The sequence below is a fragment of the Ipomoea nil genome, unplaced genomic scaffold (assembly GCF_001879475.1).
Source record: "Ipomoea nil cultivar Tokyo-kokei standard unplaced genomic scaffold, Asagao_1.1 scaffold1619, whole genome shotgun sequence".
Lineage (NCBI taxonomy): Eukaryota > Viridiplantae > Streptophyta > Magnoliopsida > Solanales > Convolvulaceae > Ipomoea > Ipomoea nil.
Window position 1 is genome coordinate 710,129 of NW_017618047.1, and position 248,336 is coordinate 958,464.

The 248,336-nt window shown below is 36.3% G+C and overlaps 36 protein-coding genes, 2 long non-coding RNA genes and 1 other non-coding gene across 57 annotated transcripts; 15 read left to right on the forward strand and 24 right to left on the reverse strand.

The window, feature by feature from the left end:
* Positions 1-7,345: 7,345 nt before the first annotated feature.
* LOC109191322 (RNA-binding protein BRN1-like) lies at positions 7,346-12,129 on the reverse strand. Of its 2 annotated transcripts, XM_019341931.1 has the most exons (10): positions 11,755-12,129; positions 11,532-11,614; positions 10,853-10,904; positions 10,501-10,626; positions 10,311-10,390; positions 9,212-9,388; positions 8,895-8,984; positions 8,642-8,780; positions 7,819-7,962; positions 7,346-7,744 (listed from the first exon to the last, which is right to left on the reverse strand). In XM_019341931.1, the coding sequence occupies exons 1-10, from the start codon at positions 11,927-11,929 to the stop codon at positions 7,617-7,619; spliced, it is 1,194 nt and encodes a 397-aa protein (XP_019197476.1). In that variant the 5' UTR covers positions 11,930-12,129; the 3' UTR covers positions 7,346-7,616. The 2 variants fall into 2 exon arrangements, with proteins under 2 accessions (XP_019197476.1, XP_019197475.1); XM_019341930.1 differs by having other exon boundaries at positions 8,642-8,984.
* Positions 12,130-14,313: 2,184 nt separating this feature from the next.
* LOC109191286 (mitochondrial substrate carrier family protein ucpB) lies at positions 14,314-17,658 on the reverse strand. 3 transcript variants are annotated; one of them, XM_019341877.1, is made up of 9 exons: positions 17,311-17,658; positions 17,112-17,234; positions 16,545-16,606; positions 16,217-16,453; positions 15,979-16,146; positions 15,813-15,862; positions 15,540-15,672; positions 15,302-15,339; positions 14,314-14,865 (listed from the first exon to the last, which is right to left on the reverse strand). In XM_019341877.1, the coding sequence occupies exons 1-9, from the start codon at positions 17,348-17,350 to the stop codon at positions 14,769-14,771; spliced, it is 948 nt and encodes a 315-aa protein (XP_019197422.1). In that variant the 5' UTR covers positions 17,351-17,658; the 3' UTR covers positions 14,314-14,768. The 3 variants fall into 3 exon arrangements, with proteins under 3 accessions (XP_019197422.1, XP_019197423.1, XP_019197424.1); XM_019341878.1 differs by having other exon boundaries at positions 17,112-17,228; positions 17,311-17,657; XM_019341879.1 differs by having other exon boundaries at positions 17,112-17,228; positions 17,329-17,656.
* Positions 17,659-18,541: 883 nt separating this feature from the next.
* LOC109191282 lies at positions 18,542-21,583 on the reverse strand. Of its 3 annotated transcripts, XR_002055901.1 has the most exons (5): positions 20,306-21,480; positions 20,087-20,206; positions 18,932-19,969; positions 18,882-18,892; positions 18,542-18,845 (listed from the first exon to the last, which is right to left on the reverse strand). XR_002055901.1 is itself a non-coding variant. In XM_019341872.1 (4 exons), exons 2-4 carry the CDS (start codon positions 21,047-21,049, stop codon positions 19,040-19,042), a joined length of 1,794 nt encoding a protein of 597 aa, XP_019197417.1. In that variant the 5' UTR covers positions 21,050-21,057; positions 21,495-21,583; the 3' UTR covers positions 18,542-19,039. The 3 variants fall into 3 exon arrangements, 2 of the variants coding, with proteins under 2 accessions (XP_019197417.1, XP_019197416.1); XM_019341872.1 differs by adding an exon at positions 21,495-21,583 and having other exon boundaries at positions 18,542-19,969; positions 20,306-21,057; XM_019341871.1 differs by having other exon boundaries at positions 18,542-19,969.
* A 774-nt stretch (positions 21,584-22,357) lies between these two features.
* On the forward strand, positions 22,358-24,573 carry LOC109191288 (zerumbone synthase). 3 transcript variants are annotated; one of them, XM_019341881.1, is made up of 5 exons: positions 22,358-22,782; positions 23,042-23,110; positions 23,259-24,031; positions 24,328-24,412; positions 24,468-24,573. In XM_019341881.1, the coding sequence occupies exons 1-4, from the start codon at positions 22,763-22,765 to the stop codon at positions 24,345-24,347; spliced, it is 882 nt and encodes a 293-aa protein (XP_019197426.1). In that variant the 5' UTR covers positions 22,358-22,762; the 3' UTR covers positions 24,348-24,412; positions 24,468-24,573. The 3 variants fall into 3 exon arrangements, with proteins under 3 accessions (XP_019197426.1, XP_019197425.1, XP_019197428.1); XM_019341880.1 differs by lacking the exons at positions 24,328-24,412; positions 24,468-24,573 and having other exon boundaries at positions 22,362-22,782; positions 23,262-24,135; XM_019341883.1 differs by lacking the exons at positions 24,328-24,412; positions 24,468-24,573 and having other exon boundaries at positions 22,687-22,782; positions 23,259-24,174.
* LOC109191283 (bifunctional 3-dehydroquinate dehydratase/shikimate dehydrogenase, chloroplastic-like) lies at positions 24,053-28,270 on the reverse strand. Its single transcript, XM_019341873.1, has 10 exons — positions 27,976-28,270; positions 26,968-27,082; positions 26,097-26,318; positions 25,680-26,020; positions 25,535-25,598; positions 25,262-25,370; positions 25,053-25,175; positions 24,799-24,947; positions 24,512-24,674; positions 24,053-24,314 (listed from the first exon to the last, which is right to left on the reverse strand). The coding sequence occupies exons 1-10, from the start codon at positions 28,173-28,175 to the stop codon at positions 24,271-24,273; spliced, it is 1,530 nt and encodes a 509-aa protein (XP_019197418.1). The 5' UTR covers positions 28,176-28,270; the 3' UTR covers positions 24,053-24,270.
* Positions 28,271-38,130: 9,860 nt separating this feature from the next.
* LOC109191284 (tubby-like F-box protein 3) lies at positions 38,131-42,910 on the forward strand. 2 transcript variants are annotated; one of them, XM_019341875.1, is made up of 6 exons: positions 38,131-39,062; positions 40,625-40,712; positions 41,086-41,215; positions 41,299-41,478; positions 41,905-42,380; positions 42,616-42,910. In XM_019341875.1, the coding sequence occupies exons 1-5, from the start codon at positions 38,721-38,723 to the stop codon at positions 42,371-42,373; spliced, it is 1,209 nt and encodes a 402-aa protein (XP_019197420.1). In that variant the 5' UTR covers positions 38,131-38,720; the 3' UTR covers positions 42,374-42,380; positions 42,616-42,910. The 2 variants fall into 2 exon arrangements, with proteins under 2 accessions (XP_019197420.1, XP_019197419.1); XM_019341874.1 differs by having other exon boundaries at positions 41,905-42,878.
* A 439-nt stretch (positions 42,911-43,349) lies between these two features.
* On the reverse strand, positions 43,350-46,421 carry LOC109191285 (zinc finger protein CONSTANS-LIKE 13). Its single transcript, XM_019341876.1, has 6 exons — positions 45,540-46,421; positions 45,154-45,233; positions 44,785-44,842; positions 44,292-44,366; positions 43,930-44,213; positions 43,350-43,769 (listed from the first exon to the last, which is right to left on the reverse strand). Exons 1-6 carry the CDS (start codon positions 46,101-46,103, stop codon positions 43,658-43,660), a joined length of 1,173 nt encoding a protein of 390 aa, XP_019197421.1. The 5' UTR covers positions 46,104-46,421; the 3' UTR covers positions 43,350-43,657.
* Positions 46,422-47,913: 1,492 nt separating this feature from the next.
* Positions 47,914-51,960, reverse strand: LOC109191289 (E3 ubiquitin-protein ligase MIEL1-like). 2 transcript variants are annotated; one of them, XM_019341884.1, is made up of 12 exons: positions 51,535-51,957; positions 51,325-51,412; positions 51,133-51,189; positions 51,014-51,046; positions 50,820-50,897; positions 49,897-49,940; positions 49,728-49,768; positions 49,174-49,256; positions 48,990-49,081; positions 48,812-48,881; positions 48,544-48,582; positions 47,914-48,216 (listed from the first exon to the last, which is right to left on the reverse strand). In XM_019341884.1, exons 1-12 carry the CDS (start codon positions 51,618-51,620, stop codon positions 48,091-48,093), a joined length of 837 nt encoding a protein of 278 aa, XP_019197429.1. In that variant the 5' UTR covers positions 51,621-51,957; the 3' UTR covers positions 47,914-48,090. The 2 variants fall into 2 exon arrangements, with proteins under 2 accessions (XP_019197429.1, XP_019197430.1); XM_019341885.1 differs by lacking the exons at positions 47,914-48,216; positions 48,544-48,582 and adding an exon at positions 48,605-48,675 and having other exon boundaries at positions 48,751-48,881; positions 51,535-51,960.
* A 6,394-nt stretch (positions 51,961-58,354) lies between these two features.
* LOC109191244 (glutaredoxin-C13-like) lies at positions 58,355-58,666 on the reverse strand. Its single transcript, XM_019341827.1, has one exon. The coding sequence runs from the start codon at positions 58,664-58,666 to the stop codon at positions 58,355-58,357; it is 312 nt and encodes a 103-aa protein (XP_019197372.1).
* A 9,064-nt stretch (positions 58,667-67,730) lies between these two features.
* On the reverse strand, positions 67,731-68,469 carry LOC109191290 (glutaredoxin-C11-like). The gene has a single exon (XM_019341886.1). The coding sequence runs from the start codon at positions 68,295-68,297 to the stop codon at positions 67,989-67,991; it is 309 nt and encodes a 102-aa protein (XP_019197431.1). The 5' UTR covers positions 68,298-68,469; the 3' UTR covers positions 67,731-67,988.
* On the forward strand, positions 68,442-78,765 carry LOC109191245. Its single transcript, XM_019341829.1, has 4 exons — positions 68,442-68,508; positions 77,426-77,842; positions 77,924-78,424; positions 78,521-78,765. The coding sequence occupies exons 1-4, from the start codon at positions 68,442-68,444 to the stop codon at positions 78,763-78,765; spliced, it is 1,230 nt and encodes a 409-aa protein (XP_019197374.1).
* Positions 78,766-83,320: 4,555 nt separating this feature from the next.
* LOC109191342 (monothiol glutaredoxin-S2-like) lies at positions 83,321-83,949 on the forward strand. Its single transcript, XM_019341968.1, has one exon. The coding sequence runs from the start codon at positions 83,429-83,431 to the stop codon at positions 83,735-83,737; it is 309 nt and encodes a 102-aa protein (XP_019197513.1). The 5' UTR covers positions 83,321-83,428; the 3' UTR covers positions 83,738-83,949.
* A 1,512-nt stretch (positions 83,950-85,461) lies between these two features.
* Positions 85,462-90,765, forward strand: LOC109191340 (peroxisome biogenesis protein 6). 2 transcript variants are annotated; one of them, XM_019341965.1, is made up of 16 exons: positions 85,462-85,845; positions 86,114-86,734; positions 86,827-87,070; positions 87,165-87,306; positions 87,504-87,676; positions 87,844-88,031; positions 88,571-88,855; positions 88,967-89,038; positions 89,199-89,285; positions 89,369-89,491; positions 89,575-89,685; positions 89,769-89,807; positions 89,888-90,009; positions 90,094-90,238; positions 90,334-90,417; positions 90,502-90,765. In XM_019341965.1, exons 1-16 carry the CDS (start codon positions 85,570-85,572, stop codon positions 90,580-90,582), a joined length of 2,793 nt encoding a protein of 930 aa, XP_019197510.1. In that variant the 5' UTR covers positions 85,462-85,569; the 3' UTR covers positions 90,583-90,765. The 2 variants fall into 2 exon arrangements, with proteins under 2 accessions (XP_019197510.1, XP_019197509.1); XM_019341964.1 differs by having other exon boundaries at positions 85,463-85,845; positions 87,504-87,684; positions 87,849-88,031.
* A 257-nt stretch (positions 90,766-91,022) lies between these two features.
* On the reverse strand, positions 91,023-96,647 carry LOC109191341 (cullin-1-like). Its single transcript, XM_019341966.1, has 20 exons — positions 96,370-96,647; positions 95,741-95,911; positions 95,555-95,654; positions 95,190-95,375; positions 95,054-95,101; positions 94,763-94,966; positions 94,595-94,672; positions 94,252-94,341; positions 94,085-94,165; positions 93,931-93,990; positions 93,564-93,593; positions 93,239-93,325; positions 93,009-93,158; positions 92,842-92,897; positions 92,624-92,744; positions 92,365-92,526; positions 92,121-92,264; positions 91,815-92,033; positions 91,562-91,729; positions 91,023-91,477 (listed from the first exon to the last, which is right to left on the reverse strand). The coding sequence occupies exons 2-20, from the start codon at positions 95,875-95,877 to the stop codon at positions 91,376-91,378; spliced, it is 2,223 nt and encodes a 740-aa protein (XP_019197511.1). The 5' UTR covers positions 95,878-95,911; positions 96,370-96,647; the 3' UTR covers positions 91,023-91,375.
* Positions 96,648-107,640: 10,993 nt separating this feature from the next.
* LOC109191246 lies at positions 107,641-109,894 on the reverse strand. Its single transcript, XM_019341830.1, has 2 exons — positions 109,007-109,894; positions 107,641-108,453 (listed from the first exon to the last, which is right to left on the reverse strand). The coding sequence occupies exons 1-2, from the start codon at positions 109,892-109,894 to the stop codon at positions 107,641-107,643; spliced, it is 1,701 nt and encodes a 566-aa protein (XP_019197375.1).
* Positions 109,895-111,983: 2,089 nt separating this feature from the next.
* On the reverse strand, positions 111,984-115,681 carry LOC109191373 (protein indeterminate-domain 2-like). Its single transcript, XM_019342014.1, has 4 exons — positions 115,278-115,681; positions 113,632-114,028; positions 112,450-113,135; positions 111,984-112,321 (listed from the first exon to the last, which is right to left on the reverse strand). The coding sequence occupies exons 1-4, from the start codon at positions 115,486-115,488 to the stop codon at positions 112,224-112,226; spliced, it is 1,392 nt and encodes a 463-aa protein (XP_019197559.1). The 5' UTR covers positions 115,489-115,681; the 3' UTR covers positions 111,984-112,223.
* A 17,344-nt stretch (positions 115,682-133,025) lies between these two features.
* LOC109191247 (glutathione S-transferase APIC-like) lies at positions 133,026-134,275 on the forward strand. Its single transcript, XM_019341831.1, has 3 exons — positions 133,026-133,160; positions 133,253-133,301; positions 133,779-134,275. The coding sequence occupies exons 1-3, from the start codon at positions 133,026-133,028 to the stop codon at positions 134,273-134,275; spliced, it is 681 nt and encodes a 226-aa protein (XP_019197376.1).
* Positions 134,276-145,364: 11,089 nt separating this feature from the next.
* On the reverse strand, positions 145,365-146,610 carry LOC109191248. Its single transcript, XM_019341832.1, has 2 exons — positions 145,482-146,610; positions 145,365-145,369 (listed from the first exon to the last, which is right to left on the reverse strand). The coding sequence occupies exons 1-2, from the start codon at positions 146,608-146,610 to the stop codon at positions 145,365-145,367; spliced, it is 1,134 nt and encodes a 377-aa protein (XP_019197377.1).
* Positions 146,611-146,730: 120 nt separating this feature from the next.
* On the reverse strand, positions 146,731-147,791 carry LOC109191249. The gene is made up of 3 exons (XM_019341833.1): positions 147,486-147,791; positions 146,979-147,369; positions 146,731-146,891 (listed from the first exon to the last, which is right to left on the reverse strand). The coding sequence occupies exons 1-3, from the start codon at positions 147,789-147,791 to the stop codon at positions 146,731-146,733; spliced, it is 858 nt and encodes a 285-aa protein (XP_019197378.1).
* Positions 147,792-149,134: 1,343 nt separating this feature from the next.
* Positions 149,135-149,205, reverse strand: TRNAG-CCC. The gene has a single exon. It is a non-coding gene; the product is annotated as a tRNA-Gly (tRNA).
* Positions 149,206-149,239: 34 nt separating this feature from the next.
* Positions 149,240-150,801, forward strand: LOC109191210 (dephospho-CoA kinase-like). Its single transcript, XM_019341789.1, has 3 exons — positions 149,240-149,453; positions 149,607-149,752; positions 150,269-150,801. The coding sequence occupies exons 1-3, from the start codon at positions 149,346-149,348 to the stop codon at positions 150,702-150,704; spliced, it is 690 nt and encodes a 229-aa protein (XP_019197334.1). The 5' UTR covers positions 149,240-149,345; the 3' UTR covers positions 150,705-150,801.
* A 151-nt stretch (positions 150,802-150,952) lies between these two features.
* LOC109191209 (heavy metal-associated isoprenylated plant protein 36-like) lies at positions 150,953-152,522 on the forward strand. The gene is made up of 3 exons (XM_019341787.1): positions 150,953-151,152; positions 151,270-151,345; positions 151,630-152,522. Exons 1-3 carry the CDS (start codon positions 151,105-151,107, stop codon positions 152,361-152,363), a joined length of 858 nt encoding a protein of 285 aa, XP_019197332.1. The 5' UTR covers positions 150,953-151,104; the 3' UTR covers positions 152,364-152,522.
* A 535-nt stretch (positions 152,523-153,057) lies between these two features.
* Positions 153,058-157,684, reverse strand: LOC109191335 (translocase of chloroplast 159, chloroplastic). Of its 4 annotated transcripts, none has more exons than XM_019341951.1 (3): positions 157,449-157,684; positions 157,068-157,360; positions 153,058-157,034 (listed from the first exon to the last, which is right to left on the reverse strand). In XM_019341951.1, the coding sequence occupies exons 1-3, from the start codon at positions 157,492-157,494 to the stop codon at positions 153,348-153,350; spliced, it is 4,026 nt and encodes a 1,341-aa protein (XP_019197496.1). In that variant the 5' UTR covers positions 157,495-157,684; the 3' UTR covers positions 153,058-153,347. The 4 variants fall into 4 exon arrangements, with proteins under 4 accessions (XP_019197496.1, XP_019197497.1, XP_019197499.1 ...); XM_019341952.1 differs by having other exon boundaries at positions 153,058-156,935; positions 156,990-157,360; XM_019341954.1 differs by having other exon boundaries at positions 153,058-156,538; positions 156,923-157,360.
* Positions 157,685-161,101: 3,417 nt separating this feature from the next.
* Positions 161,102-171,719, reverse strand: LOC109191300. The gene is made up of 3 exons (XR_002055902.1): positions 171,539-171,719; positions 166,293-166,295; positions 161,102-161,112 (listed from the first exon to the last, which is right to left on the reverse strand). It is a non-coding gene; the product is annotated as an uncharacterized LOC109191300 (long non-coding RNA).
* On the forward strand, positions 164,854-175,057 carry LOC109191291. 2 transcript variants are annotated; one of them, XM_019341887.1, is made up of 27 exons: positions 164,854-165,132; positions 165,278-165,464; positions 165,593-165,717; positions 167,266-167,388; positions 167,563-167,706; positions 167,871-168,544; positions 169,210-169,331; positions 169,420-169,511; positions 169,588-169,822; positions 170,019-170,082; positions 170,245-170,393; positions 170,482-170,552; positions 170,662-170,835; positions 170,942-171,013; positions 171,168-171,269; positions 171,370-171,459; positions 171,728-171,803; positions 171,892-171,988; positions 172,083-172,152; positions 172,251-172,430; positions 172,732-172,854; positions 172,963-173,046; positions 173,163-173,347; positions 173,451-173,589; positions 173,705-173,764; positions 174,286-174,390; positions 174,723-175,057. In XM_019341887.1, exons 1-27 carry the CDS (start codon positions 165,046-165,048, stop codon positions 174,834-174,836), a joined length of 3,744 nt encoding a protein of 1,247 aa, XP_019197432.1. In that variant the 5' UTR covers positions 164,854-165,045; the 3' UTR covers positions 174,837-175,057. The 2 variants fall into 2 exon arrangements, with proteins under 2 accessions (XP_019197432.1, XP_019197433.1); XM_019341888.1 differs by having other exon boundaries at positions 169,597-169,822.
* Positions 175,058-175,566: 509 nt separating this feature from the next.
* On the reverse strand, positions 175,567-177,959 carry LOC109191296 (probable E3 ubiquitin-protein ligase BAH1-like 1). Its single transcript, XM_019341892.1, has 6 exons — positions 177,475-177,959; positions 176,876-177,120; positions 176,548-176,802; positions 176,081-176,218; positions 175,910-175,968; positions 175,567-175,808 (listed from the first exon to the last, which is right to left on the reverse strand). Exons 1-6 carry the CDS (start codon positions 177,644-177,646, stop codon positions 175,703-175,705), a joined length of 975 nt encoding a protein of 324 aa, XP_019197437.1. The 5' UTR covers positions 177,647-177,959; the 3' UTR covers positions 175,567-175,702.
* Positions 177,960-183,128: 5,169 nt separating this feature from the next.
* On the forward strand, positions 183,129-184,702 carry LOC109191298 (universal stress protein PHOS34-like). The gene is made up of 4 exons (XM_019341895.1): positions 183,129-183,542; positions 183,650-183,744; positions 183,853-183,974; positions 184,427-184,702. Exons 1-4 carry the CDS (start codon positions 183,365-183,367, stop codon positions 184,512-184,514), a joined length of 483 nt encoding a protein of 160 aa, XP_019197440.1. The 5' UTR covers positions 183,129-183,364; the 3' UTR covers positions 184,515-184,702.
* Positions 184,703-186,303: 1,601 nt separating this feature from the next.
* On the forward strand, positions 186,304-187,662 carry LOC109191299 (universal stress protein PHOS34-like). Its single transcript, XM_019341896.1, has 4 exons — positions 186,304-186,542; positions 186,649-186,743; positions 186,833-186,954; positions 187,402-187,662. Exons 1-4 carry the CDS (start codon positions 186,365-186,367, stop codon positions 187,487-187,489), a joined length of 483 nt encoding a protein of 160 aa, XP_019197441.1. The 5' UTR covers positions 186,304-186,364; the 3' UTR covers positions 187,490-187,662.
* LOC109191292 (beta-glucosidase 10-like) lies at positions 187,629-190,876 on the reverse strand. Its single transcript, XM_019341889.1, has 13 exons — positions 190,653-190,876; positions 190,496-190,559; positions 190,311-190,366; positions 190,112-190,187; positions 189,642-189,713; positions 189,475-189,562; positions 189,151-189,397; positions 188,931-189,046; positions 188,617-188,837; positions 188,476-188,501; positions 188,295-188,382; positions 188,110-188,200; positions 187,629-188,003 (listed from the first exon to the last, which is right to left on the reverse strand). Exons 1-13 carry the CDS (start codon positions 190,791-190,793, stop codon positions 187,817-187,819), a joined length of 1,473 nt encoding a protein of 490 aa, XP_019197434.1. The 5' UTR covers positions 190,794-190,876; the 3' UTR covers positions 187,629-187,816.
* A 1,614-nt stretch (positions 190,877-192,490) lies between these two features.
* On the forward strand, positions 192,491-194,490 carry LOC109191297. Its single transcript, XM_019341893.1, has 2 exons — positions 192,491-193,316; positions 194,089-194,490. Exons 1-2 carry the CDS (start codon positions 192,605-192,607, stop codon positions 194,187-194,189), a joined length of 813 nt encoding a protein of 270 aa, XP_019197438.1. The 5' UTR covers positions 192,491-192,604; the 3' UTR covers positions 194,190-194,490.
* A 1,566-nt stretch (positions 194,491-196,056) lies between these two features.
* LOC109191295 (UDP-glucuronic acid decarboxylase 2-like) lies at positions 196,057-198,458 on the forward strand. The gene is made up of 7 exons (XM_019341891.1): positions 196,057-196,691; positions 196,827-196,974; positions 197,074-197,153; positions 197,314-197,397; positions 197,483-197,557; positions 197,830-197,922; positions 198,011-198,458. Exons 1-7 carry the CDS (start codon positions 196,092-196,094, stop codon positions 198,242-198,244), a joined length of 1,314 nt encoding a protein of 437 aa, XP_019197436.1. The 5' UTR covers positions 196,057-196,091; the 3' UTR covers positions 198,245-198,458.
* On the reverse strand, positions 198,403-201,482 carry LOC109191293 (blue-light photoreceptor PHR2-like). The gene is made up of 4 exons (XM_019341890.1): positions 200,359-201,482; positions 199,020-199,249; positions 198,838-198,933; positions 198,403-198,752 (listed from the first exon to the last, which is right to left on the reverse strand). The coding sequence occupies exons 1-4, from the start codon at positions 201,322-201,324 to the stop codon at positions 198,671-198,673; spliced, it is 1,374 nt and encodes a 457-aa protein (XP_019197435.1). The 5' UTR covers positions 201,325-201,482; the 3' UTR covers positions 198,403-198,670.
* A 668-nt stretch (positions 201,483-202,150) lies between these two features.
* Positions 202,151-208,307, reverse strand: LOC109191372 (gamma-tubulin complex component 4). The gene is made up of 17 exons (XM_019342013.1): positions 208,001-208,307; positions 207,421-207,642; positions 207,034-207,325; positions 206,604-206,740; positions 206,053-206,151; positions 205,648-205,765; positions 204,980-205,249; positions 204,725-204,805; positions 204,570-204,653; positions 204,395-204,481; positions 204,117-204,172; positions 203,833-204,027; positions 203,462-203,687; positions 203,245-203,333; positions 202,925-203,078; positions 202,659-202,781; positions 202,151-202,568 (listed from the first exon to the last, which is right to left on the reverse strand). Exons 2-17 carry the CDS (start codon positions 207,588-207,590, stop codon positions 202,515-202,517), a joined length of 2,235 nt encoding a protein of 744 aa, XP_019197558.1. The 5' UTR covers positions 207,591-207,642; positions 208,001-208,307; the 3' UTR covers positions 202,151-202,514.
* A 5,162-nt stretch (positions 208,308-213,469) lies between these two features.
* On the forward strand, positions 213,470-214,200 carry LOC109191362 (protein SENESCENCE-ASSOCIATED GENE 21, mitochondrial-like). Of its 2 annotated transcripts, none has more exons than XM_019341995.1 (2): positions 213,470-213,707; positions 213,797-214,200. In XM_019341995.1, the coding sequence occupies exons 1-2, from the start codon at positions 213,634-213,636 to the stop codon at positions 214,014-214,016; spliced, it is 294 nt and encodes a 97-aa protein (XP_019197540.1). In that variant the 5' UTR covers positions 213,470-213,633; the 3' UTR covers positions 214,017-214,200. The 2 variants fall into 2 exon arrangements, with proteins under 2 accessions (XP_019197540.1, XP_019197541.1); XM_019341996.1 differs by having other exon boundaries at positions 213,479-213,698; positions 213,794-214,200.
* Positions 214,201-214,573: 373 nt separating this feature from the next.
* Positions 214,574-215,593, reverse strand: LOC109191361 (uncharacterized protein At5g01610-like). Its single transcript, XM_019341994.1, has one exon. The coding sequence runs from the start codon at positions 215,349-215,351 to the stop codon at positions 214,833-214,835; it is 519 nt and encodes a 172-aa protein (XP_019197539.1). The 5' UTR covers positions 215,352-215,593; the 3' UTR covers positions 214,574-214,832.
* A 1,520-nt stretch (positions 215,594-217,113) lies between these two features.
* LOC109191359 (exocyst complex component SEC15B) lies at positions 217,114-220,285 on the reverse strand. Its single transcript, XM_019341992.1, has 2 exons — positions 217,733-220,285; positions 217,114-217,388 (listed from the first exon to the last, which is right to left on the reverse strand). The coding sequence occupies exon 1, from the start codon at positions 220,167-220,169 to the stop codon at positions 217,749-217,751; it is 2,421 nt and encodes an 806-aa protein (XP_019197537.1). The 5' UTR covers positions 220,170-220,285; the 3' UTR covers positions 217,114-217,388; positions 217,733-217,748.
* A 4,129-nt stretch (positions 220,286-224,414) lies between these two features.
* LOC109191370 (glyoxysomal fatty acid beta-oxidation multifunctional protein MFP-a-like) lies at positions 224,415-229,513 on the reverse strand. 4 transcript variants are annotated; one of them, XM_019342010.1, is made up of 18 exons: positions 229,322-229,513; positions 229,123-229,194; positions 228,964-229,029; positions 228,823-228,894; positions 228,650-228,717; positions 228,434-228,515; positions 228,046-228,101; positions 227,452-227,754; positions 227,297-227,383; positions 226,950-227,124; positions 226,743-226,864; positions 226,448-226,605; positions 226,116-226,370; positions 225,690-225,811; positions 225,481-225,602; positions 225,087-225,374; positions 224,888-224,949; positions 224,415-224,836 (listed from the first exon to the last, which is right to left on the reverse strand). In XM_019342010.1, exons 1-17 carry the CDS (start codon positions 229,410-229,412, stop codon positions 224,905-224,907), a joined length of 2,184 nt encoding a protein of 727 aa, XP_019197555.1. In that variant the 5' UTR covers positions 229,413-229,513; the 3' UTR covers positions 224,415-224,836; positions 224,888-224,904. The 4 variants fall into 4 exon arrangements, with proteins under 4 accessions (XP_019197555.1, XP_019197556.1, XP_019197557.1 ...); XM_019342011.1 differs by having other exon boundaries at positions 224,415-224,813; positions 224,861-224,949; positions 228,823-228,876; positions 229,322-229,512; XM_019342012.1 differs by having other exon boundaries at positions 224,415-224,813; positions 224,861-224,949; positions 228,455-228,515; positions 229,322-229,512.
* A 1,604-nt stretch (positions 229,514-231,117) lies between these two features.
* On the forward strand, positions 231,118-232,356 carry LOC109191371. The gene is made up of 2 exons (XR_002055905.1): positions 231,118-231,692; positions 232,019-232,356. It is a non-coding gene; the product is annotated as an uncharacterized LOC109191371 (long non-coding RNA).
* A 5,914-nt stretch (positions 232,357-238,270) lies between these two features.
* LOC109191216 (probable pectinesterase/pectinesterase inhibitor 7) lies at positions 238,271-240,463 on the reverse strand. Its single transcript, XM_019341800.1, has 2 exons — positions 239,340-240,463; positions 238,271-239,190 (listed from the first exon to the last, which is right to left on the reverse strand). The coding sequence occupies exons 1-2, from the start codon at positions 240,361-240,363 to the stop codon at positions 238,499-238,501; spliced, it is 1,716 nt and encodes a 571-aa protein (XP_019197345.1). The 5' UTR covers positions 240,364-240,463; the 3' UTR covers positions 238,271-238,498.
* Between the last annotated feature and the right edge of the window lie 7,873 nt (positions 240,464-248,336).

Genomic DNA, 248,336 nt, shown 5'->3' on the forward strand with positions numbered 1-248,336 from the left:
GGAGATAACTGCCGTAATATATCTAAGAAGTAGAAAAGAAGAAAAAGAAGAAGAATAGAAAAACGTATGTATTCATTCTCTTTCTGTTTTTAACTTTTTTTTTCCCTTTCAAACCATATCACCCTATTTTTTTGAATGATTGATGTTGTTTAAAAAAAAAATGATTTATGTAGATTTCTCAAAAAAAAAAAAAAAAAAAAAATTGATTGATGTAGATTCAACGTTTTACTCTTTCTCTTATTATTATTATTTTTTTTTTCCTTTCAAACCCTATAATTATATTTTTTGAATTGAATGATTAATGTTTAAAATGAAAATATTCAATGTTTAATAAAACGTTATAATCTAAAATTGCTTCCCTCCATTAATATAAAAGACTTTATTAACTTCCTTAGTTTGAGTTGATTAGCCTTATAATTTTAGAGTCAAAAGGTGAGCTTCACCCATACCATGATTATAGCCTCTCTCGTAATTAATTAAAGATATTATATTACACAAATGTAAAAATCTTAATTGATGTATTATTAACATAATATATTTTAAATCGAGGCTATAAACCAACCGGATACAGTTTGGACAAGGATAAGCTGTTTCATGGTAATATTATCGCACACAAATTAAAACATGTAATATTATCATTCAAGTCTCTTGCCCTAACATGCAATTTCTTTCATTCTCTTGTAAACTCTTCTAGTTGAATTATTGTGACAAAAATAAAAATCAAGGATGTTATGCTATACATGTGACATTGTTTTTAAAGTACAACTATTGATTAAAAGTAATCATACCACAATAATTAAAGATTAACAGTAAAATTTGCACTTTTAAAATATCACATTTCTTAGAAAAATGAAGTTGAGGATTGGGAATATAGAGGCTAATCACAAATTCATGAAAATAATATTGTAAAATTACTTTTCAATACATCCAAAAAAAAAACAAATAAATAGTGTAAGGATAAAATAAAAATTATGTTTATACGTTAAACTATAATAACAACACTCTTTCTGACTTCCACACACAAAAGAACGTCGTTCCGGGACGTTGGTATACATCGCAATCATGCATTAAAAAGGTATTTTAGTTCTTTTAAATTTATTTCATTTTTCTCTTTTGTTTTTTTTTTTCTTCTTTTCACTTTTTTTCTCCGTTCTCCATTTAGTACACGTGAATTACTTCCTACCTTTTACCTTGGTTTCCACGCCTTCGTAATGCTGAACGTCACAAAAGACATCTTGTTCAGATGGATGATTGTCCCTAGTGCGAGTGCATGAACAAATCTGAGCATATCCTTATGAAGTGTTAAGAATAAATAGTATCCCACAGCTATGTGGACCGCAATAATTTACTGCTCTAGATGGCAAATTATTGTCCACACAATTATGTGGATCATGAATATCAAGTATAATTTTAATTTTTAATATATTAAAAGTGTATTATTTTTTTTTACTGAAGGTATATTATTTTTGTTCTGAATGTATTTTATATAAAATAATGTACCCTAGTATATTAAAAATGTATTTTCAAAAAATGTACCTTGGTGCACATAGTTGCATACGACGCCGTTTCAATATGGTGGAGTAACGGTGCCGTTAGTGGCACCGTTTAATTCCACCAATCAATTTTTTTTTAAACTCCAACCTGTCATAAGCTAAAACAGAGTACTAGTAACCGGTGTGAATATATATTTCACTAATTATGCATATATAGTTCACTAATTGTGGATATATAGTTCATTAATTCTGGATATATAGTTCACTAATTATGAATTTATAGTTCATTAATTTTGAATATATAGTTCATTCATTCTGAATACACAAACGCAGTGAATTATCATGAGCCAAAACAGAGTACCAGTAACCGATGTGGATATATAGTTTAAATCATGCATAACATAACACCGTTAATGACAATCAAAAATGATTTTTCTTTTTTAAATGTGAAATGGCGTCGTTTTTAATCAAAACGACACTGTTTTGTAACTGTTTGCACCAGCATTGCATAATTTGTGGTTCTAGATCGGTTGGGTCCATGGAACCAGTCAACCATATCTAAACATCGAAGCCCACGAGCCCACGGGCCACGACAACCATATCTAAATAATATATATAATATTTGTTTTGAGGAGCAAGTACTATAAAATCAGAATTATTATGGCACCTTAATGTAATTTATTTACACTTGTGCATTGTGATGATGATATGATGATACATATATGAAGATCAAATGAAGAAAGAACAGACCATCAATTTTGGCCGGATAATCGATCTAAACAAATTCTCGTACCATATTCATCATACTAAAACATTATGAGATAACATTAAGATTGAATACTAACTTGAAGAAATTAAGTATTGAGAGTTAGGAATTACGATTATGATAAACATGCTTCCCAGAATAGCCTATCTCTGTCCTTTTCACTCATCATCTCTAAATTACACACCTTCGATTTCTTAGCTTTAATCCTCCTTGTCGTCCTCACAACTCCCAACGGCCTCATCAATTTCTTTCCCCTCAATATCCACCCTTGATTCACCTCTTCTTCTTCTTCATCTTCACCGTCCAAATCGTCCTCCTCCGTCTCATTGCCGCCGCCTGCGCCGTCGCAAATGTCATCGCCGTACTCGTAATTTTCCTCGAACCTTAAACAGCTCGAAACGCGTTTAACCTCGTCGTCACTCCCGGCATCATCATCGACCTCCCCGAAAACACGACCGCTGCACGACTGTGCATCGTCGTCGCCCCATTCATGATCCGCCGAATCCTCGTTGAGTACCGAAGACTGAACCTCCGACGAATCACCGGTGGCCTCGAACACGAAGAAACCAGACACATCAATAACGTTGCCGTCGTTCATCATCTTTCCCTGCCGATTTAATTTTCCGATCTCCTTTACGATATACCTCCGAATCTCCGATTATATATACACACACACATAAATATACGAAGAAGACGGAAGTCGCTAGTTTTGCCTACTTTAAATAAACTAATCGCCGGGACCCACCACATGATTGTACCTAGTCTTTAATCAATATTATTACTCCGTATAATTTACGTATATGATATATGTATGTGTCATATGTAAGAACGTCTAATTCAAACTCTCAATATCTTTTATCTTTTTATTCATCAATACAACACCCACTTTTTACTTTTCTTTTTCTTGACCATACCCAACTCTTTACTTTAATTTGTTTTTTATTGTATTTTTTTAACGAGTGAAATCCACTATTATATTTGATTAAAAAAGTATTGATAATAATTAAAATTTTAATCTTTAAGTATAACAGTTGTATTTCGATTACTTCTTTCAATCCTAACATCGTATTATTATTAAGAATGGGAATAGACCAGACCCCTTTCAATTACTTTTAATTCAATTTAGACATTACATAGAAAAGTCTTTTATGTTATTATTAATAGTAGTGTTGATTAATGTTGATATTTGTTTACACATATTTTATCGTATATATACCAACATAATTTTACATAGTATGATTAAATATTAATATTATTCAATACAATGAAGTATGAATACCGATGTAAGAGACATAAATTTTATAAAGTAAAAAAAAAATTGTGTTTGTAAAATAATTATTATTTTATTTGCAGAAATTTCAAGGAGAGAGCGCACAACTATCATATGCACATTTGGTGTGGCGTTACACAAAATATTTAATTTAGTTTGTAGATTCAAAGAATCAAAATAAAAAATTAAGAGATTAACAAAATTAACCAAGATTAAAAAAAGCAATTAGTTTGCAAAGCGTGGGAGGATACCTGAGCAGTCAATGTCGGATGCGACCTCCATTCTAGAAAACATGTTTTGTAGCGTGTGTTCCGGCCGCCTGTCCCCTCCATTTCTTCTAGAAAAGTAGAACAACTCTTTTTTTTTTCTTCTTTTTTTTTTTTTTTTTTTTTTTGAGAATAAAGTAGAACAACTTTTTTTTTTTAAAAAAAAAAAAAAAAAAAACAAAGTAGAACAACTCTGGATCCCATTTTTATATCGTTTTCCTCGATTAGAATTTTTATTGAAAAATAAATTGTTTTTAAAACAGAATGGCGATTTTTATTAACAAATAATTTTTTTCAAGGATTTCTATTTTGTTTTTCAGTATTTGACCTAATTTATGTTTTTTTAATGACTAAATTTCTATGAAATTGTGAGTAGATTTCAGATAAATATTTAAAGAAATTTTACATTTTGTAAAGGTGGAAATAGAAACTATTATTAGACAAATAATTAATGATAGTTAGGATTTTTTGTTCTGAGGGGGATGAACATGAAATTGTAGCGACTATTTAAAGATGAGAAGATATAAATCAAACTAAGAAAATTATGTGTGACATATTTTTGTGGTATAAAAATCATGTTTCACCACTCAACTATGAAACTTATTAAATTTAGTATTTCCTTTTTATTTTAACAATAACACATAATAAGAGAGAATGGATCAAATCTACACTAAGCTTCAATTTTGTTGTAGTCAATTTAATTCGGCAATTACAAATTGGATTGAGAGAGAATAATATTGACTGTCGAGCTTCTCATCTAGCAATCTGACTAAATTTTAAATTATTCTTCAAGAAAATTTAAATTACTTGTTCAAGTCATTAAAATCGAGCAAATCATTTAAATAATATCACAAGTTAAAATAGTTCAAATGAATCTCATACATAAATACGAATTTTAGTATATATTTGAATAAGATCAGTCTAGAGAAATTACTTAAGTCTAACAAAAACTCCTAGTCGAGTCATCAAAATGTAACATTGTCATACTAGTATCAAATCAAAGAGTTTCAAGTACATTTAATATTGTCTAACTCCACAATAATAAGTTTTAAATAATAGTCAATTAAGTTCACCCTTTATAAATTGCTTGATATTGAAGAGTTGACTATGAAACACCTTAGGAATTAAATAGTAATTAGAATTTGGCTTTATTTACTAGTTCAAGCCACTAAAACAATACTAAGTAATTCCTTAATTCAGACTTAGTACAAATTGTTTGAATAACATCACGAGTCAAGATAGTTCAAACGAACTCATAAAATTAAACTTAGTATTCAAATCAAATCGACCAAGATAAAATTACATAATCCTGATTCCTAACAAAACAATTAAGGCTAACAAAAACATGAAGAAATAAAATCAATTCTATTATTAATATTTTCTAATCTAGTCATCAAAATGAAGCATCGTAGTATTAAAGGACCACAATGAAATAATTCAGTTTAGATTGTCCATTAGACTTAAATCAAGGAAGGGAAACTTAATTCCTGGGTTGGTGGCTACTGGCTACTACCACTTGCTTGCTCTTGAAACGTGGTATCAACCTTTTGGACTTTGGATGGGCAATTGGGAATTTTAAAAATGAATTTATTGAGCATAATTGTGCATAGGATCCTAACCAAGGACTTTGGTTAACATGGACACAAAACGACAAAAAAAAAAAAAAAACGAAATTGGATGGTTTAATTCTTAGAATAGAATAATATACATTTCTTTTCAAAAAATATATATACACATTTGATACATACATACATACCTACAAGAAATTAATGCTGGACAAATACAACGACAACATGTGACTTCTCTAGCCTACTCATAGTTAGCTTATTTTGACCTATACTATAAAATTCGGCGCAAACATTTTCTTCATGGCGCTTTACATTGGAAACCGCATGCGGTGTGTTGATTATGAAAACTAACAAATTGGTCCTCAAAATAAAGTATCATATAGTGTTAGTAAAATTTTCCTAAATTCTAACCTAATATATTATGCATGGTTTTTGAAAGACATTAAAGTTTGTTTGGTTCATGAAATGTTAAATTACCTTGGAGAATATTAGATTGTTGGGAATGTTGAGTTTTAAGGAATGTTAGAATTCAGTGTGTGATTAAAACTGAGATATGTAATATAAAACTGTTTGGTTGAAGGGTTGTTCTTTATGTTATTGGTTAATATAAGTTTGTAAAAGAGTAAAGGGTAGAGTTGTAAAAAAAGTAAGATAATCTTACATTACTTAAGGAAACCAAGGGAATTACATTCCCTTCAAAATAAGGAAAAAGCTTATGTGGAGGTTAAATCTTATTACAAGGGAATGTTAAATAACTTCAACCAAACACATGATATCCTATAACTTGCTAAAGACAACCCTTATTATTTTAGATAACTCGAACCAAACACCCCTAAGAGGATTGTTTAACAATCTTGTAAATTTACAAAATACTTGTGGCAAGTTAAGTTGGACCTAGTGAAGGCTTAATTGATTTTAGTATGAATTGCGTACTATTTTGAAATTTAAAAAAAAAAATAGAAATTACCTGATATCTCAATGTCAAAATTTATTTTTCTCGTTATTATTGCATCTCTTATTCTCCAATTCTATGATAGTCCTAAATTAAAAAAAAAAATTATTATTAAGTTATTAGAAATCAATAATTATAAAGAGTTGTACTATTTTATCATACTTAAAAAGAAAAAATAATAATTTTTTTTTTCTATCACCCATTTCAAGCATAATAAAGTGGAAAATGTATGTTGAAGTTTCATGTACAATAATGGTAAACAATGTGCACAGGAAACGTGGGGTCGAGTAGACAGGACAGTTAGAGATTATGAGCCCACCCACAGATACGCGATTTTAACATTGCTGCGATTAAAACGTGGAGCGCTAATGCGCAATCACGTCTAATTTTTAACCGACAGCGCTTTGTGCCGTAGGGGGCACTTCAATGCTCATAGATAAGATGGTTGCCTACTCCCCTCCCCTGCATGCATTATTATTATTATTATTATTTATTAACAACCTAATCTTAATCCTAATCCTAATAATGCAAGTATATCTACCTTGCTTCCTTCTAGAAACACATGCATGATAATACTAAGTCAACGAGAACTTTCAACCGTGAGTAAAATCAATCTTGAATCAAACCAGTCCAACATCACCCTACATCTGTTCACATAATACAACATTAATTAAATTCAAGAATTGTAAAAAAAAAAAAAAAAAAAAAAAAAAAAAACAATAGCCCTGCAGAAACTGAAGGAAACGAATTGTACCCTTTGAGTTGCCCAAATTTCTTGGATCTACTACTCTATAGCTGCTAGCTGCTGCACTCTGAATCATTGAATCATCCAGAAGATTCATAGTCAACTTCCTGAAATGCATATAAATGAGGAGAGAAATCTAGAGCCTAAGATATATAATCATTTGACTATTAAAGGAACTAGTCAAATCACACAATACCCAAGAGATATCTTTATGGAACAGAAACAGAGATGAAAAAATAGGCAAGAAATTTAAAAGTTTTGATTGGGTTGGAGGGGCAAACAAAAGCAGGTTCTCAGGGAAACACAGGTCCATTAAGAGAAGAATCAATAAATTAACCAATGTCTAAATGAAAATTAACATTATATGAATCACAAATTACATTGGTACAAAATAAATCAAGAATTACAAGTTTGTGGGACTTGAATCCCATGAGGGGCTACAAACAGTATCGGGTGGTGTTAAATGTGTCAAATTCCTGAATGGCTCCTAAAAGCCAGTAACTCCCTTGAAGCTGTTGTGTGGTCATCTATGCAAAGAATTCCAGACCTTGAAACATCAATAAGGTTTGCTTTGTTTATTGTCTCTTTTAAGTTGAACCTTCAATTTTTTACCACTTAACTGGCAGCCATTCATTCTGTTTATTGCAGTCTGTGCAGCTTCGGGAGAGTCGTAACTCACAAATCCTGCAGGAAGAGGATGATTAAAGCAGAAAGAGCTGCAATACTCTGAAATTAATATCAAACTGGAGAATCCATACCGAAACATTTGCTAACACCAGTTGCCTTGTCAATGTAAACCTTAGCACTCAACACCCTACCAAATGGTTGAAATGCATTTGCAAGCTCCTGATCACCAAATTCTTGAGGAATATGGTAAATAAATAAATTAGCACCAGGTGGACCTGCCAAGACCAAATATCAAGCATTCATATGGGAAGTTCAAGCAAGAGGAATATCTGAAGAAAGTCAGTGTCATACTATCAAGTACAGAAATAGGTAACTAGTTTTCAATAATATTACAGGCAAAATTAAAATTCTATGGGATGTCTTTGTTTATATTTATCAATGGTGTAAAAGTAAATTAACAGCCCAGAGACCTATAAAGTCAATAATCTAGGTAATATTTTACAGTTTCTTCAATTGTTGACACTAGCATGTTACGGAGCACTATTTTTGAATTCCTGTGGTCTGTGTTATGGACTTATGGTTAGTTAACTTCAACAATTAAGTGTAGCGATATAACAGGAAAGGGTCTTGAAGTAAAATCAGAAAACAGTACAGTGAAGAACTTTCTGAGGTTTCTCAACTATTCAACTGACACCCCATTGAAATACTTAAGAGAGCTACTTCAGTAGCTGTAATGAGAGTTTTCAGTATCATGTTCTGTTTGATTGTTCTGCATTATATTGTTCTTGGTCTTTACTATTCTTGGCTTCTTACATCTTCTGTGCCTTATGAATTTATGATTTAAAACATCATGAACACCTTTATCATGCTGAAGAGCCTGAAGTGCCTATAAAGGGTTTGTGTGCCTAACCAAACATCTGTATCGTAACAGAAAAATGAGAAAATTCTAATAACCTTCAATCTGACCCCCTGATCCTGAGTTGATGCTTGAAGATGCTGCAGATTGGCTGTAGGCAGTACCAGGGTGTTGAGCACCAGGAGAATTACTAAAAGGTCTATTGCTCACAATTCCTCCAGGATATGGCACAGGATACTGAACCCCAGGCACAGAGTAAGCAGATCTTAAATAACTTGTAGGTGACAATGCATAATTTCTTGGAGTCAATCTGGGTGAAAGATCAGAATTGGTTCCACGTACTGGACTTACTTGATTTGTGGGTGGAATCATATTCTGGAAAGTATGTTGGTTCTGCATTGGTGGTAGGCGATACGGCATAATTCCATATGTTCCAGGACTCTGCAAAGCAAACTCAATTGAATGACTATTCAATGGTCAATTATTTTATGACTCTAACAGAATACATCAAGTGAAATGAAAACAAAAGAGAAGAAAAGCAGAAGGATGCAACAATAGATTCACACTGATACAAGTATGAAACATTTTACAAAGTGGAGAGAATGATAATAATGATAAACCCCTCTGGACTAATATGAAAATACCCAGGGCACTGGAAGTGAACCAACCTGATAACCATATCCATTATATGGTGGCATATAACCCATAGGTAAAGCTCCAAATACAGATGGATGCTGTCCAGAGTCAGGTGCATTAGATGCTTGAAATAGAGCTTTTTGAGCCCTCCGAGCTTGCCTTTCCTTTTCTGTATCTGCCCATTTGACTACTAAAGGGACCGTAGAACCCTGATTTAGAGTGATGAGATCAAAATTACTACCAGCATATATAATCCCTCAATAACAAAAACACACATGGCATGATAGTAAACCAATGGAATGAGGTGAATCCATGAACACTAATCATGAATAGATAAACAACAGTAGCACAATCTTAAGGTCATTCCATTTTTGGGGAAAATGTTCAACGCTTTTGGTATTACTGGTAAATCAAATACTGGTGTGCACAGTGAGATCACTACACAAAACTTAACACATACAGTGCAATAACACGTGCTACTGTAATTAAGGGAGGCCATATTCCAAAACTAATGGACGATTTTGAAGGGAGAAGTAAATTATCATCAAACATAAGCAGGAAATATTTTCCAGCATCATTGATCATACTAATTGTCTCCAATTTCAGAATGCAGTGCCAAATAGAAATGGCTTAAAATCCTTGACTGACCCCAGTTTCTGAGTGCAGTGCCACATAGAAATGGCCTAGTAAAGAATCCCCAGATCTTTGGACTCCTCTGGACAGCAAGTGCCAGCATCTAGGCCATTCTGTTGGCCCTGCAACAAAGGGGCAGGTAACATATAAGCCATTCAAATTGACAGACAACATGCTGTCACCAACAATAGAGAACAATTCTTCCCTAAATTGCCTCATAACAATGTAGTTCCTAAATTCACAATGCATATACTTATTTCCTAATACATGAAAACAGCCAGCAACAAGATACATATGATGTCTGTGGAATGATAAAAGCAGATGCCATTTATAAAACTGGTAAGCAATTATCAAAGTCAAAAGATACAATAACAAAATTTTAGTCTTATACAGTTTTTGGAAACAAGGTGTCTCTAAGGAAGCAAAAGAGATCATATTTCTTCATCCTGCAGAATAAAAACCAAAGCGGTAAACACAAACTGGTAAACAAATTCAAACCTCCATCTTATGGTTTCCATTAAGGGCATCTATGGCTGCAACAGCTTCTTCTTTTTGTTCATATTTTAGAAAAGCGCATCCTGCAGTAATCATTACATTTGAAGGGCAATAGGGAAGTGAAAGAAATTTAGTATGCCATAGTAGATGATCTCAAGTATTGAGAAAAGGCACTGCAGGCAACTTGATGTACCTCTACTAGTTTGCTGAGACCCTCTAATAATTTGTAAATCTTTAATGGTTCCATATTGTGAGAATAAGGCCGAGAGTTCAGCTTCAGAAACATTCTTCGGTAGCATACCAACAAAAAGCTTGTGCTCTGTTGTTTAAAAACAGGAAATGATTAATTAAGTTGCAAAATTTGAAGCATAATATGACTGCAATTGAGAAGTCATTAAAAAAAAAAAAAGATTCCAGAACTCGTATTTAAATTTGTAAAAAATAATTATTAAAAAAAAAGGGGAAAAGATCAACACATCACAATTGATAGGAACAATCATAAGAACAGAATATACTTATCACCACAAATTTAAATTATACAACACCTAGCCTTTCCAACTCGCCATCTGCATACTTTACTTGCAATGGACTAGAAGCCTGAATTGAACAGAAAGAAAGGATGCCTTAATTTCAGAACAGAACAAGCACATAAGTCACAGTATGCAAATTAAGTTAAATAATAGATACAATGCTGTGTAAACTTCAGTCTCCTTCATCAAATCCATATATTGATTTCTTAGTTGCAGTCAAATTAAAATCTGAGATGTAATGGATCCAGTTAATCATTCACATTTACTTAGAATAGGAAACATAAGAAGCAATGGTAGCCAAACAACCACCAACAATGCCAAAAATCCTGGATGGCTTCTTCCCCACAAACCAACCACCTAGAATGCCAACTAGCAACTAGGCTTCTACCCTACAAATCAACTTGACCACAACATCTGGATAGTAATGGCCAATTAATATTTCCATCAACTTGTCAAATAATCAATTACAGTTGAGTAATTTCTCTACAAGTTTTCATGTCCCAACATAATCAGCAGTAATTAAAGCCCCCGCAGTTACAATGCTGCATTACCAACGGATGATGAGAAACAGCAATTAATTCAACTAATGAAACATTCATTAAATCTACACATCTAGCTTTCGACCTTCTCCACCCATACTACTAGTTAAGCACAATGCACATCAAAACAAATGGTAAAGTCCGCGAAAACCAACCCCGGGAAGCGTCTTCTTATTGTGGCACGCATCTATAGCCTTCTCGGCTTCTTCTCTCGACGGGCATATCACGAAACAACACCCTGCAAAATCCGGATTACGGTTCCAGAACCAACGAAACGCATTCAGAAGATACAAATCTCAGCAAAAAAAAAGTCAACGAAACGCTCGAATCGCACATTGCGATCCAGAACGTAAAAAATGCAGAAGAGAGAGTCGGAACCTCGAGAAGCTCGCGTCGTCTTGTCTTTGATGATGTTGACTTCATCAACGATAGAAAACTCGGCGAACATTGCGAGGAGCTGCGCTTCCGTCATCTGCTTCGGCACTTGACCGACGAAGAGCTTGACGCTCTCTTCGCCGTGCTTCTGCGGCTGCTGCGTTTGCCCCTCCGCCATTAATGCCGCCGCGACACGTTAACTCACTCTCTCTCTCTCTCTCTCTCTCTAGATTTTGTCACTCTCTTCTTCTCCTGTCGTTGACGGCTGCTTCGTGCCGATCTCGCACCGTGTCCCTCGTTTTCTCTCACTATTCTCTCTTCTTCTGCGTTGAATCTTCCCTCCGGTCGGGCCCTTTTTCGGGTAAATGGGCAAAATTGGATCCTCCGGAATTTATTATTATTGTTGACTTTAAGAATGCCCTTTGTTCAGTATATTATTTACGCCACTGCCACTAGTAGTTGGGTCCTGCTTAACTGTAAAGCCGTATGGATAAGACGGCGGTGACTCATAAAGACCTCTTCATTTTTATTTTTATTTTTAAAGGTTAATTGCCTTTTTGATCCATGAGATAAGTAAAAAGGTTAAATTAGTCTTTAAATACAAGATTTGTCAATATCAACCCCTTAATTATATGCAAAAGTAGTGATTTGAAAATTTTGGTCATAAAATAATTAGTCTATCAGTCAATTTTAACTTATTTAATTAGTATTAGTTGTTTGACTTAATTAAACAACTAATATGAGTGTTGATTCATTAATTATTTGTAATAGTTTATTGTTCCGAAACACTAAAATTCAAAATGTTATTCAATGTAACTTTTTCAATCAATTTTTTTATAAAGTCATTTTGTATGTAATCAGCTATCAACTAACATCTAATTAACTAAATATCTTTCTACAATCAGCTAATAATATCAATTAATCAAATTTATTAATCCAATCAGCTAACAGCTATCAGCTATCTACTATCAGCCAACAATTATTTATCAAACACTCCTTTTATGTGATAATTTTTTATTTTTTATTTTTGGAAAACAAGGGTGAAAGTGTGAGTATCCATACAAAACAAAAATGATGTAGCAATCAACCAAAATGAATTGAAAAAGAAAAAAAAAAAAAAAGATTTCAAGGGTAGAATGGTAGATAAGTGTGAAGAAGGGGACTTAAATGCTAAAGACGCCAGACTGTCCCGCCCAATCCTCCGCCAATCAAAACCACTACCTTTTCCTTCCACTTTCTCCCCAATTTGCATTTCAAATACTTTTCTATATATGCCATTCAATTAAGTCAATGGATGTAAAATATTATTATCTATTTTTAAATATTACTTACTTTTTTTTTTTTAACATCGAAATATTATTTAAATTGTGTTTTTTTTCTTTTCCCATGACATTTGCACATATGGTTCTTAATTGATACTAGTAGTTGTTACACTATTAATTCCTTGATTTTTAATTTCTGACTCCTTTAATCATTTTGATAAGTTTTTTCCGGCCTAGGATATATTCTACACTTGTTGATTTCAAGTCATGTTTAGCTTTAAAAAAAAAGGAAAATTATATATGTACTCCAAGAGAGTAAAACTTCGTCACATGTCTTGATTTTATTGAAGAAAGATGAAAAGAAAGTAATAAAAATTCTGGTTCATATCTTTTTGAATGAATCAAAGGGTGACATGTAAGCATAGAATAGAAAATATAGTGGAATGTGAGAGTACGTGTAATATTACTCAAAAAAATTGGATGGAATGACTAAAAACAATAAAAAGTTTATAACCAATGAATTAATAGTAGATAAAATGAAAAATTGCACTTTTTGTTCATACATTATGGAGTAATTATAGAATTCGTTCTTAAGTGTTAGTCGTGCTCACTTTTAGTCTGTAAGCTATCATTGGATGTTGCACTTTTTGTGTTTCCTTTTTATTCCTAAACATTGCAAATTTCGTCCCTAATGTTTTGTTAGTAAAGGGATAAAAAATACAACGTCAATAATAGCTTAGTGACGAAAAGTGAGCATAATCAACAATTAGGAACAAATTCTACAATTATCATATAAATTAGAGTAATACTAAAAGTACAATTTTTCCTAAATAAAATGATAATCGAGGATTACATGTAGTAATAATATGAAAATACCACAAAAACCAAATGTTCAAAAAGAAAAATCTTAAATCAATTAATATAAATTCATAACTTTTTTAAGATCCATAGTACATCAAATACCTTTTAATTTGTAGCTTCGAGACTCAACATCAAACTATACATTTGTCCATAAAATTTCTCAGAATGTATAACAATCAATATCCTTACTATCAGTATCACCTGCAGAGTTTCACCCTACCTGCCATTAATATTGAAGTTCTAACTATTTTTGACAAATCTTAAATAAAATTGGGTGTCGAGTAATAAATGCAAGGCAACCATCATCCTCAAAGACAATGAATATCATTTGCCCCCTACTTTGACAAGTTTTTTAAAGGAAACAGTACTGCAATAAATAAGTTGTAATAAATTGCAAACCAAACAAACAAAAATTGTTTGTTACATTAAAAAATGACAATTGAGAAAGAATATTACATTTTTATAGCATGGATAAATAGGAATGTTCAAACTTGCCCCAACATATGTGGGTGATATGAATGGGGATACATAAACTCACTAGTCACTACTGTATTAAACTCACAAGAATACAGACTGGGCCCCTAAATGAGGGCAATTCTTTTATTTTCTTATTCAGAGTACATTGGAAGAATGATTAGCTTGGTATAATGGATGGTAGGAACCTAAACCAATACAAATGTTTCCCTACTGCTACAATAATGCCTACAAAACTATATCCATCAAATCATCAACCAAAAATGGAAAACTATTGAGTATGCAACAAATTTCTACTTAAAGAAGAAAGAATTCCTGAGGTGAGTAGGAGCAGTTCTTACAATTGACGACAGTCTTTGAATGTCCATGACCTATCAGCAGATAAAGCTAACAGTGCCAAGAACACGACAGAAAGAAGGCCTAGATTGCCTTCAATCCTGCTAGCTTGCGCAGCTTCTCGCAAATTATGAAGGTAATCATTGTCTGTGGACCCAATCTCGCGAATATTGCAAGGCCACTGCCACCATGGAAATATTTCAACATTCACAATCAAACAAATGATATATGAAAACAGAAACAACGAGGAAGTGATACCCTCTTTGTGTGATATTTGGTGTGTCAAATTGTCAATGGTACCATGTAACATCTAGTCTTATGTGACAGTAATAACAAATTCTATGTTGTCCAGTAACATATTATTTGGTGCACTGTGTGATGTTAACCTTGATGGAACCTACTCTATGTTACTATCACAACAAATTCTGAATTGTTAATGTGGGATTCTATAATTGGTTGTCACTTGGTGGACCATACGATATATATATATATATATATATATATATATATATATATATATATATATATATACACACACATATATATATATTGGTAATTACTAAAACATGAGTACTGGTTGAAATTTAATTAATTAGTAAAAGCATTTGTTAACTCACCCTTTGTAAAGACCACGAGGACCTTCAGTGAGCAGTACCTGGCATCATAATTACACGAGTGTTAGCTACAATCTGAAAAGTTTATGCGCCTTCATCTCAACAAATCAGTAATCTCACCTGCTACCTTGTTCTCCTCCCCCATCCCCCTTTTTTTCTCTATTTATTCAGATTTCATTGCTAAACAAAGTTTTCAAAATCTACTAATCATGGAAATGCAACAAGAAATTAGAGTTATCACCTGGTAACCACAGTGTAGTCCACTTTTGTACATTCCAGCACTATTTGATTCTCGTTGCAGCATAAGACGAGTTTTAACCATGTCCATGGGCGCTGTTATGAGGGTGCTTACAGTGCCTGCTATTGTACTCGAGCTTCATACCATGCAAAACTAGAGTCAGATGAAGAGGGTGAAACGAAAACCATCCTTGCACTGCTAATATGCAAAAGTGAAACATCCAAGTTGTATGTTTTAATGCATATTTGCTGTTATAATAAAAGAAAGTGAACCTACATGAGATGTAGATATAGCCCTTCCTCAAGAGAAGTCCACTTGAGTAACACCTGCATTGGGCAAAAATAGCAAAGGATCTTTACGAGTTTATAAACAAAGAAAACTACAGATATAATATGGGCCTTCAAAAATATTCGAAAGTGGTTAGTGACACTTAGAAGTTTACCCGTTTGGATTCATCATACGTTGCCAATTGAGATGCAGTTAAAGCAGCAGCTCTGGCCATTGCAGGCCCAACCCCTTTCCAAAGAGCCAGTACCCCCTCTCGTGAGGCAATCTTCTGCAGCTCACGAATGGGTCCTCTGTTTGATTTTGTATTCATCTGTAAACGAACCTGGATAAACATAGAAGCAGTGAGAAAAATTCGACCACTATGAAAAGGCTTTTCTTTTAAGCACTATTACCTTTAGAACTTCCACCGGGTTAGTCAGTGCAGTGGCAACAGCACCGGAGAACGCTCCAGATGCAATCTTCATTATGATATTTGAGGACTCAAAAGCCATTTCAGCAACATACTTTGATGGTTCATACAAGCCTAAACGAAGGCCGCCATAAAGAATTGACCTCATCAACGCAGGCGATAGTCCCCGATACAAGGACCCAAGCCCTTCATTTCTTACCACATGAGCAGAAAGCTTTCCCTAATATCATAAACTAAAGCAATAAGCAGCTGCTACCTTATCTTTAAACCCAAAAACAAAAGAAAGGAACAAGAAAACACTTCTTTAATACCATTCCAGTCAAGGGACCTCTCTGGCCAACAAGTTGCATTTGCAATCTGACTTTCAGAACATCTACATCCAAAATAAACTCAATCACACATCCGGAATATATATCTATTGATTATCAAGCCCTTAACATAGTACACTGGTGCTTACAAGCGTATCAAGTTATTTAAGTACTAATTAACAGTTTTAGAGATAAATTCTTGCACGATCACACTTTATTCTGCAACTAAGCATGGCAATATTCTTAATATGATAAGAACTAGTTTTAAGTTATGATATATCTTTGTGTAAGATTCAAAATGCCCTACTTTCATAGTCCCCAACTTACCTTGATCAATCATCATTTCATATGAATAAATAAATAACTTCATATAGGGGCAACACCAGCCAAACATGCACACTTCCATAACATTTTATATGTTTATAACTAAGCATAAAGCACACAAGCTTTATAAATGTAACAACCATCAATCTGAGTTCTCAGTGATCTAAGTCAGGCAGCATTTTACAAATAATTTGGCAGAAAGAAAAGAAATGAGAGAAGTTTAAAAGTAAAAGGCGGAAGATTTACCTAGAGGGTGAGTGATGGCGGTCGCAGCAGCAACCGAAATCCCACTGGTGCCGAAGTGGTACGCAACATCAGAAGCTGAAACGCCCCATTTTTGCCTCTGCTTTACTTCCCTCGATCCTGAATGATATATCAAAGATAAATGCAATCAGAATATACGCACGAGAGGACTTACTTTTTAAATCTCGAGATTCGAGCGAACCAGAAAGCAAGGTTTCACCGGAAGCAGAGTCGCCGCCCATTGTTGATTCTCGTTGCGGCGGTGGTGGTTGTCCGGCGGGTGGGAAGAACTAATTGAACCGTTGAATAAAGCGTGCAAATAACTGATTAGGGACTGCGGTTAACGTGCGCAGGCGGGGGATGGTGAGATCCTCAATCCTCATTGTCTTTAACGACGTCGTAAGCTTCCTTCCCAGTTCCTACCAAAACTTCCACTCAAACATGGCGTCTTAAATTTGTGGCTTGCCATGTGAGAATAATGTTCTTTTTCTCCTTTATTTGACCTTTTTGTTAGTTTTTAATGTAAATTTAATCAAAATTTGATGCCTAATGCATTGTTCGAATAATTATATACTATTATCCTTGTGAAAAATGTGTGTATATATAAACTTATTTTTAAAAAAAAAAAACATTTCCTAACATAATTAAGCCAAAATGTTTATAATTTTCAGCACTCACTACCCAATGATACGTTGACCCTAACCAACAAAAAATCACAATCATATAAACCAGCTAAGGCCTGAACTTGTAGCTATATTATCAACTCAACAATTTAACTAACTTGGTTGAGATTGTCCTCTAATTTAAATACAAAACTAAAATAATAATGCTACTGAATATTAGCCATTGTCTGGTGGCACAAAGTGACTCTCCTAAATGGGAGATCATGAGTTCAATCACCAATGGGACAGTATTGACTCTTTGTGTTTCGCTAGGTTGAGAAAGTAGTTATGAACAAATAAGACTGATGAACCGAACATAAACGAACGGAGAATGATCGTGTACGTTTGTTAAGGTTTTTGAAGTGTTCGTGTTCGTTTGTTAAGGTTTTAAAAAATCCTGTTCGTATTCGTTTGTTAAGCGTTCATTAGTGTTTGTTAACGTCCTCAAACATGTTCACGAACGTGTTCATTAACATTAACGAACATGTTCACGTTCATAAACACGTTCGTGGATGCTTAATAATCAAACATATGAACATGTTCATGATCACAATTCGTTCGTGAATATGAAATAATATATATTCATGAAAAATAACTAAACGAGCTTGTTCACGAACTACAAAGAGAATACAAATTTTATTTGTTAATATTCGTTTACTTTAATAAACGAATATAAACAAACGCTTACCGAACATGAACACAAGTAGTTTACCGAAAACTCTGTTCGCTAACACCCCTATGAAGTAACAGAGTCAGTAATACTCAAAAAAAAAAAAAGAATATTAGCCAATTAATACTAGTAAAAATGGAATATAAAATAGGACAGGATAATAAACAGTCAGGAGCATATTGAGTTACACATAAATGAGAAAAACAGCTGATGCCATACAGTTGTGGATCAACCAGTTATTGTACAATTGATGCCATCTTTTACCACTGCAACTTCTTAGAAATAGAAACATCCCTTGCTGATAATCTCTTTGGGATCAGCAATGATCTGAAATAAAGACCTTTTGGGAACTTCAGGCATTCCTATATCATGCCAACCATTCATTTCCTCCAAGCGTCTGTGTACCTTAGTTGCTACTCCCTAGCAAAGATGTCTGCCTACCCAGATTTTCAGAGTGGGAAAGCATGTGTTGCAGAATGTCAAACTTCTCACATGTTTTAAATAGAGCCAGATTTCATTGAATCAGCATCTTAGCCAGGGAAGTATAAGCATAACTGGGATCTGGCAGGAACATGATACCCAAGAGATGCAATTGAGGTTCAGTAGCGTGATGCAGAAGGACCTGCGTAGGACTGGCGGAGTAATACTGGATTGGATGAATAGTCAGGGTCGTTGTCAGGATATTGGTATCTTTGGCTGAGGTCTGAAGGTGCATAGGTAAGATATGGTGAATGGCGACTCTCCCTCTCCCTCTCGGCAGTCACTCTACCGGGATGGCCTCCTGTCTCCCTTGTGTAGTTTGACTCAGTTATGTAAGACTCTCTTCCCGTCAGAGAATAAGGTTCCAAGGGCTCGGGCAGTCTCATTGGCAAAGAAAGATACCGATTAACAAGTGATGCGGTACTGTCATTGTAGGGATTACAACTGTATGAGGCATGGTCTTGTACCCCAGGATTGATGGTGGAAGTCATTGTAGTGTCAGTTTCTAGAGAAGGCTGTACAGTAGTGGTCATTTCCTGATAACCCTTAAGGCCATAATTTCTGTACTCCTTTTCATTGAGGAAATAAGGATCAGGCAAACCAGCTTCATTCCGTGGCAATGATGAAGCACGACCACTTACAAGAGCAGGGTTCCTCAGAGATTGCTCCAACCCTTCATTAGGTCGATAACGATCCAATAGATGATCAATATCAGCAGTAGAGTCAGTTGGCACAAGCTGTCTCCTTTGTTGAAGACCATAGCTTCTATATTCTTTTTCAGTGAGAAAAAGTGAAGAAGAGGGTGCATCATTACGCGGGGTGATGTGGCGGTTAGTCAAGAGTGACCTCTCATGACTAATTGGTAAAGGTTCAGCACCATTGCTAATAATGTAAGGTTCTCTATACACTTGTTGCTGGAATTCATCACCAGGCAAACTCCCTGCCGATGTGTGGTGAATAACAGACTCTGGCACGGATTCTGGAAGAGAAGATTTGGATGTTGCATGCAACCATGGTGTAGGCCTAAACAACTTCATCAACTGTTTCACCTGTTAGGAATAGAAAATGGCATCTTAGAGGAAAAACACAGGGTAAACTTTCACATAATTTTCAGGGAAAAAACATGCTTTAAGACAGATTTGCTGTAAATAAGCAAGATTTCATACTTGTGCAACTGATAAATCAGTCTTGAATTTGTGCTTCTTCTCATCGTAATTATCCTTGATAGCTTTTTTAAAAACACTTTCCGGCAGGGGAAGGCAATCCTCAATAACTGTGAATCGGACCTGTTTAGTGGCCAATTCATCAACACAAACTTCTGATGGATAGAGGAAAAGACAATGAAGAAGAAATCACTAGATGTTAATAAGAAAAGCGAGGCTGACCTGAGCAGGAAATCCCCCACCAAAGGCTGCCGGTTCAAGTTTCATTCCACCAGTTGATGATGCTTCATATACTCCATACAAGAGCTTGAGATCAAAATCATAGAGGAATAGCTTAAGACCAGGTTTGATTCGCATCACGACATCTTGTTTATTCACAGTAATACCCATTACTCGATAGTGGAAACAATCTGGTTTAGTCTTCCCACTACACATAAAGATCATTCCACCAAGGCCCTCAGTGGAACGTTGGTCTCTTCTCTTCAACTCTCTACGCTTGTCATCTATTTGTCGCTCATATCTGCTACCAGATTGCTTACTTTGATGCTTCTCAGTTCTTTGACTTTGACCACTAACCTTCTTGACATCTTTGATCTCCTCCCTTACATTCTCCTTTCTATCTTTCCCACCATTGTTCACAGTGGACTGCTGGCCCCTTTTCTTCAATTTTTTAAGCTTTTCATCCATATGCCGCTCGTTTTTATTCCCAGCTTGTGTATTAGGTCGTTTCTCAGCTCTTTGACTTTGATCACTGACCTTCTTGTCATCTTTAATCCCCTGCCCTCTATTCTCCTTCCTGTCTTTGACTTGTGAGCTGCTCTCACCTTCTTTGCCTTGAGCAGATTTCTTAGGCAAAGATTCTTTCACAATTTTCTCTTTGACCTTCAAAGACTTGGGGGTTTTCTTGAGTGTGCTTTTTGAAGCAGACTCCCCAAAGCCCTTTCTATTGCCCTTCTTAGAAGCCATGGTCTTCCCTGTTAACACCAGCATTTACAATTCAAAAACAAATTCCATTATCCAAAGCATCAAACCCGTATGCAACTGAACATTCATACCCCAAATATCATTCAGCAAAGCAACAATTACATGTCTGAAAGTAACAGAATTGGCAGTGTAAATTAATTTTCGGTGTTATATAGAAATTCACAATGAATTAAAATAGCTAATGAAATTGTGAGTTTATAACACAAATCGAGAATAGATCAGTTCTCTAAAACATAGAACCTCAAAGAGATTAGGACTGATGATAAACCTCACAGAGTTTACCGTGAAATCCCTAATCAAATACAAACATAATTGTGCAGCAAAAACCTTAAAAAAAAAATTAATAAACTTCAGCGAAATCATAGCTGGCGTGAACATAAGATCTATGTTCAGCGGCATATATGTAAGTATGAACAATTCGATTGACCTTCAATTATCGTGAGAGCAGAAGTCGCTGCTGAGATGCGGGACCTCCTGGGTGATGAACAGGATGAGCGATATGGGAGAAAATATCATGGAAGAGAGAAATAATTCAGGAAAATTAAATGGAAAAATATTATCAGTGTTGGGCTTAGATCCAAAGCCCGGTAGACGATGATGAAGGCCCAAAACAGAGGCCTGCATTTTAAGACTTTGAATAGCCCGACCTTGACTAGGACAATAGTTATACCATGGACCCGGATCCACATTGCAAGGTGGATTCGAATCTCGCAATTTACATACTGATTGTTCACAATTTAGATACATAATTAACAATTTATCTTTTACAAAATTTTGAACATTCAGTATGTAAATCGTGTATTTTGAACACGGATCCATAGAATAATTTGCGTGACTAGGATGTGAAGCACTGAAGCCAACAAGTTGATTGGCGTGTGTATGTAGTAATGTCTTTGTACGAGTTATTCTCGAATAGATTTAATCGAGATATGTCTGAATTAGTCTCATTCTATCAAATGCATATAACATTATTGATAAGTTACATTTTCATACAGAGCGCTTTATTAGCCTTTTTTGTTTTAGCAGATCAACTATAGGCAGTTTAAGTTATTTTTCATTTTATAATCTTTTGTCAGTCAGGTTCACAACTCACAGTACGAAATATATACAATGTACATTCTTAGATAGTTACCATATATTTTCCTCGTCACTCAAATATGGGCCAAGTATACATGATCAAATTTTGACAATTGTAATATGAAAGCTATACTCATTTTAATGAACAATAGGTATTGATTCTCCCATCTAACGAGCTGTTAAGTTATCGTAATTTACTATTCTAGTATCATATTGACTCTCGGAGAGCTAAGAATTATTTTTTTTGGGGACAAGGGATTGATTAGGAACAAGGAATTAGCAATAACAACCATGGAAGAATCCAAACAAGTGCAGCTCTATCTCTCTCCTCTTTTCCTTTTCCCCATATTCCATGTTTTTTATAATTGTATTTACATTCGGGGATCAGATTCATCTTCCAACAACTTATTCGGAAGATTACCCTCAAAATCAATTATTTGAAAGCAAGACTTATGATAAGATTCTGACATCTGACTGACACCTCATCAAGGGCAACAACTCTGTCCTTATTGGCATTCTTCTACTCACTCCACATACTGAGTCAACAGCATAAGAATTCTTGTTTCTTCTTCCTCTTCATCCCTGTTTACCAAACTGTGGCAGACAGCAAGAAACAACATGTTCAAGGTTGTTCCAAGGTTAGTTCATCTTTCCTTAATCTGGGCTAGCAATAGAGTGAAGCAGAGAATTGATATATGAAGATGAATGGTTTCTGCAAACTAGCTGTACATAGATCTGGGATTTCACATGATTCTGTTGATCTAAGACAATACTGCGCTGAGGACTCTGAGGAACATCAATGGAGATTTGTTTGTGTTCTCCATTCTTTTATATTTGTATAATCTTAGTCCCTGTTTCTTGTTCTTGACCTTTTTTTTTTTTTTTTTTTTTTTGCAGAAAGCTCTGCACTTCAAGATCATTCCTTGTTCATTTCTTCAACAGGGAATTCTCTAGCACCTCACAAAGGTGCGTAGATATGATTAAATGATGTGTTTAGTTTATATTTTATACGAAAAATGGTTAAATAAGTTGTAATTGTTGAGTAATTGTCATATGCCTAAGAATAATAAACAAATTTAATAATATTGTTTACATATTTATCTAATTATCGCAGAAGGAAATTGGAAGGCAAGGTAGCATTGATCACGGGAGCGGCGGGAGGTATTGGGAAAGAAACTGCAGCGAAATTCATCGAAAATGGCGCTAAAGTCGTGATTGCGGATATCCAAGAACAACTGGGCGAAGACACCGCCGCGGAACTCGGCGCAAACGCCGCCTTCGTCACCTGCGATGTCTCCGAAGAGCGCGACATCTCCGCCGCCGTGGATTTCGCGGTGTCGAGGCACGGCAAACTCGACATCATGTACAACAACGCGGGCATTGCGTGCCGGACTCCGGCCAGCATCGTCGACCTGGACATGGCGGCGTTCGACCGCGTGATGTCGGTCAACGTCCGCGGCGTGGTGGCCGGCGTCAAGCACGCCGCGCGCGTGATGATCCCGCGCCGCTCCGGGACCATCCTGTGCACGGCCAGCGTGACGGGGGTCATGGGAGGGCTGGCGCAGCACACGTACAGCGTATCCAAGTCTTCGGTGATCGGAATCGTGAAGTCATCCGCCGCCGAGCTCTGCAAGCACGGGATTAGGATCAACTGCATTTCGCCGTTCGCCATTCCGACCGCCTTCGCAATACCGGAAATGAAGGATTACTTCCCCGGCGTCGACGACCGGGGACTCGCCGAGATGCTACACAAGGCAGGGGTGCTGGAAGGGGCCCACTGCGAGCCCGGTGACGTCGCTAACGCCGCCGTTTATTTGGCCTCCGACGACGCCAAGTACGTCAGCGGCCAGAATCTGGTGGTCGACGGTGGCTTTACATCAATGAAAAGTCTGAATCTTTCCCCGCCACTCTCCAATGCTTAGAAATTCATACCAAATATTTGCAGAATTTTGTTACATTCTCTGCTTTATCAACATTAACATTGCAGATGATCTAAAATATAATCCAAATGTTAAAATGTTTATGTGTTAGCATATAATATATACACATAAACGTGCAATACAACTATTCTGAATTAAGATGAAACACAGATTCTTCAATTTGGTATCAGAACCAACCACAATCTGTTAGAACTGTTCTAACACAATCTTTCGCATGAAATCTTCTGGTGCTGCAAAAACCAAGGAGGAGATCAGACAGCTAAAAGGATGGCAAGCAGACAACAAGACAAGTTAACCTTAAGAAACCAGAATGCTGCAAACTGCAAAGGTAGCATATGATAATGAAGAAAGTGTACTCTATTTATGGACAGTCTGATTCGCAGATCGCTTGACAAAAGATATACTAACACGAGTGAAGAAACGGTACCTAGTCCATCAGTGAACAATTTGAACTGTCCGAGTGCCTGCCTGATGAACATCTCGACCCCGCTAACAACTGCAGCTCCAACCTCGGCAGCCTCTTGCAGCAGCCGAGTGTTTCGAGGTGTGTAAACAGCATCGAACACGACGTCGTATGATTTCAAGGCCTCCTAATCAAGGGTAGCACAGAAAGACAAACATTTAAGATGTTATTATCCTGTTCTGGTTGGAAGATCAGAGTAACTGAATTGCTTAAAGTTTCTTGGAAGATTTTAGGGAGTAAGATCGAGAAACCTTGCAAACCGGGGTTTGATCTATCCTTGGCTGCATGCCAATGGCAGAAGAGTTAGCGAGGATCATCCCGGTCTCGGGGCTGAACTCGTTTATGCATTCAAACGGAAAGGCTTCACCCGACACAGCAATGGCAAGAGCCTTTGCTCTCTCTTCAAAAACCAGAAACCAATTAGTAAATACTAAATATAAAGGAGAATCATCTTCATTCTTCTCAATTCTCATCATTTTTGGTTGAAGAATAAGAGGGTTATTACCATAATTCCGGTTGAAAATCACCACCCTCGCTCCTCGACTTTTGGCACCAAAAGCCATTGCTCTTCCAGCCCCACCCGCTCCAACCAGCACAAACAATTTCCCAGCAATGGTGGTTTGTCTCTCTGTTCATTACAAATTCGATACAACATATACCATTTCCTTAAAAAAAAAAACGCATTGATTCAAGTTCAACAACTAACCAACCTACCTCTGAGTGTATCTTCAATAGCAGTTAAACAGGCCTCGCAATCTGTATTATAACCAATGAGCTTCCCATCACTCGGCCTCCGAATGATTGTATTTACAGCACCTATGGACTGATGGTTTGTAAAAACACGTTGCAATTTAAAAAGGGTCAGCACAAATTAACTCCAAAATGCGAAATTTCAGTCACAGGTAGCAAAATTAAAGAACATCCATGTTTGAACAACCTTAAAGGAATCTAGCTGAAAAATAGTAAGCATGTTTTAACTTTTAAGACCTTAGCGAGGGGATCGACTTCATCACAGCACCCTACTGCTGCTTCCTTATGAGGGATTCCGACACTAAAGTCCATAAAAAAACGAGAAAGACCATTAGTTAGCTTATGAAATGAAGGAACATTTAGAGATCTATTGATATTATACCTGAAACCAGCAAAGTCGTTGCTCGAGTAAACTCTGAAGAACTCCTTAATATTATCGACAAGCAATGGGACATAGATTCCATTATACCCTGTATGCCTAAAGGCAGGGTTATGCAGAAGAGGGCCTTTGCTGTGTCCTACAGGATTCGAGACGACCCCAAAAACTCTCGTGTCTGCATTCATATTTTCGAGCTGATATACTTCTTTGATGCTATTCAGACATGGCAAGCCAGGAATGGACTTTCCATTCAAGGATCCACACACAAAGAAAGCACCATATTTTGGACCAAGTAATTGGCTTATAAGACCCCTATCTCCCACAGCCCTTGCAATTAGGGGCACCTGTACATACATTTGGAATCTCAGAAAGTTTTGCCATTAAAAAGATGCAACTTTGTAACCATATATATATATACACCTGACAATGGGTGAGTGTCTGAAAAACCGGGGCTACATCTGTGATATAAGAGACATCAATTACAAGCTTAACGATGTCTGCTCCCGTTGCTTGTAGATTTATGATCAGGTTTCCTAGTTTCTCAGCGGTTGGAGGCCCGCCACCATTCACATAACTCGACACGATTATCTTGGTGTTCAACCGCACACTCATTAACTCCGCCATAACAGCATCAGAAGCCACCTATGAAGTTCAATGCATAACCATAAAGCTTTTAAGCTCAGTTGGGATAATAAGAGTTATATACACTTCAGTACTTTGATGCAGCATTGAGAAAATAGAAAGTTGCCTAATATATATACATATTTTGATACATTATATTCCTTAACTTATGTCAGACTAATCTTAAATCCCAGACCCTCTGTCCGAGAGTTACTGAAGGAGGTAAATTGTCAGTCGCCCAAACAGCTTCCCAGTTAGTCTCTATCATTGACTCTGCACAAAAGAGATCCATTTCACACCTCCGCTAACTTCGAGAGCCTAATCTCCAATCTAGGAAATCTAAGGACAGACTGGGAAGCCCTAACTCCAAGATGTTATTGGTGAGAGTCGAGCCCTATCCTACCCCTAGAGCGACCACTTGAGCTAGCCCAGCTGGGCAAAATTGCCTAATATTTTAAGATCTACCAAATTCTCAAGCATTTCTTTCTTTCTTATCCCATAAATTTCATTCCTGCATCTAAAGGCAAGAAGCTAGCTAGCTAGAAAGCACATAATCTACAAGAATTATAGTGAAGTTAACATCTTTATTACATGCGAGCTGAGCTTCGTACAATTCTGAGTTAGCTGTATATATATATCCATGAAAGTATGAAAGAAAACGGCGACTAACCTCGAGTGCTACTTCGACGAACTCAACGTCCAAGCGAAGAGCGAGTTTGAGAACTTGTAAGCACGTGCTCTTCCAGTCTCCTCCGTTGCCGGAAACCGCCGCCGCCGCATTCGGCCTGAGACAAGAATCCCATATTCCAACATTAATCTAAAGGTACGTACGATGTTGTTGAATCGATGGGTGTTTTCTTTTAATTTCACACTGCACTTCATCGACGGTTTCAGAAACTTGGGCTGTCGGAATATGGGACTAATGGTGGACATGCTTGAATTGTATTGCTAAAAGGCTCAGATTTTCCTAGTCCAAGTTGTTAACGTTAATTAATCCAAATAAACAAACATATATGAAGAATGATTTGCGTACTAAACTAAGATTATACATATTACTGTCTCTGATCTCTTCATATACACTCCTATAGTAGTAATTGGCGCTCGACAGAAGAGCGAACCCACAACCTCTTACGTAGAGAGTAACTTGGTAGCAGTGGACCACAAGATTGTTAGTATATATTATTCTTATTACTATATGCTTTATAATCCTTCAGTAATAGATAGAAAGAATACATATATGTTGTTTGAGCGGGCTTAACTCACTGGTTCAGTGGGCAATATGTGAGAAAAGAGACCACGGTTCAAATGTCAATAACGACAGTGGCAGTGTAAAAATTATGTTCAAAGTGGACAAATCCCTTATGTGTATTTGACATATTAAAATTAAGTCATAAATGAATTACATAATCATAGGAAGAGTAAACTATGCCACTCTTAGGTGCCCACAAGAAACCCTTCACATAACTAAATTTAATACTAAGTACCAACTAAACTGCTCATGTAGGCACGAATTACTTAATCGGATGCCTGAAAAATCAAATCTTTTTGAATAATTAATAACAAGAAGGTAAATTCTTGGATGGAATCTACGGGCATCTCCATGAATGAAGGCAATGAAAGGAGTATAGACACATGAATCTTGAATATTCAATTCCCATGAAAGAAGTGAAGACATTACCTGCAGCAGACAATGGAGGGAAGAGTTCTGGTCCTGAGGATATGTTCAACCTCGGAGATGTGGGAGAAAGACAAGGAATGGATGCAAAGCTCCACAAGATCTGCTCCTTCTTCCTTGGCTACTTTCATGCAGCCTAACATCTCTTCCTGGGTTTCGCATTCCAACGTTGTGTAAACCACCATGTCGCTCTTAAACCCCATAATATAATATAATATAATATAATATAATATAATGCAGATAATGAATGGAGCCCAGACAACAACAATAATCCTCAAATGTTTCCCTTCTTATATTGTTGCTGGATGGGTTATATACGTGTTTAGTTGGGGCTATATATAGGAGAGTTGTGCAGTACATGCAATAATGCTCCTCTTTTCACTTATCACTTATATAAGCTCAGTTACCGTCTTACCGACTGTTATTTTTATACTTCATTCTCAAGGTTAGTTGACCACTGAAGGTTAGTCTCTCATATTCCTTTTTCTTTAGATAAATCCAGTCTTATGACCTTAAATAAAAAATCACAACAGGATAAAACAGTTCAGTTTAAGTTGTTCATAACGAACTGACTCAAACTAAGAAAGTCTACTACTATTCTGGGTATGTTCTGGGTAAATCTAGATTTATAACCTTAGCCAGTAAAGAACCACGAAGAGATAATAAGAGTGGTTGAAAGTATAAGATCAGAAGTGCATTGATGGTGTGGGAAATGTGCACAAACTAATGTATGTATGTATATAATTGAAGTTATATTGTGACCCCCCCCCCCCCCCCCAAAAAAAAAAAAAAAAAAAAAACATACACACGTACGTTTATTAATTGCAGTTGCAGCAATAATGCAGTTTACCGTATATATATCACAGTTTCACATCACAGTCCAGGACCCTCCATTCATGATTCCTCTTTTTCATTTTGGAAGCAGCTGCATATATATATGGTACATCTCATATGCTTCTCATCACAGATTCCAATTCCAAATACAAAAAACATGATTTCTCTGGGCACCCTTGCCCCACATCCCACTAACATGATAGATTCATCTCCACTCTTGGAATATACTCTATTATATACACACATTTCTACATCACAATGCATGTATATGATAGTTTGGGGATTAAAGAGAAATTGCATATACTTCTGGTTTTACATATTGGGTTGGGCTTGTTATATTCATGTTATGGTTTCAAGTACTCCTAACAAATACAATATTGTGTATTCATCATTAATGTTATTGTTTCAAGTGTTCCATCTCAACTAAAAACTTAAACTGATAGTTGAATTACACATTTATTCTTTTCAAAAGGTTTGAACTTCAACCCTAAAGGCCTCCATACCCCGGCCCGACAGAACATCAGGTGGATTGCACATTTATGTTTATATATATTATATGCTCACACTACAAGAAAAATGCACATAGACAACGGTTAATAACCGTTGTCGTAGGGGTATAATTTCTGTTGTTGAAGCCGGTGTTGTTGTAAGTCCCGCGCATAGACAACGGTTTTTTAACCGTTGTCTTTTCTAGAAACAACAACGGTTTTTGAACCGTTGTCTATTGAGTGTTGTTGAAACCGGTGTTCTTAAAAGTCACGCACATAGACAATGGTTTTTTAACCGTTGTCTTTTCTAGAAACAACAACGGTTTTTGAACCGTTGTCTATTGAGTGTTGTTGAAACCAGTGTTGTTAAAAGTCACACACATAGACAACGGTTTTTAACCGTTGTCTTTTCTAGAAACGACAACGGTTTTTGAACCGTTGTCTATTGAGTGTTGTTGAAACCGGTGTTGTTAAAAGTCACGCACATAGACAACGGTTTTTAACCGTTGTCTTTTCTAGAAACGACAACGGTTTTTGAACCGTTGTCTATTGAGTGTTGTCGAAACCGGTGTTGTTAAAAGTCACGCACATAGACAACGGTTTTTAACCGTTGTCTTTTCTAGAAACGACAACGGTTTTTGAACCGTTGTCTATTGAGTGTTGATGAAACCAGTGTTGTTAAAAGTCACGCACATAGACAACGGTTTTTCACCGTTGTCTTTTCTAGAAAAATACAACGGTTTTTGAACCGTTGTCTATTGAGTATTGTTGAAACCGGTGTTGTTAAAAGTCACGCACAGACAACGGTTTTTAACCTTTGTCTTTTCTAGAAAAGACAACGAAGTCACACCCATAAACAACGGTTTTAAACTGTTGTCTTCTGTAGAAAAGACGCCAATTTTTAACCGTTGTCTATTATGTGTTGTCGAAACCTGCTGTATTCTCAATAATTTGAAGAATAGACAACAGTTTTTAACCGTTGTCTTATATATGAAAGACAACGGTTTTAAACCGTTATTTTTTTTTTTAAATAAAAGGTCTTTATTGATGCTGAATAGCCCGCCGCGAGGCAAAGCCTCCAAGATCGTACAGAAAAGCCACTTTGGCCGATACAGGTAAGGAATCAGCACTAGCAAAAACCTGCGATACAGTATAACTAAGTCCTACTGCTGCAAGAGCGTCAGCTAACCGATTGGCCTCCCGGTAAACATGGCGAATTGATGAGCCCCAAGAGTCGAGACATGATCGAATGAAGAGGATGGCGTCACTTATCCTCCATGGCAGACGCGATGTTCCAGATGAGATTAGGACAGTAAGAGCTAGCGAATCCACCTCCACCTCGAGCGGCCTTCTAGCAAAGGCTTCACACCATTGGATGGCAAGACGAAGCGCCCAAGCCTCAGCTTCTAGCGCCGATGACGCTTCAAAGCGAAAGCAGAGCCCCACAAGAAGCTGGCCACGCGAGTTCCTTAAGCAGGCTCCTCCCGCGACACCGCCCCCCGTGAAAATGGCATCCGTGTTGAGTTTCAATCTTCCCGTTGGCGGCGAGAGCCACTTCACCCATAGAGATACAGTCCTGGGGGGAGCAGCAAAACGCGCCACCAACCCAGCAGCTACAAGAACAAAATCCAGAGTAGTTGAACATCGAATGGGATGTGCCAAAGAGAGTAAAACCAACTCTCGCTTGATTTTAGCGACAGCTCCGGCGGTCGAGAAAGGTGCTTCGCCATAAATACAGTCGTTGTACGCCCTCCATAAGAACCATAAAATCATACAGGGAACCAATTTAGCAAAGGAGTCAAGCGCCGATCCCGCCGGCGCCAATAGCCACCAAGCATGACACTGGGCGCGGATAGACCCTGCAGTAGACAAGCCAAAAAAAACCCCAAAATGCATCCAAATCTCCCGAGCCAAGTGACAATCATATAAACATTGATTTAGATACGCCGAATGGGCCTTGCAGAGCGGACAAATTGAGGGCAGGCAGAAACCGAAAGCTTGGATAATGTCCGGAAAAGGTAGTAAACGTCTGAGCAGCCGCCACATGAATATAGAGACAAATACCTTCATTCCTAATCTCTTTCTTTACCAAGGTCAGTACCCATAAGACAAAGAAATTTCAAAATGTCAGAATTTTAAGTGGTTATGTGCTCATTCTTAAACTGGTTTATGAAAATAATGTCCATACAATTTTGAATTAAGAAGAAAAAAAAAAGAAAAATGAATTGCAAAATGTTGAATATGCATGTTATCTTTGTCTGTTCACCAAATCCTTTACGAATTCAGTTATAGGACCAATTGGTCTACAAGACTACTGGAAGCTGCCATTGCAGAATGGATGGAATCCAGGCAAACTCACCAAGTTTTATAACTCCATACTTCTATCAAATTCTATCTTCGCTCCGTATTTATTATATAATGAAAAAGGCAAATAATATGTATCAGCTCATCAACTATATAGGAATTAAGTTTAGTAAAATTAGGTTTACCATTAGTATATATAAATGCAATAGCCATCGAAAAAGTCAAACTCTTCCAATTCTGCCATCCCAGTTGTATAGTCCTTCAGACTCCCATTCTGAGTCACTTCCTCATAAAGCATAAACATTCTTGAAAATCTTTAGTAATTCCAAGAAAAATGATCCAATATCAAATCACATGCATGCCCTGGAAAATCTTCTGCATTGAAACCAAAAATTCATGGAGAATTTCCAGTCAAACTAAAATTTAGCACATACAATCATACATTCACATACTTGCAAGAATTAGGTCACAAGTCAATTATACAACATAACAGTAACAAATCTAGGAAACAAGTCAAAACCCAAAAAAATGAATATATATTTCTTACTTTTAGAACATTTTTAGTTCATGAAAGGGATTGCATTAGTCTCTCAATGGTCCTTCAATGCTCCTTTCAGACAAAACATACTCAAATTTTTTTCTATAAAACCACACATTTTTATACATATTGAACAAATCTATACCGCACACAACACACTCATTTGCAAAAGGAAGACCCATAGTATGGAGATACAATATGTAAACTCTGTAACAAATACTAAAATCCCCCAACATTCTCTGTTGCTTGGGATTTTATTATCAACCCCTTCCACTATATATATATAATCACTGTAAAAAACAAAAATTTATTCATGATATTAGCTTCCTATATAGATATTAACTGCATGTGAATGTTTCAGGAAATGGACATATTAGCCACTGTAACCAGATAAGGGAACCACCACAAGAAGAACATGATAATAAATTTGTAGCCCAAGGAAACCACCACCAATTAAATAATGAACAATATTTTTTTTTTCAAATTTCTTTACTATGTTTTTGAGATATTAAAACAGGTCTGCATAAGAATAACATCAAAATTGCCTCCTCCTTTGATAATCTTAATCCGAAAGTGAAATTTTGAGTTCTATCTTATACTAAATCCCTTTTCACTGCTTTATAATAGATTTGAGTATGATTAATTGATTGCATAAGAATTGCATTGATGTCATATTTGAACATGTATATTTATTTAGTCCTCTCTAATCCCATATTTGAATCATCACTCCCTAATCCCATATTTCACAAACCCTAAAAATTCAATCCCCAATTCCTCAACCCTTCAATCCAAAAGTGTTTAGCATAAACACATACATTGATACAATCAAATAATATTTGGATGAATCTGACAACTTATTACATTACAAGAGAAAAACCAACCTGACATTTTTCACACCAGTTTCCACGGCGCCGGCGGCGGTTGGAGGGGGCGGCGTACGGCACTGTTGGTGGCGGCATCGGAGGCGGAGACGTACGGCGTGTCTGCGGCGGAGGTTACCGGCGGCGACGTACTCAGCGGCGGAGGCTGTAGGCGGCGCCGTCCTCGGCGACGGAGGTTGGAGGCGGCAACGTACTCGGCGTTGAGACTGAAACGATTTCTACAGTTCTATTCTCCGTATGTTCTGAGGGGAATAAGTTTTTGCGCCAAGGTAATTAATTTGTTTTGAGAGGGAATTATTTTACTATTTACGAGGGAGAGAAATTTTTTACAAATTGTGCAAGTCTTGAAAGTTAAATTTTTAATTAAAGAATTATATATATATATATATATATATATATATATATATATATATATATATATATATATATATAAGCAAAATAACGATACCTTTATCTTTATTATCTTATAATAAGTCTTATTATTTTTCTAAATTAAATTACTAAATTCACGATTTTATAAGAATTGGGAGCACTATAAATCGAGTATATAGGTACAGAACATGGGTAAGAAAATAATAACTTTATTATCAGGGGCGCTAGACCCAAAATAGTATTGGGTATATAGATACAGAATGGAGAGTAAAAAATAGTAGCTTTATTACCCGGGGTGCTAGGTCCAAAATAGTACGTATAAAGTCCGAGGTATAGGCCCATACTGACAGCCCAATTACAAATATCCAAATACAAATATCACCACCAATTTTTCTTGTAGCCCAAATACAAAGATCACTAGACCAGGGTATTACCCAGACAGCTGGCGGTCCAATTATTACAAAGATCGCGGCAAAAGAAATGGGTTATAGCTAACTGTACGATATTAACTACTCTTTCATATCCATTCTCCATGTGTCCCATTCATGCCGGAAGGGTCGATTACCAACCTCGGCCCCTATCATACCGCTATTAACTCCTCCACACCATACCGCACCATACCGCACAGCACGGTGCCGTTCTATGCCATGTAATTTAATGAATTGAAAATAAAACTTTAATGAATTGACATTGAAATTTTGGTGAATAATTTTATATTTAAATATGAACGAAAATAGAACTATTAAATTAACTTTTGAATTGTATTCTTTCTTTGTTAAATTTTTATGCATTCTATTTGGACAAAAAAATTTAATTACATTTTTATTTTTGTTCTGGATCTTCTAGATAAAAACAATGAAAGTCCAAATTATAGATAAAAGATAAGGTGAACACTTTTAAACAAGAGTTGGTGTGGCTTGGTGGGTTTAGCTTTGTTTGTTATGTTAGAGGTCTTAGGTTTTATCTTTCCGGGTGGCATCCTTAACCTATACAATCATTGTCTTGGTTCTTAGAGACAATACGGAAGTAAACTGGTTATATCCTAGATATTGTGCTTAAATACATAAGTGTTAGTGTGGTTTGGTGGGCTTAACTTAGTTTGTTATGTTAGAAGTCTCGGGTTTTATTCTTCTTAGGGGCATCTTTAACTTATTTTATAAAATCGTTGTCTTGATTTTCACAGACAACACAAAAGCAACACAGTTATATACCAGATGTTGCACTTTAGTATATAAGAGTTTGTGTTGCTTAGTTGGTTAAACCTTATTTGTTATGTTTGAGGTCATAGGTTTGACTCTGGTTGTTAACATCTTTGTTTTTATTTTATACAACTGTTGTCTTTTATAAAATAACGATGCGCAAAGACAACGGTTTTTTGTTCAAATACGCTTAAAGACAACATACCAAAGACAACGGTTAAATAAAACCGTTGTCTTAAACAAATAAAGAACGCGCAACGACAACGGTTATATTAAACCATTGTCGTTGTAGTATTGTTTATTCAAGTGCTATTAAAGACAACACATAAATGACAACGGTTAAATAAAACCGTTGTCTTTTAAAAAATAATAATGCGCAAAGACAACGGTTTTAAAAAACCGTTGTCTTTGTAGTGTTGTGTATTCTAGTGTGCTTAAAGACAACACACCAACGACAACGGTTAAATAAAACCGTTGTCTTTTAAAAAAAAAAAAAAAGAGCGCACAAAGACAACGGTTTTAAACAACCGTTGTCTTTCTAGTGTTGTGTATTCCAGTGCGCTTATAGACAACACACCAACGACAACGGTTAAAAAAACCGTTGTCTTTTTTTTTTTTTTTTAAATGCACATAGACAACGGTTTTAAAAAACCGTTGTCGTTGTGGTGTTGTCTTTTCATAAAATGCACAAAGACAACACACTTATAACAACGGTTAAGTAAAAACCGTTGTCTTTGATAAAAGTGTTGCATCAAAGACAACGGTTTTGGACCAAACTGTTGTCTTTTATACAAAAGACAACACTTCTCTTAAAAACTGTTGTCTTTCTAGTGTTGTCTATGTGCATTTTTCTTGTAGTGTCAACTGGAGTATTGTGGACTTCATCTTTTCAATGAGTGAACATTGCAAAATTATATTGACTCCACAAGATATTGACTTTAAATGAGTGAATTGATTAAGAGTTCATCATTTTAACAGTTTTGATTAGAGATTTTATCACATTATAGTGCCACGTGTTACATGCCTTGATTTGATCTACCTGTCCCATTATATTTGGCAAATCTTTCTCCATGGCCGACATGCGACAATTATTCATGTTACTAATAAGCATCCTAGGCCAGACATTTAGTCGTATGATGTTTAGTAGTGAAGCTGGACATCCCACAACTTCAAGCCACGTATGTCCACCAACTATATTATAATCTTGTTAATCATTCAATTAAATTATTTTTTTGATAATCCACAGTACATTTCCAACTAACCAACTTCATTGAACTATATGCTCTAGACTCTATGAATCCATCTCAAATTAATTATGAGAAGATGATCAATCGAGTTAATATATTTTTGAGACTCAATACCAAACTATACATTTTTCATACGGAGTAATGGATATCTGATGAGGATATATGTCAGTGGGTTATGTTTGGTGGGTCAATTGGTTGGGTAAGGGAGGGGGGTTTCGTGAATTGGGTGGGCTAGGGAATGGAGTGTATAAGTGTATTAGCTCAGGAAGACGGCATGTGGAGGTTGGAGGCGGTGGTGTTGCCATTGGCGCCTGGCTGGCCGCTTGGGCCGCCGGAGGGCACGTTGGCCCCCTACAGTTGGTGCGTGCCTAGCGCACAAGGTGCGCCTCGACCGCGTGACCCGTTAGGTTGTGGCCGCGCCACGACTATTGTAGATCGTGGTCAGGCGGGGGTTGGGGGTCAAGTTTGTGTCTGACCGCCTCCGCTTGCCACGACATGGTCGACGGGGTTGGTGCGCACCTCATCTCGTCGTCGGTGCCCCTCCGACCAATGCCCGTGGTGTGGGATCGAGAGGGGGTTGACATGCGTGGTGCATGTGATTAGTGGAGGTGAGAGACGTGGTACACATGGTTAGTGGATGAGAGATTGTATTGATTACCGTACACGTAGATGGCATTGTAAGGTTAAGGTGTACCATAAAGGGGAGTGTTTTGCCTCCTCCAGGACATCCTGGTCGAAACACTACAAGCTTACTAGTTGAATTGTCTCCTATCTTCTCCGCCAAGTCGCCAACCCACACTTCAAAGTTCAATCCCTAGCTGCAGTATTATTATCTCTAAGCCATTGTTTGGACTACGACCTACGGCTTGTGTTGTTTATTCATTGCCTAGGGCGCCGTTTTGAGCCCGTATCTTGGGCTTTGTATATACTCTTTGGACCTAGCGCCCCAAACAATAATACCACTATTTTTCTACCTATTGTTCTGTACTTCTATACCTGATTTTGATAAAACACAATCAATTAATTTAATATCTCGTGTATATGTACTATACTACTATATCATTTCTTTATACATACATCTTTTACAATGTAAGGCCCCATCAAAGTTCTTTATTCCAATAATTGATCTAAGAATCATGTAAGAGAAATCAGCATTTCACACCAAAAATAAATGGACACCATTTCATGCTCAGAAAAGTTTCATGTGGCCCAGCCCAAATGATCCCTCTAAGGTTCCTGGATTTGGTCCTAAATAGAAGGCCCAAATGAGATGGGCTTGAGGAGTAGTAAATTGGGCATTTTGTCTTCCCACTTTAATTGTACATGGACCTAATGATTTGGTGGCAAATTATTATTATTATTATTATTATTATTATTATGGTTTACACAGTTACGTAGATCATAAATTTAAAAAATTATATTTTTAATATATTAATTGTATATTATATATATACTAAATGTATATTATCTGATAATATATAAATAATATATATTCAATACTTAAATAATGTGAACTTAGTAAACAAATAAAAGTGAAAGACGCTTAAATTTGGATTAAAATGTCAAAAAGTGAAAAGAAAAACCATTAACATTGGAGACTGATAAAATAATATGGTTGGCCAGCAGCTGTACGGCAGTAACACTTTTTCCAAAAAGACCAATAAAAGAAACCAAGAAAAGTGACTCAACACTCCACTTTCCTGAGTCAAGTTCGAATATTATATATTTAACAATAACAAAGATCTTGTAATTAAGCTGTATAATAATTGTGACTCTTTTAAATAGAAGGTTTCAGGTTCCAACCTAATAAAGACAAAGTATGTATGTACAAAGCTCAATCTTTATATCAAAACATCACTTTATTAGTCCAACTACTCAAACTTAATTTTAATTTGAGCGTTCCATGAATTAAATTAAAAAATCAATCCACTGTAATCAATCATAAATAATTGAATTATCAAAATATTCCGTTATCAATTATAAAATTAAATTATTAGTTAATTAAGACTGTCTTGATAATTTAGTGCTCGGTAAAATTAGAAGTATGTAACGATCAATCATAATTTATGACGTAAAATAAAAATAAACTTTTGGTCAGTTTATAATTATTTATAATTTTTTTAATTATTAATCGAAAATAAATTGAGATAGAGCTTTGCACGACTATTGCACGTCATTCAAAATAAATTAATGCATTAGTATGTAAAAAAAACGTGACCCACATGTTGGAATCGGGTTTATAACGGAACCCGGACCCGGATTACTAACTCCGTATACTGTCCGGTAATTACAGTATTGAAGCGATCATCTATCTGGACTGGACACTGCAGCACAGATCGCGGCGTAAGCCCGACTGACGGAGAAGAAGATGCTGACGTCACTACTCCGCCACAACCACCACTCGTTAAACGCTACCCCGAATTCATCCCAGTGCTTAACCTCAATCGGAAATCTATATTTCAAGACTGCCCTTTTGATCTGAACTTTACTCAATCGCTTCCAACTCCGTTTCGGCGGCTTATGTAGGAGATCTGCTCGACTTCACTTTTCTAGCGTCTGCTCTTTACTTTCTTCATCTGGGAAAGAGCGTTCTATCTGTCTCGATCAATTATCAGTGGAGATTCTTTCATTTCTCCGCTCCTTTTGTTCAAAGTTTGCAACTTTATCTTCGTTTATCACTGATCATCGTTTCTCATCGCGATTTATTTATTCATGAATTGATGAATTGATAATCGATAAGGAACTGAAATTAGTCTATGAATTCACGGATAAACTTGGTTTTCGAAGGTGAGGGCATCGCTCCGTTTGTTACTGATGTGATTTAGGATTTTTTTTGGGGGGTTTGTTTCTGCGTGCGGGTTGTGTGTGTAGGAGCTGATGCGGAAATGTCTTTTAGAAGTATAATTCAGGACATGAGGGGTGAGTTTGGGAGTATTTCTCGGAAAGGGTTTGATTTGAGGTTTGGTCGGTCGAGGTCTCAGAGGACTGTCCAGGATAGCTTTGTGGGGGAGATGGATGCTTTAAGGCAGAGCTGCTGGGCAAATATGCCACCAGAGCTTTTGAGGGATGTGCTTGTGAGGATTGAGGCATCTGAATCTACTTGGCCTCCGAGGAAAAATGTGGTTGCTTGTGCTGGGGTTTGCAGAAACTGGAGAGAAATCATGAAAGAAATTGTGAAAACCCCAGAACTTTGCGGCAAATTGACATTCCCCATCTCTCTGAAGCAGGTTTGATGTTGGTTCTATTAAAAGTGCAATCTTTTTACTCTTTTCAGCTCTTTTCAGATGCAATTGCTTTATTTGCTTTGTTCTTTGTTAATGTTAGATTGTATTTGGATATGTTTTATGAGAATCTTATGGCTGTGGGGTGCTTAAATGCTTGCCAAAGAGAGTGAGAGAGAGAATCCAGACAAGAAAGAGCAATAGTACAGACCTGAATTGCTTATTTTGTGCCAACAGAGTGCTATGTTCAACTGGTTGCTGTTCCTTCTAAAATTGGCAAATGAAGTTTCCTCAATTGCATTATTTCCCTTGTCTTATATCCATCAATATTGCATGACTAGGATACTTTTGATGTGTGATTAGAGTTCTTATCCTTTTTGCTTAAATGTTTTCTCAGTTTTAAGGTTTGCAAATTGTAATGAATTGGAGAAATTAAGAAAAGATTTCATTTTAGTAGGGAGAGATGAGGGGGGAACTGCAGTTTGTATACAAAGAATTCCACTGCTATCATTCTGCCTGGCAAGAAACTATTGTAAATTTGTAATAAAATTCAAAGTGGAAACTTCCCTTAAAAGAATAGCAGAAAATGAGCTGGCTGAAGGAATGGTGGTACAGAATTTCTCTGCCATATATGGAGAATTTTAGTGCCGTATATTCCTTTAATACTGCATCGCAAGCAGATATCGAAATCCAAATCCAAGGCAGCTATATTCCATTTCCTTTTCGCTATGCTTCTATTTTATTACTTTTGTAGTTTTGTTATATTGATGATGGGTCAAGATGCAATTATGGTTTGGTGATTAAGTGAAGCTGTACACTTTTCTGCTGTCACATGTACCTAAGTAGTAAGTACTTAATGAAGTGCAAGATATCTTTGTTAGAAATACTAATGTGGTAAATGGTAATTCTTTAATTGTGATTCACAAGTAGAACTGTAGAAGTTATAAAGCATCAGTTCTACAGCCGTTATTTATTTGTTATATAAATTGTTATATCTTCCCTGTTATCTTTTTAAAATCAATGATTTCTCTTTTCTCCTTTGGCCCTGTTTGGTAAATGGTTGTTAGCTGATTGGGTTAATTAGAGGGTATAACTAGTTGATAACATTAGCTGATTTTAGAAAGGTGTTTGGGTAAATTAGCTGATAGTTGTTTGGTATAATTTCCTTTCTCAAAAAGCTAATTGAAAAAGTTACTTTGAGCAGCTTTTTGAATTTTAGCATTTTGGAGTTACAAAAAACTAATTAACCAAACACTTATATTGATTTTTTAAACAAATCAAAACGCTAATAGTGGTCAAATAAGCCAAAATTGGCCTATTGCACTCTCATGTGTATACAATAGAGTTGCACTTCCTTGAAATTGAAATGAAATCTTTACATCAATGTTATATGAGATTATGAGCATTCTTTTTTTGGTCTGCACATATGGCAATTAAGGCATTCTTTTTTTAGTTGTTTATTTTCCTTTTTTTTTTTTTTTTTTTTTTTTTTTTTTTTTCTGGAGGTTGGGGTTGTGATTCCTATTGAGTTAATAATTAATATATTTCTTTTTTACTGTCTTTTGCAGCCCGGTCCAAGGGGCACTCTCTGCCAATGCTTCATAAAGCGTATCCGCAGCTCCCAAACATATCATCTTTTTCTAAATATAAGTCAAGGTGAATATTTAGTCAATTATTTTGGAATGACCATCTAGCATAATAACAATATATGTACTATCGTGATACAAACTTGTAACCACAAGGTCACGAGTTCGAATCCCAGTCCTCTTTGTTTGAACTGGTCAGCTATGGGCAACTTATGCTAGTTTACCTTCTTGTGGTCCTTTGCCGGCTAGGGTCACAAGGCGGGGTTTACCCAGTGCACACCCTCGGGTAGTGGCTGTGGGTTTCCCTCGTCACCCCAAAAAAAATATATGTACTATCGTTACCTAACCTACCCCATAGTCTTGCCTTGGATTTCTTTGCTCGTCTCTCGTGTTTATAACACAAGCGTGGTGCTAACTATTTTACTGTCGTTGTCTTCCAACAGCTTCTAATGATGACGGTAAGTTCCTTCTTGCTGCTCAGAAGTGTAGACGCACAACGTGCACGGAATACATCATTTCTCTGAACCCTGAAGATGTTTCAAAGGGTAGCGGCACCTACATTGGAAAGCTCAGGTGAAACTCCATAGTGTTCTTTATTGTTTGTAGCTTATCACTTTCTTGCCGAATAACCACCCTCTTTGTTCGCCTCTTTGCAGATCTAACTTTCTGGGTACGAAGTTTGTAGTTTATGATGCACAGCCTCCTTCTGGAGCCAAGGTCACTAAATGCCATTCTACTACCCGGTTGGTGGGAGCAAAACAAGTCTCTCCAAGTATACCTGCCGGAAACTATCCTGTAGCTCACATTTCTTATGAATTGAATGTCCTGGGTTCTAGGTCAGTGATAATTGCTTACCTTCCATCTTTGGATAACTGAAAGTATATCACGTTTTGAGTAATTACTTTGTTACATGTTCATTAATTGAATCAAGAAATGATTGCATTGCCTTTTAAATACTATTCCATAAATGCCCGTAAATGGCCAAGGACCTTGTGGTCTAGTGACACCAAGTTGTTTCCCTATATGGGAGAAATTGTGGGTTCGAGCCTCAGTGGAGGCGGTATTGACTCTTTGTGCTTCAGTAGATTGAGAAAGTAGTCGGTATTGACTCTTTGTGCTTCAGTAGGTTGAGAAAGTAATCGGTATTGACTCTTTGTGCTTCAGTAGGTTGAGAAAAGTAGTTATGAACAGATACTGCATTGTAGCAGGGCCAGTAGTACTAAAAAGATGTTTTTTAATTTATATTTCTTTTGTGTTCAAAGGGGACCGAGGAGGATGCAATGTGCCATGGACGCAATCCCTGCTTCATCTGTTGAACCAGGAGGCGTGGCCCCGACACAAACGGAATTCCTTCCTGTCAACATAGATTCCTTCTCCACTTTTCCATTTTTCCGATCAAAATCAAACCGTATGGATAACTTCCAATCCGGACCTCTATCGGCTCAGAAAGACGAAATTCTAACTCTGAAGAACAAGGCTCCAGGGTGGCACGAGCAACTGCAGTGCTGGTGTCTTAACTTCAATGGACGAGTAACGGTTGCTTCAGTTAAAAACTTCCAGCTGGTTGCTTCTATGGGAGACGGGGTCGCACCAGAGCACGAAAACGTTATTCTTCAATTCGGGAAAGTTGGAAAGGACGTCTTCACCATGGATTATCAGTACCCCATCTCTGCGTTCCAGGCATTCGCCATCTGCCTCAGTAGCTTCGACACCAAAATTGCTTGCGAGTGATAATCAGGTGGGTTCTGCACTTCTGCTAATATATAGCCGATACCATAATGGATGCTTTTCTCGACTCTGGACGTGAATTTTTTTACTTGGAATGCTTGTAATACATTGTAACGTTTAAACATCCCGAATTCCTCAAGGCTTTAAGTTTTGTAGCCGTGTAGACAATTTATGAAAAAGGACTGGGCACATCTAATTAATAGTTGTCGTCAAGTCTCTCGGAGTGTGTTTCTTGATTGTAGCAGGTGCCTGAAGATGCATTAAGAGCTGCTCAGGAACACAGATGCACGAAGGTCATATGCTATCCAGATTAATGTTGTTGTCTTGATCCTCGTTTTGCTGTCTGGTTTGCCTTGTGTCTTTTCTCCATCTTCTGTAAATACATGGGGACGAGATTTCTTTGTTTTTACTGTAGTTTCCAGTTTTCAGATGGTGTGGCTTTTATGTTTTACAGCATGGGTATTCATTGCCTTGCAGATCTTTTACAGATTGGTGAATTTCTTGGGACTATGCTTTTCTTTAACTTTTTCTTTATAAAAACTTTTTCTTACAGACCCGCCAAGTATAATTTATTGACGAATCTCTGCACGGTAAGTCAAGCACGCTTAACTACAGAGTCCTTTGACTATTTGGTTGTCATATCTTACTTAAAACCAATTGGTGATAAGTAGGTGTACATTAACCATTTAACCATATCTCTCCAAGGTAAGTTACAACACCACGTCTCAAATTGAACTCGGCCAATTCAACTGGCGCCCAACAACCCTCCCAGCCAATCCCTGACACCCAACAATCTCCCTCTCAGCATCTGCCGCAACCGCAACTTTTGATCACGCAGCATGTCTGACTCGGTCCTTAGCCTTCCAACAATTTTACTGCATGTTGAGCGAGGAGATGTTTATCATAACAAGGTGGTCGGTATTACTGATCATTTCTGTAGGTGGTTAGTATTACCGAAAAAGAAAAGCCGAAAATTTTAACAATTCTGAATCAAATCCTGATCTCTGCATTCTAAAGCTCAAGACTTTTGCTGGCATTCTGTAAATACAGTAAATTTTCATCTGTATCTATCTGTGATTCTCAGCTACAAAGACACAACATTGATACAACAAATACTCCATACTAAAAGTTTACATCTAATAGAGCTATGTTCTGGTTTTACCAAGTTATACTATACATAAACACCTGCTTTAAAGACCTAAGTACTTCACACTTACATTCTCATCTCAATGATCTACCCAAGCTTCACTTGCTGTTAAATTCTTGACAAAACAACCTTTGAACACATCAACGCGTAGTACCAGAATCTCTTTGATCTATCTTGGCAAAACGCCCTTTGATTCTTATCCTAGTCTCTGCGCGAACTTTTCTTGATTCATACCTAATTTGCTTCTCATATCTGTCATGACCATATCAATAGAAAACCTTAGCAAACTGTCGAAATCACAGGTGATAACTGATAATTACACTCACTTATCTGTATAAAAAGTACTATGAGCTAATCACCGTGAAAAAATGAGCAAGAATGCATGCATATATATATATATATATATATATACCTCCTGGTTTTCTTTTTCTCCTTGTAACGAGAAATGGCTGTCTCTCTTTCCCGGCTGTTTAGCTCACGAGGAGCAACTTTATGAGGCACTTGGAAGGTTTCAGTATGGCTAGAATGGTTTGATTGCCCTTCGTTATGATTATTTGCTGCACCCGAACTATCGCCAACATCTGAATCTTTATCGGGAACCAAACAGGTTGTCTCGTTGAATCCTTGTAATAAGGTAGGACAAAACCCTTGATCTGCAAATTCACCAACATCATCGTACCACTGAAAGCCAGTTGTCTGCAGGCAGAGAGAACCATTACTTTCACTATTTAAAAAAATAGGAGAATCAACCAGTCAGGGTTAAAGAAACCTTACTTCTGAGAAAGGGACTAATGTAGGCTCCATATCCTGCTTAAACCCAGAATTTTTTTCTCCGAAAAAATCATTTAGGGGGCGTTTGGTTCGGGTTATATAGGATAACTAAGGTTATATTGGGTTAGTTATCTAACATTCCTATGTTTGGTTGGAGTTATATAACATTCCCTTGGAATCAAATATTGCCTCCACATCAGATTTTTCCTTGTTTGTGAGGGAATGTGATTCCCTTGTTCATCTTAGGTAATGTTAGATTCCCTTGCCATTTTACCTTCCTTGCCCTTCATGTTTGCAAGGTGATTTGTAATATGAGGGTATTAAGGTAAAATAACCATTATAACATAAACAACAAATCATCAACCAAACAGGTTTATATTACATAACTCAGTTTTTACCAAACACAGGAATCTAACATTCCCAGTAATCTAACATTCCCAACAATCTAACATTCCCTAAGGTAATCTAACATTCCGTGAACCAAACGCCCCCTTAGTTCATTTTCCATAGCTTGAATCCCCACGACGGGCTCAAATCCCTCTTGATCAGCACAGGGCCGTATTTTAAGTTTTGGTGGCCCTGTTCTAGTAAATAAATGTGGCCCTACCAAAATCATAATTTTTAAAACTAATACATGCAAGTTTCGAACCTTTGACCTCCAAGTTAAAATACAATAAATACACATTCTTACCATCTCTTCATGAAACCTTTAAAGTTTAATTGAAAACTTTTTAATTTTTATTTTTAAACTAGCTAGGTAAAAATTAAATATTGAACCTCTAAAATTTGGGGCCCCTCTAAAATTGGGGGCCCTGTGCGGTAGCCCAGCTTGCACAGCCTAAAATCCGGCCCTGGATCAGCACAGATATTGGGTTCCAATTTAGACATTTCGCGAAGCTGAGCAAGTATTTCTTCTTTGTGTTGTCCACAGGCAGCATTTCTGTTCTGCTTTCAGTAACAGTTTATATACCCAAACATGTTAGAATCAAGATTTTGTCACAGGCAATTGAGCATCAACATACTACCAGATTCAAGAATAACATATTTATTGACAAATCCTATAGGTCTTCTTAATTTGAGTCTGTCAGCTATGGACAACCTAGTCTAATTTGTCCTTTGCTAGCTAGGATCATAAGGAAACCTAAGAATAATCAAAGATCCTAAGTAGTAACTGGAATTAAATCCTAAACAACAGCAAATTAAGAAGCAAAATCATAGTTGAGAATTGTTAAAAAGAAGTAAAGCTGAGACCTTTGGAAGAGGAGGAACACCCATGGCCTGAAAATTGGGCTTAGAATCACTGGGAGCTATCAAGTCGTCAAGACTGACAACCGGGGGAGTGTCCCAAACCAGATAATCGGAAATCCCATCATCTCCATTAGAATCGTCGCCGGCGCCGCCGTAACGATCGTCGTCTTGAAGAAGGGCCTTTTTCCCGACATCCTGGAACCCGAAAACCGCCAGCAGTTCCGCGACGGAAGGGCAGCCGCTGAAGCCCTCGAGCGGGCGGCGGACGTGCGGCGCCGGCGAGAGGCAGAGAGTGTGGGACTCCCAGTCGCAGTTCTGGCAGAAGACGGCGGCGTGGTTGCAGCAGAAGATGGTGGCCGGAGAGGCATCGCAGGCGTCGCAGAGCAGGGAGCGCGTGTGCTTGGTGAAGAGAGGGTTCGTGGAGTGCACCTCCCGGTCGCAGCCGAGGCAGAGACTCGCCGAATCGGCTCTGCAGTACAGCACCGCCGTGGCCGACCCGCAGAAATCGCAGTTCCGATTACTCTTCCCCTCCTCCGCCGCCTCTTGCTCCTCTTTCAGCTCCGTCATCTCTGCAATTCAAGACTGCAACTTTCCCCCCCTCCTTTCAGCCCTTTCTCAAAACAACAAAAACCCCTCTTTTTCTTTCTTGAAAAGGAATCAAAAACAGAAATGGGAAATGGTTTAGGTAACCACTGGTCTACTCACTGTGACTGAGAAGATAGAGAGAGAAGGGATGGGAAATTGGGGAAATCTCTTGGGAGAATCGCAGATTTGAGATGACAGACAAGCTGACATCGATTAAGGATCTTTTTCGTTTTTTGTTGCAAATTTACTGCGCCACCAACTTCTAGCTAGAATAGTAGTACGCACTACCTTATCCACCTTTTCGGCAAAGATACATCTTTAAGGAAGGTGCGGTCGGCGGTTAAATAGCGGCCGAGTGGTAGTTGATAATATTATGGATTTATGGCGTCCCATTTGCATGGTAAACTCTAGACATTAACGACGCCGTTTCATTTTCAATAGATTCATGTTACCCTAATGCCTAGTATATTACTCATGAAATTCCAAGTTCGACTCCTTAGTAGGAACTGTCTATTGAGTTTTCTTATTTGACTCGGTCAGTTCTGAGTAATTTAGGCTGATTTTCCTCCTTATATTCCTTTATCGACTAAAGTGACAAGGGCATGGTCCACACAGTGTTGTGTGAATTATAATAAAAAGTACATTTTTAATATACTAAATGTACATTATTTTTGTACTGAATGTACATTATACAATATAGTGTACATTTAATACAAAAATAATGTACATTTCCTGAATACAATGTACATTATTTTTGTACTGAATGTACATTATTTTACAGTATACAAAATATGGTCCATACAATAATGATTGCGTTACAAGGTGTCAAGACAAATTTCGCTCAATAGACACATTTGAGTAATGATTGTAGGCTTTCTCGAGAATCAAAGTGATACGTAGTATGTTGATATATAATGAATTGTAGAACAAGCAAACTAGGGCGGGTTGGATGCAACTGAAATGGACGTATGGAGAAAAGGTCAAAGATTGCCTTAGATTTTTAAAGGGACCTTTGGGTGTGATATCAATTTTGTGTTCAATCTCATTGAGACATGATACCTCCTCAACTGTGGATTGTTCAAGAAGACTTTTCAAGACCAAGAATTAAATTAATGAGTATTATTGTTTTTTTAAAGCCAAATGGGCAGTCGTGTTATCTAGTAGGATGGTGCAAACGACAAGGAGAAATCCTAGTTGAGGTTGTCTTCTTATCTGCCACAATTTCCAGCATGTTCTGATAGTTAATGCACTGGGGTCCCTTCCCAACATTTTCCTGTGAAAAGGAACAAAAAGTCCTTTCATTATGGGCATGCGAAAGAATCACGGTCTCCCCACCCTTTTCATTCATCTGCCTAAGTTATGGCTCCTCTACTTATTTTTTACATCACAATAAGTCTTGTAAAGCGACATTTTTGTCTCCATTCTCTCAATGTAACTCAAACATTTTTCTTCCCTAAATCCTAAATACAATTCGACAAGAGTTTTACTTTGCTAGTAACTACGATTCAACAGAGATTTACGTCTCTAGACTAGTAGCCAAAAGAACCTGAACCTTAAATCCTAAACACGATTCAACAGAACTTTATTTCACATGTAACCACAAGAAAGACACCAGTGCCCTAAACGCTAAATCCTAAACACAATCCAATAGAGCTTTACGTTGCTGATAATCACACGATGGACACCAATATACTATGAAAAACCTGTAAACTATTGAAGTATATCGAGATTTAGGGACCTTAGTTGGGTCCAATCTTATAAAATATCAAATGGCTAAAGAGAAAGAAACTTTAGTTTAAAAGTTGCTGCTATAAAATAGTAAAAAATTGGTCCAATATGCCACAGATCTCCTTTACAGTTAAAGAGACCAAATGCAAGAACAAACCAACTAACATTGTCATGAAACTATGTTTTAAGCAATGAGAAAAAATGTCTAAAATCCAACTTCTCTAATCAACTGAACAAATGGTCATTCGCGATTTTCACTGGTTGCTAGGTTGCGGGTGTTGTATGAGTTGCAATGGCGGCATTTGTGGCCAATGACATGAAATCTTACGGTGCTGGTGTTATTGCAGTCGTTACACAATATTGGAACCTGCGACATTAAAACCAAAAACTAATGTTCATACAACGATTCTCGAGCACATGCCCACCAAAGCACATAAAGTTTATGCAAAAAACGACATATTTTGAAGTGAAGCTAAGCATGATTCATTGCTGGAAATTATGGAATTTCCGACCACCTGAAAGTGATCTTAAATCAAATCGAAAGCAAAAAGTGGTCGGAAATAGCAACAAAGGTTTTTCCGGATACCAAAAGTGGTCGGAACAAGGCTTTCGACTTGATTTAAGATCATTTCAAGTGGTCGTAAATTCCATAATTTCTAGCAGTGATTGCATTAATGTAAACAAAAGCACTTACTTCATAGCGGTATTCCTCGGGCATGATTGTAGCTTCAATCTACGCGCAAGAAAACATCAATCGATCAGTAAAATGGTCGGAATAAATCATATATATAATATCATTACTTGAATACACAAAGGCCTCGAGAAAAAGGACAGATGACAAGAGAGTTCCAAGGCCGGAGAAAAAGAACCATTGCACTCTTCAGGGATGTGCCCCGAGTAATGATAATCTTAAAGGACATCAAACTAGTACGAGGAGTCGAGGATGGAGGATAACATGGTACCTCCTGATCTAATGTTTCCCAGGTTCGGGACATGTTCAGCACCGACTTGTTGCAGATTGGGCACCGGTACCTGTAATTAAAAATCGACACAACACCCATTATTGGACATTCGAAAATACAAGGCTTGACTGGCTAACAAAGGGGAATTGAAGTATTTTACGAAGCGTGGGGACATTACTGGTTCTGGCTTATCATCTCGGTGTAGCAATCCATATGCATTGTATGCCCACACTTCATAATGGTTGTGCGCTTCACTGAATCAAAAAGGAACTGGAAACACAGCACAATATAATGTTGTTTTACGGAATAAGCTCCACCCCATAAAAGGAAAATAGACTATAAACATATACGTTTATATATACCTCATAGCAAATTGGGCAGTGATTCTTCATAGAGTTCTCCACGCACACATGATTATCTTTCAGATCAACCGCATAGCAAGAGCCTGTTTTATTGATTAAAAGTTAGAAAGCCTGCAGATCGATATCCAGAAGCTTGTGAAGATAATAGATTTAGGGCCTTGTAAGGAAACCAGGTGGATAAGATATTAAGATCGATGACTTATGTTCATTTAGAGAGTGGAAGATCGAGTGTCCTAATATGAAACACTAAAAAAACATTCTTTACTAAGTCGAGCATGTCACATCAAACATAAAGACAGAAACTTCCCCCAATTCAAAATTTACTTATCAAGAAGTCTGATTTACTCGAAATGCAACCATGAAAAATATACGTGCATAAATCTTAATCATCGGTATCAATATCATATAATGAGTTATATCATCATGCAACAACACTCTCCAATAACATAATTACTCCTTAAAACATCGATACTAGATTTGGTTGTAATAGTTTCCAAATCCAGAATGCAAAAGAACAAGACCAAGTGGGATATATATAGAGCATAGTAGCATACCGCACTTCTGGCAGTGAAAGAAATTTTCAGAACCTCCGACCCTGCACAATTAACATTTATATCAAAACAAGAATCAAAAGATTTATGTTGGTTGGGTAGCGATTTTGGTTTTTCTTTTTCTTTTGCAAGGGTACTTGATGGGCCATGGAAGATCATGTACCACACTCACCTACAGATCCCACAATCATTGCAGTGAAACTGCTTCTTTGATGTCTGAAATGCAAAAAGGGCCACTAATAAGTTCATCGAATTCAATGAGATTTATGCGCAAGAGATGAATATAAAGTAGCAATAAGCCAATAAACCAGTAATAAAGGTTTAGAGTCACGTAATTGGCTTGATCCAATAGAAATGCCCAACACCAAATAACGCTTACTAGCAACATCAAGAGTGACAAATGCATAAAAGTAGTACCACAATAGACCGATGCCTATTTGAACCATTGGACAATGCTATTTCAAGGATGACATGCTTCTGAGGACAGCATTTTGGAATATGGCAAATAAATTTACTAAACAAATACGGGAAAATGAGCAAAATTTACTAGACAGTTCACAAGATCGGTAAAAAATGAGCATTACCCTTTTCCAAATGAAAGGCGAAGTTAAATTCTGAGGCAACTTCTATATGAAGGAGGTTTAGGATACAAATATAGGGTGATCGACTTTCATGCCTTACCGAATGGTCTGGGTATCAGAGTATGACAGAAAGCATATGTAGGGTTGCCTTAAATTATTGTGGCTTTGGTGCAACAGAGAAAAAGTCAACTAATACATGCAGTGCTAAGAATATGACAAAAACATTGTATGATTGGTTGGTTGCAACTTGCAAGCAGCAATGACTAAATCACCGAAAAAAGTTATCTGTCCATTTTAATATGTTATCCCTTTTAATGTCTCTTGACCAAGAAAGCTAATAAGTCGGCCATATTACATCTCATTAATGATCAAAATAGTTACTTTTTACGTTAACAGGTCTAACAGTCTTTAGAAGCACCAATTTACCAAGAACATAGAAACCTTAAAGAAACACTGAAATGCAGCATATGACACAATTCAAGATCTATGAGAGACAGAGAATCAGTAACATTACATCATCATCATAAAACCTGCAGATTTCACAGAAGTACTCCCCAAATTTCACCCCACATTTCTCACAGATTCCAGCAACCTATGCAAGAACAGCAAGCACAACAGAACAAAAAGTATAATCACACATAAGAAGCCGATATGTTCGATATGCAAGAAAATCATTCAATCATAACGAGGAAAGCGAAATAAAAAAACCTGCTGCTCAGTATCACACACAGCACAAACAACCTGCAAAAATAAGTTAGAAAACAGCTTCAATTCAATCCACAGCATTGGCACTCAACAAAATCAATCAGTAAACAAGAAAGGCCTACTTGCTTAACATCATGGCGAACAAGTTCATGAGGCTCCTTGGGAAAGCTCAAACCGCTCTGATTGAAGCAGAGGGGAAAAAAAATTATGAAAAAGAACTAAACTTTACACACGACATTAACAGATAAACAATAACAAAAGCCCAATTCCATTAAAACAGATAAAATTATGCAGAAAAATTTCCAAGTTGGCACCTTGGCCTCGTTGTGACAATGGCGACAGGTGAAAACCTCGTTGCAGCACGGGGCGCGGAGTTGGCATCGTCTCCGGTAATGCTCGCATCTACAAGAACGTATATATAAAACAAAAACAACCGCAGATCACTTTACAACATAGGAAAAATCATTGGATTTCTCAACAAAAGAAAAACGACACAGAAAAAAAAATCCGAAAGAAGCACGCACCCGTAAAGCATCATCCCAAAGTCTCCCCCGGAATCGCGGGGGTGATCACCAAGTCGAGCTCCGTTACCAACGTCACCTTCTTCCATTACAGCGCCGGCGGTCCAGAAACTTTTCTCGAGTGAATAGGAGATATAGACGGAGACGGCACTGTGCCCGCTTTAATTTTTAATTACCCAAATCCGGAAACATTGCTGAAAAGGAAAAAAATTTGTGTGGGGGGGACAGGAGTAAAGACAATTAAAAAATTACTATAAACGCAAAGAAAAGAAACAAATTTAGCATTTGGGTTATGTTTGTAAATAAAAATGGGATTTTGGGTTTGTGTTTCTAAATTTAGATATGTCCAAGGTTTGGACATGAACCGACAGCCGAAACTTGGGACCGGTGGCCGTTAAAATATGTTGTTAGGTTGGGCCTCCTCCATTTCAGTGATCGAAATTGTCCGCCCAAAAAAAGACCGCAATTATATCCTACACCACGGCGCGCGTTGCACTATGCATCCAGATGCAAAACGACGTCGTTTTAATTTTTTTTTTCTAAAATTTTCCGCCCCAGTGAATGGCAGTAGTTTTTTCTTTAAAAAAAATCCACTGTTCAAGAATGTACATAATGTTATACTAGAATACACATAATTGTATACATGAATGTACATAATTATATAACAAAATATACATAGTCTTTTTAAAAGATAATACACATAATATAACATAATACATAATAAACATAAACTTTTAACATAATACACATCAACTATTAACATAATACACACAAATTTTCTGATTCGGATGTACATAATTGTATAAAAAGAATGTACATAATTGTATAAAAAATGTACATAACTGTATGAACCAATACACATAACTGTGTGAACAAATACACATAATCCCAGCAACTTCCTACCGCGCCTCCCAAAACGACGTCGTTTTGGGAGGCGCGCGGCGCACAGTCTATGTGCGCCGTGGTGTAGGGTATAACGATTGAAAAAAGACCAATGGCAAATTATTCTGCGTTGGTGGACCCGAGTCAAAAAATACGTAATTTACATACAAGTTAATTCAAACAATGGTCCTTTAAGTATAGTAATTTTTCATATTTGATCCTCAACTTTTAATTTGGACAATTTAACTATCGGATTATTAAATTTTTTTCAATTGAGGTCCTTCCGTCAAAAGCAGGTTAAATGTACGTCAAGTTAAGGTGAGCATCGTTTTGATTTCTCTGTCACTCCAATAATGGCTTCTCCTCCTCCGATTTCGACGAGAGCATCGTTTCCTCGCCGGTGCCGGCGGCTAAAATGTTGTCGCCCCAAGATTTGCCGATTGTGCTATATAAGCGCTTGCCGAAAAAGGGAAAGTTTTTGCAGGCGGTGATGAAAGCAGGGCTGCTTCTTCAGACTCTTTTGCTGGCTGGCCCTATCCCCTATTGGCGCCACCCTCCTCCGCCCATGAACTCTTACCGGATTCCACCGCCACCCGTCACCATTCCAACTCCTTCACCGCCGCCGACTAACTTTTTCCCTCCTTAAGATTCTCTTCTAAGCTTGAGTTTCAAGGGGTGCTGTGTTTTCTGGAGTTTCTAGGGTTCGAACCGTGTATACATAGGGGAACAATGAGGAAATGTACACAAAGAACTTGAAATGACGCTTTTATCCCTCAAATTGACGTTCACTTAACTAGCTTTTAGCGAAAGGACCTCAATTGGAAAGAATTTGATAGTCAGATAGTTAAATTGTCCAAATTAAAAGTCAAGGACAAATTGAAGAAAATCACTATACTCGGGGGACTATTGTTGGAATTAACTCTTTACATACTAAATATTCACAACTTATATACTGAATGCATGTTCCCAATTTTACATACTAAATGTTTATAATTTACATACTAAATGTTCACAATTTAAACTGTGAACATTCAGTATGTAAATTGTGTATTTTAGATCCGGGTCCATGGTACAACTGTTGAAGACCAATATTGGGAAGCTATTAAGCAAAAAAAAAAAAAAAACGATATTTACCCTCACAGTCGAGCTTGTCATTTTAGTGCGATTTACACTGGCCTTGTTTGACAATCCGCGGTAAGCGGTTCACGGATAACATATTGTGTTAGCGGGTTTGACAGCGGACTGTATCAGCAGTTTGTAAAGAGATATTTGGTAAAATTAGATGTTTAGATTAACAGTTAACATTTAAAAAGACATAAACCAAGTGGCTTGTAGTCCACTGGTATTGGGTTGCTCCCTTAAGTGGGAGGTGATAGGTTTGAACCTTAGTGTGTATATATATGTAGGGTATCCCTCTTCTAAAAAAAAAAAAAAAAAAAAAAAAAGAAGACTTAAAAGGACATTCATAACAACAACATAATAATAATAATAATAATAATAATAATAATAATAATATTATTATTATTATTATTATTATTATTATTATTATTATTATTATTATTAACTTTATTATGTAATAATAAAATAAAAATAAATAATACTCTGTAGCAAGATAAAAATAATAATTATTATAACAAGACAATAATAATAATAATAATAATAATAATAATAATAATAATAATAATAATAATAATAATAATAACAAAAATAATAAATAAATAAATAAATAAATAAATAAAAATAAAAAAACAAACAAATAGATGTAAGATTAATTTTGATTCCACATCAAAACTCGAAAGTAGAAGAGAAACTTCATCCCCATCCATCCAACCTTCCCCATCTGATGTGTTCCCACATCGGTTGGGGAAGGTAAAAGGAGTTGAGCCTAATAAGGCTCTTTTATTAAATGAGTCTTAGGTTCGTTAGAAGTTAAATATTTATTATTATTATTATTATTATTATTATTATTATTATTAGAGGGTGTTTTATGAAAGATAAATCTTTCTTCAAAACACTAACTCCAAACGCTTATTTTGTAGCACATTTGGAATTTCAGCTCTACATGATTGAGATAATAGTAACGATTGATTTTAATTTTCTGATCACCAAAAATAATTTATATTCAAAAATATTTTTTAAAAAAGTAACATTATTAGTCTGACCCTTAACCATATAATTAACCCGACTAACAAGAATATATATATATATATATATATATATATATATATATATATATATATATATATAGTCTATCACATCTTAGTATTATTTTTAATAGTTATTATAATTTAATTACACTAATGATCAAATGATTACCCTTGACCGATTGTTCATATTTATTATATATGGTAAAATCTTCATTTTTCTAACCATTAAAAAGTAATTGAAAATAAAAGTTTGTAATCTAAAATTATTTTTTCAATCACTTTTTGTATTCAAAAAAACATATTTTGATATTATTAACCATTCATTAGAATCACCTAATAAAATTGTCGAAAAACTTAAACCACTAAAGTCACGTACACTACCCATGATTGTGAATGTTTATGACCAATTAGAGGTCAAATAATAATAATAATAATAATAATAATAATAATAATAATAATAATAATAATAATAATAATAATAACCACACATGTTTGCAATATAATTTTTGCAATTATTTTATTCCTAAAAGATGTATGTATTGATGAATTCAAAGAAAAAAAAAGATATTATATTCGTTGTATCGATTTAAAAAACACAAAAAAAATATTAGTGATATGATGATAATATGATATTCATATTCCATGTGCCCATACACTAAACACCTCACAGTACAGTCTATGATATTATATTCCTCTCTTATATCCTCCATCCATGTATATCTTGGTTTTCGTGACTAGTAGTCTAGGAGATTATCAAAGAATATAATCTGCTTTATTACATTCTATTCCGCAAATTATATCGTGGACGTGCGTGCGTCTTAAGAGGTTGTGTATTATGTTAAGAGTTATGTATATTATATTAAAAGTTTATGTGTATTATATATGTTAAGAGTTTATATGTATTATATATTATGTTAGATTATACGTATTATATTAAGAGTTTATGTGTATTCTACTATACAATTATGTACATACGAAATAAGAAATTTTTAGAACGTACAATGCAAATGTACCTAGTGCACGATATAACAATTGATTCTATTCCCTTCCAACTTAGCTAATTGCAAGAACAAATGCAGAAGCTCACCCCATCTATCAACTCAGTCTTCAACAAACCTTCCTATAGCTAGCAATTGAAAGACAATATATTCCAACCAATATGGAACTGTCTTCCATATTTGTGCAAATATGTATGGTAGCAGTTCAACCTGTTAAGTCGTTTCGTATCTGTTGATGTCTCATTCATGTCTTATGCGTAATTCTGTCAGAGTAGACTCAAAACTAACTTTTATATGGTATAATTATAAGATTTTTAATTTGGTCATAAAGTCACACTTGCCCATGGTGCGCTATTTCTAACTGGACCATTGGTATATGGTTAATTTTATTTTAACGTGGGTGATCTAACAGATCAATTTTTCTAATGACCTTTGTTACTTTGGTGATTGGTGTTTGCAATTAGCTTTGGTGTATTGTCATGCGTGATTGAATGGTAAATGTTATGTTTCAAATAAAAGCATTTATACACAATGTTGCAGAAGGCCATAAGCGCTAGTCAGGCACTCGAAGGGCGCCTAGTGCCTAGACGTTGTTTAGGAGGCCGAGTAATCGAGTATATCATCTACACTTTTCCCACTTAGGGAGGGAGTTAATTGTTAGACTGTTATAATCGTCTAAACTAGTCAACTGCATATGTTAGATGGTACATGACTAGAGAAATATAGAAGATGAGTGACCAAGAAGTAAAAAACACCATTCGACCGAGTTGAGCGCAAACTCGGCTGAGTTGGGCACTAATGCCAATTTAGGCGCCCAACTCAGCACCTAGTCAGCCGCCGAGCGCTGAAATCGCCTCGGCCAAGGGATGTTTAGCGCCTAGGCAATCGTCTTGGTTGATTTTTACAACACTGTTTATACATTATATGTTCAACATGCCCCTAATTACGTGTATGAATTGATTACTATACATGGACATATGACGTTTTGCATGAGTCTACTTCTCATACCAAATTAAATAATGTGTTTGGTCTAAACTAAAAGTTTAACTTAATAGTTCAACCATATATATATATATATATATATATATATATATATATATATATATATATATATATATATATATATATATTCGGTAATAATAATAAAGGATTTTTTGATTTTCTAAAATTACCAAAATGACTATTTTCAACCGAAACTCAAAATTTGGACCACATTTTAGTTGTTAGAAATAGCAAGTTTTTGCACCAAAACCACTATGAAAAGATAATTAAATTCCTTTTATATGATGGAAATAACTAAAGTTCATTCTTTATCTAGACATATGAAGTTATAGGACTAATAGCTAAAGTGTACTGTGCTTTTTATATTCTTTGAGTTTAATACCAACAATATGTTTTGTCAAAAAAAAAACCAAAAATATGTTTATTTTTCTTTAAAGCTAATTTTAGAATCAAATCAATAGAAAGTTCGATTCATTATATTAATGATATCATCAAGTCGAAAATTACCAAGATTAATGTAGTTAATACGGATTACAAATCCAAATGCCCTCTCATCAATTGCAGGCAAAGTTGAAGAATAAAAGCTGCAGATTTGCTTTTCCACTTTAACAAATGGAGCAATACAGTACAATGCCGCAGGTCGAATGTTTATGTTCACTACGTACAAGTGTAAGCATCAAATTTGTGTCTGTCACTTTGTCCCACTCTTGAATATATTCTACCCTAGTTAGGATTAGCTCAAGTGCTCAGATCAATCAATTTAAGTCTTACTTCCCAGTTCCCACAGATTGATCAATTGGGAGACGACTCATTTTATGCATATATAAGTGTATAGAATGTGTTTGGGATTGAACTTGAGGGATTGTTTGAATGATGACTTGCGATTTACCCCCTCCAACAAATTTAGAGGTTAGGTCCAGAAGGATCCAGATTAATTTGACAAAACTAGAATGCCTAATGTCAACTAAAAAAAGGTCAGAATATATTCCACTCCATAATACATGATAAAAAATTCTTTTACATATATGTAAATATATATATATATATATATATATATATATATATATATATATATACCGCTCACTTAGCTTGTTAAGTCAACTTGCCTGAAAATGAACGAGCCCTAGGCTCTTGACCTTCTATCCACGACTTAAACCACTATTTTATGATTGTCATTTGGACCACTCTTTTATGATTGTCACTTGATAAGAGAAACGAAGATTGATTCGCGTCAAATCATTCAATTATGATCGAGTGACTAAATATTCTATAAAGCCAAAAAGTATAAGTAAAACACTTAAAATATAATTTAATTTGCAGCAGCATGCATGTATATATTCATAGCAATAATGATGGATCTAAATATAATTAATTATATATATAGTAAATATTACACATACATTCATTCATTAATATAATGTTTTACTAATAATAATAAGCCAACAGATACACATTAAACGTACTACTACATCGAATTAAATATATATATATATATATATATATATATAGGTACTAAGGGGGTAAACCATTATATGTCAATTCACACAACTTAATATCTCTACTGTACTACAATTGATATATATGGTGATCTGATGATAGGCTTTTTTAATTTGCTTAATTAATAAAATCAAGAACAGGATCGGAGGAGGTGTTCCTGTTCCGTACTACGTCGTCCGTACTTGTCGCCGGGTACTTTATTCTGTTGTTTCCTAGTACTCTGTAATTAATTTCAAACCTCGGATCGGATCGGAGGTTGTTAATTTAGCGGTGTTTAAGGTTGAGAGGGATAAATGGTTAATTCATGGACGACATGTAGGGCTTTAGCATCCCGATGAGGGAGCCGCTTAAGTGGAGGGACATGACTTCGTTGGTGGAGCCGATGAGGTTGCCGCCGATGAAGACCGCCGGCACGGAGGAGTTGCAGCCCAGCCTGGCCAGCGCCCTCTCCATGTCCTTTCCGTCCTGGTGGTCGGTGTCGATGTCGTACACGTGCGGCTTCACCCCCAGCTCTTGGATCAGGATGCTCACCGCGTAGCACAGACAACATGTGGTTTTGCTAAAGATCACTACGCCGTGTTGCGCCGCCAAACTTTTTACCTTGTCCATTCTATCCGCAGGAACAACTACTTCCTTAATTAAACCTAGTTAAGAATGTGTGTCGGATCCACGCCGCCGGACCAAATCCAAGGAATTTGGAGATGATCCGATGGGAGGGAGGTGGCAAGATCGATGATCTGGATATATATATATATATATATATATGGGTTTTGTTTGTTTCTAGAAAGGGTTGGAATGAGGAGGTGTGATGATGGAGGGGAGTCTATTTATAAATGCGATGATAGTACATGGGAGAGAGTGTGTGGATACTGTCGTCGATTAGGTCATCAATTCAAAGTGGAGAGACTTTTAATTTGCAGATCAGAAGAATTGAAGATCATAAATTCATCATATCAAAATTAGATGGAATTGAAGGGGGCTTTATTTTGTTCCAAAACATAATACTATTTTGCTCCACACACCATGGGGGCAAGTTGGCGACATATATTCCGGTCACGTTTCAATAAGATCTTTGTGGTGTAAAGGCCTGATTTGATGTATTTATTCCAATGCTAGCTAGCTTTCTGCTGCCATTCTCTATTGTATGGAATAATATAATTAATATATATATGGCATACTTCATTGATATTTGTGTTTGAATTCATATGTTCTTATGGCTTACACACATGCATATATGCTGTTTTATTTCTCACCTTCTTCTCCTTCTATTTAGCTGTAAAACATTAAACCACTGCCTACTGAACACCTAATATTTCTTTTTTTGAGTGACCAGGAAAACCCATAGTGACTAGGTATGTACCGAGTAAACTCGTCTTGTGACCTAGCCAGCAAAGTATCACAAAGAGGTAAATTAACTTAGGGTCTGTTTAAAAATCCGGAAAATGACTTCTGGACAATGTTTTCCGAGTTTTCAGTGTTTGGATGCAATAGGAAAATCCAGTCAACGGAAAACATATCTTTGAGAAAATGAAGCCATTTTGGCGGGAAATGACTTCCGCCAAAATTTGGGGGAAGTCATTTTCCGCCAAAATGTTTAAGCATACAATTCTACCCATTTTTCCAGAAAATAAACTAAATACACCAAGTTTTCCAAAATGCAACCAAACACGGGAAATGAAAATGTTTTATGGAAAATGACTCATTTTTCAGAAGTCATTTGACTGCTTTCCAAACGGACCCTTAGGTTAAAGCTAATAAGCCACTCTTGTTGAGAGTCTAACTTGTAACATAGTAGTTACCAAATCAACAATATGATCAAATTGGGTAGAATTGTGACAAAACCCAATATTTCTTACCATTACAGGGCGTTTGGTTGGAAGGGAGAAATTACGTGGGAAAGGAATTGCAATTCCATGAGAGATGAATTGCTAGGAATAAAGTGAGAATTTAAATTCCAGTGTTTGGTTTACGGGAATAGAATTACTGGGAATTTTAATTTCAATGTTTGGTATACATGAGAATTGAAAGGGAATAAGTAGTATAAAGTCCAAAATGCCAATTATTGTTGTGGTATTAATTTTAGGTTAAAAAAAAGGAGGGATAATTTTGTCCCATCACTACATTTTTTTCTTCCTAAAATCCCCAAAATTAAAATACCAGGGAGGGGGGTAATCCCATGAAAATGAGGGAATTTGTAATTCCTTCCAACCAAACTAAGGAATTTTATAACCGTTGAAATTAAGTGGAAATTAAGTGAGAAGTGAATTTAAACTCCCTCCAACCAAACGCCCTGTTAGGGGTTGTGGTGTGGTGTCGTCGAAGATCTTGTTCTTGACTATTGCTTTAAGAATCCGAAAAAAGGCATCTATCTTACTCAATTACTGACCACTAAGGAAGGTTATGTTACGTGTTTGAAAATTTGAACAGTTAAGTTGATTAGATAATTTGTGACGAGAAATTAAATTTAAAATAATAGTAATATAATATCATCCCACAGTCCACAGACACCTATACTAGGAACAACTGGCAAAGTGTTTCTAATGTATGTTGATAATCTTAATTAGCAATGGATTTGGATTAAAATGGTGCTCATTTATCTGATCTGATCACTTTGTGTTTTCCCATATATTATTAGTGGAATCGAACTCAATAGTTATAATCTCTCCTTGTGTATGTTTCATTGACAACTCATGTTGTTCCATGGTTTTTTTTTTTATTTGGTTGATAAATATAGTCAACGAACTAGCTTGCTTTCAATTTACTCCTGACACCTACTTCCCACACTCATTCTCGATCTATTATAAATACTTCTAGTTATTAAGTTATGTATTGTATGACCCTTAGCTTTTTCCATATATATCCAAGTCAATCTATCCTACTTAATAAAATCCATCTCGAATAGTTCCAACTAAACTAATATCTAAAACACGTCAAATTAAAATATTATTAGTTCTCTAAATAACTAGAGTTAATACCCAATTTAGTCTTTGACTAGAGTGATTTTTCTCGATTTAGTTATAAACGACTTTTTGTGCTTAATTAAGTCCTCTCGACATTGATGATTTTCTCAATTGAGTCCTATGTTAAAATAACTTGGTAATTTTAGCACATCTATTAATACGCAATTTAGTCCTCAACTTTAATAGTTTTATCCAAGTGAGTCTTCGACTATAGTGGTTTTATCCAATTTAGTCCTCGATTGTACTGATTTTTGATCATTTTAGTCCTTGATTCTAACAACTGATGACTCAATTGCGTAAAACCATCAAAGTTAAGAACCTAATTAAGCGCAAAAAGTCGTTTACGATTAAATCGAGAAAAACTATTATAATCGATGATTAAATTGGGTATTAACTCAAATAACTATGTACTTAGATCGAATCACGTACATACCCTCCGGCAAACCTCAGCTCCCCTGTACTGCCAATTTTATGATCTCGTATGACAACAACTTTCGGATATATTAAGATTTTCGATCAGGTTGTTGCTTGTCCCAGTTGCGGCCTTGTTTTTGGTCTTCCAGGCCTCTTGGAACCTTAACTACCTAAGCTAGAAATATAGTTTCATGAGACAGTTGCCTGGATGAAATTAAAGAATGGAATTATTAACTGAGGTGGTCATGCATGCATGGTCGCTTTTCATTTTGGACTCATAATATATGTGTCCACGCAGTGGGCCATTAACAGTGATGGACCGGGTACGTAGCAGGATCAAGAATATATTATGTCTTTTTACATACAACATTCGATATCATTTCAGATTTACAATAACATTCCATGTCTTTTCAGATTTACAATAGCAAAATTCGCAATCCCTACTCAAAGGTACACACTGAGACAATGTCCACTTGTGATTCTAGCAAATAAAGATCACAATAAAGTAAATTAGTCTATGTTTTTCATAATTGATCAGCTTAAACTAAAAAGACCAATAGATAACTCTCACGAGGAATTAAACTTGAAACTTTGTATATAGTTACCAAATCAACTTTCTGACCAACTTAACTAGGATTATATTGCCCCTAACAATTTATGTGATATAAGGGGTCCCTGAGTCCTCCCAGTGCTCAATTTAACAACTCATATATCATCTCGAGTGTATTGAGTGAAAGTGAGAGAAACATATTCTCTGTTCCGTCGATTCTACAGTAGGGAACTCTTGATCAAGCATTTGAACGTTATCAACTAGGAAAACTATGACTAAAGGTTAATAAGTTTATTTTATTATCACACAATTATGTGTGTACGTGAATTATGTGCTTATTACCATATATCTTCATTCACCATTATAAAATCAATTCAATTTTTCTCAGAATAGAGTCAGCAAAGTTTGAGTTTTGACCCAAGGCAAGTTGATCAATTCTCCGATCTTACAGTTGTATTAATAATTAGTGTATCAATGTAACTATGCTAAACCGTGGTGTTAAGAATGTTTAATAATTAAATTAGACTAAACTAATAATACTTTAATTATGTTTATGTTGCTTTAGAACAAATAAACGTGTGCCTATGACAGGCCAGCCAATCTGTTGCCTCGCCATCGGAATACGAGAATAATGAAAGCAAGATTAATGCATGATAAGTACGTAGCCAATTTCTTAAAGATTCTTCAAAACATTTTACGTAGGGTGACGACATATATAAGATTCGATGTGGGCTGGGGAAAGAAGATTGCAGATCGCAAAAAGCTTTCGGTGGTGCAGTGGCTTTTATATATTCTGCGCCCACCATCTTGCCATCCACTCTGATATTTTCTTCAAAGGTTGAATATGTTGGGTTCGAGTAATACACGTGAAAATATTTTGATACTAAAATAAAAATTTGTGCGAGATTGGTTCACATATCTTTGTTTATAAGATTGATCGAGTCAAAATAAAAATATAAGAATAAAGTATTTGTTATTCAGGAAAAATGTATGATACTTTTAAAGCTCGTGTGATTGTGGGGATATGTTTTGAGTTGATTGCAAAAAAAAAAAAAAAAAAAAAAAAAAAAAAAAAAAAAAGCCTACAAAGAGTTGCAATCGTTATATCATGCACCAGGGCGTACAATATATTGTGCGCCCCGCCCTACCCAACACAACGTCATTTTGGTGCATTGTCGAAAAAAAAAATCATCTGTTTTGAATACACATAAACTCATAACAGAATACACAGAAGCTCATAACTGAATACATATAATCTAACATGATACATAATACACAGAAACTCTTAACTGAATACACATAAACTCTTAATTGAATACACAGAAAATCTTAACTGAATACACAGAAACTCTTAACTGAATACACAGAAACTCATAACACAATACACAGAAGCTCATAACTGAATACACATAATCTAACATGATACATAATACATAGAAACTCTTAACTGAATACACATAAACTCTTAATTGAATACACAGAAAATCTTAACTGAATACACAAAAACTCTTAACTGAATACACAGAAACTCATAATACAATATAATACACAGAAATTTTTAACTGAATACACATAATAGAGTTTTGGCCGTTTGGATGGACGGAATGACAGTAGCAATTGAAACGTGCGCGTTATGTGCATGGACGTACATTGTTATGTGCGATTGTGCGTCGCGGTGCACGATATAAATTGCCAAAGAGTTAGGTGTAGAGGAAATTATATGGGCCAGGGGCCAGGGCCAAGCCAAATTGCATAGAAGAAAAGTAGACATTTCTTGAGTGGGCTTTAATTGAGAAGTTAGACATATGACTATATGAGTTATTACACAACATTAGAACATTACTCAAACCAAAGTTGAAAACTATGTTGCCTAAAAAGAACATAGGATTTTGTTTGCCTTGGGATCTTTATTATTTCTCTAGTATTTTATACACCAAAGAAAATAGCTAGATTCTTTATCTACAATATTGTAAGAAACCATAATAGGAATAAAGTCTAGCTCAATAGTATCTTCTAGAGAGGACCACGGGATCTGTTCAAATTTGATCTGGTCCCAACCGGTTTAATTTTGATCGAACCAAATATAGTATGCATGCATTGCTAAGAACTAAAACAGTACATGGGTAAAATATAAATTATCATTTGGGCGTGTTAGGATCAAACGTTTACCACTTACACAAAAAATTATAGCTGGTAGCGAAGATGCAATTTTATTTCCTTACTTATAGACCGTTATAACATTATTCGAGACACGTTGGGTGCTGAAATTGACCTTTTTATCCTTTACCAGCCTCCACCCAACAATCCCCATCCACTGGGTGCTAGCTAGACTTGGCCATTTACCGACCTAAACTAAGGACATATATAGCTTGGGCTAGACCATTTTGAATAGATGCTAAAATGTGTTCTTAGTTAGAGCTCATGTAATGCCTTGAAGAGAGAACTAGAGAGATACTACTAAATGCAATGCCACTCTCGTGGACATTGGACTCTCAATTGAAATTAAGCCTCACTCTCATTGCGACTCAAGCCAATTGAAACAATTTATCAAATACATGACGTTTACGTCTCCTTCCGGCCAACTCCCTTTTCACAAAGTAAAGTTGGACTAGTGAGATGTGTGACTATGGTGTTGCTCTATTCTCATAGTGATAACACCTTATCCATATACCTCTAGTATGATTGTAGCCACTATCCTATAAGAGTCAACACAAGCGAATTGATCGAACCACCAAGCTCACAACTAGAACTATCATATCATCAAGTCGTTATAATAGCTCATAGCACAATTTAATCACATAACATCAATCACAAGCATGACTTAATCCAATTTCTAAATGAATCTAGCTAAGCATATATATATGAATTGAAATGAAAGACATTTGCAAGAACAATGAATGCAAATAAAGTAATAAGAAAGACGACTTAGCTTTGATTAAGAACTATGCGAGATGAAATCTAGAAATTGAGATTAGAGTTGATTAAAAGATGAATTGATCTTTAAATACCAAGACTATGTGGTCTAATGGTACTGGGTTGGATTTTCATTTAGAAGATTGTGAGTTCAAACTTTAATGGAGGCGTTATTGGTTCTTTGTGTTTTAGTAGGTTGAACAGATACTACATTGTAATAGAGCCAGTAGCTGATTTTTTATTTAAAAAAATTAAACAAAATTGTAAAATTCACTAATAAAACATAAGGTTCCTCTAGTTTTTTTTTTTTACAAATTATTTACGTAAGTGGTTTTAAAATCGTTCAAAATATTGTTGAAACCATCTAAATACATAAAAAATTAAAATTAAGAGCAAAAGAAGCATTGTTTGGAGAAATTAGAGGGTCAAACCGCCTTCGACGCCGAGTAAAAAATATGCGATTTCAAAAAAAAAAATTGTCCAAAACGAACAACCGAGTCAAAAGTTATGCCTTCCCGAACTTTTCACACTTTATAACGCAATAATAATAATAATAATAATAATAATAATAATAATAATAATAATAATAATAATAATAATAATAATAATAATAATAATAAATTAAACGCTGGTTCAGCCGGCGGGCGCCTAGCGTCTAGGCGCGATTTTTGCAACACTAGTGTTTTCTCCAAGGTTAGAGTGAAAAATCAAAAGTTATATAAAAATAACCGTCAATGCTTATAAATGCTTTTAAATTTAATTGGGCCAAGATAACTACCTTTCGCGCAATTATGGACATCGGGTCACAGCCACCCTCCAGACAAAGAGGTTGACCGCGACTACAAAAAATCAGCTACGCCCTCCATCCATCCCAACCATGGTCATGGCCGGGATGGTGACCAGGACCTACAAGACTACCCTGCAGATTCCTGGCATCTCGTTGCTCCTCTTGGTCGGGATGAGCAGTGGGAGACTGTGGAATCGCAAGCTAGGCTTGCAGGTCGTGACTATGACCGGGACCTCCTCCTTAGCTCCTGACTCGCTCCATGACCGAAAAGTTGACCGTGACCACCAAAAATCAGATACGGCCTCTAGCCATCTTGACCATGGTCACGACCGAGACCTGCAAGCTAAGACTACCTTGTGGATTCTTGGTCGGGATGAGCAGTGGGAGCCTGGGACCCCCAAGCTAGGCTTGCAGGTCCTGATCATAGTCACAACCATGACGGTGACAAGGACCTCCTCCTTGGCTCCTGACTCACTCCATGTTTTGCACCTTCTTGACTCATTTTCTCTTGCAATTGGCCTTCTTTCTTGCTTGTTCATGCTTTTGTCCAATCTTCCTTGCATGCAACCACAAACACTTCCATTAGAAACTATTTTCACCAATCACCTTAAGATCCATGCAAAATTAGACTAAATCGAGCACACATATAAGCCAAATAATGACTTATCAATGAGGTTTGCAAAATCAAACTTGTAATTTTCTGTTATGAGAATTATTATGCTCCATTCACTCATCAGTCACCCCTTTCGGGACAATTTTGTACCTCTTGACTAGCATAGTTTAAAGAAATCATATATAATTAATCAATACAAATTACATGACGAGGCATATAATTAAAATACAAGAAATAATTTTGGTATGAATATAATATAAAATAGGATGTGCACGAATATATTTATGATGTCGTTTATCAGTGTTTGGGTGGTGGAGCAATGGAATCATTAGAATTCCTTCTGACTTGGAAGATTCACAACCCACTTAGGTTAGGGAATCAAAGTGGTATAATTTATGACGAAATGGATCAACTTTATTAATTCTCATCTCTAGAAACTACTCTCTATAAGAATAATCATAGCCAGCATCCATTAAATGTACAACCACACATACTAAGCTACTATGGAGTATTTTTACTCTCCCCGCAACTAATTAAGGTTTGACTTGATCTAGGTCACGTTCATAAAATTATTTGACTTTTATTTGTGAGATATGAGAAAGCGTAACCTACGACTATTTAACATGTCACACTATTTATAAATGAATAATAGGCAACGTGCCTTGATGTACCATAATGAATCTAATACCAAAGCTTTTAATTTTTTACCTACAACTCTAAAATAATTGCTTAGATCTATTTGGATGATTCGAGTAGTTTAATGTGTTTTATCTACATGAGACTCATCATGGGAGAAGGATTGACCACGAAAGTGAAACATACTTTACTAGATTGGGATTAATACACTGATGAATTGTCTAATTACTGATAGGCTTAATTTAAGGTAACAGAACTCTAGGATACTTAAGATTCCTTGATTTGTATAGTAATAGACAATAATTTTGGGAGCACATGAACATATATATTATAACTTAGTTAATATGATACGTCAAGAATTAAAAAAAAAAAAAGCATTAAAAGTGAAAATAAGTGTAATATAATATTACTCTTGTGTAATAATTAATATACTTATTAATCATTTTATCTTGTATACAATTACATCCATAGCAAAATCAATACCCATGTCGCAATGTTATAATTTTATAATGTATTTTTTTTAAAGGCTTTCCTAACATCTAAAAATCTCATATTATATTTAATTAATATGAATATCACCTTCATTATTATTGTTGTTGTTGTTATAATGAATGTTCAAGTTCCATCGTCCATGCAATTACATTTGATATAGCTCATTCTCTTAATTGCCTCATTGGCCTATAGTCAGGCAAACACGGGATCCTGTCCCTCCTGATTTCATTTAAGCTTTTATGCAGTAATAATCTATCTCGGTTATGTTTTTGCTTTCAAAAAATAATATCTAAAAAAAAAATTAAATAAAGACAAGAATTTGCATGGAAATGATATATAGGGAAATATGACTAGCCATTTTCATAAAATATGCATGGCAACTTTTGTCAACGAAACTCATATGATTGATTTCGAGACTTTTAATGATACACACATACAATTAACAAGACACTTGGTTGTCCTGCCCGGCCAGCCTTTAGCTAGCTACTTGACAAGACAAATGTTACTTTAGGTATGACTATATTGTATTTGATTGGGTTTATGGGTAGATAGGCGGGTTAGGATTGCTAGAACCAGATGGCTTTGGCATTAATGAGCATTTGTTTGAGAGAGCCATCAATCTGAAGAGAAAGCACATCCCTGGCGGAGCCCACAAACTGTCCGCCGATAAACACCGCCGGGACGGCGGGGTTGCACCCCATGCTCCGCAATGCCCACTCCATTTCTCGGCCTCTTCCGTCGTGATCGAGCTCGTGCACCGCCGGGCTCGCCCCCAGCTCGTAGAACAGCGCCTTGATGCTGTGGCACATGCAGCAGGAGCTCTTGGTGAAGATCACCGCAGCCTTCTTTGACGCCAGATCTCTAACCCTATCCATTATCAACGGCCGAGATGGACCGATCGGAGTTCGGAGCTAGCTAGGTAATTAATAAGCTCTGTGTGTGCTTGTACAACGTTGTTAGTTGGTGGGTTCTTGGAGTTTTCTGACGTTGTTATTTATAGGGACGATGGTAGATCAGATATGGATTACGTTGAATTGTTTATCCAAAAGGTTGAGTTGAATGAAGACTTCGATAATGGCATATATGGTATGCCGGTAATAATACAAGGTTGAACAGAAAAAAGATAATTTCTTGTCTGGTGGATAAGTTTTTTTTTTTTTTTTTTTTTTTTTTTTAAATAATGTTGACCCTTTATGCTTGCTACCAAAATTCGTTATTCTAGTTGACGCCTACCGTCGCCCATGTCGATAACAACGAACTCCGATCCTCTCTTCAATGTAACGTCGCCCGTAACCCATAAAAATATCTCAAATGCCCTTAACCCTCGACATAAAACATTCGGGTGAGTTAAATCTCATAACATTGATACTTAATTTGTAGTTGCATGGCACTACCACTACTATAGAACATAGCTATATATTATGACGATTTTTATTATATATACACGGTAGTGTTTGAAGTGCTGTATGAGTGACTCACGTTGTAAATAAATATATTTTACGACGGTTTTTGGAAATTGCCATATATGTTACATATATATGGCAGTTAAAAAACCGCCGTATAATCATAAACATACACGTCATATAAATGAATTTTTTAAAAAATACATATTTTTATACGACGGTTCCAAATGGGAACCACCGTGTAAAGTTATACTCTGTTCCATTTTGTCTGTCCTACTTATTATTCATGGGTCAAATCAACTCTTTCTTCTTTGTTTATTCTCTTTAGTATTTTTTTACTCATTTTTAAATTTGATTTTTTGTGTTTAATAGTATTTTTAGTATAGTTTCTAAATATATACATTTTGTATACTAATACTAAACTTAATATTATGAAAAATTGAATTAAAAATAACTTCAGTCAAGCCTCGTTAACCGAACCAAACACATAAAATGGAACAGAGAGAATATTAAATAAGAAATACATATACTTTATATGACGGTTAAGTATATATGTGTGTGTGCGCGCCCACACGGCAGTACCTAGCTGATCGAAACTGCTGTATATAACAAATTTAAGCAGGACATACATACTTTATATGGCGGTTCCACTTCGAATTGTCATATAAAGTATTTATTAAATGTGTGTGTGTGTGTGTGTGTGTGTGTGTGTGTATATATATATATATATATATATATATATATATATATATATATATATATATATATATATATATATACACACACACACACATAACGGTTCGGAGTTAGAATCACCGTATATAATAATTTTAAAAATTATGTACAGTGTATATACTTTATACGACGGTTCTAAGTGAAAATCGTCGTATACATTTATTAATATGCTTGTCCCGTGATTTTTTTTTAATGCTACTGACTCTATTACAATGTAGTATCTGTTTATAATTACTTTCTTAACATATTAAAGCATAATGAGCCAATAGCACCTCCACTGAAATTCAAATTCACAACCTTCCATATAAAAGTCTAACCTGAATTTGTCCCGTGATTTACTTATTCTATAAGGGTTAAAGATAAAATAGAGAAAAAATCTCCCATATTAAAATTTATTCAACCGTTTTAAAAATATCTGAAATGATATCATCTCGATGGGACTGACACCTTAGATATGTATTACATGCAACTAGAGACAAAAGAGATAGGTCTGAACCTATTCCTATGTGGAAAGAAGTATATAAATTACCACCTAGTCATACCTCAAATGATCCAACATGTGTCAATTAGTACATGTAATGAGGAATAGACGATATGCTCGGGCATTCAACCCGAGTCCACATCGACTTGTGATCTTTCCTTTAAAGAGTTGAAGTTATGCTGCTTGATCATAAGGTCTGTTTCAAATTTTTGCTCTAAATTTATTGTGTAAGAAGAAGTAAAAATTATCACTAAATTATAGTGTGAATTATATTGGATATGCGTCAACAATAAATAAACAAATTAAAATTAATTTATTAGAAATAGATAAGGAAATAATATTCTACCTAAAGTTACGTTGGTCAACTGTTTCGAAAAAATCAGAAAAATAAAACTACTTTCCGACCAGAGGAATCGATCTGTAAATGAAAGATAGTTAGTTCTTCATCAAATTAAAGGCATATATTCTTCTAATTTATTTATTTTTTAATAATCGCCCATGGGTAGCTAATTGTGTTATATAACTTTTAGGGTTTTATAAAAATATTCATAAAAAAGAAAGTAGAGGGGGCTGTGGGGTATTATTCTCCCCAATTTGAATCGAGCCAACAACACAACATTATTGTTACAATACTACTATATATGATGCTTTTCCGTGTCAACTTGTGAATTAACGGAATAAATGGTCGGTGTTCCAGTCGTCAATATTTTACTGTGCATGTGAAACTACGTGCTGCATGGGCGATTAAAGGACAGTCCATTTCTTCATACATATATGTTAATCATTGTCATTAGTGGAGTATATTTTATTAATTAATATATGATGAACAACTCGAATATTTACTCTATATTCGATTATTAGTTATTTTGCATTGGTGAGCACGCATCCTTGAAATATAAAAATCTTACTAATAGGGTGTATGATAATTGAGATAATATTTTTCCATCAAGGGGAGTGATTTGAAGATCGTGTTCATTGGTCTCTTATAATCGTACTCTTCGGTTTGGAGATGCCTAAGAAATTCTCCCTAATGATATCTTTCGACGTGTCTTGGAGGTTCGTTAAAGTCGCTCTAATCTCCGTTGTGACTTATTTCTTGGTAGATCGAGATAATATAGTCATATCTTGAAAATATATCAGCTAAGTTAGTCCGATTGTTAGCTTGGTAATAACCACAAGATTTCAAGTTTAACTCTTAATGAATTCTAATGAGAATATGGTATTCTTGCAAAAATTTTGCGATATTTATAATTTAAAACTAACATTGTTCATTTTTTATTTGTTCTCAGCAACCTCCAATCATTGATATATATATATATATATATATATATATATATATATATATAATTCAGTTCCCGTGCGTGGTTTGTGTGCTTAATATGAGTAGTTGTTGAAATTTAAGGTCCGTCTACCTGAAGCTTAAGGTACGTTGTTTTCCTTCTTAAGGTGCGTGAGTTGTTGAAACTTAAGGTGCGTTATTTTAAAACTTTAGGTGCGTGGTTTGTGTTCTTAAGGTGCGTAATTTGTGTACTGAAGGTGCGTCATTTTCATGCTTAAAGTTAAGTTGCTTGGTTCCTTCCAAAGGCACGTTTTTTTTTAATTTTCATTTATTTGAGCCGTTGATCTAGATTTGATCCACGGCTCATATTAAACTGCGTGTCCGCACCTGAGAAATTGTTATATTATTGGTATGGAGATTTATGAGTGATTAGGTTTGCTACTTTCCGTGGTGCATGCATGGTTTCTTAGGTCGGTCGTTCAAGAATATATACTTGGGTGATTGATGTGGAAAGAATACGAGTTTATTCAATGAAAACTGTTACTTGTATATTTTTGTATAAAGTATTTTACTATTTAATGTAGTTAAACATATAATTGGTTTTATTGAATGTCTATGAAATAAAGATCAAGCATCAAAGATCTTGCTTAGCTTGCTAGAAATGCATGTATCCAAAATAGATATGAAGATTTGGATTTGAATGGAGAACGAGGGTGTGCACATTGCATATGAGAATAATTGTCATAGGAATGATATTATTCTTGATCAATTCATGAGATATAAAGTATATGATAAATATATGTATTTATAAAGATACAAATTAAAGAGTCTCAGCAAAGATAAAAATGATAAATGGTAATATTTCTAATAATATAGGGAGAGGGGAATGAATTTAATTGTCCCTAAAACACAGAGTCCTAATATGTCCCCTCAAGGTTAAGGTTCTCTAGAAAGAACATTGAGCTTGTCGCTTAGATCATTTAACCTTGTTATGGATGATTAGTGACTTGGTGATGATGCCAGCTAGTTGATCTTTTTGTAGAGATGTTGTTTCTTTGTAATTCCTCTTATGCTACTTTGTCACGAACAAAATAAAATAATCTTGACGGATCAAATTTTCGACTACATAATCAACTACTACAAAATACTCACCCAAAACACAGTTACAACCAGTTACAAGAAGAGGAGCCGTGGCTCCCCTTTATTTTCCCATTTTTCTCACCGAGGAGCCTTGAGGCTCCATTTTTTAGCCGTGCCTATTCCGCTGGGCACGGCAATGAAGAGCCTTTGGCTCCTCATAAATGGACCCTTAAAGGCCCTTTAGTAGTTAATTTTTTATTTTATTTTTAATATATAAGTAAGGGCATTTTGGTGAAAATTATAGTTTTTTTAAAACGTCAATCTCAAACGCGGCTAATAGCAATGTTTGAGATTTCAGCCGTTTGGTGAAATCCGTTGCTCCAAACTGCTGATGCTTCAAACATTGACTTTTGTGTTTTGACCATAACCAAAATGTCAAAGTCAACGAATTTGTCAATAACAAGAAATGTTCATTATCTCTTTCCCTCTTTTAAACATAAGAACTTAGTTAATTTACAATTTTGTGCTACATAATTAAGGTCTTAATATATAATATATATTATATTGAAAAATCCAATATTTCTTGCTTAATTAATCTCTCTACAAATACGACTGATTTTAATACCTCTTTCCCTCCTTGGAAAATAAACTGACAAGACTCCTTTATAAATGACTTATTTTGTTTGCAATTGCCTTTAGTTTGACTTTTTATTCCAATAATTATTCTTCTAATTTGGTTTGCTTTTCAATATAGGGTCTAGAAGTGTTAGTTTTATGGCTTGTGCAGTGCCCTTAACCGAAATAGGAAATAAATCTCCAAAATTTGTTAGATTAATTACAAATTAATTGGTTGCAGAAGATGTATATGAGTAATCTCCCAAAAACGTGATAATAAATTACCATTGACCATGGATCATGGTCCAAAAATGGCGTCATTCTTTAAGTAAAGAAATGACGACTGTTATATTATATTTAACAAAAATTTTGTATTTGTGATGTGCTCAAAATGAAACAAAATTATAATGTATCTAAAATTAAATTGGATAATATGTCTCACATATTGAGTATATATTATCAAATAAAATTGTAGTTGAATTGAAATTATACTTTAGTTGGGTTGAGATGAAACTACTATACAGTATGTATAAAGTAAAACTGAATAACATGTCTTACATATTGAGTGTATATTGTCAAATAAAACTGTAATTGAATTCAAATGATATTTTAGTTGTGGTGAAATGAAACGTAACTACGGTATATATAAAATGAAACTGAATAACATGTCTCACATATTGAGTACATATTGTCAAATGAAACTATAGTTATATGACTTATATCAAAATGATACTTTGGTTGTGTTGTAATGAAACTACAGTGTATATAAAATGAAACTGAATAACAATTTTACATATTTGAGTGTATATTGCCCAATGAAACGGTAGTTAAATTAGAATTATATCTTAGTGGTATTGTAATAAGACTGCAGTGTGTATAAAATGAAATTCAATAACAAGTCTCACATATTGAGAATATATGTCAAATGAAATTATAGTTGAAACAAAATGATATTTTAGTTGTGATAAAATGAAACTACAATATATATAAAAGGAAATTAAATACATTATACAAATAGAAGTAATTACACGAAATGAGTGCCATTTTTTTTTTAATTACGTTTCTTTTAAATTAAAAGAAATGGAATTGTTTTCGACTATGACCCATATTAAAATTTGCCATGAATTACCTAGATTACTATATAAAACGCATTTTGAAATTCTGGGTTGACTGCACTGATTTTTAGAAAATTTATACTAAAACTAATAAAGCATTATACATACATTCTAAAAACTCATGTAGGGAAGAAAAACATTTTTTTTTTCATGTGGTTGATCTGCTGTCGGAAGGCATCATATGGGCCGAACAGAAGTATTGGGCCGTGTATATGTTATGGGAACAAGAAGCTTCCTTCAAAAAGGGACATAGAGGCCCTATTGTTATGGGCCGAATGCCCCACAGTATTGGCCCATTTATTTCTCCATCATTTAACTGGAGCAAATTATTACGCGCAAATTATGCAGTGGACTCGTGTCCACAATGAGTCCAAAATGACGTCGTTTTTAGGGAAAACGCGTCATTTCAGTTAAAAAAAATTAATTTTGTCTCATCGTTAACGGCGTTATTCGTTTGTGCCATTATGAATGTACAGTTATGGGATTATGAATGTACAGTTATGGCATTATAAATGTACAGTTATGGAATTATGAATGTAAGCTATAAAATTATGAACACAGAGCTATGACATTATGAACATATAGTGATAAAATTATGAACATAGAGCTCTAAAATTGTGAACATTGAGCTTTGAAAATTATGATTTTACAGTTATTGCATTATAAATGTACAGTTAAGGAATTATGAATGTACAGTTATGCAATTATAAATGTATAGTTATGCAATTATGAATGTACAGTAATGCAATTATGAACACAGAGCTCTGACATTATGAACTTACAATATGAACATATAGTGATAAAATTATGAACATAGAGCTCTAAAATTGTGAACATAGAGCTTCGAAAATTATGAAGTTACAGTTATTGAATTATTAATGTACAGTTACAGAATTATGAATGTACAGTTATGGAAGTATGAATGTACAGTTATAGAATTATGAACATAGAGCTTTGACATTATGAACTTACAATTATGAACATATAGTAATAAAATTATGAACATATACTCCTATAACGAAACGGTCTAAAATTAAAAAAAAAAAAACAATTAAAAAAAAAAAAAGAAGAAGATAATAGGCACTGTTACCCGTGTCCAGCATGCATGCTGGACACGGGTCCATAGCATAACGATTGATTATTACGTGGACCCAGATCTAACTTGTAAAGTGGACCCTGATCCAAAATACACAATTTATATATTGAATGTTCACAATTTTATAAAAGGTAAATTGTGAACATTCAGTATATAAATTATGTATTTTGAATTCGAGTCCACCTTACAAGATGGATCCTTATTCATGGTATAACTATGGTTTAACTAGGTGTCTTTTTTTTTTTTTTTTTTTTTTTTTTTTTTTTTTTTTAAGTTTTCTCTCAAATCCTACCCTCCTAAAACCCTTCTCTCAATAAAACAATTTTTTGGGTTTTTTTTTTTTTTTTTTTTTTTTTCCAAATCCTACTCTCCAAAAACCCTCCTCTCAACAAGTAATTAATAGTTCTTCACCTAAAACTACTTATCTTCTTCACCTAATAAGTAAAACTACTTATCTAAGGTAAATACCCAAAATGATCCCTCAACTATAGCTAAATTCACAATTGGTCATCGACTTTCAAATTTAACCAATTAAGTCCTTAACTTTGCAATTTTAACACGATTTAGTCCTCCATCTATTTGACCGTTTGTTGACCATGATCTCTGAGGATATATATGTAATTTCATCGCCGCACGCCCTCATCCGCTGCCGTGACACAGTCTATCAGCCAGCCACAAGCCACTGCCGACCCGCCCTCATCTACTGCCATGACACACTCCACCACCTAGCCTTCACCTACTACCACGACACAATCTACCACCCAAACACCTTCGCATAATTCATCATTGCCGGCGCTACAACCCAATTTGCAATCTCCATCAGGTCCAACGCCACAAACAACCGTGTCTTGTCGGAGCACGTGGAGGCTTCCAAGATGACGCTGCACCTGTTCGAAAACACGTCGTCTTCTTCGCTCTGGTACGAACTCAACTACATTGAATCCAAAGGGAGGATGAAGAAAGGCGATAGGATTTGGCAGATTGCTTTCGGTAGTGGATTCAAATGTAACAGTGCGGTCTGAAAATGCAACCGAAACCTTAAAAAACCGACAATGGACCATGAAATTACATATATATCTCCAAAAATCACAGTCAACAAATGATCAAAAAGACGGAGGACCAAATCGTGTTAAAATTGCAAAGTTAAGGACTTAATTGGTTAAAGAGTTTTTTGCACTTTTGGTCCCACGACTATAGTGGCATTGGCAGAATTGATCCACGACTTTTGAACCTTGCAATTTTAGTCCACGACTATTGATTTTTTTACAAAAATGGTCCTTCTGGCCACTTTTCCGTCAAAATGTCACCGGAAGAAAAATTTTCCGTTTTTAGCAGGGGTAAATTGACATTTGACTTGTCTCCAAAAAAAAAAATAAATAAATAAATTTGGCATTTGACTTAAAAATAAAACCCCCCCAATTTCCCGAACCCTGCGAACAAGACAACAACAGTCACAAATAGTCGCTTGGATTTCGTGGCTTGATTCTCCAGTGTGAAAAATTCAAGAATGATTCCGCGTAGGTTGAGGAGTGATGGTAAGTTTTCAATGTCCAAACTTTTAGTTTGTAAAATATTTGTGTCTATATTTGTGGGTGTTTGTATGATGTTATTGCTATGAATTTTGTTGATATGTCTATACTAGTTTCCAGTGTATTATATACTTTTTGCCTAGTACGAAAAGTGCAGAATATGCTTTTATATTAAGTGTATTGCAAACCTGTAGTATTATAGATGGGGACCATGTGTTCTGGGGACCAGTAATCAATTTATAATGTTTACTTGTAACATGTGACATGTGTTCTGTGAATGGGGACCACACTCCAGTGTCAACAGACCTTGGAGTTGTAAAACTAGAACAAATGGCTTAAATCAGGCAACAGACCTTGGAGTTGGAAAATTGGAACAAATGGCTTAAATCTAAATATTGTATTTCGAACCAGTAAATGCCTTAAATATGGTTCAAATATTCTTCACAACCATTGTCTGGCACCATTGAGTTACCATATGTTATTTCAGTACCCACAGACATTTCCTTAAAAAATTGTGATAAATATTTAAAATTGCCTAGTGAATTTTATTACAAGTGAACATATTGTTTTTGTTGTTTTGTTGTGCATAATTGCAGCAATTTGATTACTATTATGTCTTCGCTAATTATTCATTTCTTCTAACAATTTGATTATTGTTTTTATAATTTAGGTGATAATGGTAGTGACGGTGATGCAGAAAGTGATGATACTGATAGTGAGTATGAAATAGATGGTAACATATCAAATATTGATGACTTTGAATTTGATCAGAATGTGGATTCTACAGTTGAGTTTGGTGGGGTAGAAGGTATTTCTAGTGAACCAGTTGGTGTGAATAGTTGGGAGAGAAATTTGGACGAACCTAATCTATCTGATGATACATCATTAAAAGACTCAGATAGTGATGTAGAGGGTGGTAAGTGGCCTGTTTTTAGGGCAGCTACTGATATGAAAGAGCCTCATTTAATCCTAGGATTGACTTTTTCTAGCAAAGAAGAGTTTAAGGAAGCTGTGACCAATTATGCCTTTAACAATGGAAAAGATGTAAAAATTGTTAAGAATGACAAAGCCAGACTAGTTGTTAAATGTAGGGATAGTAGTTGTCCTTGAACAGTAACTCTAAGAAAGCAACAGAATTCTTTGAATTGGAGCATCCTTAGATTGACAGATAAACATGATGGATGTTGTTGGACTTCTGAGAATTCAAGAGCAACGTCAACTGTAGTTGCAAAGAGGTGGAGTAAGGAGATTGCACATCATGATGACTGGAAAATGGAAAAATTTAGGCAAAAGGTGTGTAAAGATGAAAAGTTTCATATTAGTACACATCAAACTTATAGAGCAATGAAGAAAGCTAAAATTCAAATTAGGGGTAATCTAGATGATAATTTCAAAAAGATTTGGAGTTACTGCCAAGAAATTATCAGGACTAATCCTATCACAATCTGTGAGGTGAAGCTCAGTGACAATGTTGAACTTTGTGGGGGAAACAAATTCCTTATACTGTACATGTGTTGGGATGGATATAGGCAAGGTTTCAAATTTTGTAGGCCAATCTTGGGAGTGGATGGAACTCATTTGAAGTCTGGAATTGGGGGGTTAATTCTGACTGCAGTTGGACTTGATGCTAATGACTCAATCTTCCCTGTTGCATGTGCCATTGTTGAGGGTGAAACAAAACAGTCTTGAGTGTGGTTTTTAGAATTCTTAAAAAAAGACTTAGAAATCAGTGAGGGGAATGAACATGAATTTACCTTCATGTCAGATAAACAAAAGGGTTTAATAGAAGCATTTGAAGTGGTTTTGCCTAGAGTTGAGCACCGATTTTGTGTTAGGCACCTTCATGGGAATATGAAGGTTGCGGGATTTCAAGGAAAGGCATTGAAGGATGCACTATGGGACTGTGCCAAAGCAACAACTGTGCCCAAATATAAAACTGCACTTGGAAAACTTAGACAATTGGATGAGGATGCATATGTTTGGCTATCTAATAAGAGTCCAACAGAATGAAGTAGGTCACATTTCACAAGTGTTTCTCATTGTGATATGTTGGTGAACAATATTTGTGAAAGTTTTATTGCTGTAATTATTGATGCACGTAAACAACCTATCATTTTATGCCTTGGATTAATCAGAAAGCAGCTAATGACCAAGCTATTTGCCAATAGGGAAAAGGTGAGTAAGTGGACTGGCAGTATTTGCCCTAGGATTGTGGAGAAAGTTAAGATTATTGAGAAAAAAACAGCTGGTTATACAGGATATCAATGTGACACATATTTATTTGAGATTGGAGGTATGTATGAGGCACAACATAGAGTGGATTTGCAAAGAAGAACCTGTTCATGTAGAAAGTGGGACCTCACTGGTATTCCATGTGAGCATGGTGTTCGTGCAATTTGGCTTAAGCATGGGAAAGGCCATGTAACTGACTACATCCACCCCTGTTATTCTAAAGATACATATTTGAAGATTTATGAAGGATGTATTAGACCAATGGCTGGCCTATAAGTGAAAGAAATCCACCCCTACCTCCTGTGTACACTGCCAGAGTAGGGAGGCCACAAATATTAAAGAAAAAGTCAGCAGGTGAGACAGCAAGTCACAAGATAAAAAATGATGGAGAAAGAGTGGCAAGGTCTCAAATAAAATTACATTGCTCCAATTGCAAACAGTCTGGCCACAATAATTTATGGTTTATGGTTTATTGTCTATGGTTTATGGTTTAATGTCTATGTTTTATGGTTTATGGTTTCAGGCAATGGGAGCCCGTGATGTTTTAACACAAGAAGAATATGATTTTGATATTGCTTTAAGTTCATTCAATTTGGATGATCTTATACTGCCAATGCAAGAACAAGCCCAAGCAGAAGACCCCAATCAGATTCAGTTCAACCCCAAGGAGATTCGGATCAAACCCCACCAGTTCAAGCACATGTAGAAACACTTCAAGCCCAAGTTCAAGCCCCACTAATTCAAGCCAAGAACAAAACTAATTTTAGAGTGAAACTTCCAGTTCAGAGAAAGTGTTTTACCAAATCTAGTTCCAAGTAAAATTGACTGATGTAATGGTTTATGGTTTTTTTGGTAATGCCAAAACTGTAATGGTTTTTATGATTCTTTTTGTAATGCCAAAACTGTAATGGTTTATGATTTTAGGCATGTTATTTTGTCAAACTATGATGCCAAAACTGTTGTTATACTGCCAATGCAGTTTTGTTGTCTTAAAATTGTAAACATTGATTATGGTTAATACAGCAGGCTGTTTATGGTTTCTTTGTCTATGGTTGATGGATTTTTGTCTATTGATGAGCATAACACGACAGAGAATTGATTGTGGGTAATCTAAAACAGCAACGGGGACAACATGCAGAAGATAATGTTGCATATCATATATAGTAGAAAGCATGATGGAAGTATTAAATTTCACTTGATCACTAATGAACTACAATTTTTTTCTCATCTTTCTACACGAGCTGTAGTTTCACAAGTAACATAATGATACAACAATGTTCAACATTGACCATAGATCTGCCAAACTAAAATGATCCTACACATTTCTATTCAACAACATGAACATTCATAATGAGTAAAAGAAACAAGAGCATTAGTCATTTGCCAAAAATGCACACTAACCAACCTAATTTAAAACGCTTCCTAGTTACTGCAAACTTCATTATCTACAAACTTCATTCTCTGTTTTTCCATCACCACCATCTGCTGCAACTTTGCATTCTCTGCTTGCTCGTAAGCTTCTTCGAATTTCAGAATTGCTTGAGTTAACTCTGACTCGGACGTGTCTGAATCGATAGGAGGCCTTCTCCGAAATGCCTGTTTATGCTTCTGCTGCATCTGCAATGGCGTCTTGTTCGCAGGTAGGGTTCAAGAAATTTGGGGGGGTTTTATTTTGTTTGTTGTTTTGGTGAATAAGAGGAGTAGTACTATTTTTAAGTCAAACGCCAATTTATTTATTTATTTATTTTTTGGAGACAAGTCAAATGTCAATTTTACCCCTGCTAAAAACAGAAAATTTTTCTTCCGGTGACATTTTGACGGAAAAGTGGCCGGAAGGGCCATTTTTGCAAAAAAATCAATAGTCGTGGACTAAAATTGTAAGGTTCAAAAATCGTGGATCAACTCTGCCAGTGCCACTATAGTCGTGGGACCAAAAGTGTAAAAAACTCATTGGTTAAAATTGAAAGTCGATGACCAATTTGTGAATTTAGCTATAGTCAAGGGACCATTTTGGGTATTTACTCACTTATCTATTTCTAGTGGTAGTTTCTAACTATCCCGCATGTTGTGTGATATAGCTAGGGGAAACACGAAAAATTTATCATTCTCTAGGAATTAGGAGATATGACACACAATATGTGACAACAAGTAACTAAACACTAATATTAAGAAATGCATAAGAAGCTAAACAATTCATAACAAGGTTAAGACTAGGTAACTAAACAAGATATCACAAACATATATTAAGAAGAGATATAAATATGAAATAAATAAATAGGACTTAAACTTCAGAGCATTTATGTTCTAGATGCAAAACACAACTTAAAGATTGAGAAAAATCACACAATTAAAGATCATTCAATTCATCTCAATCATCAATATTATACCTAAACACACATTTGAATCAAATAAGAAATGATTGGATAAAATTATAACAAATGACAAGCAAAATAATCTTAAACGCATAACAATTAGACACTTGTCATTGTGACTTCTCTATGTCTATCAAGAATACTAACAAGAATTAAATCCGTGACCTTCTAGTACGAGAGTCATACTTTATCCGACTCTTTTCGGGGCATGATTCCTTTTTTAATAATAGAACAAAGTGAATCCTAGAAGGATAAGTAGCCCTTCATGTTAATTGGAGCCAGTCACTTTTTCTGTCGAGCAGCAACTACACACGTGTCAACATCCACATCCCGAAACATCACAATATTCCATGATTCCTTATTAGCATAATCACAATAATTTTTTACTTTATCAACAAACACCAAAAAAGGATATGATCCACCAATGCCCCAAAGGTGGTTGCTACTAGAAGACACCAACTTTTTGTTCTGTTCTCAAAACATCACATCCGTTTCTATTCATCTTTCATTTCTTGATTTCAAAGCTTATTTTCAGGAGGAATGCTGAGGTTTGTTTACTTCTCACAGATTGAAACATGGGAGTGTTAATAAGGTTGTCTGCATGGCTGGAAGGCTGTTCTTATAATCTTAGATTGGGCTAGATCACTCAATTGGGCTATAATGTACATGGGTCAAACTACATTAAAAGATTAAATCCAACCAATTAGCTAGTCTAACGGTCAAACCCATGACCTTATAAACACTCATATATTCTTTCTTATTTTTTCAATGTGGGACTCTTAACGGCTGTAAATGGAAATGAGACCATTTTGGTCTGGCTTAGTGGCTATGGAAACAAGCCATCTACTAGTCTCTTACAAAAGCAAACAATAATGAAAGATTCAACCTCACCCGAGAGTCCCTACATGTCCTTGTCCTAGAGTCGAAAAAGTAAACCGCATAATGTTGAGTCCCAACTAAACCTTGCACCATTTGCCTACAAGAAAAGCAAAGTTACGAACAATTCTTTAGATTGATCAATCAGATGAGCTGTGTCTCGGAGACAAAGTAAACAGTAATGGATTAGAGGGTTTTGTTAGCTTTGTTTAGAGGCAGAATTATTGTTCTATACTACCATATGTTCTCTGCAATATAATGCAATGTTTCGAGTCTTTTAAAAAGGCAGAATAAAAACAAATCCGTAAATGAAAACCAGATGATCAACCTCAAAACAGAAAACCAACACGTTGATAAGGATCTGTTATAGTGTTTATGCACATCATATCATGCATTAATGAATCCTATATATGTCTGTCAATTCTAATCTTGTAGTGGAAAAATATCTCTGCATATAATTTTTTACAAATAAATGCAACGTGTTGAGGAGAGGATAACGGGGTATCTTCTCTCCTGTATGTACAGATAAAGATGATGTTATTTTCTTTCTTCAATTTCACTTCAAGGGTAAATCACCTTTCCTAAGCATTATGTTTTCCAATCAAAACTTTGGGTTTGGTTTTTCTGGAAATATTTTGCATGAGAATCTTGAAATAGGGGGCAAATTGACAGGATAACACTAACTCTCCACCTCACCAGATGCTCCAGGTCTCTCGAAAATATTCTAAATTTCCATAATAATCTAAAAACGAGCTAATTGAACTCTTGGGTGGCACCTAAGGGCAGATAATGATAATCAATTGTGTAATGCACAGCAATATCAAGAGACTAACCTCTTATTTGAGTTTGCAGTAGTTGCAGCACAGGCTCTTGCGTGACTGTGAGGACTGTCTTGTCAAGAATGTCTCTCCTTATCGTTTACTTTCTTGGCAACTTGTACCTGAGATGGATATTGTTTGGGAATCTATGAAATATCGTGATCTGAACAATTCTTGTTCTCTCCCGATTTCTTTATTTTTTTTTTTTTTTCCTTTTCACGTGTCTTGAAGAACAGGTCACCGCCTCTGAGCTTGTGTGTGTGTATATAAGCTTCATGGAGATCAAGACAACCTCCTCACTTCACAAACATTCATATCTCCTACATTTTTCTCTCGTTTTCTCTCGTGCTCAAAGTTCTTTTGTTTTTCGGGGCAATGAATTCAGTGGACAGCTTGGCGGCAGGCAGGCCAGTGGTGATCTTCAGCAAGGGGTCTTGCTGCATGTGCCACACTATCAAGACCCTCATTAGCAGTTTTGGGGCAAACCCGATGGTTTATGAGCTCGACGAGCTTCCCAATGGGCAACAGCTAGAACGAGCACTGACAGCATTGGGGCAAAGGCCAAGCGTACCGGCTGTATATATAGGGGAAGAATTGGTCGGGGGAGCAAACGAGGTCATGAGCCTCCACCTCAAGGGAAAGTTAGTCCCATTGCTCAAGAAGGCAAAAGCCATATGGGTATAGGTATAGCCTCCCTCCTATATGGTATCGGGTGAACATAACGAAGCTCTGAATGACTGTCGGTGGTAATCTGGCTTTAGCAGTTCCAACGAGAACATGTCATTGAGAATATTTTATGTAACATAATCAATGACTGCTCGAGTTCTCTACGTTTGAATTATGTATTACGTCTGTTAATAATGTGAGAGCTCATATTTAAATGACATTTGAACAGAGATCTTAAGGGGTTGTGTTTCTGAGTTTTGGCATGCCTCCAATTCGCCATGGCTCTCTTAACAGTGTCATTTGCCTTCTGTATATCCTTGTGCTCTATGATTCATTGATTCCCAATGGTCCAGGTTGTAGCACCTTGACAACAGTTTCCACATCCTGCTCCAGTTGCCTATAAGGGCAATAAATGAACAGAGAATAGCTTGGAAAAACAATATACCCCAAAAGAACCATTTTCAGCAAATTGAGTTCATACTTTATCCTGCAGTCCATAAGTGCAGAGCAAATCTATTTAGTCCGGATGGCAGCTTAGTTGGTTCCTGTATAGTAGATTATAGGTAAAGACACAGGATCAGGTCATGACAGTTACGGTGTGAGCTCCTTGTAAGCACCAAATAACTATACCCATCCACTATCCTACTGTCAAGCCGGGGGGTGTGGGGTCCTGGGTGAGGGAATTTCATCTTTTTTTTGACAAGAGCAAATATACTTATGAACAGCAAAGAATTGATCTTAATGAATCCAACAAGACTAGGGGTGTGTATGGTTCGCATAAGGGAATCGGAATGGGAATCAACAATGTTGAAAAAATCGCTAGGCGCCCTCTAGGCGCCTGGGGACCGGGTGCCTAGGCCGCCTAGGAGGCTGGGCGCCTAGGCGCGATTTTTGCAACAGTGGGAATCAAATACTTGGTAATAGTAATATGCTTTTGTTATAGTATTTTGCATGTTTGGTAGTAAAATGGAATTGGAATGATTACCAATATTGATGTTTGGTTATGTATGACTCTATAATGGGAATAAAAGTTTTAAAAATACAAAAATACAAAAATAAAAAATTAAGGGAATTGATCCAATAAAATGGAATGATACCCGTTTTTAATTAGGGAATGAGATTTTTAATTGAAGGAGTAATCAAATCTAATATTTGTGTTTTAAAAAGTTGTCAACCTAACACTAATTATAATTTTGATTCTCATTCCAGATGTGTAAATTCATGAACCAATCACAGCCTAGGTTATCCTTCCTTTCTTTGTCTGTGCTTGCATTATCACATCAGAGACAGTAAAATTTTGGCAGCACAAACTATCACCAAGATGACTCATTTACACGGATTAAATCAACCCAGAAGCAAAAATAAAATAAAATTTAAAAGCATGCGAATTAAGAAAGCCTTCATCCAAGAACTAATACCATTCCAATTTTTTGTTCAAATTCTCCTCACAGAAGTACCCAAAAAAATCCACTTTTACAGACGATAATACATTTACGCTTATGAAGTTGGGGAACAAGAAGAGAGGAGAAGTGTACGCACCTAAAGAGACCGGGAAAAGGCAAAGCATTTCTCACTTCGAGTATGATGGGCGCATTTTGCTCTGTAATTCTGTAAATTATGAAGAAATTCCGACAATTTTATCTAATCATGGTAAAAGTTTTAAGTTAATTCCACTCGTGTCCCACGACTTTACTGTTTTTCTATTTTAACCTTTAAAATATTTCAATTTGCTGAACAGTCCCTTTAAGACGTTTCTTGATTTTGCTGAATTCAGAGTTCCGGCCAACCAACCAACCGCCGCCGTGTTCAACTGCCGATTGAAGCAAAGCTGATAGATTTCGACGGTGAGGATGGCGAGGAAAAGAAAGCCTTTGATACTTTCCTCCACCAAAGCTCACCTCACCTCCATTCTCAACGATGAACATAAGCTCACAGAGCCAATTAAGCCCCTTTCCTCTTCGTCCCTGACAAATTCTAGTATACAGTTAAGAGCAGGAATTCTCCAATTGCCCAAGGACCTAAATGGAATTTCACCCGCGAAGGCAGGGTCTTCTCTTGACTGTTCCACCATGGTCGGCCTTTCCACTTCTTCTCTCAAAAGACTCTCCATAACTTCCGGGTCACTGGTAAAAACTTGATCTTCTTTTTTTTTTTTTTTTTTTTTTTTTGTTTCTCTTGGCAAAGCATAAGTATATGGTGAGAACTTAGAATTATGATTATGGTTCCAAGTCCAAGTTGATTGTGGTATTTATCAAAGTTAGTTAATCATGGTATAATTAGATAGGCTTTTCAGTTTTCACTAACATGGAGCTTAAGAAATTCAAGATTTTTGCTTTCTGCAAGTTTCAGGCATTCTGTGTGATTGACCTTTTCACTCTCCCTCTCTGAACTTAGGTACTGATAAAGAATGTTGACATGAGTGGGCTAAGAATTGGGCAAGTAATAGTTCTGGATCCTCCCCATACTGATAAGACATTGCCCAGTAGCACACCACTTCTCTCAGAATCTCCCCAGGCAATGCTTGTTTTGCCATCACATTGTTATGGTGATGTTCATTCCCCCAAGACAGATCAGGAAACTGCCTATTTATCTCCAATTTTGGCATTTAACCTTAATTTGCATATATCGTGTTTGAAATCGGTTATTCACCAAAATAACGAGACTTTGTCTCCTTTGTTTGACATCAAGGTGGAAAGTGGAAATGAAAGTGCTGTCATTAGTCTAGGAATTGAACCATTAGATCAGTTGCCAAAGTATGCAAAACATCTTAGGGCTTCTTTTGTTAAGATGCCTGAATGTGGTATGCTCAAGTCTGTTAGAAAAACTTCACTTGTTGAGGCAGAAGATCGTCAAGAGTTGATTGATTTGGCATTGAATCAATACTTCTCAGTAGATAGGTTTCTTGCAAGAGGTGATCTTTTCAGTGTAAGCATTAATTGGAATTGCAAATCAGCTTTGTGTGTTCCCTGCACCCAGAAACTTCAGACTGGTGGTTCTGAAATCATATACTTCAAGGTTAAAATTTTGTATCTTAGTGTAATGAGTGGATTGTTTAAGGAAGTTCTTGATCCCTATATTTTATCATCATCTACCTACATTCTTACCAGGTTGTGGCTATGGAACCATCAGAAGAACCTTTTTTGAGAGCCAACCGTGCTCAGACTGCACTAGTACTTGGAGGAAACGCTCCCTCTGCTATCCCCCCGGATTTTTTAATTCCTGGACCTCAACGTTTCTTGCCTTTACAAGCGAACACTGTGAAGACTTTGGCCTCCGTTCTTATGCCAGCATTATGCCCGTCACCACTTTCATCAAAATTCAGGGTTTCTGTTCTCTTGTCTGGTTCGCCTGGTATATTTCATACTTCATCGTCTGCTGATAAATGGAATGCCTTTCTATTTATATTATATGTTTCCTCCTGACCAACATTTCAAGAGTTCTGCAGGCATCGGGAAGACCACCTTAACTAAATTTGTAGCTCGTCGGTTAGGCCTGCATGTGGTGGAATATAGTTGTCACAATCTATTCTCGTCTTCTGAAAGAAAGACGTCTGCTGTTCTGGCTCAAGCTTTCAGCACAGCTCGCAGGTAATTTCACACTTCCGGTGTAATAAAAATTTATAGGACTGATCAACTAATGTGAATACTTGATATTGAAGATCCTTATAATTATCATATCCATATGCATTTTAAAATCATCACTCCCATAGTCCCATTGATATTTAATTTCACATTCCCAGTTTGATTCTAGTTTTTTCATTCCCGACCTACAATTTTGGATACAGATACTCTCCAACAATACTTCTACTACGACATTTTGATGTCCTTCGTAATTTGGTGTCTCATGAGGGTTCAGCACATGAGCAACTTGGTGTCAATTTCGAAGTTGCATCTGTCATAAAGGAATTCACCGAGCCAATTGGTGATGAAGACCTTCACTTTGAAGAAAACTCAAAAGGTGATGATGTAAGTGCAATTCACTGTTATATTGTATCTTACACCGAATTGCTGCAAATATGATTAGTTTTTTTGTACAATAAAACCATAATGTGCTGATATTATGGTGGCTTGGAAACATAGACTAATGTGAATTAAAATTCTCTGTCTCTCTTTCGGTGTGGCAAGGAAAGGTTGCTCGTAGAACAAGTGGGCATCCGGTGCTGTTTATTGCTGCTGCTGATAGTTCTGAAGGACTTCCACCAGCTATTAGGCGATGCTTCAGTCATGAAATCAGTATGGCACCGTTGACTGAGGAACAAAGGAAAGAAATGATGTCCCAGTCTCTTCAATGCATCACTACAATGCTCCCAAATGCACGTGACATTAAATTCCTCCTCGGTGTTTTTCTAAATTGCAATGTTCTCTAAACTATGATACCTTTCTTGGTAACCAGCTTGGTTGGCGTGAGTGGTCGTGCACTCCCATCCCTTAAGAGAGGTCGAGAGTTTGAACCCCCTCTTGTATGGAAAAACCAATCTGGCCAGCACTTCGCCCCTTAATTCGGCCGGCCCGGTGCGAATGAGGATTAGTCTGAGTATGGTACGGGCTTAAAGGTGCCTCTATAGCAGTGTTGCAAAAATCGGGCCTAGGCGCCGATTAATCGCTCTAGGCGCTAGGCGGTCGGCCACCTAGGCGCCGATTAATTGCTCTAGGCGCTCTATGCGCCCTAGGTGGTCCCTAGGCGCCTAGTGATTTTTTCAACCTTGCTCTATAGTTAGGGCCTGCTCAGGACACCTCATGGCCAGACCAAAAAAATGATACCTTTCCCGGTTGGCAATTGAATGTTGAGCCTTGATGTTTACTTTTTCTCATGGTAATTGACTTTGATGGATCGGGTTATTGTTTATTGCAGGCTTCTACGGAGGACTTCATAAAAGATATAGTTGGGCAGACATCTGGTTTCATGCCAAGGGATCTGCGTGCTTTAATTGCTGATGCTGGTGCGAGTTTGATTTCGAGCCAAAATATTAAACATGTCAAAAGTGAGCCAGAAAATCTTAATAAAACTTCTCTGGATACCAAGCCGGTTGAGAATGATGGGTTGGTTAGTTCATCTCAAGTCTTAAGTAAAGAAGATTTAATGAAATCAATGGAGCGGTCAAAGAAAAGAAATGCATCAGCTTTGGGCACTCCGAAGGTACAGTACAAAGTGTGAAAACAGATTCTCTTTTTAACGGTCTTTGATCTGACGTTCTGACATTTCACTGTTGGCAACGATATCTTGCATACGAATCTTCTGGTAGAGCAGGTTCCTGATGTGAAATGGGAAGATGTTGGCGGGCTTGAGGATGTGAAAAAATCGATTCTTGACACCGTGCAGGTAATGTTTTTCTGTACCATGAAAAAATCAAATATACGTCCTTTTCAAGTAGGCACGTGATTTTGAATTTATCTGTAACGATGAACACATCTTGGCAGTTATTTATACTCGGTTAGTGGATGATATGTCGCAAATTGTTTTTCTTGATTGGTTTTTGCAGCTTCCTCTACTACATAAAGATTTATTTTCATCTGGATTGCGCAAGCGATCTGGGGTTCTTCTTTATGGTCCTCCTGGTACCGGGAAAGTGAGTTCATTGTCTCTCACGCTATTTCATGTCGTGTTGCCTTGATCATGGAGTGCTTATTCTTGTTCTGTTGTCAATGTCAGACTTTACTCGCAAAAGCTGTCGCTACTGAATGCTCGCTGAATTTTCTGAGCGTAAAAGGGCCTGAGTTAATTAACATGTACATTGGAGAATCAGAGAAGAATGTTCGTGACATATTCCAGAAGGTAAGAGATTGGTTTTTCTTCCTTTTCTTGGAGCAAGATTCTAGTTCAACTTCTCAATCGCGTTTTCGTCATATTCCATATAGGCCAGATCAGCTCGCCCATGTGTCATCTTCTTCGATGAGCTCGACTCTCTTGCACCTGCTAGGGGTGCTTCTGGAGATTCTGGAGGAGTAATGGATCGTGTGGTTTCTCAGGTACAAATTCGCTCTAATTATATTTTTGGTAAACCGTATTCTTTCTTTCATGATTTTTGATATATTAAAGTTGCACTATTCAGATGCTTGCTGAGATTGATGGACTGAACGATTCTACCCAGGTTTGTTACGCTACTTGATTCAATCACCTATTTCACCTTTCTCGTCCCTTGGCTCTAATTCTTTGTCGTCTCGTTTAAAGGACTTGTTCATTATTGGGGCCAGCAACAGGCCAGATCTTATCGACCCCGCTCTTTTGAGGCCAGGTCGGTTCGATAAGCTCCTATATGTTGGTGTCAATTCCGAAGCTTCTTACAGAGAGAGGTGAGTTTTGTTTCTTTCATTTTGAAGAGGTGCCAGAAAAGACGCCAATTCCATTATAGTCGATTTACAAATAATTTTTTGCAGGGTTCTTAAAGCACTGACTAGGAAATTCAAATTGCACGAAGATGTTTCTCTACTCTCAATAGCAAAGAAATGCCCTCCGAACTTTACAGGCGCTGATATGTATGCCCTGTGTGCTGATGCCTGGTTTCACGCTGCAAAGCGCAAGGTTGATATGAATATATGATATGCTTAAACACCGATTGCAATGTAAGGCGGTGGCACATACAGTACTTGACAATGTTTTTCGTATGAATGTTGCAGGCGTTAGCTATTGGCTTGGATTCTGGTGATGGGTCGGGCGACACAAAAGATGCGATTGTAGTTGAGTATGACGATTTTATGAAGGTATGAGGAATGAGTTAGTTGGATAAACGAGCAGAGTGAGATTGTTGGGTTTCTGATACAAGTTTGTTTGGTTGGGTTTTGAAGGTTTTATCGGACCTGTCTCCTTCATTGTCAATGGCGGAACTTATGAAATACGAGGCATTGCGAGATCAGTTTGAAGTTTGAAGGAGCATCACCATCCAGGTGATTATGCATGCAACAGATCGAGGCACTTCAACGACATATACATACATAATACCATGAATATTTTTTTTGAACAACATTAACAACATATACATAGTACAACATTCACAACTTTAGCCAAGTTAGTCAACTTATTAAGATTATAAGTTTAAGTTCAATTTCCAATAAGAATGGTTCATTAACTTTCTTAATTTGAAAATAAGTTTAAATTTAATTTTCAGTAAGAGTGACTTATTAGTTATTAGTCTTCTTAATTTGAATCGGATCAAATAGTGACAGTACATATAAATTGATTTATTTTCTTGTGTTACTTCACTAGACGAGAGTAGTAGCTAAAGAATTTCATCAACACTCAAAAAAAAAAAAAAAGCAAAATAATAATAATAAATAAATAAAAGAGTAAAAGTAGAAGTAATTGCTAATTGAAATAATTACAAACTGTTTTCCTCTGGTGGATATTATTTAATGATTGACAGGAATTAAAGTCTCGAGGTTCTATACAAAAAGTCAAAAATCATGAAAGTAAATGGACAAGATCGGCATTGCTTATTCATAGAAGACAATAGTAAAATATACTAATAATAGGAGCATTAAAGTAATATGATTTCCATCTATTCACAGCACCAGCTTGCTCTATTTTAGAGGCTCGAGTTCAAAAACACAAAATGCACTAACCAACTACAACCAAATAATAACCTATACTGTAAAACCAAATACTCGAGGGCAATTTCTCCTAGAAACATTCAGCAGCAGCGCCTTGCCAATGCAGCTCCATTTACGCCAGGTACCTGAACATGTTCGGGTTCTCTTTGTCTCGTTCCAAGTAGTCCCGAGTTATTAGATCTTCAATTCGCTTCTTGATTGCCTTGAAGTCGGGCTGCAGAAAACACACAAGAATTTAAGCCTTCCAAAAAGAATGGGGGTTCTCAAAGTGCAAATGCACAATGGATACATGGCATACCTTGAACATTCGACTCAACTGCTCAACACACTCCAAAACCAACTGTTGATGAGCCAGAACTTTTCTACTCTTCATGATTCGTACAATACATGCATCAATAGCATAACGCCTATCCTTGTCGACATCCTCCACCACTTTTTTCCTTTCATCCACAGGAGGCAGAGGTATCTACAGAGAGATGCAACTTGTTTAGAAAGGAACTTAAACCTAAAGTGAAAAATAACAAGATTTAAGGATGTATATATAAAATTACCCTGATTCTCCTCATTCTGTCAGTAAATTTGGAGTTGAACTCAAAATAATCATTGGACGAAACGGTTCTATTGCTAGGTTCCTTAATCAGAATTTTATATTTGGCGCATGAAAGAGACTGTAGCAATCTGACCAAGTCATCATCAGCCAAGTTTAGCTGGCTTTTAATATCTTGGTAACTTAGTCTATCTGAGGCATTGAAGAGTAACAATGCAGCTGCCTGAAATGACAACCATAAAAATAGAATCAGTCTCCAATGGCTGTAATCAACCAAGGGAACAATTACAATTTAATAAAAATACATAACCTGATATGTTCCCAAAATCAGTTCAATGGTTTTTTGCTCAAACTTTCCATTTATGTTGCATGTTCCCAGTGAATAAATCCATGTAAGTTTCCTGTGTTTTGTTTTTGTCTGATAAAATTCTTTGAAAACCTCCACACACTTGACCTGAAACAATTGAACAATGTAAGGACACTGCTATACAATAGTAAACCACCTACAAAAAATCAAAACCGCATTATCTCATCAAATACTAAGCAGAACCCACCATCTCCTCCGGGAGACTCAAATCAGAGGATTTATAGCTAGGCCAGAACCCAGTTGTAAGAACAGTGACAGTCAAATCAATCCCAGGACTAGCAGCTGGATTATTGTTAAGATAATCCTGGAAGTGGTTCTGATTTTCCTTCGCTAGCGTCAAATCTGTAACCTGGTGGTGGAAGAGAACGTCAACAAAAATTAGAAAGAGAAGACACAAGATTTTTTAAGAAATCAATCATACAAGTATACAACAAAGCTCCACTCACCATTCCCTCCATCTTTGAGGTGAACTGTCCACCACACTGCTGCTTTAGCTTTGTGAGGATTAATCTTTCGTGGTCATCATTTGCACTTTTATCAAAAAGCAATCGACGAGACAGCTTCTTCCTATAAACAGTAATCAATACAATAAACATAGGAAGTCAATGTTAAAAAAAAAAAAAAAAAAAAAATTAACACACACAAATTGCAGTCAGGTTCTCACCGGTAAAATTCAGCAAAAAGATCTTTATCACTGATATATGCCAAAAGCTTGACAACCTGCAAAGTGCATGATATCCACATGAGTGAAGACAAACTGAAGAAAGAGACTTTGATCTCCATATAATTTGAAAAAGAAATCCGTGCTGTCAAATTAGTTTGCATTATTACCTTATCCAATGTTTCCTCAATAGCCTCATCACTCAGTTTTTCACTCCCACCCTTTTTAAGGATATTATCACAATAAGAAGCCAAGAGTTCAGCACTGGAGCAGCCAGCAACAATTTTATTACAGAATACCTCAAATGCTTCTTTCAAAGCCTACAGGAAACCAGGATTTTTAATTATTTAGAAATAATACAAATGGCAAAAACAACATAACCACTGAATGTTTAGCTTACCTTGTGAAAGAGAGAATTGTTGGAGAAACAGTCTGTCACATATGCCATATACTTGTCATGAAGCTCAATCACTTTCCTAACAAAGACCTGAAAGACAACATTCATAAGTGTATAGTTCAGTTTTAAAAAAATAAAATTAAATTACATAAATTGTAGGCCATTTTTAATTGTGGCAATATAATATGGTATGCTATTACCAAAAAAAAAAAAAAAAAAAAAAAACAAGATGAAGAAGAAGAGAGAGAGAGAGAGAAGCAGCTGAGAATGTATAGCTTTTCTTAAGCAGTAGTATGTGAAACATGAATTTTGTAAGAAAAGTATTTACCTGCTCCTGTGAACTCCCTGAGCTCTCAGCCTGTACAAAAATATTAAACACCATTTTTTTAGGCCAGCGCGAAGGAACAAGCAACTTTCACTCCACTTTTTCCTTCTTTAATGTAGTGCACTAATGCTCAAGGAAACTTATTAATGCTACCCAGTTATTAGTATGCAGTCCACCTAAGAAATCAGTACAAGAAGCATAGTCGCACATTTTTTCCTTAACCCAACTCCTTAATAAGCATTGCTAATGGAAATGAAGCAGTAAGAAGCTAAGTCGAAGCTATTCTTAATAAGTGGTCTGAACCATCAAGAATAGCAATATCCTTTAAAACAGTTGGGAAGTAAACAGATACTCGTGAGACGGAGGCTACCTTACTACTAGCTGCATCTTCAGCCTGCTGCACCAATACCATGCCTTCAGCAGTGACATGCTACAATAAACAAGTAATCACAAAGTCTTAGCATAATGGAAAAAATCTTAGAAAGCCTTCTTAGTCAAAAGGGGGTACAAATAAGCCACAGTACCTGTTTAAACATATTGGCAACCAGATCCAATCCTTTCGTAATCTTTAAGAAAAGCCTATACATCCTAGATAAATCTTCCACCTAACATCAAAAGGGCAAAAAGTGGGCAAAATTATGAATGCAACAATTGGATAACTTCGATTATGAAAAAAAAATAAGAGTTATACCTTATCATCCCTAAGTAATGCTCGGCAACCAGAATGCTCCTTTTCAAGCAATTGATTGGTGTATACTACAAGCAACTCATTTTGCACTTTCTATAGCATAAAGAATCATCAACAGTAAGTACTAATAAAAGATAAGGTAAAACAAACTGATGCACTTTTTGGTGTAAAACCTCAAGACTGAGAGGGCCAAAAATAAAATAAAATACGGTTTCTTAATTCAAGAACTAGAAATTAATATCTTTGCATTCATAAAGAAATAAATATAATCATTCATCAAGAACCATTTTTCATAAAGCATGCAGCAATATTTAGGACAAGAGTGTCTGTATGTTCTGATAACTACCTCCAAAAGCCTTGTTTCACTACTGGAATGCAGATAATGAGAAACCCTATCTTTCTCTTTCTTCAAGCACTCTTCAGCCTGCAGTTACAGAGAACAGAAGCTTCAACTTAGCATGGTATAACATGCAAGACTAAGTTGCCAAAGAAAGAGAGGAAAGACAATAATTACCTTCAACATGTAATCTGGACAAGAATCTTCAACTATCCAGTTTGATGCCTTCCGAGAATAATAAGCAGCAGTATCCTTGAGCAATGCATCTTCAAAGTCATTCTCATAGTATTCCATCTGCCCCATTCCGATTTCAACAAAAATGTCTAGTACATTCTTCAATAGTGCTCTATCAATCTGTTCACTCTCACGTTCTTGATCAATCTGGTAGGGAAGTATTTTTTCTAATTACCAACATGTAGCAAATAGCTATAAACAATGTGCAAATGATAAAGAAGACATAAGACTTACAAGAGCTATAACAGCATCTCTAGCTTTACCTCTTGACTCCTGGTAAACCTGTTATCAAGGAGGAAGTAAATACTAACAACAAAAAATATCAAGAAAGGTCACAAATAAAAGTTGAAAAGAAATGCGGGAAACAAACCAGATCACGGAAGCAAGAAAGTCCAACTTCATGAAGAGGAGAGAGTGACCTCCGAGCAATAAAGTACCGGTCAAGATAGTGGAAAAATCTAGAAAGCCACCTGACCATAACCTTGTGATTTGCCCACCTTTTAACAAGCTCCCTTAGCATGAACTCATCATGCTTCTCTCTCAAAGAGGGCAAAACCTGCAAAACATATTGAAACCAGAACAAATCAAGCTACAATAATCAATGCTCCAAATTTGCCACACAAAATTAATTAGATAAAACTTCATTGAAAAGGACTGAAAATTCAAATGTAGACATATGCCATGTTTGTTCAATAAAACAGAAAAATATAAGCTTCAACCACCAAAAATTCTTACCACTGAGTTGATGTATTCATCAAATGATTCCCTATACTTTTCATATAGCTGCTGAGAATAGTCATGGGGTGGTTTCTGCGTGCACATATTATAGATAGTACTAAACTACAATTAAGGACGAACAAATATTGAAGTAAAAGAAAGATAAAGTAAAGGAACCATAATATTAACAATGACAAAGGATACGTGTAAAGCATCATGTACTCTTCAGAACTAAATGACTCGGGCTGGGCTTCCAATATCCTCTTTAGCTTTGTGATTCCCTTCTGCATAAAATCCCATCCTTCTTCCAGTTCTATTGTCTTCATTTGGCTCATTGTCATCTGAACTCAGTTCACTTGTATTTTCTCAAGTACACTACAATACAAACAATTAGATTAGAACAGAATATTAAGCATCATAAAACAGGAACATACGCCAACAAGAATGACAGGTAACCTTGAACTCCATGCCAACAAATAATGTGTGTGAATATATGCAACAATAAAGCTGGACAGCGCCTGAACATATGCCTTCAACATGAAGGATCATATGCTAAGCTTACAACCATATAATGCAATCACACGCAAATTCATTCACAAACAAATATTATACATTAATACGCATGAGGTTCAATGATTTTGCTTCCAATCAAAGCCTAGCAGAAAACCCTAAAACTGCACTAAAATCACAATCGCCACGCACAAACAAATCATCTAGGCAAAAACTACACGCCCTAGCAGAAACAAGCCCGAATAAATCAAAACATATTTATTATAAACATGAAGGCAAACCAAACGCAATCAAAATAAACATATGATGTCCCTGTCGCTCACCGGAAGATGGATTGCGGAACTGCGAAGCGATTCCTAAACAAATGTAGTCTAAAGGGGAAAATCCGGGTCGGGTGAAAGAAGCAGAAACCCGAACCCTATGAATTGCTAGGTCGAGAGTGCCTGTAAAAGTTTGTTGGTATTGGTAATATAGGAATTGAAGGGAGAACGAAAGGGCTCGGAGACCGGAGAGAGTGCTGAAAGCGACAGGCGGTTCAATCAGAGTCGTCGTCTGACTGGTCTGGAACGAGCGGCATTCCTCCCTTGCGGCCTTTCCTCGACTCCCATTTATATAGCACTACTCGTACGTATATACTTTGTTTACAACTAAAAATAAACATTTTTTTCCCTCTCGGATTATGAAAATACGAATCTCACCAACACTTTGCCTCTTAATTGGGCCAGTCCAATTAATTCTACGGGCTTAAAGGTACTTTTTAAAGTTTTGACATACTTAGGACACCTCATCAAAAAATGAACATTCTTTCAAAAAAAAAAACCAAATAAATAAATTTTACCCATATATATCTTTAAGTAGTGATTCTAGAATTATCTCATTACCCAACAAAATATTCATAAGATTAACTATGATACATTCAATTATTTATGCATTTAGTAACCAATATACTTTTTAATGATGTTTTTCGAGTATAAAAACATGTCTAGACTTGAATAGAAAGAAAACTAGCTAGAATGGAGTTGATGATCAACTCTAAATCAATAGTCACCTTCTTATATCAACATAGGAGGGAGGTCGAGCAAAACATGACGGTCAACATCATCCAAAAGTACAGACGATTATTTTTTTTTTTTTTTTGAAAGCAAGTGCAGACAATTTTTCAACAGAAGTCCTATAGGGAGCAAATCCAAACTGCAAACTCCTTGACTAACGATGGTGGAACATATGTGTTTGAGATCCCTCCTAGGACGATTTAGGGCATGTTGATAGACAACGGGATGAATCTACCAAGAACAAGAACGGTGGTTTTGGACGAGCATGCACCAACGCACCTAGCTTCTTTAGATATCCTTCTCTCATTTTTTTTTTGTTAATGCCTAATACATCCCATAATAGTATTTACTCGATCCCAATTGATTATTCTTCAGCTTTCGATTACATGTGGAAGATTAAATTGAATAAAATGAAGTGAGATTCATAGGAGACATGAAGAAATTCAATAGTCATACTATATTCCAATGCAATAAATATGTCCATCTCATTATTGTTACCTTGTATATGATGTTGATTACTACATTTATTATTGCAAATCTGACAATGTTGTTGGTGATTTCGTTGTATACTTTACAATTTTGAACATTGTGTTTTGTTTGATATACAAGAGTGTAGCAAGGATATAAAGCATCTCAAATATCCCAATAATTGAAATAGTAGGACAGCTCGATCATTTGTAAAGCACAAGAGATTAGTGTTCTAAATGATTATACAAATCAATCTCAATAAAGAGATTAGTCATAGAATAATTTAGTCTTAGCTTGTTGTGTTAATAAACTGTATTAACTATCTTGATAGGAGTGACATCTAATTTGAATAATCAACCATTCCACTTGATAAATCCACAGTATGAGTACTTTGTCAGTGTATCCAGGCAGTCAGGCATATGAAATAATTGGTCAGTCGGTTAGCCAAGCACTTGTTAAGGGACCGTTAGGCGGAGGAATAAATTAAAAAGAGGCATATAAAAGATATTCGGAAGATCCATTACAAAATCCAATTAAGGTTTCCTTTCTAGTTTAGAAAGAAGAAATCGCATTTTATGAATTGAAGGAAATAATCAAGACTTAAGTTTCCTAGATCATATTTGTAAATCATTTCCTTTCGTTTCTTGGGGCTAACCGCCTATATACAAATATCCCTCGTGGGGCACATTGTAAGGCCAGGGGTTCGATTTATACTTTATGACAATAAAATTACTTTCGCAATATTTTCACACTGAGTACATTAGTGTTGGCCTGCCAATCGACTACCTCGTAGTTGTAAAACCAACACCACCAATTAGAGTTCACAACATTAATCCCACTTACAAATTGTCATCACATCACAAAGGGTTCGTTAATCAAAGTATCTTCTTCATCATCGTTCCATTATACTTTTTTTTCTACGTATTGTAGCTTGGGGTTGATCAAATTAAAGTCATCAGGCCACTTTAGTCAACCACATTCTTGATTACCTTGTAATGAGTTTTACTACATTGACTCATAATCTCTACTTCCTCACTTTTACTTTTGATGTGGCAAGATATGATAAGTTATTTTCATCATGTAGGTCCAAGAAAAATGTCAATATCAAAATTTTAAGAGAGTAAAAGTAGGAAGTCAAATTTGAAAGTCCAAGTTAAGTTGTATTTTCCTCCATCTTGTAATAGGCCTTACTAAGCCTAGAGTTTTTTCTGGGCAATCCACTTCTTTTTGTTACAATAAGTACAACTTTATATAAAGTATAAAGTACAAATTTATAAAATGTTCTCATTTATTATTACCTGTGTACAACTTACCTCTCTATATGTATCAACAATGAGCTGAGATTTTGTGATCAATGGCTTCTTAAAAGCCACAATGTACAAATATACACCAATCTCAAAATAGTGAAATCACCTAGACTCGGATTAACTTAAAAAGATTCGAAAGTTTGTTTTATTTATTTCATATTAGCCTAAAAAGATATATATTTGTGCATATCAAGTGGGCCTCTTTTCCAAGATGGGGTTTATCATTTATGTGTTGTTAGATCTTACAAAACCATCACTTATAGTTTATGGGCCTAATGTAAAACCAAACGACATTTCATATGTAATATATGTATGCAAATTATGCTATGGACTCGTGTCCACTATGCATTATGGACACGAGTCCAAAACGCCGTCGTTTTAGGGGAAAACGGCGGTATTCTAAAATTTTAAAAAAACTTGCGTTTGTTAAGCCGTTAACGGCGTTATTGATCGATTTGGCAGAGGATTTCTATTCTTTCATTCTTTCGTTTTGGCAAGTTGAGATTGCAATCCATTCTACATCGCAATCTCAGAGCGTCGCAAGTTCCATATATTCTTTCCTTTCGTTTTTTTGGTTGTTTGTCGTTCGTTTGTATTTGAATAACGAGTTATTTGATGGATGATGCGAGAAACCAGAGCGGTTTGAATGCTGATTGATTTTCTATGATGGAGGTTCGAGGTATTTTGCGATTTTGGATATACTTGATTTTTTTTCTGTGGTTTGAGATCGATTAGGTCAAAAAACTGAATTCGATTGTATATTTGTGTGCATTAATGCGATCAAATTTGGTGTCAGTGTATATTTCTTTTGAATTTGTGATTGATGTTGATTGCGTACAATGTGTGAGATTTTGGCGAGGGTTTGCTGGTGATTGCAATCAATGTATGCGATTTTGGGTAGAATTTACAGGTGATTTCAGTGTTTGGAGTGTTTACTCTGATCATAAATCTCTGCACTTTGAATGTGTCATAATATTTCAACTGTACATACATAATGATTGACATGTACATTCATACACTGTGAACTATATATTCATAACAGTTTTGATACTTTGTAGCTATTTCTAAAGTGAATGTCAGTAAGTTGCATGTTATATGTTCAACAATTTTACAGTTGTATGTTTATATATTTGATTGATTTGTGTACAATGTTTATGTATTTACAGTGAACGAAGCTTTGGTGGATGATTCATTAAGTACAGCTCAAGGAGATTTAAACATTGACGGATCTTCCTCGATTCCAGGTTTTAAATAGTGTTTAATGTCAATCAGATTGCTTTTGATTCTATTATTATAGATAAAGTTTTAGTATATATATATATATTTTTGGTGTTTTATTGCAATTAGTGAATGAAGATTTGTTGGGTGATTCATTAAGTACAGATGAAGGAGATGTAAACATTGATGGATCTTCTTCTATTCCAGGTTTTTTACCAGTGTTTACTCTTATTTAAAATGTTTTTATTCAATAAGTATAGATCAAGTATGGTGATGTGTGATGGTTTTTATTGTTATATTGATGTTGTTGACCATATGTGTATTGTGCTTATGTGAATATAGTTTGATGAAGTTATGAATATACACTATGAAATTATGAGTATGTAGGTTGAAATTATGGATGAACAGATATGTAGTTTTGAATATACAGTTAAGCAATTATGAATGTACAGTTCTATAGTTATGATTATACACTATGGAGTCATGAGTTTGTATGGTGAAATTGTGAATGAACAGATATGAAGTTTTGAAAGCAGTTATGAATGTACAGTTTTATAGCTATGAATATACACCTATGGAGTTATGAGTTTATATTCATAATGTTCAGTGAATGATATATTTTTTTTAGGGTGAAGTGTCAAATAGCACCATGAACCAATAGCGAAATGTCATGCCGCACCCTAATCTTACATAAGTGATGATTCGATGCACAAACTAAAAAATTTTGTCCGCCTAGAACTTTTTGTAGGTTTCCTGGTATCCCTGATGACATGGCACCGGTATTTATCTGACGTGGAGTTTGTTTTTATTAATATGTCCCAAATTAAAATTTTAGAAAAGTTTTCGGTTATTTCTTAAATAATCAAAAGTTCAATATCTAACTCTTCTTCCTTCCCAGTTCCATCGACCACTGCATCTACACCATCTCCAACCTCCACCGGCTTCTCTTTCACTCCGATACCCTCCTCCGTCTCGCCGTTGACCACTGCTTCGACTCCATCCCCAACCTCCACCGCCCTCTATTCCACTCTGGACACCCTCCTCTGCCTCGCCGTCGACCACTCCACCGCACAAATTTCACCACCCTATCACCGCCAAGACTGCCAAACCCATCCTCCCTGTTCCTCTATGAATTTAACAAAAATATTGTGAGCATCTAGCACTCCAATGTGAGCCGCACCACCGATTGCGAACATCTTCTTCCACCAATCGCGAACATCTTCCACCGCCGGCCTCACCTGCTTCAATTCAAAATTTTCAGATTGTGTTTTAGGATTTACCTGCTTCAATTCAAGTTTTGTGTATTCTACGTCGTTTTTTCTCTCAATATTTTGTAGAATTTCCAGAATCCGGCGAATATTGCAGTCGCCGGAACACCGGCGGCACGGGCATAGCACCAACAATATTGTGGATATTGTGTACGTCCATGTATATATACAATCTTTCTTCCTCTTATGATGTAAGTTGACCAGTACATGAATATACCTTCAATATCGTCCATGTATATATACAATCTTTCTTCCTCTTATGATGTAAGTTGACCAGTACATGAATATACCTTCTTTCTTCTTTCGCATACACTGCTCTGTCTATCAGTTTTTGACATCTCAGAGAGAAAAAGAAAGAGAAAGAGAAAGAGAGGGAGAGACAGAGAGAACAACAAAGCCATGGTTGCGTACGACTTTTTTTTTTTTTTTTTTTTTTATGAAGGTGGAGGGAAGAAGCAAACATCATGGGATGAAGAATTTCTTGCGTGATCGATGAGAATTCTGGATGAAGAATGTATGGAAAAATGTATGAATTTGGAGCAATTTGGATATTTTAGAAAATTAGGCTTTGTTTATTCAAGCAAAATGATGAAATGGATGCCATGTCATACCCAATTACCTCCACATCAACAAGTTATTACCTATAACTTGAAGGCAACCTATAAAAAGTTCCAGGCGGATAAAATCTTTTAGTTTATGCATCGAATCATCACTTATGTAAGATTAGGGTGCGACATGACATTTCGCTATTGGTTCATGGTGCTATTGGACACTTCACCCTTTTTTTTATCATTTGATGGAAAATCCGTTCCTATGTAGAGCATGGCTGGATTTATTCGGCATTCCCTTCCCCCCCCCCCCCCCCCCCTCTACATTGGAATTATTTCTCCATCAAATGTTATTATTTGTTATAAATTAGGTTATATATTTTGTAATTGCAGTTGATGAAGATTTGGTTGGTGTTGTAGTAAGTAATGGTGATGAAGCTTTTGAATTGTATAATGAACATGCATATAGAGTTGGTTTTAGTGTGAGGAAGGGTAAACAACGTTACAAGGCATCTACCAAGACAATTCAAATGAAGAGGTTTTACTGTTCTAAGGCTGGTTTTAAGTGTAAGGCAGATGGTGGTGTTAAGCTTTATTCAAAAATTGATACAAGGACAGGGTGTGGTGCATTTGTTCAGTTTGATGTGGGTGGAGATGGATTGTGGACAGTTGCAAAACATATGAAGGTGCACAACCATGAGCTATGTGATTTAGACAAGAGTCATCTACTTCGTTCACATAGGAAAGTGGGAAGTAACCAGCTTTCATGCTTAAAAGACTTGAAGCAGAGTGGAGTTGGGGTGGCAGGGGGTATTAGGTTTTTGAAACACCAATCAGGCGGGTCTCCATTGGTTGGTTTTACTAGTCGCGATGCTTATAATTCGTTGGCTTTTGATGCAGTTAAGAGTTTGGATGGAACTGATTCAAATTCGTTGATTGAAATATTTAGGAGGAGGCAGTCTAATGAGTCTGAGTTTTTTTTTTTATTTTGAAGTTGATTCTGACTCAAGACTGTGTAATTTTTTTTGGAGGGATGGGCAAATGAGACGGGATTATGAATTATTTGGAGATTTGTTAGTGCATGATACAACATATCGCACTAACAAATATGATATGATATGTGGGTCGTTTATAGGGATGAATCATCATTGTATAAATGTAATGTTTGGTTGTGGGTTTTTGAAGAATGAGAGGATCGAATCCTTTGTGTGGTTGTTTAAAGCCTTTTTAAGATCTATGGATGGCAAGTGTCCACAATCGATTATGACGGATCAATGTGCAGCCATGGCTGCTGCCATTTCCATAGTTTTTCCAACATCACGCCATCGTCTTTGCATATGGCATATTGGTGAGAATTCGAAGAAGCATATCAAGACGTTAAGGAACAATAAGGAGTTTATGGATATCTTCAACTGCTTGCTGAAATACACAGACACAGAAGCTGAATTTGAATTCTATTGGACTAGGTATGTTTCTGTTTATGAGTTTTTGTTTATGAATATACAGTTTATACCTTATGAAGTTACAGTATAGCAGCTATGAATATACAGTTTAGCTAGTATATTTGCAAATCGGAATATATGCCATGGGTATGAAATATATGCATGCAGATTTATTTGAATTATGAATGTAGAGAATAGTAGTTATGAATATACAGTATAGATGTTATGAACAAACACTATATTAACTATGGATATAAAACGTTTGCAAGTAGGAATTTCCATTATATGAATTATGAATATACAGTACAGGAGTTATGAATATACAGTTTAGCTATTATGAACCTACAATATACCAATTATGAACATACATAATTTGCAGGATGGTGACTGATTTTAAGTGTCACAAGAATACATGGCTAGGGTAGCTTTATGACTGTAGGGAGAAGTGGTGTCCAGCTTTCAGTAAGGATTATTTTTCTGGGGGTATTCTATCTTCACAAAGGAGTGAAACAACTAACCATTTCAATTTCTAGAAGGTTGTCTAAGACTGCTGGTTTGTGTGATTTCTACTCATCGTTTGTCAGTGTTATTTCTGAGTGGAGAAGTAAAGAAAATGGCAAAGACTTTCGATGTGCTCAAGGTGTACCTGCCATGTTGATTGACAATGTGAAACTTCTTTCACATGCCCGAGAGGTGTATACAATTGAAATCTATTTTTTGTTTGAGGAACAGTTAATGAAAGGTAGTGCGTGTCACCAAGAGGTTGTGTTTAATGATGGGTGTCAATATAAGTATCATGTGTGGCGACCGGATGTAGATATTATTAGGCATGAAGTTAGCTTTAAGCCAATTAATATTGATATTTCTTGCAGTTGCAAATTGTTTTCCGAAATGGGAATCTTGTGTTGTCATTGTATACGCATACTTGATATAAATTGTGTTGGTAGTATTCCGGACAAGTACATTATGAAAAGATGGACCAAAAAGGTTGCAGCTGTTAGGAATGCGAACTTTGATTCACTGTTTTATAATGCTGGCATTCCTCCTTCAATTTGGGTTGTTGAGATTAGTAGGAAGTTTCAGAAATTGGTTGTTTCAAGTCAAGACAATAGTGTAGCTAGACAGTTTTGCGATGAAGCTGTTGAGAATGCAAAGAAATTGATTGAAGCAGAGAATGGGAAAATGAATACTGAAGGGTGTGGTGCTTCATCTTCAAATGTTATTGTTCAAGATCCTTCAAGCCGGAGATTGAAAGGTGTGCGTAATAAAAGGAGGAGTAGTATTATTGCAAAGAAGTACACTATAGCAAGGGGAAGAAGGAGTGCTGCAAATAAGGTTGCTTCAAATATAAAGGGTGCCGTTCAATCACTGGTTTTGGAAAATATATCTGAGATTGCTGGTGATGGATATCTTGTACATCCAACTTCTAGTAGTTCACAGTTTGTTCGGTTTAATAAGAGTTTAGGTGAGAACGTAGTTGCAGAATGAGATTGTGACATGTCAGTTTGTTAGATTTGAATCTTATATTCACAACTTTTATATATACATTTACAAGTTATGCAGTATATATTCTTACTACTTGTTCCTTACTTTTTTAAAGAGGTTTAAACATCTATGTTGACAGGGTACATTCATAATTATATTAGTGTACATTCATAACCCCAGAACTGTACATTCATAACCCCAGAACTGTACATTCATAACTCATTAACTGTACATCCATAATGTGATAAGTGTACATTCATAATACTTGTTCTTTATTTTTTCATGTTTACATTTAGATTTTTTTTTTGTATATATTATTAATATTTAATTATTATGTGTAGTAAGAGGTTCAAACATCAAAGTTGAAAATAATAAGTTTTACCACTATATATTTATAATTATAAGGTCATAATGTCAATGCCATGTGTTTAAAATTCCAAAGCTGTGTATTCTTAACCACATGATTGTACATCCATAATGCCATATATGTACATTCATAATCCGAAGACTGTACGTTCATAATCTCATAATTGTGCATCTATAATGGCATATCTGTATAAACATAATCTTATAATTGTACATTCATAATATCATAACTGTACATTCATAACCACAAAACTGTTCATCCATAATGTCATAACTGTACATTCATAACCAGAATACTGTATGTTCATAAACTCAGAAGACATCAAATATGTTATACATGTTCAGAAATTAATAACAGAACCATATGTTTCAAACATAAAGTCATATAATAGAACCATTGTCACAAGTGCAAAAATATACATGTTTGAAATATAAAGTCGTAATAATAGAACCGTTGTCAAAAGTGCAAAAACATACATCCCCACAATCCAACTACACAATTTGTAGTATCAAAAATCAGTATCCACAATTGGTCAGCAATCATTTACAAAATGTCAGTATTTCACATTCATTTCAGGTCAGACAGAGCCCTTGCTGCTTTCATAATTCTGTGCATTTCTGTGTTCTCTTCCCACGTTATGATTGTAGCTGCATACTTTGCTCGCAATCCAGAGATGAAATCAGCCTACAAATGAAGATCATTAAATAATAAGTTTCATGCAATGGGAAAAAAATAAAATAAAATAAAAATAATAGCTGAAAGTAATATGTTTTCCTCTTACATTTACACTTAATTTTCTTTTGAATCCTGGGTTCCAATTTTTTAGAGTTCCTTTATATGTTTCCATATGTCTCATGACATATATTCCACAGTCAATGGAATTTTCAGTCTCTTTCCAGGTCATAGGAAGCACCTCCACAGGAATATCTTCTATTTTCCAGTACAATGATGAACTGTGTGCTGTCAAGTATTCCTGGAATGCAGTTAGCTACACAAAAAATATGTCAGTGTTCATTATGCCTCATACTTCATATATTTCAAATGACAAAAAGTTAAAGTTTGTGGACAAGTTACCAATAATTGAGGGCAATCTTCATACTTAAGCTCTTCTGTAACATCAGGTGTTAGGGCCTTGTTGTCTATCACTTCAACCTTAGATGAAATTGTGTTGATGCAAATAACAAAGTAGTGTTCATGTCGATACACAGGGGAAAATATCTGTATTGAAGAAAAAGAAAAAAAAAATTATAGGACAAGAATTATGATTATGCAGTATGGATATTATGAATATATAGTATAGCAATTATGAATATACAGTGTTTGGTTTATGGACTTTGAGTGTGGGTAATAGAGCTTACCAATTGTGCATCACTGATATCAAGATTTCCAAAACTACTCAGCTCATAGCTTAACCTCTCATTGAAATTTTGCTTCTTTCTATTGAGTGGGAGACTCTTCATCCAATCATCTGTTGGGTCAAGTTGCAGCTATTGAAAAAACATTTACGAAGAGGATGAGAAATCTGCATAGTGTAAATTGAAATTCAAATAACAGTTGCTTGCATGTCAAAAGATACTCACATATACCATTGTGCTGAAGAACACACGTTTTGGCTGTCCCGGTGCTCGTTTGATGTTGAGTAATGTATGCCTATAAGACCACACATCTATCAAACTGTTTGATATTTTTCCTTCACTCATTGTTAGGAACTGTTCTCTTGTCAAATAGAAATCCTTATAGCTGAACAGTAACTCACTATAACACCCAAAAAAAACAAAAAAAGAAAAAAAAAATCAGTTAATACATGTGAAATACTTAAGTAATTAAATAGTTTACTAAATATTTAGATTTCAAACATACTCGTTTGGATGATCATCAGAAACTTCCATGAATGCATAATTTGAAGCGATCCTTTCCTTAACAGTGGCATTGTGAACATACTGTGCATTCTTTGTCCAATAAGGAGATCGTAGATTCAACGGGATATTCTTGAATGTCCTTTTTGGCCTTTTTCGGATGGTGACATCCTCAATATCAGTCTCACTCTCATTCAATGCACTGCATTTATACAAAAAATGCAAGTAGGAAGTTATAATAATGCAATAGAACATTTACAGATTTTATAAGTATATGTTAACAATTTACCTAGTGTAGATTCATAATTGATAAAATGTATATTAATATTTATTACATTGTAGCTTCATAAGTCATAAGGTATATAATAATATCCAATAAAATGTAGAGTTATGATTACCTAATTATAGAATCATAATTACCAAAACTGTAGGTTCATAAATACTTAACTGTAGAATCATAACCACACAACTGTAGATTCATAACCACACAACTGTAGATTCATAACTAATATAATGCATATCAGTTACATGCAATAGGTATCAGATTAGTGGCATTCAAAATATATGAAACATAAGCATATATTTACCTATCAACTTCATCAAGCTCATCAGTTGTGGCAGCAGCAGCAGCAGGGGTGGCAGGGGAATCCAATGTGAATGGAACCCTAATTAAAGGAGCTTTCCCCCTGTCGCCGGAGGTTGAAACAGCATCAGTTGATTTTTCTTTCAAGTTGTTGGAGGTTGTCAAACCAGCTCCACACGCAATGCTGTCAACAAGGACATCCAATTGTATCTCCTCCGTTGTGCTGTGCTCTGCTGGTCTTTTACGTAATGGGGCTGGGGTTAGGGAAATTCCTAGATCAAAAGAAGGAGGTTCTATTTCCATTTGCTTGGTTGTTTTCTGAAAAGCCTCTACCAAAGCATCCACTGCAGCTGTAAAACTTTCTTGACCAAAGAAAATGTCATCTAGCTGCGATGCTGTTGGGGTTGGAGCTGCTTGCATTGTGCCAGCCACAGAAATCATATTTGAAATTCCAGAAAAAGTTTTCTTTATCACCTCTGCAGGTGCTCCCTCCCTCCCAACCTCAGTCATTGCTTCTCCAAACTCAATGACATCGGCAGCTAGCCGTTGCAGTACTTGCGTCACCCTATCAATACTGGACGATGGCACTGAAATTGTTGGAACCACTTGTGCAGAAGAAGAAGGTAAAGCAGAAACATTGCGAACTGTAGTAGGTCTCTTCATGCGTGGGATAACCTTTCCCTTTCCAAATCCACCAGAATTCTTCTCTGCATCAACTCTTTTTCTTAGAAGTTTAGTTGTCCACGAAAGAATGGTAGGGTGTGTTCTAATGACTCTCATCCCTTTGAACTGGACTCTATCAACATAGAATAGCTGCAAAATCCCCCATAAAATGTATGAACTGTATGTTCATAATGATAAAGTATGATAATGTATAACACAAGGCAAATAAAAAATTATATTGATGAGCATATAATCCTTAAGTAGAGGGGGGATGGGGAGTGCCGAATAAATCCAGCCATGCTCTACAAAAAGATCAATATGTCCATCAAATTAGAAAATTTAGCCATGATATGCAAATGATATAAGTGTACATTCATAAGCATATATTTCTATATTCACAACACCCAAAATACAGAGTACCATATGCATAATCTGTGAATTGTACATTCATAATGATATAACTGTACATTCATAAGCATATATTTGTATATTCACAACATGCAAACTACAGAGTAACACATTCATAATGCTTGAACTGTATGTTCATAATGATATAAGTGTACATTCATAAGCATATACTTATATGTTTACAACATCTAAATTACAGAGTACCATATTCATAATCCTTCAATTGTATGTTCATAATGATATAAATGCACATACATAAGCATATAGTTATATTTTGACAAGATCAAGGACTTACAAGGAGGAATGTGACTGCACCAGTGAACAGTCTACCAGATTTTTTCCGGTACTTGTCGATTGATTTGATAAGGAACTTGTACGTATAGCTGCACCAGTTGTAGTTCTTGATCTCGCCAACATTGATCAAAGAGTTCAGGATTCTGTAATTGCAGTACCTTGTTTGGAATCCACGAAGCATTGAAGAAACAAGCAAGACCATGAAATCCCTTTTAAACTCATCTCCATAATCTCCCCTCTGAATAATTGCGTCTCCCATCCTCGTTGTGATTGGTGACCCTTTTTGAATTCCCCATCTTTGTCTCCAAGTACGCAATAGTGCTACGTACTCAGCATTCCCATTTTCTTCATATTTTGGAGCTTCCTCCACCTCATTTACGCCTCGGGGAATGCCTAGAGTGCATTCAATATCCCTCTCAGCAAGATGTAGCGTTTCACCTTCGAATATGAGGTCACACTTGAAAACATCAAATGCATGGACAAGATATTGCACCAACTGAGACTCACAGGTGTTCAGTTGAAGACGTAAAATTGATTCAAATCCAATATCAGTCACAGCCTGTTTTTGCTGTTCTGATAGTCTTTTCACAAGCTGATGCATAACTCTTGGACCCATTCTAGTGCTGAAGTATGCAACATCAGACTTATGTTCAGGATCTTTTGTTTTTGTGGCTTGTCTTTTCCTCTTTTTTGTATTGCCTTGACTTTCTGACTGCGGCTGTGATGGACCTGCATTCTGTGAGTTCAATATTGCCTTTGTTGTCTTTTTTCTTTTGATTTCTCTTTCGGGTGGTTGCTGTGATGTATCAGCAGCAGCTGCAGCCTTACCTCGTGTCATTTTCCTTCGAATTTCCTCTAGTGCCTGACTTAACGTAGGCTCAGATTCCATTGCTACCATTGAAAACATTAGGAATGCATAATAAAGTATAACACAAGACAATTAAAAAACAACATTGATGAGCATATAATCCTTAAGTAGAGGGGGAATGGGGAGTGCCGAATAAATCCAGCCATGCTCTACAAAAAGAATAATATGTCCATCAAATTAGAGAATCCAGCCATGATATGCAAATTACAGAGTACCATATTCATAATTCATGGACTGTATGTTCATAATGATATAACTGTATATTCATAAGCATATTTTTTGATATTCACAGCATGCAAACTACAGAGTACCACATGCATAATCTTTGATCTGTATGTTCATAATGATATATGTGTACATTCATAAGCATATAGATCTATATTCATAATGTACAAACTACAAAGTTATATATGCATGATCTCTGAACTATACATTCATAAGTACATAACCATATACACGCAGTATGCAGATTACAGAGTAACACATTGAAAACCCTTGAACTATATATGTTTATAATGCTATAACTGTACATTCATAAACGTTATAAATGTACATTCATAAGCATATAACTCTGTAATATTTGAAGTTTATGAACATTCATAACACTTTGAAAACTATAATCGCAATATTTGAAGTTTATATACTAATATATACACAATAATCCAGAATATGCAGAATGAACAGTGTTAAAGCACAAACCCTATGTCAAAAACACAAAATGTATACAAAATATGTTCGTTGAGTATGTAGAGTATGTAGAGTATGTAGAGTATGTAGAGTCAAAAACACAAAATGTTTAATGCTGTAAAAAAATCGCTTTTAAGAGGTAAGGTTAGACACAGAATACCTGTTCCAGAGTAAACGATGGAGAGCTGTGATGCGATCGACGTTGATGGAGTCTATTTTGAGAAAAAACCAGAGAAAAACGACGAGAATGAAGGTTTTGCAAGGAAGGAGATGGAAACTTGATAGAGAGGAAACCGCGAAATGCAGTATAACTGTGACGAATCGGGTTCAATTTAAAAAAAAAAAAAAAAAAAAAAAAAAAAAAAAAAAAAAAAAAACGATTGGCTGGTGATAACGGTGCCACTCACGGCTCCGTTAGTGCGCTAGTATGAAACGATGTCGTTTCAATCCGTGTCCACAGTGCGATGTGGACACGGGTGCATAGCATAACGATTGAATATATGTACATATGATTGGATGTAAAACCACTATAATTTACACTCAGAATAAAAATAATGTACATCTCCTAGATATAATTTACATTATTTTTATACTAAATTTACATTATTTTTGTATTGAATATACTTTATTTTACAGTAGACAAAATATGATCCACACAACTTGTGTGAATCATGGTCCACACAATAATGATTGGGATTGGATTAGTTAGCTACAATTTCCCATGAATATATATATGCTCACTCAATACATGGCAATTGTTTAAAGGAAAAGAATACTTATATTCTCGTAATTAATCGGCAAACTATTGTGTGGACCACAGTTCAAAAAAATATTGTTAAATTTTGTGTTAAAATAAATTAGAATAATGTACTTTATATGTTAGAATAATTTACATTATGAGTTAGAATAATTTACTTTATGTGTTACCATGATGACCTTGTTTCTCACGACTAATAAACGGATTTGTTATTAGAAGATTAAATTGTATAAAATTATCAAAATCGAGAACTTAATTAAGGATTAAAAATTATTTAAGACTAAATTGAATAAAATCACTATAGTTTAGGACTATATTGAATATTAACTCTAATAAAGTGAGAATATGTTGTATATTAATAGAATAATAGGATATGTGTAATATAAATTATACAATCCCTGGCCAATTGAATAGACCTAATTCGATTCTAGGATCTTAATTGGTTGATTTACGGCAAGTTATTATTGTAACGTTTTCTTATTATTATTATTATTATTATTATTATTATTATTATTATTATTATTATTATTATTATTATTTTGGAGTACTATTGACATATTTATCTTACGTTCAATTATCACCTGTTGAATATAATGAATGAGATAAGCTCGTTCATCCATGCATGCATGCACGTACGTTCTATCAAGCAGCTGCACTATATATATATGCTGTCACTGAAACTTAAATTAAATATATAGGCTGAAGATTGTTGGAGTCGCCATAGCCATTAATGGCTAAAGCTTGCAGTTAATTAGAAAAAAAACCGTAAATTATTGAAAACTGGCTAATCAAACATCCCACAAGGCAGAATTCCCATGCAGCATGTGATGTTGATGATGAAAAGCTGGGTGGCTCATTGCTTGCATCCTCTGTTGATTCATGGCTTCCATTTCTAATCTTTGCTGGTTATTGCTTTGCTGCTGCTGATGCATACTCGTTCCGGCCGCCGCCGCCGGCGGCCTTGGCCCTCCGACCCCCAAGAAATCCACCGTCATCATATCGTTTCCACTTCTCACGGCGATTCCGGTGTTGTTCCTACTCATCGCCGGCGGCGGCATGAAACTAGCCCCATCGTTCATGCCGCCATCATGATTATCGTCTTCGCCGCCGATGGTGTTCTTCATGATCAGTCCCGCGGATGGGTTTTGTTCATTGCTTGTGTTAGTAGTGTTCATCAGCATTCCGGTGTAAATCGCGATGTCATTCATGGTGGCGGAGAATCCGCCTTCGGCCGCCGGCGTCGGGAAGTTTTCGAACGCCGCCGTGGGGCTAATGCTACTCTGCTGCTCAAGCGCACCGTAAGGCGGCGGTTGTGTTGACGTTCTGTGGTCCGTTCCCGCCATGCTACTGGCGAAGCTCTTCTGCATCATGGGAGAGTTAATGCTGTTGCTGGCGGTGGCGCCCATCTGCGCCGCCTTCTGCAGCAGCGCCGTGGCCGACATGGGAACCGCCGAAGACCCGTTGAAACCGGGCGAAGGGGTGTTTGAGCTGAGCTGGAGTCCGGAGGATGACGAGGCAATGCTCCTCGGACTTCCGAAGAGGTTGCCGGAGCTTGTGGCGAACATGCCTCCGCCGGCGCCGGCCATGTTAATGGACTTGAAGGGTATGGGTACGAGGTCTTGGGGGAGAGATTTGAGAGGGTTTTTGGGGTCGAAATTGTTGAATTCGGATAATCCCATGACAGTGTTGGCAGACATGAGCTCCGGAATTTGGGTTTGTAGGTCGTTTGGATCCATCAGCCCGCCGGCTTGGTTCACTTTGTTGTTCTCCTCCGCCAGTGCGTCACAGAAAGCTCTATGCGTTATAAAGCTATCTCTCCTGCACATATGCACAACAATGGAGCCAATCAAGAACTGTCAAAAACTCACAATACTTATATATGTGTATGTATTATTTTGGATAACTAGAGAAATCACAATCACTAATCCAGACTATGCAAAAAGGTCATAATAGATTTAGCAATGCAGCTTTTGCAAAACGCCATGCTGCAAAATTGGCAGTTTAATTTAGAGCAAACCACTACTCCAAACCGCCATTTTATCAAATGTAAAGGTTAAAACGCCAAAATGACGGATTGGTCATTTACCAAACATGACTGATTGAATCAATATAATCCAAAAAGGGTGTGCAAGAAGGTCATAGTTTACTCGTTTCTTGCAACCAGCCTAAGTTATCCATAGTGGACCGACTCAAACCAGTTAAGAAGGTCAAAAGACAAATGTTGCTATGAGTGGAACTTATAATCTTGTGGTTACTAAGTCAAGTGTCTACCAACTTAGGTGGATATAAAGAGAGATGGAGCAAATGTTAGAACCTGGAGAAGATGGTTCCGCAGTCACATTTGTATTCTCTGGTGCCGCAAGTCTTTTGGTGAGCTTTCCAGTCAGACTGGACTGCATACTTCTTAGAGCATTTGTCGCACTTCCATTTCTTCTCTCCATGTTTGCGGCTGTAGTGTTTCTTGATCCCAGTGAGATCGCCCAGCGCGCGGGCAGGGTTGTGGTGGACGCACGTCGGCTCCGGGCAAATGTACACGCGCTTCCTCACCTCCGCCGTCGTCCTCTGCCGGAGCTTCCATGGAAGATTGTGACCTCTCCGATGTAGCTGCAGATTCTGATCCCTCTGGAATCCCTTGTTGCAAATCTCGCACACGAATCTGTTCGTTGCCATTAGCGTCGTCGGCGATAGGGCAACCACTTCTGCATTCGGATCTGCATGCACATGAAAATTAACTAAAACAATTAATTTTGATTTATGAAAAAATCCACCCTAGTAGACAAACCATCACAAGTAGATAAATAATGAGAAAGTATATGAACAGATACTACAATGTAATAGAGTCAGTAACATTAAAAAAAAAAAAATGATAAGTGAACAAAATGTAATACTTTCAAATTATAATGTAAAAGTATTATATTTTTCTTCAAAATATTATACTTTCTTTATAAGTAACAACCACTTAATTCATGATTAGTGTTAGATTATATTTCCCCTTATGAGTATTACATTTTATTTTAATTTGACCCGACTCGTTTCACAAACAAGGATCTGTGTGACATGTCTTGCACAATTTTTTTTTAAAACCAATTTACTAATAATTTATCAACTCAAACTCGAAGCCAATTATAGAAAGTCCATCTACCCTAACATGGGCTACTATTCATTAAAAGAAAATAGTATAATTCTTGTAAATAGTAATAATAAAATTATTGTTTAATTAAAAAAAATATTGTCACACTTTTTATTTATAATAATGAGCATTCCTATTTTTTTTAAGCATTCCTATAATTCATTAATATAAAACTAAAGAATTTATATTCTTTTAACGGGTAATAAGTAATAACAATCTAGGAGTTTGGATTGTTAGCCTTTAATTATAAAAATAGTGTGAATTAAATATTGATATTTTAATCCAATTTACAAAATAAATGAATATTTAGATAATGAAATTTAATTTCGTTTTCCATTTCATTTTCATTCCTTCTCAACCGTGGGTCCATTCCGGTGAGAGTGCATGTACCACATCAGAACGAGAAAAGTAAACCGGGGCATAGTTCCAATTTAGCTAACAATAATTGAACCCTTTTCAAATATATTATCCATTTTACAATCAAGATAATTATTATCTAATTTGCAGTTTGGCAAAAAACCATTAAGCTAAATAATATAATCTCCATTTTTAGTCCTATATGTAGTCTCATGTATACTATATACATAAACATTATTTTACATTAAACTTTTGATTTATGGTAAAATCGATCATTGTTATTAAGTAAAATTGTCTTTTGATCATAACTGGTACAGTAAAAGATGAAGTAAATCAACTTAAATTACATATAAATGACCAATTTAAATCAAGAAAGCTAATAAGCAACTCACCCGCCAATATAATTCTCGGTTTTTATGTTTCATTCTATAGAAAACTAATTAGGGAAAAGAATTGAATCAGATTAATAGTACCTGGAGTTCCCGGCAGATTTCTTTTCTTTTTAGCCGGAGGTTGTTGCTGCTGTTGTGAAGTTGAACCATTGCTGTTGGTCGGAGTGACAGTCGCCGGCGGCGTGGGATTCGGAGATTGCAAATGTTTCTGCTGATGTTGTTGTTGTTGGTGAACTTCTTCTCCGGTGTTTCCTGAAGAGAAACTGCCATCTTCACCTGTAATATTTGACATGACGATGATGATGAGATAATTAAGGTTATGTTTTTGTCTTTCTTGTTTTTCTGGTTAATTTGGGGACTTGAATTTAGGAATCTGCTAAGGTTGGAGGAAGACAAAAAGGCAGGGAATTCTCCTATATCTCTGGTGATCAGAGCTCTCTGCTTGCTGCCTTAGTAACAACAACACACAATTCTTGGTCTTCTCTTTGGCTTACATTATATATACACATAAAATAATTACTTTATTTATTTGTTTTTTAATAGTATGGTGGCAAGAGACAAATTAGGTGTATATTAATTATTATTACTAATTTACCATATTCATTTTTTTTTTGTTTTCAAGAAATTAAAATACAACCATAACTAATGGTAGAATGTCTAAAAGTCGTCTGTATGGACATGTAGTTCAGTTGGTCACAGGAATAAAATTTAGTAACAATGATCCGAGCACAGTGTGAGCGCAACCTCTCAAATGGAATTTCAATTCTCTTTATTTGACTATTGGCTAGTAGTACATATTTTGTTCCATCAAACGGAATTTTCATAGCTAGCGTGACAAATACAATTATGGCGAAACACCCACATAACTTAGACATTACGTTGGAATTTATTTTTTATTTTTTTAAATACATTTTAGGAGTTAGAAATTGAACATGTGATGACTGTTAACTCAAAATCATAAATTGGCACATATTGCTTTGATCACAAAATCTTTGATTTATGAGAAAACTCACCATTATTAGTCAAAAGGTGTACTATGCGTGAAACTCGTATTATGACCATAATCGGTAAAAAGAGAATAAGGATGTAAACTAACATAGGTTGCTTATAAATGACCGGCTCAAGCTAATAATGTTAATAGATAGCTCCAAGAATTGAAAATAATTTTGGTAGATGTGATGTGTGAACCCAACAATATTTAACTAAAAAAATGCCGAGAAATTAGTGTGAGACAAATTATGGGATCATGACTTATAAGCTCCATCATTCAAACAAACTGCTGCCTAAATCAAATTTTAAATGCATTTTTGGGACCACCATGATTTGACCCATAGAACAATCATATATGTAATAAAAATCTAATTTATTTCACAAAATAATAATAATAATAATAATAATAATATTGATTTTTTTAGTGACTAATGAAGTCCACATCTTATCTATTACTTGAAGGTGCACACTAAATAAATCTCATTAATGTGTACAAGCTCAACATAAAAAATATTAGCAAGAATTGAATTCGTGATCTTATAATACAAAAATTATGTTTCACCCATTGGACCACCATTTTCGAACATAATTATAATTTCCTTGAAGTTTGAAGTATAGTATTTTTTTTTTTTTTGAAAGGTTTGAAGTATAGTATATTTCTTCCTCTTTTTGTTTGTTTGTTTTTTGTTTTTTTTCTAAATGTTTTTTTTTTTTTTTCTAAACGTTACGCGATTTTTTGTTGCAGGTTTCAGTAAAATTTCATTTGCCAGCCGGTTTTTGATAACTTTATTGATCATATAATTAATATTTACTTACAGTAATAATATTTTTTAAAAGTCATTTTATTGCTATTAATTACTAACCAATCAAATCACGTTAAATGTAATTTTTCTCCAAAGATATTTTGTTTTTATAGACAAGTTTTTAGGAGGTTTTATGTCATACGTTTCCAAATTACAAGTCCTACGGCATGTTGGAATATACATATGTAGTACGGGGTAGCTTCTAGGTGTTGTTAATGATTGGAGATTACAAGGTTAATACTCTTGTTCTTTCTATAAATTCTCTCTTCTATTTTATTAATTGTTTGTTACATCATTTTGATTTAATTTTCGAGTGTCATTTCTCAATCAATTTCTCAACTAATAATAATTGATTTATATTTGCTTCAACTTCAACAATTTTGCTCATTATAATCATCTGTGAATAAACTTGTTTCATTTTTCGGATAATGAGAAAAACTCGCACTCACTATCTAAGAATATATACTGAATGAATTATACCAACTAATGATCTAAAATCAAAAATAAAATTAGATCAAATTATTCATCGAGAATTAAATTAAGAAATATCACCTTAATCCCCTACAAAGATCCTCTATTAATACTAAAATAGGCCTAAACCCAATAAGAACTCATAGGGTTCTTGGTGGCACCATGTATTCACAATAATGCCATCTTGAGATGATTAAGACACCTTCAAAATAATTAGAGTGTAGATATTTATATGTACAAAGTCACCATCAAACACCTATTCCATAACATAATGATAATTATTCCTTTATTGTCATAATAATGTCATCACTAAATCTAGCCTCTCACAATTAGCCAACAAGGCATAAATTATAATGCATAATAAAATACACATTATTTGATGTTGGGCGTCGGCCGGACTAGCTGAGTTCAACCCATGTTCGATATGAGACATGGCGTTGTGGCTTATCATGGATGGATGTGGTTAACTAGTTAATGTTCACCTATTTATCATCAATTGATTTTAACTTTTAAGTAGGATATGACAACCAAATAACCAAAGAACTATGTGATTAAGCGTGTTTAACTTCCAATAGTCACATGATGGTGACATACTGAGAAGTAAGCGTAGTGCAACGCTAAGATCCAACATTATTTGAAAACATTCATTCAAGCGAGAGAGATTTTAGTCGATTAAATATAATGTTCAAGAGCTTAAAAAGCTGCTACGAATAGACCGAGACCGGTCGATACTATACTTGATTGTTTTTGATAGATTTTGTTTCTTGTATTCAAAATAAAATATTTTGGGACAATATAAAAAACATAATTCAACCTTGATATATAAACTTTTTCACCAATATATATTTTTTCTAATGATTTTAATTTGCTAGTTATAAGTACATTGCACCGAGTACAAATAATTATTGTATAATTTTTCCTATTAACACTCAAAACAATCAACTTGGTAGACGCTACTTAGCTATTATCTTTGTGTGTGTGTGTGACAATTATAATGTACAATTATTACTGGAGGGGTACACTAGATATAAATATAGCTCCCCATGCCATTATCTTTTTATATTTATATCCTCCTACATAATTCAACCTCTGGGAATTTTTAGAAATAGGATATTTGGTGTTTGGATTTTTCTTATGAACATCATGCTAGCTGCTCCATTACTAGCTAACTCCCTTTAGCACTTGAGAGGGGATTTTTTTTTTCTTCTGCACTTTTGGTTGTGCAAAATATTCTTATTCCCTTGTTTGTTTACAAGGGCGAAGTTAATTAGTCTTATTCTTTTTAATTTGTCTTCTTTTATCTTATATTATTATGATCTCAATTCACCTAACTATAATCTAAACTCTATATGAATATATGTTTAACGTTTAAACTTGATGAAAATATAATTTTTACAATATCGTCATATGACCTTCTTTACAAAAAATAAAAAATAAAAAAAAATTAAACGAATTTGAATTTAGTAACCCAACCCCACAATGTTTATAGTAATTAAGAACGGGCACGATAAATTTATGAGTCTTAAAAGATATAAAAACATAGGTTTGCCTTCTTATTGTCATTTCTACCATATAATGTAATGTCACGCTTTATAATGTTATAAAATTTTTCAGGTATTTTATTAGTGCTAATTAAATTATATCAAGATATGGAGTACATAAGTAGTCCAGCTAACGGTTAAAAATATGAAACTATAGCCCCGAAGGCCCGAATAGAGTGCTCCACTCACATGATTCTCATATATGGTCACGAATTTGATTCTTATTACCAATATATCATCTTGATTGAACATGTATAATATGTTTATCACAGTGCAATTTAATTAATTTTTTTATGTAGTTTATGAACTATTACACATCAACAGGACTTACACAATACGTTCAATCATGACTTGAATCATGTACGGACTACAAGTTTCCTGCATCCTTAAAAAAAAAAAAGAGACATAAATTATATATGTATAGTAAAAATTAAAAGAAACAAGAGCTAAGTTGTGAAATTGTGGTCATACATCAAGGCATTATAGCTATGGACTTAGCTTGTTGCTTAGTTCAACATTAAAAACAAGAAAGAAACATGTGTTTCATCGATGAAGGTCGATGTTTCCGAGGAAGCAAAGATGAGCAGTTAGGGATAAAGACAGACATATTCCTCTGAAGAAGTTTGCATTAATTTTCTTTTCTTAATTAAACTCCATTATTATTTTAGGTTAGCATTTATATATGTCAAAATAGATAACTCCAAATGCAAATTGACATCAAGAAAAGAACCCTATGGATAAAATCAACAAAGACGACGACGGCCAACGCCTCTTATAGTCTTCTTTCACACGTATTTATTATATATTTATTATATTGGCTTAGTCATCAAAGTCTAGACTCTATGTTCGTTACATTAATAATCCATATAATCCTATTTTCTAAATTCTTTTGATGTGAACTTTATTATAATTAAATATTTTAATTTTTAACAACTAGCCGGTAACCCACATGTTTATGTTTTTCCAGTTACCTATATTGGTAGTCGGTACTCGGTATTAATTACCTGCACATCGATACTAAATACTACTAACTGTTGGATAGGGTCAATAAAAGGGTTATGTCTAATCTTGCACTTGATAACTGAAGGATTGTTAGGCGGAGGCTGATAAAGTTTCTAACGGTCAAGTCTAGCACTCAGCCTGTCTCGAACAATGTCAATTATTATTGTGTGGACCATACAAGTTGTATGGACCATATTTTGTGTACTATAAAATAATGTACATTCAGTACAAAAATAATGTACATTTAATATAAAAATAATGTACATTGTATTCAGGGGATGTACATTATTTGTGTACTGAGTGTATATTATATTATATAGTGTACATTCAGTACAAAAATAATGTACATTTAGTATATTAAATATGTACTTTTTGTAATGGTCCATGCAATATTGTGTATATGCACCATGGTCCATACAACAATTTGCCAACAATATGGTAACGGTCTATAAATAAAGAAATAAGTTACGCATTAACTATAGCTTTTTTGCGTGAGTGATAAGCGCTTGATTCTAACAATAATAAATACCTCTATGATTACTCATTGTCAAAAAGTTTTTGAAAAATATGATTTTTGTCCTCAAATATGAAGTTTTAAACACTCAAAACAATCAAAAACAAAGAATTACATAAAGCGTGGCAAATTATATCATTTTAAAAATAGTTTGATGTTTATTTGAGAGTAAATACCTAAAATGGTCCCTCGACTATAGCTAAATTCACAAATTGGTCCTCGACTTTCAATTTTAACCAATTAAGTCCTTAACTTTGTAATTTTGACACGATTTGGTCCTCCATCTATTTGACCATTTGTTGATCGTGATCGACGATCTCCAGGAGAACCTTCAGCTCTCGTCGGAGCACATGGAGGCCTCCAGGATGACGTTGCACCGGTTCGAAAACACGTCGTCTTCTTTGCTCTTGTACGAACTCAACTACATTGAATCCAGAGGGAGGATGGAGAAAGGCGACCGGATTTGGTAGATTGCTTTCGGCAGTGGATTAAAATGTAGCAGTGCAGTCTGGAAATGCAACCGGAACCTTAAAAATCCGACGATGGACCATGAAATTACATATATATCCTCAAAAATCACAGTCAACAAACGGTTAAATAGACAGAGGACCAAATTGTATTAAAATTGCAAAGTTAATGACTTAATTGATTAAAATTAAAAGTTGAGGACCAATTTGTAAATTTAGCAATAGTCGAAAGACTATTTTAGATATTTACTCTTTATTTGACATGTATTTACAATGTTTATTTCATAAATTTTAATAATCGTGCCTTTTTTTTTTTTTTTTCCTTTTCTTTGTTTCTTTCCCTTTTTGACTAAAACCAGAAGATAACTCAAAAAAGTTGAATGATTTCAAACAAATTTCTACATAAACAGTAATATTAATGTAGATCGCAAATGATTGATGTCATGGTCACCAACTCACCACCGCCCTTTGCAAAATGTGGGTCATTTATGTTTCTTTTTTTCGTGGATAGCATTTTGGATTTATGTTTTTCTTTATATGTTTGTGATTTATGAGCTATTACTCAATAGTATATTTTATTGAATGTATATATTTGAGTAAATATTGTAGGTTTTCGTCATTATTTGAAAAAAATATTCAGAGTATATATTTAAAATGTAATATAAACATGTTCTACTTGACACGAAGATTCAAATAATTCGTACCTATTAATATTATCAAGAGAACCCACATGATTTTGGACTTAGTTACACACACCTCTTATAATTACTTGTCTTATTTATTGATTTTTCCTATTTATTTTAGTTTTGATTCACATTAATAACGTCACCGACTTATTAATAACATTAAAAATATATTCATATCACTTTTATTTTTTTGTCTTATCACTTTTATTTTTAATAGACAATGTTATACAAATTTCAATTTCTCAGTTCTCACTAATTTAAAGAGATAATGGCGTTCTACATGTTGGGCCGGAATTTGGGTCCACCATGATAGTAATCCGGCCCAACACCAAACAATCCAAATTTATAATATATGCTCATGAAGTCATGAAAAACACGTTTGTCCAACTAAATTAAACAAGAGTAAATTTCAAAAATAGTTGATTCATTATTGACATTTATCAATCTTATTCTCAATTTTTAGTTGTACCATAAATAGTTTATTAACTATTAACATTTATCAATTGTGATCTTCAACTTTCAATTTAACCATAAATGATTTATTGATTATTGATTTTGTTCTAATTGTGATCCTCTAATTAAATACAAAGTATCAATTTAATAAACATTAAATTTAAGGATAATAATGTCAAATTTTTTGTTCTTCATATTCCACTGATGATGAACTCAATGTATTAAATTTATGAACTCAATTTGCACATATCAACAACAAGCCAATTTTTGCACTATTATTCTTAAATTTAATGTTTACTAAATTGATATTTAACTGAATGACCAAATTTGAATCAAAATCAATAGTCAATAGATCATTTATGGTGAAATTGAAAGTCCAATGATAAAAATTAATAAAAATCAATAATCAATGGACCATTTATGATCCAATTAAAAGTCGAATGATAAAAATTGATAAATATCAATAGTCAGGATTAACTCATTAAACAATGATTTATAAGAAAGGATATTACTACACTCCACTACATTTATCACTCATACACATTATTTTTTGATGCGACACTTTATGGGGAATTGAAATTTAAAATTAAAAAGAAAAAGAAGAAAATAACTAATAACATAAAAATAACCACGTTAGAGAGTGGCTATAAATTGTGTAATTTTTATAGAGTGTGTGTGTGTATATATATATATATATATATATATATATATATATATATATATATATATATATATATAATTGTTTTAAGTTTATACATTTCTTTTGCAGATTTAGTTATTTAGTTGTTGATCAAGTTACAAACATAATACTTTGAATGAAATTAAAGATTATATTTGCAACTATGCCATTAAAGGATTATAGTATAACAATGGAAAGACATGAACTAATTAAATTTGCAAGTAGGTAAACAAATAACTAAATTTAGGGCGCAAACTGCATAATCTTCAAGATTTTGGAGTTTGTCCATTTCAACAATTATTTTGCAACATTTCCTCTTTTACATCATTATATCATACTCATGCCTCGTTAAAAACCACACTAGAAAAACCCAATGAGAGAAAACTAGTGAGGAAAAGAGTACATGATGTGTTGCAAATAGTGCGCAACTGTTAGTCTTTTATGACTTAATCTTCAGGATTTTACGTTCAATCTTCCAGATTGATTCAAGTAAATGTACTTCCCATTGTGTTGCAAATAGTGCGCAACTGTTAGTCTTTTATGACTTAATCTTCAGGATTTTATATTCAATCTTCTGGATTGATTCGAGTAAATGTACTTCCAGTCTCCCCCTTAAGATAACAATCTTCAAGTTCTACATATATTTCAAAATTTGAAGAGATGGATTGGACAAATCTTCTGGATTATCACTAGAATAGTGTACAATAATCTTATGACTTTTCTAGAGCTCATATAACATTTGTGCAACACAAGTGTTATTGTCCTCATTTTGAACATTTAGGGAAATTCATTTTATAACCAGCTTGGTACTTATGGCATCTTTGTAACAGCTATCAACTATAGATTATATATTTGTGTGTACCCCATTGGATATGGATCGATGGTATAATGAAAACCTGACTGCTCTCTTCATCCTTATCTATTGTTTTACTTTTTTACTTTTACCTTTATGTTATTGATACAATCATGCAACCCACCGGTTAGGAGCTAAAGGCCAGCGGGGCATCTCGCTTTACAACACGTTATCAGCAGCTCAACCACGTTGAACGGTATGCACTTTATGTTGTTATCATGTTTTTGTTGAGAAGGCAAAAATATATATCTCAATATTTGAAATGCTAATATCTTTTGGCTGGAAATTTTTTTTGCCTCAATCATCACGCCAAATATATTTGGCTGAGTTTTTTTTCATCCTCCATCATCATCGGATCCATGGATCTGCTGTTATTTGTTGGTTGCTGTCGAAGAGAAAAAAATGGCTGGAGATCTATTCTATGATGCTTCTGTTCGCTGGGGTCACCATCTGCTCGCCGGAATCGCTGCTATTAACGGAGAAGAGAATGGCGAGTATCACTCTGCGACGGCGGCCAATGCGCTGTGTTTTTTTTGATAGATTCCGTGGTGACCGCCGACGAGGGGACACACGTTCTGGTCCCGTGGCTACAGACCCGGTTCTCTCACGTCAAGGGGACTGCCGCTTGCTCCGGTGCTAACGGAGTGTCGACAATGCCCGTTACAAATTAGCGACATTAACAGAGTGATTAATGGCTAATTATTATTATATTAAATTAATAATTACAGTAACAGTTTTGCAGATATTTTGCAAAGATATCCTCCAGGTTGAGACGTCGGCTGGTGGGGATGTGCTTGGATCATCCTCGCGATCTTCTAACGGGTCCCGTTGGACGTTGGTTCATCAGCCTCCTCCACTGATGATCTTCAATTCGCGTTAAGATTATCAATGCAGTCATCAACGACGGGTTGAAACGCAGGCTCCGAGAAGATAGTTCTCAATTGGGAACGACAACATGCATGAGTTTTGGACCTCCGTCGCTAACTGCAAGCTACTGGGTTCAAAGGGGAAAAAAGAAACGAAACGGGACTGAAAGAGATCTACCGTCAATTATCCTGCATGACGTGCGGACGGTGATTACTATGATTGATTAATCTCTCTATATCTTTGGTGAACGGTACTAATTATTCATCCTTGTGCAATATTGTTTCGATGAGGATGTGCGATATTATTTAACTCTGGGAAATCTATGCTATTATATTGCCCAATATAAATATAAGAAAATTCAGAGAATGTGGGTACCGTATCCTGGGAATTTTTAATCTTTAATCCTGAAGATTTTTATCCCTGCATACCTGAGATATAATCTGGAGCTATACTGTGAATGTACTCTTATCTTTTTGCTACTGCTATTGCGTGCCGTAAGCTATTGCGTGCAACTATTTTGTCTGCCTTTATAGTCTGCAATGCATTTTGCTTAGTTAATAATAATGGTGGTATATTAATGGGAGTAGTAACTCTTGAAATCTGGCTTAGCTCATGCATGTGATCAGATTACGTTGTATTACTCTTTGATTGAAGCGTGGTTTAATTTTGGGCAATTTTGCAATTTGCCTTTGATGGTAACATCTATTTGCTATAGGCCATAAATGTTGATAGTAACATTTTAAACATAACATTGCCCAGAAAGCGAATTCATAGCACTAATTAGAATATAACAGCACTAGGACAATCTCTTAATGAAAATTGACTTGGTATTTATTTAGAAGTCAATTGATTATTTGTCCAAGTTTAAGCTTATTTATGGTGCTAGTCTTTATTTTAGAAATCTATTTACATGAGTTATTGAAATAAATCTCAAATCTAAACAAGGTGATAGTGCTTAATTTTTTTAATATAGTTTTGCCCGGAAGGTAAACCAAGAGCACTAATTTATCTGTCACTCGTTATCTTGCCCATCAGTTATGATTGTCACATTGTACTCCAGTAAAAGTACATGACAAAATTATGCTAAGTATTTGGTCATTGGGCTATTTTTTAATAAGGTCTGGAAGACCCTGAATATGGATTGATCTTTAAGGTGACTAATGGCTCATGAATGAAGTTTGCAACTTCTATTTCTAATGCTATGCTACTCTCCAAAAGTCAAAATTGACTCACATCATGTTGGTTTGCTTGAAGCAAACAAGTTGTGACTTTTTTTACACATAGTAATCACTGCCTGAAAATTCTGACAGGCGCAGCTTGAAAATTAAATTCGTGAAACATACTTGTTGAACTCCTTTTGGGATGAAATTTTTTCTGGAGAACCTAGACTCGTGATATTTGATGTCTGTAAAAATATTTTGTTAAAAATATGCTTTGGTTATTCCAGAAAAATTTGTAAAGTTTTGGCAGTGTGCTGCCAATTATTTTTCTGCCTGGAGCAATGTTGTGAAAAATTTCAAAAAAAATACTTCCACACCTTGGATTGACATGAAAATTTTTATGTACGTTCTAGACTTGCTGAAATACATATCTGCCAAATTTTGTGTCAAAATATGTTACCGTTTCCCCCTAGAAAATTCTGCAATCCAGGTCAAAATTCTGAAATTTTTCTGCCATTTTCAGCTTGTATATCTTGCTATTTTGTGATGTTTTCATGCTAATATGAAACTATGAAATAAAATGAGAAGTTTACTTGGAAAAGTGCTGTTTTTGATTCCCCGAAATAAGGAATGAATGGGCCCGACAGCGAAGATGTGCTCATTATTCTTTGGCGAACGGTACTTCTTCTCTCATTTTTTCTAATTTATGAATTAATAAACAATATCTCTTGTCATGTCATGCCTTGTGTGTACCAAACATGATATTCTTTATTTAATGGATGTGCATGACTCAATTGAGAGTTTGGTGTCCAAGACATAAGGGACAATTATATCACATGCTATTGCATGCTTCTCTTTAATTGACAACTTTTAGCATATAATCTCTTGATTAGGCTCATATAAGAGCTTTTGTTATTCCTTGTTGGCAATTAATTATTTTCTATAGGCCATAGCTATTGAGATTCATCACCCAACTTATAAGTGTGGCAATATCATGAATTCTCAATATGGTTAGGTTGCACCTGTCGTTGCTAAACCTTAGCTTACATGTGATAATAGTTAAAGGCTATAACATGTTTACCGTGCTAGTTTCTGCTATAGAAATTTTTTTGACATGAGATTTGGGCATATGATATTTAAATTTATAGCCCTCATTGTTTTGTATATTTATTTGCCCAGAAGGTAGATTAAGGATTTTAATTCTCTAAGTCATCCTTTAGGATGAATCTTGACAATGAATTCTTGACCAAAAATGGTCAACCTATCCCATTAATCCCCGAAGGATTGCTTGACGTTACTACGAGTCAAGTTTGTTTTACTAAGTCTAACTCACTGCGTATCACAAATCAATCCCTCAAGGATTGCTATACCCCTTTTTTCACCTAGTACGTGGTTTCAGAAGTAACATTTCCCTATCTGCGTTATTTTATTTGCGCAGTCTATTTTATATCACCACCACAACGTACCTCTAAAAGGGCTATCGAAGAAACCTTCGTCTATTGATTAAATACCGAAAGCCCATGATAGGGGATCAATACATATAATTGGGTACGTTGACTGCATTCCTAATGAAGATTGTTTCTCGGCATTAGGGGGAGATAATATACTACTCCGTAGCTTTTTGGAATGCCAAGAAATTTCATAAGAATAAAAACATCTTCATTATTTAAATCCATGTACTAGTTAGATTGAACTGGAAGTTCAAAAGATAATCTATTTGCGATTTTAGCAAATAATCTGCCAAATACATCTATTGATGATCATAATGATCATAAAAGACGTGACTAGGTCCCATATCCTTGGACCAAACATATCTATCTATACTCCTTGACACTAGAAGTGTAGGAGATCTATTGGTGAAAGAGATATGGATCATAATACTAGATCTAGTAAAGAAATATTGTCACTCTTGAAATAGCTATGTCCTGCAAACGTTCGTCCAGATGACGAAAAACCCTGGTAAGACTTATGGGTGCACCAAACAAACGTAATACTAGGGTGCGGAACGACCAGATCAAAATATCTTTGGGAAATGTTTAGAATCTGGTTGTTTTAGAAATTGTCATTACTTTTACAAATATGAGAGTTTTACAAAAAGGTTATAGTTGTCGACAACACAATTGCCATTACAAATTGCTCGTTATATGATAATCTGGATCCAGAGTTAGGCACCAGAAGTGCCATGACTATTTAATATATAAAGGAGCAATTAAGGCATAGCTCGACTCGCTAAAATGAATAAATTCTCTTTATAACATTACACCATTGAGCGTTAACCCTGAAGGTTACAAATGGGTGTGTGCATGAAAGAGAAATAAGAATAATGAGGTGATAAGAAATGAAGCGAGTTTGTAGCCTATGGGTTCACGCAGAGACCCCTAATTGATTTTAGTCAAATATACTCTCCCACAGTAAATGACATTAAGTTCCGCTACACAATACAATTGGCAGAATACTAAATTTAGATATGCAGTTAAATTTATTTTGAGAAATCCCTGATAGATTCATAATTCTCGAAATGAGGATTTATTTAAGTATTATTATGTGTCATTATTTACTCTTTAAAGGGTTGCAAATGGGGTTAATATCCTCATTGAAGGAATAATATGTACCATTGTGTGCTCGATAAAGGGTTGATAATGAACTTATTCATTATTTATTATCTCAGTCAAGATTGATGGTGTAAACATCAATGAAATATATAAAGAGCTTGATGATGTCAGTTCATGTTTAAAGACTGAGATTTTTGAAATAAAAAGCTTGTGAAAGCTATAAGTATTATCTCAACTTGAAGATCGAGTTTTTCTTTGAAGTTTTTTATATACACCAGTCAGCCTACATCTAAAAATGCTTTTTCACATGTCTCTATATTCATATAAGTGTCATGTTTTTATCAAACTAAAGGTTGCCTAATAATCTCTTGAAGCAGATAAGGAACCTTTTTGGACTTGAAGTCTTTACTTCATTATCATTGGAGCACCATTATAGAACCCGAAGTTCTATAACCGCAACATATTTGCGATAAAATTGCTGGCAAAATCTAGTGCTCCCCCTACAAATGAAGTACTTGAATAATGATTAACATATCCTCCGGTATCTTTGAGATACAAAGACATGATATTTATGTAAGAAACCATGATACAGTTTTAATAAGCTACTGGGGTACTGGCTGTTTTGTTTGATCTCTGCAATGCCAAGTCCAAACTGGTTATAAAATGAATTTCCCTAAATGTTCAAAATGATGACAATAACACTTGTGTTGCACAAATGTTATATGAGCTCTAGAAAAGCCATAAGATTATTGTACACTACTCTAGTGACAATCCAGAAGATTTGTCCAATCCATCTCTTCAAATTTTAAAATATATGTAGAACTTGAAGATTGTTATCTTCAGGGGGAGACTGGAAGTACATTTACTCGAATCAATCCAGAAGATTGAATGTAAAATCCTGAAGATTAAGTCATAAAAGACTAACAGTTGCGCACTATTTGCAACACAACGGGAAGTACATTTACTTGAATCAATCCGGAAGATTGAACGTAAAATCCTGAAGATTAAGTCATAAAAGACTAACAATTGCTCACTATTTGCAACACATCATGTACTCTTTTCCCCACTAGTTTTCTCCCATTGGGTTTTTCTAGTGTGGTTTTTAACGAGGCATGAGTATGATATAATGATGTAAAAGAGGAAATGTTGCAAAATAATTGCTTAAATGGACAAACTCCAAAATCCTGAAGATTATGCAGTTTGCGCCCTAAAGACTTATGGTTGTACTCTTTTTCCCTTAACTAAGTTTTTCCCACAGGGTTTTCTTAAGTTAAGGTTTTTAATGAGGCGACCAAATACAATATATGTTTTTACATATATCATGTACTCTTTTCTTCAACTAGGTTTTTCCCACGTGGTTTTCCTAGTGAAGTTTTTAATGAGGCATGAATATATTTTCTATTGTACTCTTTTCTTGTCTAGGTTTTTCCCACCGGGTTTTCCTAGCAAGTTTTTGACGAGGCAAGATCGATGGCAAAATAATGTCCAAGGGGGAGTGTTATAAAACCTTTATTTATGGACATTATTATGGTATTGATGATGAAATAAGTTGTAACAGCTTGGTACTTATGGCATCTTTGTAACAGCTATCAACTATAGACTATATATTTGTGTGTACCCCATTGGATATGGATCGATGGTATAATGAAAACCTGACTGCTCTCTTCATCCTTATCTATTGTTTTACTTTTTACTTTTACCTTTATGTTATTGATATAATCATGCAACCCACCGGTTAGAAGCTAAAGGCCAGCGGGGCATCTCGCTTTACAACAATTTATAACATTTAAAGACCTGCATAAATTAAACTACATTTTTATAAGTCAATAATAAATGAGGTATTAAAAATGCAAGCATGCATTTTTTTCAATTATTATCAGATCTAGATCTCTGTGTTCAGTCTTAGAAATCACATGCTGTATCCTTTTGACTTCGTTTAAGGCATTTAATTTGGTAATTAATAACTGAATTAACCAAGAAAAGTTGAACTCCCTAACTCACTATACTAGTTTAGCTTACCGAGATATATATTTCATATATGACAAGAGAAATTATACCAAATAATGTAGGGGTTATATATAATTATGCCACGTTATGAGATATAAGAAATGAGAACTTTTTATTAGTATACGAGCGTACAAAGTAATTGGGAGTTCAATTGGTTGAGTTTAGAGGGGTCGAAAGCTGAGTCAAAGACTCTAATAGGAGAAAAATAACAAAAATGGACAAAAATATGACATTTTAAAAATTTTGACGAAAATAGAAAAACTCATTTACCAAATGCGTATGTCGATAGAATATTTATTTTGTATTTATTTATTTATTTTTTTTGCAGACAAACTGACACACAACACTACTGGAAATTCTGAAATTTCCGACCACCTGAAAGTGATCATAAATCAAGTTGAAAGTCTTGTTCCGACCACTTTTGGTATCCGGAAAAGTTGATTGGGTACTTAAAAATATTAATCCGTTGGGCAAACTTCTATACCTAACGTTTGAATTAGTGAGTTATTGAGTTACTTTATAATCCCATCCAAAATTACAATTTTCATATTTAAAAAAAAAAAAGTCAAAATATTATATTTTATGGGAAAATACTTGGCGTACTCTCATTTTATAGTCCCAAGTTGTACTTCTTATTACTTTTTTGTGGACCCACATGATGAAAATAATCAATCCTGATTTGTTATCTCAGGGAGTACAAATGAAGGAATAGAATTTGAGAGTCTATATAGTATAACTCTATTTTATGTATGCATCTACAGTTTCTTTGGATATGTTTTTGCCTTTTTGGTGGGTTGTTGACTTAGCTTGTTGAAAGTAAATCACATGCATGCTCTTTATCCGCTGGCCACTGCACGTTGGAGTAATTATATTCATGATCAACTTGTAAATTATGTATTATCCAATACAAATGACCGCAAATAAGACAAAATTAAGATTGTTAATCAACAACCCCATGCAATATACTTCTAGTTCATATATACTTGGAGTTTGAAATAATTCAATTCATTTAAGTAACTGAACCTAATTTAAGTTAAAAACCTTTTCAATTCACTCGTAACTGGTCGAGTTACTCGAGATTTATAACTCAAATGTAATAAAAAAAAATGTATTTAAAAAAGACACGTGTCAAACATGCTAAATGAGTCACTTTAGACTTAATTGAATAATTTACAGGTGCCTTTCTTAACCTGTTGAACCACAAAGAGTCAACACTGCATCTACTGAGACTCGATCTTATGACCGAGTCACTACATGTCATCTGAACACAAGGTATTTGCAACCTTTTTCTTAATATTTATATGCACTGCAGGAGTATAATTTATATGACGTCAAAATGGTGACGTACGCAAACGCCCGTTTGTCCAATGCGTAACATGAGAATTAAGTCGTGCAAATATATTTAATAACGCCAACATATATGTGAACAATGATTATTTTAACTTAAATTTGAGTTGGTCAACTTAATGTAGCAAATAAACAATGACCATACAGAATGTAAACAAGCAAAAACTTTTTTTTTTTTTTTTTTTTTTTTTGTTTTAAATCCAAACAATGTATTGTATCAATGTACACATACCCTGTTTGGTAAATGACTGTTAGTTGTTAGCTGATTGAGTTAATTAGAGGATATAACTAGTTGATAATATTAGTTGATTGTAGAAAGGTGTTTGGTAAATTAGCACTTAGCTGATAGCTGTTTGGTATAATTTCTTTTCTCAAAAAGTTAAGTTGCTTTGAGTAACTTTTAGAATTTTAGCATTTTGGAATATAAAAAACTAATTAACCAAATACTTGTATTGATTTTTAAACCAAGTCAAACAACTAATAGTGGTTAAATAAGTCAAAATTGACCTATAGGCTAATTATTTTACTAAACATGGCCATTATATTTTAGAGTTTTTGTCGCTTATATGATCTCACGAATTAAATTTTGTAGTCACTTTCTGTCATTAAAAAAAATCTGGTGAACAATCATTAAAAATTGTACATACACTCAAAAAATAATGTTTTTATTATATGATAGTATAAATTAGACGAAATGTAGGCGTTTATAAATATACTACGTTATGAGATATAAGAAATAAGAATATATTGTTAAATGAGTACAAAGCAATTAGGAGTTCGATCAATTGGTTGACTCTATGGGTCAGAGTAGCTCCGATTAGTTGGCAAGTATTATAAAAATTATATCAGATTTTACTCTGTTTGGTTCATGAAAAATTAAAACATTTTTCATAAAACAATTTTTTACTTAACACACATTTGATATTCTAATTTCAATTGAAAACTAATAGGATAATTTTGTTCTTATTAATTGGGCACTTCAGAATCTTAATCCCTTGGACTGTTATCTAGGTTTACTATTTAAATTAGTGAGCAATTATGTTATTTAATACCTCCATCAAAAATGAAAATGTGATCTTAAACAACCAAAAAAAAAAGTCAAAACAATCATACTTTATGTATAGATCTAGGATTCTTTCGAATCACAATATATATGTAATTTGGTGGGTTGTTGAAAGTAAATTAATCATCAGATCACATGCTCTATATGAGCTGGATGGCCACGTTAGAGTAATTTAATTTGTAAATATCTGTATTATCCAATAAAGAAAAAGACACAATTGAGGTTGTTGGCAAATTAATATATAAATTTCTAGTACGTCAATCATATTATAAATAGTGTGATCATATCTATACTTCAATTCACCACACAACGTAACGCTCTCTCTGATATTTAGCTATACTAACTATCCTTTTGCAACGACAATCAACAATATAATGGCGGCGGCGCTTAATGTTTATGGCAACCCAATTTCGATTGCTACGATGAGAGTTCTTGCTTGCGTGTACCAGAAAGGACTCAAGTGCTACATTAACCACCCAATTAATGCACCAATCGGTGAAGAAAAAAGTGTACGTCTGTTCTCTCAATACATGTTGATTCTGTTTGTTAACTTATTTAACCAGTATTAGCTGTTTGACTTGGTTAAACAATTAATATGCAGCTTTTTGGTGAAGTGCCAGCCCTTAAGGATGGATCTTCGAAGATCTATGGTACAGTGATATATATTATATATGGAAGTAATTTAATTAAGCTTAGTACTTTGTGCAGCTAGCTAGGTTTTGGCCCTGTTTGGTAAAAAATTGGCCTATAGGCCAATTTTAACTTATTTGACCACTATTAATTGTTTGATTTAGTTAAAATATCAATATAAATGTTTGGTTAATTAGCTTTTTGCAATTCCAAAAGACTAAAATTAAAAAAGCTACTCCTAGCAACTTTTTCAATTAGCTTTTTGAGAAAAGAAATTATACCAAACAGCTATTAGCTAACAGCTAATTTACCAAACACTTTTCTACAATCAGCTAATGTTATCAACTATTTATACCCTCTAATTAACACAATCAGCTAACAGCAAACAGCTATCAGCTAACAGTCATTTTACCAAACAGGGCCTTTGTTTTTCATGGATGAATTATATTGTTGTGGGCGGAGTTATAAATTAAATTTGATATATGCAATGCATGTAGGATCACGGGCGATTACGAGCTACCTTGCATGCAAATACGGTGAGCAAGGGACGGAATTGATACCCAGAGATGGGGCGAGGATGGCGGCGATGTTTGAGTTGATGGATATGGAAGTTCGTAGGTTAGACCCAGTGGTTTCGAAGATAGCGTGGGACGACACAAGGATGAAGGGGATTATGGAGATGGTGAGCGGATGCGAGTCTGATGATGCGGTGGAGAAACACAAGAAACAGCTGGAGGGAGTACTGGATTTATACGAAGAGCGAATTAAGACGCTGGGATACTTTCCAGAAACTTCGGCCGCCGCCGCCGGAAAAAATGGCAGAATGATGACGTTGGCGGATGTGAATCATATGCCGCTTTTCCACTACCTCGCCAACACCCCGTCGCTTAAGGGATTGGTGGACGGCCGCCCCGCCGTGAAGAAATGGAGTGACTTTATCCTCGGCAGTGGAGCTTGGGGCAAGGTCACAGATACTCATGTCCAGCCCAATTAATTAACCCTCGGCAGTGTTGCATGCGTCATGCGTCATGCGTCATGCGTCATGCTTGTGTTGTTGTTTCAATCAGTTTATCTTTGGTTTTACGAATTACATACGATGAAGCTGCTAGCTTAGCTTCAATGTACGTAATTCCTGAACGTGACTGTATGCATGTGTTACGTTGTAAGTTTCAGTCCTATATTGTTTCTTTGGGTTACCGTATGTGGTCCGTGCATGTGATAATTAATAATAATATATCTATCTTTGGTTTCTAGCGTTACTTTAATTTCATGTCTGATCTTTAGATTATATATTGGTGGGATCGGAATAAGATATACATACAGATAAGAGTTAAGGCCGGCTATCTTTATTCTTTAAACTTTGCTTCTTTCAAAGTAACATAGATTAAGTGATATCACTATTTATTAATTATTACTCCTTACTACGTACGTAAAATGTTGCAGGAGCAGTTGATTTTCATGGTGCAAAGAAAACAGAGAGAAGAGAATTTTGATCTATTAATTAATCAATTGTAGGTATTACATGCAGGTGAAGATGAGGTTGTATATAGCCAAACAAAATGATTTAAAAAGACAATATCGAAAACCCTCTAACAAACTCATTACAAGCTCAGCTAAGTGTTAGGATCGAAACAGGTTCACAACACCAAATTATAATAGCAACTTGAACTGAAAATAATATTGAGAACACTAAAATTTAGAATAAATCATATACACAAGGCAAATTGAAGAAGAATTTTTGTATTGACATATTACCATAGAAATTACAAATATAACTCCATATTTTACTCTCTGTATTTTTGCTATGCTAATGGGATTTTACAAATGGGATAATTTACAATAAAAAGAGTTGTCTATTTATAGGAAACTCAATGCCTAGAGAATTGCAAAACATTTAAGAGCATCCACATTAGTTGGGGAGATTTGGGAGATAATGTAAGAGTGATTAGGAAAGAGAATGTGGGAGTGGAGAGAAAAAAAAGGAAAAAAAAAATAACAAAACAAAAATTGAAAAAAATAATAATAATAAAAATCTGCCGCGTCAAGCTCGCTGTCAGTGCGCCTGACGCACTACACGGGCGCGTGCATTGCACGCGCCCGTGTAGACATTGGCTGTGCGCAACCAGTGTTTTTTTTTTTTCCTGACATTATCCTTGAACTTGCAGGATAAATATTTTCACAAATAACCCCACCCCACATTTGTTATTATCCCCACCCAAAATAATTCATCTGACATTATCTCCCTAATATCCACTGATGTGGATGCTCTAATGCACCATTAAATGCAATTCGATCTTCTCGTGCAAGTAATTTTCCTTACTCAAAACCTTAGCCCAAACTTTCCCCCTTTCTCAAACCTTAGCCCACGCTTTTCCCTTTAGGAGAAACCTTTGCCCAAGCAATTTCCCTTTCTCAAATTTATGCACAAGCAATTTCCCTTTCTCAAACCTATGCCCAAACATTTCCCTTTACTCAAACCTATGCCCAAGCATTTCCCTTTACTCCAACCTATGCCCAAGCATTTCCCCTTTGCTCAAACGTATGCCTAAGTTAAAACCTTAGCCCAAACTTTAGCTTCTACATTTGACTTTATTATTTACACTAAAATGAGTTGAATACAGAGATACTGATATTCTGGAATACTCTAGCATGGATTAGACTTCATCAGGGACTAGTATGTTGCTATTTCTTCAACACCCCTGCATATCTTGTAATCCTAGCTTAGAGATAAAATTGTAAGATTTTCCCTAATAATATATATTATATATTATATATATATTAGGGCCTTAATTAAGTGGTGCAAGTTGACTAGGCTTATTAAGTGGTCTGGTTGGACTTAATAACTAGTAGTTGTTAGTCAACCAAACTCTGTGCCTAATATAAACCTGGATTGATGGGATACAGGTTCATGGATTAGATAGCACATTCAGTTACGGTACTCAGACTGCTCAGTAGATACCAATACGCCATCTAGGGTTCTGAGTCAGGTCTGAGACAAAATATGGTTGACGGTCTACCGTTAAGAGGCAACACAACAGGAACATCAACTATGGCTGGAGATCAACACGACTACGCTTCCGCTATCATACGAGGTTAGATTTTCGTATACTATGGTTCATATAGTTAGACTATTTTAGATCTAACATTTGGTATCAGAGCCTTTATCAATCTCTGCCTGGTTGATTGTTTTGCCTAAAAATCAACATTAATTAATATCATAGATTGATTTTAATATATGTTGTTTTTCGAAATATTGTCTTATGGACTTGATTGATTGTTGTTGCTATGTTGTTGCCGTGTTTTTGAAATCCACCGCCATCAAATTTTGGCCGGAGGAATACGTACGGTTCGATGGTAACAAATTGTAGAGCTCTCTAGTGGCAAAGGAGTTCATTGGAAATCAGTCATCAGATGGCGTTGTCTACTACGTTTTTACCAACGTTGGCGTAGAGACAGTGTCGTAGGCGCAGTGGGGTGGCGACCGACTTCATCTTTGAAAAAAGGTTGGTTGCCATAGTGGCGGTCAGACAGTGCGTCATAGTGGGGTGCGTCATGTAATAGTTAATATTTTAAAAGTTTAATTACGCTATTATTATGTTGATTTTAAAATTTATTGTTATTTGAATTTGAATTTTTTTGTTTGAAATGAATTTGAATTTGAAATAACTACTTTAATTATATAACTAACGTATTTAAATAAACCTTTTAAATAAAATAGCAGACGATATTTGTCGAAAATCTCTACCAAAAACTTATTTATTTGAAAAAGATTATTTATGTAAGAACTATATTTATTTTATATCTATTTTATCCTCTTTATATATGTTGAGTTAAATTAATTATAACTGATGTTTAAATGAATGTATACATAAATTCTATTAAATATAAAACTTTACCAATAAATTTGAACACAATAAACTTGTTTCCATACTTCATTATGCTTTAATATATATAGAGATAGAGATAAAGCTATAATAATAAAGGGTGTTGCTATTTGCACCAACCTTTGACCAAATATGATATAAAGTATCATTGAAAATGTAAAAAGGTGGTAAATTATAATAAATATATGGGTGGTGCAAATAGCCTAATGGGTGGTCAAAATGCTATTTGCACCACCCTATTAAAACTGCATTTATGAGATCAAAATTTAATTCTAAAAAAAAAAAAAAAAAAAAAAAAAAAAAAACGAAGAAGCAACCATCGCCTTCTCCGGTGAGAAGGCAGCCCACACAGTGGGTCGCCTTCTCGCCGGAGAAGGCAGCCCAGTTTCCTTCTCCGGTGAGAAGGCAGTCCCTCGCCTTCCTCACCGGAGAAGGCGATGGTTGCCTCTTCGTTTTTTTTTTTTTTTTTTTTTCCTGCCTCCTTGCCTTCCTACCGTCCATTTTTTTGTTTTTCAATATATATTTATTTTAAATTTATGGTTTCAATAGATAGATTTTTGAACTTGATAATTTTAATACATATATTTTATAAATTTACAATTTCAATTCATATTTTTTAGTTAATATTGTTGTTTGTGAAATGAAATTACTTGTATTTTGAACGGCAAGGAATTCAAATTGGACTTAAATGGCTCTATATATATATGTGGTGTGTGTGTGTGTGATGTACATGCATACAATCAACAATTTACAAGCTATGGACGGTTGGATAGATAATTTGTTTAGCTACAACGATCAAAATCAAAGCCAATTTCTTAGTTACAATGGTCAAAATCAAAATCAACAACATTACGAGGTATTTTAATTTTTTTATTTGAATTGTTAGTGAAATGTTACAATTGAACTTATGTATATTTGTTCATTGCTTTTATATATTATTTAGAAATTTAAGTTCATTGCTTTCATATATGTTCATTGATTTCACATATATATATATATATATATATATATATATATATATGTGTGTGTGTGTGTGTGTGTGTGTGTGTGTGTGTGTGTGTGTGTGTGTGTGTGTGTGTGTGTGTGTGTGTGTGTGAACTTAGTAAATTGAATTTTACGTATTATTTATATATTCATTGCTTTTATATATTATTTAGAAATTTAGATATGTATATTTATTTTTGATTACAAATTCATTGCTTTAATATATCAATATTGAATATATTATTTTGTCTTTATATATTAAGAGTTGTTATTTGTTTGTTTGTTTAGGACGAAAATGCAATCGAACTTTATGATGACAATAGAAATAAAGATGATGATCAAGTGAACCTAAATCTCGAGGTTGCATGCGAATTGTCTACAGAAACGGTAAACAAAATTCATACGCAGATAAGAGCTCCATATTGATATATATATATATATATATATATATATATATATATATATATATATATATATATATATATATATATATATGCATGTTGACTAATAACATCATGGGACTATATTGTTTTTTTTTTTTTTTTAATTATTATTATTAACTTGTAAGCATGTAAGCAACAACATGTTTGTATATATTGTGCTTTAATTAGTACGTATACTTAATTTATGTTTTTGTTTTTGTTTGTTTTTTTTTTTTTAATTTGTTGGTATACATGCATGTAGTCATTCACGCCTTAATACTCAACTTAACATTTTATAATCTTATACCCACTTTTTATTAATTAATTAGGTATTTTTATTATTGATACAAATAATTTTTTTATTAGGCATTCATGTCTCACGAAGATTTAATTGAATGGGTTCAAAGTAGAGGTCGGAATCTCGGATATGTTATTGTGATTAAAAGGTCCCGGAATAAAAGTCCTACAGTTATATTTCAGTGTGACCGTGGTGGTACTTACGTGCCAAAAAAAATCTCATCTAAAAACACGGGTACAAGAAAAATTGATTGTCCATTCCAATTGGAGGGGAAATACATACGTGTTGATGGTTGCTGGAGGGTAAGGGTAATATGTGGAGTACATAATCATGATCCTGCATTGCACCTTGAAGGTCACCCTTATGCAAGGCGATTATCAGGAAATGAAGTCGAATTGGTGGAAAATTTGTCAGCGATGCATGTGAAACCACGAGATATTTTAACGTCTGTGAAGATGCAAAATCCGGATAATGTTTCCATCACAAAAACCATATACAATGCACGCCAAAAATTCCGGATGATGGATAATGCAGGTAAAACTCAAATGCAAGTTGTTATGTCTTTTTTACATAACAATGGTTATGTGCATGAGAGTCGAACTAATAATGCAACAAATGAGTTAGAAGATTTATTCTTCGTTCATCCTAAATCTATGGAGAAGTGGCGTGCATTTCCACATGTCTTGTTGATAGATGCGACGTATAAAACAAATAGGTACTCGATGCCCCTCGTCGAAATGGTTGGTGTAACTTCGACCAACATGACATTTTGCACAGCGTTCGCCTTCATGCACAAAGAGAATGAGTCCAATTATACTTGGGCATTAAATTGTCTCAAAGCCACAATTGAGGGATGCATTACCCCGCGTGTTATCGTCACGGATCGAGAGTTGGCATTGATGAAAGCATGTAAAAATGTGTATCCGGATGCTAAAGGATTACTTTGTAGATGGCACATCTATAGAAGTATTTTGAGAAAGTGCAGGGCATCGATCCCATCAAACCATCATTGGGATTTATTCTACAAATCATGGAACGCATTAGTTGAGTCTCAGTCTCATGACTCATATATGTTCCATTTAGCTCAAATACAAGCAGTTTTGGTTGACTATCCAGGTATTATTCGATGTATATTTTAATATTTTGTTAATAAGGCATATTTGTTCAACTAATGCAATTATTCACATTTTTAGGTGTTTTTGGTTATATTGATGATAATTGGCTGCAACCATATAAAGAAATGTTTGTATCTGTTTGGACTGATCGATATCTCAATTTTGGAAATCACACCACGAACAGAGTTGAGAGTCAGCATGCCAAGTTAAAAAAATACTTAGAGTCATCGCAGTCAGATTTGGAGACATCATTGGTTTATATCGACAGAGTCATTCAGTCACAGGACACATCAATAAAATCAAGTCTTGAACAAAGCAAAATTTTGATTCGACATCGGTTCAACACTGTCACATTTTCAAGAATTGCGAGGATTTGTGTCTATTCATGCACTGAATCTCATTTTTAATGAGTTTGAGAGGGCACGGGCTGGCGGGATTACTTTTGAAAATTGTGGATGTCGATTGCGAACAAGTTGCGGGCTTCCATGTGCACACGAGCAAGTAACATATTTTAACTGTGGTAAGCCTATCCCACTTGATTCGATTGATATGTTTTGGAGGAAGCTCGACTTATCATCTTCCATCAAGAAACAATCAAGAACTGGTAAATTCAACATATTGAGAAAGCTGAGGGAGTTGATCGCGCCATCTACAACTTCGATCCGTGAGCCAGCCGTGCAAATAAATGTTCGTGGGCGTCCCACTTCAAAAAACAAATCTCTCATAAGAACTGTATCTCTCAGAAAAACTCAAGCCGAGCCAAATAATATTCAATTTCAAGACCAAGCTCGGAATAGTTGTTCAGCTGCACCAACTTCAGGTGATAGACACTTTTACCATCCATATATGCTTCAACTTCCGGTTATATTCCATCCTTTCATCATGCAAGTGCAAGATGTGAGATCTGACGGAAACTGTGGATTTCGAGCCGTAGCTCTCTGTCTCGGTTTTAAGGAGGACGAATGGTTCAAAATTCGATCCAATTTAATCGAAGAACTAGAGTCTCACACAATGGAATATACCGATATGTTTGGAACTCAAGGATGATATAATGTCTATAACATGTTCAATTTTTTTGCACAAGATCGGTGTGCACCAGTTGAGCACTGGATGACTATGCTGGAGATGGGTGTACTAATTGCTTCCCGATACAATGTGATACTACATGTTTTGAGTATGGCCGGCAGTACAACATATTTACCACTTCGATCTAGCCCACCACCTTGGTACGAGCATGTAGCAATAACCCTCGGTTATGTTAATAATAATCATTATGTTAAGGTAACATTGACAGGAGGGTACCCAATGCCTACAATTGCTCCACAATGGGCTTATTTTAGATATGATTGTGCAAATGCATGGATGACTCCATATATGAATAGGATTGAAAGTTACAATGAGCATGTACGCTCTAATTGTACTCGGGAAAATGTTATATTAGATTGAAATTGAATGAATTTATTTTTTATTTTTTTTATTGTGAAGTTAATGTATTTTTACAATTTTTAGCGATTCAAATTTAATTTATTATATCTCTATAAAAAAGATAAAATAATGTATACAACAAATTTAAGTTATAAAAAATATTAAAATAACAAAATTAATCATTATTTTTTTATTTAAAAATTAAACCATAAACAAAAACAAGTATTGAAAATAGAAAGTTAAAAAAAATGTATTGAACAAAAAAAACAAGTATTGAAAATAAAATTTAAAAACATATGTATTGAAAATAAAAATTTTCAAAACAATTACACAAATAATTTAAAAAAAAAAAAAAAAAAAAAGATCCCGGTCACCTTCTCCGGTGAGAAGGCGAGGGACTGCCTTCTCACCAGAGAAGGCAGTCCGTCGCCTTCTCACCGGAGAAGGTGACGGACGGCACTCATCTTTTTTTTTTTTTTTTTTTAAATTTTAATATGTTATTGTTAAAAAAATAAAAATAAAATAAATATTACTTTGACTACATTTATTAATAGTAGTCAAATAGTACTTTGGTATTTGCACCATCTATTTGACCTATTATATAGGAGGTCCAAATAGCAAAATAGGTGGTGCAAATAGAATCTCCCATAATAAAATATAAATACACATAATAACTTCAAAAAAATATGAATAAATACATCTACCCACACAATTAATGCATTCATACTTGATAATCTTGTTTATATCAAAATGCATCCACACTTTGGAAGGAAAATTTTGTGGCTAGATTCTGCTTTATTATATATATGTATATGTATATGTATATAAAGAAGATATAAAGATTATATATAAAGATTTGAATTTTTTTGTTTGAAAGGAATTTGAATTTGAAATAACTATTTTAATTATATAACTAACGTATTTAAATAAACCTTGTAAATAAAATAGCTGGCGATATTTGTCAAAAATCTCCACCAAAAACTTATTCATTTGAAAATGGTTATTTATGTAAAAACTATATTTATTTTATATCTATTTTCTCCTCTTTATATATGTGAAGTCAAATTAATTATAATTGATGTTTAAATGAATGTATACACAAATTCTATTAAATATAAAACTTTACCAATAAATTCGAATACAATAAACTTTTTTCCATACTTCATTATATATATATATATATATATATATATATATATATATATATATATATATATATATATATATATATATATAGTGAAAGGTTCCTGTGCATTTGTTGCTTCCCGTGCGGATATGCGTGGGATTTGTACTCAATGTGCGTGAGTGTTGTGTTTAATGTGTCTGAGATTTGTACTTAATGTGCGTGAATGTGTAAAATGTAGCAGAAAATATTATGTTAGCTTCTTCCCCATCCCCAGTAGCCATTTACCCCCTCCCTGATGATGATGATGCAGAGGCGAGCTATGGAGGTTAAGAATTATGGGAATAATACAACAGAAATCTACACTTTGTTGCTGTGCAAATTTTACTGTGCGTGCGTTATTTATATAAACATTCAACTGCATTGAAGGTAGCTAATAACCCAGAATCCATGGCCAAATTGAAGGAAGAAGTAACAAGAAGCTTGGGCGTTAATGTGCATGAGTTTCTATTCTACTTCTTTCTGAGGTCGTAATTCTGAAATACTCAGGCACATTAAGCACAAATCTCACGCACATTAAACAGAATACTCAGGCACATTAAGTACAAAACTCACGCATATTAACATGACGCACATTAAGTACAAATCTCAGGCACATTGAGTACAAATCTCACGCACATTAAGTATAAACCTCACGCACATTAATCCGCCGCACATCCGCACGGGAAGCAACAAATGCACCTGATCCCTTCCATATATATATATATATATATATATATATATATATATATATATATATATATATAGAGAGAGAGATAGAGAGAGAGAGAGAGATTAGCTATAATAATAAAATATAAATATAAATAATAACTTTAAAAAAATATGTATAAATACATCTACCCACACAATTAATGCATTCATACTTGCCAATCTTGTTTATATCAAAATGCATTCACACGAAAAATTTTGTGGCTAGATTCTATTTTATTATATATAAATATAAAGATAAAGATAAAGATAAAGATATAGATATGACAAGAGAAATTAGACCAAATAATGTAGGGGTTATATATAAATATGTCACGTAATGAGATATAAGAAATGAGAACTTTATATCCGTATACGAGTATACAAAGTAATTGGGAGTTCAACTGGTTGAATCGAGAGGGGTCGAATAGCTGGGTCAAAGATAGGACAAAAACAACAAAAAGTGGACAAAAATATGACATTATATTTTTGAAAGTTGGACGAAAATAGGAAGACTCTTCTTGCAGAGCTTATATATAGTTTATTTTAAAGCTCTGTTCGGTAACGCTTCCAAAATAAGCTCATAGATTAAAATAAGAGCTTATTTTGGAACGTTTTCAAAATAAGCTTCTAGCTTCCTAACTTCTCTTTTTTTTTTTTAATCTTTATCCTTATTATTTTAAAGAAATGACATAATTTACACTTCCCAATTAAAACCATTTTTTCTTCTCCTTTATCCGCAACTTTCACTGCAAATAATAATAATAATAATAATAATTATTATTATTATTATTATTATTATTATTATTATTATTATTATTATTATTATAGATCTAGATCTTTGTGTTCAGTCTTAGAAATCACATGTTGTATCCTTTGACTTTGTTTGACGCATTTAATTTGGTAATTAATAACTGAATTAACTAAGAAAAGTTGAACTCCCTAACTCATTGTACTAGTTTAACTAAGCTTAGCGAGATATATTTTATAGATACCTCTCATCTTTTCTTTCAACCGCACATGAGTACACCATCCGCATTTGAACTGTATTATATTCTATATATATTTTATGTATATACATCTACGCTTTCTTTGGATATGTTTTTGGTGGGTTGTTGAAAGTAAATCACATGCATATATGCTCTATATCCGCTGGCCACTGCACGTTAGAGTAATTCAACTTCAAAATTCTGTATTATCCAATACAAATGACCTCAAATACGACAAAATTAATATTGTTCAGCGGGCACTATTTGAGAGAAGAGACCCAGATTCGAATTTCGGCAGCGATAGTATGGAAATTATATCTAAAGTGGGCATATTTCTTGTGCGCACCCGACATTTGGTCCTGTCCACTGAACCATTGAGTCACCGTAATTTACATCCTCCCAAATACTCTATCAGGTCGGGGTGTGGGGACCCTTAAAGTTAGGGACTCAACCATTTGGGAGAAGATTGTTAATCAACCAACCCATGCAGTAGTATACTTCTAGTTCATATATACTTCAAGTTTGAACCAATTCAATTCATTAAGTAACTGAACCTAACTTAAGCTTAAAATCTTTTCAATTCACTCGTGCCTCGTTGAGTTACTCGAGATATATAATTCAAATGTTATAAAAAAAATAAAAATATTTTAAAAAGACATGTGTCAAACATGTGAAGACTTAGCATGCTAAATAAGTCACTTTAGATTTAATTGAATATAGGTTCAGGAGATCTGAATGGAACTATTCTTATTAGGAAATTCAATTTTACTATGCAATCGACTTAGAAGGTGAATTTAACAGATTTCCTAATATTTATATGCACTGCAAGATTATAACTTATATGACGTCAAAATGATGACGTACGCAAACGCCCGTTTGTCCAATGCGTAACATGTGAATTAAGTCGTGCAAATATATTTAACGCCAACATGTATATATGTGAACAATGATTATTTGAACTTAAATTTTTTTTTGAAAATATATGTGGTGCTTTATTAAAAATATGTCGAAATAATGTCTGGTGGGAGAAGATCCCAGTACATAGCAGCCGATTGCTGATATGCTGAAGTAGCTAAGGCATGAGCTATAAAATTGTCTAGTCTAGAAATAAAATGGAAAGAACAAGACTGAAAATAAGATGTAGTTGCTCTGCAGGCGTCAATGGCATAGCCAACGTAAGTGCGAAACGTAGTAGACGGTGTAGTAAGATAACGCTGTAGCATTAAACAATCTGTATATATTTCGATGTTCTGTTCCCCTCGATCCTTTAACCATGACAAAGCCTCCTTGCATGCCAATGCCTCGGCCATAAGTGGTGAGAAACAATCCGGGAGGGGTGCACTGAAGGCCGCGACATACCCTCCATTCATGTCTACGAGGATTGCCCCAACCGTAGCCTTGCCCGTATTGTGTATAAACCCCGCGTCGATGCGACATAGCCTCCGAGGTGGCTCTTCCTGTACAATACCGTGAGGTCTGAGTGGCGCATGAGAGCCAAGATGTTGAGATTGCGTTGCAGGCAGTGGTACGTGGTTTTGGACTGCTGGCGGGTTTGCCCTTCTCCATGCATGCAATGCCGAATTCGCTGCTGCCAACAAAGATTGTGGCCGTGGTAATAGAGCATTCCAAACCGCCCCGTTCCGTGCTCTCCAAATATTGTAGAGGATTGATGCTGCATATAACATCCCATCAAAATCTAAAACATTTAAGAGCTCACCAAACCAAATATGAAAAATATTCGTTATAATATTGGGGATTGGAAGGTTGGATCGGTCCCAAATGTTCTTTGCAAATTCACATAACACTAAAGCATGCATAGTGTCCTCTTGAGATGATCCACACATGGCACAATATGGGTTTACTTCTACCCTCTTTATAAGCAAATTAGAAGTGGTAGGCAGTATATCACAAATGGCTCTCCATAGGAACATTCTCCATTTTGGGGGTATTTTGAGTTTCCACAAGGTTAACCACTTTGTAAAGGTCCCATTCTCATTCCCATAATTACCAACTATTAATCTGTATCCGCCCTTTACAGAATAAACTCCTCTCGGGTCCCCAGGCCAATACCAAGTATCATCATAATCCGGAGAAACTGGTATTTTAAGAATATTTGCCACATCACTAGGATGAAAAAGATCAGTTAAAATTGAAAGATCCCAAGTCCGTGTTTGTTGATCAATCAATCCCACCACCTTAGCATCCTGTAACTGTACTGGCATCTCTGTTTGTATCATGGGGTCTTGGTCGTCCTGTAACCAAGGATGGGTCCATATGAGTGTAGATTCCCCATTTCCAATCCTCTGTCTTACCCCACTACAAATGATACTCTTGGCTGCCATAATACTCCGCCAGCAGAAACTAGGATTATTTCCCACTTGTGCATCAAAAAATGAGCCTTTGGCATAATACCGTGTTTTATATATACGAGCTACCAAGGACTCAGGTTTAGTAAGCATTCGTCACGCCTGTTTTCCCAACATAGCCAGGTTAAAAGCACGCAATTCCTTGAATCCCAAACCCCCATATTTCTTAGGAACACACAGTTTGTCCCAAGCCTTCCAATGTATCCGTCTATCAGTTCCAGAGTCCCACCAGTAACGATTCATAGTCCTCTCAATCGCTGTACAAACAGAAGTTGGCAGCAGGAAGACACTCATTGAAAAGGTAGGCATGGATTGTGCTACACTTTTCAATAAAATTTCTTTACCTGCCTGTGATAATAACCTCTTATTCCATGACCCAATTCTTTGCCGGATTTTATCCTCTATATATGCAAAAGCTGCCTTTTTGTTTCTCCCTACAAATGAGGGGAGTCCCAAATACTTGCCAAAATTAGGAGCCTGGCCAACTCCCAGAACTTGCGCCACCACTTCCTTACTTGCGTTACTCGTGTTCCTACTATAACATATGCTTGACTTGTGGTAATTAACCACTTGCCCAGATAAATCCTCATAGACTGATAGACACCTCTTGATCTCACTGGCCTCTTGAACATTGGCTTTAAAAAACAGAAGGCTATCATCAGCGAAAAACAAGTGAGAGATTGGGGGAGCACCTCTTGCCACTCTGCATCCATGGATCAAACCCCTATTGTGAGCCTGCTGTAATAACAAAGAAAGGCCCTCTGCACAAATAATAAAAAGATAAGGAGATAATGGGTCTCCCTGCCTTAAACCACGTGTGGGTAAATAGGTTCACTCCTAGAGCCATTCACCAATAAATTATACGAGACTGTAGATACACAATTCATGATTAACTGCACCCATCCAACATCAAAACCCAAAGCCAACATCATTTTTTCCAGGAAAGGCCACTCCATCCGGTCATAGGTCTTTGCCATATCAAGCTTCAGAGCACTCCACCCCACCATGCCACACTGTTTCCTGTTCAAAAAATGACCCACCTCCGCTGCTACCAAAATATTATCAGTTATAAGCCTATCTGGAATAAAGGCACTCTGCGATTCCGATATGACTCCTTCCATCAGCAGTTTCATTCTATTTGTTATCATCTTTGCCATAATCCTATAGATCACATTACTGAGGGCTATAGGACGCAAGTCAGTTACTAGCTCAGGGGTCTTTTTCTTTGGGATCAAAATAATATCTGTACTGTTTAAGCTAGGTGGTAGATTGCGTGAGTTAAGACATCCCATGACAAAAGTCGCAACATCCCCCCCCTACCACATCCCAAAAATGTTGATAGAACCCCGGGTTCATTCCATCCGGGCCCGGTGCCTTATCAGGAAACATTGCAAACAGGGCCGATTTAACTTCATCAAATTCAAAAGGCCGTAACAACAATTTGAACTTAAATTAGAGTTGGTCAAGTTAATGTAGCAAATAAACAATGATCATACAGAATAATGAGAATATAAACAGGCAAAATATTGTATCAATGTAGACATAATATTTTAGAGTATTTATCGCTTATATGATCTCACGAATTAAATTTTGTAGTTACTTTTTGTCATTAAAACTTAAAATTTTGTGAATAATCACTAAAAATTGTACATACACTAAAAAAATGTTTTTATTATATGATAGTATATATACATTTGTCAAAATATAAGTGTTTATAAATATACTACGTTAGTATGTTATGAGATATAAGAAATAAGAACTTTATACGGTTAAATGGGTACAAAGCAATTAGGAGTTCATTTGGTTGACTCTAAGGGTCGAATAGCTCCGATTACATGGAAGTGTTAGGGAAATTGAATTTTATTTCGTTTAGTTCATGAAAATTAAAACATTTTTCATCGATAAAAGTTTTACTTAACTCACATTTGATATTATGTTTTCAATGGAAAACTAGTACGATAATTTTACCCTTATTGATTGGACACTTCAGAATATTAATCTATTGAACTATCATCTAGGCTTACTATTTAAATTAGTGAGCAATTATGTTATTTAATACCTCCATCAAAAATGAAAATGTGATCTTAAACAACCAAAAAAAAAAAGTCAAAACAGTCATGTTTTATTATGTATAGATCTAGGATTCTTTCAATCGCTTTTGAATCACAATATATATGTAATTTGGTGGGTTGTTGAAAGTCAATTAATCATCAGATAACATGCTCTATATCAGCTAGATGGCCACGTTAGAAATTTAGTTTGTAAATATCTGTATTATCCAATAAAGAATAAGATACAATTGAGATTGTTGGCAAATATATAAATTTGTAGTACTTCAATCATATTATAAATAGTGTGATCATATCTATACTTCAATCATATAGGCATTGCTGTTGCTGGTTTGGCGCTGTGAATGTGTGATGCGCGAAGGTTATCGCTTTGACAAGGCCCAGGGGGAATCGAACCAAAACTTCTTGCATCTGAAAAAGTAAGAGAACAGTGCGCATCCGGGGAATCGAACCCCGGTCAGTACCGTGGGAGGGTACTATGATACCACTACACCAGATGCGCTTCTCTGGTACTACGTCTTAGCTGAAAGTATCTAATTAGGTTTTTTTTTGGATTGTATCGAAAACCTTGTACAGCACTACAGCCCGTTGAATTTAGGACGTTCGAGGTGATCCTGGATTCTCCTCCAGCTCCAGTTGAGAATGAGGATAGTAGGATTAACGGGAGGAATTGCTTCAGGGAAGAGCACCGTCTCCAATCTTTTCAAGTCCCGCGGTATTCCGGTCGTCGATGCCGACATCGTTGCTCGTGTGAGTATCATTCCTTAATTAGGTTTCCACACTCCAAATTGTGGTCTCAATTTCGATCATTCCACCATTATTAACGTGCTGCTAAATGTATTAGAAGTAAACTTAATCAGTGGTTTTGCGGAATTCATGTGACAGTTGTTTGTGATTATGCAGAATGTCTTGAAGAAAGGCACTGGAGGGTGGAAAAAGGTAGTGGCTGCATTTGGAGAAGACATCTTGCAGGCCAATGGCGAGGTGGATCGCGCCAAGCTGGGTCAAATCGTGTTTTCTGATCCTGCAAAACGCCACCTCCTTAATAGGTGTTTATTCATAAGCATTTAGTTGTGTTTTTAGTGTCATAATTTGTGTTTATTCCTCAAGTACACTTAAATCTTTATGGAGTTTCACATGTTAATGCTATCATCAAGATCAGTTATCCTTTAGCTGCTTACTTGATTTTAAGGACCAACTCGGATAATTGGCCTTCTTGGTTTGAACCGGCAACCTAGGCTGGTTTACCAATAGTCCTTTGTAGGCCAGGGTCACAAGGCGGGGTTTACCCAATGTACACTCAAAGAGTGGAATTTTAATGTGGAGTAATTAACTGAATTGTGGATGTAAAATATTATTTGTAGAGTCATCGGTTTATTCATGCCAGATTGAGTTGGAATGCCATTGTATTATTTTCTTGAAAGCATAAGGAATCTGTTTAATTGTAGCAAAATGTGTGAACTATGTGTTTGCATTGTAGTAAGGAGCTTTTAAGAATGAGTTGCAGAAAATCTATGAGAATACAGTGTATGAGCTTCTGAGATTTTGTTATGATGCATTTGTAGGCTGTTAGCGCCTTATATTTCATCCGGTATCTTTATGGAAGTCTTGAAGCTGTGGATGAAGGGTTGCAAGATAATTGTTCTCGATGTGCCTCTTTTATTTGAAGCCAAGATGGATAAGTGGACTAAACCGATTATTGTTGTTTGGGTAGACCCGGAGACACAGCTTCAGCGGCTCATGACAAGGGATGGATCTATAGAGGAAGAGGCCAAAAGCAGGATAAGTTCTCAGATGTCTCTGGATGTAAAGAGGACAAAGGCGGATATTGTGATTGATAATACAGGGACACTAGAGGATTTGAATAAGCAGTTTGAGGCGGTGTTAATCCAGATAACAAAGCCATTGACTTGGACCGAGTATGCACTTACCAGACAGGGAGCTATTCTTGGATTGCTTTCTATTTTCGTTGGCGTTGTAATATGCAAGAAAAGTTTATGATTGTAATTTCTTTAAACTTTTCATTAATGTTTTGTGTTTGAAGTATTCTACTCGAAAACTGGATCCATTTGTTGAAAGTTTCTTATTGTGCTAACATAGCATGCAGGATACCAATTTCATTTAGTGAATTTTGTGTTTTCTGTTTTGAGACTCTGTTTACCTAGGAATTTCTCCTAGAAGAACCAGCAGTGGTCCCGTCGCTTGTCATTATTTTTATGAGCTGCTTTTGCACTAAGATTTCTTTTTCTGACTTTGGAACTTTTTGCAGTCCCATAATCTCTCAATTCATAAATTTCCACCAAGGGCAAGCCAGGCTTGTGTTCTCTTTCTTCCTCCCTTCTCTCCTTCCTTGCATTCTGTTTACTGTTAGTTTAGAGCAGCATTCATTTCCTAAACTGAGATGGCAAAAAACTCTGGCAATGATGGATTGGAGTCCCTAAAATACAAGGTATGCTCGTGTGTTTATCATAGATCAGTCACTCCCGCATATTCTTGCAGAATTTTACCATACAGAACTGTTTTTGTGATATAAATATTTCGTTGTTTCTTGTGCTCAATTTTGCAGACATGGGTGTTGAAAGTCTTCATCCATTGTGAAGGTTGCAAGAAGAAAGTCAAGAAAATTCTTCAGAGCATTGATGGTAAGTTCTGTTACTAGTTTTTGCTACTATTATTATTAAGTATTGGTGTATTGCTTCTGTATCTAGTTCTAGCTCACAAATATCCACCAATCCTAACCCCCCCCCCCCCCCTCCCCCTCCCCAACCCCCCAATCCACACAAAATCAGTTACCTATTACCAGTTAGTTGTCTTAGGAGTACTTGATGTACCTTATATATATATAATAGTTCTTGGCAGTGTGTGTGTGTGTTGGGGGGGGGTAGGAGTAACTGGGAACTTATGTATTGCTATATATGATGATCAGGTGTCTATGGAACTACCATTGATGCTCAGCAGCATAAAGTTAGTTTCACTGGGAATGTTGATCCCGAAACAGTAATCAAGAAGCTGGTGAAAATGGGGAAACATGCAGAGGTTTGGCAAGCAGAAGAGTTTGGCAATCAAGAGAAAAAACCTAGCAAGTCGAAGAAAAACAAGGGCCAACAGGAAAGCAAAGATGCTGATGATGCTAGCAACAATGAGGAGAAAACTTCGGTAGTGAAAACTGAAAGTACTATTAAAGATGGCAGCAAAGGCAAGGTAAATCGGGAAGGTCAACCAGAGGACATTTCTAGCAGTGTTAAGGAACCTATGGTGGAGGGAAAAGGTAGCTCTGGTGGCATTGGCAGCAAAAAGAAGAAAGGACAGAGCAATAATGCAACCAAAGGGGGAGCTGAAAAAGGTGGCAATAGCGATGGGTCTCCTTTATCTGCTCCCCGAATGGACATACCGAGTGGAATGAAAGATCCCAGCCTGCTGTGCCAGCAAATCCACCCATATCCTCAGGTTTACCATCCAATCCCAGAGTATGGAATGAGTTACAACACGGCGTATCCTAGTACTAGTAACTCTTCATATTATGATCCCGATATGCAACCTTATCCTTATTCCCATTACTATGCACCGCCTCGCCCACCGTCTGATCCAATCACAACTGTGAATGATCACAGTGACTATGATTATGATGATGCCGATGAAAGTGGATGCACAGTCATGTAACCCAACCTAAGTAATCAAGGGTTTAAAGTTAAGTTATTGTGTGTGGGGAAAAAAAAAAGAAGCTACCAGTACTGCTTGCTTTTAGTTGTATGTAGGACCAAGGTATAATATGGCTTTTCCTTCACCTGTATGTGTAATAAAGTTGTTTTTTGTTGGTGAGATTAATCTATATGGCTCTCTTTCTATAAAGGAGGAAATGGTTTTTCTTTTTAGAAAGGCAACTCTCTCCTTGGCTGAGAAAGCCTAAAAACCACCATGAATGAAGCTTTTACCCACTTTTATGTCAGAATGATGTACAAACACACACACACACATATACTAATATACACAAACAAGTTCTAGAGAATTCAGTGTATTTGATTTTTCACTGTGCCACTTTTGAAGGTTTGCCTTTGGGTCAAAGAAACATCAATCATAGGCTCACAAGGTAACCATTATTGGTTATGCAGTATACTAGGATGTTTAAAGCACAAAAGTGAAATGGTATCTTTTTTCAGGAGAATTATATCAGCATCCATCATAGACCCTTTTTCATCAACAAATTTACCTCAAATAGTTTTAACACTATCAAACATTCAAAGCCAAATCCATTCTTGAGCAGTATATGCACATATATATGGTCATTGATCCAATATAACTAATGGTGATTCCATGACAATTTCTGGCATTAAATTACTCCTGCAGATTTTCATAGTTAAAGCTAAAAGGAATGATCTCTCTCATTCAGAATCTTACCAAAATTCAGTGTACAAAATGTATGGCATACACAGACGATAAAATTTGAACGCACAAAAATGGATATAATCATCAAGAGGAGCAGCGAAAAGTATGATGATTGTCTTGACTCATAAGTACTTATTATGACAAATAATCTTAACTTAGTAGGAGCAGCTGCTCAGCAGTCCTAGATTAAATGAAGATAAAGCAATTATTTGTAAAGAGGAAAACACTAATGTAAACTAACGAGTACCAATGAAGCGGGATCTAGTAGATTGAGTAATTCTCAGCAGCACCGGGATAAAGCTTCCGGTAGATGGCAACTGCGACAGGAAGGATGCCTGCGAGTGCAAGAGAGAGATTGTCCGAGCTGCTAGTCCTCACCGAGATCTGGCCACTGAGTTTGTTGTTTAGTCCTGCCCGAACAGCCACCTTTGAATTACGGCCAGTAGAGAATTCAGCCAAACCGTTGAATCCCATTGCGAAATCCCCTCTCCATTTAATCAGAGACATACTAACTGTAGATTGAACCTGACCAATTGGGTAATCCGCTTCCCTTCTCTGCAGTTCAATATTGGCTCCATAGGCTGTATCCTGCTTCGATTTAACCACGCCCGCACTGCCAACCAGACCATACTGCCTGCCAAAAGTGATCTGATCTTCGACCTTAAGCCCAGTTACTATATTTTCACCGAGGAACGTAACAGATACTCCACCAGATGTCTTGTTCTTTTTCAAATTCTTGAACTTTGTTTCACCCCGAACAATATATGCGAGCTGCTTTCCAATGTTTTGAATGTCAAAACCTGCCATGCTTGATCCATTCTCTCCGTGTTTAGCAGAAACAGAAGAGTCTAAACTTATAGTGAAATCTTTCTTGTCTTTATTGACTTGGACAGTAATTGCTGCAGGGAAACGGTTTGCAAATGCTCGACTGTGTTCTATGTTGACACCTTCATAACCACAATCATGGTCCCAGCCATGTGTGTCCAAAACTGGCCTCGCTAGAAACTGTGATGTTGACTCCAAGAATCGATACCTGAATGTAGGATTATCGCCATCAAAGGAAGGAGGGAGGACCATATCAGGTAACGGAACGGCCACGGGAGCAGGGGCATCTTCGTCATTGTTGTCATATTCGAGTGCAGCAGCACTCTTGCCTCGGGTTTTCATCTCTCTCATTCTCCTCAACTCTTCTCTCCATTGCTTCTTCTGGAGGAGTTTCACTCGATAGTCATACTCATCAAAGTATGCCCTCTTTTGTTCTTTACTGAGATTCGCAATTTGAGCTTTCCGGAGAGGCTTAAAGGGAGGAAGCTCGTCATACTCGTCTTCTCCTTCTTGATCAGAATCAGACAAATCATCCAAGTCAATATCAGAATCAACATTATCCCCGCCCTGTTCAGCAGATAGCTTAGGATGGGCACGTGATTGTAACATTGAAGACAACATGTATGGAAGAGGCGGTGAGCGGGCACGAAGACCAAATAGCCTACGGTGGTCAAATGGATCTTGAGGCTTGGAAAGAGAATTCGCTTCAGCCAAGATCTTCATTGAATAGCATAGCAACAGTAACTGTGGCTTCCAAATCTGGCCATTAGGTAGTATCCTCTTCCCCTCCCTATTCCTTCGACAAGCAGGATGGTTTTCAACGAGAGAAACGGGATTCATCATACTTGGACTCATCATATGTAGATCTCCCATAGCATGCCCGATAGACTGCTGAACAACACGTGATCTTTGATTAACAAACACCTCATAACTCAAAGGAGAACCAGTAGGCCCCTCGGGAGGTGCAGAAGCTGCATGTGTCAGGGTGACAATGGAACTTCGCCAGATAGCAGAGCCAAGGGAGCTCGTGATAGTCTTCAGTAGCGGTAGATCATTAAGATCTCTGGTTTGTGCATCCAATCGATCTACATAGAGGACAATATCTACTGGATTCTTCTTTGTGAACTTTTTAACCGTTGCCAAGACACTTCGGTTGTAAGCCTGTTCCATAGCAGAGGATTTCAGCCCAGGTGTATCAAAGACCCGAATCTTGACTCCATCTACACTTGCACATATTTCTTTCACACTGGTAGTCGCAGGTGCAAATGCATTAATTGGAGCCATCTCTTCTCCAAGAATAGAATTTATCGTGGCACTCTTTCCCACTCCAGACTTTCCAAGAACTAGTATATTCACGGAGAAGTCTAGATCATCTTTCCCCTCAGTTTCAAGCTGCAGAGCTGTTGACCTGGCCATATCTAAGCTAAAGACTTGGCTGTTTTGCTTTCCTGCAATGAGTGACAGCCTGTACAGAACCTGGGTAGCTATGGATTCATCTGAGGAGAAGCCCAACCTCTGAACAATTCTAAAAAATTTCACTCTGATGTTCTGCAGCTTCTCAAGCTTCTTCTTTTCTTCTTCAGTCAAGTTGTTCTCGGATTCAGAGCTATTTGAAAGTGTGGGAGTAAAAAGATTGGAACGGTTTGATGGGGGAGCAGCTCTCAGAGAACGGAGTGATGATCCCAAACCAGCAGGACGCTCCACTGAGAATAGCCTAGATCCGTCCTGAGAGGTTATTGTGATACTTCCACCATTAGGGTCAGCACCCGTTGCAGCTTTCAACAAAGCGGCTAAGGCAGAGGAATTAAGCATTTGATTCCCGTCCCCTTCCTCATCTGTGTCTACCTCCTCGTCTGAGTCTGTCACAATCTGTCCATCAATCCTCTGCTCAATATCACGTGAAGCCTCACCTCCTGAATGAGGAACGTGACCCGACTCCCTTTCCAACTCCTCAATGAACTGTCTGGCTGCTTCAGAGCTTCCGAAAACCATACCATCTGATTCCTGATCAGAAATTACGCCTTCTTCTAGGTCCCCATCTCCATTTATCTGATAATTGGTGTCATCTTCACCTCCTGGTATTTCCCGGGCATCAACTTTTGAGCCTTGCTCATCAACTCTGGAAACCTCATCTTCCATGTCACTCTGAATGCTAATAGGCCCGCCATTACTGTGTATAGTATCTGTTTCTTTATCTGGCTGCTTCTCTAGTTCTGTACTTCTAGTATCATTTATATTTTCGCCAAAATGCTCAGACACATCAAGATTGGTAACTTTTGGTTTAACAGTTTCAGTATTAAGACACGCTTCAGATTTAGTCATCAGGTCATCTACTTCACTTACTGTCATACCAGTCACATCTTCGATAAGTTGCTTCATTTCATCAGTTCCATTGATTGATCCCACACCCTCGACAACTGGGACCTCCTCCTGCTTTTCCACATCCTTTCCTTCTTCCCCAACAATAACAACCCCGTCCTCTGAAAGATTAACATTTATGGCTTCCACAACTGTCTCGTCCTCTTCACCTTTCAAATTAACTTCCTCCACCTTGTCCTGATGCACGACAGAGTCCCCTTCACTTGAAGGATTCACAAATTCATTAAACTTCTCATCTGGTTGAACCTCGCTAGCATTTCCATTCAACTCATTAATGCCAGTTGAATTAGGGAAACCATTGTCAACACTAGAACCAGAGCCCTCGGGTTCTTTTCTACTCCTCAATTCTTCATCCAACAATGCCACATCTCCATCAACAATCTTCTCACCCTCCAAGGCCCCAACATTATTAAGATTCTCAACAACATCATTCACCAAAACCTCGGGAGCAGGCACAACCTTCTCAGTAGTATCCTCCAAAACATTAGTTGAAGTCTCGACACTCGAAGCCTCAACTGACTTATCTTCCTCCACTTCCTGACTTTTCACATTGTTTCCCTCTGCTCCCCCTTCACTCACAGCTTCACTCACAGGATTTACAAACTCATCCTTAGAAACAGTATCCCCACTACTATCCCCAGAACCCTCTAAGCCACCGGGTTGAACCTCAGCAGCACTCCCATTCAACCCCTCAACGCCATTTACAAGCACAAGTGAATTAGGGAAACCATTCTCAACACTAGAACCAGAGCCACCCAATTCTCCTCCACCCCTAAATTCTTTCTCCAGCAAAACCCCATCTCTCTCAACATCCTTCTCACCCTCTAAAGCCCCAATTTTATTAAGACTATCGGCATCATCATTCACCAAAACCTCAGGAACTGGGATGCCCTTCTCAGTCACCGGCTTAGACAAAACCGACGAACCCGGCAAAGGGTCATCGGAATTCGCTTCGACAATTCCATTCCCCGTGTTTTCCTCATCCAACGTTCCCTCTTTACTCTCCACAGTTATACCATCACTAGGAAACCCCGCATAAGTGTTACTACCCATGCCAGCAATTTTCATATCTGTATTTCAATAACCAATTTCAGAAAAAAAAGAAGACTCGGTTTCGTAATTACAACAAGAATGAGAAGAAGGGTATCATAGAAAAACCTGAAACTTCAGACGATGGAGACAAAGCTGCTTCCTTTGAGTCCATTGCCTCGATGCCTCCGCCTCGAAGAGTGAAGAAGCGTCGAAAACTAGGAAGCTGGATTCCAGAAAAGCTATTGGTATAGCGAGTTGATAAAAGTGGATAGGGAGAGTGATAGAATGTTAGATAGAAGCCGAGGGGTTGAAGAAGAAAGCGCGAGCGAGCAAGCAAGATAGTTATAGATAGATAGGAGATGATAAGGTTTTGGAGGTTTTGGACTTTCGATTTTGCAGGCCGAAAGAGATAGGCCGAACCAGGCCGAGATATTCTTCTACTGTGGGGTCCGGTCCCTCCACATCCTAATCTCCAACGAGTGGCACTCTCTGCTCCATTATCATCGACCCATTCGCTTCTGGGCTGCTTTGTTTTGGTTTGGCCCAAATAACAACTACATATAATTACATATTCTATGTCTGCAATTAACATATTATATGCATGTAGTTAATATATTATGCGTCTTCAATTTATTTACAGACATATAATATGTTATGTTAACTTCACTGTAGTAGAGTGTCGCGCATCTTATTATAATTGAATTGATATGTGTGTGTTTGGTTCGCACAAGGGAATCGGAATTGAAATGGGAATTAAATTGTTGTTAATGGTAATGAGTTTTGGTGAAAGTATTTTGTATGTTTGGTAGTATGGTGGAATTTGAATGATTACCAATGTTTATATTTGGTTATCTATGATCCTATAATAGGAATAAAGATTTTTAAAATACAAAAATAAAAAATTAAAACAATTGATCATAATAATATAATAATATCCAAATCACCGATATGAATAAAAAAGATAAAAACATAAATCTAAAAGCTCTAATCCAAACTTAAAAATCAAATTACTAATATGATTAAATGATACTCGTTTTTAATTATAGAATAAGTTTTTATTTGAATAGGTACTCAAATCCCATAGTTATATTTTAAAAATTGTTAATCATATACTAACTATGATTTTAATTCTCATTCCTAATGTGTAAATTCATGAACCAAACACACCCATGTGTTCTTAAGCGTGTTTAGTTTTGTTTACTGAAATACAGTTTCAATATTTATTTTATTTATTGCATAAGTAAAGGCTAAATATTTGTCACTCACCATCATAGAGTGTCACACAATTTGTGTTATCTCACATTTTTTGAACCTCTCAACCTTCAAGCTCACTCATTAACGATCTTAGCAATGATTGCTTATTTAACTGCTCAACATATATATTTTTATACCATCTGTCATTACTCTTTTTCATTACAAATTTTCATTGTACTAAAATTATTTGTAAAGTACAATTAACCTACCGTCAATCATTTACTAAAGTAAAACGAGAGATTAAGTTAATTAGAGTAAATGTGTTTGACTCACCAAAAAAAAAAAAAAAAAAAAGTAAATGTGTTTGTATCTCACATTTTCTAACACAATTTGTTTAAGAAAGTTGCTGAATAATTCACGGAGAAAATTATCCATGACAAAAACTTGCCAAGGTGCAACTTGCACCTACCGCGTTACGAGCAACTGGGCATATAGCCGACTCTTTGCGGCAAATTGCTACACTTGCGGCTTTACATCATTGACCACCACTGTCATGACCCTTTCGGATCCCAATTGCTATTCGCCCCATTGCCACAATACATATATAAAATTATATGTTTGGGAAGAATATCTAAAATTATAATTTCTTTATTTGTCAGATCACGATGTCATGAGCAGACTTTAATTATAAGAGTGGGGTTCAAACTCTTGACCTTTTTTAAGAGACGAGAGTGCACGGACATTCACGTCAACCAAACTAGTTATAAAATTGTAGTATTAGGTCATTACAAATACCATATTTTATTGGTGGAGGAAACAAACCATATTATATTTTATGAAATGGGCGAGTAAATTAGTGAAGCATAATAATTGTATTAAAATGTCATGATTATTGTTAACAACTTTTTCGTAGCTCATTCAAGTCACAAGTTCGATTCTTGCCAACAATTTTTCATCACCAAACATTATCAGTTGAACTTTTTAATTTTATTAAATTTTTTTAATCAAATATGGTGTAATTTGGGTCAAATCTTTAAAATCAACCGACTTATTAATTATGGAGTAATTTGAAACTTCATTATAAATTTAGTTAATTTTTTCAATTATAGTGTGATTTAAGTCAAATATTTTAAATATGTCAAACTATTAATTGATTGAATCTTCATTATAAATTTAGTTAAACTATTTTTAAAAATTCAAATTTTATACTCCATTTAAAATTTTATTACCGCTTATATGTCCATTAATTATGACGTTCAAATTACTTAAAAAGTTATACATCAACATCACCCACATTTATCATATAAGGTAAAAGTCTTAACAAAAATGGAATTAATATTTACCCAGTATAATGCCTATAAATAAGTAATTCCAACTTTATTAATTTTGTAATAAGTAATTCCAAATATAAAAAGGGTAATATACTAATATAAGATGATAAAATTATATAGTCGGCTATATGCCCAGGAGAACATCACAGCGACGATCTCGATGGCATAGATGAAGATGGAAACACTGTCATGGAAGTGGACGGCGAACCAGGAGGGGGTGACGGAACCGACGCCGCTGGCGTCGACACTGACTAGTCGCACTATGTGGTTTGGTTTGCGTTGTTTGTGTCTGTTACATCTCTGTTTTGTTGTTTTTAATGTTAAGTCTTATATGGAATTGCCAGGGTGCAGGTGGTAGGGATTTCCACCGCGTCCTCAAGCATTTAATCAAGACCCACAAACCAAGCATCATTGGGTTGGTGGAGCCGAGAGTCTCTGGGACATATGATAATAATATCTGTTCAAAATTTGGTTACAAAGATTGGGTTAGGGTGGAAGTCGTGGGGTTTAGTGGTGGCATATGGGTTTTTTGGAACCATCCCCTTCATATTGAGGTACTCTTTACTCACCCGCAATTTGTCCTTGTGCAGGTACGGGAAGGAGGAGAGGAACCATGGGCGTTCGCTATTGTGTATGGTAGCCCGGTACATCAACTAAGAAAGCGGTTGTGGGATGAACTCCAGGCCAGCAAGAGGATGATTAGTGGGCCATGGCTCGTGGCAAGGGATTTCAATGCCGTCACCTGCCAGGAAGAAACGTTAAATTACAATGCTTACTCTAATCAAAGAAGTTCGGACTTTGTGGATTGGATAAGTGGAGAAGGCCTGATTGACTTAGGGTTTAGTGGGCCTCGCCTAACTTGGGCCCGTGGATCCGATGCTGCCATTTCCAAAGGGGCAAGATTGGACCGGGCCTTGTGCAATGTGGACTGGTGACAAAGATTCCCCGAAACTTTCGTGCAACATCTACCACGGGTCTCTTCGGGTCATTCGCTCCTCTTGATACATACCACAGCAAGAAGAAGAGGTGGGGGCAACACCCAGTTTAAGCTCCAAGCGGCCTGGTTAACTGATCCAGGTTTTGGCGAGGTAGTTAAACGGGCCTGGATCCCAGGTGCGACAGTGCAGGGTAATATCAATAATGTACAGGCACATCTTACAACCTGGAACAAGGAGGTGCTCGGGAGCATCACGACTAGGAAAAGAATCCTTTTAGCCCGAATAGCAGGGATCCAGCGGGCGTTGGCGACTTCGTTTCACAGAGGCCTGTTGAAGCTCGAGGGTAAATTAAAAAGTGCCTTGGAGGAAGTGCTATACCAAGAGGAACTAATGTGGTTCCAACGGTCACGGGAGGAATGGATCGTATCCGGCGATAGGAATACTAAATTTTATCATGCAGCCACCGTGATACGCAAAGCGCAGAATCGAATCCGGGGATTAAAAGATGACTCCGGCAACTGGATGTTTGAAGAAGATGCCCTCCAACGTCATGTCCAGGACTTCTACATGAACCTCTTCAGAGGGGATCAAGGTGCAAACGTGGGGGCCATGGGACGGGGCCTGTTTCCTACTCTTAACGCTGAGGACTGGCAGTTGTTCAATAGAAAGGTAGACAAAGGTGAAGTTAAAACAGTTGTTATCGACATGAGCCCACTAAAGGCGCCAGGCCCAGATGGCCTCCATGCGGCCTTTTACCAAAGGATGTGGGACGTAGTGGGCGACGAAGTGTTTGAGTTGGTAGCTTCGGTCCTTGAAACGGGCAAAATTCCAGAGAAAGTGAATGCTACTCTTATTGTGCTTATTCCCAAGGTTCAGCTGCCAGAAACCATCAAGCAGTTCCGGCCCATTAGTCTATGTAATGTGTTGTACAAAGTGATAACCAAGACCATCACTAACCGCCTTAAATTTGTTTTGCCAGGTTTGGTTGGGCCGTTCCAGAGCTCGTTCGTCCCGGGAAGACAAATCACGGATAACGTGATTTTGTTTCAAGAAGTGCTGCACTCCATGCGCCTGAAGAAAGGGAAAACAGGCCTAATGGCCATCAAAATTGACTTGGAAAAGGCTTATGACCGTTTAAATTGGGATTTTATTAAAGATACCCTTGTTGATGCAGGGTTTGAAGCGGGATGGGTGCGGGCGATCATGGAATGTGTCAGCACTCCCACTATGTCCATTGTATGGAATGGAAATCGCACGGAGCAGTTCAAACTTGGGAGGGGAGTACGCCAAGGGGACGCGATGTCTCCAGCTCTGTTTGTACTTTGCATTGAGCGCCTCTGTCAGTTTATATCCGCTACGGTGAACAGCGGAGCGTGGAAAAGGATCTGTTTGGCGCCCTCGGGGCCGGTCCTATCTCATTTGTGTTTCGCAAACGACATGGTGCTATTCTCCGAAGCAACTATAGATCAAGTCAATGTCATTATGCGCTGCCTGGATATGTTTTGTGAGGCGTCGGGGCAAAAAGTCAGTTTTGCTAAGTCGTCAGTCTATTTTTCGAGCAACACTAATGAGATTTTGGCGCAGGAAATATCCAATGCGCTGCATATGACAAAAAGCCCAGACCTTGGCCGCTACCTCGGAGTACCAGCGATACACGGGCGGGTAACGCACGGGTTGTACAATGGACTGATCGAGAGAGTTGCAGCCAAATTAGAAGGGTGGAAGTAAAAAACCCTCACTTTGGCTGGGCGAGTCACGATGGCCAAAGCTGTTCTCAGTGCAATGCCTATGTACACCATGCAAACGGTGTGGATGCCGACAGGGATTTGCGGTAAGCTCGAGAAGATCACCCGGCGCTTCATCTGGGGGGAAATGGTGATAACAGGGCAATGAGTTTGGTCAAGTGGGACACGGTGACACGAGCTAAGCGTAATGGAGGACTGGGGATTCGTAACCTTCGTGCTGTCAACGTAGCGTTTATGGTGAAGCTGGGATGGCGTATGAAAACCGAACCAAGAAGCGTTTGGGTACAAGCGTTGACGCACAAGTATTCCGCACATAGGGGGATGAGCGGTGCGGCAACGGGAAGCTGGATGTCAAATGTGTGGAGAGGAATCGTTAATGCGGCGCCTACACTGGAGCGAGGCCTAACTAGGGTGGTGCGCAATGGCAGACATACCCAGTTTTGGATGGATAGCTGGGCAACCGACCACCGGCTCTACGACCATATTACTGCGCCACTGCCTTTACCGGAGCTCTACGCGACAGTGGCCGAATATTGGGAGCATGGGCGCGGATGGAAATGGGAGATGCTTGATGCTGCGTTGCCAACAGTGTGGAAAGCGAAGATAAATGCGTTTATCGTGCTAGACGAGAGCGCTGAAGAGGACACATGGGGGTGGAATAAGGATGCACGAGGCAAGTTCTCGGTCAAGTCTGCATATGAGGATATGGAGGAGGAGGAGAACGGGGGTATTGATCAAGATTGGAAGATCATTTGGAAAACTCAGATTCCCAACAAAATGACGGTGTTCCTTTGGCTGGTTAAGCATGGGAAAGTGATGATGAACGTAGAGAGAGCAAGGAGACATTTTACGTTAGATGACTCGTGTTCTTTATGTGCAGGTACCTCGGAGACGCTGCTGCACCTGTTCCGAGATTGTCCGGTGGTGGCAGGGCTGTGGGAGTCGCAGCTCCCCGCGGTGACTGTGCGACGCCTCAAAGCGATGGACTGGAAGTGATGGTTCGCTGCGAACTTACGGGCTGGAACACGAATGGGTTTCCCGGAGGGTTGGCGGGAAGCGTTTGGAATTACGTTGGGTGGTGCTGGAGGTGGCGCAACGCCCGGGTGTTTGAAGGAACGGACACAAGCATCACTCATCGTTGCCACTGGGTTCGCGACCAATGTAAAGAGGTGAAGGCTGCGTTCCGTAACAGATGGGCGCCCACGACCAACTCGACAGCTTCGAGAGATGAAGTCGCTAAGTGGATAAAGCCGGGCGTAGGGTGGCTCAAGTTGAACGTGGATGGCTGTTGCAAGGGAGATTCTATGCGGGCAGGTTGCGGAGGAGTCATACGGGATTGCCAGGGGCTGTGGATTCGAGGCTTCTCCCACCACATCGGGTCATGCTCTGCGGAGGAAGCCGAAGCTTGGGCGGTGCTCCAAGGGCTGCATTTAGCGGCGAATCACAGGGTCCAGAAACTAGTTGTTGAGAGCGACTCCATCAGAACAATACGGGCCCTGAATTCGGTTGCCCAGAGTTCGGGCAGAGGAAGCAATATCCTGTTGGTATGCGAGCAGGAGAGAAACAAATTTGAGGAAGTGCATTTCAACCATGTTATTCGGGAACAAAACAGAGTCGCAGATGAGCTTGCGGCCTCCACCCTCACTCACTCGCTGGGTACAACAATCTTTGAGTTCCCGCCTACACAGCTCAGGCCGTTGCTCTGGGAAGATAAAGTAGGCGTTAGAGTTCAACGTGGAAGCAGTCCTGGGCACACTCATGGAAGCACCCACTAGTTTCTCCTCGGGTTTTTCACCCTCTTCTTGATCAAAAAAAAATATTATATAGTAGCTTCTAATTGATATGTCCCAATTATATGTATTTATTTTATTTTATCAAAATATTTATAAAATACCTTAAATTATTTTAGGAACATAACTATTTACAATTTTAGAATAAAATATCTCCCGTGACATCGCATGTTTTCGAGATCAATTTTAAAAGAATATAATTAAACTTCAAAAGTAGTGTGTCTATATTGTTAAATCGGACGATGTTTTTATAAGATTAAATGATAAATTATACTAAAAATTTGAATTTAATATAAAATTTGAGGAAATAAAATCTAACTAAAGTCGAAGTTTTAATTAGTTAATTAATTAAATGAGTTGCATCATCATTAATTAAATGTTACAAGAGCTGATGTGGCACGTTGTAATCCTATTAGCTCAATGATAACGTCTTAGCCGTTATGTTATTTCATTTGGATTCTAATTACCTTTTATATAATATATACTTTAAATACAGTATTTTTGGCAGTAAAAAGGGAAAAAATCTCAGTATTTCAGCAAGAGGCGGAGCTCGATAACTAATTCCCCGCAATCATTCACCTTCCCAATAGTTTATTTTATTTTAGTTTTCTCTGTAATTTTGCTTAAATTTCATTCCTAAATCCATTTGGGATCGGTATAACTCTCTGTCGTCTGATTCTCTGCAACAAGTTCCTGGATCGATCGAAGAGTAAGATCAGAAGAACATGGTGGAGACAAGGCGAAGCTCCTCTTCCTCCAAACGTCCGCTTTCTTCTCCCTCTTCACCTCTGCCAAACGGGAAACGACCTAAGGTTTGGATTAGACTTTTTGTTTTTGGATATTGAATTTAGTCAGAGATTGTATGTGTGTATGTGTACATGCAGATATGCCCTGGAGAGATTTTTTTTTGAATTCTCTGAATTTTGGTGTGACTGATTGGTTTGATTGGTTTGGTAGGCGGCAGAGGCGTTGTCATTGTCATCAACTAATGACACGCTTGGGGAGAAAACACCGGATGTTCTGAATGAATCAGGTCCCGAATCGGCCGAGCAAGAGGTTAGATCGGCTGATCTGGCTGAAGCTAGTGTTCTCAAATCGGGAGGTGCTGTCGAGCCTGAGAAATTGCCTGAGGTTTCAGTTGGAGGTGAGCCTTTGGTTTTGCTGATGATTCTATGTGGCGATCCTTTTACGGGGATATGCGTGATTTATGAAAGTTAGAATTTTTTTGCTGAATTTGTTTGTTTTTTAATTCTTCATGGGTGGTGGCTGTAGGTGATTCTGTAAGTGATGTGGACAAGGTGAAGTCAAATACGTCTGCATTAGTTCGGGGAAGGAAGCGACAACTGAAATCTAATATTGGAGCTGCATGGGGAAAACTTCTTTCTCAGCGTTCTCAAGTAAGTTTCTTTTCAGATTAACTTTTGCTTAACCTTATATCAACTACTTAAATAAGAAATTAAAAAGCTGATTTTTAAAAATTATTTGCAAAATTCGTCCAAAAAAACCAGTCAGAGTGAGAGCCCACCAGGACGTCAGATTGTTGGAACTTGATAATAAGGAAATGACTAATGATGAGTGATTTGGGTGTGAGGGATATAGAAGATGGGGCATATTATATCTGGAAGTTTTATGCTGAGTGGTGATTTGTCTCCGCAATGATGTTTACTCTGTTAAGTGAACGGTGGGAGGTGCTTGATTATTTACAAATGAGACTTGTCATAGCTATTTTTTCCCTCCAATGCTAAGTAAATGGTGGGAGTTTCTTGATTCTTTACAAATGAGACCCCCTTGTATTTAAACCTATTCCACCTCCTCAATGGATGGTGGAGATCTGTTTAATCATATGGCTACGATTTATTCTCTAGAATCCTCCAAATGTCTCTACACAACTAAGAGAATTCATAAGTTTCTAGAATATTCTATATATCTCTATTACCCTTAGTGCTATGTATATGCTTCTAGAATATCCTACCAACTATGGGATGCTATGTACAACTGTGTAGCAAAGTGCCCTGCGCGTTACACAGTGCATTATAACTTCCTAGTGTAAACTATTTTAATCCCAGTTGTGACAGTAGTTGTCTGTTTTGTTCATGCATAATACTCTAAATAGTTCATCTAGCTTGAAATTATATTGACTTTGTTTATCAAGCCACCCTTTGGCCTGTATTTATGTGGAGTGTGAAAAATATTATTTCATTGGGGAGTGAACCTTACCAACAGTTGAGACCAAGAAGAGAGGGGCTTTGAAGATTTTCTTTTGATTTGGGCTCTTTATAGTCGGCAATCTTATTTGAGAATGCTTATCTGTTGTGCAATTGTTGGGTAGAGTTAGAGTTATGTGGGGTTTAGCTTACTGTATTGTGGTTTGTTCAACCAGCACTAGAGACTCTAATGTTGTTATTTAGAGGCACTGATCATGTTGAATATGGGAGCTTCTCATGTGTTTCGGCTCCTATTTTTACGTGGTCCAGTGCTACTTCACCCTTCCTCTTTGGAGCTCCTACTGCTTAAAGATATTCAATTGAAAATTCCAGATAAAGGATTGACCATGTGGGCCAGACAAACTATATCTAATGTTTGCCTTATGAGATGCCATTTGACTTATGAAAAAGTGTCACTGCCTTAGTGTAATAGAGCCCAGTCTTCTGCTTTCTGAATTAATGCGTAGATGGAGTCTTGCTTTCTTAAAGAAAAATTCATGTTAAATTGGCTGAATTGAGCCCTTTTCCTGTTGCTGGAATTGGGCTCATTACTCCTGCAAGCGCTTTTGTGGACTTAATTTTTTTGTTGTTAAATAAACTTGAAGATCGCGTGATTTTTTGTTGTTAAATAAACTTGAAGATCCCATGACCACCTTTTTCTTATTTCCATTGCCTGATTAAATGGTTCTGGCTTTTGCATTGATATTCATGTGCTTTAATTTGATTATATTTCTTTTCCAGATTCCTCATGTTAACATGTTTCACCCTACTTTTACGGTCGGTCAAGGCCGCCAATGTGACTTGTGCATAGGAGATGCATCTGTTAGTAAATCTTTATGTAATCTGAAGCACAATGAGTCACAGGTGTATACCAGTAACCTTTTTTCGTTATTATTATTATATTATTTCATTTTTATAAATAAATTCTTGTCCTTGTCAATTATTTTGTATTTTCATTGTGATTTGACTGACTTTTATGATTTCCCAAACTACCGCCTCAAGATTGTGCTTATTCGTTTTTCTTTGCACTGTAACCAGAAAGGTATATCCAGCACTTTACTAGAGATAAATGGGAAAAAAGGTTCTGTGCAAGTAAATGGCAAGATCTGCCAAAAGAATTCTATTGTGCCATTGAATGGAGGTGACGAGGTGGTGTTTGGCTCGTCTGGCAGGCATGCTTATGTATCCTTTATTAATGGTAACATTATCATGACCTTGATGATTATTGAATTTTAATTTGCTTGTCTGGTGTAATGAGAGATTATTTATCTGTTCAGTGAACAACCAAATTTCCCCCCTTTTCTTTGACAAGTGAACGGAACATGAATTTCTTAACATATTTTTAGATTTTCCAAAAACTTGGCAATGAAAACATCTCTGCTACAACCATACCACATCCAGTGAGCATTTTAGAAGCCCATAGTGGGCCAATCAAAGGAGTTCATTTTGAGGCAAGATCAGGGGACCCATCTACTGTAGCAGTTGCATCTACCTTAGCCTCATTATCAAATCTTAAGAAAGAGTTATCGCTTCTTCCTCCATCAGTCCATAACAACAAAGATGTAAAACAAGCAGCAGAAATGTCAATACTACCAGCTGCTAGTGGAGTGCTAGATAAAGATGATGCAGTTGCTGATATGAAGGATGCTTCTGATCATAATGATGTATCTCTTGTTGACAAGACAGGCACTACAACCCCTGATTATGCTAATGACAACATGAATCTTGATAATGGTGCACTAGATTGTGTTGATACAGAAATTGGAAAGGCAACTGGGGCATCTGGGGATTTGAGGCCACTCTTACAAATGTTTGCTGGGTCATCTCTTCCTGAGTTTGATTTACGCAATAGCTTAACTAAAATTCTGGAGGAGCAAAGAGGAATGAGAGAATCCAAGGATTTTGATCCTCCAGTTTTGATTTCTGCTAGGCGTCAATCATTTAAAGATGGGTTGCAACAAGCAGTGCTTGATTCCAAGAATATTGAGGTCTCATTCGAAAATTTCCCATATTACCTGAGGTGAAAATATTATTTCCATGCAGTCTTCATTCTATTTGTAGAAATATTTTATATTTTGGCTGCCCCATAGGTCAGATGGCTAGTTTTTAGATCCCAATGTCTCTCTTCATTATGTGATTCTAAATGCTGACTGAGAGCAATGAGTCCTTGTCCACTCTGGCCCTCTTATCTTGAATTTGACCAGTGCCACTATTAAAATTTTGGTTTCCATGTGTTGTCCGTTTTCTTTAATCATGATGAAGTCCAAATCTAAATAAATATGTACACACAAGATAATCATCCACACATTTAAGACAGGTTTAAGAAAATTTTATCATCAAGGCAACAATATGCCAGATGAATCCATTAAATTTGATTGTACATTTGAAGTGATCACATATATTATCCTAGTTGTATCTAAAATAAATAATCTACATATATGAACATGTTTATGCATAATTATAGTCTTCATAGTGTACTGCAATTTTCTTAATGTTGTTTGTTCCTGTTTTGCATGTGGAAATTTTATTTGTCTTTCACCCTTTGTTATCAAGTCTTTTCTTCATCTCGTCAAATTTGCTTTATTTTTCTCTGTTCATATGTTAAAGCTTTGTATTCTGTGTTTGATACATTGCCACAGTTTCTGGTTTCTTAATCCATTATTTAAAATCTGTTATTATTAACAGTGAAACAACAAAGAATGTCCTGATTGCTTCAACTTATGTACATTTGAAGTGCAACAAGTTTTCAAAGTATGCCTCTGATCTTCCCACATTATGCCCAAGGATTTTGTTATCGGGCCCAGCAGGTTGTGCTTCTTTTCCCCTATTTTATTCCCTTCAATCTCTACCAGTGTGATCCACCATTAGCCATCTCATTTCATCAATGGCTTTCAGGCTCCGAAATATATCAAGAGACATTGATCAAGGCACTCACTAAATATTTTGATGCGAGGCTTCTAATTGTCGATTCTCTTCTATTGCCTGGTGTAAGATTTCTTCTATTTGTCTTGTTTTCTTAAGATTCTGTGTTTATTGGATTGCTTTAGCTCACATTTTGAAAAGCTATACCAGGGGTCATTAGCAAAAGAAGTTGATCCTGGCAAAGAAAGCTCGAAGCTTGATTGGGCTCGTTATGTTGCTAAACGGGCTGCACAGGCAGCTGCATTACAACACCTAAATAAGAAGCCAGCTTCAAGTGTCGAGGCTGATATAACTGGTGGTTCTACAATAAGCTCTCATGTTCAGCCTAAGCAGGAGGCTTCTACTGCCTCATCAAAGAACTACACATTCAAGAAAGGTACCTTGCATTTTAGTTTAGTGACTTTAGTCATGAAATATGAAGCTCTCCCCCCCGGCCCCTCCCCATGAAATCATAGTCTGACTTTCCAAATGCAGATAATAGCCTCTGTGATGGGTATAATTAACTGTTAAACTAGGGAAAATTGATTGAAGCATGATTTTCGTGTTCTCATCAACGCATATAATCTTGGCAGGTGATAGAGTGAAGTATGTTGGCCCCTTACCGTCAGCATTCTCTCCCATGCAATCTCCCATAAGGTAACTGCTTGAAAATGAAGTTAGAATTTATCAACAAATCTCGTACTCAGATAAATTCTAACTTCATTTTCATATAAATTTATATATAAACAAACATAAATTTGCAAGCTTAGTATATTAACAAACATATATAAATTGTTGCTCCTGCCTGTGTGGATGTAGGGGTCCAATGTACGGTTACAAAGGCAAAGTGGTTCTTGCATTTGAGGAAAATGGTTCATCGAAGATAGGAGTTAGATTTGATCGATCAATTCCAGAAGGCAATGATCTCGGTGGTCTTTGTGAGGAGGATCATGGCTTCTTTTGTGCTGGTATATCTATGCGTTAATGCATTTTGCTGCTTTAGTATGTTACTCTGTTCTTTGGTATTATTAACAAAGTCTTTTTGTTTTCCTAAAGCGGACATGCTTCGCCTAGATAGCTCCAGTATGGATGATATTGACAAATTTGCCATTAATGAACTTTTGGAGGTATGTGCCAGTTTTATTAGCTATTCATCATAGCAGATTAGTATCTTGAAAGTTCTCCGATTGTTTGAAGATATATCTTATAAAGTTTTTGACACTGTGCTGCTTACAGGTTGCCGCCAATGAAATAAAAAACGGTCCACTAGTTGTGTTTGTTAAAGACATAGAAAAGTCTATGGTGGGAAATCCCGAGACATGTGCATCCTTGAAGGTTAAATTTGAAAGTTTCCCGGAGAATGTTGTTGTGATAGCTTCCCATACCCAAACAGACAGCAGAAAAGAGAAGGTACTGGGTGTTATTATATATTTGTATTTGCTTTACTTTCTGGCAAACTTCACTTTGCATGTCTAACAGAATCGATGCAAATATAATATTAATATATATTTTCCAGTCTCATCCTGGTGGCCTACTGTTTACTAAGCTTGGAAGCAACCAGACAGCACTACTTGATCTTGCTTTCCCGGTATGTTTTTGTCTTTAATGGGGATACAGTGGCTTGTGCTAAAATAATTATTATAGGCATTATTGTAATTACATCTAATCCTTGAACTTGTTTAGTAATTTTTGTTGATCTCATAATTGATGTTTCTGGAATTGTATTTTCCTATGTATTGCAGGATAGTTTTGGGAGATTGCATGAAAGAAGCAAAGAGACACCCAAGACTGTGAAACAGCTCTCTCGTCTATTCCCAAACAAAGTGACCATTCAGCTCCCTCAGGTAAGTTTCTATTTCATGTCTGCTCTTGTGAGGTTTTGACTTTCATTTTCTTTAGGGAATCATTTTTTTTTTTTTTTTTTTTTTTTTTTTGCTGTGGAAGGATGAGAAGCTACTGGTGGACTGGAAGCAACAGTTGGATCGGGACATTGAGACTATGAAATCACAATCAAATCGTGCTAACTTTCGCAATGTAAGTCTACAGTTCTACAGTTCTGCCCAAATTCCATATCCATACTATCTTGATTTATTTTAGCAATTCAATTTGTGACCTTTTGGAGTATTGCATTGTAAAAGTATTTAAAAGATGATTATTTAGGACATTCTGGGCTTCTGGCAATTGGTTTAAATTCTTTATTACTGATAAAGTTGTGTGAAAATTGGCTTATTGTAGCTCATGTTTACCCAATAAAATGTATTTACTTACTCTTTGTGCTTATTTTAACTGTATAAAATTTTAGGTTCTGAACCGTGTTGGGCTTGATTGTTCTGACCTTGACACATTACACATAAAAGATCAAGCACTAACAACTGAGAGTAAGTAGTTCCTCTGAAGTGAAATTCTGAGATCCTATAGATTTACCTCAACATGATTTTCAGTGATACTTTTCTTGCTAATTGATAGGTGTGGAAAGAATTATCGGCTGGGCATTGAGTCATCACTTTATGCATTCTTCAGAATCTTCTGCCAAAGAGACCAAACTGGTGATCTCCAGTGAAAGGTTAATGTCTATCCTTTCCCTTCAGTGTCATTAAGCTTAAGTTGGAATTGGCAGATGAGACTAAGAATACTGAAACTTTTTCGGCTTATTTCAGCATTAGATATGGGCTCAGCATTTTGCAGGGAGTTCAAAATGACACTAAGAATTTAAAAAAATCTCTCAAGGTGACGATTGCTTCTTTGATTCTCAACTGTTGATTTTTTAAAAAGATTTCTGCTGCCTGTATATTTTTTATGCTCAACATAACTGAAAAAACCTTCAGGATGTGGTTACTGAGAATGAATTCGAGAAACGCCTACTTGCTGATGTTATTCCGCCCAGTGATATTGGAGTTACTTTTGAAGACATTGGGGCCCTAGAAAACGTGAAGGATACTTTGAAAGAGTTGGTGATGCTACCTCTCCAAAGACCCGAACTGTTTTGTAAAGGACAGCTGACCAAGGTAATTGATTCTACATCTTTGTTTCTCCTTTTGGGATAGATAGAATAGACAAATTATTGTGTGGACCATAACAAAAAATACATTTTTAATATACTAAATGTACATTATTTGTGTATTGAACGTACATTATACAAAATAATGTACTTTCAGTACTCAAATAATGTACTTTTCCTGAATACAATGTACATTATTAATATACTAAAAGTACATTATTTTATAACATACAAAATATGGTCCACGCAATAATGATTGGAATAGAATATCAACTCGACATTTACATCTCTATAATTTACTCTTGCAGCCTTGCAAAGGGATATTGCTTTTTGGACCTCCCGGTACCGGTAAAACAATGCTTGCAAAAGCAGTTGCAACAGATGCTGGTGCAAACTTTATTAACATATCAATGTCTAGCATTACCTCAAAGGTATCTCTTAAATTCGGGTTTACCGGTTGACATAAAATACTGTGCCATTCCATCTAAATAACATTACTGTTTTTTTTTTTTTTTTTTTTCTTCCAACCTTGCTTACAGTGGTTTGGTGAAGGCGAGAAATACGTCAAAGCAGTTTTCACTTTAGCTAGTAAAATCGCTCCTAGTGTTGTTTTTGTTGACGAGGTTGGTATCATTGCACTATCCTTTTGAAATGGTCAATTTTGTAATTCTCGTATACGTACTTCTTTTCAAATTTATCTTTCATTGAATCATCACTGCTTTTCCTTTCTTTTCTTCAGGTGGACAGCATGTTAGGGAGGCGGGAAAATCCCGGGGAGCATGAAGCTATGCGCAAAATGAAGAATGAATTCATGGTAAATTGGGATGGTTTGCGTACAAAGGATAACGAACGAGTGATTGTACTTGCTGCAACAAATAGACCTTTTGACCTTGATGAGGCAGTTATTAGGAGGCTTCCTCGAAGGTCAATATGCGTAAATTTTATTTTATTTTATTATTCTTTTCCTTTGGTTTAATATGATGGATAGAGTAGAATACAACTTACTCCGTCCTTTTTTTTTATGCAGGCTGATGGTTAACTTGCCAGAAGCTCCGAATAGGGAAAAGATTTTAAGCGTGATATTGGGCAAGGAAGAATTAGCACCTAATGTTGATCTAGAAGCAATTGCTAACATGACTGAAGGATACTCGGGAAGCGATTTAAAGGTTTGGCCACAACTTATTTCTTTCACTTTTGTGAATTTCAGTCCCTCGTTTAAATGCTTCATACCTTATCCTTCTGGCGTTTTCTAAATGTACATCCGACACTTTTCTTCTGCAGAATTTGTGTATTACTGCAGCGCACCGCCCTATAAGGGAAATTCTGAAAAAAGAGCAAGCGGTTAGTTTTACTCAAAAACTTCCAACAATTTTTATGCTTCCCAATATAACAATGCCAGGGCCAATAATTGCATAATGGCACTGTTTGGTAAAAAATTGGCCTATAGGCCAATTTTGGCTTATTTGACCACTATTAATTGTTTGATTTAGTTAAAATATCAATATAAGTGTTTGGTTAATTAACTTTTTGAAACTCCAAAATGCTAAAATTCAAAAAGCTACTCCAAGCAACTTTTTCAATTAGCTTTTTCAGAAAAGGAATTATATCAAACAGCTACCAGCTAACAGCTAATTTACCAAACACTTTTCTCCAACAACTAATGTTATACCCTCTAATTAGCACAATCAGCTAATAGCCATTTTCCAAACAGGGATGTATTTAAGCATTTACTAGTGGTGCGACACTTCTATATATTCGATATCTTATCAATTGGCCCGAGTTTCTTGCATCTTGCTGCATACCACCATAGTTTTATCTAATGGAACACTGCATTTATGATTTACCTTTACACCTTTCTCCAGGAGAAGGTGTTGGCAGTGGCAGAAAACAGACCACTGCCTACACTCCTTAGCAGTTCTGACATCCGCGCTCTCAGCATGGAAGATTTAAAATACGCACACGAACAGGTATGTTATTCGCAACCTAGTCTTGAGCTTCGGGACCCACAAAACCAAGATTCTTCGCAATGCATAAGTACCCCCCCCCCCCCCCCCCCCCCCCAAACTGAGATTCTTTGCAATGCATATAGATATAATATTTGGAGTCTTTATAGATTAGGCAGTCTTAGGGATTCATGTAGGGAGGCATATGATAACTTGTTTTCTATTCGTAGTCTTCTAACACCTATTTATAGGCTTTGTATTCTCTTCTCTATAAGACAGTATACGACAACATATTTAGAAATCCTCTCTTTACTATCGTAACAAATAAGTTTTTGCTCATTCCTCCCGAAATGCAGGTATGTGCGAGCGTGTCATCGGAGTCGACAAACATGAACGAGCTCCTGCAGTGGAATGATCTATACGGAGAAGGTGGATCCAGGAAGACGAAAGCTCTCAGCTACTTCATGTAGAGAGGGGATTTCTTTCTCAAGTGTATAGCTTATTGTAGAGAGATGTTTAGGTAGTCAAAATCTTCTTCATGGTGGGAATGGGGCCTTAATGCATGGAAATTCCAGTTTCAGGTCCCTTTAGATTAAGAATTTCTTTCTTCAACCAGGCGTGTATCATATTTCAATTTAATTTTAATAATTTATAGGTGGTTTTGACTTGTCAAATTTAATTTATTTTCTTATATTGTATCATTAAATTATTACTGATGAGAGTAATTGATGTTTTATGTCATTATTTAGTATTCTTAACAAATTTAAACTTTAAAAAATGTATTGTAAATGTTATTATTTTGTGTATGTGGCTATGAAACTGCTACATAAGTCGTATATGATATCTTGCACATTTCATTTGTGGGGCTTTCATGGCTGCAGAATTGATGCTCTTTACACCAGGAAAATAAATTTCTTAGTTTCTCTAAGGATCTGATCGAGATTTGGTTGAATTAGTCTTAGAATATATCCAATTAAGTTTAATTTGATAAAGTGGCAAATTGAGAATAAGAGGTGCGGTAAATTGTATACGGAACGAGTTTGAATCATGCTCTATTTACTCGGTCACCTTATTCAGGAATTAAGGTTTCTTTTATTATTTTTTTTTTGGTGGGGGGAGGTGGGGTGGGGTACGAGGGGCTAACTGTTGCATTCTTCGTAAAATGCAGTAGTTGATAAATGAGTTGAAAAAAAAAAATTCTTACACCATAAGAACTAAGAAAACAGTTCATTTACAAAATAATGTTGAAGATGTTTGGCAAACAGCAGTTAATTCGAGTAGAGATTATTTGCTATCACTAAACATAAACATAAACATAAACGAAGTTGTTTGGTCATCAGACTCCCATTAATGTGCGACACTGAGATTCCCAGTGCTCCTTTGCTTGCTTAACTCTTTCTTTTCTCTCGTACTGAAGCCGCTCTTCCCAGTACTCGGGACAACTGCAGAAACGCGTTTAATTGTGGATTGCAAGTTCTAAGAACACAATTTCATAAACATTTGGATACTCTTATCTGACTTCTTGTGTCTATGGTAAACATACCTTCGGCTTAATAGCATGTTAAGCTCCTCAAGATGCACTGCTCCTTCGTAGACGCCTCCCTGAAATCAACTCTCAAATAAGCTGAGATTCATAACTTTTTGCAATGTTCTACTCGCCAAAGTTTTTGTAGAACGGGACAACATAGATCATGGCAAGAAGTTCTTTGCTTACCTCTCGGCAAAGAGGGCATTTTTCAGTGTGGTTTGCTGCCTTAAGCCCATCCACGATGGTCACTGATGCGGTTTTGCAAGCACACATGTAGCAGAAGATATGACCACACGTTAAGGATACTGGGTCAAAGAGAGTATCCTGTAAAACCAAACCAGCTTAAGTTGTCCATAGCTGACTGGCTCAAACCAAGAAAACCAATAGACAGCTCCCATAAGGAGTTGAACTTGGTTACCAAGACAACTGTCTGACCAACTTGGCTGAGGTTGTCCCGCCTAATAGTTTACTATGTCTATGGTAGTATGGTGTCACACAATGACAAACACACACAACAATGCCTTTTTCACAACAATCACCGATTGGATTCATGTCGATTTCATATTAAGGTGCAACAGATCTTACATAATACAAAACGATTCAATGTATGTTCACAACAATGCAAGATCCATTTAAGATGTCTGGGCACTTACCAAACATATAGAACAAGTCAAGTCGAGATCAATCTTGATGGAATCGAAGAGCTCACACGAGAGAGATGGTTTCCCGTCTTTGAGTACTAGGGAACAGCCGCCAAAGAGAGCGATGGCCTTCTTCGTACTGGCCTCAGTCTCCCTCATATTAATGTGGAAAGCCATAAGCTCACACAGCCATGGCGACTGAAGTATCTCCATGTGCATACTCTGCGCTTGGGACTTGAACGCTTGGCCTTGCTTAGAGTAGTGAATCTACATGTTAAAAATGGCATCAAATTCACCTCGATCGGTTTTCAAATCACTTAAGCAGCAAACACCGAATTACCTTGTCATATTTCTTGAGTATTTTTCGCACTGCAATGGAATTGATTATAGCATAAGTGACCAAATCCTTTCCTTCTTGAATCAAAGCTCCATGGTTCCCTTGTAATCTGCCTTTAACCCATAAAATACACTTGCTAAAACCCGAGGCAAGATGCAATTCCAGCAATTTCTGGGCACGTTCATTGAAACACCCCACCACTGCAGACATCTCATTGAGAAGTGAAGGGAAAAATGTCCCATCACACACTGCACACCAAATTATAAAGTAATAAGCAGCGATCAAATTGAAACATGGATATGATATTCGAACCCATGACCTCTGGCTCTGATATCAAATTGAAGCAATCACTACATATATTATATGCTCAACAGATCAAAGTGAATCCATGTAATTCTGTATTTCAAGTCAAGATTAACCAGTATCAGATCGAAAGATGCAGAAAATTCAAACCTTTAAGACACAGAGCCCAGAGTAGAAACAAAGGAAGAAACATAATCAGAGAATGGAGATAAAAAGAACAGAACCCAGAGTGAACATTAGAGCAATCGACCTGAATTTCTTCTACAAACGATTCGATTAGAAATGAAAGACGAGATTACCGGGGCACTTCTTGGGGCAAGTGGAGCTGTCGTGTTCTTGAAGCGGGGCATGTGAATGCAGGTCTCTCCTACACCTCTTTAAGATCTTCTTGAGCTTTTTGAAGCCCACACCGGGCAGCTTCTTCTCCATTTGCCCCTGCATGTACTCCTCATATTTCTTGCAAAATTTCATCTTTTTTTCTTTTTTTTTCACCCCTTTGCTTTCCTCTGCTGCTCAAAACCAGTAAACCGATCAAATCCTGGGGAAATGGAATGGATTTTGAGCTTAATCTCAGAGAGTAATTCTGCTTTAATTTATTCACTCACTGCTCTTTTATTTCATTTGTTTAAATCCCAGAAACCCAAATGCTTCTTATAATTCCCCTCATGCGATCTCCTTCTATATCTCTCGCTAAAACGGTGGTCAGAACGACACCTCCTGATGGCGCCACGGAACAGGTCAATTTCTAGGTGGGCAATCGTGGGAATCTCGCGTCCCATTAACGTTAGAAAGGTGACATTCCTGTTTAAGAAAAAAAATATATTAAATAAATAAAGAAAAAAAAAAAGCATCCAGCAATAGTGTCATTGCAAAATCTTACTATGTAAGGATATTGACTACCATAAAAGGAAGAAAGTAACAACCATATCTAAACAACATTTTGGTAGGTCAATTATAAATAATTTAAGTTCAATTATTTTCTTTTGGTCTTTTATGGATTAAAATTATAAGGTGAAGTGAACTCAATATTCATTTTCGGATAATAGTTGTGAATTTTCTTCGTCATTCAAAAAAAAAAAGAAGAATGAATTATCTTTGTAAATAATATAGTATGAGCCCACCAAATTGGTCGAGACAAATTATTCTTTAGAGGTGCGCAAATTATGCTGTGGACTCGTGTTCACAATGCATTGTGGACACGAGTCCAAAACGACGTCGTTTTTAGGAAAAACACGGCATTGTAGTTAAAAAAAATTTGATTTTGTCTCGCCGTTAACGGCGTTATTCGTTTGTGGAGTTATGAATATACAGTTATGGAATTATGAATGTACAGTTATGGAATTATGAATGTAAGTTATGAAATTATGAACACAGAGCTTTGACATTATGAACTTACAATTATGAACATATAGTGATAAAATTATAAACATAGAGCTCTAAAATTGTGAACATAGAGTTTCGAAAATTATGAATGTACAGTTAGGGAATTATGAATGTACAGTTATAGAATTATGAATGTACAGTTATGGCATTATGAATGTACAGTTATGGAATTATGAACACATAGCTTTGACATTATGAACTTACAATATGAACATATAGTGATAAAATTATGAACATAGAGCTCTAAAATTGTGAACATAGAGCTTCGAAAATTATGAATTTACAGTTATTGAATTATGAATGTACAGTTACGGAATTATGAATGTACAGTTATTGAAGTATGAATGTACAGTTATGGAATTATGAACACAGAGCTCTAACATTATGAACTTACAATTATGAATATATAGTGATAAAATTATGAACATATACTCCTATAACGAAGCGGTCTGAAATTTAAAAAAACAAAAAAAAGTGAAAGATAACGGTGCCACTAACGGCACCGTTACCGTGTCCACAACACATGCTAGATACGTGTCCATAGCATAACGATTGTTAGAGGTGGAGCTGGGCCCAAATATTCACAATTTACATTCTAAATATTCATAATTATCTTTTAAAATTTACAATTTGTATACTATGAACATAAAATGTTAACATATATATAATTGATTACCTTGTTTTGTATTAACAATTTTTTTTTTCAAACAATGCAGTCACACAATATTAATAGTTTAGGATTTGATGACCATGTATTGTATTCACAAATTCCATTTAGTTGTTATGTGTTTTTGACTTAGAAACACAATTTATATTTTAGAAATTCACAATTCCAATACTAAAAATACATAATTTATACGTCGTTTAGGACCAGAGTACACCTTGTAAGGTGGATCCTGGTCCATGGTATAACAACTTGTTGGTCGAAGAATTATCCAGATTATAAGCTCATAATGGTAAAAATATCAAATGTGGATTGGAAAAAAAACTACAAATCATAAAAATATTCATGTTTTGGTTTTATGCAAAATAAACACAACATTAACGTTCAAAATTATGATTTTTTTTAAAAGGTAGAATATTTGTTTGGATATGCAAAGGAATGAAGGATATACTCACTGTCAAACAATAACAAACGTGAAAGTTTCAAGAAAATTACTTATGTAATGGGGAATGTTTGGAAAATGTCAGGAATATTCAATTATATTAAGGTAGAAAACAAGAAAACAAGTTAATTGCCACCCTATATTACATTAGTCCTGTTTGATAACATAGTTAGCTTATCAGTTTATTTTGATTTTTTTTATTTTATTTTTTTTTTGGGAATAAGGGGAAGGGGTTGACCCTAAGGTCATTTGCTGCTCTCGGGAGCAAAAGACCTAGCACAATCCTTTCTTAGAATATAATGACTCTCAACTCTGACGGAGGTGTGTGAAACTCAATCCAATCGCATCGTCTATTCGGAGTAATTTTAGCAAGCCAGTCCGCCACTTGATTAAACTCTCGGAGTGTATATTCAAATCTTATCTCCCAATCTTTCGAAAGCCAGCCTTTACACAGCCTAGTGAGGTTGCCATAACACCTCCACAACCTGTGATAGCATTCTGGCTAGTGAAGGTAGCATCCGTATGAATGTATGTCCAATCTTCTTGGCCTCCACTTGTAGCGCTTGGACTCGCCCACTTCGCAGTTATGCCTTTTCCCCGAGCAAAAGCACACATTCTTTCCTTATTTTGATCTTGCAGCCATCTGATCTTCTCGTTCTTCTCCCAGCTTTCGCCCCTGAACACCAGGTTGCAACGCCATCCATCTCCAGATCAGATCCACCAGACAGCTAACGCAAACAAACCACTCCAGTCACCTTCCTTGTAATCCATCAGGCGACCATTATTAAGTGTTTGACTTGATTAAACAATTAATATGAATGTTTTATTATTTAGCTTTTTGTAATAACTTATTACAGTTTCAAAATGCTAAAATTTAAAAAGATACTCAAGACAATTTTTTTGATAAGTTTTTTTAGAAAAGTCATTTTGCATGTAATCAGCTATAAGTTAACATAAATTTACCAAATATTTTTTTACGATTATAATCAACTAGTTAAATTCATTAACAGTTATTTACCAAACACACCCGTTATTAAATTTAGATGCATGATTTAGCCGTTTAGCTAGAATTACGCAAGCTACAAATATTTAAAATTGCCACTAAACCTATAAAACTTTATATTACATTTTATAAAATGTGGTCTGTCCGTCTGTCACAATTAACGTTACGTTATCATAACATGGGTGTAATTTAAGTTGACAAGCAACCTTAGCTTCCTAGATTTCATTTTTGTGTTTAATTTTATTAGGGTTTTGTGGCTTTAATAAAATATTATATTAGTCCTTAGATATTTTGTGCATATCTTTGAGTCTATAAAATAGTAGATATAAACATTCTCTTCGACAATATATTTTTGCATGTAATTTTAAGACTATACAATAGATTTACCTTTTTCATTTGAGAGAAATTAAAGCTAGTAGCATATTTTAATGATTAAAGACTTCTTTAAAATCATGAAATATAATAGATTTAATTATCTTCATTTTGCAAGTGACATTTGTACAAAGAAATGGATCAAAAACCTTATTCATAAAAAAAAATTATTTCAATTGCAACATAAATATTTCAGGTATAACCGTATAAGTGAGGTTAAAGTATGTATCATCATATACATTTAAGTTCTAAATTTATATCTTAATGTGACATGCATGAAAAATAACATTTTTCATAAGGCCATTAAGTAAGTATATATATACCGCTTTATTCGAAAGGCTCTAATTAAACTCAACACAAAATTGATATTTTAATTTTATATATATATATATATATATATATATATATATATATATATATATATATATATATATATATATATATATATAAAAGGTCAATCAGTACATAAGATTATGCACTATGATTTACGCAATATTAATTACCACCCCACACACATATATATAATTAATTATATAGTGAAATGCTTGATGGCCGACCAAATATATAAAATGGACTGCAAATGGTGGTAGTTGAAAAGCTCCATTTTGATTATTTATGACAAAATATCTTAAAGTTGACATTACTTTTTGTGACTTAATTGCATTGTAATCTGTATAATATTTTTTGAGAGTCTGTAGAAACCATCCATGGTGGCTTGAATTGGTGAAAAATCCACCATTTAGCGTGTCTGCTTAGCTTTAATATGCTTATATTATTATGTTATCTGATCTGGTGATTATGGTAGGGTTAGTCAAGATTGCATCATATCATTATTATACCTTCCCATCTGCCCATAGAATTTACACCACATCAACAAAACCATCACTCCTTTCATACCCTAAGTCAAGATTGCACTATTCTTTTCGATATATATGTATTTGTATTTGGATTTGACGTGGTAAAGTAGATGGATACATATATGATGTTACAGTACACAGATCAGAAAGAAAACAACACATTAGTAACTTCTTCTTTTTTTTTTTCAAAAAAGAACACATTATTAACTTGATTTAATTTCTTTGAAATTATTAATTTGAGTAAGCCGACTCACAACTAGCACGAGCTAATCAGGCTAAATTTATGAGGACAAATGACTGAAATGAAAAGAAATGAAAAGAAATTTTTTTTAAAAAATGTATAATTAAAAAAAAATTCATTCGAAACATGCGTTTTTTGTCAAAACGCATCTCCTAAATGAGCTTGAGAAATTTTTAAAATTATATGCCAAACGCAAGTGGCAACTTGCAATTTTCCATAAAAATTTTGTAATCGATCCGCACGGGAGAAGGCTGCAGACAGGGACATAAAAATGATTGTCTTTAATTTCTTGACGGCAGCTTAATTTTCCATTTTGAGGGGTTTTGGAACGACAGTGGCACGGAGAAAAAGTTTAAGTTGCTTGGCGTGTAAGGAGATCAGAGCACACCATAGATTTGGTAATTGGCCGATAAGATCTGTACGTGTGTCGTGTCAGATTTCAACCCAGACTTATCTATAATACCCTATAGAGCTAAACAATCAAATTATTTTTTGCCATTTGTTGGCCCACTTTCAAGTGTTTCTGGGCAGCATTTCATTGGGGCTGAAGGCCCAATAAAATGTTTTAGCTTTGAAATTTTTTTTAGCTTTCTATTACACTATTAGCTTTCTTAATTTGATTCGATTCTGAATAATTTAGACTGATTTATTTTCTCTATGATCATTCAAAACGCACTTTGGTAACATTGGATAGACTTTATTGGAACCTTCTCTTGTATGAAAAAATCAATTTAGTCAACACTTTGTTTTTTAATTGGGCTGGTCCAGTGCGAATGAGCATTAATCTGACTATAATACCGACTTAAATGTGTCTCATACAGTTAAAACCTACTCATGACACCTTATAGCGTGACAATTTTTATTTTTATTTTTTGTATTGGATCCATCCTAATAAAATCGTGGGATGTAGGATTACTTTATATGACTTTAGCATATATTTTAAGAAAGTGGAATAGCATAAGATTCAAGTTCTACTTAATAACGGCATCTGATCTTCTTCAGAAAGTCGGGTTTCTGTCGTTACTGTTGTTACCTGTCAAAACTATTCTTCTGATCTGCCAGCGAATCAAGTTCTCTTCCCTGTCTCACTGTTTCTGATCACACGTTGTTTCTGTGCTCTGGATCATACTAGAACACCCTTTTGTGTGTGCTATAAATAAATTGTTGACTTCTCAAACTATCTACATATATATCCTCCGATCCAAAAACATCACCGGACTCTTGAGAATGGCGGCGGCGGCGGAGAAACCGGTTATGGTGGTTGCAGTTGACGACAGCGAACATAGCTTCTATGCTCTGGAATGGACTTTAGATCACTTCTTCACCGGCCCCGTGTCGCCTTTCAGGCTTGTCCTCGTCCACGCCAAGCCTTCTCCGGCTAGCGCCGTCGGCCTCGCCGGGCCCGGTAATATAACCCAAGAGCTTTTAATTCTTGAAAATTATGATTAAGCTAGATCGATATGATGTTACAGAGGTACGAGATTCTTGTTCTTAAACCTTAAAATCTTGCAGGCGCTGCTGATGTCTTGCCGTACGTGGATTCGGACTTGAAGAAGATTGCTGCGCGGGTAATTGAACAGGCCAAGGAAATCTGCGCCTCTAAATCGGTAATTTTTTTTTGGATAGTTTCAGTTCTTGACAGACTAATTAATCATTTTATTGTTAGTTTTTAATTTTTTTTTTTTACTAAATTTATGTTTCATCGATCGTCGCAGGTTGATGACCCCATGGTCGAGATCATGGAAGGGGATGCCAGGAATGTCCTCTGTGAAACTGTGGAGAAATACCATGCCTCTATCTTGGTTGTCGGCAGCCATGGCTATGGAGCTATCAAGAGGTAAACACTAAATACATTTTCTGTTTTTGTTTATCTAGTTACTAAAAAAAAAAAAAAAAAATTAGAACCAACCATTTATCATTATGCCAAAAATTATAATTTACAGTAAAAGCTTATTTTATTTCTGATATATTGTCATCACATTTTCAACCATCAATTGTTAAATTTGACCCTCCACCCAACAATCTCTTAGTCACCAATGGTTAGACTTGGCCGTTCACGAACTTCCGCCTAACAAAAAGTCATATTAACTTCTAGCGAGAGCAATTTATTGGCCTTCATAGTTCGAATAATTATAAACAATATAGGCTGATTTATCTCTTCTTGTGAGTCTTTCCTACTAGAAATAAGGCGAAATTTACCTTATGCACACTTTCAAACGGTGAGTGTAGATTTAATTTCTCTTGTTCTTAAAAAAAAAATGATTTTCTAACAGTGATTTTTGCTGGCAGGGCTGTTCTGGGCAGTGTAAGCGACTACTGCGCTCATCATGCTCACTGCACTGTCATGATCGTGAAGAAGCCCAAGCACAAAACTTAAGCTGCAAACATCATCTGCCCAGATGAGTCCAGAATTTATGTTCCAGACTACATAAACCATTGTCTGTCTGTCTATCTATGTGAATTGCTTGGTGTATGTATCAACGTCAGAGAATAAAGGCTTGCTTAGCTTTAATATACTTGATAAATAATTGTTAGCTGATTGGGTTAGTGAATTATACATTAATATATTATAGAAGATGTTTGGTAAATTAACTTTCTCAAAAAGTTAATCGATTTTAAATTTTAGCACTTTAAAGCAATAAGCTATTACAAAAAGCTAATTAATCAAGGATCGCTAATTGACTAATATTCTACCATTATATATCTTCACCCGAGTCACCCATTCTGATGGACTGAAGGTCTTAGTTCTAGACGATTATGGACAAGATAGTGTTACTACAACCAATGTCGTATACAATGAGGTTTCAATAATGTGTAAATACAATAGTTGATATTATGTTTTTTTAAATAAAAAAATTGTTATATACCTAGACAAAAAAATATATTTTTCATACAAATGAATTAAGATAGCAATTCATTCTTATAACTGAGTTGCTAGAGAACGAGCACATGCATTTACCTAATTTATGTATATAAAAAATACTAAACAGATTACATGGTCTGGCTGTTTCGATCCAGGAGAAGCTGAAGCATTAAGTGTTCGTGAGGCATTGAAGTGGATTAAAACTCTCAGTTTCAACAGCATTCAACTGGAAACGGATTGTCTACCGGTTGTTAAGGCCATCCAGGATAATCATGCTACTTCTTCTTTTGATCTGCTTATAAACAATGTGAATCGGTCTACGAATAGGGTCGCCCACGTACTTGCTAGGGATGTCCTATCCAAATCAAGCGGATTGTATCTCGGTCCTTTTCCCGCTTATTTCTCATGTTTTGGACTCTAATTTAGCTTAACATATTTGCATTTTTCTTCTCAAAAATAAAATTAAGAAATACTAAACAATGATAAATAAAATTTCCAAAGTTACAGCACTACATGCATGCATCTACACATTAACAATTAATTTGAGCAATTATTTACAATTGCTCAAATTCAAGCAATGATAACATCAAAACACACAAATGATCCAAATCACATTTTCAATTGCATTATATAATGAGTATTTAATGTTCTAATTTAAATAATTATATATTGATCCAAATATTCTTAATTTATTACAATAAATCCATTCCGTGCATCACACGAGTAAAAATAGTAGTACATGTAAATATGTAATACAAGATTCCAACTTGTAGTCCTCTTGCTGGTCACTATGGGGACTGAGTTGTCTGTTAAAGTATTAGCTTTCTTAATTTGATTATGTTTTTTGGTGAGGTTAATTTGATTATGTTAGTTATGAATAACTTAGACTGATTTATTTATTTATTTATTATAGTCTTTTGTAGAATTCAAAACGTAGTTTGTTAACATTGGATCGGCTTTATTGTAAATCAAAAATTTGTATTGGATCCATCCTAATAAAATGGTGGGAAGGTAAGAACAAAGTACATGTTGGCATGTTGTAACGGGTTGCGTATATTTAGGATTACTTTATATGGCTTTAGCATATTTTAAGAAAGTGGAATAGCATAAGATTCAAGTTCTAGTTAATAACGGCATCTGATCTTCTTCAGAAAGTCGGGTTTCTGTTGCTTTTTTACCTGTCAGAACTATTCTTCTGATCTGCCAGCGAATCTAGTTCTCTTCCCCGTCTCACTGTTTCTGTGCTCTGGATCATACTAGAACACCCTTTCCTGTGTTATAAATAAATTGTTGACTTCTCAAACTGTCTACATATATATATCCTCCGATCCGGAAACTTCACCGGACACGTAAAGTGGTTGAGAATGGCGGCGGCGGCGGAGAAACCGGTTATGGTGGTTGCGGTTGACGATAGCGAACATAGCTTCTATGCTCTGGGATGGACTTTAGATCACTTCTTCACCGGCCCCGTGTCGACTTTCAGGCTCGTCCTCGTCCACGCCAAGCCTTCTCCGGCTAACGCCGTCAGCCTCGCCGGGCCCGGTAACTGAGGAGCTTTTAATTAATTCTTGAAAATTATGATTAAGATAGATCATATCGATGTTATAGAGGTACGAGATTCTTGTTCTTGAACCTTAAAATCTTGCAGGCGCTGCTGATATCTTGCCACATGTGGATTCGGACTTGAAGAAGATTGCTGCGCGGGTTATTGAACGGGCCAAGGAAATCTGCGCCTCTAAATCGGTAATTTTTTGGATGGTTTTAGTTCTTCCCAGATTAATTAATCATTTTAATGTCATTTTTTTTACTAAATTTATGTTTCATCATCGCAGGTTGATGACCCCATGTTCGAGATCATGGAAGGGGATGCCAGGAATGTCCTCTGCGAAACTGTGGAGAAACACCATGCCTCTATCTTGGTTGTCGGCAGCCATGGCTATGGAGCTATCAAGAGGTAAACACTAAATACATTTTATGTTTTTGTTTATCTAGTTACTAAAAAAATTATTAGAATCAAACACTTATTATTGTCAAAAGTTATAGCTTACAATGAAGGGGCGTTTTATTTCTGCCATCACATTTTTCAGAAGTACTTAGCCCTTCACTAGCCTCCGACTCAACAATACTCTAACCACTAATGGAGTAATGGTTAGACTTGGCCCCTCCACCCAACATTTCCTAAACCACTAATTACTAGACTTGGCCTTTTACAGACTTCTGCTCAACAAAAAATCATATTAACTTTTAACTGAGCAGTTTATTGACCTTTATAGTTTGAACCCGTCAATTATATATGAATAGGGTTAAATTTACCTCATGGACACTTTCAAATGAGTGTGAATTTAATTTCTCTCATTATTAAAAAAAAATGTCATATTCTAACAGTGATTTCTGCTGGCAGGGCTGTTCTGGGCAGTGTAAGCGACTACTGCGCTCATCATGCTCACTGCACTGTCATGATCGTGAAGAAGCCAAAGCACAAAACCTAATTAGTTGCAGACATCATATGAGTCCATAATTTCTGTTCCAGATTACATAAACCATTGTCTCTCTGTCTGTCTATCTATGTGAATTGCTTGGTGTATGTATCAATCAATATAATGCCTTGATGCAATATGCAACAATATATAAACTCATATTATCAATCTTATTCGCATTCTCATCTCAATAGGAAAAGTACATGAGAATCTGAGTAGTAATATAATAGACTAATATTTTGATATAGATCCAAAATGTCATCCAACGTATGTAGAAAACGTTAGAGTCCATGAAACTTAATTATTCAGAATCTAATAAGATTTTGGACATTTTTCAGCTTAAATAACCGCGCGATTTTTCTGCAAGAACTTGGCATACCAGTGCTGAGAGTACTTGGGATATCGCGACCGTTCCTTGTCATCCAAATCTACATAGTACAGACCGAACCCGGACTTGTAGCCACTCAGTAACTCCAAACCATCCAAGAGTGTCCAGGCAAAGTACCCAATAGTGTTCGATCCATTTCTTAAAGCAAAGACAGCATATATATGAATAGGGTTATATTTGTAACCTGCAGTTTCACTATTTCCCTTACTCTAATTCAGACTTTAATTAGTATATGTATATATACCTTATAGCATCGAGAACAGTCCCGATGAAGGCTTGAAAATACTCCACTCTTGGTGTATCGTTCAATGTCCCATTGCGTATCATCTGCTGGCCTGTCAATCAAGATTGTTTGTAAATATTAAGGTTTATTTATGCTTCACACTGCTCTGCTCGATCTGAAAGGTGGAATTGCAGACGTTTACTAACCGTTTTCATGAATATATATAGGCGGGTTGCCATAGAACTGCTTAAAATGCTCTAAAACATTATAAAGACCTTCTGGCAATACTGGAAACTGAAACAGATAGACATGATCCTTTATAGCCAACTGCTTCAAGAAAATTCGAGTTTTACATTATGAAATTATACTTTAATTTGCTCAGCTTACCTGGCCCGGAGGTGCATTATCAGGAACTAATCACCAAAAACCAAAAAACAAAACAAAACAAAACAAAGGATATCAGTAACTTCAGCAAGTAGAAACATTGACAGGTATATGTATGTTTAATATTTATATCTGAAGTCATACAAATGACAGATACTCCAATGTCATTTGAGAAGCTCATGATTGCGTTTTTAGAACTGTTGTCTCTGTCTTTGATAGTGATTGTAGTATAGTGGTTGAGGCCGATGAAGTCTGCTGAACCCTTGACTTGGTTAGCTTCATCCTCGGTGAAGACTGGCAGCCGTGTGCCAACGATGTTTTTCATGATGTCGGGGTAATCTCCGAATATCAATGGATTAATAAGCCTGCACTTGGAAAACTCTAAGCGGGTCAGAATTGAAGGACGTGTTCCATCTCAACTAAAAGATTAAAACGTGTTATGTAGTTTTCGGCTTTACCATCCAATATAGAAGGCACGCAGCCGTTCAACTGCAGCAAGATCCTCTGTTGAATTCGAATAAGGAGCAAGCCCGTAAGTGTACATATTAAATCCTATGGTACCATGTTGGGTGGGCTGCATTATGGCACGACATCAGAGAACTGAAAGATGTGTTCTGTCTCAACTAAAAGTCTAAAACCTTAAACTGAAAGTGACATTATACCAGTGTACTAAAGTACCTGGTATTTTGTTCTGTAAAGGTTCACTGCAGACGCATGTGCAAGTAACATGTAATGACCAGCAATGTATGGTTCTGTTGATGAGTTCCCTGAGGGACAGTAAATGTAGCTACAATGCATTGGGGGTAAGAATCCTTCATCGTAACCTCCCATGATAAATACATTGGGTTCGTTTAAGGTTGTCCAGTGCACAACCCTGTCGCCAAACGCCTTGAAGCATTCATCTGCATATGCAGTGAAGTCCTCCCTGCAGATGGAAACAAAAAATATTAAACCACCTCTAATTTGCATTTTTTTTTTGCACCCAATTTGCATCTAGCATACACAATCTTTCTGTTAACCCATCCTTGATATTCATCTTCAAGTGCCTGTGGTAGATCACTGTGACTTAGTGTGACATGTGGCTCAATTCCTACGAGAAACGAGCAACCAACTGTCAGCTTAAGCTTTTAATCAAGACGGAACACATCTTTCAAATTTAAGGAAATCACCGTGGCTGATAAGTTCGTCGATGAGATTGTTGTAGTACTGCAAGCCCTTTTCATTGACAGGTCCTCTGCCATCTGTAAATCACCATTTGACACCATATTTGAGTTTCAGACTAGGTGATAGGAAATGTCACTACTGGAAATTATGGAATTTCCGACCACATCTTAAATCAAGTCGAAAGTCTTGTTCCGACCACTTTTGGTATCCGGAAAAACCTTTGTTGTTATTTCCGACCACTCTTTCGACTTGATTTAAGATCACTTTGTGGTCGAAAATTTCATAATTTCCAGCAGTGTGTGGGGCAACCCAGCCAAGTTGGTCAGGCTGTTAGTTTGGTAGCCACAAGGTTCTAAGTTCAACTCCCAGTGGGAGCAGCCAATGGACAACCTAGACTGGTGTCAGCTATGAGTTTTCCGTCATTCAAAAAAAGGTGATATATATAGGAAATGCACATGGAAGCTAGCTAACATACTAGGAATAAGTCTTGACCATGAAATGGAGAATCTGTAGGCTTCCAGGTTTGTTTCAGACATTAAACGGACATCTTCCTGAACATATATACATCATTCACATGATGATCAGACAATAACATTATAACAGATTTATGTGTTTCCCACAAGAAACCGAATATCATATGCATGCATAACTACAAAAAGGACAAATTCACTCACCTTGTATTTGTGGTACTGATCACAGGCTACATCCCCATTGGCTCCACCATACATTCCTTGAAATTAGAAGCAACCAGATTGTTCCAAAAAGTTACGTTATACGATACAACTTTTCATTGCAAACCAGATTACAGTATGAAAAGAAAAGAAAAAAAAATTGCAGAAAGGTATGTTTAAGGCTAGACCTATATAAGCATAAGTATCCCAAATGCTAGGAGTCCTTCCATCTTCAAAAGCTGCTCCTTCAACCTAGAAAATTAAAGATGATGATACCTTATTTGTAACGAATGAATTGTGTAGTATAAAATAAAAGAAACATGGGAAACAGGAAAAGAAACACACTTGATAAGCAGAAGTTCCTGCCCCAAAAATGAAACCAGCGGGGAAGTCATCCCTGGTAAAATTCCCCACCCCAGAAACCAAAGGTGAAGAAGAAAACAAGCAAGAAAGCAGTAGAAGATGCAGCGTAATCTTCATCTTCATCTTCAGCTTGGTTTCAGTGCTAATAATTTATTCTGATATTCAATTCTCGATGCAATTATATACTCCATATAAGATGGAAATCGTACGTCCTTGGTTTGAAATGCCAGAGAATAAAGAAACATTTGTTGGCTAGCTTTCTCTATCAGCTCCGCTGCCTGCTGTGATACGGGAAAAATTAAAGAAAACACTTTAATTTGCTATATTTTATTTCCTGCCGTACTAGGTTGTTTTGTTGAAGAAAGGGTCTCTCTGCGGGGCGGATCTAGAAAATTATCTGCTGGCATGGGATGAAGTTTAGATGACCTTCATATTAAGGTTCAAATACAAAAGGATCCCTCCGCTAGTGTGTCAACATCCTCAAGTGGGATGGGACTTGAACCTTGATCTTCGTTTAAAAGGGTCAAAGTGATGATGTAAGATACTTACCATTTTTTGTCCTTCATTATTTCTTTCTTTCTTTCTTCTGTACTAATTAGACATGCAGTTTAGACCAAATTAAGAGCATTATCTTTCTCTAATCTATAACACGTACGTACACTAAATATATATATATATATATATATATATATATATATATATATATATATATATATATATATATAGGCAACACGTGCTTCATATTATGTTGTAGAGAAAGGAGGGGAAAACTAAGGTTGTTGTTTGATGTACAGAAGAAGAAGAAGAAGAAAAGAGAGTTGTTGAGAGTAGTTTACCTCATTGCCATACATATTTAATTAATGAATTTATTTATTTTTTCTGGTCTGTTGATGTTATAAGTTATAACATGTATATGTTATGACATTTTCTAAGACCAAGAAGGACCATATTACATACCCTTTAGTGTTTGATCCATTTCTTGATAAAATGCAACACAAGTAAAGTGTTGAGTATTTTTTATTTATTTTTTTCTTTTTGAAACAAAACATAGGTCTGTGTTGATAATTGACTTCTTCCTCTTGCATTTGGTATCTTTTTATCATTAGCTTCTTTCCAACATTGAAGATAAGCAAGCTATGTCTTCTTCCACTATATTCATAGAACGGTCTCTGTTACGTTGTTGTTCCATAATCTCTCATTTATGATGTTTCATATTCTCAAGCAAATTATCATGAGAAAATTGTCTAAATTTTCATCCAAAATACAAAGTTTTTTCAACCCATTCTTGAAAAGAATCATGATGATCTCTGCTAACATCCCGGCCTAATGTTGTTCCAACACCTTCTAGCACCTACAGTGACCAAACGAACAATTTAATTTAGTGAGATCAATACACTAATTTAATATTATTTTTAATGATATAAAAATACAAATATAGATTACATTGATTGATAAATGTCTTTATTTATTGCACACAATTTAACTAACTAATCAAATGTTACCTTTCATTAAAAAATACTTATCCATCAACCCATGCAATGTCAAACCATCTCTTTTTTGTTATAGTTAGAGTATAAAATATTTATTGTATATAAATAATGAAATTTCACATTCTCTAAGTATTCAATTTGTCTCAATATATAGTAGTGAAATATCCTATTTTTTATACACCAACTCGAATCACTGACTGATCAACAGATATAATCAAATATTGCCTACTGAATTATTTAGCTAAACTTGCAACCTTTTTTTTTTATGGGCATCATGTTTGCCAAGTTTGACGTTGAAATACTATTCTGTTCCGTTTAACGTAAAATTCCTGGGACAGTGACAGACAGGATGCGGAAAATATCCAGTTGCTTTCCCGGTTCATAAAATAAAAATCAAGATTTTCTTGCTCATTCTCAACACAAGTGGTTGAGATCCATAGATTGATGAAGCAGCGATCAATGTCGCCCAAAACCCTGGATCCAAGGCGTGCTATAGAGAACTGTATATTTCACTTGCACAGTTGGAGGCCATTTCAGGTTCAATCCAAAACCCTAGACTCCTCCGATTCCGCTAAACCTTATGCTCCCCAAGGCAATGGCTTCTTCAGCAAACGCCCCTGTCGTGCCGATCGAGCGACGGCGTTCCCGATTGACGCCCTCGACATGTCGAAGCTCAGTTTGTTCGACGAAGACCGCCCCTCCTTGTCCGCTCACAAACGGGATAGCGGCATCCGCTGGATCGCTCGGAAGCGGCGCCGTCGCGGCTCCAGGTCGGTCTCCGGGAGAAGCAGTGACCGCAGCGGGACGCGTCTCAGGTGCTGCTCCGTCGGCGCATCGGCGGCTTGTGGGACGTGCTCTGATTTTCCGATGGCGCCTGGGACGGATTCGAGCGGGGAGCTTTTCGTGAATGGGGATGTGAATTGGGCGTCGGATGTGAGTGAGGCGACGAGGAATTCCAGGAGGGAGAGGGATGCCGAGAGGGAGAGTTCGATTGCTGCATCCCAAATTGGGAATAATGCTGAAACCCAAGGTGGTAATGAGTCCGGGTATGGAAGTGAACCAGGGTATCGAGGCGACGGCGAGATAGGATATGGCGATGAGTTCGATGAAGAAGAAGATGATCAACGCCTCTTATTCTGGGGCCATGAATTTGGAGGTATCCCCTCAACTTTTCTCAATCCTCATTACTTTCTTTCTGAAATTTTGCTAACTATATCTAATGTTATGACCCAATTTGCCTTGTTTTAATTTTATACAGTTAATGTTCATTGCATCATAATTTCACTTTCTACTTCAATGACAGCCAGATTTTTCAAAAATGAACAATCAATCAACAAGTTTAGTGGAAAAAGATTCTAATTTCTAGCTAAAGTATAATGCCTAATTAATAATGGTCATGAAATCTGGAATTTCTTGAACCAAACTTTTTGTTATCTGAGGTAGGAGAAAGCAGTAGCTATTTCAGGGATACAATGTCGGGTTATGGACCTTCCATCTATAATCTGACACTTGGTTTCGATCAACAATCTTTGGTTTACACTTGAGTGAAGGAGAAGATGAAAGTTCGATAACTTGGCCATGAATAGAAAATAGGGATGAAACGTCACACTATGATAAAAGGGCATAGATTAATGTAATACTTGAATGTATGTCAAGTGTAAAGAGCAGCATCAGAAATTGAAATTTTCTTGAGCAAACTGTTTCTCTTTCGAAAGTTAACTGAGAAATAGTTTAGTGTCAAGTGGTTGGAATGAATCTATACGACATGGTACAACCTATGCAGTCTGCTAGGTTGTTCCTTTAAGAGTTCAAGTCATTAATTTCAGGAAATTACACTGTTATAACTGGTAACGTTTTATTCATTCCGTGCTATATATTCTCAAGTCTGAACCTACCAAATTGTTGCTGAATGCTTGTATATTCTACAGCCTCTAAAGCGGAGAAGATGGGCAAGAACGCATTGCAGAAAGCTCATCATAGATGCCGGCGTAGGAAGCATGACATCAAAATGGTAGATCTCATGACATAGCAAAGTTTCATTGGCAAATATGTAAAGCTCAGCTGCTGATGTCACAACAACAACACTCCATTTGTTCTTGGCTGCCCCCAGCATTTTAGTACAATCTGGAAAGTTAAGGATGTCTGTAATCTGGATATGCATATGCTTCAGTGTGAGTGTGATGAGATATATATATATATGTTGTATTTATAATGAGTCCCTATTTATTTATTTATATGGTATACTGTTGTAATCCTTTGAAATGTCCAGAAAAATGAGAATGTTTTGTTTATGTGAAAAAAAAAATACAAAAATTTCAAATGCCAAAAAACTTTCTTTCTCTGCCCTCCGCGGGCAGTAGGTTTTTTTTTTTGAAGGTCAACCAATATGATTGTGTTTATAGATAAACTGAAATTGAGTCTGGTGGGACATCGTTCCAGTACATAGCTGTAGCCGAATTTAAAGTTAAAGTAGCTAAAGTATGTGCTAATAAATTCTGTAGTCTAGGAATAAAATTGACTGAGCAAAAACTTAAAGTAGACATAAAATTCCTGCAACTATCGATAGTATATCCAACATATGACCTGGACGGGGTATTCGGTGCGCATAGGTAGCGTTTGGTAGTCAGTATGTAGTCGTATTGAATCTTCGCCACATCCTTCGCCACATCCTCTTAACCATGATAAAACCTCTTTACATGCGTATGCCTCAGCCATGAGTGAAAGCCGAAACATAGTGATTGTCGGCATCTAGTAGTGCCGCCCCCACCGCTGCTGAGCTGGCATCCTGGTGATAGCTTGCATCCATAAAGCATCTCCTGGGTCTTGGTGTTCCCGCGGGGTGGTCGGATTGTGGCAGCGGCGGTTGATGCATGCTTTCGGCCACAACGGAGACCACCGGCTGGAGGCCATCCTGCTGTGCGGCGTGACCGGTTCCATCGGCCGTGTGGTGGCCCCTTGCGGTTGATGTGGGCGTTCGGTGGTGGAACGTGTTCCACGCTTGCATAGTGACCAAAGCTGTCACAAGCACCATCTTTGGCAATGGTAGACAGGCATCCCAAACAGCTCTGTTTCTTGCTTTCCATATATGATATAAAATAGAAGCTGCATACAATATTCCATTAGTGTCTAGAACATTTAAGAGTGTACTAAACCATTCATGGAAAATATTTGTCACAATGTTGGGGAGTGGGAGGCTAGATTGGCTCCAAATGGATCTTGCATAATCACACGATACTAATGAATGCAAAATATTTTCATGAGCAATTCCACACATGGCACACATCGGGTCCACCTCTACTCTTTTTATAATCAAATTGCTCTTAGTGGGGAGGATATCACTTAAAGTTCTCCATAAAAATATTTTCCCAGGCAGCCAACTATAATGTCAAAAGTTTGCCTATTATAGAATCTTATAATTAAATGTCTAACTAACTTAGTTGGAAACTAATTAAACTTGAAGAATAGAATCTTGTAGAGCCTGCTTCCATCAAACATATGTCAAAGTAACATATATAAATTGTAATTATGGGAAACATTTTTTTTAAAAATAATAATAGAGCGGAGGGCAATGTGGTAAAATAAATTGTAATTATTGAAAACATTTTTTTTAAAATAATAATAGAGCGGAGGGCAATGTGGAAAAATCACTTGAAATTAAGCATCTATATAAAAGGCATCGCAAGCCGGAGGAGTTTAAATTGAAAACTAAAATCAGGCATAACGTTTCCAATCAGCGAGAAAGGGAGGGAATGAGAGAGAGGATACACGAATTTGCCGCTACATTTTTTCACCCTCCGGCATCTAATCTTCACCTGATTTCTTAAGGCAGTATAGTTACATACACTCATTGTATAAACTGATATTGACATTCATACATCCATATATATATATATAAAGAGAGAGAAGAAAAACTAAAGGGCTATATTTATATATGGCATCGGAGCTGATCTTCCGAGGTCAGGAGTCACAGCCTGTGACGGACGCGTACACCCCGAAGCCGGCGAAACCGTGGCTGAGTTTGAATCGGTCAATTAGTTACATGCTGCGTGAGCAGCGTCTGGTTTTCCTTTTCGCCGGCATGGCCATCGCCACCTTCATCTTTGCCCTACTCCCGTCGTCTAATCCTCCTTACAGCCAGGGCTACGACACGATCTCCGCCTCGCACTTGCGTGCTCACCCTCACGCCCGCCTCATGTATCAGAAGCGCATTCGATTCGAGGCGTTAAATTCTGGCGGGAAGATTCCGCTGGGCCTGCAACGGAAGGGTTTGAGGATCGTCGTGACCGGTGGTGCAGGCTTTGTGGGGAGCCATCTGGTGGACCGTCTAATCGCGAGAGGCGACAGCGTCATCGTCGTGGATAACTTCTTCACCGGCCGGAAGGATAACGTGATGCACCATTTCGAGAACCACAGGTTCGAGCTAATCCGACACGACGTCGTAAAGCCGCTTCTGTTAGAGGTGGACCAGATCTACCACCTGGCTTGCCCCGCATCGCCCGTTCACTACAAGCACAACCCCGTCAAGACTATCATATCCTTCCTTTTAATTATTATTTCTGTTCTCTAGCTGTTTTGATATATTTTTTATTAATAAAAATCCCGTCTTGACACATTACATTACAATAATAATAATCCTTAATTCTCTTGGTGATTCTGGGCGCTTCACAAGACAAATGTGGTCGGAACTCTGAACATGTTGGGATTGGCCAAGAGAGTGGGCGCGCGGTTTTTGCTAACAAGTACCAGCGAGGTGTACGGTGATCCTTTGCAGCATCCTCAGAAGGAAACTTACTGGGGAAACGTCAATCCTATTGGTGAGTAGAACATGCATTACTTTAATCATTAAAGTCCATTCTTTTATCTGTGAATCAAACTGTCCTAGCTCTAACTTAAGTCTGAGATTATGGTTTCAGGTGTGAGGAGCTGCTACGATGAAGGGAAGCGAACTGCAGAAACACTGACCATGGACTACCACAGAGGAGCTGGTGTTGAGGTTAGATTAGTTTCTTGTCGGAAGTTGAGACATTTAATTTGTTAATGATTATATATGCAGTGTGGGCAGTATTGATGATGATTATGTATAATGTTACGCGTACTGTATTTTTCCTGTTTAATGAAATAATCAAAAGCCAAAACTATATATATTGTGTCAGGTGAGGATTGCCAGGATATTCAACACATACGGTCCCCGAATGTGCATTGATGATGGTCGTGTTGTCAGCAACTTTGTTGCTCAGGTGATGTTTTTTAATTTCTCTTCTTAAGTTTTTATTGTCAAAGTTGATTTAGTAGATAATTAAGGATTGGTTAAATATAATGTAGGCCTTAAGGAAGGAGGCAATGACAGTTTATGGTGATGGGAAGCAGACAAGAAGTTTCCAATTTGTTTCAGATTTGGTAAGTCATTTATCATTTATCAAGGATAGAGATCGATGCTTTGTTTTTGGTTTTTGGTTATTATAGTGTTTTCTGCACATACACCTTGTGTTCATGCATAAAGCTGGAGTCTTTATACATTTAATGTTTGGTTAAGGTTGTCTTTTGGAGTGGATAAGCTCCAAAGCAAGCAACCTAGGCCAAAGAGCAGCAAGAAGGGTGGTTATGACTTATGAAGAACAAAGAGAAGACTAATGCATGTGTGTGTTGGTTCTTTCTTTTTTCATTTTAAGGTTGAGGGACTGATCCATTTGATGGAAGGAGATCATGTTGGTCCTTTTAATCTTGGGAACCCCGGTGAATTCACAATGCTGGAACTTGCTAAGGTAAAACTGCTCATATCCACACGACACGACTGACTTTAAGGTGAACTCGAATTAGTCTTATAATGGTACATCGTTGTTGTTGGGGCAGGTGGTCCAGGAAAGCATTGATGCAAATGCTGAGATAGAATTCAGGCCCAACACAGAGGATGATCCTCACATGAGACAGCCTGATATCTCCAAGGCCAAACAACTGCTTGGGTGGGAACCCAAAGTGGCCCTTAGGAAGGGTCTCCCTATGATGGTACAAGACTTCAGGCAACGCATCTTTGCTGACCAAAAAGACCACTCTACTACTACTACTACTTCCATACAAACACCATAGCTTCTCAGAACATTATACTTCATCAGTGGCAGAGCCCAGAGCCCAGAGCCATAGCCTCACCTTCCCAATATACTTATCATAATCATAGTTTCTTGATTCTAGTTGTGTAACATGCCCCTCGAATGTGAATTTTGAAATGTTGTTTTAGTACTCGGGGATGAGATTCTTTAATTCAATTATATAGATTTTACAGAATAGATATTAATCTCTAGCATGAGCAGCTTTTCGACAAATGTCCACAATACAAAAACACACCATAGCCTACCAAGAAGACAGTCTGGGAAATAGACTAAAGTCACTAAACACTGCTAGCTACAAATGATGAATTTCTATCAACCTTATTTAGACAACCTCAATACTCCCTGCTTCATTGATGTCAAATGAAGATACGAGGTGAAGTTCTTCCCTGGTACAATGATGTCTATTTCAATTTACCGCGGCCCCTGCACATACTGTCACTGGGGCGGTGCTGTTTTGTCTAGCAGAGCTGTATTTCTTGGTGATGAATCTGATGTTTAAGCAAAGGAACATGCTATCATTAACCGGTGAAGGAACATAAAACGAAATAATAGCTCAAATTTATGATGCATTACCTGAAGAAATCTCTCCACATCAGCTCATACATCAACCAGTTTGGTCCAGTGCCACCGCTACCACCATCTTTCACTTTAGAGGCAACAGGAAATTTTCTGCAGACCACGCGATAATGCTCTGTTAGAAACATAGCAGACAACGTTATAGAAAAGAATAACCAAAACTATTGTTAGTTGGTTGCCTTGATGTAGACTTCTTCAACTCATCAAACATAGACCGAGGGGAGAGGCATCCCATAGCGAGCCAGGGAGATATTTTGCAGGAAAAGTTTGCACCGTATATGCTATCGTTTCCACCAGTCTTGTTTCCTTGATTCGGTTGCTCTTGGCATTCAGCTGCAAACTTCTTAACTCTCTGCAAGGCTTCGCTCTCTCCTCCAACAAGGGAAGCATTAGCAGCAGGCTTTCCATTCTGCAGGGAAATTCAAATCACACTTGCAACTATAGACACAGCAGAAATCTCAAGAACATATCATGGCCATATGCAACTAGCCAACTATGAAGAACACTTCCAAGACATTTGTCTAATAACACCAGACATAAATTATATTTCTTTTTTTTTTTTTTGTCAGACCACAAGGTGTCTTGTGCAGGTCCTAACGGTAAGAGGCACCTTTAAGCCCGTAACTAAACCCGTCAGCCAAATTAAGGGACAAAGTGCTGGTCAGATTGGTTTTTCCATACGAGATGGAGTTCGAACTTCAGACCTCTCTTAAGGAACAAGAGTGCACAGCCACTCACGCCAAGAAATACAGCTCTTAGGACACTAGCCCCCGAAGAACAAACCAGCCTAGGTTGTCTATCGCTCAATGGCTCAAACTAGGAAGGGCAATTCATAGCTTACTGGCCCCGAAGGACAAACCAGCCTAGGTTGTCTATAGCTTAATGGCTCAAACTAGGAAGGGCAATTCACCGGCTCAAACCAAGAAGACCAATTGAAATGAACTGGGATCAAATCATCCTAATTACCTTAACTCATCTTATCAAGTCTTTTTTCCATGGTTGCAATAGGCGCTAGGCGTTAGTCGGGCGGTAGACTAGCGCCTAGCGCCTAGGCGGGGCCTAAGCGGTCGCCTAGGCGGCTAACTGAAAAAATGAAAAACAGTGTACGTTTGTAGGTGCATATATGTCATATTATACATACATACATACATACATACATACACACACACACACACACATATATATATATATATATATATATATATATATATATATATATATATATATATATATATATATATATATATATATATGAAAAGAATTGGCAAGGTCGAGTCGGCCGGGTTAACTCGGCTAACTCGACAGAAATTGACGAATTAACTCGGCGTAATCGGCCGAGTTAGGCGCCCCTAGCCAAATTAGGCGCTAGGTCTCCTAAGCGGGAGCCTAGGGAGGAAATCGCCACTGCCTAGGGGCGCCTAGCGCCTAGGCACCGAGGCCTAGGCGGGATTTTTTCAACCCTGCTTTTTTCAAATAAGGGAACATTGAGAAAGTAAAGAACAGAAGAGAGAAGTTCACCTGGCTCATTGTAGCAGTAGGATTGAGACCCAAATCAACCAAAGATGGGATTTCTCCAGTCTCAACATCTCCTCTAGCCGGCATTCCCCTTAACTGATCCAAAGCTTCAATGGTCTTCCTAACCTCCAAGTTCTGAACTTTTTCCTTAAACCCGCCGTAGTTTGTAGGCATTTCTTCAAGTTTGAAAGGCAAATCATCAACATGATACAATGTGCTTCCCCAGAAGAATTTCACATCGATGCCTTCATTCTTCATCACAGTCTCAATCTTGTCTTCGGACTTAACTTCATCGTGAGAAATTTCGCGGTGAGCATACACTGCCTCGGCGCCGACGGCCTTGGCCAGCTCGACGAGCACCGTCTCCGGCTTCCCAACTCTGACGACGAGATTAGACCCTCGCGCCTGCAAGTTCTTCCGGAGGTCCGAGACTGACTCAATCACGAACGTGGCGCGGTACGGGCCGGTCTTGTCGAATCCAGAGGAGGACTTGCCGTAGTCTCTGGGGTCAAAGCAGTAAACAGGCAAGACCGACATGGATTCATTGTTGGCGGCGTTGAGGCACTCGTTGTCGTGGACGCGGAGGTCGTTGCGGAACCAGACGATGGAGGCTCGGCGGAGGGCGGCGGCGTTGGAGGGGTCGGAGGGGCGGAGAGGGTTGAGGGAGAGAGGGCTGTGGAGAGGGGTTGCGGAAAGAGTGGATTTGAGGAGCGGCTTTGTCGGGGAGAGAGAGGCGGCGAGGGAGAGGCGGGAGAGAGAGGAGATTTGGGAAGGGATTTTGATTTTGTTGGGGCTGGGAGCTAAAAGGGTGGAGATTTTGGGGGGGTTGAGGAAGTGGGTAGGGAGGATTGTGGATAAAGATAGGGAGATAGATGCAATGGGCGGTGAAGGTGTAGCAATGGCGGCTGCCACCTGGGTTTGCTCTTCTGCTTCTTCATTTTCATGGGATGGAATCTTTTTAGGATCCATTTTCGAGAAATCTTTGGAGAAGAAGATTCAGTTGAGAGGATGAATGATGATAAAGGCAATGCGATGGGTGGTGGCTCCTCCTCCTCTCAGGGTAGTTGGGCCTCCCCTTACTGCCCTGTTTTGTGTGGTCTGTGAAGTTGAAGAGAGTTTGGTGGGGATGACATTATAAATATGGAAAATGCTGTGTAATATCATTTTTTATTTTCAATTTTTATTTTTACACTCATTTAATGTAAACACTTGTATTAAAATTTACGGGAAAAAAAAACTTATCAGAATCTGTCACATCATATAATAAAATTTGATATTAAGCGATCCGCTCAAACCACCTCACAAACTCTTGTCAACAAATAAGTCCAACCCAACTATTCACTAATGTGGAACTAATCAAAATTCAGCTCAACTTTACTTTTTTAAAGAAAATTTGGCACCTCACAAACTCTTGTCAACAAATAAGTCCAACCCAAATTCACTAATGTGGAACTAATCAAAATTCAGCTCAACTTTACTTTTTTAAAGAAAATTTGGCTTAGTCACTTAAAACATTATGAAACGAATTCACTCACTTACATTTATTAAAAGAGTCTGATTCAGAACTCTTTAACGTAACACACATTTAAAAGATATTTATGTATAAGATGTTCATATTATTGTGCACTATATTTCATATTGCATACATATATATTAATCTTCATTTTTTAGTTTATAAGGAGTAAATAAAACGAAACGAGTAGGAAATGGGGTGTTGGTGAAACGAATCGCCCCATTTCTGTTTTCTTCTGCCCATGATGCGTTAGAAGAGAACATTAATATGATTCACAAATAATTTATAATATTGCGCAGTATAATAATAGTCCAATAATAAAATAGTAAATTGACAACTAATTGCCAATGTGATGATATTCGGCAAGCAAGCAAAGGATCCTGGGCATAACATATGATCCCACATAGTATAATTTAGGAGTTTAGGAGACATGTCACACAAAGTGTTCTTTCTTCTTTTTTTTTTTTTTTTCATTTTTTGTGGACAGAAAAATCTGTTGTGACTTGTGAGTCATTTTTTCTATCAAAGCTATATACATGTCAAGTCACGGAATGTTAAATGGCTTACATGCATTTTCCATTGAAATGGTGGGGGCTTTTGGTTCTTCAATAATTCATGCAAATTATGGAGCGGTGGGAAACCGCAATCATTGCAGGTGTGGGCGAGGCCTGACAACGTTCAATACGCCTCTTGCAGTCACCTGGTGAGATCGTACAACAAACAAAGTTCAGATTTTTGTTGAAGAAGATGAAACTCGAGTGATAGAAACGGCTCTGCTTGGGATATTTACCTCGAAGAAAGAATTGAAGTTGAGGCGCAAAAGAAAACGCCTCAGGAATGGCGCTCTTTGGCTCCCGGCAAGCCTGCTACTTCGCAGTATAGTGTATAAGGAGTTTGATTTTTTGTTAAATTCCTGAAGAATTTCAGCAAGAAATGTGGGTGGTGTCAGAAGAAAAGAAAACTAGGGGCATGGTATAATAATTACATGAAAATGTGATTTGCTAAAGAATGTGCAAGTACAGGTGTCACAATCATGTTATTTGAGCCAAGTCATACCTCGGCAATATGCTCTAACTCATCAGTATTTCCACTGTCCTCCTGATTCTCCATCTTCCAGCAAAATTGCAAACAAAGTCTCATTATGCCATCCAGAATCCTCGAGACAGAACCAATATCCAAGAAAGATTGTGAAATTAATGCAGCCAGGTACCTGCAAGTCAACCATGTTCATATAGTGGATGCGGTGAGCATTAAACTAAAATCAGAATTCACTACATCAAACACGTAAAACTATTTGTGTAAGTAGGTTTTAGTATGAAACACATTATAAGCATATTAAATTTGCCCCATAAACTTAAGCTTTCCTCTTTACTTACTCTTGATGGAAGCCCACAAGTTCTGTGAAATCATGAGAATTCTGAATGTGAGACTGCAAAACATTCCACTGAGATTCTATAACGTCCACCTGGGAAATTAAAGAAATGTCAAATAGGCATGCTATGATTTCTATTTCATAATGATAGCATACTTCATTTGCATACAATATCCGTGTAAAGCATGTACCACAATGAAGTTAGAAATCACACAGATTACCTGAATATAGAACTGAAGATTTTTTATCAAGAAAGCCATATGCTCTCTTACATGCCACATTGGTCTAATATGTTGTCGTCGATGTTGTGATGCTGGGGATTTTGAACAGTCATTGCGGTGCTTAGCAAATTCTGAGTGATCTTGATGCATGTAAGAAGCCCATGATTTTTCCAATTCCATTTGTGTCCGCTTAAGTCGGAGCAAGTACTGGAAAATTCGTTGGTATCTAGAGCAAATTGTTATTAGAACACAACTTTCACAAACCTTAGTAGTGTGCATGGATGGTAAAAGGTTCAATCGGGAAAAAATACGTTTCAGCTTAAGACTTCACACAGTAGAAAATAAAATGAAATAGAGGTGCTTGGTCTTACTTTGAGAGGACTTCCTGTGTAATGAACAATTGCAATGGCCATTCAACAGAATATTCAAGCGAAATGCCATCCCATCCATCAAGGGACATCTCCAAAGAACCATCAGTTTGCCCTCCCAAATCCCCATCGGCATTTACATTTGCCTTTGGCAAATCAAGTTGTGCTGATTTGAGAGGAATTCCAAAAGAAGGAACCCTAGAGTTGGAAAACAGAAGGTTTCTTTGAGCAACAATCTTGAAAAACATCTCCACTCAGAAATTATGAAATTTTAAGCAGAAGCTAACCGCAAAGACACTCTAGAAAAGTATTTGTCCTCTTCTCCAATAGTCTTAAGTGCAGCCTGCATAGCAGTTATCCTTGTTACAATTTTGCAGCTAGATCCAGCAATTATAATTGGGGAAACATATTGATGAAAAAGCCAGGAAATAACAAAAAGAAACGATATGTCAATGTAAAGTCAGTAATCACAAAGGCCAGAAATCTTTGATAATCATTCAAATTACTTGTCAATCCTTTTTCCAAGATATGCATCAGAGGTAAGTGGTCTAGAAAATGCACCTACCAGTTGGAAGGGGGCCATAAGATCAGCTTCTGCAGTGGATTGGCGAGGTGGTAAACGCATGAGCTGGCGACTCTCCTCAAGGAAACTCTGGCAGATTAGTGCACAATATTTTAGCAACCAATTGATTGCTTACAGGTTACTAAGAACTATACGAGTAGTTAAGAATATTACTTACCTGGAAGAAATCACCTTTCGCTAAAAGAAAATAGTCTTTAAGGGCTTTTAAGTGGCCATTTAAATCTGCACGTACAACTACAAGCTGCAAAATTGAAGGAAATTATACAGGACTATCCAAAAAAGAGATAGGTATTAAGTTTTGCAAATTGGCACCTGCCAAAGATGACTAGCGGCAAGTGCTTTAATTGAGTCAATAGCAGTTTCAAATGATCTTTTGTGGAACTCCGATGACTCCTACACAAGGTAACCAACATTTTAGCCTAAGCACACAAATAACACAAGAATAAAAGTCATTATTACAACAATAGAAAATCCTTCAAAAAAAAAAAATGACAATCAAATATGGACATCTAGCTTTCAGGAGGCCAAGATACTGTTTGCAAAATCAGCTGGGTTAGTCTATAAGACCTTTAAGTCTTGAAGCAAGGATTCAATCTTATCAGCCTCAGACTGTGGGAGTAAATCTTCTCCAACTGACTGAACATCCACTGAGTTCTTCTGGGAAGAAATCTTCTCAGTGAATTCTTGGATCTTTTGTGAACCTCTTTGTGTCTGCTGATGTGATACTACACTATCAAATTGAAAAGTAGGACTAGGATTTCGAAGAACCCTGACAGCCTTTCCAGCAAAACAAATAGACTCTGCAACACCCATGGGGATATAATCTGGAAGCATATCCTGTAAAATAAAAATAAAAATAAAAATAAAAAAATTAATTAATTAATTAATTAATTAAAAGATTTAAATGCACAAAATTCCAGATGTTTTAGGTGCAACAAATAGCAGGCTGGATGAAAAAGAGTAGTCATGACTGTCTGATCAAGATTTGATCTTTAACATTACAAATTTCTATGCCAACACTTAAGTAATAGAAGCAAGTTTTTACTCAATGTATGGGAAATCACAGAGTTTTCTATAACCAAATAAATAAGAAATCATCTATTTGAGTTTTCCAATCACAATTATTCAAAAAGAAAAAGAAACACAGGGTGACAACAATCACCAAAATATATACCAGAATATTATTGAAATAGAAGCTATTAATTATTAAATAAAACAACGCAATCTTAAGATACCAGTGAGATATGGAAGCCCAAGTGCCAATCAGATAGAGAAACATCACTAGTTGACAAGTGTGCCAACTTCTCAAGCACATCTGAACCTGAATCTGTCTCTGAATCCTTGTCATCCTGCCTGAAAAGAAAAATACAGCTATACATATTTGCCTACAACTCCTTGATAAATAGATAAAGCAACTATTACTGCAACTTGTACATACTAGAATAACTGAATAACCACTGAAAAGGACTGTGAAATCCATAGCATGCTACTCACATAATCTAAGAAAAAAGGGGCAAAGCTGCAACCCATATGCATCAAAAGAAAAAAAGAAATTCTTTCAACAAAATTTTAAGGCATAACAAATTTTAATAAAGTAAAAGAATGGAAATACAGAAATCACCTTCAAGGGTGAACATTACCTTCCAATAAAAAATTCTCTGTATGGGTCATGAAGAATCCCATATACCATCCAAGACATAAGTTGATTATACATGACTTGATGCCCATGCCAAAGAAGCCTACGATTCAAGTGAAAGAGGGAGTCGGTGTGAACATAAAATTCAGAGAAAATTTTTCAAAAGAGACTTGGAACTTTTGAACTAAAAGTAGGGAAGTAAGAAAGATATGGACGTAACAAGTCATCACAACATAAAAGGAAAAGGGTCAAATATGCCCTCATACTTTTAGCAAAAAGAGCAATTTCAGCAACTAGGTTCCAATCTTGACATAATGATAACAATCCATTTAAATATATTGACTTGCCTAATAATTTTAATCTTCAAAAAGATAACAGTCAATATATTTAACCAAATTGTTATCATTTGGTGAAAAATTGGAACCTAATTGCAAAAAATTGGGACTTCAAAGCCTTAATTACATTTTTTAGTTGAGGTACCCAATTGCACTTTCGCTAAAGTAGAAGGGCACATTCAACCATTTTCCCTAACATAAATGCAGTAGAAATTTATACCTTTGAATGCATGTCTGCAATTCTGGAATGCCACAGTGACACCGCTTGTGCAGAAGATTGAGAAGCTTCCCTCCACAAACACCATTGCGCTCAATCTCCAAAATGAGCTCATGAAGAGGAGGCAAAAGGACAAAGAACTAAAAGTGAAAATGCATTAATTAGTGAATGAATTCATGGAGAAGGGTGTTGAAAGAAAAATTCTAGAACAATGTATTTGAAATTTACTTATTAAAATTCCAAAAATGGGACACTTAACAGCAGGCGTGCAATTATGCTACAAATATATGTCATAAATCGACATGAAAGCAAACAACTTTGAATTTGTAAACATATAATTCCAAAAGCATGCACACAGATATGTTATATGTGCTTTGCCTTGCTTCATTCTATAGAAATTCCATATTTTGTGGCAAGGAATCCAACAACTGACCTTATTGAGACCGTGGGTAAGCGTTGCTAAAATAGGTAATGAATCAGACAGGAATTTCTGCTCAATATGCAGAACAGCAGACCTATAAACTGACAACACCTCAACAATTCCATTGGCAATGGCTCTCCTGTATACACTCTGTTTCTCTTTTTTCCCTTTTGACAGTTCAGAAGCTCTAGCCAATGGTGATTCATTGCTGGACCTAATCCAGCTCAAATTACGTGACTTAGTTGCAAACCTATCAAGCTCCCGGTAATAAAAACCTAGTGCAATTATCTTCTCAATTACATCCCTGCATCAAGAGTGAAGTCGACCAAATAAAATTTGGATTTAAAGTAAGAATGGACAGATTGTTAACTCAGAGATCTGTTTAAGAAATAAGTGTACCTTTCACTGGGTTGGATGAAGGAGAGATCAGGAGCGAGTACAAAGGTAGGCTCTTCAGCAATTGGCGTGTCAGGGGACAACTGAACACGGAGTGATTGCTGGTGCTCTCTTTTATCAATGATGAGATCTCCAGTATAACCTAATAGGGCCAATAAGAGTTCGTGCAGCATTGTGCTAGACTTCCAACAGTCTTCTTTCTGCAGTGTCTCACTCACCCCAGTACTGAATAAATTTAAACAGTGCTCAGTTTCAAGGCAAACTATCAAAGTATGCATATTGTATTATAGTTCAAACTCATTTATAATTTATTTTCAGATCCCAATTAGTGTAATTCAAAGAAAAAATATCTTAGCACCCATAAAAACAAACCACATTGGATTCATTGATTAAAAAAAATAAAGGTAATCACAAGATTCATATCTCATACAAAATGCTGAGAGAACAAAAAGTTGTATCCCATTTAGGCATTTATACAAGCACCCATAATGTAACCTTATCGCGATAAAACTTATATGCCCATTTCAATTTAATGGAGAATATAAACAATGCTACAACTCATATTACAGTTGAAGCAGTATACCTTCACATACACAACCGGGGTGCAATTTTTCCAGCTCCATCGTCAAATTTGAACTTCTAAGTGCCCAGATTTGAGTGAATTCCCAAAAGGTTTTCATACCATGGTGGGCAGCGGTCTCAGCCCGCGTACGGCGAACGAGCTGCTGAGTTCTGACTCACTCACTGATTCGCTGCCTGCTTGCTAAAGGTCCTTCACTGTGAAGTCTGAAGTGGTAGAATTGCAGAAGGCGAAGCACTGAAGGTCTGAAGGCTGAAGCGGTGGCGGTCTGAAACTTTAATCGAGGGTGAGGGAGAAGAGCTGAGTTTTATTTTTTTTCCCCAAAAACGTTGTCGTTGTATTTAAATTTTTTAAATAAAAACAATAATACTAATTATCTGGAAAAAAAATGGAAGAGTTAATAACCAAAATGGTCCCTCGACTATGCCGTAATTATTAATTTGGTCCTCGAATACTATTTTTATTCAATTAAGTCTTCAACTATGTAATTTTTACCCAATTTAGTCTTCTGTGTTAATTTGGCTGTTTGTTGACTGTCAAAAGTGGTGATAAAGTTATAATTTTACAAGCTTTCTCATTCCTCTCCATTTAGCAACGCCAAACCATGCAACAATACGCTCCGATCAGCTTCCGGTTGTCAAAAAATCGTTAGAAATTAAATCATTGGGCTCTCCGATGCACAACCACTGCTTCGACACTGACAGGTTTGGAAGCCGACCGGAGCTTATTGTTGCATGGTTTGGCGCTGCTAAATGAATAGGAAGAAGAAAACTTGTAAATTACAACTTTATCCCCTCTTTTGACAGTCAACTAACATTCAAATTAACAAAGGACTAAATTAGGTAAAAATTATATAGTTGAAGACTTAATTGAGTAAGAATGATAGTCGAGAACTAAATTGGTAATTACGACATAGTCGAGAGACCATTTTGGTTATTAACTCAAAAATGGCACAATACTAATAAAAAGAAATTTGAGTTAATTACTTTTTTAGTCCAAGACTTATTAGAGATTGTGTCAAATTTTAGCCACCCTTATTAGGGGTTAGACACTTTAAATCTCCTGTCACATTTTTTGTGATATTTTAGGTAGTTGGCTGCCACCTAGCGTGATTTTTGCAACAATACTATTCGTTGACTACCTTCTTCGACTCCTTAATAAATTTCGGACTAAAAAAAGAATTAACTCAATAAATTTTCTAGTTAAAAGGGGTTGTTGAATAGGTAGGACATGATTATCATATTTGAACGTTATGAGTTTGAGACATTTTGATATAGGACTCATTTTTAATGCATTATAAATTCATTTTCAGTGTATTGGAAATTAATTGAACTTATAATACACTAAAAATAAATCAACAATATACTAAAAGCAACATATATTTAAATGTTCATCTTATTACGTAGCCCCTAGTCCTCGATATTAGCATGGCAAATTATACTGCGAATCATGATTTACATTACAATGTGAACTAAGAATTCATGTTCATTTTTAATATATTGAAAGTATATTATGTGTGTTATTTTTGTATGTAGGTTCCTGTAAAAGTGTGTACATCAAAATTTCAATAATAAAAATTAGGAGTAGAGAATGAGATTACATATAATATTTCCCATAAATATGGTCAATAGTTCACCTGTCAATGTGAACCATCTTAAAAGTATAATGATTGACCCGATGATGGTCCATGGGTTGGCCAAGCCTGACCCAACTCACTGGGCCTTTGGTTGGGCTCTACATCTGAAATTGGGCCGAAGGGTTACATGGCTTAGTGGATCATGGAGCAATTATGACTAGCAATTGTTAAGTCATGGACCTGAGTTTACCTTGCAAAGTGGATCGATGTTCAAAAATCAAAACGATGCAGTTTGCGCATGTGAAAATAACGCATTTGAATATAGAGTTTTGTAATTTTGTATATTGAAATCTAAAATTGTGAAAATTCAGTTCTAAAATTATGAATATAGAGTTCTAAAATCGTGAATATAGTGTTTTGCAATTGTGAATATTGAATTTTGTAATTTTGTATATTGAGATCTAAAATTGTGAATATTCAATTCTAAAATTGTGAATATAGAGTTTAAAAATTATAAATATAGAGAAATGAATTCTGAAGACAAACAGAAAAAAATGAATGATTTTATTTTAAAATTCAAACAACGTCGTTGTAAAATGATGCCGTTTTGAACTCGGTTCTACCTTGCACAGCATAATTTGCCTATGACTAGGGAAGCCCTGTGTACATTAGTGCTCTGGCCTGTCGCCACTCGCCATGTTGTTATATATACAGATATGTTTTATCAATATATTATTGTTTTTATGAGGTTGCAAATGAATTATAGTTGAACAAATTTAGGTTGCGGTCCTATCAAATTCATAGCAACATCACTATAAACGGTGCAATATTATAAGCAAAAATAAGGACACGTAATATGATTGCCCTCAACACATGTCCTGTTGCTATTGAAGCCATAGCTTCCTAGTTCCTAGTACATAACCAATATCTTTGACTTCGTCTTGGTACTTTGAACACAACCCAAACAAGCTTTCGAATGTATTGTACTGTTCACAAAAAAAAAAAAAAAAAAAAAAAAAGATTTCTATCAGCCACACCAATTTCAGAAGAGATTCGACCGCACCACCGAAATTGGTGCGACGTAAACCAGTGATCACATGCAATCTACACAAAAAATATGGCTGACAATTGGGGAATTGGGAGAACTGATAAGGACTTGGTGGAAAGCTTTTTGGAATTTATTTGGCACCAATTAATATCTTCCAAGTCTATATCCTCTATCATCACTCAAATAAAAACAAAACAGACTCGAAATTTAGCATAGTTGGATCATTGCATGACTTAAAAATCAAACGAGAGGCAACAATGTGGATTCAAATTCACTATAAACAAGTAAAGCAACATGTATAAAAAAAAGACCCAATAATTCAAATATATCGACAAAATTAGAATCACCCAATTTAAAAAAATAAAAACAAAACAATAAAATTTATTTTTTTAAAAAAAATTAAGAGAGAAAAATCATTCTAAGTATAATGTTAGGAACTCATCTATCAATAGATTGAAACAGCAACACGCACCTCAAAGCACTGAAAAAGTGGGGCGTAAGATAATGTAATGTAATGTTATGATATGATTAACATTGAGAGAATGATGAAGGGCGGTGCAGCGTCCCTTATGGTTTCAGAAAGGGTATGCACTCATCCTTAAATTATTAATAAAGGTAGTCCACAATCATATATCATATATGCTCCGTTTATTTTATATAATATAATAATATTTGTGTTGGGAAATGTCGTTGCGTGACGGTCGGACGTTAATTTGCTATCGGAGCTGGAGCATATGTACGAGGTGGCACATGGGAAACATTATTCCCGTGTAAACTGCACCACCCAAAATGGGACGTAACTCCAACAACTTGTCCGGTTGGCGGAGGTTCTACCCAACTCCGAAGGTGCCCAGCCGCCCTTATCCTCCTCCACTGCTCTTTTCACTTTTCACGCATATATCATTCATTGTTACTGCCCTCTCTCTCATGTTTATCACTTTGTTTCCAAGGTTCATCTTCGAAATTTCATTTTTATAATCATAACTTTTACCTATATTTTTATAACACCTGATTGAGAATCTATCACGTTCCCTACCTTGACAACTTTTTTTTTTTTTTTTTTTTTTTTTTTTAATAAATCATTCTTAATCATATGTTGGTTTTACAATTATCGGGAGTAGTCAATTGACAAGACAATGTGACTGACTAGATGAGAAATGAAATACGAAAGAGCAGACAAATAAATAATTGAAAGGTAAAAAAAAACAAACAAAAGACAGAGTATTTTTAAAGTGGAAACTGAATGATGAAAACTATACCTTTTTGGGCGGTGTTTAAGTCAAAATTTCACTATATTTTGTATATAGTCATTACATGTACAATTGTGTTTTTCTAGAGAGATGTAGAGGTAGAGAGGTGAAGATGGTTGATTGAGCCCCCTTCTTTATATCTGACTATGGTTTTTTATAGTGGAAGAATAGCACTGCATTTGGTAATGTGATTGGCTTACGGTAATCGAGTATTTGTGGTAGAGTGAAATATTTTAGGAAATATAAATATATTTAGGTAGTGGAGGTGATTTAGGGAATAAAATGATATTTAAGAAAGTAGTTATATAAGTTGACTTGCCTAATCTCGTGATTGTCACTTTAATACATTCTTCCCCGTCAAAGCTGACTCGTTACTTAAGTTGACTGGCTGCCAAGACTGATTGATCACGAACCGAGTGCCAAGTGCCAAGTGCTAGGTCCGACTAGCTGACTACCATGCCTGACTGACTGCTAATGGTGTTGATCAGGTACCTATGTTGAGTATCCATCAAATAGTTTGATACTTAACAACAATTAAAAAAAGGTACATTTTATGAAAATAACGTTGCAGACTAAAGATATCTTATGACGATGACTATTAGAGATGCTATCATCCTCGAGAATTGGTTATGTTGGGTGTGTATGGCATATTGAAGATGGAAATTTTGGATCGAATGAAAATAAAGAAGATGTCTTATCACCTGCATTTTCTAAAAAAAGAAAACTTAACTCTTATCTTTTTATACATATTTTCTCAATCCTACATCATGGTAACTCAACTGAACATTTGCTTACTGCGCACAAGGAGCCCCCCTCACTTTGAGAGGTAGCTCCCACACTGACACTGATGAGACTTGATCCTTGGTCACTCTTCCAACTTTTTACCTCTATGACCAATTGAGCTGCCTATGCTGATATATTTTCTCAATCCTTTGAAGCACGGAAAGATGTAGTTCAAATACATTTATACATATTTTCTCAATTCTTTGAAGCACAGGAAAATGTAGTTCATCTTACACTAGTTGATCAGAGACCTGCGTAGTGCTTCTCATCCTTATTTAATAACATGATTCTTTTTTCCTTTTTTTAGAATAAAAGTTTATTTCATTAAATCATCAATCAGCAAGACAATGAACAAGACAAGGAGGAGGGACATTTAGCCACACACTGTAACCTGATTCAAAAATGCCCTCCCGAATTATAATGTGAGCAGTGTAAGTCACATATCACTTTACAAAACGAAACTCAATATCCATAACTGAGGATGCTAATTCTTTAATACATGATTCTTACATATCTTAACGATATTATGATATGTATAACAAATCATGTTCAACAATTCTAGAAACAAAATCGTCCTCTGACGATAGTGATATCCACAACATTCTTAAAACACAAATATTTGCGTGGACTGAATGATAACACACACGATGATTATGACATCATAAATCTCTAGATTCATGAAATTTATGATATCTTTGCAATTTAAAAAAATAGAGAAAGAAACCGCCATTGACGAGAACGGGCCCACTTCCTGTAAACCCACAAAACAAAGAATCTAGCGGTCGACCTCTGCCTCTCAACGCCTATATAAATGGACGCTTATTTCTCCAGAATCCTCACTCCTCCAAACTCCAACCCTAGAGACTAAACTAAAGAGACAGCAGGTTTCGTCTCGCCGCAGCGGGAGAGAGTAAAGCCATAGCTAAGCCTTCCGCCGCGGCAGCGTTACTTCCACCGTCAATTTCTCTGGGGGGATCAGATGGCTCGTTCTATCTCCAACGCCAAGTTCGTCTCTGCTTTCGTGCTGGACAGAGTCTCTGTTTCCGCTACCAGGTATTTAACTTATGGTGTTATTAGATCAAGAAAACATGGGATTTCATGAATTGGTTTATGAAACGTTTGGATGATTTGTTCTCACGCAGGAGCTATACGGCGGCGGCGGCGGCGCAGGGATCTGTTTCCGGCGTAGCAGGGAGGAGCAACGCGATGCTGAAGAAAGGAGGAGATGAATCGGGGAAGAGCGCCACCTCCTGGATTCCGGATCCCGTCACCGGATACTACAGACCGGAGAGCCACGTTAACGAGGTCGACGCTGCCGAGCTGCGTCAGATGCTCTTGAAGAATACCACTAGACAACATTAAACCACATCAATCTTTACTACTTTCCTAATACTATGTTGTTCCGCTGATATGATGTTTGCTTCCTATACTAGCAACCCCGCCCAGACATATACTGGTTCGGGGAAAGAATAGAATGAATTTGTATTTCTTTTTCATTTTTCCGGCTTCTTAATAGAATTACCTACTACCTAGCATTTGATGAAAACAGATTCTTCAATTCCATGTAGAGTTCTTTGAAGATTAAACATTTAAACAACAGTAAAGAACCAAAGAACTGCAAACTACATACGCAATTCTGATATAATAATACTAACAGAGAAACAGAGATTCTTAATTACCGTTCCGAAACACCTCTATAATGTTCAGCAACTGGAACAGAATTTGCAGTTTCTCGCCATTGAAGCTGGTGAGCCTGTTACAAGAAGACGAAAGCAAACGTTAGTTCGGGCTGTGGGCCTAGTGGGCTAGTGAGGACTTGGACCATGGAGCCATCACACGGCCCAAAACTCTAATGTTATTATCCACTGAGAAGGCAGGAATTGGGTGGGCCCAAAACGAGATTGTACTGACGTCTTTTCTGCAAATCTACGAGACTGTGCAGCAAACAAACAAGAAACAACAATTCCACGAATCCAAAGAAGGATCAAATTCAGAAGAATTACAATTTTGAGCGGTGCATTAGTCTTACTAAAACGTCACTAGTAAAAGTTTATTTAAATGATAACCAAGGAAAGCTAGAACAACCAAACCACCCGTGTAACGAATAAGCCGGATTTGGTGCTAGGGCATAAAACGGCCCGCGTTTCTATAAGCTACGGAGCAGAATCAGGAACGGTTTTAGGAAGAAAACGCGAGGCGTTTGAGATTGAGCCTGGAAGCGGGGGTGGTTTCAGATTTGAGCGCATTCACGCAGTCGAATCCGCAGCCGCACTCAGGACTCTCGTAGAAGCTGTCGATCGGGAAGCAGGCGGAAGCGATTCCGACGGAAAAGCAAAGCTCATCGCCGTCGTTAGTGACCTCGATGATGTTTATCCAGAAGAACAGTATCTTCACCTGCACGCCGCCGAGGTCGGAGAGCTTGTCCTTGGCGATCTTCCCGGTGATGGTGCTCTTGTACTTGAGCTCGTATCCGTCTATTTTGAAGCTGCAGGATTCTTCCAGGTAGACAGAGAACTCGCCGGAGCTGGTGTCCAGCTCGTAGCTCGTCACGCCCGTCGGGAGAAGGCCGACCGGGAAGTCGTACTGCTGCAGCACCTGGTACGCAGTCAGGATGCTGTCGCCGGCGGCCTGCGGGACGGCGAAGAGGAGAGCGAAGCAGGAGAGGAGTACGGAGAGCAGTTGAACTGAAGACGCCATTTTCTACGGTCAACTTGTGAGGAGAGTAAAGTTATGGCAAATACTGGCAGTGGAAGCAACGACTATGTGATACTATTTCAATTTTGACTACTTATTTGAGGAAGGATGAGGACTGGGAAAAACCAAAGTGGTAGTTGGAGCCCAAGGTAGATAGAGGGGTATTTTAGTCTTTTATCCCCAGATACTTGGGTAACTAAACTAGTCAACTTTGCCTTCCACGAGTTAATTATACAAGTCCTTTGGTTATTGTATTCTTATTATTTTTTATTATTTCCCTAAGCTATCAATTCCCTATATATACTATATAGTACAGTAACTGACTACTTCATTTCATTTATTATTATTTATTTATTATTATAATAGCAAGAAATCAGGCTTTGAAGATGGAGTTGTTTGAAGCATTAAGTTAGGCGAATGGACATATGATAACTTGAATGGATATGAGTCGAGAGACAATGACTTTCACGCCACAATTTCACGTGCTCATTGTTAACTAATTTTTAGGTGAAAATACATGAAGAATCTAATCAAATTTTAAGTTACCTACTAAAAGATCATTAACAAAAATTAAATTTATGACTTTCTAATATGAAAATCATATTCTACTTATTTGATTACCTCATTAAATTTATGACTTCCTAATTTTAAAATCATATTCTTTTTTTTTTTGGTGGAATTTAAAATCATATTCTACTTATTCGATTACCTTTTTTAGGCAATTAATATTCGCATAGTTGTTTGTTACTTGAGATCAATAGTAGAACAACAGTACAAGAGCTATAAACCAAATCTAAGTTTCATAAAATTGACTCCTATAGCCCTATTTATACTACGAGTTCTACTATATAGTACTCCCAAATTTTACTCCTTCACTTTTACTCTATAATGTAGCAAACAAGAATATGATATTTTTATCAGTGAGAGAAAATAAAAGTTGTAAGTAAAATGTGAGAGTCCATGTAGTATTTTCTTATATACTACCGTACTTTGAAATTCTAAACATTACATGTATGTAATCACAATAGATCTTCTGCATTTGTTGGTTGCTGCGCCTACTAAATGTTACAGTATTTAATTATTTATACGGTTAAAGGATGAGGTTTAATGTATCAGATAAACATGCTTAGGTTACGTATTTAAGCTGTCAAAAAAAAAAAAAGGTTACATATTTAAACTTTCACATCTAGACCACTATTTGGACCGCTTTCAAATCTAGAGGAGTCTAATATCCAATATTTCACAACTATATATTGTTACTCTACCCAAATGAAAGAAAACTTACATATAAGAAAGATAATTATCTCACAAATAAGGATTATATATATATATGTGCTCATTCATGTAAAAACTTGCTTAACGTGAGTCCGTGTGAATAATTACACGAGTATACACATTTTATTACATGAGTGCACACTAACTATACCCAAACATGCTTGGATAACCGTAGAAACCTTGGGAGTAATTAGGAATTTGTTTTTCAATTGGCAGTGGTGCATATTGTGGTTGTTTCGGTGCATTTATGTACTAGAAATATGTGCACTTATGCAATTCTCAATTCTCATGATCTCAAACTATATATGTACAGCCTTCTAATGAAGTTAAAATTCGTAAATTCATACCTAATTACTTCTGACCTCAAACCTTGTCTTTAGGCAAGGCACTGAAGGATTTGAAGTAAAAAAAAAAAAAAGATCGCTAAAAGACATTATAGCGTGTTTAATGAGAGGATTGAGGAATTGTGTGCACCAAACAGTGGATTTGGTTAGCCTTTTACGAAAGATGAATTTGATAAACATGCAATGCAGACCACAAAACAAGTCAAAAATTTCTGCAGGGACAGCGAAATGTATGAGAATGTTAAATCAACGCAGACGAATGCCTCCTAGGAAAAAGCATTGCGTCTGCAATTTCAAAGCATATAGTATTTCTCCTATGAAGCAGTCTTGAAACATTGTACACAATAGAATAATCACCATTACCACCTTCGTCAGTACTATCATCAAAAATAATTCTCCTATGCATCATTGTCTCTACCTTCTGCACGAATGGGTGATAACACAAGAATATAAGTGTTTAAAAAAAAAAAAAAATCCCAAAAGCAAAGGGAACAGAAAAGAGAGAAAAAATATCCAGGTGTTAATTGAAATTAAATACTATAATTTACCAGGTGCTAGAAAACAGAATACATTACATGAGCACAATCGAACAAAACAAAAAATATATTATTGGGTGACATGAATTTGAAGAAATTAATATTAATACAACAATAAAAGGGTAACTGCAAGAATTGAAGGTAAGCAAATGCTAGGAAAGTTTCATTCAAATGCTTTGACATAAATTCAATGAGTAATCGAGACAACTATGAGTAGAAGAGTACGTACAGAGGTTTAATGAATTTTAGTTCACGTCCTTGAGCCTTTTTATCAATTGATCAAGAGATTTCTTCTTTGTGTTTTGTTTTGCTCCCCTAGTTCCAAATGATCCAAAGAGACGATCTGATTGATCACGCATCTTCTCTGAAATTGCCACTACTTTTCGGTAGTCCAAGGCATTATAGCTCCTCTCTCGAATTACTGGATTCAGGAAATTTTCAGGGTGATTGCTTAAGAGTAAATTGACCAATTGTCTTGACTCAGCCAGACCTGCTTTCAGCTGATTTGCATCTGCATCAGATAGAAGAGGAGCTTGGTTCTCAGCAAATGATTCCAACAGCCGAATATCCACATCAAGACCCATGATGGCATTGATGTTAAACCTTTTAACAGATTCACCTAGCAATGCCCCAACTACCATTTCTGATATGTGAGCAAGAACATCTTGCATAACTCTTTTGAGAACTGGAACCGGCAATATCTGCTGAGCAGTAGAGACAAGAGTTTCCAGGAAAATAATGACCTCATTTGCATATTCATTTCCCCCTTGAGGAGGATCATCAGCCATCCAATTTACATTCTCTATCAGCATGAGAAACCCATCAACCTTTTGCTTAAGCAATCCAGACAGCATCTCCTCAGCCTTATCACTGGCTTTAGTCAATGGAAACTGCCTCCTGCCCCTCTCCACCATTCTCAACGGAATCCCTGAAAGTTGTGCAGCATGGCGAAAGAAGAAATCACAAGCCCGTTCAAACACTGCCATATTTGCTGCCATCTGCATAGCTTGAGTAGCACCAGTAATTGAGGTATCGATAAGTTTCAATAAAGCTCCATCTAGGGCCTCAGTCAAAAGACGGTCCAAGTATTTCTTCACCATATTGTAGAAATCAAGCTGTCCGCCATATGACATAAAACTCACCGAATCCTCAATAAATGACCGTACAATTCTACAGCAATCAGGTACCATGGAAGAAAATGGTGCAACATAAGGAAATGCAGGGACGATATTAGATATTTGCAGCTGAAAGGAAAGAACATTCATCGAGTACTCATATTCCTTTTTCATATACATTTGCTCGAGCTTGTCAGCAGCAAGAGCCTCAGATATCTGCTTACGACAATCAGACAACAGGAGTTCATGATATTTATCCCTATGCTTGCTCAACACATCAAGCAAAGCATCAATCGGGTATCCATAACGGCGCAATGTTACTCCAAGCAAACTCACATAGTCCTTTATCAGCAGCAAATGGTTAGCAGTTTGCATCCTAGAAAATTGATCTTCTAAAACAGAACACATCTTACTAACAGCAGTGTCCCATAAATTCTCCACCTCCACTTTAGATATCAATCCACCACCAGTCCTCAAAACACGATCCTCAACAATAAAAAATCCAGCAATTTGTGCAAAAAACGTTTGATGAGATTCGAGAAAGGGCGTCATTGATGATACCTGGAAATCAGAAGTCAATTGGAGCTTCCTATTCTCAAAATAATACTGCTTGAAACGATCCTCGAAGCCTAGAGTCTGGTGAATGTGATAAGCCCTGTACAATGGCGTCAAATCGAACCCCAACATTCCAGTACCTCCGTTGTTGTAACCGTCCCTGCTCTCATCGCTTAGTCCGTCAAGTCCGTCATCATCTTCTTCTTCTTCAAGAGCATAAACGCAATCCCTGAGACTGAGTCGACTCTGCTCCTCGGCTTGCCGTTGCTTGATTCTAAGTTCCTCTTCTCTTTGCCTCGCTGCGGAGGCTTGTCCGATGGCTAACTGGCCTAAATTCCGACTAACAACTCGGATCTCAACAAGCCAATCCCCAAAATCTTTGTTGACTCTGCGTTCAATATGCGATCGAATCGACGGGATCTGCTTCTCCAGCATTCTGCGGAGCGTAGATGACGGTGTTTGATCCAGAAACTCTCGCTCAATTGAGTCCACGCACTTCAAAGCCATGTAGAAGTTGTTCTTCGAGAGATGAGAGTTGGCTCGCGAGCAAAGCTCGACTAATTGCACGCAAGTTCGTAGAGATTCTATAGCGAGGCTAATATTTTTGCACTTGTTGCGAGCTTCAACGAAGGAGTCGAGGGAGGTGAGGAGCGGAACAGCAACGGACTGGAGCTGAGAATTGGAGTTGGAGAGCGAGGATTTGAGTGAATCAACGTCTGAGAGGAGGGATCTGAGGTCGTCTACGGCGGTGATGAAGTCTTCGTAGTGAGCCCTGCATACTTCCTCGATTTCCGATTCCTTGGATCGAGCAAAATGGCGGAGGTGGTGGAGGAGAGTCTCTGGCTTCCCGGAAGCAAAAGCCTTCCGAACGAAGGGACCGAGATCTTCTCCGTTGCAGATGGCGGAGGACAGGAGGAGCTGGTCAAGCTTGTCGGCTGATTCACCGTTCTCGGCCGCCGCCGGAACTACCTTCCGGCGCATCTTCGACGAGTTCATTGTCGGCACTGTTATTTACTTTTTCCCTTTCTTCGTCGCCTTTCCACCAAAAACAGTTCCGGAGCTATAACGACGAAACCATTACCAATGGAGGTTATTTAGGACACAGAAAATGCTAGCGGAACGAAGATTTTCTGTACAGTTACCAATCTATTTGACTATTTTGCCACTGGGATTGAAATATTACTGTTTTCATCCTTACTATTTTACTTATTTTTTGTATTACCCAATACTTTTATTTATTTCAATTTCCTCTTGATGTTTATGTTGTTTAGTTTCTATGAAATAACATTAGACTTCCAAGCTTGCAAAATAATATTGTTAAACAATAAGGCATAATAATGTTTTATAGGTTGAATAAAAGTTACTAATCTTTCTTAGAGGAAGATAAAATAGATTTTCTAAAACTATTCACACATTAGAGCATTTGGTGTTGGATTGGTTCAATAATGCTCAATCTAGAAACATGAAGGGCCATTTTAATAATATCCTAGATACATAAGGTGGATTTAGTTACATGATACCAGTAGCGGTTAAAATCGTTATTTAGATAGAGGGTACAATTATCTGATCAGATTAAAATGACATTTAATGCTCCATAGGCCACGTCGACATATGATTGGTTTTACAGCTAAAATTATGTTATGAGACTGTAAGGTCATGGTTACTCTTAGCTTATGAGTATCTATTACACGATACCAGTAGCCGTTAAAATTGTTATTCGGATAGAGGGTATAGTTATCTGATCAGATTAAAATGACATTTAATGCTCCATAGGCCACGTCGACATATCATTGGTTTTGCAGCTAAAAATATGTTATGAGACTGTAAGGTCATGGTTACTCCTAGCTTATGAGTATCTATTACACGATGCCAGTAGCCGTTAAAATCGTTATTCAGATAGAGGGTACAGTTATCTGATCAGATTAAAATGACATTTAATGCTCTGTAGGCCACGTCGACATATCATTGGTTTTGCAGCTAAAATTATGTTATGAGACTATAAAGTCATGGTTACTCCTAGCTTATGAGTATCTATTAAGTCATCTCCTCATACTCATAATTAATAACAATACAAATATCATTTTTCTTGTACATGGCACTTTAGTAATTATATTGTTACTTGCCAAGGACCTTGTAATCTAGTGGCACCAAGTTACTCTCTCCTATGGGAGCTTGTGCGTTCAAGTCTCAGTGAATGCGATATTGACTCTTTATGCTTCAGTAGGTTGAGAAAGTAGTTATGCAGTGATATTATAACAGAGTCAGTAGTACTCAAAAAATAAAAATAAAAATTATACTATTAGTCTGTTACTCTTTTAAACCGTAAACAGATAACGTTATAATAAAATTCATTAACTAACAAACTGAGTAATAATATTACATGCCATGCACAAGTAACACTACATACTATTTTTAGCACCATCGAATTATCTAAATATATCACGTGCTATTTTGATTAAATCTAAATAATTTTAATAAAATATCAGTGGGCTCTAGTGATGCCTAAATCAGTTCAATAAAATGCAAATATAGCCAAATATGATGATGAATTTTTAAACATTTAAGGATGAACATAAAAATTTAAGAATTTTATAGTTAAGATTGAAACTTTTAACTATAAATTATCACATCAAAGGGTACAATTAAAACATTGATAACTTCATAGATGAATTAAAAATAAACAAAGTTAAATATTAAGGACTATATCGAGAATTTACTGAAATTGATGCCTTTCTTTGTTATATTACAAGACATTTTGAGTGTGCAGATGAACATGGGCATGAAGGTCAATTACAAAAAGAAAAGATAAATACGGACTATATCTATTTATTAATTTTCCATTTATAGCTCAGATATTGATATTTCAATTGTGGTCTTCGTCGTGGAAAGCTGTCGGAGGATGTCAGCGTCAAAGTTGGGAGGAAAGGTTAAAAATAGTTAACCTTATCGGGTCGGGTTAATGTCAACCCAAATTCGGATGTTTAGCAAAGTTTTGTTTTGTTTTTTTTTTTGTTTTTTTTTTTTTTGTTGTTTTTTTTTTTTTTTTCATATTACATATAATATATCTATATATATAATTTGAGAGGAGAGAAAGAAAAAAAATTAATTAATTTTTTTTTTTGTTAATTCTCATATATTAAAATGTATTGTACTATAATATATTTATAGTAAAAGGAAATAACAAATAATCATTGTCAGAAGGTCAGAAATTTGATTATTGCCAATATCATCTCAGTCGAATCCATTGCATAAGATTTTCGTAGTACAGTTTACTTAAGGTTTACCTAATGCACACCTTCAGGCTTTCTAATGTGATATGCAATTTATTTTTATTGTGTGATTTGCAATCTATACGTAAGAGTCGGGTAGATTAGGTTTACCTAATGACTCTCAGCCTTCTTAGTGCAATTTGTTACATCCATTGTGTGCTTTACAGATTATTACACATGAACATATTTGCCTAATACATACCTTAAAACAGTGGATGTAAGTTTCATTTGTCATAACAAAAACAAAAAAAAAGTATATTAATTTAACGTATATTAGTTGGAGGAGAGATTTCATCAATTTTAAAATTCTTGTAATGTTTAATAATCCAGCGGATATCATAATAATATGTACTTGTTTTGTTATTGTTTGTTCATAGAATCATGGGATTCCTATAATCATTTAGTGATGGAATGATCATTTTTTATATTTTGTTTATTAGTTGGTTATAATAATAATGTCATTATTTATTTGTTTATTTAGTGAACTCAACCATTTCTTTTTGTACAACCTGTTATAATGCAATATATGTTTAATCATTTTATTTACTATCAATAGTTGTTATCGTTTTAACTTTTAATACATACTAGTAATTCACCCGCGCGATGCACGGGAAAAAATTATGTTATTATAAATATAAATAAAAAATAGAAAAATTAAAATATTTTAAATTATTTAATATAATAATATTTTTGAGCTTCCATTGGTCAAGTATTTATTATTTTTATAGAATACAAAATTAAAATTAAAATTAAAATTAAAAAAATTAAAATATTATTAATATAATCTCTAATTATGTGCATATTCAAATAAACTTATAGAGATAATTTACATAATTACATTGATTTATTATTAATTGTATTTCATCTATATTATAATTTTCACAATACGAATAATAACTAAGATAATTACATTTGGAAAGCAAATTTTAAATTTTGTATGTGTAAATTTAAACTCTAATTGAACACATTTTTTATATGATTATATAATATATAACTATTTTATTTTTCAAAAGTATATTTTTTATATGATTATATAATATATAGCTATTTTATTTTTTAAATGTTGTTTTTTTTAATAATAAAAGATGTTGTGGCATTAATTGTAACATTAATTATTTCCCAAACCATATAGCTTTATTATATAAAGGATTTTTAAATTATTATTAATGCCTCGGTGGATAACTCAAGTGGTCAACTAACCAACGTTTATTTTTTTTTGCAGTAGGGGTGAGCTCCATTGAGAACCTGATGAGTCATTGGGGACTTAGAAGATCTCTTGTAGGCGTAAGGCGAATTCGTGGGGGTTTAGGATTAGTCTGTTTCAAAGCACCGTGAAAGAAGGTATAGGAACTTACAGGGCGTTTGGTTGAAGGGAATTTAAATTTTCTTCCAACCTAATTCCCACATAATTTCAAAGCCCACAAAATTCTCTTGTTTGGTTGAAAGGAATTGCAATTTCATGGAATTGCAATTTCCCCATTTTCATGGAATTAAAATCTCATGTCTCCCCTGTTATTTTAATTCCTGAGATTTTAGAAAGAAAAAAAAGACAGTGATAAGTCAAAATTACCCCTCTTTTTTTTTTTTTTTTTTTTTTTTACCTAAAATTAATGCTTGACAATAACAATGGACATTTTGGACTTTATACTACTTATTCTCTTTCAATTCCCATGTATACCAAACATTGGAATTGAAATTCTCAGTAATTTTATTCCTGTAAACCAAACACTAGAATTTAAATTCTCACTTTATTCTCAGTAATTCATCTCCCATGAAATTGCAATTTCTTTCCCACGTAATTCCCTCACTCCAATCAAACGCCCCGTTATAGTCCGAAGCACATCTTGCGATTGAGTAGTGAGAGGCCTCCTTTAAGTTAGGGTTCAAACTTACTATAAAAAACCAACTGTAAATGTAATTACTAATGACTAAGTAAAAGTTGGAGATAAGTCAAAACACATCAACATATTCAAATCTTAAAATATCTGCAACATTTAACAGTATCATTATAAGAGAACCAAGCTTATGAAACACATTTGTTTAGCATATAGAAAATGCCGGCTACCCTTTCATCCAAAACATCATTTTTTTTACAAGGGTGCTTATATTAATGTGCACAACTCAGGTGGGTGGGTTCTACCAGTTCAAACTGACACTACCTTGCATATGGCTTTCTCCACATTCCACAGCATAGCCTTTGTGATATGATGTTCCCAACTCTCTTCTCATTACATGGCCTTAAGATCACAACTTCAAGAACTTGGCCAGCCTAGTAGTTCGGGCATCTCCGATGGGGGAGAAAACTCCTCCATCTGAGTAAGAAGACGATGAAAAGTGCAGCGTGCTGTGCCCAGAAAGTGACGGACTGTTGCTCACCACTTCTATGACTAATATGTTTTTTTTTTTTTGTTTTTCGTTAGATGATGTGGAAGGAGAAAACTCCTTTAACATTGGAGATGCAATTACAACTGTGATCTTGATTTTGACATCTGCTGATTCCCTGCACCCTGCATTTGTGTTTTATACACATCCTTAAACAGTGAATCAAGTCTCATGGTTTGGGGAACTGGGAAGATAAATGGTGACAGCAAGCATGTGTCATGAAACTAAACATTAGTTTTCTGTATCAGTCAAGATTTCTTACCAAGGAACCTTGCTTAGATGCTTGCTCCATTAAGTAGGCAGAGGGTCTGTAAAAGTTCCCATACTTCCTTGACCAATCATCCAATCTTGAACAAATATGTTTGGAGCCAATAATATCAGACCAGAAGATGACCCCTCCCCTGTATGCCGGGAATCCCATGCCCATAACAGAGGCAACGTCAAGATCAGATGCTTTATCTGCAATTCCCTCTGAAATGATGTGGCACGCTTCATTGACAATGGGGAACAGTATCATCTCAAGTATTTCTTCATCAGCCAATCGTTTCACCTGTATTCAAAACGATGTTACGTTTTCCATTTTATATTGATGGCATGGTGAACTGGTACAAAACATGAGCTCAAAGTGCTTAGTGCTTTGAGAGAGATAGAGAGACCTCCAAGTTAATGTTGACACCAGAGAGATTCCTAGCCTCCTTAATACACTTCAGGATCAATGGATTTGGCTGGTTCCTTCCCTTGTCATCGTACAGATAAAAACCCTTGCCAGTAGATTCACCTGGAAAGTGTTATTACTTGAGAGAAAATCAGTAAAAATCCCATCAGAGTTCATCAAAGAAAAGGAACTCCTTACTTGGACAAGTACCTTCATAGTTATCTTTTAGCATGACTGGTATCAGCAATGATTTGTAGGATCTATCTGGGAAATTTTCTACAAATTTTGTGATGGTCCCAATAGCAGTCTGAAAACCAATCAGATCAATCATTCTGCAAAGATTTTTACATTAAAACCAAGAAATTGTTGATGCATTCTAAGTTTCTAATACTAATAAAAGATATTTAGGCAATCCTCTCAAAAGTATAAAAGAAAACTTAAGCATATTCGACTTGGTATATATTAAACCAAACTATTTTTCTAGAGCATCTGGCACTATGTTTAAATCTTTTAGATCTTCAATCATTTCTCATTCTTAAGAGGACAAAACAATGATTTTGAAACTGTGGACTTCTGTGTCATGTACAATGTGATAACATCGTTTTGACGTTAACTTAATCCAAAATGGCAGTGCACCTGAATGGGCCAAGTTGCATCCCAAAGCTAGCAATGGCACTATCAATCTGGTACACATCTGCACCATGTTCAGCAAGAAGAAATGCTGCTTGAAAGTATGGGACCAGCATGCGATTGACTACAGAACCTGAGAAATTTCTGAAAACTACAGGAGTTTTTCTAATCTTCCGCCCAAAATTTAATAGGTTAACAATTGCTTGAGATGATGTCTTTTCTGTACGGACACTTTCCAGGAGAGAAAAAACAGGAAGGGGGCTGCATTCAGAAAACAAAAAAGTGTTGGATAAGGAGTCATGACAGAGACATAAGTCCTCAATGAACACATCTAGTACCTGAACAAGTGGAACCCTACTATCCGATTGTGTAATCTTGTTTGAACAATCAAATTCAAATTTACACTGCTGCTGGAGGCAAATATGCAATCATGAGAACAATGTTTTTCTAGATCAGCAAAAATTCTCTCCTTTGAGGAAGGGATACCGGGCATTGCCTAAGTACGACAAAAGAAAGAAGGATAAGAAAATGTATATAATTTCATCTGGTATCTCCCTTACCAGTTCCAAGATTACTCTCCAAGCATTCTGAGCATAAAGTACTAGTTGAAGTGTTGACTATTAAGAAATCTACCTCAATGACTAGATCCATGTCTTTGAAACCCTCATAACTTAGGACACCCTTTATAAGAGAAAAGGTTTTCTTGAACTGCTCCCGAGTCGTCTTTCCCTTGTTGACATGGCTTTCCAGATTGGCTGAAAATGAAGACAAGAAAACCTGTATTTTACCGTTCTATCAAAATAACCGAATAGAGAAAAACCAAAATACGCTTGACCTCACCTTTGACCCTGCCAATCCCATTCTGCAGAGAAGCCTCAGTTTCTTCTTTCAGGACTACACGAAAATTATTCAGAACCAACACTGTTGCTATACCAGAGCCTATCAACCCCCCGCCAATTACTGCAATATTGCCAATGTTCCTCGGTGATAAGCCTATATTGGTGACCCCGGGAAGCTAAGACAAGTTTAAGCAACAAAATATAAGCAGGGATCTCAAATCATCATTCTTCTAAACTGAGAACATCAAATTTTAGCTTTAGATCATTTTCTTGACTGAGAAAAGAAGTCGTCATTTGTTGAAACCTTTTAGAAAGGGGGACAAAAAAATTGATAGATTTTGTTCAAACCTTTGAGGTTTCACGTTGAGCAAAGAATATATGGACCAAGCTTCTGCAAGTATTAGATTGCCTAAGTTCATATAAAGCTTCTGCTTCCTGCACAAAAGAACGAAGTCAACGTAATTGCACTTCGCCACTTATTTCAACAATGAGAAACGACTCACCTTCCATAATCCATCACGAGGACCACAAACTATGCCGTGTTCAATAACATCAATGCAAACTGAAAGGTGAGTAAGACTTGGGCTTAGTTTCTGGATCTGATCTCTAGCGGACTTGAGTATTATCCTCGCTTTTGCAAGGGGCACTAACTTGTCAGTCCTGTAAAGACTAATCATTTGTGGTCTTCGAGACTCTAGTATATCCAAGGCCCACTGACGAGCTGTTCCAAGCAACCTATCAGCTGGAGCTACAGCATCAACGAGGCCTGCAGTTAGAGCTTCCTCTCCATCTATTCGCTTTGACATCTAGAGGAAGAAAGGAAAGGGAAGGGATAAGTTGGACTTCCTAATAATTTAGATCTGAAGTTCAAAGAATAATGCATATTTGTCTCAAATAAGGTGATGGCTACAACAGCAGATAGGGTGGACATGAAACAGCCACATAATTAAAGAGAAATTTCACATCTCCTATGAGTAGATGACTCAAAGTGTTTGAATGCATGTATGTTCTATGAAACAAGATAGACAAAGAAGGCAAGGAAATAAAACCTTGCAAGGGGGATGGAGAAGGCATGAGAAAAGAGCTTTGAACTATACCAATATCATATCAAGAGCCTTAGAAAGGCCAACCAAGCGAGGAAGCCGCTGTGTTCCTGATCCAAAAAATTTGCTTGAGTCCAGTTCAGCAAGATATCTATAAATCATAAAGAATCATATATATATATATATATATATATATATATATATATATATATATATATATATATATATATATATATATATATATATATATATATATATATATATATATATATATATATATATATATAGAATGTGACACTATCAAACACCTATGACCTTGGACCTGTACGTATAAATTTTAATAGTTCGCCACAGTGCACGCCTATCTATAAAATCAAATGTAGAGAGGCAAACAGCCAAACACAGTAGATTAAATATTATGCATGGGAAATAGTTATTGCACCTCCAAGTCCAGGAAGAATCCCATACTGAAGTTCTGGAAGACCCAATTTTGCTGCAGAAGTTGATATGCGGGCATGGCAGGCCTAATGTTGTAGACCAATAATATATCATTAAAAGCACATCTACCAGCCAAGTGCAAGTATTAGGAAAAGTAAAGTGGAAGAGAAGGGGAAGGGATGAACATATTTGTTTTTAATTGAAAAGAATTGTTACTTACAAGTGCAATCTCAAGTCCACCACCTAAAGCTAGGCCTTCCACAGCAGCAACTAAAGGCTTGCTTGCAGCTAAGATGCAAAAAAACACCATCAGAGAGATGATCATTGTGAATCAGCTATATAAAATACATTCCATTTAAAACAAGATAGTCAAGGTGTTCTAAGTACATTTACCTTCCAAAGTGTCAGTGACAAATTCTAAAGACATGAAGCCAAGGTCCTTCCTTTCTGTTTTGAAATGAACCCCTTTATACACATTGGACTATTGGAGCTTACGTTTTCCATATTATAGAAAAAAGTTTTAACAATTCTTACTCTTTTTCCCTTGGCTTACACCAAAGGCCGTCACGTCAAAGCCTGCCGAGAAATATCCTTCGGAACCTGCCAAGTCAAATTCAAGATTTAGGGTTTACAGGTGAATACCCCTCTGGCTTCTCATTTAGTTACCAAATTAGAATACTCTTTCGAGCATACCAATCAAAACTATTGCTTTCACATCATCTCTCTGTACGGCTTCCTCTACGCTCCTTTTTAAGCTGAGTAACACTTAAAACACCGAATGGATAGCATTTCAGAAACTTTAAAGCTAAAGAATTTGGAAGAGAAAACAGTGAGGAACCAGAATTTGATCCGTCGAGAATCAATAAAGTTCGAAGTTAATGGGTAAAAGTACCGTTAACTGAGAGTAAATTGAGAGGTGGATTGTTGATGGTGATAACGGCGACGCCGTCGTCTCCGACCTCCATCAACGTTTTTCCGTTCATCTCGCCGGCCAATTGCAGTTGAGCATCTCCCACTGCCAGTACAGTTGAGCAACCGGACGACGGTATTTTAACTGCCGCGGTGGTTGTTGTAAATTCTTCGCGCCATTATGGATTCTATAGTCTCAGGCCCATAATATAGGGAAAAGCCCATTAATAGAAGAGATTACGCCCCATCATAAGTCACCCAATACGGCTCAATAAAACTGGCTTTCCGGACCATAACTTCTCAATTGTATATTGTGCACCAGGGCGCACAGTAATATCATTTCTATAAGTTGTGTGAGAAATTGACGCGAGATACTATTCTGTCTGTCTAATTTTGTTATTTTTTTTTTAACACTTGTGTTTATGTAGATTCTAGGAATAAGGGTCAAATAGGAACTGCACACAATAATGCAATTAGGCCACTGAATCTAAACAAAAAACAATTAGGCCTCTAAACTAACCAATTTCTTTCAATTAGTCTAATTTACAGGTTTTGCAGGTTAGTAACAGGTCACCCAAAAACTTAAAATATTTTAAAAAATTATTATTTAAAAATAATAAATTAAAAGATATTTATTATATAAAAAAAAAAGTTTCTTCGTCTCCGGCCATGGAGATGAAGATTATCTTCGTTCGCTAGGGATGGCAATGTGCCCCGTCCCTGATGGGGATCCCCGATCCCCACCCCGAAAAAGATGGGGATGGGGAAAATTTTCGGGGAACGGAGACGGGGACGGGGAACATTTATGATTCCCCGTCCGGGACGGGGACGGGGACGGGGACAACCCTCCCCGCCCCGCCCCGCCCCGTCCCCGAATAATTATATATATATATATATATATATATATATATATATATATATATATATATATAGAGAGAGAGAGAGAGTTAATTACATATATAAATATAGTACACTGCCTTTTTTTAGGATTAGTACTGTTAGTATAAGTGCATACATATATAAATATAGTACACTGTTTTTTTTTGAGGATTAGTACACTGTTAGTATAAGTGCAATGCTAACAGTACATTTAAAATTTTTATTAAAATTTAAAATTATTTAACATTTTAACAAAAAATTAACGGGGAATGGGGAATTCCCGTCCCCGCCTAATTCCCCACGGGGACGGGGATGGGGACGGGGACGGGGATGGGGACGGGGTAGCGGGGACGGGGACGGGGAGTATACTCCCCGCCCCCGCCCCGCCCCGTTGCCATCCCTATCGTCCGCGGCAGAGAGGAAGAAACGCTTTTTTTTAAAAAATATATATATATTAATTTATTATTTTTAAAAAATATTTTTAATTTGTTGGGTGACCTGTTAGTAACCTGCAAAACATATAAATTAAACTAATTGAAAGAAATTAGTTAGTTTAATGGTTTAATTGTTATTTTTTAGGTTTAGTGGCCTAATTGAATTATTGTGTGCAGTTTGATGACCTATTTGATCCTTATTCCTATATTCAATTAAGAGTTTATGTGTATGTTAAGAACACGGATTGCAAACTTTATAGCTAAAATGGCAACGTCTGGGTAATTTATCTACAGGCATTTTCAGTCTCTCTCGAGGATGTCCGTGAGAACTTGATGGGTGTTTCGCGAGCTCGAAGAGTCACCATGGTCGATGGAGGAGCACTAAGTTGTCTTTGTTATGTATGGGGTATACCGTATACCCCTCCTTTTATTTCCAAAAAAAGAAAAAAATACTGTCTCTGAATAATTGGTGATTATAATTTATAACGTACCATATAGCAGTGCTACCCCGGCCCACCCCCTCTACGAAACTTCCTCTCCTCTTTCCTAGCTCTATCTGCAACTCTCTGCAACCGCCTTGTTTTTATAAATATGTAAGTATAGGAGGCATACGTACTGCACTGCACTCAATTCGTATCTTGAGGCCGGAAGCCATGGATGACAGCTCAATTAGAGAGTGTTGCAAATCTTCAAACTACGTCTTCACCGGAAAATTCATGTTAATCTCTGTAGTTGTTGTTGTGTTGGTTTGTGTTTTCTTAGGTTTCTTCCACGTGTTTGCACGGCGCCGCCGCAAACTGGGTTTCCTCGAAGACTCCAGTGACGCCGTCGACGGTGCTAGCGCTCATGGACTTGACCCGTCTTCACAAGAATCCCTTCCGACGACTTCTGTCCATTCGTCGGCGGAAGGACGCGACGGCCGTCCACATGAATGCTCCGTGTACTTGTCGGAGCTCAAAGATATTGAGACGGGTCGGGTCTTGCCCAAATGCGGGCATTGCTTCCTTCCATGCTGATTGCAGTGGACTATGGTTTACATAAGTGTGTAAATTATACTTAAGATTTTAGTATATTAAAAATATACATTATATTAAAAAAATTATATTATTTGTATAATATACATTCATTCGGTCTGTAGGAATATATATGTTAATTGTGTAGAGTTGTATCTATAAGATTGTGTCTTTTAAATCTGTATATATTTGTCTGTTGTTTTTTTATTGAGACATGAGAGTAATACAATAAATCCTTCTACACCTTTTTCGTTTATAAGAACTTTTTATTATGATTCACACAGTGAAAACACAATAATTTGGCGATTGCATTGATATGTGGTTCCGATCTCACACTAACTGCCCGCTGTGCAGATCAGAGCCCAGATTCTGCCATTAAAAACCCCGGTTTAGCTCCTCAATCAGACGGGACTGGAATTGAAACCGGAAGCTTTTGACGTTGAATCGAATTCGAGTTTCCCTCCGATCCGTGCCAAATTAAAGCGGAGAAAGCGGTGGGGCTTGCTTCAATTATCCTCTACAACAAAGTCAATTCCGTCGTGGTTACTGACCGGAGAAAAGGAATATTATTGACTGGTAGGGACAAGCAGCCAAGCTGCAAATATTATTGATGTGATGTGATTACTGATTAGATGTCAAAAAGCAAATGGTGTAAAAATCTTTGTCGGTATGTAAATCATAATCTGATCTTTGCCTCTTTTGGATAAAAAAATCCACCTTTTTTTTTTTTTTTTTTTTTTTTTTGAAACAGCCAATCCACCTTTCTAAACATTATATTACTTCAACTACCTGTTTACGGGCAAATGATCAGCAATAATACTGTGGACTGCCAAAGCTTTATGGATCATGGTCTAAAAACGGTGCCGTGTTTCTTTAAGTAAAGAAACGACAATCGTTACAACTTAATGGAGCGCGTTTTTTTTTTTTTTTTGTATTAATTACTAAACGAAATTACAATATATTTAAATTGACATTGCTTCACGTATTATTTTTATATTATTAAATGAAATTGCAATTAAATTGAAATGAAACCGTTGGTTTTAGGATTTTTGAACCCAAAAAGGTCCAACACAACCGTAGTTGGTGGATTCACCGTAAAAATAAAGCTACTAAAAGATAGATAATTGATATGAATCTGGTACTTTTATTTGCACTTTCTAGCGACTCTCTGCCGGAAGAAGCTTACCTTTACATTCTCAAAAGGGGGCCTATTTATAGGTAGCCTCCTTTACTAGTTTAAATAGGGATAATAAAGTGGTTTAATGGTGCTTATTAAGGCTAAGGACCGTTGGGCTCATGGGATGCCGTTACTAGGCCTCCCAACGGCCAGGTTGACCACGCATTAAAGGCGGCCTCTTAATGGCAACGGTCACCTTGTTAATGTTATTATTATATCATGTTATTATTATAGTTTGTATTTATGCGGTATTTGTTTAGTTGACTAAGTGAGTCTATTAGTTAGGAGTTGTTAGAGTTATATTAGCTGATATACTATGTATTCTCTTTCTGTTGAAACTGAATGAAAGAACTTCTCTAATCTGGTACCAGTCAAGTTAATCGCTTCTCTCTCTATCTCCACCGCAAACGTTTCCCTCCCTCACCGTTCCCTTCAAGCCATGTCGACTAACTCCTCAGAACAGACGGTTTCCGCCGCCGGATCTCCGTCGACCACCGCCCCCAACCCACTCGCCGGAGCTCACCATTACGTATCAATGAAGCTTACCAACCGGAACTTCCTGTTCTGGCGTACGCAATTGATTCCGTTCCTCCGAGGCCAAGATTTGCTTGGTTACGTTGATGGCAATACCCCGTGCCCACCGGCGACCATCACCGATGCCCCCTCCTCTGGCGAGTCATCAACCAGTGCAGCAGCTGCGATCCCTCTCTCAAATCCGGCTCATAAGGCATGGGTGCAACAAGATCAATCGATCCTCTCACTCCTCATCTCCTCCATGTCGGATGAAGTGCTGCACTTGGCCGTTGGCCGGGACACTGCTGCGGACGTTTGGCAATCAATCACTGCCGCCCTTGGTTCCTCCAATCAAGCCCGGTGTCTCAATTTGCTAGGACAATTCCAGGCGTTACGCTACGGCAACTCCTCGACGGCGGATTATTTGGGGCGAGCGGAGCTCCTTGTCGAGTCCCTAGCACAGGCCGGTCGTCCGCTGTCGTTGATGGAATCTGTACGTGTTCCGGGGCCTACGTCCGGAATTCAAGGCCATGGCCGCGTCACTCACTGCCTCGGGCGCTCCGATGATGCTACCTCATCTCTCAGATTTTTTGCAGGCTCACGAGTTTATTCTCATTGATGACTACCCCGCGGTGACCGACGCGGGTGGCTCGCCCGCGACCATGTTTGCAGGTCGCGGTCGCGGCTCAAGTGGCGATGGCGGCCGACAGTCTCACAATCAGCAATGGCGTGGCAGTCGTGGTGGACGCGGTGGCCAGAGTCGCGGCGGCCGTGGCGGACGAGGATCGCCGAGATGTCAAATTTTCCGCTCCCATGGACACACAGCCGTGTACTACTACAAAAGATACAATACGTAGCCGCCAACGCAGGCTCATATGGCCATCTCCGGGGAAGCTCCGGCGTCAGTTGCGTTAACTCCGACGGACGGGTGGTATCCGGACACTGGCGGAACCGCGCATGCTACACCCGATGCCGGCATGATGGCTCTATCCGAGGAATACGGCGGCCTCAATGTCCTACGAGTCGGTAACGGCGCAAGTTTGGTGATTTCGCGAATTGGTCATGCATCAATGTAACACCCCATTTTTCTTAAACTTAATTACAATTCTAAAACCACAATTAATATAAACTAAGCAGCGGATAAACAACTTAATAAGTAAAATAGTGGGAATGTCAGTGCCACAACCACCACTCCGTGGTGATTGCACAAGCTAAGGATGGAACTAAAACAATAAATCAAACTAACATTCATATTACTTAATTAAATGTCGTAAGGGGAAAAACATAAAGCAATTCTCAAGGCAAAGAACACAAATCATACTACTGTGAAGCAATTTCATCACAAAATCCACCATAACATGCTCATTTCTAAACCAAATTCAACGAAATCAAAACCAAAACGTGCGTCAAGACGATCCCGAGGTACCGAGCCACAAGGGCCCGTGACACCTGACCCGAAAAGACACGTAGCTGAGCCACAAGGGCCCGGCCACTGCACATAATCAACTCAGGGACCAGAGGACGGGGCTCCTCATGGCCCGCCCCCCCTCAAGCCGCCACAATGCCGGACCTAGGCAACGGCCCTCTCCTAAGGCCGTGCCCTAGGCCTGGTTGGCCATGGCTATAGCCAACGGCTCCCTTGATGGGCCATTGGCTAGGGCCGTTACATTTATCTGGTGCACACTGTGTGTACACTAGATGGTCCATTTCATCTGCAAATCAGCCCCAAGCAATTCCAACACATTCCAAACATTATAAACACATCATAGACAAGTAATAGATCATTCCTGAGCTCAAACACATCAAAAATCTAGCATTTCTACTCATTTCTATCTAAGAAACTAGGCTTCACATAGCCAAAATTCGAAGAGGGAGTCCATGAGGTTATACCTTTGTAGACTTCTTCTCTTGTTCTTCTTCCTTGTGTGGATCTCAGCCTCCACTATACTCATACACCAATCCATTCACCACCTAGGCACCTCAAAGCAACCACAAAAGCTAGGCCTAAGTATCTCAAAGATTGGGAAGCTAAAGGAACATAACTCAAGAAGCAAAATGAAGGGATAATGGATGGAGAATAGCTTACTATGAATGTTTTCTTCTACCAAACTTGGCTTGGAGAGGCATGGGGAAATAAGATCAGAGAACAATGGAGAAATAGGGTGGCTTTTATAGGGTGCAAAACCCTAGGAAATTCCCTTATGATTGGTTGATGGCAAAATGGTAAATAGTTAGGCTAGAAGATGGAATCAGGCAAGTGAGATATGGCTTCTAGTGGTTCACCAAGCTTCATGGACCAAGGTCTAGAGGGGTGGTTTTAAATAGATTAGGGGTCAAAATGAATTTTTTCAAAGATGATTTCTAAACAAACACTTGGTTCAGATTTCTCCCGATCTCACTCATATTGGTTTCTCAGTTTAAAAACTTGGTACGTGAAGTACCCGAAAATTTAGAATTTTGGAATTAAAATAAGTTTTGGTGTTGAATTAATTTAAAAAGTACTCAAAATAATTTATTCAAACACCAATTTATCGCAAAATTTTTTAATGGAGTGAAAATGACTACTTTGGAATTTCTAAAAATTGAATTTATAAAATTAAATTTTGGGTTGTCACAATCAATCTCATGTAATTCTAAGCCTTTGCGTTTGTCCAATATTCTACATGTCCCGAGTGTTTCGGTCCCTCTATTATCTATGCATAAATTTACTAATGAAAATAAGGTTTTCTTTTAGTTTCATAATAATTGTTTCTTTGTGAAGGACTCCACAACCAAAGCAGTGCTAATTAGAGGTTCCACGGCGGGTGGCTTATACAAACTTCCGGAGTCACAATCCCAATTTGCGTTTGTTAGTTCCTGGGCCACTCCCACGATATGGCACAGCAGACTGGGTCACCTGCACAGTTTCGTCCTAAATAAAGTCTTGCAGAATTGTCCGGTCACGTCAAATAAAACCAAACCTATGGAGTCGTGCACAGCTTGTCATCTCGACAAATCTTCGCGTTTTAAGTTAGATAGGGTTCCAAATACTAGTTCAAATGTTCTAGATTTATTGTATACAGATATTTGGGGACCTACACCTGTAATCTCAAGTACTGGTTGTCGTTATTTCTTGTTATTTGTAGACGACTATTCACGGTTCTGCTGATTTTATCCGTTACGGGTAAAATCAGATATCTATAAAATATTTGAGTCGTTTCGTGTGTTGGTAGAACCCCAGTTTTCACGTTATATCAAGTCTATACAATCAGATTTAGGGGGTGAATACCGTAAGCTTCACAATATATTCCAAACACTTGGTATAAATCATCGCTAATCCTGTGTCTATACGCATGAACAAAACAGCCGAGTAGAGCGCCGCAATAGACATATTGTTGAAACCGACCTAGCCCTACTCGCCAAGGCAAAGTACCCCTTCAATATTGGGACTACACCTTTGAAACTGCAACCTGTTTAATCAACTTTCTACCATCATCAACCATAAACTTTGAAAGTCCCTACTCTCGTCTATACAAAACGTCCCCCTCATACACGTTTCTACGAGTGTTCGGGTGTCGGTGCTACCCTTATCTTCGTCCATATAATCGGCACAAGATAGAGTATCGCTCCGTACCGTGTGTCTTCCTAGATTACCCTCTGTCATTTAGGATACCGATGCATTGATCCAATAAATGGAAAAACCTATATCTGTCGTCATGTCCGATTTGACGAGACTGTTTTCCCTTTTTCTAAAGGGTCTCCGACACATGCTCCAACACCGCCGCCCGTGCCATGGCCAGCTGGGCCCATAGTACCGTTGGACCACAATGCATTATGGACAGTATAATTTGCTACAAATGATTCTATAGACCCGGGTCCACTTTGCAAGGTAGATTCGGGTTTAAAGATAAATAATTTATCTACTAAATATTCATAATTTATCTTTTAAAAATATATAATTTGTGATGATCTTGTATTGTATTCACAAAATTAACAAAACTTAGAAACACAATTTATATTTTAGAAGTTCAAAATTATAATACTAAAAATACACAATTTAAAACTAGGGTCTACCTTGCAAGGTGGACCCTGGTCCATGGTATAACAACTGTTGTTTACGTAACAATTGTAATACCACGGATTAAGTATACCTTATATTGTGGACCTGATCTAATTAATATATTATGTGTATACAGTTAACAAATAAAAAGAAAAGTTTATTATTTGTGTACATAAAATACATTATTTGAATATTGAAAGTGCATTATTTTGTATACTATCAAAAAATGTACATTCAGTACACAAATAATATACTTTAAATATATTTAAAATGTACCTTGTATTTTTTTTTTAAAAAAAAAACATTATTTGAGTATGGGAAATAAGTACACAAATAATATACTTTTTGTGGTCTACACGGCCACACAACATTGTGTAGAATATGATCCACATAAAAATTTGCAGCAGTTAACATATCACATGTATCTTTGTTATGCATGTCATTTTAGACTATTGTGTACCTTGCTTCATAGTATAATTTATCGTTTAATGTACACCCTCTATAGAGAAAGTCATAGGCCCTGTGTGGTAAAAAATTGGCTTATAGGTCAATTTTGACTTGTTTGATTTAATTAAAATATCAATACAAGTGTTTGGTTAATTAGCTTTTTGCAACTCCAAAATGCTAAAATTCAAAAAGCTACTCCAAGCAACCTTTTCAATTAGCTTTTTCAGAAAAGAAATTATACCCAACAACTATCAGCTAACAACTAATTTACCAAACACTTTTTTTTACAATCAGCTAATGTTATCAACTAGTTATACCTTCTAATTAACACAATCAGCTAACAGCTAACAACCATTTACCAAACATGGCCATAATGTTTTATTTGTAAATTGAATTTCAACATGCATATATATCATGAATTAAGCTAGGGGGAAAAAAATTGAATTCACTTGTATAATCACCAAACAAGAAGTTCCTTGCGGAGGTTGTGTACATTGTGTACATATATATTATTGGTATGGCGGAACAATATAATATAATAATTAATTATCCTAAAGAACAAGAAAAAAACAAATAGAACACAGATTAAATTGATGGTATATTGTTATGAATGTATGTGAAGCTGGAGAATTAAATTAGTTACGCTGTTGGCCTGGGTTCATAGTAAGCCACTAAAGTATGGAACTCCGGTCTGCGGCAACCAGTCATCTCCGAACAAGAAATTTGCGACGGTGAAGTTTGCGGCGTCGGTGGCGTTGATTACGTGGAAACCCAGCCATTTTACTCTGGCACTGGTGTTGGATCCCGGGCCGGTGTTGTTGAACTCCGCATAGTACGATGTATTGAGCGCGAAGTCTTCCGACCAGATTTGCCAACCTGCGGGATTTATGAAACCGTCCATGAACGACTCCATGTACACCGTCCTGGAGTACTGCTTCCATGGGCGGCCGAGAAAAGTGTTGGTGGTGCCGTTGCTGGTGGCCAAGTCGTCGGCGGGTTTGATGGTGCAATTGAGGATTGAAGTTCCGGTGTTCTGGTTGGGATCCGTTCTTCCCTGAGCGGTTATGGCGTTGAACTGACCGGACATGGGTAGGCGCGGGTAGAGGTTGCAGTTCTGGAAAACGGCGGCGGCGTTGCCGAATATGAAGTCCACGGTGCCGTAAATGTCGCATTCTCGGTAGAATTGTCTCAGAGAATGTGTGTATAGTGTGTCTTGGTACCCCTCGAAACTGCAGCTGTAGAATGTGGATAAATCCGCGCCGTTCCGAACCGCCACCGCCTGGTGCTTTATCGCCCCCGCCGTATTCCGGAATGTCATGTTCACGCCGACAAATCCTTGTCCGACCACCGCTGTAAAATGAGATATTAACATGATTATTTATGAACTTATTACTAATTAATAAACTAGTACCTTCTAAACTTTTTAAAAATTATCTTTTGATTTGTCTTTAAAGAATATAGGATGCATGTAAAAAGTTATGAGATTATATTATACTTACCAAATGAGTAAGAATTGAAAGTAGTCCAGCCATCAACATAGCTGTGATTTCCGGTGATGATGGTCTGGTTAATGCCGTCGCCGATCATCATCAAGTATTTCTTGTTCTTGGCAATGGAGACGTATTCCTCGTACACGCCGGCAGTCACGTATACGAGGAAGTAGCCGCCGTCGGACAGAGTGTTGTTGGGAGCAACGGCGACGGCGTCATTAATGTTGGTAAAATTTCCACTCCCGTCTTGACTCACAACCACAATATCGGTCACCAGAACCTGGTCTGCTTCCTGAGTTTGCAGGAGCTTTCTCCGGCTAACTCGCTCGAAAATCGCCTTCGTCCGTTCCGACATCTTCAGCGGCAACCGCCCGTTCCGGAACCCAAGCTGTTTCTTGGTCGGCCGCCAAGCTCCGGCAGCGGCCTTCTTCTTCCTCGGCACCCACCCTTTAGTGAACAGAGCCAGAGAAACACTAAACAGCCGGGTGTCGTTCGCCAGCGGCGCCACAATCCCATTCCTAACGCTCCAAGCTGAAGACGTCGCCTGCAGGCCGTCTATACACGTCTGCGTGTTCGTGAGAATGGCGCTGAGCAACGTTTGCACGTCGTCGGCTTCCAACACCGGGAGATACCGGGAAGTCCCGTTGACGGTCTTGAAAGAACTGGAGAGATAATCCATGTTTAATCCGGCAAGGAACTCGCAATCCTTGAGAGCTCGAACGGCGGTGGTGGTTAACGACTTGGAATTGCGGAGGTACTTCTGGATCAAGGAAAGAAACTTGCGCGCAGCTGATAAGGATTTGCGGACGGAGAATCGGCCATAGTCGTAGACATTGGAAGAAGAGTTGTTGCTGGGGAGAACAGTTTGACAGTAAGATGGGTAGGGAGTAGACTTACAAATGGTGGATGCCGAGACATTTCTTGACGGCGCCGGAGCATCTGCGGCGGCGGCACGACATTGAGAAAACCATATCGGAAACGCAACAAGAATGCAGCAAAATACGAGGAAATAAGGCTTACAATGTTTAGCCATGTTATCCTATGAAATGAAGAGTGTTTAATTAGTGTTTACAATGGTTGAGGTAAGGTATGATACTTAGCTTGTATATATATAATGTAAGATCCAACAATGGAGTTTTGAAGCTGGGCATGGAGAATTGGAAATAGTCAACCAATTGGATTGTTGGCCATTCTTCAAAGCGCGTAGATCTCGATTTTATTTTTTTTTAAAAATATATATATTGGGATGCTTGAATTCAAGCTAGTAGCATTATATTTATGCATTTCTGGGATATGATATATTCTTCTCCCAAACTTGGGAGACAACTTGTTTGTGTTTCTTGTACGTGTCAGAGGTACTTTAATCTACAACGTGCTTAGTTCAATCCATTTAAATCTGTGTATTCACAAGTGTAATCTCTATATTTATATAAGGTGTGAACCAGATGCGGTGAGTTACGTTGTTCAATTAAATTAGATATTTAGAATTTCAACTCACTAAGTTAGAAAGTATCTACCTTCTCTGGAAAAGTTGAATCCCCAACTTCAAAGGGTTCCCTACACTCCAGTTCAACAGAGCATTTAAGAGAATATAAATCACGGTGTTTCAATGACTCAACAGACAAGACTAGATGCCGGTGGGTATAAGGAATCTGCCTAGAAATTAAAGTATCTATATTACCACCTATATATATGAGTGTTTTGTCAGAATTTGAAGTTCTAGAAGTGATTTATTAATAAGAAATAGTTTCTACTACTTTTACTGCTGATTAAAGGAAAATTAGCATGGACAGTCAACGGCTTTGTAGCACATGCCAACTGGGTTACATATACACACTTTAATGATGAGAAAAGGGCGGCAAGAAACTGCGCTGGTTTCTCTCAATAAGTACGTAATTAGGATATACTTAGCTAATGAATGTTCAACATTGGACATTAAATTATTCGCTATATGAGTTACCATGCATGTTAAAGTGAGTTGCGGTTATGCAATGAAGTCATCAAAATGTACGCGTCTTCCTTACCGGCTTGAGGAGGTCGGGAGATGTAACGTCAAGGGAGTCCACAATAGAGTTTGACATGTCGCCTAACTAAGCTATGCTGACGAGTAGTGACTAACCGGTCGTCTATTTTCACCAACCAGCACATAACATGTCATACTCACTTGACACAAGCAATTATATCCGAGAGCGTAAATATAGGTGAGACTTGTCATGTTAGTGTACAATAATTTATGAGTAGTAATATTAGCATTTATATATGGATATTATTGTTCAATAATTTCGACGTACCCCTAGCTACCTAATTTTGGACTGCATATCACTACTTTTTTGCAAATTAAAGTAATATTGAATTGAATGTTATGGGAGTAGTTTGAATAGGATTAGATTTATGTTTTATGGTGTTTTTGTGCCAGCTGCGTCGCATGATTTGATTAATTAAGGATTCCGGTCAACACGCTAGATAGGCACTGCCACCGTCGTCCGTTTGTACATTTAGCTACAAGCTAGCTAGCTAGCTGCGCTTAATTGATGGCTTGCGGCGCTGCCGTGGCGTTTGCTCCCCAAACTTCTTCAGCGACTTTAATTTGTTAGTGCTATAAAGAATTGCATGTCCAATTATATATATGTCAAATAATTGCTCTTAATTATATTGGATCTATATATGTGTATGTGTATGCATGTAATTAATTTTTTTTTTTGAACAATTGAGTTATAGTATGATGTTTGTCATCCAATTTAGTATTTGATGATTTCACATAATTAAATCCTTGTTAGAATTAAGAACTAAATCAAGAAAATTACTCGATAATTAAATTTGAAAAAATTATCTACTATAATCGATGATTAAATTGAGTAAAAAATATTATAGTCGATGACTAAATTGAATATTAATCGAAAGAAAATTATCAAATTATCATAACAGATGACTTATATAAATAAAATCATCAAAGTCAAGAACACAGTTAAGCACAAAAATACGTTTAAGACTAAATTACGAAAAATTACTATACTATGTAATTAAATTGGATATTAAATCAATTTACAATTATGACGATGCATCATGTATTTATTAAAATTTTCAAATTTGACAACCCTAATAGAGAACTCCTATCGAATTAAAAAAAAAAAAAATTAAGATTATTCTCAACTAAAAAACTAATATGATAGGTCAGAAACTACACAAAATATATAAATCACATTAAAAAAAAAAACGTTGTGTGACGAGTTTGACGAAGAGCATCAATATCAAAGCATATTTTGAAGATAATAGCACAGTGCATCATGACTTGGGAGAGAGAGAGGGTAAGAAAGAGAAAAATCAGACCCCCTACAAGAGTCGAGTGATTTGCAGAAAGTGAGACCCAGGCCTCCATTATCTCCACCCCACGCAATGAGCGTGATGCCAAAAATGTGTCTAGCGTGCGCGTGCAGTTCAGGCTGTTGGCACACTTGACACTCATTAATGTATTTTTTTTTTATTTTAAATTCAATTTTTTTTCTTCTTTTTTTCTCTCCCCTCCCATCTTCTTTTTCCTAATAATCACTCTTACAAAAATCTCTCAAAAATCACACCAAAATTAAACTATTATGGATATTCTAAGATGATGTTGATAATAATTGAACTCGTATCTTTTAGGTACTTGGATTGGATTATCCATGTATTTGGTCATTTCTTTCGAAGCTAATTGAAGCTAGTTTGGTGTCACGAGTGGTGTCGTATTTGACCGTTAATGGGAAAGAATGTCGTAAGTATATGTAGTTAAGTGGGGCGATATGTTATTGCAGAGAGTAAGTTAAGGTAGCTAACTCCACCAACTTTTCGTTGACAAATGATTTATAAATATGCATGCTAGCCTAGGTTTCAAACTATATCTTGGATGGATTGAGAAACCCGAAAATATTCCTTCCCTATTAGCACTGGCAATGAATTATCCCATTGGAATTAGTCAACTTAACTTGTGAACCTTAAAAACTCTATTCTATATTTCTATGGGATTATTACTAGACATGGGTACCCACCAAGTGTCTTTTTAGATTTAGATTTTTTTTTTTTTTTTAAGGCCATGAGGTGTTCTGAGCATACTCTAATGGTAGGAAGCACATTTAAGTCTAAGCTTCAGACTAATCTCCATTCACACCAGGCTGGCTCAATTATGGGCTCATATCATCCTCAGACTAATCTCCATTCGCACCAACCGGTCCAACTAAGGGGAGGTGTCATGAGCAGATCCTAACTGTAGGAGGCACCTTAAAGCCCATATCATATTCAGACTAATCCTCATTCGCACCGGGCCGGCTGAATTAAGGGCCCATACCATACTCAGACTAATCCTTATTCGCACCGGGTCAGCCCAATCAAGGCCGGGGCAAAGTGCTGGTTAGATTGGTTTTCCCTACGAGAGGGAGTTCAAACTCCCAACCTCTCTTAAGGGATGAAAGTGCACGGCCATTCACACCAACCAAGCTAGTTAGATTTTTTTTGAAATATTCATAGTTCTTTATCGGTAATAGGATTATAGGGAAACCCTACTTGTCATATGGCGTTCACAAGTATATTTCCAGTTCTCATAAGTGCACGTCCCGATTTCAGGAGGATCACAAGTGTATTTTCGACCTCACTAGTGTATTTCCAAGTTCATTAGTGTATTACCACACCCACCTAACATATACGATTTCCTAAACAAAATTCTAATTCCACCCTAGTTTCTATAAATATAAAAATAGTGTCTATGTATAGGTAACAGAAATTCTAATATATTTTTTCTTGAACCCAGACAACGGGGGCTTTGACTATACAAATTTTTTTTTTAAATGGTTTTAGTTGGTTTGTACTAGGGAGTGTGTTATTTGGTGCAGTTCTCAATTTTATTTATTTATCTATTTTTTTGGGGGTGGGTGGGGGGAGGGGGTCATGACAATTTAGAACAATGAAGAATAAACACGCGCACATTATCAAAATGTAAAAATTGGTAATTGGATATTTTGTATGTTTACTTACTTTTATTAATTTGTATTGGAAAATTGAAATTTGTTTATTAAATTTGTTGTCAATAATATATATTTCAAAGACTCATAATGTGTTGTGTATGGTAATATTTAACAAGTCTCATGACAATTTCAGTCAAGTTAATTAGACAATTAACTTCGTAATAATGAAATATTAAGTTCAACTCCTTAAATATATATAGTTATATTGGCATTTTCAATTTGAACTAATTAATTATAAATAACTAATCATGATTTGCCTTCTTATACTTTTCTACTGATAAATTATAATTACCAAGTGAGTTTCACCTTCAAATAGTAGGAAGCAATTGCATATTTTCTCATATATCAAAGCAGTGTCTCATAGACAAGCAAAAGTTACCTTGCATTATATTGTACAATTTAAAAATTAAAAAACAAAAAAACAAAAAAACAAAAAAAACAAAAAAAAAAAAACACCGACAAACAGCGATGACTGGGAAGAAGCGGAACGAGGACACCGGGTCTTTAACGCGATATCGAGTTTTCCAAGTAACTTTTTTCCGACTCAAATCTAATGTCCTCCCCGTCGGTTGATTTGGAAAATGAGAAGCAAAGTCGTCCAAGTCTCCTGCGTGTAACTTCAATTGAAGTTTGTCGGCTTTCTACAATTTGCATAACACCCTAAGAAATTATGGAGTCACACTTGAGATAATTTTACGAATTTTTTTCCGTGTAACAAGTCGGAATTGGATCGAGCCAATGTGCAAATGTAATACTTATACTGATAACTATAATACTAATCATAAATAAAGTGTTTAATTTATTAATTATAAGGGAAAACAAAAAGTACATCATAAATAATTTTGGCAAATGTTTCTTACTAGGAATATATATTTATATAGGGAAGGGATCAAGTGTGGGGAGGGTTTCCCGTGCGGTTGTGCGGGTGGACACACATTAAGCATTAAACTGACGGACATTAAGTACACAACACACGCACATTAAGCACAGAAACAAAGCAAACTCACGCACCTTAAGAACACAAACACACGCACCTTAAGCACAAAATTCACGCACCTTAAGCACAAAACGCACGCACTTTAAGTACAAAACTCACGCACCTTAAGCACAAAACCCATACACCTACAAAACTCACGCACATTACTCACTGCACGGGAACTTAATTATATATATATATATATATATATATATATATATATACACACACAGACTTTTCTTTTACTACTACTAACTATTTACAATGTAAGACTAGGGCTCAAACTCATGACATTCTACTTAAGGAAGTCACTTCATGTCATTCGATCACAAGGTGATCCACATATATATACACTTAATCGTTTTATTTCTTCTTGCTGTATATATCCGTTGCCCCGTGGGTTAGCGAGCACCCTGCAAGAAAGGGGTGCCTGACAATCAAAGTCAATTACAACTATGCATTGCATGAATATATTTGATTAGTTTTCCTGACATCGTACTCAGTTACGTTCATGTGCAACTCGTATTTTTATAACGAAGAATCAGTCAAATTAATGGCAAGTTGAAGATGTTTCAGGCTACTACCCATACTTTTATTATACCAAGTAACATTTATGCTCAATTTTTATTTTAGTTTAATTTATGCATGCTACAACATACGTATATATATAACTTCAATTATTTTTACGTTTTCAAATGTTTAAACTTCAATTAAATGTTCTCTATATATATGGTGACATATTCTAAGTACTAAAGTAACATGATCATATATTTAATAATCATAATACAAAAATATATATTCTATATATTAATTTTTACTATGCGATTTTATAAGTGATTCCCAATTAGCATTTTGTAATGTGGTTTTTTAGAATAACTAAATGCATGTTACTCATAAGATAAAGTTTAAGAATAATTAAATGGGACAACTTCACAGTTAACTTGATAATTAATTATACAATTAAGCTTAATTCACGTTTAGTTTTAATTTACAAATCTTTTAAGAGACTATTAAAGGGTCAAAATTATGCAATGATGAGTCAAAAAGCGAAACCAAAAGGCAAGTTTAATTAACTGGGCTACTGGTCTTAGTCTAATAATCGACATTTTCTCTCCCCCCCCCCCCCCCCCCCCCCAAAATTAAAATATATACTTTAGCAAACAATAATAACTATTCTCTTGAAAAAAAAAAAGGAGATATATTACCCTTTTACTCGGTGCAATTAAATTCATAATCATCATTTGCTGTAATATGTATGCATATATTAGTATTTATATGTAGGATTGTTTGTAAAAATATGTGCTTAATATTAATACTAAATGTTAATATATATATATTTTTTAATTATACCATATAATTTTTTTTTTAATTTAGTTGTAGAATTCATATTATATTAAATAAAAGTAGAGTTGATACTTTGAGTAATAGTTATGGTATGGTATAAATAATGTTATTAAAATAAAAATTGTAGATATGATATATTACTAAATAAAATTATCGTAAAATTTAATTAACATTTAATGAAAACAAACTTATTTATTATATAATAGCATGTTTACATACATTATTACCTTTGAATAATATAAGAAAAAATGGTGTGTATGTATGTGCATGGTAGTAATATATAATATAATGAAAAAAAGATAACAAAAATTATAATGGTATAGATATTTTTGTCCACAAAATTGTATAGTACAATTCTTTTAACATGATGTATACAGAAATTTAACAAAAAAAAAAGGGATAAATATCAAAGATATAACATGAATTAAAATTTATTATGTTTTTATATTATAATAATAATTTGCATGAAGTGAACCATGTAAAAAGGGGTTTGGAATTGGAATGTGTATTTTTTCGATAATGTATCGGTGTCTATTCTTTGTGGAATGATTTTACAGCAAATGATAGTGAAATATGTTTCACGTAGTTGACAGGGACATCACCTCACATCACACCGAATTTTTTGACTCAAATATTAACCAACTACGCCCCATTATATCAAAAAATTGTAAATTTGATTCTTAATAATAACATTTTTTTTTTTATTTGAAAGGCTTAATAACACTTTCTTAATTGATTTAATCACACATATGATTTATCCAATCTCATGCTTATTTTGGGATAATAGATGTGCTTCATATTGTTTTTGAAGTAATTACAAGTTGAGCAAATTATACTATTTTTGGTCCTACGAGTATTAATAAAATGACAATTTTAGTCCACATGTATAATTTCTACCAATTTTCGTCCACAACTATTATTTTATATTAGTACTAATTTTCATCCATGACTATTGTTTTAGTGTCAAAATTCATCACTCCGGTCAACCTTCCGTTTAAAACATGCAAAAATCTAAAAATTTTAAGAGTATTTTTGTCTTTTTCAACTTAAGATCCCAATTTGAGCATGAATAAAGAGGTTTAAGATCGATCCAATTCGCAATTCTCCTCTTCATCCTACCTTAATTTGGGGAGGAAAACAACAAATTGAAATTGATCTTAGGACTTAAATTCATTTGTTCATGCTCAAATTGGTATCTTAATTAAAAATACTAAAATACCCTTCATAATTTTTTATTTAGGCATATCTTAAATGAAAGGGGCGATCGGTGTGATGATTTTTGGTACTAAATCAATAGTCGTGGATGAAAATTGATAGTAAAATAATAGTTATAAATGTAAATTGGTAAGAATTAAATATATGAACCAAAATTGTCATTTTGCTAATACTCGTGAGACCAAAATTGATACTTACCCTTACAAGTTCGTATTCTTGATGGGTTACCTTATAATACGGTTTAATAACTAAAATATATGAGTTATACAAACAAATTTAGCAAAAGATTGTTGAAGGCCCAATTGAGATTCAGCTCGTGGACCTAATTCACAATATGGCATGGGCCATAAGGTTTAAACCTAATGGGTCCAACTCCCCGAGACCACGAAAAAGAAAAAGGAAATAAGGAGTAGTTAGAATTTTAATTTCAATTACGTATTACTTTAATTTTACAATGTTATTCAAGACGTGAGGATTTTT

What these genes read in the sequence shown, in the direction of transcription:
- LOC109191322 (XM_019341930.1), bottom strand. Translation starts at nt 11,929, where the DNA reads ATGGCGGAGGGGCAAACGCAGCAGCCGCAGAAGCACGGCGAAGAGAGC. An exon ending in GTCTCAGCAAACTAGTAGAG is followed by an intron (nt 10,391 to 10,500) that starts GTACATCAAGTT and finishes TGATTACTGCAG; the next exon opens with GATGCGCTTTTCTAAAATAT. An exon ending in ATAATGGATATGGTTATCAG is followed by an intron (nt 8,985 to 9,211) that starts GTTGGTTCACTT and finishes TTTGCTTTGCAG; the next exon opens with AGTCCTGGAACATATGGAAT.
- LOC109191286 (XM_019341877.1), bottom strand. Translation starts at nt 17,350, where the DNA reads ATGGGCGGCGACTCTGCTTCCGGTGAAACCTTGCTTTCTG. An exon ending in CGCCATCACTCACCCTCTAG is followed by an intron (nt 16,607 to 17,111) that starts GTAAATCTTCCG and finishes TTTTGGATGTAG; the next exon opens with ATGTTCTGAAAGTCAGATTG. An exon ending in CGTATGATGAATCCAAACGG is followed by an intron (nt 15,863 to 15,978) that starts GTAAACTTCTAA and finishes TGCCCAATGCAG; the next exon opens with GTGTTACTCAAGTGGACTTC.
- LOC109191282 (XM_019341871.1), bottom strand. Translation starts at nt 21,073, where the DNA reads ATGCTGGTGTTAACAGGGAAGACCATGGCTTCTAAGAAGGGCAATAGA. An exon ending in GTGGGGGATTTCCTGCTCAG is followed by an intron (nt 20,207 to 20,305) that starts GTCAGCCTCGCT and finishes GCCACTAAACAG; the next exon opens with GTCCGATTCACAGTTATTGA. An exon ending in CTGATTTATCAGTTGCACAA is followed by an intron (nt 19,970 to 20,086) that starts GTATGAAATCTT and finishes TATTCCTAACAG; the next exon opens with GTGAAACAGTTGATGAAGTT.
- LOC109191288 (XM_019341883.1), top strand. Translation starts at nt 22,763, where the DNA reads ATGTTCAAGGTTGTTCCAAG. An exon ending in ATGTTCAAGGTTGTTCCAAG is followed by an intron (nt 22,783 to 23,041) that starts GTTAGTTCATCT and finishes TTTTTTTTGCAG; the next exon opens with AAAGCTCTGCACTTCAAGAT. An exon ending in TTCTCTAGCACCTCACAAAG is followed by an intron (nt 23,111 to 23,258) that starts GTGCGTAGATAT and finishes TAATTATCGCAG; the next exon opens with AAGGAAATTGGAAGGCAAGG.
- LOC109191283 (XM_019341873.1), bottom strand. Translation starts at nt 28,175, where the DNA reads ATGGGGTTTAAGAGCGACATGGTGGTTTACACAACGTTGGAATGCGAA. An exon ending in AAGTCGATCCCCTCGCTAAG is followed by an intron (nt 25,371 to 25,534) that starts GTCTTAAAAGTT and finishes ACAAACCATCAG; the next exon opens with TCCATAGGTGCTGTAAATAC. An exon ending in TATTGAAGATACACTCAGAG is followed by an intron (nt 25,176 to 25,261) that starts GTAGGTTGGTTA and finishes TGTAATGAACAG; the next exon opens with AGAGACAAACCACCATTGCT.
- LOC109191284 (XM_019341875.1), top strand. Translation starts at nt 38,721, where the DNA reads ATGTCTTTTAGAAGTATAATTCAGGACATGAGGGGTGAGTTTGGGAGT. An exon ending in TTTTCTAAATATAAGTCAAG is followed by an intron (nt 40,713 to 41,085) that starts GTGAATATTTAG and finishes GTCTTCCAACAG; the next exon opens with CTTCTAATGATGACGGTAAG. An exon ending in ACCTACATTGGAAAGCTCAG is followed by an intron (nt 41,216 to 41,298) that starts GTGAAACTCCAT and finishes GCCTCTTTGCAG; the next exon opens with ATCTAACTTTCTGGGTACGA.
- LOC109191285 (XM_019341876.1), bottom strand. Translation starts at nt 46,103, where the DNA reads ATGACGGAGCTGAAAGAGGAGCAAGAGGCGGCGGAGGAGGGGAAGAGT. An exon ending in CATTAGTCCCTTTCTCAGAA is followed by an intron (nt 44,214 to 44,291) that starts GTAAGGTTTCTT and finishes CTCTGCCTGCAG; the next exon opens with ACAACTGGCTTTCAGTGGTA. An exon ending in GAGAAAAAGAAAACCAGGAG is followed by an intron (nt 43,770 to 43,929) that starts GTATATATATAT and finishes TGGTCATGACAG; the next exon opens with ATATGAGAAGCAAATTAGGT.
- LOC109191289 (XM_019341884.1), bottom strand. Translation starts at nt 51,620, where the DNA reads ATGGAAGAAGGTGACGTTGGTAACGGAGCTCGACTTGGTGATCACCCC. An exon ending in TTTGGGATGATGCTTTACGG is followed by an intron (nt 51,413 to 51,534) that starts GTGCGTGCTTCT and finishes ACGTTCTTGTAG; the next exon opens with ATGCGAGCATTACCGGAGAC. An exon ending in AATGATTGTGGGATCTGTAG is followed by an intron (nt 49,769 to 49,896) that starts GTGAGTGTGGTA and finishes TTAATTGTGCAG; the next exon opens with GGTCGGAGGTTCTGAAAATT.
- LOC109191244 (XM_019341827.1), bottom strand. Translation starts at nt 58,666, where the DNA reads ATGGACAAGGTAAAAAGTTTGGCGGCGCAACACGGCGTAGTGATCTTT.
- LOC109191290 (XM_019341886.1), bottom strand. Translation starts at nt 68,297, where the DNA reads ATGGATAGGGTTAGAGATCTGGCGTCAAAGAAGGCTGCGGTGATCTTC.
- LOC109191245 (XM_019341829.1), top strand. Translation starts at nt 68,442, where the DNA reads ATGGATTACGTTGAATTGTTTATCCAAAAGGTTGAGTTGAATGAAGAC. An exon ending in AGCCAGACTAGTTGTTAAAT is followed by an intron (nt 77,843 to 77,923) that starts GTAGGGATAGTA and finishes TTAGATTGACAG; the next exon opens with ATAAACATGATGGATGTTGT. An exon ending in TGCATGTGCCATTGTTGAGG is followed by an intron (nt 78,425 to 78,520) that starts GTGAAACAAAAC and finishes CCTTCATGTCAG; the next exon opens with ATAAACAAAAGGGTTTAATA.
- LOC109191342 (XM_019341968.1), top strand. Translation starts at nt 83,429, where the DNA reads ATGAATTCAGTGGACAGCTTGGCGGCAGGCAGGCCAGTGGTGATCTTC.
- LOC109191340 (XM_019341964.1), top strand. Translation starts at nt 85,570, where the DNA reads ATGGCGAGGAAAAGAAAGCCTTTGATACTTTCCTCCACCAAAGCTCAC. An exon ending in CGATTCTTGACACCGTGCAG is followed by an intron (nt 89,039 to 89,198) that starts GTAATGTTTTTC and finishes TGGTTTTTGCAG; the next exon opens with CTTCCTCTACTACATAAAGA. An exon ending in AGTATGACGATTTTATGAAG is followed by an intron (nt 90,418 to 90,501) that starts GTATGAGGAATG and finishes TGGGTTTTGAAG; the next exon opens with GTTTTATCGGACCTGTCTCC.
- LOC109191341 (XM_019341966.1), bottom strand. Translation starts at nt 95,877, where the DNA reads ATGACAATGAGCCAAATGAAGACAATAGAACTGGAAGAAGGATGGGAT. An exon ending in GAGATGCTGTTATAGCTCTT is followed by an intron (nt 94,967 to 95,053) that starts GTAAGTCTTATG and finishes CTTCCCTACCAG; the next exon opens with ATTGATCAAGAACGTGAGAG. An exon ending in TGATTTTGGGAACATATCAG is followed by an intron (nt 92,034 to 92,120) that starts GTTATGTATTTT and finishes TTGTCATTTCAG; the next exon opens with GCAGCTGCATTGTTACTCTT.
- LOC109191246 (XM_019341830.1), bottom strand. Translation starts at nt 109,894, where the DNA reads ATGGAATCTGAGCCTACGTTAAGTCAGGCACTAGAGGAAATTCGAAGG. An exon ending in GTGCAGTCACATTCCTCCTT is followed by an intron (nt 108,454 to 109,006) that starts GTAAGTCCTTGA and finishes GGGATTTTGCAG; the next exon opens with CTATTCTATGTTGATAGAGT.
- LOC109191373 (XM_019342014.1), bottom strand. Translation starts at nt 115,488, where the DNA reads ATGTCAAATATTACAGGTGAAGATGGCAGTTTCTCTTCAGGAAACACC. An exon ending in AAATCTGCCGGGAACTCCAG is followed by an intron (nt 114,029 to 115,277) that starts GTACTATTAATC and finishes ATGTGCATGCAG; the next exon opens with ATCCGAATGCAGAAGTGGTT. An exon ending in TGCGGAACCATCTTCTCCAG is followed by an intron (nt 113,136 to 113,631) that starts GTTCTAACATTT and finishes GCATATGTGCAG; the next exon opens with GAGAGATAGCTTTATAACGC.
- LOC109191247 (XM_019341831.1), top strand. Translation starts at nt 133,026, where the DNA reads ATGGCGGCGGCGCTTAATGTTTATGGCAACCCAATTTCGATTGCTACG. An exon ending in CAATCGGTGAAGAAAAAAGT is followed by an intron (nt 133,161 to 133,252) that starts GTACGTCTGTTC and finishes ATTAATATGCAG; the next exon opens with CTTTTTGGTGAAGTGCCAGC. An exon ending in TGGATCTTCGAAGATCTATG is followed by an intron (nt 133,302 to 133,778) that starts GTACAGTGATAT and finishes CAATGCATGTAG; the next exon opens with GATCACGGGCGATTACGAGC.
- LOC109191248 (XM_019341832.1), bottom strand. Translation starts at nt 146,610, where the DNA reads ATGGCAGCCAAGAGTATCATTTGTAGTGGGGTAAGACAGAGGATTGGA.
- LOC109191249 (XM_019341833.1), bottom strand. Translation starts at nt 147,791, where the DNA reads ATGGCAAAGATGATAACAAATAGAATGAAACTGCTGATGGAAGGAGTC. An exon ending in CAGTCTCGTATAATTTATTG is followed by an intron (nt 147,370 to 147,485) that starts GTGAATGGCTCT and finishes TTATTACAGCAG; the next exon opens with GCTCACAATAGGGGTTTGAT. An exon ending in GAGGTTATTATCACAGGCAG is followed by an intron (nt 146,892 to 146,978) that starts GTAAAGAAATTT and finishes CTGTTTGTACAG; the next exon opens with CGATTGAGAGGACTATGAAT.
- LOC109191210 (XM_019341789.1), top strand. Translation starts at nt 149,346, where the DNA reads ATGAGGATAGTAGGATTAACGGGAGGAATTGCTTCAGGGAAGAGCACC. An exon ending in ATGCCGACATCGTTGCTCGT is followed by an intron (nt 149,454 to 149,606) that starts GTGAGTATCATT and finishes GTGATTATGCAG; the next exon opens with AATGTCTTGAAGAAAGGCAC. An exon ending in AAACGCCACCTCCTTAATAG is followed by an intron (nt 149,753 to 150,268) that starts GTGTTTATTCAT and finishes ATGCATTTGTAG; the next exon opens with GCTGTTAGCGCCTTATATTT.
- LOC109191209 (XM_019341787.1), top strand. Translation starts at nt 151,105, where the DNA reads ATGGCAAAAAACTCTGGCAATGATGGATTGGAGTCCCTAAAATACAAG. An exon ending in TGGAGTCCCTAAAATACAAG is followed by an intron (nt 151,153 to 151,269) that starts GTATGCTCGTGT and finishes TCAATTTTGCAG; the next exon opens with ACATGGGTGTTGAAAGTCTT. An exon ending in AATTCTTCAGAGCATTGATG is followed by an intron (nt 151,346 to 151,629) that starts GTAAGTTCTGTT and finishes TATGATGATCAG; the next exon opens with GTGTCTATGGAACTACCATT.
- LOC109191335 (XM_019341950.1), bottom strand. Translation starts at nt 157,494, where the DNA reads ATGGACTCAAAGGAAGCAGCTTTGTCTCCATCGTCTGAAGTTTCAG. An exon ending in TCCATCGTCTGAAGTTTCAG is followed by an intron (nt 157,361 to 157,448) that starts GTTTTTCTATGA and finishes ATTGAAATACAG; the next exon opens with ATATGAAAATTGCTGGCATG.
- LOC109191291 (XM_019341887.1), top strand. Translation starts at nt 165,046, where the DNA reads ATGGTGGAGACAAGGCGAAGCTCCTCTTCCTCCAAACGTCCGCTTTCT. An exon ending in CGTCTGGCAGGCATGCTTAT is followed by an intron (nt 167,707 to 167,870) that starts GTATCCTTTATT and finishes ACATATTTTTAG; the next exon opens with ATTTTCCAAAAACTTGGCAA. An exon ending in CAGACAGCAGAAAAGAGAAG is followed by an intron (nt 170,836 to 170,941) that starts GTACTGGGTGTT and finishes TATATTTTCCAG; the next exon opens with TCTCATCCTGGTGGCCTACT.
- LOC109191296 (XM_019341892.1), bottom strand. Translation starts at nt 177,646, where the DNA reads ATGAAATTTTGCAAGAAATATGAGGAGTACATGCAGGGGCAAATGGAG. An exon ending in AATGCCCTCTTTGCCGAGAG is followed by an intron (nt 175,969 to 176,080) that starts GTAAGCAAAGAA and finishes AGTTGATTTCAG; the next exon opens with GGAGGCGTCTACGAAGGAGC. An exon ending in AACATGCTATTAAGCCGAAG is followed by an intron (nt 175,809 to 175,909) that starts GTATGTTTACCA and finishes GCGTTTCTGCAG; the next exon opens with TTGTCCCGAGTACTGGGAAG.
- LOC109191298 (XM_019341895.1), top strand. Translation starts at nt 183,365, where the DNA reads ATGGCGGCGGCGGCGGAGAAACCGGTTATGGTGGTTGCAGTTGACGAC. An exon ending in AAATCTGCGCCTCTAAATCG is followed by an intron (nt 183,745 to 183,852) that starts GTAATTTTTTTT and finishes CGATCGTCGCAG; the next exon opens with GTTGATGACCCCATGGTCGA. An exon ending in GGCTATGGAGCTATCAAGAG is followed by an intron (nt 183,975 to 184,426) that starts GTAAACACTAAA and finishes TTTTGCTGGCAG; the next exon opens with GGCTGTTCTGGGCAGTGTAA.
- LOC109191299 (XM_019341896.1), top strand. Translation starts at nt 186,365, where the DNA reads ATGGCGGCGGCGGCGGAGAAACCGGTTATGGTGGTTGCGGTTGACGAT. An exon ending in CGTCAGCCTCGCCGGGCCCG is followed by an intron (nt 186,543 to 186,648) that starts GTAACTGAGGAG and finishes AAAATCTTGCAG; the next exon opens with GCGCTGCTGATATCTTGCCA. An exon ending in GGCTATGGAGCTATCAAGAG is followed by an intron (nt 186,955 to 187,401) that starts GTAAACACTAAA and finishes TTCTGCTGGCAG; the next exon opens with GGCTGTTCTGGGCAGTGTAA.
- LOC109191292 (XM_019341889.1), bottom strand. Translation starts at nt 190,793, where the DNA reads ATGAAGATGAAGATTACGCTGCATCTTCTACTGCTTTCTTGCTTGTTT. An exon ending in ATCAGTACCACAAATACAAG is followed by an intron (nt 190,188 to 190,310) that starts GTGAGTGAATTT and finishes ATATATGTTCAG; the next exon opens with GAAGATGTCCGTTTAATGTC. An exon ending in CGTGCCTTCTATATTGGATG is followed by an intron (nt 188,838 to 188,930) that starts GTAAAGCCGAAA and finishes TTCCAAGTGCAG; the next exon opens with GCTTATTAATCCATTGATAT.
- LOC109191297 (XM_019341893.1), top strand. Translation starts at nt 192,605, where the DNA reads ATGAAGCAGCGATCAATGTCGCCCAAAACCCTGGATCCAAGGCGTGCT. An exon ending in CTGGGGCCATGAATTTGGAG is followed by an intron (nt 193,317 to 194,088) that starts GTATCCCCTCAA and finishes TATATTCTACAG; the next exon opens with CCTCTAAAGCGGAGAAGATG.
- LOC109191295 (XM_019341891.1), top strand. Translation starts at nt 196,092, where the DNA reads ATGGCATCGGAGCTGATCTTCCGAGGTCAGGAGTCACAGCCTGTGACG. An exon ending in GGGAAACGTCAATCCTATTG is followed by an intron (nt 196,975 to 197,073) that starts GTGAGTAGAACA and finishes TTATGGTTTCAG; the next exon opens with GTGTGAGGAGCTGCTACGAT. An exon ending in TCAGCAACTTTGTTGCTCAG is followed by an intron (nt 197,398 to 197,482) that starts GTGATGTTTTTT and finishes AATATAATGTAG; the next exon opens with GCCTTAAGGAAGGAGGCAAT.
- LOC109191293 (XM_019341890.1), bottom strand. Translation starts at nt 201,324, where the DNA reads ATGGATCCTAAAAAGATTCCATCCCATGAAAATGAAGAAGCAGAAGAG. An exon ending in TTGAAGAAGTCTACATCAAG is followed by an intron (nt 198,934 to 199,019) that starts GCAACCAACTAA and finishes CGTGGTCTGCAG; the next exon opens with AAAATTTCCTGTTGCCTCTA. An exon ending in ATGTGGAGAGATTTCTTCAG is followed by an intron (nt 198,753 to 198,837) that starts GTAATGCATCAT and finishes CTTAAACATCAG; the next exon opens with ATTCATCACCAAGAAATACA.
- LOC109191372 (XM_019342013.1), bottom strand. Translation starts at nt 207,590, where the DNA reads ATGCTGCACGAACTCTTATTGGCCCTATTAGGTTATACTGGAGATCTC. An exon ending in TTCATCCAACCCAGTGAAAG is followed by an intron (nt 207,326 to 207,420) that starts GTACACTTATTT and finishes CTCTTGATGCAG; the next exon opens with GGATGTAATTGAGAAGATAA. An exon ending in CGAAAGGTGATTTCTTCCAG is followed by an intron (nt 204,482 to 204,569) that starts GTAAGTAATATT and finishes CTAATCTGCCAG; the next exon opens with AGTTTCCTTGAGGAGAGTCG.
- LOC109191362 (XM_019341995.1), top strand. Translation starts at nt 213,634, where the DNA reads ATGGCTCGTTCTATCTCCAACGCCAAGTTCGTCTCTGCTTTCGTGCTG. An exon ending in GTCTCTGTTTCCGCTACCAG is followed by an intron (nt 213,708 to 213,796) that starts GTATTTAACTTA and finishes GTTCTCACGCAG; the next exon opens with GAGCTATACGGCGGCGGCGG.
- LOC109191361 (XM_019341994.1), bottom strand. Translation starts at nt 215,351, where the DNA reads ATGGCGTCTTCAGTTCAACTGCTCTCCGTACTCCTCTCCTGCTTCGCT.
- LOC109191359 (XM_019341992.1), bottom strand. Translation starts at nt 220,169, where the DNA reads ATGAACTCGTCGAAGATGCGCCGGAAGGTAGTTCCGGCGGCGGCCGAG.
- LOC109191370 (XM_019342010.1), bottom strand. Translation starts at nt 229,412, where the DNA reads ATGAACGGAAAAACGTTGATGGAGGTCGGAGACGACGGCGTCGCCGTT. An exon ending in TGTCACTGACACTTTGGAAG is followed by an intron (nt 228,718 to 228,822) that starts GTAAATGTACTT and finishes TTTGCATCTTAG; the next exon opens with CTGCAAGCAAGCCTTTAGTT. An exon ending in CATCTAAGCAAGGTTCCTTG is followed by an intron (nt 224,950 to 225,086) that starts GTAAGAAATCTT and finishes ACACAAATGCAG; the next exon opens with GGTGCAGGGAATCAGCAGAT.
- LOC109191216 (XM_019341800.1), bottom strand. Translation starts at nt 240,363, where the DNA reads ATGGCTAAACATTGTAAGCCTTATTTCCTCGTATTTTGCTGCATTCTT. An exon ending in TTTCAATTCTTACTCATTTG is followed by an intron (nt 239,191 to 239,339) that starts GTAAGTATAATA and finishes CTCATTTTACAG; the next exon opens with CGGTGGTCGGACAAGGATTT.